The following is a 246,826-nucleotide window of genomic DNA, read 5'->3' as shown; positions in this document are numbered from 1 at the left end:
CTCTACTCATCTGTGCCTGGCACCCGAGCCTAGGAGGCTCAGCCCCCCACCACACGCCTTTATCCTAAAATAGGAAACCAGCATGCATTTTGGGCTGCATGGCCCCCTCCCCCTCCCCACCTCCTCAGATGGAAGTGGAGCTGAGAGCCAGCCCAGCGACAAAGGAGCAATCAGGAGTCATTACGGCTTATTTAGGGTGGGCATGGTGATTGGCTGAGAGGCCTGAGTTTGCTCTTCACTCAAGAGGAAGAGGGTCTGAGCAAGGCAGCTGGAAACCAGTCCCTGGGCTACTTGTCTCCAGTGACCGATCCCCGGGGCGGGGGGGGGGGGACTGTGAGGGCCAGGAGGGTCTCAGAAGGAGATCCTGTCCTCCAAGGAGGCAGTGATTCTCCAAGTCTTTGCACCAGCATCCCCAGCCACTGAAGGGGGCATGATGCTGACCTGGTAGAGTTTAAAGCCATTATCCCACTGCAGTCATGACAAAGCCCAAACTCCCTCTCCCGCATGCACAGCCTGTAATGCCCATGTGTCCTGACCCCAGCCTGGCTCAGCCGCTTCCTGTCCAGCAGTTCCTCCGAATCTCTATCCTCTTCCTCTCCATCCCCACTCCCAATGGCTCTCATCTCTGGGGTTCAGAACCCACACCTCCAGGCAGGCAGGGCCACATTCAAACCCAATCTCCACCACTCTGTAACTGTGGCCGGGACATGCGCTTCACCTCACAGAGAGCCTCAGTATCCTCATCTGTTCAGTGGGGATCATTGGAGCACCCTCCCAGGGTGGCAGAGACAATTACATTAAAGGAGATAAAGCAGCTGAAAGATCTCACCTCTAGTACCTCCTTCATGGATATTAGCTTGTGTTATTACGTATTTTTAGGTCACTGCTTAGATGTCACCTCCTCCAGGAAGCTCTCTTTGATTCCTCGAGCTTAATTTGTCTCCTAAGTTTTCCCACCACCCTCTGTGCTTTGCCCTGGTCTGTTGCAGGCACAGGCAGGTGTGGCCTGTGTCACGCTTGTCCTTGTATCCCGGAGCTCAGCACAGAGCCTGCTGCGGAAGATGCTCTCCCAAGGCTTCTGGACAAACCACTGTCCTGGCAGCCAGGGCTGTGGGGATGCCAAGCACCCCTGGTCTTCCGGCCCTGAGGCAAGGGGAAGTGGGGCTGGGTCCCCACGCCACCCAGTCTATACTTCAGGGGGACCAGTCCCCTCATCCCAGCCCCTGGACCACCATCCAGATTGTACCCCCAGCTGGGAAGCCTTCCACCCTCTTCCTGTCCTCCTGAGCCTGTCTTGTTGGAGGGGCTTCCCAGGACCACCCAGCTCTACGTGGTACATGGAGAGTCAAATCCGCCCTCAGCCCAACACAGATGGACGGCCTCTCAGGGTGTGTACTTGAGCTGAGTCTGTGCTATTCTTTCTTTCTTGCTTTCTTGCTTTCTTTCTTTCTTTCTTGCTTTCTTGCTTTCTTTCTTTCTTTCTTTCTTCCTTTCTTCCTTCTTTCCTTCCTTCCTTCCTTCCTTCCTTCCTTCCCTTCTTTCTTTTTTAGGGCCGCACCCGCAGCATATGGAAGTTTCCAGGCTAGGGGTTGAATTGGAGCTGCAGTGGCCGGCCTACACCACAGCCACGTGGGATCAGAGCCACATCTGTGACCTATGCTGCAACGCCGGATCGCCTAACCCACTGAGGGAGGCCAGGGATCGAACCCGCCTCCTCATGGATACTATGTCAGGTTCTTAACGGGCTGAGCCATAATGGGAACTCCCTGTGCTCTCTTAATAATTGTAATAGCAGCTACCACTTACTGAGGCTTTACGTTTTCTATCTAATGTGGTAAATGTATTCTCATTAAATGCAGTGTCTCGTTAAATGTTGTGTTTCATTTATCCTCAACCTCAGCCACTGGCTGAGGTCCAAAGGGGGATTCCTGGAAGGATGCTGGGGTCTCAGGTCCTCATGGGAGGGCAGGAAACAGCCTGGCCTCAGGGGAGCTGGGACCAGGGACCCACTCTGCTCCTTGCTTCTGTTTCTTTAACATGTCACCTTTGTTTTTCTTCCACTGTGAACTGACTGTTTCCATGTCGAGGGGACACAACTGCCACCAGCTCCCAAGCCTCCCATGTCATAGCTGTCACCACAGAGGGGGACGAGGTGTCTGCCAGCTCAAATCCAGTGCCTGCCTTGCTCGTAGGGTGGTTGTGAGGATTAAGTGAGCTCATGTGCGTCAAATCCCGTGCTTTTTGGCAAACTCAGTAAATGGGGGCTATGATGCCTGTTGTTGTTGTCGTTGGTATTACGATCACCAGCTTTGACCAGCTTCGGCCTAGGAGGACGTGACCCTTACAGGCAGGCATGTGAGGCGGGAGCCCGTGAGATCTGGGTCTGTTCCAAGGATGAACAGACGTTGTTCTGAAAAAGGCATTTGCTCACACCAGAGACATGCCCCAGACCTGGCCTGTCACCTCGGCCAGGGCGCTGACCAGACTCTAGAGCAGAGCCAACATGGGCTCTCTACAAGCCTGCTGGAGGCTCCCTCTGGCCTTGATCCTGGCAGCCAGCAGCCTAAGACAGGGTTCGCCTCTTAGGGACTCACAGCCAGGGCTACTTTGTCAAAGGAAGGTCGCCAGAAGACGAGGAGGCCCCCCCCATGCAGACATGTAGGAGCCAAGCGAACGTGCCCACCAAGGGGCCTCCCGTAGAGGGTGGCCCTCAGTGTCAGAAATGCAAAGGCCACAGGCCTGCTTGAGGCAGGGGGTCCTCTTTGGGGGGTCTCTGAGTCTGGATCCCACAGACAGGGAGAGATCCTTTTGTTCCCCGAGGCACTGGGAGTTGGGTCAGCCAGACCCAGCCCTCCCCAGCCTCCTCCCTCCGACTCCTAAATCGACTCTGCCCTCGGTGGGTGCGGGTGTGGGTGCGACTGCTGCAGACTCTCCCCCTCCCACCCCTACCTCCGCCACCTTCAACCCCTGTCTTGTTCTCCCAGCTCCTGCTGCCGAGGCTTAGGCCCTAGGGCCTTCGATGTTGAACTGCTGTTTAAAGCACTGATAAGACTTCCCCACTGGGCTATTATAAATGGAATCCTGCTGTCAGGGGGTGCCCGCTGCCCCTGGAGATCAGAGAAGGTGCCCACCTGATTCCAGGGCTGGCAGGAGTCTCTCTCTGAGATATCGGATCTTTCCAAGTTTGATGGAAGATAATGTGAGAAAAGGAATATATATGTGTGTGTGTGTGTGTGTGTGTGTGTGTGTGTGTGTGTGTGTGTGTGTGTGTGTGTATGTATATGTATAATTGGGTCACTTTTCTGTTTAGCGAAATTGGCAGAACCTTGTAAATCAACTATAATATAATTTTTTAAAAAGAAAATCACAATAAATGGCATTTTTTTTTTTTTTTCAGATTCCCAGGCTAGGGGTCCAATCAGAGCTGCAGCTGCCAGCCTACACCACAGCCACAGCCACTCGGGATCTGAGCCGCATCTGCGACCTATACCACAGCTCACAACAATGCTGGATCCTTAACCCATTGATCAGGGCCAGGGATCGAACCCAATGATGAGGTTTCTTTCTTTTTTGCTCCCCGGCCTCTTGTATTCGAGCCTTTCTCCTCTTCCCCTTCCTCCCCTTTCCTCAGGTTGGCCTCTGATCCCCACCCCAGGAGTTCTTTCCTGCCATCTGTAGCCACTGCCATCATGGAGGTGCAGAGGCTACGACAAGAGAGATGTGAAGTTTAGGGAAACAATTTCGGAAAGCTCAGGGCTCCTGGGAACTCAGCTAATGCTTTCTGGTCCAAGATCGATAGGTTAGGAGATGCCCAAGCCCTTAATTAAGCTACGTCCTTGAGAAGATGAGCTGTAACTAGGAATTAACTGAGCATTCTTTTCCCACCCAACAAGAGGGTGACCCTTTATTCAGCATTTTCTTGGAGCCAGATATTTCCTTTTTTTGTTGTTTTGTTTTCCTTTCTTAATTTATCTTTTTATTTTACATGGTTGAGAAAGAAAAAATGTATATAATATATATATAGTGAAAATTCTCCCTCTAACTCCTGTTTCTCATCCCTCCACATTTTGACTCGAACAAACACCATTACTGGTTTCTTTCCATTCGTCTATACAACAAATATAAATATGTAAACCAGTACAAATATATATTCCTATTGTCCGTTTTCTTTTTTATTTACACAAAAAGTAGCACATTCGACACCCTATGCTATGCTCTTTGGGTTTTTTTGGTTTTTGTTTGTTTGTTGCCTAATTATCTTTGGAGAGCTTTCACCTCAGAATATAGAGATTACTCAGCATTCTAAAGGCGCTGAGAATAGCATTCTCTAATTATTTTCCTTCCTTCTTTTCTCTATATTCCACAGCTTCCCCCAAACAGATATGTCATTCATCCATCATTTATTCAGCATTTACCAGTCCCCTGTTCTGTGCCCAGCCCGGTGCAGGGAGTGGGGGCTGGAGAAATGAATTAGCCCAGCCCTCCTTGCTCAGGGCTCAGAGGCTGGGGGGAGCCAAGTTAGAGCCGGCAAACTCTGGCTTGCGATGTGGTGACTTGTCTTCTGTAGGCCTTTGATCTGGACTGGGTTTCCTCTTTCTTATCTCGACTGCACCAGGTCCACACGCTCGCTGATGTGGCCTTCCAGATCTCCCCTATTCTGGGGCAAGGATTTCTCAGTGAGGTTGGGGGAATTTCTGAGACTCTCAAGCAGGGGTATGTGTATGTGAGTTTTATAAAAGCAGATTCAGCAGCAGCATTTATATGGTTGCTCTGGACGCAAACAAAAATTCCCATTATGTTCATGGAGTTCCTGTTGTGATGCAGTGGAATGAATCTGACTAGAATCCATGAGGATGTGGGTTCAATCCCTGGCTTCACTCAGTGGGTTGGGGATCCAGCGTGGCTGTGAGCTGTGGTGTTGGCAGCAGCTGCAACTTGGATTCGGCCCTAAACTGGAAATTTCTATATGCTGTGGTGTGGCCCTAAAAAGCAAAAAAATTCCATAATGTTCTTTTTTTTTTTTCTTGGTCTTTTTAGGGCTTCACCTGAGGCATATGGGGGTTCCCAGGCTAGAGGCTGAATTGGAGCTCTAGCCACGGGCCCCAAGCCACAGCCACAGCAACACGGGATCCAAGCCGTGTGAGTCTGTGACCTCCAATGAAGCTTAGGGTAAGCCCGGATCCTTAATCAACTGAGCAAGGCCAGGGATCGAACCCAAATCCTCATGCATACCAAATGGGTTTGCTACTGCTGAGCCACAACAAAAACTCCATGACTTAAGGATTTAAAGGGCTAATGTTGCAAACGTAGGACACTGCCCACCACAAAGCCATCAATATCGGATGAATGTCAACGATACCCCGATACTCAGGCTGCAGGAAGAGGCCACTTCTGAGCAGGGGCCCGAGAAGACGGGGCCGTAGCCAAGAGCCAGGGACCGGTGAGGGAAGAGGTGCCGGAAGAAGCTCATTGATTTAATAAACTCACCTCTGGTCTCAGCCCCCTTGCCCAGCCCCCTGGAGCTCATCCTCTGTCATGGTCCCTCTGGGCAGGGCAGTCTGTTTTGGTCCCGTTTCCATTACACACTTGGCTGAGCAGAGGGGGAGGGGGGCAGCGGCTGCCAGGCAGGAATTAATTGCCTATTTGGACCCCTGCTGTCACCTCAATGGAGGATACAGGACAGCTCCCGCCTGGGCCTGGGCTGGCTGACAGCTGGGTGGGGAGGGCCCCTCCACAGGCCCCTCTGAATCCATGCCCTGGCCATTTGGGGAGGAACCATGGCAGAGCCAAGGTGCCTTCTGTTCTCTTGGATGAAAAGACCTTCCGGTCCTGGCCAATGGTACTTGAGGCCACCTGAGGGCTCTCTGTGTTGGGGACTTTCTTGAAGGTAGTAAGAGTCGCTTTGCTTTAGTCTCTGAGAAGTGGCTCTTGTGAAGGGAAGAGCATCCAGGACTCAGAGTTGTAGGACCCTGGGTTCTCCTCCTGGCTTTTCCACTCACCGGCTGTGTGACTTTGGGGAAGGCACTTGCCATCTCTGAGCAACCACTTTCTTCCTCTGATTAACGAGGCTGGGGAGGAGACAATCACAGTCCAGCAGACCTGTGCTTTTTCTACGTCCAGAATCCTTTCTTAGAGAATCACCTGCTTCCCTCCCCATTTCATAATATAATATAATATTTTATAATAATCCTCCTCGGTGCCAATGGCAGGGGTTGGGCCAATGCTGCAGATCCCAGCGACAGAGATGTGACCTGGGCTTAGACATCTGCATTGTCTGAGGGGCCTTTTTTTTTTGGCTTTTTAGGGCTGCACCCACTGCATGGGGAAGTTCCCAGGTTAGGGGCTGAAGCCAAGCTACCGTTGCCATCCTATGCCACAGCCACAGCAAAATGGGATGTGAGGTACATCTTTGACCTACATCAGAGTTCATGGCAATTCAGGATCCTTAACCCACAGATCGAGGCCAAGAATCAAACCTGCATCCTCATGGATACCAGTCAGATTCATTTCTGCTGCACCACAACAGGAATTCTGAGGGTTTTTTTGGAGCATGTTTGAGAAAAAAAAATCTCATTGCTTACAATATAAAGAGGCCTGAATAACACAATTGCTTGTTTTTTGAAGGTTGTAAGGGTAAACGGTGGAAGTAATGCAGTTGACAGTACTTTGCAAGTTTCAAGGCACAAGGTGCCTTGCGAATAAATTCATCATCATCCCCCTTGTCACCATCATCAGCATCACCATCATCAACACCGTCGCCTGGGCCCAAAGGCCTTTGCTGGGATGAAACGAGCTTCCTAATCATTTGGCAGTGCCTTGCAGGAGCCCTAGATTCTGAGGCTAACTGTATCCTCAGTGGGAAGGGTTATCTGATCGATTAGTGATGCCTGCCCTGGGTGCGGGAGGGGATAATGCTATTTTCTTGTGGGTTAAGGATCCGGCATTGCTGTGAGCTGTGGTGTAGGTCATAGATGCAGCTCAGGTCTGGTGTTGCTGTGGCTGTGGCTGTGGTGTAGGCCGGCCGCTGCAGCTCCGATTCAACCCATAGCCTGGGAACTTCCACATGCCACAGGTGTGGCCCTAAAAAGAAAAAAAGAAAAAAAAATTCAGTGACAAATACAAAGATACATTTTGATTAGTATCCTCTTTGAGCCGTCTTCCTGCCAACCGCCCCATGATAAAAGCAAGATGGACTTGGTCTGTTTTTCATCAGTATGATCACCTCATAAAAGTTTTCATGCCAGGACTAGGCATGAACTTTACACAGGAGGCCTTTAATGCTATTTAATCCTGCCGTCTCTTTGCTCGATGATAAAGGAACTTTCGTGAGAAAAGCCATTCTACCAAACAGGATGGCTTTAGACAGTATCACAGCCTCCCAGGAGGGACTTGTGCCATCGTTGAAACAGAATGCTGGAGTTCCTGTTATGGCTCAGTGGTTAAGGAATCTGACTAGCATCCATGAGGACACAGGTTCGGTCCCTGGCCTCACTCAGTGGGTTAAGGAGCTGGCGTTGCTGGGAGCTGTGGTGCAGGTCGCAAACGTGGCTCAGATCCGAGGTTGCTGTGGCTGTGGCGTAAGCTGGCAGCTACAGCTCTGTTGGATCCCTAGCCTGGGAACCTCCATATGCTTGGGGAATGGCCCTAAAAAAAAAAGCAAAAAAAACCCAAACAAAAAGAACCCAGAATGCTGTGCTTTCATTCCTGAAGAATCTGCTTATGTATCTCAAGTGCTAAAACACATGCACAAACAGATTGAGGCCCTCAGTGACCTGTTTCCCGATTCGGGAACTCTTCTGGGAAAATGGTTTGGGTCTCCAAAATCCTAGTTCCAATCTCTTACATTGACCCTTAAATGTTGTTGGATATTTATTGCTGCGTTTCTCTTGATTTGTATCTTTTACAGACACATCCTCCAGGGCTTAGCATCCAAAACAGCTGCAGGGGCGATGCTCACAAGAATGGCGTTGGCCTGTGACTCTCCCAGCAGAGAAGCCAGGTGTTTACTCCCCTCCCGGGCAGGCCGTGTCCCTTCTCAGCAGGAAGCAGCTAATGACTGGTCATCGCTCTCTTTCCTCCTTTAAGGCTTTTTTTTTTTTTGTTGTTGTTGTTGTTGTTGTTGTTGTTTTTCCCTGGGCATGTGGAAGGGATTGAACCCATAACGCAGCAGTGACAACGCAGGATTCTTAACCGCTAGGCAACCAGGGAAAACACCTGGAGGGGCAATGATAGGGATAAGAGGAGGATAATTAAATAGTCAGTTTAGAAATCCCACTTCGGGGTTAAAGACAGAAAGGGAATTTTTTTTAAAAGGCTACACCTGGGGCATATGGAAGTTCCCAGGCTAGGGGTCAAATTGGAGCTGCAGTTGCCAGGCTGTGTCACAGCGACAGCAACACCAGATCCAAGCTGCGCCTGCAACCCACGTCAAAGCTTGTGGCAAAGCCAGATCCTGAACCCACTGAGAGAAGCCAGGGCACCCTCTCGGTTTGGGGGGCTGCTGTGCTCCCTTGACAGCCCGTCTGGATCTCTCAGCAGCATCCTATCCTAATAAACTCACTCTTTGCCGCATGCTGAGTTCTTTCTGCAATGAGACAAAAGAACCCGCGCCTCAGTAAGTCCTGAGCCAGGTGAGAGGTTTTAATTATAAGACAGTGGGTTCAAGCCCCTCCCAGTCATGGACCCTGGGTTGGAGTCCTAATGGGGGGGGGGGGGTTCGAGTCCCAGTGAGAAGGAGTGCAGTTTCCGAATAGCATCATGTGGACTGAGAAGGACTGAGTGTTTGTCAGAGACTGTCACTGAAATGACCCCAGAACAAAGCCCCAAGTCTAGACACTCACAGGGGCTGACCTTTGGGCAGCTGGGTCCCATCCTAGAGGGGTCTTTTTTTTCATGCAGTACATTCCTGCAGGAAATTTCCAAAGCAGATGGTGAAGCTGCCCCAGGGAGATGGGCCGGGCTTACCCCAGAGCAGCAGCAGCTGGCAGTGCAGGCTCCGTTTCCAAACACTCTGAGCGGAGGAATTCTATCCGGATGGAGCTGGAAGGAAGCCTCCAGAACTGGAGCTGCAGGAGGTTTCAGCAGATCCTGCCCAGGTTTTCCGCTGCCTTCCCAGGCCAGGGGCTAAGAGGGTGGCCCTGGAAGGTGTCTTTTAGTGGAACTACCAGGCTCAGGAGGTGGGGGGTGGTCAGAGCCTGTGGCCTCAAGACCAATGTTTTGGAAGTGGAGACTTTCAAGGATCGATCAAATTGATCAGAAATGTGAAAGGAAGAAAGAAAGAAAGAAGGAAAGAAAGGAAGGAAGGAAGAAAGAAAGAAAGAGAGAGAGAGAAAGAAGAAAGGAATCAACTATAATAGAAAAAGTAAAAATCTTGAAAAGAAAGGAAGGAAGAAAAGGAGAGAAAGAAAAAAAAAGGAAGGAAGGGAAGTTCCTGTCGTGGCACAGTGGAAACGAATCCAACTAGTATTCATGAAAACGCAGGTTCGATCCCTGGCCTCGAACAGTGGGTTAAGGATCCAGCGTTGTCGTGAGCTGTGGTGTAGGTTGCAGACATGGCTCGGATCTGGCATTGCTGTGGCTGTGGTGTAGACCAGCGGCTACATCTCTGATTCTACCCCTAGCCTGGGAACCTCCATATGCTATGGGTGTGGCCCTAAAAAGCCAAAAAAGATAAAAAAGAAAGGGAGGGAGGGAGGAAGGAATAGGGCAGGAAGACCACACCATTTTACAGCCTGGGGCACAGAGAACACACAACCTGACTCACTTAGCCACCATCAGACAAATCGGAGCAGACACAGGGCTGCAGTGGAGACTGATGGTGAGGGGAAAGGTTGCCTTTGTTTGAACAGATGTCTCCTAAAGGAGCAAGGGTGTTATTTAGTTGCTTCGATGAGCTAATGGATTCCAGGAGCTGTGGAGCCTGGGGGATACGTTACTGGCCCCGTGAGCAATTGCTGTGCCTACACACACTTCCATCCTCACTGATTTCTTACTTCCTTGCTAGAGAAGCCAGCCTCCATCCTCAGAGCCAAAGCCCTATTTGAACAAGAAGGGCAGAAGCCGAGCAAATATTTGTGTCTTCAGGCTTCACTTGGCAATCCCTGGGATGAGGTTTCCTTCTGGGATCAAGAGCAAAGCTTTGCCGGGCAAATTCTGCTCGGCTTGGCCTGGGTGGGAGGTGGGGGCTCAGGCTGGGCTCTGTCCTGGACCCCTCACACCAGGCTGGGACCCTCCTTCCCCTGGGCAGCATTTGGACAAATTCTCTCCTCCCACATCTGATGTCCAGCGTACAGCTATCTCCTGCTTCTTTTCCTGCCTCTTCCTTTGTCTCATCCCATGTTCCTTCCAAGCTCTCCCGTGGCTGCTGCCCTTTCGTGTTGGTGGCCTCCTGCTCCCAGTCATGGACCCTCTCTAAATACTCCTCCCAGGGGAACTTGGGAGCTCCCACATCAACAGAAAGGCCATCAGAAAGGAGGCCATCAACACTCCTTTCTGCTAGTGGTCAAGTGAGATGGTTAATAACACTACCCCCTAGATGGCCTAGGTTCAAATCCTTGCTTTGGTACTTGCTGCCTATGTGACCTTGGGGAAGTTACTTTGCTTTTGTGGGCCTCAGTTTTCTCATCTGTAAAATGGGGACAATGATAACTTCTGCCTCATAGGTTTTTTTTTTTGTCTTTTTTTGCTATTTCTTGGGCCGCTCCCGCGGCATATGGAGGTTCCCAGGCTAGGGGTTGAATCGGAGCTGTAGTTGCCGGCCTACGCCAGAGCCACAGCAACGCGGGATCCGAGCCGCATCTGCAACCTACACCACAGCTCACGGCAACGCTGGATCCTCAACCCACTGAGCAAGGGCAGGGACCGAACCCGCAGCCTCATGGTTCCTAGTCGGATTCGTTAACCACTGCGCCATGACGGGAACTCCTCACAGGGTTTTTTGGTTGATGAAATGAATATATATAAAGTGCTAGAGTTCCTGTCGTGGCTCAGCAGTAATGAACCCAGCTAGTATCCATGAGGTTGTGCGTTCGATCCCTGGCCTTGAGCAGTGGGTTAAGGATCAGGCATTGCCATGAGCTGTGATGAGGTTCACAGACACAGCTTGGATCCTGCGTTCCTGTGACTATGGTGTAGGGCAGCAGCTGAAGCTCTGATTTGACCCCTAGCCTGGAAACCTCCATGTGCCGAGGTTGTGGCCCTAAAAAAAAAAAAAAAAAAAAAAAAAGGGGAGGAAAAAAAAAAGGACCGAAAAATACATGTGAAGTGCTTAGGATGAGCCCGGTACCTTAAAAAACTGATGCATAAGGGTTGGCTGTTATATTACCTGAAACATGGTGATCACTTACACATCTGCCTTTTTTTTTTTTGGTCTTTTTTTTAGGGCTGCACCCACAGCATATGGAGGTTCCCAGGCCAGGGGTTGAATCAGAGCTGCAGCTGCCAGCCTACACCACAGCCATAGCAACACCAGATCCGAGCCTCGCCTGCGACCTACACCGCAGCTCATGGCAATGCCGAATCCTTAACCCACTGAGCGAGGCCAGGGATCGAACCTGCATCCTCATGGCTGCTGGTCAGATTCGTTTCCACTGAGCCATGACAGGAACTCCCACACCTGCTTTTGTAACAACGGAGAAATATGCTCTGCTTGTCAGCCTCGGGGTGGGGGGAGCTGGAATGCAAAGGGAAACAAACAATTAAAGACAAACAGGTGTCACCTAAAAGCAGGCCGGTATGCCGGACAGACTCCCAACTTCCAGTTAGGTTGGTTTCACCCTTGGGAACACCTCTCACTGTGGAAGCCATCTTCCAAGATGGCCCCAGTGATTCTCACCTCCTGGAATTCACGCCCTGGGCTGGTCTCTTTCACAGTAAGGCTGACCTGTATACTCAATGGGATGTTGTGGGAATGGGAATATGTGACTCCTGAAACTAGGTCAGAAAGGACGTTGCAGTTTCCACCTCACTCTCTCTCAGATCATTCGTTCTGGGGGAAGCTGGTCGCTATGTTGTAAGGACACTTGGGCAGCCCCAGGGAGAGGCCCAAGTGGGGTGGAATCAAAGCCTTTTACCAACGACCAGAATCACTTGCTGTCTAGGTAAGTGAGTCTCCTTGGAAGTGGATCCTCAGTCCCCATCAAGCCCTTTGAGGACTGCTGACATCTTGACAATTACCTCTTAAGAGACTCAAACCAGAGCCACCCAGCCAAGCCAACTCTGAATTCTTAACTCACAGAAACTATGAGAGATGATAAAATTTACTGTTGTTTGAAGCTGCTAAGTTTGCAGTAATTTTTTTTTTAACCCCAGAATAGATAACACACCCACATTCTCCAGTTCAGCACTCTTGGGAAGTGACCAAAGAAGACAGATTCTTTTATGCTATTATGCCCATTGGAGGGAATCAAAAACACCTGTTCCACCATAATTCCCATCTCTGTTCTTCCAGTAAACCCTTGAACTCTGTTCCTTACCCTCGGCATCCTAATAAGGGATGAGGTTGGTGTATGGGTTGAAGGCGACATAAGATCAGCAATTCTAAGGCCAAAAATTGAAATGTCCATGGAGTTCATCTAATCTGCATGCTCCTAAGTGGGCTTCAGGGAGTCCATGAACTTCTTGAAATTGTCAAAACATTTCTAAAGTTGTGGATGTCCTGTCGTGGCTCAGTGGAAACAAATCTGACTAGCATCCATGAACCCGCTCAGTGGGTTAAGGATCCAGTGTTGCTGTGAGCTGTGGTGTAGGTTGAAAACATGGCTTGGATCTGATGTGGCTGTGGCTGTGCTGTAGGCTAGCAGCTGCAGCTCTGATTCGATCACTAGCCTGGGACCCTCCATATGCCATGGGTGGGGCCTTCAAAAGACAGAAAAAGAAATTTCTAAAGTTGTTGGGACACTAAAATATCTAGAAGCACTGATTGAATACAGCACCCATTTAAAACAGATGCCACAGTGAGGTGACTTAGCTATGACCCCCAAGATCACGCATCCCAGCTGGAAAAGGGAAGGGACTGGAGGTCAGTCATCTTTCCTCCCTGCTTCATGGCTGTTGTGAGCATGGTAGGGAAAGGGGTGTGTGGCAGTGGGGTCAGTAGGTTTGCTCCATAGGGGGTGGGATGGGAAGATGCCAGAAAAGGCTGCTTCTAGCCCCTCCCTGCCCACACTCCTGATTGCTCCAGTCCTAAGTTAGCTTCAGGTTTTCCTCTGACGCTGATCATGGAGGTGGAATCCATGGTCTGGATAAACCATCTGGAGGAAGCTCTGTCGTTCCCCCACCACTGCCCCCACCCAACCTGGGCCCTACACACACACACACACACACACACACACACACACACACACACAAACACACACACACACACATACACACGCGCCCGTGCCCTCAGCAACCTCTGTGGGGCAGGAAGATGGAAAGGAAACCCCTTGTCTGTTATCATCTTTAACACTTGTGCTCTAGTTATAACAGGGTTAACCTCAGAAGACAGGGGTCAGAAAAGTGGGTACATAATGGGGGCCAGGGGTCCCTGGGTGATAGGAGGCAATGCCAAGGCCCTGCTGGGAGGAGTGGACCCTATCAGGTGTAGGGGTCAGAGAGGAGATTCAGCTCCTGCTGCTTTGCCCTGTAGACTCTGTGCAGCCCCCTCCCTAGGTGGAGAGGTTGCTCATTGTTCCCTTATCTCTGCAAGGCAGTGACAGCCTCTCCTCCAAGGCTACTGATCACATGGTATTGTTATCATCCTGTGCCTGTCACCAGCCAGGGCTGTGGGGCTGTCGATTTCTGATGAACAGCACCTGAGCGCCAAAGGGAATCTGTTCTTGGCCTTATCTCTAGCCTGTGTATACTGCTTGGGTTCCACGTTCACCATCCCAGTGGAGCCATCACTGTACCAGTAGCAGTCCCTGGGGTAACCAGATAAGGTGCTAGCTGTCCGTGCCCTGAGCTCTGAAGTCAATGGCTGTGGGGAGGCGGCAACCCTCAGACTGGCATCTCCTGGCCAAGTTGGCATCTCCGGGCATCTTTCTGGGGGCACAGTGACAGTTTTGGCAATGCCCAAGGCACAGAACTTAGCTCGGGGAATGTCCCCAGCTTCAAGGCTCCCTAGCTGCGCGGCTTTACACATCTTTTTATTTGCATACAGTTTCCTTTCCCAGCTGAACAAGGGAGAAAAATGAGTCAGCACCAAGGGCAGCGCCTTGTGAGGCTTTCCAGTAAGAGGTGGAGGGAAGGGAAGGAAGGAAGGAATGGAGGGAGGAGAGAAGAGGCAAAGGAAAATAAGGGAAGGGGAGAGAATGGGGAGGGACTGGAAGGGGGAGATTTCTTTTTTTTTTGTTGTTGTTTTTGTTTTTTTTTTATTTTTATTATCCCACTGTAGAGCAAGGGGGTCAGGTTATCCTTACATGTATACACTACAATTATATTTTGGGGGGAGATTTCTTTTGAAGGCCAAAAAACAGTGTGTTGTTTTGGGAAATGGACTTTTCAACTTGCTCATGGTTGCAAAGTCTAACTATTTAGCCAAGGCACAATGAGTGAGACTAAAAGTCTTTCCTATCTTATACAGGAAGGACTTGGGGCAATTAGATATTCCATATCAATACTGGCTAAAGAAGGAACTTGAAGGAAGTGACAACAACAAAAATAAAGTTAGTTTACTGTGTCATGCTCTGTGCCAAATTCTTTATCTACTACGACTCATATAATCCACCCCCCAATCCATCAGAGAGTATAAGGTGTCATGGCAGTTATGAAGTACATCAATATCTGTGTGCAAGGTCCATGCCACACGGCTTCTACCTCTGGCTAAATACCATATTAACATTTTTTTTTTGGTCTTTTTAGGGCCACACCCACAGCACATGGAGGTTCCCAGGCTAGGAGTCAAATTGGCGCTGTAGCCACTGGCCTATGCCATAGCCACAGCAATGCCAGATCCAAGCCATGTCAGTGACCTACACCACAGCTTGTGGCAACACCAGATCCTTAACCCACTAAGCAACGCCAGGAATCAAACCTGTGTGTGTCCCCATGGATGCTAGTCAGATTCGTTTCCACTGAGTCATGACAGGAACTCCCCTGAACGTATTTTTTTTTTTTTTTTAATACAAGGCACGAGCTTATGAATCTGCCCAGAAAGGATCAGGCTGACCCTCCAAATGGCAGCAGTAGGATACTCTGGGCTTGGAAGAAGGCACGATTGGGTGGAAAATACCACGGTCCTTTAGGATGAGTTCCAGAGACAAAACTCCAAGCTATGTTCACACCCAGTTTCCCATTTCACACGTGTGAATGCCTCCTGGGCAGACAGTGTTTTCAGTGATTCCAGCTCTTCCCAGTTCCAGAAGCCAATGAAGCCATGTCCACACAAGGAATGACTTGAAGCCAGTCCCATTTGCCTTCTCAGATGAGTCAGTGAGGCAAAAAATGTAGACAATAAAGAGAGTTAATGACAGGCCTCCCAGCCGGCTGAACTGGCCCTTGGGGACAAGGAGTCAATGAGCTCCTGTCGCAGCTGTGCTGGCTTCTCGATTTCTTCATCTTTTTGCTCCTGCACAGCCCGCTTCCCTGCCTTGCTTGCTGCCTTGGGCATTGATTGCAACAACTCAAGCAGCAAAATAAGACCATGTGGGCTCTGGGGCACCCCTAGGTCAGTGGTGAGAGGTGGGGGGTGGGGAAGGCAACTTTGTTCTCTTGGCAAATAAATGGTCACACAACTTCCCCAGCTCCTAAAAACAAACAAACAAACATCCTCAGAAATCCCATGGAGATGACATAAAAGGAGGATGCCTGGAACCCACAGTTAATAACACCACTAATAATAGCTAATGTTGAGGTGGGAGGAGGGCTATTATGTCAGGCTCTACAACCAAGTGTATTATATACAGCATGTCATTTAGTTCCTGCAACAAGCTTCCAAAGCCGATACTATTCGTATTCCCATTTTACAGATGAGGAGACTGAGCTCAGAGAAGGGATGTTATACTTCTATGGTTGTAGAACATTTACATGGTAGCATGGGAATTCAAATCCAGGCCAGTATTATTCTAAAGTTCAAGATGGATTGCCTCTCTCCTTACACTTTGCCATGTAGATCAATAAGTCAGTTTCATTAATTTATTCAAAAATTAGCTGCCCTGGTGGGGTAATGGTCACTAAACCAGGTGTCTATTATTCTCTTGTTGACACTATGCCTTCCTTTACCAGTAAAACTTTGTGTTGTGTCTTCTTAATACTGGCTGAATCTCATGGTTGACATTCTTGAGTTTGTGAGCAACTAGAACCTTCAAATCATTTCCATATGAACTTGGATCAAGTCAGTTTTGTCTGGATTGAATTCACACAGAACATAATGATCTCAAGAGATTTTACTGCCATAGGGACTTGGTCCCCTCCCCCAAGTAGTCCAAAATAGGGTATTGCATTTAGATTGGATGTTACATTCTCCATTTTTAAAAAATTGAAGTATAACTAATACACAGTGAAATGTACTAATCTCAAGTACACACTCAGCTCAGTTAATTTTTGCCCAGATCAAAACAGAGAATGTTTTCCCTACAAGACTCCCAGTCAATTCCTCTATCCCAAAAGTGATCACTATGGGTTTCACTTTGTTTGGCTATGCCTATGGCATACAGAAGTTCCTGGGCCAGGGATCAAACCCACGCCACATCAGTGACAATGCCAGATCCTTAAACTGCTGAGCCACCAGGGAACTCCTGGGCTTTTTTTTGAGGGGGGGGTTCTTTTTATGGTTGTACGTTAGGCATACGGAAATTCCCAGGATAGGGGTTGAATCGAAGCCATAGCTGCAGGCCTATGCCACAGCCACAGCAATGCCAGATCTGAGCTGTATCTGTGACCTATACCACATCTTGCAGCAACACTGGATTCTTAACCCACTGGGCAAGGCCAGGGGTTGATCCTGAATCCTCATGGCTATCAGTCAGGTTCTTAGCCCACTGAGCCACACTGGGAACTCCTGGTTTCACTTTCAGATTTTAAACATCCACAGTTACAAGTTATCAACTTTTGCAAAATGAGATTTAAAAGTGTAATAGAATCCTTCCATCCTGGAAAATAAAATTGGTCAACTTTTCTTTTTCTCAAGTGCTTCTAAGGTTTAAAAATCTTGTTTCCTCCTGAGATTTGATAGCTTTTCAATTTCATGTGTTCTATTTTAAAAATACTTTATATTTTTGTATGGTTTACATTTAAGTATTTAATTCACTTGGAATTTAGTTAATGACAGCTCTGATGCAAAGGTAAAAACATATTTTTTCCTAACCAATTATCCTTCTGCCATTTATTGAATGTTTTTATCTAAATTAATCTTTGAAAGTTCTTTTATTATAAATTAAATTTTTATATGTAATACATTCCACATCCCCAAATTGGGATGCTACTGATACAAAATGAAGATGAACATCAGATGATGTGGAATAAATTAAGTATAAGATTTATCATAGTCACAGTTCTGGCACATAGTGGATTTTCAACAAGTGTTAATTCATTCCCTCCCACCTACTCCCATAAACTCTCTCCTACATATTTAAGGCACTATAAGTATGAAAAGAGGAAGAACTTTCCAACAAAACTGTCCAACAGGCTGACCTGGAGGTTAGATGTGTACCCAGAAAGAAGACCTGTGGTTTGAATATTTATAGAACTTCTATTTTTTCCTGGGGGCCTGAATGATGGATCAATCATTCTCAAATGCCAATTTTGAAAATGATGCCATCGTACGATGAAATTTTCAGTAGCTCTTAGTGAAATGATAAAAAATAAAGACAATGAAGTGAGTTTTTATAAATCCATCAATAGATGTGTTTTCTCCTGAGATTATAGCCTTCCTTTTATTCCCCCAGTTTTTAAATATACTGTCTTATTAAAAGAGGGTGAGAGTAGGTGATATCCATTGGTGCTGTAAAATATCTTTTACTTGAAATTGATGGTTTTTAAACTTCACTGGTTCACAAGATCCTTAAATCTTGGAACAAATCAACTTTGAAGTTCACTGAAACATCTACAGAACAGAATCAAATGATTCTGGGTTGACATTTTTTTCCATTCCTCAGAGCATCACCCATTATGCGTTGTAGGTGATGAGTAATTTTGTGGACTTACTGAATGAATAATATTGTAGTAGAACATCTGGCAATGTGTTCATCATTGGCTGGAAAGAAACTGATGAAAGAGGTCAAACTTGATGGACTGAGAATATGGACCAGCCATTTACCTCTGCCAAGTTCCTCTCATTCAGCCGTCAGCACCTCGGACAGCTCAGCTACAATTACAGGAGTCTCGGAGGAAACCTATCTAAACACAGACAAACGCATTTTTACATTATCTTTTCTCCACTTCGTTATTTAAACAAGCGCCTCTTGATCATACACAATCTTTCCTCTCTGCTCGTTTAAATCTCCCTCTCACATTGTTTGCCTCCTGGTCTGCAATTCCCCAGCAAAAGGGCCAGCTCTAACTCTGAGCTTCAGAAATGCCAATTTTAATTAAAAGTGCAATTTTCAAATCCACCTAAAGCTCAGATAGGATATGGCACACTTGCTGCCCTGTGATCTTTCTGGCTTCTTTGTTGATTAAAATGGGTGCTTCTCTAAGTGCTTTGTCAAATCTTCACAAAAACGAGAAGAAATTGACATTTACACCTTTATACCAGCAAGAAAGTGATATATTAGATTCACCTCTATTGCCACAAAAGCTTGCTTTTGGCTTAAGGGCAGCAAAAGGCCAACAGGTTCCTGGTGATAGCTCTGTTTCGATGTTTCAGCCTTAAGGCCCCTCTCTCCAGCTGGTGGTGGGCTAGGGGAGAGTTACTGTGCCATTTTCCCATTGATTTCTCCAACCTTGTCTTCCTAGACAGTTCCCTTTGTGCATATGCAAGGACATTGAGCTTTTAGGGCAATGGTTCTCTAAATTAGTGAATATAAGAAAAGCATAGACATTCCTGTTGTGCTTCAGTGGTAACAAATCCGACTAGTATCCATGAGGATGTGGGTTTGATCCCTGGCCCAGCTCAGTGGGTTAAGGATCCGGCATTGTCATGAGCTGTAGTGTAGGTCACAGACATAGCTCAGATCCCCCATTGCTGTGGCTGTGGTATAGGCCAGCAGCTGCAGCTCTGATTCGACCTCCAGCCTGGGAACTTCCAAATGCCATGGGTGTGGCCCTAAAAAGCTGGTGGAAACATAAAAGGCTCTCTGAGAAGATTCATTGGCTCCACTTCTAGAGATTCTGATCCAATATGTTTTGGGTCTGATTCCAGAATCTGAATTTTAATGAATCACCAGATAATTCTGAGGAAGGATCCTACTCTGAGAAAATTCACTCTAGCAATTCCCAGAAATTTTGTTGCAAGGGTCTAAGCTGTAGAGAGGGCAAGGAATAAAGTCTTGTACAGGGAATCTAGAAGTGTGACCACGTCCACTCTGATATTTGCATTCTGGTATCCTTGAACAACTCATCTCCCCTCTGTGTTACAGTTTCTCTATCTTTATAAATGAAGGATCATGAGGTAGACAAGGAGTTAATACTCTTAATATATAAAAATCTTCTGCGGGGTCCCCTGGTGCTCAGTGGGTTAAGGATATGGCATTGTCACTGCTGTGGCTTGGGTTTGATTCCTAACCCTGTGGAAGTTTCACATCCTGCAGGTGCAGCCAAAAACAAACATCAAACAAACAAAAAACAAAACAAAACAAAACAAAAACAAACCAAAAAAACCACAACAACTTCTAGAAATAATACTAAAAGAGCCATCAAGCTTTTTAACGACCAAGTATATGCAACTCAAAATAACAAGGGGATTTTTTTGCAGAGTTCGCTTTGATTTGCTTTTTCCCCTCTTTTGTTAATTTGTTCATCATATTGAGGGGAAAAAAAAACCTGGAAAACTAGCATTGGAAAGGGAGTAAAGAAATGCGAATTCCCCTATATCACTGGTGAGAGTGTAAATGACTATAACTTTTAGAGAAAGTAATCCGTTAGTATTTATTAAAATTTAAAAGTGCATTTTTTCTCACTCAGCAATTTGGCTTTGAAAATATATCCTACCAAAAATGTATCAGGAATATGGATATTTATTGAACATTATTGTTAGTGGCAAAAATAGGACTTTATTTAACAGTCTATCACAAGGGACTGGTTGAGTAAATTTCGCTACATCCAAACTGAGAAATTTTCCACAGTCACTGAAAAAATCCACTAGATCTGGGAGGGCTGACTTTGAATGTTGTCCAGATATGTTGTAATGTGAAATGTTAAGTTAGAGAGTACTGATATACTATGATCCCATTTCAGAAAAAGAAAAAGAAGGAAGCCCTAGGCTGTGTTTACATATATGTGTATGAGCTTGGCATGACATGTGGAAGAAAATACACCAGGCTCTTAATATTGATTACCTCACAGGCTGAGAATATAAGAGGGCTGGGGAATTATATAGTTATAACATTTCCTTTACTCACTTCCATAGTATATGACTTGCTCTAAAAAAGTGTATTACTCTTACAAATGAATAATTATAAAGTTGACTTTAGACTTAATCAAGAGTGAAAAAGTGTTAAGGGTTGCACTTAGATGCTTTCCAGCTCTAACCACCTTGAGACACCCATCTCCTTTCCCCATCCTTCAATAAAGTCCATTTACATCAAGTATTTAGAGTCGCCCAGAACCATATCATGTCCTTATGGTGATGTTAATTGTAGAATACCCACTTCCAACCCCATGTAGGAGAGACTCAGGGCCCTGAAGTTGCATTTCATGACCAGAATACACGTTCAGATCCTCGCCTACCCTGGAAACTTAACAGGTGAAAAGGCAAAGCAATTTCTATACCCCCTCAAGTTCTCCAAGAGCATCATTACCTGGCTGTGAAACTCACACCCAAGCTCACTTGAGATTCTCTGGAGACTGAGCCATGCTGTATTTCTCAGAAGTCATTTAAGGTATATTCAAGGACTTCAGGTCCCAGGAAGCCCCTCATATCACCACTGTGAGAGCTGCCCATGGAACACACACACACACACACACACACACACACACACACGCACGCACACACACTACAGCAAGATGCTGTCTCAGTCCTTGAGACCACCTCTAGCCCTCCCATTGGCATGCTGTGCTTCTTATGGATGTAAACAGAGTAGACATCCAGGAGCTGAGGTTATAGTGATGCTTCCTCCTTTTTTGCCTCTTTTAACAAAAAATGTGAAATACACAACAATCTGGAAAATTTTATGACCTAAGTGTACAGTTATTTAATAATTCTAAAGTAAACATCTGTGAAACTACCACTCAAATGAGAAAATGGAACATTGCCAGAAACTCCCTATGTGACTATTTTCAATCATGCCTTCATCCTCCTCCCCCTAGAATAAATTACTATTCTATTTGCTATGGTCAATGATTTCCTTGCTTTCTTTTGTAGTTTTGCCATCTTTACATGCACCCCAAAAACAAGATCTTAGTTTTGCCTACTGTGAATTTAATGTGCATAGTCATGTTGCATGTATTCTGTGGTGTCAGTATAAGAAAGATTTGGGAGTTCCTGCTGTGGTGCAGTGGGTTAAGGATTTGATCCCTGGCCTGGGAATTTCCAAATGCCACAGGTGTGGCCAAAAAAAAAAAAAAAAGAAAATTGGTCCATGTCACTGAGTAACTATAGTTCATTCATTTCTTTGTTGTATAGTATTGTATTATATGATGACATCACAATTAATTATTCTACTGATGATGGTTATTTAGGTTGTTTCCAGTTATTATGAGCCATGGGGCTCTGATCATTGTGTATGTGTCTTCCAATGTTGTATATATAACTATGTCTAGAAAGAAGTGAAATTGCTGGAGTTCCCACCCTGGCACAGTGGTTAATGAAACCGACTGGGAACCATGAGGTTGAGGGTTCGATCCCTGGCCTTGCTCAGTGGGTTAAGGATCTGGTGTTGCCGTGACATGTGGTGTAGGTCACAGACATGGCTCGGATCCTGAGTTGCCGTGGCTCTGGTGTAGGCCAGTGGCTACAGCTCTGATTAGACCCCTAGCCTGGGAACCTCCATAGGCCATGGGAGCAGCCCTAGAAAAGGCAAAAAAAAAAAAAAAAAGAAGTGAAATTGCTGGGTCATAGGGCTTGCACATCTTCAGCTTTGCTAGATAACACCCAACTGTTTTATAAAGTGTACAAATTTACACTCCCACAAGCAATGACCGAGAATTGATGATACTCAACCTTCTCATCAGAATTTTATGGATACTCTTCCTCTTTTCAGAGTCTTGAACATACTGATTCTTCTTAGAGCATCCTTTCCCCCTATTTTCTTATTTATCCTGCTAATTCTAAGTGGTCATTAAGGATTCTTCCTCCTGGCAGCCTTCCATAACTCCTCAAATCTGGATTATGTGCTTCCTTATACCCCCATAGCCACCCCCATTGTCCCTTCCATGTATTACATGTGTTGCAACTTCCTATTTACTTATCTGTCTTACCCTCTCCTCCCACTCCCACATACAGAAGACTGAAGGATCCCTGAAGGCAGGGGGTGTATCTTGATCTAATGCAGTGCCCAGCACACAGTATTTGCTCAGTATAAGACTATTGAATGAGTAGAATCCATTTCTCCCCTCAACTCATGACTCCCCTCAACCATCAGGAAGCCAGGTGAGTATTAAAGCTTTTCAGAGAATTGTTGCCAAAACAACAAATAATAACTCTGGGGAAATTAATTGTTAGATCTAGCTCTTTCATTAGAAGCTCATCAAAGGACTGTGAGCCCCCAGGGGGACTCTTAAAAATAAGTAACTGATCAGCATGGAAGAAAGGGCATCCTCTTTCCAGGGCACCCCCCACCACTACCACCACCAACACACAAACAGACACACCTCCTGCGAATTGCTGAGCCTGGCCATTTAACACAGTTATTACCAACTCCCACTTAGTGAATTATGAGAAACAGCCTCGAGAGAGCTTTCAAAGATCTTCAAATGGATGTTTAAAAGCCTGCAGTTTCTCAGACAGGCTCAGCTAATGGCATTTATTACTTGGAGGACAGAGTATTTACATAAAGCTGGATTTTTATTATCATGGTCAGATGGTTCCTGAGAGGGACGGTGGAAGGGAGAAGGGAGAGCGAAGATACAAACATTCTACTTAAATTTGATTTTGATAGGTGTTATCAAACTTAGGGTAGAAGTTAAATAAGGTGATCCTGGGACAGGAGAGGCCAGGTACAGAGAGGGGTACCAGGTTCCCCTAGAACAAGAGGGTCAGCACCCTGGACAGCTCAATATGGCTGTCATTGATCTGTTACTAGGCACACCCTCAGACAGTTCTTTTCTACTAGGGTCCTTCCACTGATGATTTATGAGATGTCCCCTATTTACCCCAGCTTACAGCTACAGTCTGGAGTGAAGATAATCCAGGGTATTCATTATCTCATGGCTTCATCAGTGGTTCTAGGGATTCCTACGTGCTCCTCTGCATGACAGTGGTCATGAATTAAAAACCAGTTGTTGCTGGGTGTTCCCATCATGGTGCAGTGGTTAACAAACCCAACTAGAAACCATGAGGTTGTGGGTTCGATCCCTGGCCTTGCTCAGTGGGTTAAGGATCAGGCATTAAGGATCCATGAGCTGCTGTGTAGGTCACAGATGCAGCTTGGATCCCGAGTTGCTGTGGCTCTGCCATAGGCCAGCATCTACAGCTCCTATTAGACCCCTAGCCTGGGAACCACCATGTGCCATGGGAGTGGCCCTAGAAAAGGCAAAAAGACAAAACAAAGCAACAACAACAACAACAACAACAACAAAAAACAGTTGTTGCTGACTTCAAGGAGTTTAAACTAGTTGTTTACTGCTGGATAATAAACAACCCCCCAAATTTAGAGACATAAAACAATGATTACTTGTTGTGATTCTGCTGATTGGGTGATTCTTCTACTGGCCTTGCCTGGGTAACTTATGCACCTGTAACCAGCCCTGGATCATCTGGTGCTGTGGATAAGTCAGTGAGTGCAAATTTAATGAAGGTGACTTTAGGGATGAGCCTGGAAGATGTGTCTTTCAGGTGGGAAGCATTGAGAAGAACACCTTAGGGAGAAGCGGCAGCGTGTAAGCAAAGTATGAACCAACAGGAGGCCTTTTGGGAGCCTTGAAGATTGGGAAGTGGTTCTGAATGACCAGATCATAAAAGGAAGAATGATTTCAGATAATTCTGGGGAGGTGAATAGGGCCTTGAGTAGCATGTGGGGAACTTAGCCATTATTTTGTAGATTTTGAGGACATCTGGAGTGATTAATATTATTTAAAAGAATAATTATCAAATACCAGGCACATTACTGAGCAATGGAGATACAGCATTATCTCATGTAATTCTTGTCATTATCATCACTTTACACATGAGTAAATTGAGGCTTACCCAGGGTGGCATAGCTAATAAGTGGTAGGAATGACTCAGGATCCATATCGTTGATTTTAGAACTGGTTATCTTATTTTTATTATTATTTTTTTGTCTTTTGCCTTTTCTAGGGCTGCTCCAGCAGCATATGGAGGTTCCCAGGCTAGAGGTCTAATCGGAGCTGCAGCCGCTGGCCTACACCACAGCCACAGCAACTCGGGATCCAAGCTGCATCTGTGACCTACATAGCAGCTCACAGCAACGCCGGATCCTTAACCCACTGAGCAAGGCCAGGGATCGAACCCACAACCTCATGGTTCCTAGTCAGATTCGTTAACCACTGAGCCACAACGGGAACTCCTAGAACTGGTTATTTTAGTTACTGTATTCCATAGCTCTTCTGGGGGAGCTTGGAGCTGGGAGTGGGACAGGTAATGAGCAATGAGGTAAAATTAAATTTTCATTTTAGAGAAAGGGGGGGGCGATTCCATAATTAAGTAAATAGGGGGAACATTGAATTAAACAACGTTTATCAGGTTTCTTTACTGCTGGATTTCTCAGAGTAGTGTGAGATACTAATATGCACTAGAAAGCACGCTCCTTGAGTGCAGGGATTTCTGTCTCTCCTATTGACGTTTCTTTCAATCCTCAGCATCCAGAATGGTGCCAGACAGATAGTAGATGCTCAATAAATGTGCACGGAATTAATTAACTAATATTGAGAATCTCCGAGGGCTTTCACATTCCAAAATTATTTACCTGTAAAAGAGTCCTTTACTATGACATTTTTTTTCCCCCTATTGAGCCTTCAAGGAACAATAACGCAATAGACCACAATTGAGAAATTCAGCCTTGGAGGGCATGAAAATTAAATCAAACTTTTATTGTGCACCCACTGTGTTTCAGACACTCTTTTTAATTCATCCACTCATCCATGCCTTCAGGAAATATGAACCTAAGAGCTTGCCACTCATCAGATCCCTACGAAATACTAGGGGATAGAAAGAAGAAATGCCCCATGCCTTCAGGAAGAACCTAGTCAGGGGGCATTTTCTCATTTTGAATAGGATTTAATTATGTGTAATTTGCAACACTGCTGTGCACATTTCTATCTCATAATCTCATAAAAGACCAGAGGCTCAGAGAGGGAAATGACTTTCCTAAGGGTTTTTTTTTTTTTGGTTTGTTTTGGGGTTTGGGGGTTGTTTTGTGGTTTTTTTGTTTGTTTGTTTTGGGGGGGTTGTTTTTTTGTTTTTGTTTTTTGCTTTTTAGGGCAGAATCTGTGACCTATGGAAGTTCCTGGGCTAGAGGTCAAATTGGAGCTCCAGCTGCTGGTCTACACCACAGTCACAGCAACTCAGGATCCAAGCCAAGTCTGTGACCTATACCACAGCTCATGGCAATGCCAGATCCTTAACCCACTGAGCGAGGCCAGGGATTGAACCCACATCCTCATGGATATTAGTCATTACTGCTGAGCCACAACAGGAACTCTAAGGTCTAAGCAGAGCCAGGTGAAAACTGCTCGCCTCTCACATGATGGACACCCCTCTCTCGATCACTGGTGGAGGAGAGAGAAGCAGGCATGGCTTGGAAGACACCACTCCATCTACACACTAGAATCCTGGACGATCTGGGACCAGACCTGCACTGTCCCTTCCAACAGGCAAACTGAGATTGTCACTATTTGTTCCTGATGTGGGAATAACGCAGTTCTCAGTGGTTTGACCAGGCAAGAGAATTCTGAGGCAGAGAAGCATCTGACCCCAGACCATGACTGAGACTCAGTGGGCGGCTCTTTCCTGCAGAAAGCCATTCCTTAGCCAACACACAGACTTCTTGCTGTGGGAGCAGGTTGAGGTGTGGGGCCAGTCCTCCCATCATCAAAGGGTCCTACTCCCTGTGGTCACACAAGCACACACGTATATGACCACACACATAGGCAGAGACGTCACAGCCAGGTACACAGAGACTAAACCGCATAGGGCACTAAAATGCATGCACCCACAGAGCACAACCACACAGATGCCCCACAAAGGGATCTGCACACACATGCACAGTTGCATACGTGATAGCCATCCCTCACTCTGGGGACTCCATGCTGAAGTCCCTGCCTGGAGGGAGAGGGAAGAAGGTGACTGGAGACAAGCTAAGGAAGGGGACCAATGCAGAGTAGGTCCATGGGAGCCAGTGACATGTTGCCCCTAGATCTGGCATCTCCAGCCCAGGCTGGCATCTTTAGAAGGTCTCTCCTTCCAGCCAGAAGTTGTCCATTGCACCACTGGTTGTAGGGCCCCAGCAGACTTGGCCTCTTGGAGATGCCAGCTCTTATAACAAAGTAATCAGCTTGACAAGTAGAAGAACTTAAAAGAGGTTTCCCAGGGTCAGGGGTACTTGTTCAATCCCATTCAACATCCCTGAAATACGTTGAGTTAACGCCACCGTTTTGGGAGTCAGAAATGTCACATCACTTATTTCCTAAAATCAGATGTGATCAGTTTCAAATCCCCATCCAGTTGGCCAAGAAGAAAATTCAAGTAATCACAGCCAAGCTCCCTCCCCCTCACCTCCTCCTCTGCCAGCTGAATTGAGGTCATAAGCCTTTTCATTCAGAGCAGATCATTTCGGGAGAATCTGTTCCCACCGGTCTCTGTTAAAATGCTCATTGTTGGAGTTCCTGCTGTGGCTCAGTGATAACAAACCCAACTAGTATCCATGAGGATGAGGGTTCAATCCCTGACCTTGCGTAACAGATTAAGGATCTGGCATTGCCAAGAGCCAGTGTGGTGTAGGTCGCAGACATGGCTCCAATCTGGCGTTGCTGTGGCTGTGGTATAGGCCAGCAGCTGCAGCTCCTATTTGACCCCTAGCCTGAGAACTTCCATATGCCATGGGTGCAGCCCTAAAAAGCAGGGGGAAAAATGCTCATTGTCCAAACTCATATATGGTTTTTCCATATCCACGGGGGGATTGGTTCTAAAACACACCCCACCCAAGGTACCCAAATCGGTGGATGCCCAACTGCTTTGTATAAAACGGCAGCATAGATTCAGCCTTCTGTATCCACAGGTTCTGCATCCACAGATTCAATCAGCTCATGGGTACCAAGGGCCGACTGCAGTCCTTGAAGGTGTTGGCATCTGAGGGCTGAATGTCAACCACGCACACAGGGACCCTTACAGACAAGCTCCCAGGTGGCCTTCCTTAGCAGCCCACAGCTCTAAAAGTGGGTATATTGATTGTCGCATACCTACACTCCCTGAATGAGACTCATAATAGCATCCTGGAGAACAATCAGTTAAAAGGAAGGGGACCATTGAAAAATGTCTTCTTTTATCAGCCTGATTCTCCCACAAAACCGATTGACTCCAGCACACTTAATTCAAATGAAACGCACGTTCTCGGAGCTATAAAAATGACTTTATCACAGTCAAGAAGAGAATGATTAAAAGAAATGAATATGTGGGTGATTGAATACAGGATGTCCAGTGACAGGGGATGGAGGATGAGGACTGCTATCTTGGTTCAGCCTCAGCTGGGTTTACGATGCTCCCGGGAGCTGCCTCGTCTCCGAGCAGAGGCAGGATGGCCACAGAGTAAATGCCACCCCAGCCACACCTGGCAGCCCTCACTTGGTCCACAGAATGCTTGGCTGGCGGGGCCTGGCTGCACTCGGCCTCCCGCTGCGGTCAGCACAGAAGCAGCACAGACTGTGGGACCTGGAGTCAGACAGACAGGGTTTGGATGTCAGCTCACCCATGTGACAGCTGTGGGGCCTTAGGTAAGTTGGTTAACTCCACTTTCTCCCTCTGGAAAACAGGGATAAAGGTAACAGTGGGGGGAGTTCCCACTGTGGCTCCGCGGAAACGAATCCAACTGGTATCCATGAGGATGCAGGTTCGATCCCTGACCTCGATGAGTGGGTTAAGGATCTGGCTTTGCCGTGAGCTGTGGTGTAGGTTGCAGATGTGGCTCAGACCCCACGTTGCTGGGCTGTGGCTGTGGCTGGCAGCTGCAACTCCAATTTGACCCCTATCCTGGAAACTTCCATATGCTGTGGGCCTGGCCCTAAAAAACAAGACAAAACAACAGTGGTGGTTTCACTGGGTTTGCTGTGAAGATGAAATGTAACATACCTAAAGTAGAGTGATGGGCCCAGTGGAGGCCAGGACCAGCTGAATTGGTGCTGGTGTTTTCATTCAGATCTGTGCTGTCCTTCTGGCCTGGCCGGAGGCAACATAGAGCTTCTGATCTCTTAGGAAGGGATCATCTTAGCTGGGAGGAGTTTTGCCTGTGGCTATGAGGGTGTCTTTGACCCTTTCCAACAAACCATAGCATTTAACTACTGTGCTGTGACTTGGTAGCAGTGTAGCCTCTGGAGCCAACTTCTTGAGGTCAGATCCTGGCCCTGCAATGTGCTAGATATGTGAATTAGGACACCTTATTCCACCTCTCCGAGCCTCAGTTTCCTCCTCTGTATAATGGGGGCACCAGCAATCCTTAGTTTGTGGGGTTGATACAAGGACTAAGTGCATCTCAAAGCAGCAGGTGCCACAGCCCTGGGGTGAAGGAGGCACTCAATCGACACAGCTGTTTCTCATTTATTATCCCACTGGCATCTCATGGCACCACTTCTCACATTCTGCCTCTTGATTTTTCTTTTTACGACTGCACCTGAGGCACATGGAGGTTGAATCAGAGCTATAGCTTCGGCTGACACCACAGCCACGGCAACAACGGATCCGATCCACATCCACAAACTATGCTGTAGCTTGCAGCAGCACCTGATCCTTAACCCACAGAGCAAAGCCAGAGATCGAACCCACATCCTCACAGAGACAACGGCAGGTCCTTAATCTGCTGAGCCACAACGGGACCTCCACGGCCTCTAGATTTTATCGGCTGGGTGTTGACGTGACCATTTATTCATTCATGGATCTCTAGAAGAAACGGCTATTGAGCACTGGGCCTGGGATTCAGTGATAAACCAGCAGAGCCTGCTGCTCCAGGACCTGGGGATGCCGCAGAGAAGTGAAGGAAGCCCCTGTCCTCAGGGAACTCACCGTCTAGTGGGGGGAGACAGACAAGAAACCAATGGATAAATCCAAGTACAACTTCAGGAGGTCAGTCCTGTGGAGAAACGGTGGACGGGGGCTTGGGGAGTGATGGGGAAGGCTCTGCTGAATGCAGCAACCTTTGCTCCTTCCCTGCTTCTCAGGAGTGGTGCCACCTTCCATGTGGTCACCCAAGTCGAAGTCACAATCCAAAGGTGTTCTTAGCTCCTCTTCTCCCTCAATCTAACCAGTTCCACAGATTTTACTTCTGAAGTAGCCCTCGAAGTCCTCTCTCTGCCTCCCAGACCCACCCCTTCCAGGTTTTACCACACCCTCTCCTGCCCCAACAACAACAGTGTCCCCAGACGCCTGGCTCCCTGGCCTCCAGTCTCATCTCCCTACCCCTCCACCCCCAAAGCCAAGGGGATCTTTCTAGAACACAAATGTGATCAAGACTCTCCTACCCACTTCCACTCCTATTCTCCCTGGGGATCCCTGCAGCCCTTAGTGACAGCCCCGCGTTCTTTGCCTGGAATTCAAGGCCCTCCAAGACCGAACCCCACCCACCATGGCTCCAGGCCCTGTGGACCCGCCTCCTCCAGAAGGCCTTCCCAGATCTCACAGGGTGAGTTTGGGTGCCCTCCTCTGGGGGTCCCACAGTACCTGAAATACCTTCCTTATCTTAAACAGGGATGCCCACAGTAAATGAAGGAGCGGGACAGCTCTGGGGTAGGAGAGGGGAGACCGATTCCCGGGGCTTGGCTTAGGACTGAGCAGAACTTAGCCCCAAACTCCCTTCCCATCCTCCACCCAGGGCAGGAAAAGGGGCTGGGTAGGGGGCTCCCGGCCAGCGACCAAGTGCCTCCCAGCAGCGCAGCGATCGCCCAGCGAGCCGGGGAGGGAAGAACAAAGGGCCTGACACCCGCGCGGCGCAGGAGCCCGAGCACCCCCGCCCCCACCTCGGAAGCCGCCGCGCGCTCTGCGCCTGCGCCAGGCAGGCGCTCGCCCCCACCCGATCCCGGAGTGACAGGCAGGTCGGGCACCCGGTCTCGAGTCCCGGCCTGGGCGCGTGGTGAGGGCGTGCTGACTCGCTCACTTGGCCACCATCCGCGGACGAATTTTTTTGCTTTGCTTTTGCTGGCCGGCCTGGAACAAGCCGAAAATTGTTGCCGGGAAAATGAGAGCCCGGTGACTAAACAAAGGCAGCAAGGGGCGAGGACACCGATCAGGGAGCTGTCAGCGCCCTCTCCTTCCCCACCCTGGGAGAGATGGGACAGAGAGGGAGCGGAGCCAAGTCTGGGACCCCCAGAGGCTCCAGGGCATGTCAGACTGGGCCCAACTTCGAGTGTTTCCGGACACGCAAAATCTTATCCGGGCCCTGGGATGGGGGCATCCTTTCTGGCTCCGAGGCTTGAATAAACCCCGACTCTTCACCTTGGCGGTAAGACCCGCGGGATCCGGCTTCTGCCACTGCTCCCAGCCCATGCCTACCGCGGTCTCCTTTAATGTGCGCCACACATTTGGTGTCCTTTCTGGTCCTTGGACAAGCCAGTCGCTGTAGTGTCCTCCGGTCTTTGCACGTGTTCTCTCTGCCTAGAAAGCCGTCGATCCACTCTGCATAACTGGCTCCTTCCCTCTCTGCTTAAATAACACCTCCTCCAGCAGTCCCCCTTGAACACCCCTTTTTGGAAGGAGAATTCCCACACCTCGGTTAGTCCCTGTACCACCTTGTTGTTTTCCTTCTTTCAAAGCCTGCGTCACATTTTGTGATTAGACGTTGATTGATGTAAAGCTTCACCAGACAGAGCAGGGCAGTCTCTCTTCTTCGCTCCTCCTTTCTCAAGACCCCCGCCCTCCCACCCCGCCCCTGTCTTAGGTTCTCCCCCCCCCCCGCGCCCCCGCCCGCTAACCTCTTCCTCTCTCCCCGCCTCCCCCTCTTCCTCCTTCTTCATGAGAAGCGAAGGTTCAAGGGAGCCCTGATGGAAGAGTACGTGGCAGGGTGGACAGATCCAAAAGCACAGCTCTGACCTGGCTCCCCCATGACAAATCCAGCCTCAGGCTCTGAGCACCTGGCGCTGAAGGGCTGTGCTGTCCCAGTATAGGAGCCACTAGCCACAGGGCTATTGGCTACATGAAATATGGAGCATCCCACGTGAGAAGTGGAGCAAGCAGGAAATGCAGATTAACTTTGAGGACTTAGTGTGAAGAAACGAATGTAGAATAGCTCATTAATAACTTTTCATATTGATTCTATGTTGAAATGATAATATTCTGGATACATTGAGCTAAATAAAATGTATTTTTAACATATATTTTAAGAGTACATTTCTTATATTGTATTTTAAGAACTATATTATTATATATTTTATAAATAAAATATTTAAATATTTTAAGAAATATTTTCCTTTCTTTTGTTTGTCTGATTGCTGTGGCTAGGACTTCCAATATTAGGTTGAATAAATTGGTGAGAGTGGACATCCTTATGTTGTTCCAGATTTTAACTGGAAGGCTTTCGGCTTTTCTCCATTGAGTATTATATTTGGTGTGGGCTTGTCATAAACGGCTTTTATTATGTTGAGGTATGTTCCTTCTTTTTTTCCCCTCTTTTGTCTATTTGGGGCTGCACCCACAGCATATGGAAGTTCCCTGGATAGGTGTTGAATCCGTGCTGTAGCTGTCAGCCTACGCCAGAGCCATAGCAACACCAGATCTGAGCCACGTCTGAAACCTACACCACAGCTCATGGCAACACTGGATCCTTAACCCACTGAGTGAGGCCAGGGATCGAACCCAAAACCTCGTGGTTCCTAGTTGGATTCGTTAACCGCTGCACCACGACAGGAACTCCTCATTTCTTATTTGTTTATTTGGATTCTTTCTCTCCTCTTCTTGGTGAGTTTGTCAGAGGTTTGTTGATTCTGTTAAAATATTTTAAGAAATATTTTCCACCTGTCTCTTTCCTTTTTTTTTTTGTCTTTTTTAGGGCCACATGGAGGTTCCCAGGCTAGGGGTCGAATCAGAGCTACAGCTGCCGGCCTACACCACAGCCACAGCAAGGTGGGATCTGAGCCACATCTGCAACCTCTGAGCCATGTCTGCAACCTACACCCCATCTCATGGCAATGTCGGATCCTTAACCCACTGAGCGAGGCCAGGGATCGAACCCACAACCTCAAGGTTACTAGTCAGATTTATTTCCACTGCACCACACTTTTTTTTTTAATATGGCTGCTAAAAGATGTAAATGATATATGTGGTCTTACAGTTGTGGCTACAGTGGATTCCCCCGGACAGTGCTGAAAAGGGTTCGCTTTACTCCATAGCCCTGCCTGCCCCTGACCAGCCATATTCAAGGAGGGAGAAATAAATTCTACCTCTTGACAGTGAGTGTCCAAGAGTTTGGGGGCAGGCTTTAAAGTCATCACATTATCCTTTGGCTCTCTACCAGCCAAGTAAAAACACTCTGGAACTAGGGAGATCTAGGTTCAATTGGCTCTACCACGCATCCACCCTGTGCCCCTGGACAAGTCCCTTCACCTCTCTGAGTCTCAGTGTCCCCATCTGTGAAATGTGGGTAATATTATTTGTCTCACAGAGTTTTGGGAAGGGATTAAATGATGTGTGATAGGCTCTTGACACAGTGAGCCCTCATAGATAGCTGTTGGCATTGTTACATTATTTAAAACGCTCTGTCCTACTGTATAGCACAGGGAACTATATCCAGCCTCTTGTGATAGAACATGATGGAAGATAATGTGAGAACAGGATGTATATATATATACACGACTGAGTCACTTTGCTGTTCATGATGTTGTACATCAACTGCACTTTAATAATTTTTTTTTAAATAAAACACTCTGGAAGTTGTCTCAGGGGGTGACCTCTGTCCCTTTCACCCCCACCTCCATCCCCACTTTCAACCCCTGGACTCCCAGAAGAACTTCAGTAAACACAGTGGGAACCCAATGAGGATAAATGGGAGTTGGGACAATGCCTCCACCCACATATCCTGCCGAGCACAGGTGCTGGCTTGGCTGCCCTGGGACCCTCTTGGAGGTGACAAAATTCTCTCCTTAACTCCAGCAGGGCTTTTCTGAGGCCTCTTCTCAGCGAGGCTTCAACCTTGGCCTATAAAGACTAGAACAAACACTAACACAGTTTCTAACAGCTCAAGGCCACTTCCCCAGGATGACCTTGGACCTGACATACAGTGCCTGCCTGAGAAAACTCAAGGCTGCCCAATGAGTTAGCCGTTTCTTCCAGCCAACACCAGACGATGGGGCCACTGTCTCCCAGCCTCTGCGGGAGGGTAGGAACAAACCCAGATGGTTTCTCATGGACCAACTCCCCCTCCCCACTTCTCATAAATTTTCAGTGACTCCACTGAGGCCCCACTTACCCCTCATCCTCCCTTTAACATGACCAGCCCCTCTGTACAAACCAGAGCTGAGTTTGGTTCACACTGGACCCTCTTCCCCAAGGCGATGGTACATCACCTCCTAAAAACCAGCCTTACCATGTTTAGCCAGTGTCCGGCCTTGTTTATCTTTGACAGGACACCTATGGGAAAATGGACGGTGGCCTGGCTGATCCCAGTTCTGGGTTACATGGCACTAAGGGGCCCCCATAGCCCCCCATTTCCTCCAGGCCTCTTTCTAAAGGCTCTACCTTCTTGCCCTCTGGATTAAGGCCCACGTGCCCTACTTTAATCATCTACAAATCACTGTCAAAATTTATGCTCTATCTGGGTGCCATCCACGCTATTATTTGCTTAATATTTTTCTTAACTTTTTGCTATTTTCAACTACTTTACTAAATTTCAACTATTACTATATACTATTTTCACATTTATTTAACAGGGAATTTAGGAGTTCTGCAGCGGGTTAAGAATCCAGCTGCAGTGGTTCAGGTTGTTGCAGAGGATCGGGTTCGACCCCAGCCTGGCGCAGTGCCTTAAAGGATGCAGCGTTACTGCAGGTGCAGCTCAGATTCAATTGCTGGACCCCTGACCTGGGAGCTTCCATATGCAATAGGTGCAGCCATAAATTTTTTTTAATTAAAAAAAAAAAAGGGATTCATTTTACTGCCCTAAATGGACAACCAATATCTTTGGCCATAAATGTAAAATACCTATAAACACAATGAAAACACCACAATGCTGCTAAATTCAGGCCAGACAAGGCTGATTTTTTTTTTTTTTTTTTTTGTAAAAAAGGAGATAGGCAGTGTTAGGGCATGTTAAAGACACATCAGCACCAAGCTGCTACTTTTTTCTTTGTCAAAGCAGAACTGAAATATGACTCAAGAGGGCCTGCCCTTCTCCCAGCAGGATTTACATCTTTAAAGCCAGGACATAGCACTAACCTGTGCAGAGGACTTAAAATCCAGGCCTGGAAGGGGTGTATCAGGTGAGGTCATTAAAGGCTGATTTTCTGAGCTAAAAAAAATAACAGTATGGGTTAAAATAATAGAGATTACTTCCTGAGCACTCATGTGCTTTGCACTGCACCGGTCATTATAAACACCCCCTTCTTTAATTCTCGAATCAACCTCAGTTTATCTGTGCTTTTAACCACTGCCTGGTATCTTGCCTCTCACCCCAAGGAAGGATCTGCTGTTTGCATCCAACGTAGAGACGCTGGTGACAGGGGCCGTGCGGAGGGCTGAGAAAATGTAGGACCTACTGTGGGCCTTGAGTTGGCTCCCAGCACCGGTGGCTTGGTGGCATTCAAGACCAGGCTCCCCCATTAACCGTCTGTGTGGCCTTGGATAAATCACTCAACCTTCCTGAACCTCCGTTGTCCCATCTGTTATTGGGGCCAACTTGGGACTCTCCCCTCCTGGGCTGACTCGGATTCAGTGGCAACCCCGGGGAAGAAAGCACTTTGTCCATGGTCCCTGTGACGGTGGCCGGCCTAAGAGCATCTGGCTGATGATCGCTGCAGAAACTCCCTCCCCAAAATGCAGTGTGGAATCCACAAGCACGTAAATAAAGACGCCTAATAAGTGATGAGAACAAACACTTGGTACTCATCATATCTCAGCACTGTTCTAGGTACTGTACATGTATCGACAGATTGATTCCTCACGACAGTCCTACAGGGGAGGCCTTTGTTCTTTTCATCCTCATTTTTTGCAGGGCCGGAAACCGAAGCACAGAGAGGTTAAGTTACTAGCTCAAGGTCACACTGTAGGAAGTGGCTGAACTGGATCTGAACCCAGCCAGCTGGGCTGCCACATCGGTCCCCTTCACCGCCACTTATTCACATTTATAGTAGACAAACCAGATGACCCAGGAGTCAACACGGTTGAGGTAAATCCCTTCTCTTAAATAAGCCTGATAGGTTTATAGCAAAAATCGTCTAATTACGATGAGAAAGGGGAATGGCTTTAGGCAAAAGCTCTTGCTCACTGTCTGCTCCCATGATTACAAACCCTCTAGTCGTGTCGGCAGAGAAAGATAGAGTTAAGGATTCATACAGTGGCTCAGGAAGAGCCCTGGGCTCATTGTGGAAAGAACCAGAGTGCTGGCCCTGGGCGTACTACCGACTGGCAAATGTTTGCCCTCACTGGGTCTCTGAACACAACAACAACAACCACCACAAAAACAAGAAGCGCTCACAGGTGCCGACAACTGTGCCAGGCATTTTCCACGGCTCACCATGAGCCTCTGAGGTTCGAATCCTCACCCTGACTTAGGGGTTGGAGCAACAGAGGCTCAAGATTGTGAAGAAGGTTCTTGGGAGGGTGGGCAGGGGTGTTCCTGGCTGGAGAGGGAGGCTCCAGCGCTTTCTCTGGCAGGGAGGGGGAGGGGCGGGGCCCGCCTGGTCTCTTTCACATCTATGAATAGTTAAAAGGCAATTACGATGCTAATTTGCAGAGCTAATGACTGCTGCTCCGAGTGAGGGGGAGCGGGGAGACAGGCTATCTGCCAGAGCTGCCAGCCAGCACCCTGCAGGGACAGTTCCCTTGAGATCTCTGGACCAGGGCCGAGCCAAGGCAGAGACACTGGCTCCTTGTCCCCAGAACGTAGTGGCTCCTGGTCCCAGACAAGCCTCAGCTCTGCCAGGTCCTTCCTCAGTGACCCTCAGAATGAAAGCAATGTTGCTATCTATGACTTTAGGCCAGTGTCAGGAGGGGGCTGCAGGCTCCAGGGGCCATGAAGATACTCAGGAAAATTTCTCATTTTGACCCCGCCCTGGAACAAAACCAAAAATAACAGTAACATAAACAAAACAAGCTGTGTTCATCTGTTGGAGGCAGGTGGCCACATGGCTTTGGACAATGTATTTTACTTCCTGTGCCTGAGTTTTCTCATCTGTAAGACGGTGATGAAAAACATACCCGTAGGGAGGTTATCAAGGTTAAATGACACAGTGCCAGAGTTCCCGTCGTGGTGCAGTGGTTAACGAATCCGACTAGGAGCCATGAGGTTGCGGGTTTGATCCCTGCCCTTGCTCAGTGGGTTAAGGATCCGGCGTTGCCGTGAGCTGTGGTGTAGGTTGCAGACCCGGCTCGGATCCTGCGTTGCTGTGGCTCTGGTGTTGGCCGGCTGGCTACACCAGCTCCGATTGGACCCCTAGCCTGGGAATCTCCATGTGCCGCGGGAGCGGCCCAAGAAATAGCAAAAAGACAAAAAAAAAAAAAAAAAAAAAAGACACAGTGCCCATAAAGCCCTTGGCATGACACTTAAACAGGAACAGAGGTGACTGGGGACAGGGCCCTTGGGGATGTTACACTGAGTAGGATGCACAGGGTCCCAACCTTGTGTTGGAGAAAGAGACAGTTAAGCATGTGATGAGAGAACAGCATGAAAGGTGTGTAATGGGGAAGGTCAAGAGAGCTATAAGGCTCATAGGATGAAGGGCACAATCCAGATTGAGGTGCGGAGTGGCAGGCAGGGAGGGCTTCACGGAGGAGGGAGCATCTCAGGAAGGCTAGGAATGGGAATGAGTTAGGCAACAGCTGGGGTGAAGGGGTGGAGGATGCTTCTAGAGGATTCCTTCTCCATAACTGTCCCATCAGTCCATCCATCACTGCTTGGCAGCACTCTCTCCAGACATCAAACACACGGAGTTGGTTCAGAAGTCACATCTCCCTCGGAAGTCAAGGCTTGGGGACTTGGCTATAGGCGTGGTTGATGTGACACATGGACACACTGGAATAAAGGAATTGTCCATAATTACCTGTGACTATGTCATTGTGACCGATGCTGGAATATATGGCAGAGTCCTTCAAGTGGGAGAGACATGGACATGTTAGCATCAGGTGCTGCCAAAAGAGATGGAGGAAATTGCCTCCTCCCTTGAGCTCTTGTCAAGGGTCTCCAAGAAGGAAGACTCTGGAGGCAGCAAGGGGGAGTCTTAGACCTGCAAAGTGCCTGAAACGCCTCTACATCATGCAGAAGACCCTGCATGGCTCCTCCCTCTGCTCTTCCTAGCTCAGTGCTTCTCAAACTTGAGAGTACATCAGAACCACCTGAAGGACTTGTGAAAACACAGCTTCTGGTCCCAGCCTGGAAGTTTCTGATTTAGTAGGCTTGGGGTGAGGCCCAAGACTCTGCATTTCCAACAAGTTCCCAGGTGGCTGATGCTGCTGGTCAGTGGATCACACTTTGAGAACCCAGGTCTCCAGCCTCATCTTCTCCCATCTCATCCCACGCCCTCTACACACCACATCTTTGCCCCACCACACACCTGTTGCCCATGATCAGTGGCACTGATGTGCAATGAGGGTCAAGAAAGTCTGACCCACAACAAACAAACAGAGTCCAAGGATACATCTCACAAGTGATGTCCAAGATCTGTGTGAGGAAAGTGGTTTTTTTGTGTATCAATAGAACTATACTGAAAGTCACTAAAAATACCTGGAAGGAAGGAAGGAAGGAGGGAAAGAAAGAAGGAAGGAAGGAAGGAAGGAAGGAAGAAAGAAAGAGAGAGAGAGAGAGAAAGAAAGAAAGAAAAACTCTGACCCAACCACATACAATGAGACAATGGAATTTTGGACTGAATTGATTAGGAGACATGAAAAAAAAACAAAAAACCTAAACCAAAAAGAACCCTCTGAAGCTGCCCTGCTGGCTTATATGGAGGTCTGTAACTCCAGGTCTCAAAGTAGTGCACGCCTGGGGTCGTCTCTGCTCCAGCCCCCATGAAACCAGCCTGAACACTTAGTTTACCAGGAGGAGACTTAGGCAGGAGAGTTAATCACAGAGGCTAGTGGACAGTGTGGGCTCAAGAGGTACGTGTATGACATATGTGTCTTTACTCTAATTGCCTACCCACTGCAGACATCACCAATCAATCACAGGTCTCTGGAACTGACTTAGTGTCAGAATTTTTCTCAGTAGCATCCAGACACCCATTTCCAAATTAGTGGAGTCAGTACTCAAATTTAAAACTATGTGGTCTGGTCAGAAACCAATGTTGCCTTCCTCACCCTCTTCTTTTTCTTTTTGGCTGCTCTGTGGCACATGGAGGTCCCTGGCCAGGGATCAAATCTAAGCCACAGGTGTGATCCCATTTTGCCACAGTGGGAACTCCCTTCTTCACCTTCTTTCTTGACCCCCTAATTACAAATTACTTATATTCATCATCCAGCTCTAGTTTCATTCTCTTGCATCTCTGCCATCTCTGGATACCCCAGCTCTCCAGCATTTTATTATTACTATTATTGTTATTATTATTTTGTCTTTTTGCCTTTCCTAGAGCTGCTCCCGCAGCACATGGAGGTTCCCAGGCTAGGGGTCTAATCAGAGCTGTAGCCGCTGGCCTATGCCAAAGCCACAGCAACGCAGGATCCGAGCCCGGTCTGCAACTTACACCACAGCTCCCAGCAATGCCAGATCCTTAACCCACTGAGCAAGGCCAAGGATCAAACCCACAACCTCATGGTTCCTAGTTGGATTCGTTAACCACTGAGCCACAACGAGAACTCCGCTCCAGCATTTTAGATTTCAGCTCTCTTGAGTGGCATTTTGCTTCGGAGCTTAGCACAGGGCCTTGCAACATTAGGTACCTAAGCCGTGTTTGTTGATCTCTGGGAGTTTATGAATGACTAAAGTAAGTTTTTCTGGTGTCTCAGTTATTATTGCCAAACAAGTTGCTCCAAAACTTACCAGCTTAAATCAAGAACAGTTTTATTTGCTCATGATTCTGTGGGCTGAGGGTTTGGTGGCGTTCCCTGGATGATTCTTCTGCTTTACATGCCAACATATGAGTTTCTCATGTGACTGGCAAATGATACGGATTTCAGGAAGGCCTTCCCATGTGTCTGCTTGAGCTTCCTCTCATCGTGGTGGTTGGGTTCCAAGAAGAAGCATTTCAAGTGACAAAGGCAGAAGCTATTAATCTCTTAGGACCCAGTCATAGAGTTACACAGTATCACTACTGTCACATAGGCTACAGAGCCAGGCCTGAAGGGAAATAGCCATTCACCTCCGTGAGAGGAGTGGCAAAGAATTTGTAGCCATCTTTAACCTGCCAAACCTGGGGAGTTTAGGGTTATGGCATCCAGTAGGTGCTCAGTAAATATTTCTTAATGAATGAATAAATCAAGGCCATTGCCAGGACTGGCTGGGGCTCCTACAGCTCAGATTCTATCACAAGGGTTCCCAGCCTGCCCAGCATTCCCTTGCTCAAACCCACTTAGCTCCTGACCCAGCTGCATACTACTGTAGGGTAGTGTGGTTGGGGGATTCCTACACCCAGTCTGGTCTGGGGGAGGCAAGAGGGAGATGCAGGACTTAGGAGTGGGGTCCCTACCTGGGGGGATGGGTAGAAACTCCCTGCGGCAAAGGAGCCGCACTGGGGGCAGGGAGTCTGGGCTACCCCGGCCCATTTCCATCTCATTGATGTGAAATTGGAGAAAATGCTGATTTTTTTTTTTTTTCTTTTTGAGCACTGGCGATGGAGAGCAATCTGGGTTGCTATGCAACCAGCGCCTGTGCCCAGCTGATAACACCAGAGGAATTAACTGTCCTTGTCCTGCTCAGGCACTGGAGGAGGGGGCTGAGGCTGCTTCCCAGTCCCTCCACCTCAGCCCCCACCCCCAGCTCAGTCTCTGGCCCAGCTACGGATGGGGGCACCTGGAGCCAGACCCCGGCCTCTCTCTCGCTTCACAAAGAGCAACCAAGGGGGAGCCCCTTTCCTCGTGCCAAGGGGGGGTGGTCCTCACAGAGTGTGAGGAGGGGGCTGCCTGAGGGTCTCTTGGACATAGGGGGGCTCCGTCTTCTTTGATCTGCTAATGAGCTGTGAATTAAAGACAAACGTAAACTCAGAGGGAGCCTGGGAAGAGGGCAAGGTGGGTGAGGGGCTGGCCCAGAGTGGGGACAAGATGGGCAGAATGAGGCCAACTCCTGGGGCAGCAGAAGAGCATAAACACATCCCCAGCCGGGGCCCAGCCTGTTCTGCCTGAACAATAAGCTGCCCAAGGCCCTGGGGAAGGCAGACCAGGCAGGGGTAGGACGTCCTGGTGGGCAGGGGAACCGGGGGCAGGGGCGCTAGGTTCTTGGCATCCTCGGAAGGCTGAGGACCCTTATACCCACAGTCTGAAGAGCAGAAGGCAGCCTGTCTGGGGCTCTGGGGTGCTCGTTGTGGGGGAGACCCAGGGAGACGTAGTGTGTTCTGCCCACTAGACTGACTTTTTCAGGGCAAGAAACATAAGGGTTTCAGAGTCAGGCCTGGGTTCAAATCCAGCCACTATTTACAGCTGTGGGACCTTGGGCCAGACGTTTCACTGCCCCAGATATGTCTTCCTAGTCCCCAGGAAGGAAAATGACGATATCTCCTCTATGGACTTGTCGTGAGGATGGAAAGTGATTTTTCTTTTTTCTTTCTTTCTTTTTTTTTTTTTTTTGGTCTTTTTAGAGCCACACCTGCTGCATATGGAAGTTCCCAGGCTAGGGGTTGAATCAGAGCTGTAGCTTCTGGCCTACACCACAGCCACACCAATGCCAGATCTGAGCTGCATCTGTGACCTACACCACAGCTCACAGCAATGCCGGATCCCACTGAGCGAGGCCAGGGGTCGAACCCGCATCCTCATGGATACTAGTCAGGTTCTTAACCCCCTGAGCCACAATAGGAACTCCAGTGATCATGTATTTGATTGAACCACAGTAAGCTGCTGTTTCTGTGCGTGAAAATCGGTCAAATATCAGCTGTTTGAATTGGCTCAACCTAAAATATCCCGCGCCTGAAACACACTCAGTAAACGGAAGCAGCTCGTTGATGACTTTTGTTGATCTGGGTGGTGGTCCAGGGCACGTGTTCAGTGGATGAATGAATGAATGAATAAAGAAAAGCCAGATGGGGACAGAGCAGGGGCTGAGTTGTGGGTGGCTGGTCCCTGGGCCCAGAAGATGCTGACAGGTGCTGGGGGCTCCTCCCCTGGGTCAGCAGGCAGCTAGGACTCTGGAGAGCCAAGGTCACAGCCCTTGCCTGCCCCCTCTTCCTCTCCCCTCCTCTCCCCCCCACCCCTGCCCATGAGTGCCCTCTGTGTTTATTTCTCTCTCTTGCCCCAGGTATGAGCACCAGTCTTGTTTTCAGGTTACTATGGTTACCATTTACTTGCACATTTACTCTGTGCCAGGCTCCAATCTAAGCCCTTTGCAGGCATTAACTCATTTACACTGAACCACCACCTAACCTGAACCTTCTTTTTAACCCTTCGAGGTAGGGTTTGAAACGTTTATTTTAAAGAGGCACAATTCACATAAAATTAAATGCACCCATTTTCAGCGTACAGTTCAGCGAGTTTTGGCGAATGTACACATCCATACAGCCACCACCTCAATCAAGAGGCAACATTTTCAAGAGTTCCCGTTGTGGTTCCGTGGTAATGAATCAGACTAGTATCCATAAGGACGTGGGTTGGATCCCTGGCCTCACTCAGTGGGTTAAGGGTCCAGCGTTGCCGTGAGCTGTGGTGTGGGTCGAAGACATGGCTTGGATCTGGCGTTGCTGTGACTGTGGTATAGGCTGCCAGTTGCAGCTCCAATTAGACCCCTAGCCTGGGAACCTCCATATGCGGCAGTTGCAGCCTTAAAAACCAAAAGGAGTTGACTGACCACTTTGCAGTCAACCCCTCTCCCCGCAGACTCTCCCACCCATCCCTCCAGTGTCACAGATGTGCTTCCTGTCACTATGGACTTGTTTTGACTTTTCTAGCATTTTATCATGAGACTCAGATACATTTTATGTCTGGCTTCCCTTATTTATCATTAACTTCTTCCTTTTAATTCCTGAGTACTTGTTATGGATTGAATGGTGTCCCCACCCCTACGCTAAAAGTTCAGAGGTTGAAACCCTAACCCCCTACATGATTGTATTTGGAGATAGGGCCTCTAAGGGGGTAACTAAGGTTAAATTAAGTTATAAAGGTGGTACCCTAATCCTATAGGGCCGATGCCCTTATAAGAAGGGAGTAGGGAGATTTCTCTTCGTGGCTCAGTGGATACGAACCCAACTAGTATCCATGAGGACATGGATTCAATCCCTAGCCTCACTCCGTGGGTTAAGGAACTGGCGTTGCCATGAACTGTGGTGTAGCTCACAGATGTGGCTCAGATCCAGTGCAGCTATGGCTGTGGTGTAGGCTGGCAGTTGCAGCTCTGATTGGACCCCTAGCCTGGGAGCCTCCATATGCTGCAGGTACGGCCCTAAACAAACAAACAAACAAAGGAGGCTGGATGCACATACACAGAGGAAAGGCCACGTGAGGACACAGCAGGAAGGTGGCCGTCTGCAAGCCAAGGAGAGGGACCTCAGGACAAACCAAACCTGCCTCATCTTGATCTTGGACTTCAAACTTCCAGAACTGTGGGAGCCGATGCCCCAGCTTGAGCCCAGTGGGCCAGATAGGTGAGAGCAAGTAAGGGGGAAGTGCCCTGGGAGGTTCCTGCAAAGCCCCCGTCTTTGTCCTCAGATGCCAGGAGACACCGACACTTTCAGCTGGAGCCCAGTTGGAGGAGTGGGCAGTGCCCCCCGAAGGCTGAGGAGGACTGGGGACAGAGTGAAAGACCCTGCTGAGGACTCAGCAGAGCACATTTGGGACCAGCTCTGCCTCCCTGAACCTCAGTCTGTTTGTCAGTAAAATGGGCATGATTCTTCTCTTACTGTCTCACTGATGGGGAAGGAAAAAGCAAAGAGTGAGAGGGATACAGAGTTTGTCTTGCACACTAATGAGGTGGGGGTGGAGACTGATTACTCCCATTTCACAGATGAAAAAGCTGAGACGGAGGAAAGAGACAGGACACCCAAGTCTGGGCCAGCCCACCACGAAGCTTCCTTGCTGACGGCTGAAGACACTGCTTCTATGGCTGGGCTCTGAGAATGGCTCTGGGCCTTTAATGCCTCAGATGCCTGCCTCCCCTCCAGGCTGTAAATCCAGTTTCCTCGCCATTACATCCCCAGAATCTAGTGGGGTTCCTGACACATAGGAGGTACCCAGCCAATATATGCAGAATAAATAAATGAATGAAGGATAGCCATGCTTTTCAAAGAGGAATATGAATAGGCTGGCAGAGTTAGCAGAGAATGCGTCTTCTTAGAATGTTCATTTTATCCAGAGTATGGGGGAAATCATTAGGTAACAGTTACCATCACTGGGAGGCGGGTATTCTTAAATTGTGGTAAAAAATATATATACCAGTCTGATGGTTTCTTTAAAAATTAAGTATAGAATAACCATATGATTCAGCAATTCCACTTCTGAGTCTATACCCAAAAGACCTGAAAACCAGGGACTCAAACAGATACTTACACACCTGTGTCCATTGACACAAGGTAAAAAACCACCAAATGTCCATCAATGGATGAACAAATAGACAAACTGCAGTACACACACACAAAGGAGCAGTATTTCAGCCTTTAAAAGGAATGAAATTCGGACAGATGCTACAACTTTGGATGAACCTTGAAGACAGCATGCTAAGTGAAATAAGCCAGAAGAACACGTGTGGTATGAGTCTACACACATGAGCTACCTGGAATAGTCAAATGGTGGTTACTGGTAGGGGCTGGAGGAGAGGGGGATGGGGAGTTCCTATTTAGTGGGTACAGAGTTTCTTTTTTTTTGTCTTTCTGCCATTTCTTGGGCTGCTCCTGTGGCATATGGAGGTTCCCAGGCTAGGGGTTGAATCAGAGCTGCAGCTGCAGGCCTACACCACAGCCACAGCAACGTGGGATCCGAGCCGCGTCTGCAACCTACACCAGAGCTCACGGCAACACCAGATCCTTAACCCACTGAGCAAGGCCAGGGATCGAACTTGCAACCTCATGGTTCCAAGTTGGATTCGTTAACCACTGCACCACAACGGGAACGCCCAGAGTTTCTCTTTGAGAAGATGAAAAAGTTCTGGGGATGGATGGCATTGATGGTTTTACAGCAATGTGAATGTACCTAACGCCACTGAACGGTACCCCTAAAAGTGGTTAAAATGTTAAATGTTATGCATATATATTGCTTTTTAGGGCCGCACCTGCAGCATATGGAAGTTCCCAGGCTAGGGGTCAAACCTGAGCTGCAGTGCCGGCCTACACCACAGCCCCAGCAACACCAGATCCGAGGCACATCTTCTACCTATGGCACAGTTTGTGGCAACACTGGATCCTTAACCCACTGAGGAAGGCCAGGGATCAAACCCACATCCTCATGAATACTAGTTGGATTCTTCACCTGCTGGGCCACACTGGGAACTCTCTATGCATAGATTTTGAATAGTGATAAAACATATACTACTCCACAGCGCTGAAGCATCCTCATGGGTGATGAGGGTCACTGTTCTGTCTCAGTGGGGTACGTCTGGCGGCCATGGTCCTCTTCCATGCTCCATGAGCCCCACAGGAGCTCCAGGCCCCAATATCTAGGCTGTAGGTTGGATGGAGAAGGCATAGGAGGGAGGAGATGAGGTGATTTCAGGGGGTCTGGCCAGTGTGGTGATTTTTCCCAGGAACCCACCAAGCCTGCCAGCCTGGTACTTCATTTCCTTCACCAACTATCTCTTGAGCATGTGCCAGAAGCAGATTTACTAGGTAAGTCAAGAGCGAGGGAGACGGAGACAAACCACACCCAGGGTCTTGTGTCCGGAGCATCTAAGCCAAGAGGAGAGGCACGAAGCCCACATCTGTAAAATGGGACTAAACCTGCTCCATGGGGTTGGAAGGGATGAAACTTGCAGAGCTCTTTGCACAGGGCTTGGCCCAGAGCAAGAGCCTGTGAGAGGTGCCAGCTGCTGTTCTTTTTGTTTTGTTTACTTTTAACTCTCATAGAGGGTAAAGATGAACCACATCAGCTGGACTTGGGGTGTGGCCAGCAAGAGGATTTAAAAAAAATTTATTTCAGAGTTCCCATTGTGGCCCAGCAGAAGCCAATCTAACCAGTAACCATGAGGACGCAGGTTTGCTCCCTGGCCTTGCTCAGTGGGTTAAGGATCCGGGGTTGCTGTGGGCTGTGGTGTAGGTCACAGACGTGGCTCGGATGCAGCGTTGCTGTGGCTGTGGCGTAGGCCAGCGGCTACAGCTCCGGTTTGACCCCTAGCCTGGGAACCTCCATGTGCCACTGGTGGGGCCCTAAAAAGACAATAAAATAAAATAAAATAAAATAATAAAATGAAATCATAAAAAATTAAAAATAATTATTTCCAATATAGGAGGAAAATCGCATTGTGGGAGCAAAGTGGAATCTTGGCTAATTATGCTTTCTCTGTGTTTCCCCACCCCCACCTTAATCAAGAGCCTGGTCTAACATCAGCCCCACTCCCTCCTGCACTTTGCGCCCCCACCCCCATGACTCACACTCCTCAGAACTGATTGTTCACCGGCCTCCTCAATCCAACGCTCTTGATGGATTTGGTAATTGGAGTAATTACGGTAATTTTACCTTAAAGACAGGCAGCTGCAGATTCCCTATTGGGGACCCCCCTCCCTGGGCCTCCTGCCAGCCAGTGTTCAGGGACAATGAAAGTGGCTCCCATTCCCCTCCCCCAGAACAGCAAAGTGGCTGGGGTGGGAAGAGGGGTTCTCAATAGAAGGAATCTCCCACCATCTGAGCAGCCCCCACTCCCCCCCCTGAGGGGGGGGAGTGGGCAGAGGGCAGCAAGATGGGTTTTCTGGGAGTCCTCTTTGTTTCCACCACTTCAGCATTGGTTCCAGGGACCTGCAAAGCACAGCAGTGGACATCAGCTTGTTCCCATCGGGGCTGGAAAATCAGGACAGGAGACCCCTCAAGTCTGTGGATGAAGTTCTTTACAGATCGCAAATGCACCCATGCTATAGAACCCATGTGTGAGGGGCCGGCAGGAGTATGGACCTCGGGACGTGCCGAGGGAGAGTCACCTGCCCACCTGAGGGCGGCACCCTCCCACCCTCATCCCCAGCCAAAGTCCGGGCTGCTCTGCCCCCAGCGGCAGCCGGAGGAAGTTCATCTTCACAGAGATGCCCTTCAAAGACTGGGAGCCAAGTGCACGGAGGGTGTGGAAGGCCGAGATCTCTCCTGATTTCAAGGTTAGAAGACGTCTTAGAGGGGAGGAACTTCAATGAAAGCCTTGAAGAATATCTGAGAGCCCTTGGGAGGGCCTTGGGCAGTGAGGAATACTAGCCCGACCCAGAGCAGACCAACAGATTGTCCCAGGCAGGGGCATTTGGGGCCATATCTAGATTTGCTAAGAGCAAACCTGGGGCTGTCTCAGAATTCCCAGGCCAGTGGTTGGGTGGACTTAAATGCTTCCAGTCTTCCCAGACCTCTTTGGATCCATTTCCAGTCCCTGGCCGGTCTTCCCACTGCCCCCCTGCCCTCCCTCAACTCCAGCCACACCAGCCTTTCCTTGTCTCCTCCACACCAAGTTCCTTGCTCAGAGTCTACCACATACTGTTCCTTCTGCCCAGCATGCCTTTCCACCTCTCACCCGTTCAGCTTTCTAGTTCAGCTTAATAATCATTCTCCCCCAGAGCCTCCTGGGAGACTCCAGACGTAGTCCACTTCCCCTGCCCTGTGCGTTTCTGATCCCTCTTCCTCATCACACTTCCCACAATTGTAATTATATAGCAATTTGTTGGACGAGAGTTTTCTATTTTATTTTACTTTATTTTGTTTTACTATTTTAATTTTTTCTTCCTTCCCTAGACTCTGAAGGGAAGGTCTGTGTTGATTCAATGCTCCATCCCCAGTTCCTGGCTCTCAACAGAAATCTTTGTTGACTGTATGCTGGAAAGTTTCAGCAGGCAGAAATGGGGTGGAAGTGCATTCTCAGAAGAGGGAACAGCAGTCTAAGGGTCTGAGACAAGGGAAGACAGAGTCAGTTCAGAAGATGTTGGGGCCAATGAGAGGAGCAGAGGAGCAAGGGGACAAGGATGGGAGGAGTCTGTATGAAGCTGGTGGGGAGAGAGGGTTAGGAAATCTCTGGAGGGGGGGCCTGATCTGTCCCTCAGCCCAGATACCCAGACAAGCTCTCTGCCCCGGCACACGATACTTCAACAACAATGGCCATGGCAGAGACCTTTTTCTTCCCTCTCTTTGCAAACCTCTTCTCCCAGCTCTCCCTTTATTTTATTTTATTTTATTTTATTTTATTTTATTTTATTTTATTTTATTTTATTTTATATTTTTGGGGCATGCCTGGGGCACATGGAAGTTCCCGGGCCGGGGATCAAACCTGCACTCCAGCAGCAACAACACCAGATCCTTAACCCACCATACCACAAGAGAACTCCTCCTCCCAGCAATTCTGATGGCTGGCCCCGACTCATCGTTTTGGTGGCAGTTCTAATGTCACCTCCTCAGAAAGGTGTTTGGTAGCAGACACTCCACGCTTGTCAGCCCCCGCCCACACCCCTTGGTGCCCACCAAGACCGACCTCCCTTTGCAAGAACCTGGCCTTTCTCTGACACACGAAGGTGTTCAGCCTGTGTGCCTGTGGGATGCATCGAATGAGCCCATGGGAGCAGCACGCAACCCTTCAAGGAGAAATCGGTGGATAATAATACTCTAGTTTCTTTCCTCCTTGCTTGGCTCATATTAAAGATGTAACTACACACTCCCCAAAAGGCTCTGCAGCATTGAGCCGCAGCTGCCCAGGCTCTAACCTGCTCACCAGCACAGCCTTCAGTGGCTCCACCCTCCCGCATCTCTGGTCTCTACTCTCACTGGGTCTTCCTGGGATCACCTCCCAAATACTTGCTCTCCGGTTCTCAGTCCAGAGTGTGCTTCTTGGGGCCCCAAATCTAAGACCCTTCTCTGGCCACTCGAAATGAAGATCCGCCCGTAATTCCCGCCTCCCTACCCCTGCTCTTTGCCCCTCTCCCTGCCCCCGTCTCTCTCTCTCTCTCTCTGCTTTATTTTCACTGAATTCTGTCATGATGAGAGGGCATTTCAGTTCTAACTTAGTGTGTTTCTCTCATTAGTCAGTGAGTCCCCTGAGGGCAGAGACCCTCCCTATCTGTTTATTACTCTGGCCCCAGCCGAGCCCAGCTATGGGCACTTAAAGTCATTGTCCAGTTACTGCAGACTCCCTCATTTCATCCTCCCCACCCTCTGTGGCATAGAAACAGCAGGCGAGGGAGTTCACGCTGTGGCTCAGCAGGTTACCCAGCTAGTCTCCATGAGGGTGTGGGTTCGATCCCTGACTTGCTCAGAGGGTTGGGGATCCTCTGTTGACACAAGCTGTGGCATAGATCACAGATGCAGCTCAGAGCCAGCATTGCTGTGGCTGTGGCATAGCCAGGCAGCTGCAGCTCTGATTCGACCCCTAGCTGGGGAACTTCCCTATGCTGCAGGTGCGGCTCTAAAAAGCAAAAAGGAAGAAACAGTGGGTGAATCTCTGGGAACACAAAGTTGGGCAAGTTGCCTGTAGCCCCAGCCAGCCCAGGGCGACCCCTCTAAGCACTGCCTTTCCCAGGGAAGCTCTCACCTGAATGCCAGGTGAGTCAACTCACCTGCTCAGGGGTCCTTTTCAGCACTGGCCCAAGGAAATGCTTCCACTGGAGGGCATCTTTCCAAACCTCATCCTCCTCCCTCTCAAAAGCTGGAGGCAGCAGGGCTCGTTTTAGTCCGCGTATGCTGCTACAGCAAAACACACAGGCAAGGGGCTTAACCAACAGACATTTACTTTCTCACAGTTCTGGGGGCTAGAAGACCAAGACTGAGGTGCTAGAAAATTTGGTTTCTGGTGAGGACTCCCTTCCTGCCTTGCAGGTAGCTGCCTCCTCACTGTGTCCTCACATGGCCCTGGCTCTGTGTGTGCACAGAGAGAGCACACTGCCTTTCATTTTCTTATAAAGACACCAGGCCTATGGGATCAGGGCCCCACCCTTGTGACCTCATTCAACCTTAATTACCTCCTAAAAACCTGATAGTCAAATACAGTCAATTTGTGGGTTATGGCTTCAACATATGAATTTGGGAAAGGGGGAGGGGGACATGATTTCATCCCTAACAGGGCTCCTTAAAAGAAACATGATCCCAGCCCAAGTCAGGCCCAGACTGCAAAGAGCCCGGAGAAGCTGGGCACCCACTGCGAGCTGTGCTAACCCTGCAGCAGGGCTGGTGCAAGATCATCAATCACCATGACGCCAGAGGGTGGGAGAAGATGAGCCTTCGGATAGCACTGAAGATGAATGGGGAAACTGGCATGTGATTAAACCGGGCTCCTCTGCTGAGGGCTGACGGCCCACGCAGAGTGGGAGGGAGCACAGCCAGGCCTGGGCTCCCGGGAGCCACCGAGGCAAGCGCCCCTCCTCCTGCCAAGGTTAAAGGATTGTTCCTCCAAGCACCCAGCTTCCTAGCATCCTGGCTCTGTTAATGAGGGAGTGGGGTGTGCCATGGGGCCAGCGCAGGTGTGAGAACCCTGGGGGAGGTGATAGCATTACTCACCATTTCAGGCTGCCTGGCTCTTGTTAATAATTAATAATCGTGATGATAGCCCCTCATGAGCACTCGTTAGAGGTACTCCAGGTGCATTTCCTCAACTTTACACTGCATATCAGAGAGGCCAGAGTTAAGTCAGGTGGTGAGGGCAACAGTTTCTGGAAGAAACAGAGCAGCAGAGAGGAATTCATGGATCCATTAACTCATCTGATGGATATTTATGTATTTATTTTGCTTTTAGGGCCACACCCACAGCATATGGATGTTCCCAGGCTAGGGGTTGAATCAGAGCTACAGCTGCCAGCCTACACCACAGCCACAGCCACGCCAGATCCAAGCCACGTCTACATCCTACACCACAGCTCACGGCAACTCTGGATCCTTAACCCACTGAGCGAGGCCAGGGATCAAACCTGCAACCTCATGGTTCCTAGTCGGATTTGTTTCTACTGCTCCTTGATGGGAACTCCCCTCATCTGATGGATTTGTATTGGGCACCTGTGATACCATCAGATCCACAAAGGTCAGCAAAGTCCTACATGGTCTCTGCTTTCATGGGGCTACATCCTAGTTAGGGTCACAGATGGGTAAAAAAGCAATTAAATAAGATAATTTCAGGTAATGATAAATTCTAGAAAGAAAATTAAGGCAATGAGATGGGGAGAGAGAGAGGACAGGAGAGGAAGCAGCATCGAAGGGGATGGTCAGAGAAAGAAGGAAGGGACATGTGAGCCGATACCCAGAGGTGAAAGGAGCTGGCCATGGGAGTAGCTGGGGGGAGAGTGTTCTAGAACAGGAATGAGGTTGGTATGTCTGAGGAATGGAAAGGAGGCTCATGAGGCTGGTTGTGCAAAGTGACGGACAGGGTGGATAGAGTGGAATCAGAGATACTGGAATCACAGATACTGGATGGGACTCATAGGCCAGGGTAAGGAGTTGGGATACTGTTTTAAGTGGTTTGGGATCCCTCTGGAAGGTTTTCAGTAAAAGGGTGTTTAACAGAATTGAATTTTTGTTTTACAAGGGTCGCTATGGCCGCTGTACAGAGGGCAGATAGGAGGGCAAGGAGAGAGAGTAGTTCAAAGGCGTTGAAGCCACTGAGACTTTGGACCACCACCACCACCACCACCATCACCACCACCATCACCATCATCACCACCACCACCATCACCAGCACCACCACCACCACCATCACCATCATCACCACCACCACCATCACCACCACCATCACCATCATCACCACCACCACCATCACCACCACCATCACCATCATCACCACCACCACCATCACCACCACCATCACCACCATCACCACCACCACCATCACCAGCACCACCACCACCACCATCACCATCATCACCACCACCACCATCACCACCACCATCACCATCATCACCACCACCACCATCACCAGCACCACCACCATCACCACCACCACCACCACCACCATCACCACCACCATCACCATCATCACCACCATCACCATCATCACCATCACCACCACCACCACCACCATCACCACCATTTTCACCACCACCATCACCATCATCACCATCACCACCACCATCATCACCACCACCATCACCACCACCATTTTCACCACCATCATCAAAGGCAGTGAGGTGAGAGAGGCTTGGACTAGGATGACAGCAGGAACAGAGGAGTGAAGTGGGGCAGAGGTGAGAGCATATTTGGTGGGAGGTCCAACAAGGCTTGCAGGTGGATTGTAGGGGGTAGGGAGGAATTGGGGAACAGAAGCTGCAATTTTGGCTGAGTCCCATGGCGATCCCCCCCATAGACAATCTACCCAGGCTCTCCACTTCTGTTCTTGACTGTCCTCTCTCACTAGCACCTCCCAGGTCCTGATCCTACTTCAAGCAACTGTAGTGTGATTGAAAGAGGTCTGGATTCAGAATTGGGCATCCAAGATTCTCACTCTCTGTGTGACTTTGGACTCATGGCATAGCCTCTCTGGGCTTCAGTTCCTTTGTGTGTAGAATGGGACCATGGTACCACTTACCTCATAGAACTGTGGGGCTACTGCTGGGCTAAATTCATGCTTCATCCAGTCTGGGCTCTTTGGAGAAACTGAGGTCACTTAAAGGCCCATAACCTGCTACAATCTCCAAACACCCTGCCATGCAGTTCCAGGATTCATGTCAACCCCACCTCACTAGGTTATCTTGGTTCCTTCTTGGCGTTTGTGCTGTGGGAGGAGAGGAGAGAAAGAGGGAGATGGAGGAAGTGATTATCACTAAAATACTTTTAAATTTGGGTATTTAGGGAGGAACAGTTTGGATTTATGATCCAAAATACTTAAGAGCCTGCATCTTGACACCAGACTAACCTGCATTAGAATTAAATCCTGTCACTTACTGGCCATGTGGCTGAGTAACACTAACTTTCAGAGACTCAGTTTTCTTCTCCTGTAAAGAGGTCATAAAAATAATATGTCTCTTAAGGTTGTTGTGAGATGAAAGGGGTGAACATAGGAGAAGTACCAGATTCACTGTCAGTGCTTAGTGACTATCAATTGCTGGCATCACATCATCCCTCAAACTGAAACACTGGATTATTTGTGACGATCTTGGCATCGTCAGCATCATCAGCATCCCCAATATCACCATCACCATCGTCAGCATCTTCAGCATCCCCATTATCACCATCACCATCGTCAGCATCTTCAGCATCCCCATTATCACCATCACCATCGTCAGCATCTTCAGCATCCCCATTATCACCATCACCATCGTCAGCATCTTCAGCATCCCCATTATCACCATCACCATCGTCAGCATCATCAGCATCCCCATTATCACCACCACCACCGTCAGCATCATCAGCATCCCCAATATCACCACCACCGCCACCATCGTCAGCATCATCAGCATCCCCAATATCACCACCACCATCGTCAGCATCATCAGCATCCCCATTATCACCACCACCACCGTCAGCATCATCAGCATCCCCATTATCACCATCACCATCGTCAGCATCTTCAGCATCCCCATTATCACCATCACCATCGTCAGCATCTTCAGCATCCCCATTATCACCACCACCGCCACCATCGTCAGCATCATCAGCATCCCCATTATCACCACCACCACCGTCAGCATCATCAGCATCCCCATTATCACCACCACCGCCACCATCGTCAGCATCATCAGCATCCCCAATATCACCACCACCATCGTCAGCATCATCAGCATCCCCATTATCACCATCACCATCGTCAGCATCTTCAGCATCCCCATTATCACCATCACCATCGTCAGCATCTTCAGCATCCCCATTATCACCATCACCATCGTCAGCATCATCAGCATCCCCATTATCACCATCACCATCGTCAGCATCTTCAGCATCCCCATTATCACCATCACCATCGTCAGCATCATCAGCATCCCCATTATCACCACCACCGCCACCATCGTCAGCATCATCAGCATCCCCAATATCACCACCACCATCGTCAGCATCATCAGCATCCCCATTATCACCATCACCATCGTCAGCATCTTCAGCATCCCCAATATCACCACCACCATCGTCAGCATCATCAGCATCCCCATTATCACCACCACCGCCACCATCGTCAGCATCATCAGCATCCCCATTATCACCACCACCGCCACCATCGTCAGCATCATCAGCATCCCCAATATCACCACCACCATCGTCAGCATCATCAGCATCCCCATTATCACCATCACCATCGTCAGCATCATCAGCATCCCCATTAGCACCACCACCACCACCATCATCATCTCCACCATGACCACCGTGATCACCGTCGTGCTACCATCAGCACCACCATCTTCACTATCATCATCACGACTATTAGCAGGTGCAGCAGGAGCAACAGCATCACTGTGATCACCGTTACCATCATGATCCCCATTATCATCACCATCACCATCATCTCCATCATCATCTTCACCTTCAAGGTCAAGCAGGACATTGCCCTCAATGCACCAGCAATATCCTTTCAGCACCCACCATTTCAGCGTACAGTGGCTAACTTCTAATTGCCAGCATCGATAGCCCTTTATCAGAGGGCTCTCTCTGGCAACTAGAGCAAACCATGCCTGTGCTCACATAGGCTGGAAGGGCCAGGGAACAAAATGCCCACCCTTGTCAAGAGGAAACCTCAACTGATGACTCACAGGAGCTGATGCCTAAATACCCAGATCCCGGAGCTCCCATCGTGACCCGGTGGAAACGAATCTGACTAGCATCCATGAGGACGCAGGTTCAATCCCTGGCCTTGCTCAGTGGGTTAAGGATCCAGTGTTGCTGTGAGCTGTGGTGTAGGTCGCAGACTCGGCTCCAGAGGCTACAACTCCACTGGACCCCTGACCCTTAGCCTGGGGACCTCCATATGCCTTGGGTGTGGCCCTAAAAAGACAAAAAACAAACAAACAAACAAACAAAAAAAAACCCCGCAAAATAAACAGCCAACTCTCTTGCCCCTTGGGTGGGGATAACTGCTGGATGTCTTCTACACTGTTTCTCAGAGTTCTCCAGGAGAACTGAACTCTGGTGCTCAGTAGTAACTTGCTGGATGATGCATCCTTTTATGGGCTGCCTCCCCTTCTCAGCTTCCCACACCTTTTTGCTAACTGGAATCCCTATCTGCACTTGAATCATTGTTTCGGGGTCTGCTTCTGAGGAAGCACGAACGAATGAAGACCTGGATTACCTGTGAAGATTAAATCTGTAAAGCTCTTGGCAAAATACAAAGGGCTCAATAAAGTCACTGTTGAATGAATGAATGAATGAGGCTTCACCTGTCCCAGGGGGACAGACCCAGGAAAGAAGGAAGGGAAAGACCTGGGACCTTGGGAGAGGCGTGGAGCCGGGTCCCACAGAAGCTGCCTTTGCAGCACCCTGCCCTTCAAAACTGTTGTCATAACACCAACCCTCCCCCTCCCGCTTCTCCTCCCTGCCCCTCTGGGTGGCTGCAGGTTCAACGTGGGGCCCAGACCACATTGAAAAACACAGGCAAATGGCTAAAAGACTTAAATATACGACAGGACACCATCAAACTCCTAGAAGAAAACATAGGCAAAACACTCTCTGACATCAACATCATGAATATTTTCTCAGGTTAGTCTCCCAAAGCAATAGAAATTAGAGCAAAAATAAACCCATGGGACCTCATCAAACTGAAAAGCTTTTGCACAGTAAAGGAAACCCAAAAAAAAACAAAAAGACAACTTACAGAATGGGAGAAAACAGTTTCAAATGATGCAACTGACAAGGGCTTAATCTCTAGAATATATAAACAACTTATACAACCCAACAGCAAAAAAACCAACCAATCAATGGAAAAATGGGCAAAAGACCTGAATAGACATTTCTCCAAAGAAGATATACAGATGGCCAACAAACACATGAAAAAATGCTCAACATCGCTGATTATAAGAGAAATGCAAATCAAAACTACCATGAGATACCACCTCACACCAGTCAGAATGGCCATCATTAATAAATCCAAAAACAACAAGTGCTGGAGGGGCTGTGGAGAAAAGGGAACCCTCCTGCACTGTTGGTGGGAATGTAAACTGGTACAGCCACTATGGAGAACAGTTTGGAGATACCTTAGAAATCTATACATAGAACTTCCGTATGACCCCACAATCCCACTCTTGGGCATCTATCCGGACAAAGCTCTACTTAAAAGAGACACATGCACCCGCATGTTCATTGCAGCACTATTCACAATAGCCAGGACATGGAAACAATCCAAATGTCCATCGACAGAGGATTGGATTCGGAAGAGGTGGTATATATACACAATGGAATACTACTCAGCCATAAAAAAGAATGACATAATGCCATTTGCAGCAACATGGATGGAACTAGAGAATCTCATCCTGAGTGAAATGAGCCAGAAAGACAAAGACAAATACCATATGATATCACTCATAACTGGAATCTAATATCCAGCACAAATGAACATCTCCTCAGAAAAGAAAATCATGGACTTGGAGAAGAGACTTGTGGCTGCCTGATGGGAGGGGGAGGGGGAGGGGGAGGGAGTGGGAGGGATGGGGAGCTTGGGCTTATCAGACACAACTTAGAATAGATTTACAAGGAGATCCTGCTGAGTAGCATTGAGAACTTTGTCTAGATACTCATGTTGCAACAGAAGAAAGGGTGGGGGAAAACTGTAATTGTAATGTATACATGTAAGGATAACCTGACCCCATTGCTGTACAGTGGGAAAATTAAAAAAAATATTAAAAAAAAAAAACACAGGCAAGCAGTCTCATCACCAAGCTCCTCTATTAACTCACTGGAAGGACAACACTCCTTGAGTGCTAGACTAGGGAGAAAAAAATGCGAATGAAGTAAAAGTGACATTTAACTTGTGCGAAGGAAGAGGAAAGACCAGCCTTCTTGCCGCTGAAGGGACCCTCTCTGACGCAATCTGTGCTCCACCGCCCCCTTGTGGCCAGGTCTGGAATTCACCCTTTCTCCTCTTCTCTCCCTCCCTTGCAAAGGATCACTATACCCCAAGGCTGGTCTCCGCCTCTCCTCCTTGGCCATTGGCTCTCAGAGTGTGGCCCCTGCACCACCGGCATCAGCATCACCTGTGAACTTGCTAGAAATGCTGATTCTAAGGGTCCAGCCACTGTCCTAAGAGCTGTCCTGGTGATCCCGAGGCACTGCTCAAGTTGGAGAATTCCTGCTCCAGAGAACACAGCTGAGGATGCTCGCAGCTGCTCAAGGTCAGTTCCCAGAAATCCGGGGATGCTCAGAACTGGTCATGTGTTTAGAGAATTCCTTAGGGAATCATGGCCACTGGCCTGGAAGGAGGTCCACTTCAGCTGGGCTGGCCCAGAGGTACTGACAACTGTTGCACTGAACAACCCCCCACCCCGGCCCCTTCCTTGCCCGAGGCCAGCTGCAGGCAAAACTTCAGACTCCATAATGGATCCTAAGGGGTGCATAGGCTGACCCCTAACCTCACAGCAGGGTTCCACCTGGTTTCTTGGGAGACAGAGGCCTGAGGGGAAGATCACCCCAGGGTGGACTCTGCCCCCGCCAACCCTGAGCGGCCTAGTGAGCCCTCAAGGTCCCAGAGCTCCCAGGGACTGGGCTCAGACACAAAACTCACCAGGAACTTACTGATATTCCCTCTGACTTGATAGAGAAGGATGCTGGCAGTTTTTGTGGACCTGCTGCCGTAATACAGAGGGAAGCAGCTGCTGGCTTTTCTTCTGGAGGCAGCAAGACCAGCCACTGTGTACGAAGCCCAGGCCTGGAAGGGGTGGCCTCACTGATTTTTGGTCCCAGGTGGAAATGAGACAATAGGATCCTCCCCAGATGATACAGAACCCAGGTTCACTCTGCTCACCACACAAGAGGCCAACAGATCCAGAGACGAGTTGTGGGGCAAGGAATAACGACTTTAATCAGAAAGCTAGCAGACCAAGAAGATGGCAGACGAGTGTCTCAGAAAACCCGTCTTCCAACAACTTATACAACTCAACGGCAAAAAAGCCAACAACCCAATGGAAAAATAAGCAAAAGACTTGAAGAGACATTTCTCCAAAGAAGATATACAGATGGCCAACAAGCACATGGAAAAAGGCTCAGCATCACTGATTATTAGAAAAATGCAAATCAAAACTACCATGAGATACCACCTCACACCTCTCATAATGGCCATCATTAATAAGTCCACAGATAACAAATCTGGAGAGGGTGTGGAGAAAAGGGAACCCTCCTACACTGTTGGTGGGAATGTAAATTGGTACAACCACTATGGAGAACAGTATGGACGTACTTTAGAAAACTAAATATAGAACTCCCATATGAGCTGGCAATCCCACTCTTGGGCATATATCCAGGCAAAACTTTCCTTGAGAAAGACACGTGCACCCTTATGTTCATTGCAGCACTATTCACAATAGCCAAGACATGGAAACAACCTAAATGTCCGCTGACAGATGAATGGATTAAGAAGATATGGTACATATACACAATGGAATACTACTGAGCCATAAAAAAGAACAAAAATGCCATTTGCAGAAACATGGATGGAACTAGAGACTCTCATACTAAGTGAAGTAAGTCAGAAAGAGAAAGACAAATACCATATGACATCGCATATATCTGGAATCTAATATAAGGCACAAATGAACCTTTCCACAGAAAAGAAAATCATGGACTTGGAGAACAGATTTGTGGTTGTCAAGGGGGAGGGGGAGGGAGTGGGATAGATTGGGAATTTGGGGTTAATAGATGCAAACTATTGCATTTGGAATGGATAAGCAATGAGATCCTGCTGTGTAGCACTGGGAACTATGTTCTAGTCACTTATGATGGAGCAGGATAATGGGAGAAAAAAAGATTGTATACATGTGTGTGTAATTGGGTCACCATGCCATACAGTAGAAAATTGACAGAACACTGTAAACCAGCTATAATGGAAAAAATAAAAATCATTATTTTTAGGAGTTCCTGTCATGGTGCAGTGGAAACAAATCTGACTAGGAACCATGAGGTTGCAGGTTCGATCCCTGGCCTCGCTCAGTGGGTTAAGGATCCAGCACTGCTGTGAGCTGTGGTGTAGTCTGCAGATGTGGCTCGGCCCCTGCATTGCTGTGGCTATGGTACAGGCCAGCGGCTACAGCTCTGATTAGACCCCTAGCCTGGGGACCTCCATATGCTGCTGGTGCGGCCCTAAAAGAACAAAAGACAAAAAAAAAAAATCATTATTTAAAAAAAGAAACCCATCTTCCCTAAGTCCAAATTCAGGCTCTTTTTAGTGGGGCCAATGGTCACTCACTAATAGTCACTTGCTTGGGGAAGGGCCCACTGCAATGCTGACCAGGGACAAAGCAGGACCACTAAAGGTCACTCACTAACGGTTGCTCAACTACAGAGACCCAGAGCCCAGGAAGGGCCCCGGCACCCAGAGACAGGGAAGAGGCAGCTGGATGCCACTTGGGGAGGGTCAGCCATGGGTCTCCCACCACAAGGCCCCTTCCTGCTGGACATCAATCAGAATGGAAGCTGTGGGACGAGGGGTGACAGATGGGGACGGGAGCCTGCGGTGAGGGGCAAATTCTAAGTCAAGATGGATTATGCATAGAGTATGAGTGTGTGTGTGAATGAGCCAGGCACCTTGTTTCTTCCCATTGCTCCCAGTATTTCTTATAAAACCTAATGGAGTCTGGAGCTTGATAGTTCCTCTGTGGCTCTTCGATGCAGGTCCACCTCTTCCACAGGGCTGTGGGCTGTGCAGGTCCAGGGCCCCTGTCTCTTCTTTCCATTGTGATGCTAGCCCTCTTCGTGTACCTGGTCTAGAGTAAGCATTTAGTAAATACTTGTAGAATGAGTGAATGAATGAATGGCTGAATGAATGATGGGAGCCAAGAAGCTTTCTAAGAAAGTTAGAGAACACAGTTCTGACCAGCACAGAAAGGCCAAGGCCAAGGGCATGTGAAACTCCCCTTGATGGCCTTCAGCTCTGACCCCTCTCTGCACCTGGCACTCAGCTTCCTGTGAGAGGGAGAGAGGGAGGGAGGGAAAGAGAGAGAGAGACTCCTAGAAGGAGTAAGGGGAGGTGGCCCCGGTGGGGGAGAGGAGGCTGTCTGTGTCCTCACTGCCCTCGTGGCCCTGTGAACAGGGCTGAAGCGCTGAGAACATGGGCCACTTTGGTGTTGGGGGAGTCAGGGCCACCTACAAGGGATTTTTTTTTTTTCTTTTTTTGGCCACCCTGCAGCATATGGAGTTCCCTGGGCAGGGATCAGATCCAAGCTGCTGTTGCAACCTACGCTGCTGCAGCTGTGGCAACACCAGATCCTTTAACCCACTGTGCCGGGCTAGGGATGGAACCTGCGTCCTGGCACTGCAGAGACTCTGACAATCCTGTTGTGCCACAGCAGGAACCCCCAGGGGATCTTTGATAGGTCAGGTCACCTCCATCTTTGCCACTTTGGGAGTCTGCAGAGAAAGATCCATAGCAATGGGCACAGGTATGTATGCCCAGAATTCACATGAGTGTGTAAACATGCATACGCGTGCACTTACACAAGTACCCATGTTCAAAATACAAGTTGCACATATACACACTCACAACAGCTACTTGTGCACAGATGGTATCATGTCCACATACACAACGTCCCGCAAACTGTGCATACACACAGGCATAGAAACATGTGTGCACGTGCGTTCATGCTCATACGCAACAGGAGTGCCGTGCAGGGCACCTAGAGACGCCTGAATATAGATTTACATAAATACACATCACCCACCCAACGCGACACTGCCAACTTTCTGTTCTGGATTCTTCTCAGGAACTCTGTGTTCTCGGAAGTTTCGTCCCTTCTACTGGCACACTCCTCACCTCTATCATTCCACGCCCCCTCTGAGCAACCCTATTTTCCCAAGCTTCGGCCACGCATACCTGGGCGGCCTAAAAAGGGGGTAGGGGAGATGGCGTCCAGGACACGCCGCCGACCGCCATCGCTAGCGGCGTTCTTGCTCAGCTGGAAGTCACTGCCCACGTTTCTGAGACCCCGCCTCCTCGCTCGCTGCGACGGAACTAGCGCGCCCCCTGGTGGTCATATTTGGCAGTGCCGTTCCAGGCGGTCTGACTCGCTGCTCCCCAGGTGCCCTCCAGCTGGCCTTGGCCCCTTTCTTCTCTACCTGGGCGGGGTATAGGGCACTCACCGCCTCGAGGCTGTCTCCTGCCTGGTCCCTGTCTGCGTGCATCCTTCGTAGCCAGGTCTTGAGGCCCCCTTTGCAGAGCTGGGGGCGCCAAGAAAGAGGTGACCTGACTAGAAAGAATCAAGTCTTAGCAAGGGTGTGGGACCCCTGGGATGAGAGGCAGAGCCCGTCAAGGTCCCGGGGGCCTCTTCCTTGTCCACAGAGGGCTTGGCAATACATATTTGTTGAACTTGGAGCGGAAGCACAAGTTTGATGGGAGGATGGGGGCCATTTACCCCTAAAGAGTAAGGGACTCTGAGAGCAGAGCCCACCGTTGGGCTTACTGGATAGTGGTCACCCCCAGACAGAGGCTGAAGGGTCCTGCACCTGCTATAGGACAGGTGCTCATTGTCACAGCCAGGCAGGGGTGTCCCCAAGAACACACCTACAGTGGGCTAAGAACCCCAGCCAGGCTGGCACTGGCAGATTCCCAAAGACTCCAGGATCAACCCTTCTGTCCAATCAGAGCCCAGCAGACAGTCAGGAAAATCCAGACTCCAGGGGTGCTGATAATAAAAAGCGTGTGTCCTGGGGTCTGACAAGACTGGATTTCATTCTGGGCTCCTCTGTTTACTGGCCGTGGTCACAGGAGAGGGAGCAGAACTTTTCCATTTTACTTTATCTACGTCTGTGTTGCCTGAAAGTTTTGCAAGAAGTCATTAACGTGTTTCTTGAATTTTTAAAAACTGCCTACAATAAAAAGTATTGTATTCTATGTGTTTTATTTATTCATTCATTCGTTCGTTCACTCACTCATTTATTTTGCTTTTTTTAGGGCCGCATCTGTGGCATGTGGAGATTCCCAGGTTAGGGGTTGAATCGGAGCTGCAGCTGTCGGCCTACACCACAGCCACAGCAACTCGGGATCAGAGCCACATCTGTAACCTACACCACAGCTCATGGCAACGCCGGATCCCCCACCCTCTGAGCAAGGCCAGGTATTGAACCTGCATCCTCATGGATACTAGTCAGGCTCATTATCGATGAGCCACAGCGGGAACTCCTGAGTTACTTAACCTCTCTGACCCTCAGTTTCCTTATCAGGGAAAATGGATCCATGACCCACCTCATAGGGTTGTTGTGAGAATCAAAAAAGACAATGCGTGGGAAACAGCACGGGGATGGGCACAGGGTGACAGGTACTCAGCTTCGGCTGCTCTAATAGGAGGGATGTCTCTTGGGGGGGCTGTTACTAGAGAATCAGGTGTGTGTTTACCAGGCACACGTGTACACACACACACACACACACACACACACACACACACACACACACACCATCTCCTGCGTTACAGGGCAAAATGCCAGAAAAGGACCCCAATCCATACTCTCAGAGGCCTGGGGTCTCAGTCTCCCACCCCAAGCAGGGAGGGCATCTTCCCACAGGCCCCCCCCCCCCCCCCCGCCAACTAGCCTCCAGAGCTGCTCACCTTCCAGGCGCCCCAGGGAGGTGTCTGCCCCCTTGCGCCGCAGGGGCTTGGGGAGCGCTGGCAACCCTCCTCCCTGCAGAGCCAGGCGGTGCCCATCCTCCCTCAAGGTCTGAGCTTGTCTGGCTCCTCCAGTGTGGGGGGGGCAAGTTGGGGGTGAGGGGCTTGGTGGCTTTTTTGGGGTCAGGAAGAAACTGAATGATGAGCCAACAGCCCTGATGGAGCAAAGTAAGGGACTCCACGGGGGCGGAGGGGGGGTGTTGGAGAAAATGCCAGACCAAGCCAGCGAGGAGCTTCAGCTGAAGGGGAGGTTTGTTACCAAAATGTTTATTCGGTGCCAGGAAAGCCCCCACGAAAACACAGCGTGGACAAACACACATGACAAAGCATGCGCAGAGAAAGTTGTGTGTGGTGTGTGTGTGTGTGTGTGTGTGTGAGGGAGAGAGAGGGAGAAGGAAAGAGACTGTTTTGATTTGTGCTTTGGATGGGTCATTCTAGCAGCGCAGAAGAAGCAGAGCCAGGGAGACCCAAGTCCAGGAGACCAGCTGATAATTCAGGCTCATTCTCTTTCCTTGGCTTAGGAGGCCGGTGGTGGCTGGTGGGATGGGGGCTGAGACAGAAAGAGGGGATAAAGATGACACCCAGGTGACCCCAAAGGCAGCCTGCCCCTTTCTCCACCCTGCTGCCTCTGCATAACTAGCAGGGGTGGAGAGGGAGACAGGGGAGTTCTCGAAAGGTCAACATTGTGCCCCCACCCTTGTATCTCCACCCCCCCGCCCGCAACCTGAAGAAGAGCTGGCACAGTGGATCAGAGCCAGGTTCTGGAGTCAGAGCCCAGGCTCAAATCCCAGCCCCACCGGTGTGACTCTGTGCAAGTTACTTGACTACTCTGTGCCTCGGTTTCCCCATCTGTCAAAGAGGGGTCACCAAAGCCCCTACTTCATAGAAAGCTTGTGAGGGTTAAAAATTGTCACATGTGGGAGTTCCCGTCGTGGCGCAGTGGTTAACAAATCCAACTAGGAACCATGAGGTTGCGGGTTTGATCCCTGCCCTTGCTCAGTGGGTTAAGGATCCGGCGTTGCTGTGAGCTGTGGTGTAGGTCACAGATGTGGCTCGGATCCCGCGTTGCTGTGGCTCTGGCGTAGGCCGGTGGCTACAGCTCCGATTCGACCCCTAGCCTGGGAACCTCCATATGCCATGGGAGTGGCCCAAAGAAATAGCAAAAAGACAAAAAGAAAAAAAAAAAAAGAAAAAAAATTGTCACGTGTGAAAAGCACGTAGGAAGTATCTGGCGCATAGTAATCACTCATTAAACGTGAGCTCTTCTGGAGTTCCTGTGGTGGCTCAGCAGTTAATGAATCTGACTAGCATCCATGAGGACGCAGGTTTGATCCCTGGCCTCGATCAGGGGGTTAAAGATCCAGCGTTGCTGTGGCTGTGGTGTAGGTCGCAGATGCAGCTCGGATCCTGCACTGACCCTTAGCCTGGTTGCCTCCATATGCTGCTGGTGTGGCCCTAAAAATAAAAGGCAAAAAAACAAAAAAACCCCACAAAAACATGAGCTCTTCTTACAACTAGGCAGGTGGTAGGTGTAGTTATAAAATGATTTGTTACTGAAGTTGATCTGAAGATTCATCGTGAAGTTTGAAATTAGGATCAGAGCGAGATCGCCCAGCCTTTCAAACAGATGGAAGAGCCTCAAAGCTCCAGGTTTTTCGAGTGGGGGCCAGGACTGGGCCAGAGCCCGAAGCTTGTCAAATGAGTGGACCTGGCCAGCTCTCGAGGGTTTGTCAGGGGGCTCCTGAGCACAGAACCCCTTGTTTCTTTAATTCGGACCCACACCCTCCGGCCCAGCCTTGCCCCGGCTCAGCCTCTGAGTTCGCCAGCTTCCCCAGTGGGTCTGCTCACGTGGCCTTCAGGGTCTCGGGCCTCCCCCCAGGGGGCTGGGAGCTTGTCTGGAAGAGAGAAGAGCCGAGTCTCTGGAGGTGTCGTATGTCCCTCGGTGGAGGAGATGAGCTGGGGGTCCAGGCAAGCAGGTCACTCGCCAAAGCCCTCTTGCCTCCCCGGCAAGTCTTCTGTCCATGCTGGCCTCGGCCACAGCCCCGCTGACTCTGGCAAAACCAAGCTGGGAACCAGTGAAATGCTGGATCTAGGGTGACAGTGGGATAAAAGAGAGGGACAGATCCAGGATGGGGCTGGGAGGGCTCTACAGAAATGGGACAGGATTTTTTTGTCTTTTTGTCTTTTCTAGGGCCACTCCCACAACATATGGGGGTTCCCAGGCTAGGGGTCTAATCAGAGCTGTAGCTACCAGCCTACGCCAGAGCCACAGCAACGCCAGATCTGAGCCGTGTCTCCGACCTACACCACAGCTCCTGGCAACACCGGATCCTTAACCCACTGAGTGAGGCCAGGGATCGAACCCGCAACCTCATGGTTCCTAGTCGGATTCGTTAACCACTGACCCACAACGGGAACTCCCGGGCAGGATTTTTGAACAGAATCCAAAAACCTCCTTATCTTATCCCATTAACTGGACACAAACAGGACAGGCTACATGACCTGTGGAGCTCATTAAAAAATGAACATGGGGCGGAGGGGGGGGTCTTGTTCAAAACTGAAGAATTTCAAGACAGCATAGGCAGAACATTGGATGAAGCATGAGGCTCATCTGAACATGCGACTTTGTGGGACAACCCAGGGGACAACCCCTGAAGCTGGCCCTGAACACGAAACTCTGAGTGCCTGTCCAGGTGTGTGTTTTTTGGGGAGGGGGCCCTCAGCTGTCAAAGTCATGACCTGACAAGGTTAAGAACGAGTGTCACTGTGGCAAGTGAGTGTCCCTGCCTCTCAGCATCACCTCCTTGCTCCACTTGGACAGGCAGGGGCTCCAAGAGTGAGACTGATGGGCAGACCTTGGAGCAGGGCAGGCCGTGGTGGTGCTGGGGACAGAGAGCTGTGGACACATGAGCCATATCGTTCAGGACTTGCTGATGGACTGGATGGGGGCGCTGGTTGGGAGGAATAGAAAATCATGAAGGCTGACTCCTTGGTTTCTGGCTTAATCAGCTAGATCAAGCGATGGCAGTGCTGTTTGTGGTGACGGGGGGACCAGCTGGCAGAAGATGGGGTGGTGTGTTTCACTTTGTTGGGTAGCAAAGGGAATTAAGAATTCCAGGCTAGGAGTTCCCTGGTGGCCTAGCAGGTTAACGATCCAACGTTATCACTGCTGTGACAAGGGTTCAATCCCTGGCCCAGGAACTTCTGCAAGCCTTAGGCATGCCCCCCCCCCCAAAAAAAGGGAGAATCCCAGTCTCACAATGAAAAGATGTTAAGCAGACAGATAATAGAGCCCAGGAGAGAGGACAGAATGGGATACACTTGGGGGTCACTGGCATAGAAATGGCACTTAATCCCACTGGGATGGGTGAGGTGTCCTAGCTATTCAGTGAGGGCTCAAGCTCTGATACTTGGAAAAATCATTTAATGGATCTGCTGCTCCACAACCTCATTTGTAAAATGAAGAATAACGGGGTTCCTGTGGCAGCTCAGTGGGTTAACGATCCGGCGTTGCCGTGAGCTGTGGTGTAGGTTGCAGACGCGGCTCGGATCCCGCGTTGCTGTGGCTCTGGCATAGGCCCGTGGCTACAGCTCCGATTCGACCCCTAGCCTGGGAACCTCCATATGCCGCGGGAGCAGCCCTAGAAAAGGCAGAAGGACAAAAACAAACAAACAAACAAAAAACAGGTCTCCCACCCAGTAAGGCAGAAGGGTCTCTGACGTGGCAAAGTAGCCAGGTCTCCAACTCGGTGGTGGAGCAGACCTCCAACACGGCAGGGGTCTCTGTTTCCAGCCCCCTACCTTTTTTTTTTTTTTTTTTTTTTTTTTTTGTCTTTTTGCCATTTTCTTGGGCCGCTCCCTCGGCATATGGAGGTTCCCAGGCTAGGGGTCGAATCGGAGCTGTAGCCACCGGCCTACGCCAGAGCCACAGCAACTCGGGATCCAAGCCGCGTCTGCAACCTACACCACAGCTCACGGCAACGCCGGATCGTTAACCCACTGAGCAAGGGCAGGGACCGAACCCGCAACCTCATGGTTCCTAGTCGGGTTCATTAACCACTGCACCACGACAGGAACTCCAGCCCCCTACCTTTTAGAGGGGCCTCACCTGGCAGTATAGGCTCACCAGCAGGGCCTCTCCTCCTCTGGGCTATGAAGTGTCTCCTCCTGGCAAAACTCAGCAGGACCTTTGCTCCAGGGCTCCCAATCAAAACACAGATCTGAGTCATTTTCCTCCGAATCTGTGAAGGTACAAGACAAGGCCCCTTGGGTGGTCACATCCTATCTCCTATTCCTGATGGGAAAGGATCCCCCTGCTGGACGGGGGTATCCCCGCAGCCTTATCTGAGGCCAGGGGTCCAAGGCAGAACCAAGACAGCCCTGAGACCTCAGGAAGAACTTGGGACCTTGAATGGTGTCCAGGGACCAAGAGAGAAGGTTGTTCGGTGACACGTCCACTTTCTAGAGAAAGGACCCTACCTGAATTGAGTGTGGTCCAGAAGGGGGCGCTGAGGAGACACAAGGCCAACCACCCAGTTGTCTGCCTGTTCATTTATATAACACAAGTATCTGAGTGTATGTGTCCTATGGTTTCTCTTAGAACACTGTTTTATGGTGAAACACACACACACTCTCATGCATGCACACACATGCACACATTAAAATACCCTGGAAACCGCGTCTGTGTGCATCATGAGAGGTCTGCTGGATGACGTGTGGTCCACTCACACCACACAGCCCACCCACCCCTTGGCATGTCATGAGGCTGTTAAAATGCCTACATTAGATCTGTATCTTTCGACTTGCAGGATGTCTAGGATATATTACAAGAAAGTTGCAGAGAAGTATATGGTAGAATCCCTGTAAAATAAAACCAAAAAAACCCCCCATTTGAGGGGAAAACCTATGCGTGATACTAAATGGGCACATGGGAAGTTCCCACTGTGGCTCAGCGGAAACGAATCTGACTAACATCCATGAGGACGCAGGTTCAATCCCTGGTCTCACTCAGTGGGTTAAGAATCCAGTGTTGCCGTGAGCTGTGGTGTAGGTTGCAGACGTGGCTCGGATCTGGCATTGCTGTGGTTGTGGTGTAGGCCAGCAGCTGTAGCTCTGATTTGACCCCTAGCCTGGAAACGTCCATATGCTGCAGATGTGGCCCTAAAAATACAAAAAAAAAAAAAAAAAGAAGAAGAAGAAAAAAAAAGAAGCTATAGTTATGAGCTATTAAGGGGCAAGGCTGAACCCTGGGCCCATGTGCCCTTGATTCTGGAGCTGGGCTTTTACAGGCTCTACCCAGATGGGTGTTCTGCCTTGCCACGCCCCTGTGCCCAAGTTAAGAGAGCACATGTTTTTATCCCACGGCATATGGAGATTCCTCTGGGCCAGGGATCAGATCCAAGCTGTAGTCACAACCTAAGCCGCAGCTGGGGCAACACCGGATCCTTAACCCACTGTGCAGGTCTGGGGATCGAACCTATGTCCCAGTGCTCCCAAAAGGCCACTTTCCCATTGCGCCACAGCAGAAACTCCAAGAACACACTTTAAATGAACATTTTCTGGAAGTTCTTGCCAGGAACTCCCAAGTGTTGCACAATTACCAGCCTCCACATTTAAGATCATGGGGCAGGTTGGGGGTGAACCGCTCAGCCTGTCTGAATGCCATCTGACTGGAGCTGGCAGCACACTCAGGGCCCTCCCTGCCCAGCTGGCCAAAGGTCCCAGGCTGAGGAGCGGGGTGCATGTCCAGGCATCCCCAGGAAGAGGGCCCCTGGTGAAGAGAGTGCCCTGGGGGGCCTGAACACAGGAGGAACAGTGTCATTCCTGCCACGTGGCCAGGTTGCCCCTGCCCCTGCCCGTGGTCCCCAGCCTCGCTCAGGCCAGCTTCGTTCTGCCTCCTGCTCCCCTGGGGGGTATGCTGAGTTCAGGACAAATGTTGGTCAGTTTCCATGATCCTGTGTCCCACAGAAACTCAGATCCCCCCTGATGTTTGGTCTGGGCAGGAAACTGTGTCAGTGGTCTCTGGGCACCTGCTAAATGCCTCAGGCCACTGTACCCCACCCCCGCCCACCCCGTGCTGGTCATTGACTGCAAAGGCACCAGCCTGAGGGCTGAATCCAGCCCATGCTCTGCTCACCCAGCCCTGTGCCCTGGCTGAGCTCTCAGGAAGGGGCATCTTTTGCTAATTCATCTGCCCAGAGGGCCCCCCCTTTTCTGATTTGTAACAAGAAACTTATGTGCTATCGGTGGCCCTGAAGGGACATCTTTTTTTTTTGTATTTATTCATTTGCTTATTTATTATAAAGATTCAATTTCTTCCAAATTAATGATTGGTCACGAAAACAGAAAGCATTAACTATTATGCTGAAGCGTACATTACATTTGATGCCATATTTCACACAGAAAATATAGTTCTGTTATCGTTTATATATCTTACATGTACATTTTGATAATAACAGCTCTTATTACCAGTGGTCCATGACTGCTGCTTGTTCAGAAATAATACGAATTTTGTATGCACCACAACCAATTCCAAGCACATTTCTGCTCCAAGTTTCTTTTCTATTCTTTCTCTTTCTCTCTTTCTTTCTTTTTAAATTTTAGGGCCACACCCAAGGCACATGGAGGTGTCTAGGCTAGGGGTAGAATCAAATCGGAGCTGTAGCTGCCGGCCTACACCACAGCCGCAGCAACACCAGATCTGAGTTGCACCTTCGACTTACACCACAGCTCACGGCAACGCTGGATCTTTAACCCACTGAGTGAGACCAGGGATTGAACCTGTGTCCTCATGGATGCTAGTCAGATTCGTTTCCGCTGAGCCACGACGGGAACTCCTGCTCTAAGTTTCTTTTATCACAAATATACTCATTTACATTAGTGCAAAAGTCAGTTATTATATCTTTAATCTAGAATATCTTAACTAGATTTGCAATCCCATTCACAATAATTTCATGTATACCAAGGACCTTATGTGCTAGCGGTGGCTCTGCAGGGGGACAGACGCACACACATGCCTTTTGCTTCCCTGACTCAGGATTCACTCTGGGACTCTAGGTTAAGAAATTCTAAAGTACCAAGTCAATCCTCTTCTCTTACTGGTGACCATTTGTCAACTCAGAGCCAGCAGTTAAGATGCTTTGAAGGAAACCCCTCTCCTGCGAGTGTTTCGGGACCACCCCCCTGCCCAGCTCCAGGATTTGGGCCTGGACTGGGTGGCTCACCTTGGCTGAGTAGGAAGCGTAGCCAGACGATCAATAAGAACAATAGCAAGCCCACGGGCAGGCAGAGCCAGGATGCCAGGAAAGAAAATGTCAGCTCGTTCACCAGCGGCACCAGAGGGTACTTCATGGTATGTGTGTGTGAGTTTGTGTGTGTGTGTCTAAAGTTGCTGACCCAGCTGCCCTGGGAACCTGGGGGCCGGGCCACGCTCTGCTCTCAGCGCAATTGTGACTGAGCAGGTGACGTAACAAGGAAGTCACAGTGTCCTTCGGGTGAAGGGAGAGCTGTTCTGGATGAGTGGGCAGAGGCTGGGCTAGTGAGACAGTTTGGCTGCCAACAAAAGCCTGGCTTGGAGTTCTCGCTGTGGGATCTTCAGTGTCTTGGGAATGCTGGGACATAGATTCAATCCTTAACCCAGCACAGTGGGTTAAAGGCCCAGTGTAGCCGCAGCTGTGGCTTAGGTCGAAACTGTGGCTTGGATCTGATCCTTGGCCTGGGAACTCTGTATACTTCAGGGCGGCAAAAAAAAAAAAAAAACCAACAAAAAAAAACAACAAAAAAAACCCAAACCAAACCCACCCCCCCAAAAAAAAAACAAACACCCAACAAACAAACTAGGCTTCCAGGCAAGCAGGCCTGGGTTTGAATCCCTGTAAGATGCTATGGGGTTCACGTGACACCTCCCTAATCCTCCTGCAGGATGGAAATAATCCTCACCAAGCTGCAAAAAGCTAGAAAAACGGATACAGGTTTCCTCCAGGTGGGCGTTCATATGATTGAGGTCAGAGAGTCCTCCTGGAGCCAGCCAGGCCCTCAAGAAATGACTGTGTAACCTGGAAACTTCTGCATTTTATTAGTGTTTTGGGTGAAGAGCTTCTAAACTTGAACCTTGTTCCTTTACCTCCCAGGTGGGCAGGGCACCCCAGTGCCAAGCTGATCCCGTCATTCATTCATTCGTGCATGAAGTAGTAACTAAGCCTCCATGTGTCAGGCCCCAGGATAGGAAGGAGGCTCTGGACCCCCCAGGGCCCCACAGCCCCTAAACTGGAGGGAGACTGGCCAGGCTGGGAGCCGGCCGGGTGCAGGAAGTCCGCAGAAGTGTGGTGTTCTCCAAGAGGGCGCCTGGCCCGCCTGCCTCGGTCTTTGCCAGCAGGGCAAGGTGGGGAGGCAGAGGCTATTATGAAACTTGCTTGAGTTCCTTTTGTAGCTCAGTGGTTAATGAACCCAACTAGCATCCATGAGGTTGCGGGTTCAATCCCTGGCCTCGCTCAGTGGGTTAAGGATCTGGCGTGATTGTGAGCTGTGGTGTAGGTTGAAGAGGCGGCTAGGATCTGGTGTTGCTGTGGCTGTGGTGTAGGCTGGCAGCTGCAGCTCCGACTGGACCCCTACCCTGGGAACCTCCACATGCTGCAGGTGTGGCCCTAAAAAGACAACGACAAAAAAAAAAAAAAAGAGAGAGCGAGAGAGAGAAACTTGCCGATTCCCATGCTCACCCAGCTCTACTGAGTCAGCACCTCTGGAGTGGGAAGCTCAGCCTCCACACATCACTGGGTAACCAGTCTGAGGCAGACTGGAGACGACGGCATCTCATGGGGCCTAAGTTGGAAAGTCAGGCAGACCCAGTTCCAGGCTGGGGGAGCAGCTGTGGAAGTGGGTGGTCGACCTAATGAGACAGGGAGTGGAAAGACCCCCTTAGAGGAAGACACTGGCCCGGGAGAAGGGCAAATGGAGCCAGCCACAGTAAAAACGGGGGGCCAGCTGGGCTTGAGGGGTCAGTGTGTTTAGAGGGAGGCTTCGCTCAGATGTGGAATGACAGAGTCCCGAGAAGAGGAGGTCTGGCAGACGGCAGATGTGCGTTCAGGAAACACGGTGGCCTGGTGAGCTGTGCCACTCAGCGCCCAGGGGCCAAGACCAGGAGCTGGGTGGTCTGGGTGGGGGTAACTTTCTGGCACTGGGTCTGGAAGGGACTGGGCTCAGAAGGAGCTGGGGCAGCACAGGTGGCACAGGCTTGAGCCCACGTTTCCCTGCCAGACCGAAACAGGGCCACCATGCAATTGGTCCACGGGCAAGCTTTCCTGCCACCAGGACACGGTGGCAGGCCCTCAGGAGAGCAGGTGTGGACACAGGCCTGCAGGGGAAGCATCTTCCAGCCCTGGTTTCCAGGTGCTCTTTGGGGGGTGGGTGTCATGCATTAATGTCACGTGGAGTCAGTGCGGCCCTCGGCGGAGGCAGGCACAGCCTAGGCGTTAAGGTGCTAACCTGGTCCCGTGGAAACCTCTGCAGCCAACCCAACTTAGGCCCAGTGGGCAGAGGAACTCCGCCTGCCTCTCTGCTTTCCTGCCTGGCCGGCGCAGGTACAGCTCAGCTCTTCTGCAGGCAGGGAGTGCAGCTGGCCTTTCTGTGCTCAGCGGACGCAAGCCAGCCAGCAGCCCCTCGGCAATTGCTGGCCTCCCCAAGGTGGACCTTTGTGGGCAGTCTTTAGTCATAAAAGTTCCTTCTAGCACAGAAATCCAAACATTTTTCTTTTAAAATGGGTCAAATTTTGAGTATTCTATGATACTCTGCAGGAACAGGGTGCAAACCCACTAAGTTATGAAGGGCAGCCAAAGCAGGGCAGAGTAACTTCACTCTGCCAAGAGTAAAGCAGGAAGAGAAACAGCCCACCTGGTCATCAAAAGCACACGCGACATTCTTAGATAAGAATCTCCTTAAAATTTAATTGGCTAAATGTATTACATTCAATATTCCATGGGTTTCTTCTGGACAAAGGATCTGCATAAATACAAACGAGCCTCTGGGCCTTCTTCCCTAACCGACAAGAGGAAACACAGGAGGCGAGGGCACGTGGGACACCTTCATATTTACAGTTTGCCTTTACTTTACAGTTCAGTGCCAGAAATATTTACAGAAAATACAATAAGAAAAAGATCATGTCTTGGCAACATACCAAAATTCATACAAAGAGTGTATATGATTTCAAGCAAATAATGATACTGCTAATTTTTTTAGCCACAACTGCCAAGCCCTTCGGAGAAGGATGGTCTTGGTCGCTGCAAGAGACAAGGACTTGGGAAACTTGGTTTGCTTCAACAAATATTTATTGGGCGCCTACTGTATGCAAGGCACTGTGGAATCCCCAGTTAGACCTTTCCCTCACCATTAAAAAAAGAAAAGCATCTGAGAAACATGAGTTGATACTCTGAGAAAAACACTATACAGTACATGGCTTCTTGAGCTACTGAGAACCCACAGTTTGATTCCACACTGAGCAAGTGGATTACCTCCCAGTTCTCCATCTCAGGAAAAGAGGCCGTCACGGAAGTCCCTAAAACAGATCATCTAACGCAACCTACCGTTTCTTGTAAACATAGAAACCAACTCTTTATAGGAAGATATAACCTGAACGGGTTTTAAAATGCTGAATGGAGAACTACCAGCTGGAGTGTCAAATTCTCTTCAAAAGATTTTTTTTTTTAACCATCTACCACAAAATGTGTCTTTGAGCAAGGCTGAGGCCCCTTTTCTTTGGGTAAAGTCCCATCTTCCAATAGAAATAAATACTCCTGAAGACTCTGACTCTCTAAAATCACGCTGCAGAACCTGCCAGATGCTTCCTTGGTGTATACAGAAAGTAACCGCTCATGAAGGCTACAAACACACAACCTACAGGCAACTGACATTATTTGCCAAAGATGTAGGTATTTTGTTTTTTATAAATGAGTCCAGAGAGGAACGGGCTGCCCCCGGGGACCTGAAGGCCCGGAAATGGAGGACAGCATGCATGCGTGTTGTGTATATATCGCCAGGACAAGAGGGGGTCTTAGGAGGAAGCACAGGACAATAGCGAGAGCCGGCCGAACAAGACAAGGCAAAAGCCCTCCTCACTGTCCTCAATGGCCCTAATCAGAGAGGGGAGAGAGCCCCCATCCCCCAAATGGGAGAAGGGACCACAGAGGGCTATCTGCCTCCATCTTTGGGGTAATGCTTTTCTTGTCACCAAATGCCACACTGATCCATGCCTTGGTGCACCTGTCACATGCAGCAACCAACCGCTTAAGCCAAAGACCAAAATGATCCTGGTTTCCCCCCAAAGGTTCTGAATCTATGTTACAAATATATCAAGTGGACCACTAAAGATGATTATAGGGACTAAATATGCTCCTCCGGCTTTATTCTACTCAAAGTGATTTTTACAAAGGCAGTTGAGAGAACTCAGTGACCACGAAGTCAAACCCACCCTAGTGAAAGGGCCGAGGGTCCTCACCACACTCCCTTTTTAGGTAGATGTGATTTTGAGCAGAAGGACCCAGCACCTGACGAGGTATGTGCGCCCCATATTCTGGCTGTGCTGTACACACTGGGGTGTCACGCCCCCGGGGGCCACACAGTCCTGAGTCCATCCCTCCTTCCCTGGGAGACCCCAAAGTCTTCCAGATCCCAGTTGCATTCAACACGGTTGTTCCTGATTTATCAAAGCCACGAAAATTACAAAGAGCTGCCAGAAGTTAGAGCAAACGGAAGCCTCAGGAAGCCCACCCCTCACCCACACTCCACACCATACATCTTGGTGACAGCAGAGCTGTGCCAAAGGTCAAAGTGTTATCTGAAGCGTCACACTGAGGAGGTATACGTACATCAGTTATTTTTAACCTCTGGAATGTTATAAGCTGCACATTAATTTATAGACTTCTTTATCCACGTCCAGGAGAACGAGGGTCCATTTTTCCCATGAAATGTCAATCTGGAATTTCCACGAAAGTTGTTAAACCTCATCTTATGCCTGCCGAGCTACTAAGACATTTTCAGGGTAGAACTTGCTAATCTTATCATACACTCCGCCTCCCCCATGCGGCCATCTGGAAACATCCATTTATTGCCCAGATTAAAAAGAAAACCAATTATTGAATAATACTATACCCTGAATGGAAAATGGAGTCATACAAAGAGGAGGGTTACCTTTACCTGAGCTTAAAACAAACATGAAGAGGAAGGTACGGCAAACTTAAAACCAAGAGTTGCTATGCCCACATTTCCTGCTCAGAGGTGACAACAAAGTGTACACTTTGGGAACAGAAATACCTGCACAGGGAATTCAGTCCTACACTATCCCCACCTTCTAATTGAACTACCAAAAACATCAAACCAAACAGATCATTGTAGCCCTGACCTACAGAATCTACTGCCATCAGAGTCCAAGTGGGAAATCACCCCTTATACAGCTGTGATCACTCCTCTTTGGACTTTTAAACGCCACTTATTTCCTTAACATAAAATAATCTTAATAAAGGAGAAAGCACGTAAGAATAGGAGAAATGAGCGGTGTACACTCTAGCACTGTAACAGGAATCCTTATAAGGATGTTCTGGGTCTGGCTACCTCAAAACATTTATCCCTGGCAGAAAAGTAGCAGCGAGGTAACAGAAGTATTTAAAAACCCGGGCAGGGATTTGTTGTGCCTTCAGCTGGCAAAGTCCAGAAAACACGACAACAGCCATTTCTAAAAGCAGCCACCCAATGAGGTGGTCACTCGTGTTTGTCAATTATGATGAAATCCAGTAGCTCTCTGGGAGAGATCTGAATTAGGAGCGTTGAGAGGCTATTTCCTGAACCCCACATTAGAATCCTTCATAAACTACTGTAGTTTCCTGCGCGGTCCTGAAATAAGAGACAACAGATGAAACCAAATGATGTTCGGCCTTTGCTGTGAATTTATATTTCTTAGTATTTAACCAAGGAATTACAAATGGTTAGCCTGTCATTATGTCACTGAGCTAGGCAACAACGGAGAGCGTGGAGGCATCACTGCTGTCTTCTAACTTTTAACTCCACAAACTCCATTTGTATCCCCATTAAAGGACAGGGCCATGCCTCCATTTTTTAGATCTGTTCCTGGGCTGCCCAGAAACCGAGGCCTTCAGACAGATCTTTGCAGTGTGGAAAATGATAACTTTTTGAAATGTGGAGAGAAACTATGAAATATTTTCACGTCAGACTTCTTATCTGAGCAAAAACACTTATGTCCTTTTCTGTCTGTTTGACAGCCGGATGACACTGGATGACAAATGGACCTATGAGTGAGCAGAAAGTTGAGATTTTTTTTTCCCCTTCGCCTCCATCTACCAACATGAGTCTTTAAAACGTCTGGAGGATTCTGAGACACAACCTCCTAAAAAGTGAGGTATAAAACTATCTTCAACTTCTAATTTGCAAATTTGAAACTACCAATGCACGTGTTTAAGTGAGATGCATGAAAACCTTTCTCCTCAAAAGGCTTATATTTAACTAAAATTGTCACTTTTAAAAGAAAAGTTTATGGCTAAAATGTGTATCATCATTACCAGCAGGAATATGATTGTGTCTGGGAGCCCATTTCACTAGAAAGCCGAAAAGTCTTCTCTCAAATGGGTTTATAATGTGTCTCTTCTACTCTGGTGATTAAACAGTAAGCTCTTGGGGAGTGATTTATTTTATTTTTACAGTGATCACCTATCAAGTTGTTTTGCTCTGATATTATAGCCCCAAACTGGAGTTCAATAGTCCCAGACAGACAGTGGTCTAAGAACTGCAGTTCTTGAGTCCAACCTCCTGAAAAAGTGACGTATAAAATTCTGGCTCCAACTGCTTGTTCCGGTACTTGTTGACAATGTCGGTGATTTTCTGTTTCCGGCGGACATGTGGTGGACTGTAGGAGTCACTTTCCAGTCTCTTTCTTCTACAAATGTTAATTACAGTCTGCCTCACCAGAAAACCTTGAAAACAGAGGGTTTTAAAAATCAATGTGAAGAACGAGTCAGCGAGATGAAACAGTAACAGTAATAAAGTAGTCTCTGCAACTCAAAACTATTTCATCCCAGCTGCAAAACTCCTCAGCCCTGGAGAGACAAATAGAGCTTGACTAAGATAAAACTGCCAGAAGGAACAGAAGGATAAGGAGAAACAGAATCAAAATCTGGCCTGACAACCCATATCCTACCCTGGATTACAAATAACTATACTGGCTTTCCAATACTGGAAGTTTGTGAACCGTAGCTCTGCTAGTACTTCCTAGATGAAGCACACTTCAAAGAGAAGAAAACATGTTTCCTATTTAATAAGAGCCACAGCATTTTCTACATGTGGGACTTAAGCAATATCGCCAATTCCTTGTTTTATTTTTTTTATTTTTATTTATTTTTTGTTTTGTCTTTTTGCCATTTCTTGAGCCGCTCCTGTGGCATATGGAGGTTCCAAGGCTAGGGGTTGAATCGGAGCTGTAGCTGCGAGCCTACGCCACAGCCACAGCCACACGGGATCCGAGCCGCGTCTGCGACCTACACCACAGCTCATGGCAACGGCGGATCCTTAATCCACTGAGCAAGGCCAGGGATCAAACCTGAAACCTCATGGTTCCTAGTCGGATTTGTTAACCACTGCGCCACAACAGGAACTCTGCCAATTCCTTATTTTTACTTCTTTTTGCTTCATAAAAGTATTAAAGAAAAAAACAGAATCCTCAACCCTTCAGCCACATTTGAAACTTACCAAGTGCTCGCCTACTGACAATCATTCCATCCACAAGAGGGATGACCATGTTAAATTTTCCAGTGGCTCCTTGAATTTTTATCCGGAATAATCCAGTGTTTAAAGGGTGGATGAAAATGACAGGAACTTCTTTTTCAAGAGTAGTAGATCTTAAGAAAAGAAAAAAAAAATCCTTTTTGCCCTAGATACGCAAGAGCTGAAGTCCCCCATCAGTCTGCTCAGAATCCTCTTTCTGGGAGCCCATGCTTTTCAAAGCCTTGGGGCAGGCTTTTGAAAGTGACCCAAAAAAGAGCTAAAAAATGTGCTTAGAAAACTACAGGGTGGAAAGAAAGGCCAGAAAAATGCATTGTGGGGAACTATCAATCAAGCAATCAGCTATGGGACTTTCACTTAGTTCCTCCTTGCAGGGAACAAAAGTAGGGCTGGCCAGAGGGCAGCGAATTCCACCCACAGTCAATGCTGGAATCTCAGAGCACAAGTGGGAAGACCACTTGGGCCCACTGGGGGAATCCCTGATATATTCTTTTTTCAGCGGTTGGGGAAGGAGGTTGGTAGGACCTTAGTCTAGGTCAGTTGCAAGTGTCCTCCTTAGCGGAGGTGATACATGTGGGATCCCCAAGCGGTGTCTGTGACCTATACCACAGCTCATTAGCCCATGGAGCGAGGACAGAGATTGAACCTGCGTCCTCATGGTTACTAGTCAGATTCATTAACCACTGAGCCATGACGGGAACTCCCCAGAAGTCTTTATTTCTTGATTAAACTGCAATTTATATATATATATATAGGCTTCTTTATGCTTAAAGACAGTGTTGATAAACTTCAAGCAAGACTGTACCTCAGAGAAGTACTACTATTTGCAGTAGTTTCCACACCCGTACTGATTTCCGTCATCAGGTCTGCGAGAGGAAAGTTTTCTGGAAGAAGATAACAGAATTACAATTAATACTGCCCTCATAGGAAATCTAATTTCCTAATCTCTTCATATAGCAGGCAACAAATATATGGGCTGTGCTATCCTAAAATATATAATCCTAACTATTCCTCACAAATTAAAAGAAAATTCTCCCTCAGACATATTTTAGTTAAGTTTATTTAAAGCAGAGAGTTTTTAGAGAACATAATCTATAGTCTTGGAGGGCTTTAAAAAGGTCAGAAAGCAACTATCACACTTCCCTATAAACTCTGAGGCAGATGAGATTCTAGGATAAATATACATTTCTAATGTCCTAATGTAGCTTTCATAAAAATGATGAGAAACACATCCATAATAGAATCCCTAAGGAAAAATTAGTCTTTACACTGAAATGAGACAGTAGGGCCTGTGGAAAGCAGGTGAGGGACGAGCTCCTCTCCCCCTTTCCAGAGGTCCTGGGGTGACTGGGAGCTACACGCACTGGGACCAAATGGCCACAAACTACTAGCTGTCATACCAAGAAGAGCTAAAGGCTGTGTATCCATGAGTCTCATCAAATCTTCGCGGCTGAAGTAAGTGCTGTGACTATCTCTACCTAACAGACGAGTGACTTAAGGCTTAATGGAGTCCAGGCTTGCTCAGCTCCAGTCCCCGCTCTTCACCGCCACACCGGGCCTATGCTGTCACCTCCTTCAGACATTTCACAAGTCCCTGTCATCCTACTGTAATCTCACTTACGGACAAAGTCCTTACACAGTACCTATATCATCATAGCGTTCCACCCAGACTACAGAAACTCTTGTCTCAGGTCCGAGGGGAGGCACAGGGCGACCCTGAGGCAGCTTCTTCATTCTGGAACTGGGACTGAGCTATTGGAGGCAGAGAAAAGCAGAAGAGGGCAGAAAAAAAAAACTGGCTTAATAAAACTACAACCATACATTCATCAAGCTATCCAGTGACATAGCATCAGGGGATGGGAAATCACTTATGGAAAAAAGGATAATATAAAATACATTTGCAACCCCCCCCCCCTTTTCTTAGGGCTGAACCTGTGGCATATGGAAGTTTCTGGACTAGGGGTTGAATCGGAGATACAGCTGCTGGCCTGCACCACAGCCAAAGCAACACAGGATCCAAGGAGCATCTATGACCTATGACACAGCTCACGCCAGTGATGGATCCTTAACCCACTGAGTGAGACCAGGGATCGAACCCTCATCCTCATGGATGCTAGTTGGGTTTGTAACCTGCTGAAGTACAATGAAAACTCCAATCACTGACTTTAGATCTGACCAAAATTCTGCATTACCCGGCTTGTTCTCCAAACTGTATTCTGTGAAATCTTTTTAGATACAGCAACTGATGATTTTCAAAGTCAGTCTACTTCAGAGAGTTTTACATAAGTTAACTTTTTTCCTATATCAATTTTAAAGGTGAATCTCTTCTGTATTCTTTTAAGCAAATATTTAGGTTAAAATAATTTTAAGTGTAGAAATAGCCAAATTAAAATCCTGTAAAATGGAAGAATGGCTTCAGAAAAGTTTATACTTCTTTTGTCTTTTTTATTACTTGTTCTAAATCAATTTTCTTACTGTGAACTGATCCTTACTCCTGCTCTCACTTGGTCACTTTCCAGTGAGGATTAAGAGGTAACATGAAGGGAGAACACAGATAAAGATATAACATCTACTGATAAGGTAAGAAAAACATATAAAAGCAAAAGGCTCTCCTCTTGTAGCAGCTGCCGTGTTTCCTCACTCAGTGGGCTATTCTTCAAAATGCTATCTTCTGTATGTTGTCAGACTTAAGTTGAATTTTGCGTGATTAATGCTATAAGGTTATAGTAACTGTCGTACTTTTAGTGACTATTTCTGGGACCAAATAAAAACTTAGGTTGGAGGATTTCCCTTGTGGCACAGTGGGTTGAAGATGTAGCACTGTCACTGTGGCAGCTTGGGTTGCCGCTATGGTGCAGGTTGAATCCCTGGTCCAGGAATCTCCACATGCCGTGGGTACAGGCAAAAACAACAACAAAAATCTCAGGCTGGAGAAGGAATGAAAAAACCAAGCATGGAATCAGAATGGCTAAATCAAGAAAAACAACAGGGACTATATTAGAATGAATTATTTGTTGCAAGCTGAAAAAAAGAAAATGATGAGAATTTGATTTCAAAAAATTAAGATACTGGAGTTCCTGTTGTGGCCCAGTGGTTAACGAATCTGACTTGGAACCATGAGGTTGCAGGTTCGATCCCTGGCCTCATTCAGTGGGTTAAGGATTTGGCACTGCTGTGAGCTGTGGTGTAGGTTGCAGACTCGGCTCGGGATCCTGCATTGCTGTGGCTCTGGCGTATGCTGGTGGCTACAGCTCCGATGAGACCCCTAGCCTGGGAACCTCCATATGCTGTGGGTGCGGCCCTGGAAAAAGACAAAAAGACAAAAAAAAAAAAAAAAAAAAAAGAGAGATACTAATGAATCAGTACTGCTATAATTACCTTCTGGGTTAAAGTTAAAAAGCTTTTCAGGCACGATTCTATAACTACTTCCATTCACCACAAATTTTTGGAGATATATCAACAAAGTGACTTACCCTCTGTGAGGAATTAAGATTGTCTGTGTGATTAGGGAAAAGCTCAAGTGTCAGGGAAGGCTGTTTCAGAATTCCTGGCATAAGATCCATATTTGAATCACTATCTTGATCTGAGACGTTACTTTCCAATGAATCGGCTATGGGGTAATGAAAAAAATGTTAATTATAATACCTACTACTTCATTAGAGCAAAAGTGTTTATATTATGCTGATTGTGCTAATTGTCCAACCTACGTCACTTAAGCAAAGCACTGTTTCTAGAGCAAGTGTTGGCAAACTTTTTCTGTAAAGACTCAGGTAATAAATATTTTAGGCTTCACTGGCTCTATAGGTCTTTATTGCATATTCTTCTCTGTATTTTATGCAAAGCCCTTTAACAATGTAAAAACCATTCTTAGTGTTCTGAATTTGGCCTGTGTGCCATACTTTGTTGGCTCCTGCTCTCCTAGGATGGTGCAAAGAGGCTGGGCCAGAGACATCAGGCAGGGACTCAGTCCACAGAGGACAGATGGGGCGTGGCTTCTACAATTAAGACGGTATGATCTCAGCCTTGAAATGAAGGCTAACAGCTGCTAAGACAGTGACCCAGAGACAGCGGTGGCCCCGGAATAAGAGCCAGGGAGGGAGGGGCTTAGAGAGCAAAATCAAGGGTCCAAGTACAAAGGTAGGGAGGCTGCCAAGGTAGGGCACAGAAAAAGTCACCAGGCTAGAGATGAGACTGTGAAAATGTCACATGTGGCACCCACCCTAGGGATGGTCTCAATGAAGAAGGTGAAGTTTTCCACCTACTGCCTGGTCGGGCACAAAGAAATGAGCTTAATTTGCAAGAAGCAAAGGTTCTAGGCAAAATAAAACTAAGAATTTAGACTGGGAAGTAATGACCACGCCTGAACTTTGAGAAGAACAGGCCTGACTGCCATTTTTCTAGGCTGAAGTTTCTCCTCCTCGGTGTTAGTAGATTACCCAGATGTTGTCGTGAGAGCCTTCCAATTGCAAGATTCTCTGGGGCTCCATATAAAGGCTCTGCCATGGAAACAGGGAAGCAGGTGGGGGCTCACTCATCATTAGGCAAAGAAAGAAATTAACTGGAAAACAGGGTTTCTACAGATTGGTTTATCTAATTAAAGAGACGCCAAAAAAAATAAGTCAAAATGGATCTCTTTTGCTACTTAAAAACTATTAGTAGAGAGTCAGTTTGCTTGTCTTTAACTACTTTCCTTTAGTTAAGAGGAGCTCACATCCCATACCTCTGCATAATCTAAAAGCTATCATGCCTTAGAAGTTGAAAAATGCCTTAGATGACTTCAGAATCTCTTCCAATTCAATAATACTGCACAAACCAGTGAATACAAAAAGAGTTCCATGCAAAAAAATAAACCCCAAAAACAGCGCTATACAAAAAATGCTCTTACTTAAGGACTCCACAGGAGAAGGAACCACGAAAGCTATTTCTGTTAGGGCATCAGCATAATACAGCACCTTCTTCTGTCCATTGAAAATGCTGGCCCCAATATCTTCAGAAGAAATCACTTCATCTAGGAATGAGAAAAACTATATTACTGCTCTAAAAAGTGGGAAAAACCAGTACCATCCTGCTTTGTGAAACTGTAATTGGTTTAGAAAGTGATAATAAATAAAAGGTATGTTTTCAACAAGAACCAAGTGGTATGTAAGAATAATGTTCATTAAATGTCTTTACACTAACTTTAAATCATAAAGTCTTAACTTCCTAGTTTCTGAAATGACGCTAAGTCAGACCACTTCTGATTGGCAGGACCTCTAGCTCATCTGTATGAGGCAGATTTAGGGAACAGTCTTTTTGGAAGAGGTCACAGTAATCAAAAGGGAGAGGACCACTAAGGTCCCTCTGAAAAGAGCTGGGGCAGGTGTCAGTGCGTGTTTACTCCTGCTTTCATGGCATTTCTGTCCCTGGTCTCACTCTACTGCCCCTCAGCTCTGCTCCCATGCCACTTTCCCCAATGAGCATTGATGTCATATGAAAATGTACTGGCAGTTTTGGTAATAGTATCTGCTCTATGCCAGTAAGATCAAGCTAACAAAGATAACATTCCTGAGAGCTAGTACAGTGCTCAATTAAAATGAACACAATGTCCTATTAGTAATACATAAAAGACTAACAACCTGACAAAAAATTGGGAAGAGGAAATGCACAAGTAGTTCTTAGGTTAAAAAAAAAAAAAAAAAAAAAAGTGAGAAGACGCTATAACTCAATCATAATTAAAAATGGAAATTTCTTCACCTCACAGATCGAAAGATACCTAATTTGATGAGGATGTGGCAAATAAGTTTAAACCAGAGCTTAGCAAATTTTCTTCTGCAAAGGATCAGAGAGTAAATAACGATCTGCATGCCATATGGTTTCTGCCACGAAAAAACGAAAGCAGCAGTCATAACACATAAACAAGTGTGGCTGAGATCCAGTAAAACTTTACTTGCAAAAATAGGCATGGGCTGTAGTTTGCTAGCTCTTGGTTTAGATGGTGGGCAGGTTCCTGTACCTACTGTAGCAGACACTGATCACTGCCCCAGTAATCACACCCACTCCACCCTCTCTTCCTCTGCAGCCGGCACGGACTATAGGTGGGACTGACCCTTCACATCCGCTCTACCCTGTTTATATCTATCAGGGTCATTCCACCTCATCTCTCCGGCCACAGCCACAGGTTCAGGGTGGTCCAATCACTGTGTATCTCAGGGTTTGGGGAGAAGGGAAGTTCTGAGACCCAGCTAATCTCTCCTCTTCAAGCTAGCACAGTATGTGAATATGGAGCCTGGAACTGTCTTTTTTTGCACTACAAGAAAAGCCAGGCTGGGACAAAGCAAACACATGGAGAACGGAGCTAAAGGAAAACTGCAGAGAAATAGAACAAGAGTGCTGACCAAAGGCAACACACTCATCTCTGGAATTTTCAATTATATAAGGCAATGAATGACCCTCAAAAATCTAAGGCAGTTTGGTGTCAGGCATTCTGTTACTTGCAACAGAATATATATATACAGAATATATATATACACAATATACATACACAGAATATATATAATATATTTTATATATACAGAATATATATATATAATATATATTATATATACAGAATATATATATACACAGAATATATTACACACACACACACATTCTTTTTTTTGGCCACACCCACAGTATATGGAAGTTCCTGGGCCAGGGTTGAACCTGAGCCACAGCTTTGACTTCGGCCATAGCTGCGGCAATGCCAGATCCTTAACCTATGCCACAGTGCAAACTACCTCTAACACATTTGTCCAATTGAAAAATGTGGAAATCCTTTATCAATTCTACTTATGAGAATTTAGTCTATAAATACACTCAAGTATATATTAAAGGTTATATGGTAATTAAAATTAGAGCATATCCTCAAATACTTTGATTCAACCTTGGTTGAAAGTAGAAAAAAAATACACATCATAAGCTGCAACAGTATCTAATGGGAAGCCTTGAGTATGATCTTACTGATGGAAGAATTCTGCTAATTCAAAGCAATGGACATAGGCATTACCCACTTCAGAGAGGCATTATTAACTTTCCATTGATTTCAGAGCCCTCAGAACAAAGAGCTCCAGCCAGGTCAGGCAAAGGCCTTACATTTAAATTTATACTTGCTCTGGTACTTGTTATCCTGATTACAGTTCCTCGGGAGGATTTGCAGAGATGGGAATAAATCTCTCAGAGATAGTCAGCTATTTACTAAAAAATTTTTATATAGTATTCCAAGAATGTAACCTTTAATTACAGCCACAAAAACACACCTGTTCATAGAAAACTATATTTATTAGACAAAATACACTAATTAGGAAACTGTATTGCTATTGATAACCTAAATTTATGATAATATTGTTATAAAAAGTGGAATTTGTTCATTCACACTACAAAAAAGAAACTAACCTTGTGACAGTTACACTATTAATTTTATGTTAATTAATTCTATCATTACACATGTATAGAACATGTATGTTCATTGATATATACATATATGTATATAGTTTCTCCCCCACTTACACAGGAGACACAGAAGAATATACAAACAATTATTAAGTGACCTCCTGTGAGGATTAAGGAATGGATACTTTTCCATTCTCTTCCTCTGTTTGTTTTTTTTTAAATAAGACTACAACTGATAGGAGAAGGGGAGAAATAAAAAGGAATAAAAGAAGAAAAAACAAATGAGGTGATCGGTTTTACCTTGTTCAGGTCCTTCGCCATCATCGCAACTGTTAATAGACCAACTGGTGGAAACATGCCCAGTCCAACCAGGGTGTTTGCCCACATCTACTGACCAGCCAAGAGAGAGCAAAAATTCTAGGAAATGTGGCTGAACATTTCTGGAAGACTCCACATTCTTTAAAATCTGAAATACATATCAATCATCAGCTATAATGAAGGAAACAAAAGAGCATATCAAAATCACCTTCCTAAAAAGCAATTCACTTTGAAGTGTCTGGCAAATCAAGTCCAAGCTCAGAATAAACTAGGGACTATATCACTATAATTGAAAATGCAAGTTTCCGAGTTAGATAGATTTGGGTTCAAATCCTGGCTGGGTCTTAGGCAAGTTTCTTAACCCCGCTGTTTCAGTTTCCTCATCTATAAAATGGGAGTAATGATGGTTGTGAAGACTAGATGAGATAATACAGTCCTTCACTCCTTCCCTAGCAAAATAATTACTGAACCAGACATGCTCACCAAAAGTAAACAAAAAAACACTAGGTCCCTGCCTTCACAGAGTCTGATTAGTGAAAAACACTTCACAGGTATGTAATTATTCACTCACAAATCCTGACAAATGCTATAAGAAGTACAAACCTATTAAAAGTTCAATAATGATCAGGTATAATTAATAGATGAGAAGGAAATATCCTTCTCTTAGTCCAAAGAGAATGCAACCACTCCAGAAGAAATGAAGTGACTAGAAGATTCTCTCCTCTTCACCAAGTACAAAATTAATTCCTGGGCTTCTTACTGGCCTCAGAAAGAAAAGCCCCTTGTTCTAAAACAGTGATTCTAAAAAATAAATGAATAAATAAAACAGTGGTTCTCAAGGGGGTGATTTTGCTCTCCAGGGAACATTTGGCGATATCTGAAGACATTTTTTTTTTTTTTTTACTTCCCTCATCTTATTTTTTTATAATCATTTTTATTTTTTCCATTATAGTTGGTTTACAGTGTTCTGTCAATTTTTTACCGTACAGCAAAGTGACCCAGTCACACACACACACATAAATATATATACATTCTTTTTCTCACATTATCCTCCATCACGGTCCATCACAAGTGACTAGATATGGTTCCCAGTGCTATACAGCAGGATCTCATTGCTTATCCACCCCAAATGCAATAGTTTGCACCTACTAACCCCAGATGTCCAGTCCACCCCACTCCTTCCCCCTCGGCAATCACAAGTCTGTTCTCCAAATCCCTGGGTTTCTTTTCTGTGGAAAGGTTTGTTTGCGCCATATATTAGATTCCAGATATATGCGATGTCATATGGTATTTGTCTTTCTCTTTCTGACTTACTTCACTTAGTATGAGAATCTCTAGCTCCATCCATGTTGCTGCAAATGGCATTATTTAGTTCTTTTTTTATAGCTGAGTAGTATTCCATTATGTATATATACCACATCTTCTTAATCCATTCATCTGTTGATGGACATTTAGGTTGTTTCCATGTCTTGGCTATTGTGAATAGTGCTGCAATGAACATAAGGGTGCACGTGTCTTTTTCAAGGAAAGTTTTGTCAGGATAGATGCCCAAGAGTGGGATTGCTGGGTCATATGGCAGTTCTATATTTAGTTTTCTGAGGTGCCTCCATACTGTTTTCCATAATGGTTACAGCAATTTACATTCCCACCAACAGTGTAGGAGGGTTCCCTTTTCTCTACATCCTTGCCAGTATTTGCTATTTGTGGACTTATTAATGATGGCCATTATGAGAGGTGTGAGGTGGTATCTCATAGTAGTTCTTTTTTTTTTTTTTTTGTCTTTTTTTGCTATTTCTTTGGGCCGCTCCCACGGCATATGGAGGTTCCCAGGCTAGGGGTCCAATCGGAGCTGTAGCTGCCAGCCTACACCAGAGCCACAGCAACACAGGATCCGAGCCGCGTCTGCAACCTACACCACAGCTCATGGCAACGCCGGATCGTTAACCCACTGAGCAAGGGCAGGGATCGAACCCGCAACCTCATGGTTCCTAGTCGGATTCGTTAACCACTGCGCCACGACGGGAACTCCTCCTCATAGTAGTTTTGATTTGCATTTTTCTAATAACCAGTGATGTTGAGCCTTTTTCCATGTGCTTGTTGGCCATCTGTGTATCTTCTTTGGAGAAATGTCTATTCAAGTCTTTTGCTCATTTTTCAATCGGGTTGTTGGCTTTTTTGCTGTTGAGTTGTATAGTTGTCTGTATATTTTAGAGTTTAAGCCCTTGTCACCTGCATTGTTTGAAACTGTATTTTCCCATTCCGGGGGTTGTCTTTTTGTTTTATTTTTAATGGTTTCCTTTGCTGTGCAAAAGCTTGTCAGTTTGATTAGGTCCCATTGGTTTATTTTTGCTTTTATTTCTGTTGCCTTGAGAGACTGGCCTAAGAAAACATTTGTAAGGTTGATGTCAGAGAACGTTTTGCCTATGTTCTCTTTCTTCTAGGAATTTGATGGAATCTTGTCTTACGTTTAAATCTTTAAGCCATTTTGACTTTATTTTTGTGTATGGTGTGAGGGTTCTAGTTTCACTGATTTGCATCACACCGTCCAGTTTTCCCAGCACACTTGCTGAAAAGACTATCTTTTTCCCATTTTATATTCTTGCCTCCTTTGTCGAAGATTAACTGACCACAGGTGTCTAGGTTTATTTCTGGGTTCTCTATTCTGTTCCATTGGTCTATATGTCTGCTTTGGTACCAGTACCAAACTGTCCTGATGACTGTGGCTTTGTAATACTGCCTGAAGTCTGGGAGAGTTATGCCTCTGCTTGGTTTTTGTTCCTCAGGATTGCTTTATCAATTCTGGGTCTTTTATGGTTCCATATAAATTTCTGGATTGTTTATTCTAGTTTTGTGAAAACTGTCATGGGTAATTTGATAGGGATTGCATTGAATCCGTAGATTGCTTTGGGCAGTATGGCCATTTTTACGATATTAATTTTTCTAACCCAGAAGCATGGAATCTTTCCATTTCTTCGAATCCTCTTTAATTTCCTTGATTAACATTTTATAGTTCTCAGCATATATGTCTTTCACCTCCTTGGTCAGGTTTACTCCTAGGTATTTAATTTTTGGGGGTGTGATTTTAAAAAGTATTGTATTTTTGTATTCCTTTTCTAATATTTCATTGTTAGGATACAGAAATGCAACCTATTTCTGAATGTTAACCTTGTATCCTCTTACTTTGCTGAATTCATTGATCAGTTCGAGCAGTTTTTGTGTGGAGTCCTTAGGGTTTTCTATATATAGTATCATGTCATCTGCATTCAGTGACAATTTTACCTCCTCTCTTCCAATGTGGATATCTTTTATTTCTTTTGTTTGTCTGATTGCTGTGGCTAGGACTTCCAGTACTATGTTGAATAAAAGGGGTGAGAATGGGCATCCTTGTCTTACTCCAGATTTTAGCGGGAAGGCCTTCAGATTTTCTCCACTGAGTTTTATATATTTGCTGTGGGTTTCTCATAAATGGCTTTTGTTATGTTCCCTCTATACCCACTTTGGTAAGAGTTTTTATCATTGAAGACATTTTTGATATCACAATTGGTGGGGTTCTGCTGGGAATCTCGTGAGCAGAAGCCAAAAATGCTGCTACATGTCCTATTTTTATAAAACAGATCCCATACAAGGAGTTATCTGGACCAAAAGAGCAGTAGTGCTGCTGCTAAAAATCCCATTCTAAAGGAAGGAAAATGATAAATCCTCTACAAATTAAAAATGACACAGGGAGAGGGTAGTGTATCAAAATAACCTGGGGAATTTCTTAAACATAAGATTCTCCACAGGAGTTCCCATCATGGCTCAGCAGTTAATGAAACTGACTAGCAGCCATGAGGATGACGGTATGATCTCTGGCCTTGCTCAGCAGGTTAAGGATCTGGAATTGCCATGAGCTGTAGTGCAGGTCGCAGACACAGCTCAGATCCTGTGTTGCTGCAGCTCTGGCATAGGCCAGCAGTTACAGCTGATTGGACCCCTAGCCTGGGAAACTCCATATGCCGTGGGTATGGCCCTAATTAAGACCAAAAAAAAAGATTCTCCAAAAATACACAAATGGGACCTAATTAAACTTAGAAGTCTACGTACAGAAAAAGAAACCCTAAACAAAATGAAAAGACAATCCACAGAATGGGAGAAAATATTTGCAAATGAAGTGACTGACAAGGGTTTAATCTCCAAAATAATAAAACCTCCTATAGCTCAATATCAAAAAAACAAACAACCCAATCAAACAATGGACAGAAGATCTAAGCAGATAATTCTCCAAAGAAAACATACAGATAGCCAAAAAACACATGAAAAGATGTTCAACATCACTCATTATGAGAGAAATGCAAATCAAAACTACTATGAGATACCACCTCACATCAGCCAAAATGGCCAATCATGAAAGTCTACAAACAGTAAGTGCTGGAGAGGATGTGAGAAAAGGGAACCCTATTACACTATTGGTCAGAATGTAAATTGGTGCAACAACTATGGAAAACAGTATGGAGATTCCTCAGAAAACTAAAAATAGAATTACCATTTGATCCAGCAATCCCACTCCTGGGCATCTATCCAGAGAAAACCATAACTTGAAAAGATACGTATACTCCAATGTTCATTGCAGCACTGAATACAATAGCCAAAACATGGAAGCAACCTAAATGTCCATCAACAGAGGAGTGGATAAAGAAGATGTGGTACATATACACAATAGAATATTACTCAGCCATAAAAAGGAATGAAATAATGGCATCTGTAGCAACATGGATGAACCTAGAAATTATCATGCTAAGTGAATTTAGACAGTGGGACACCAATGTCACATGCTAACACTTACATGTGGAATCTTAAAAAAGAATACAATGAACTTCTTTGCAGAACAGATACTGACTCAGAGACTTTGAAAAACTTATGGTTTCCAAAGGAGACAGGTTGGGTTGGGTTGGGGGAAGGCATGGGCTGGGGGTTGGGACGGAAATGCTGTAAAACTGGGTTGTGATGATCATTGTACAACAATAAATGTAATAAAACACATTGAGTTTAAAAAAAAAAAAAAGATTCTCTTAGCCCACTCCAGAACTTCTACTCCTATCAGCAGGGACAGGATCCTGGAATCACTCTTTTTAAAAGCTCCCCCAAGTACTGATGTAGCCAGTCCACAAATCACTGATGTAGTTCATACAATGCTAACCTTTGGTAAGCCCATCCAGTAGCCTAATTAAGCCAAAATGTGGGACGTTACATCTATTATTTCTCAACCCACTGGGTATCACTGCCAGGCCAACATCTCTTACACAGTTCTCTTCAGAAGTGTACTTAATTTAGTTCACCCATATCCCTTCATATTCTTACAAGTGCCAGAATACAGGTTTGACAGCCAGGTCTAATTTTCTTCCAATTAAAATTTTTATTCAGAAGTGAAACTTTTAGATAGACAATTTCTAAAAATTTGGTCAAATTCAATTTGCAGGCCACTGGCTGGCAGGTGGAAATCAATCTAAATCTACCCTGTGGCTAGGGAATGCAGGTCTCAGCAACTCTAAAGGAGGCCTCAGAGAATCTTTTGATTTCTAGTCACCCTGAGTCCCTAGAAAGCTAAGGAAACAAACTGGTGTAAGATTTTCCTTAAGGATTTGTGTCTTCTTCTACAGGTAGTAGAAAAATGGCCCCACTATTCTCATGTGAACCATACATTAGACTGCCTTCAAAATGGATCCCCAGCCCCTGCAATTAATCCACTTCTTGAGGATCTTGCAAAATTTCCACCAATCTCATCCCTGGTTACCAGCAGCCCACATTTTCCCAAGCTCCAAGCAAATTGGAACCCATAACCGATTTTGCAAAGAGAGAATTCTCTCTCACCTCCAGGGCCTTTACACATGATAATACTTGGTTAGTAATAATCTGCTTCTACATTTTTACCTACTGTCAATGTACACCTCAAACACTAGCTTAAAAGTCTTTTCCATGACGTCCTCTTCAAACCAAGTTAGGTTTTCTTGTTATGTTGCTATTTCTTGGGCCACTCCCGCGGCATATGGAGGTTCCCAGGCTAGGGGTCCAATCGGAGCTGTAGCCACCAGCCTACGCCAGAGGCACAGCAACGCAGGATCCGAGCCGCGTCTGCAACCTACACCACAGCTCACGGCAACGCCGGATCCTTAACCCACTGAGCAAGGGCAGGGACCGAACCCGCGACCTCATGGTTCCTAGTCGGATTCGTTAACCACTGCGCCACGACGGGAACTCCAATATGTTCTTTTTAGCACACTTTCCTATGGCTGTTTACCTAATCATCTCTCTTCCCTCTAGACAGTAGTTTTAGGAGGCCAGAAACCTTGTAGATCTTGTTCACCACTAAAACCATGGCACCTGACAGCAGACACTGAGTAAATATTTATTGAGTCAATAACATAAAAAGAAATTTTTCCTTTTCCAGTAGTTCACCAATAAGCTGAAATAGTGCTTCCAGTATAAATAAATATTCTGGGAAATTTCCTTTTTTTTTTTTCTTTTTAGGGCCACACCCATGGCATATGCAAGTTCCCAGGCTAGGGGCCCAATCCAAGCTACAGCAACACAGGATCCGAGCTGTGTCTGTGACTTACACCACAGCTCACAGCAATGCCAGATCCTTAACTCACTGACTGAGGCCAGGGATCGAACCCACAACCTCATGGTTCCTAGTTGGATTTGTTTCTGCTGTACCATGACAGGAACTCCTGGCCTTTTCTTGGTCACAGCAGGTAACTACCTACCTATTCCATGTTTCAACTATTCATCTCTGATACATACTTTACTCTCTTGCCATTTGCTCTCAGTTTTCTATTTACCTATCTTATTTGTCTTCATCCTTCTCCTAGTCTCTCTCTCTTTTTTTTTCTAGTCACACCCGTGGCATATGGAAATTCCCAGGCCAGGGATTGAACCCACATCACAGCAGTGACAATGCCAAATCCTTAACCTGCTAGGTCACCAGGGAACTCCTCCTAGTCTCTCTGTGACAGGTATCCAACAGTGCTTTACTGTGTCTTCTGTTTTCATCTTTTACCTTATTTCAGGTGTTATTTTACCACTATGGGTGCCTCAACTGAAACTATTTGTTTATGAAGTTACCTGGAAAGTGAGCTCCTTAAGAGAAAAGATTGTTATTTACTTCTGTACTCGGGCACCTTGAGTGAGCCACAGGGAAGATATTCAGTAAAAAGCGGTTGCTAGGTAATGAGGCCTAGCTTTAGCTTTTTGTGGTTAACCTTTGTTATTTTAGTTTCTTCTGTCTTATGAATCTGAATTCCTTAAGGAAAATGAAGATACTCTACAGCTTTTCTCTAAATCACATTCGCTAAGAGTTAAAAGACTCAGGACTCCAAGCATCAGAGTTTTCACTAACTCAGTTTCTGAACTGGTTCACAAGTCTTTAAGCATCAAGAATAACTCGTCTCCCACCATGGGTAAGCGCAAGCCATGTAAAAATTTTTAAATTTACAACATAAAAAGTTACCCCCTCAAATTCAGAAATCTTACCTCTTGGTTTGTTTTCTGACCTGGCTTCATATAGAAAATAAAAACAGTGTCGAAGGGACGACATGGCAAGAGATCCAGATACCCCATGTCATCAAAAAATCCAGGTATCGTGGAGTCAAGTGCAATAAGGTGAGGAGGTAGACGACTATTTGCAGGTTCCTATCACCAAAGGAAGAAGAAAGAAAATTACTGTCTCTTTTCACTATTCCAATTACAAAAGCAATATTTGCTCATGGTTTAATAAACACTAAGTAAAACAAAAAATTATAGAGTGGCAGGAATAAGCAAAACCATAACCCCAAACTACAGAAACTCTCTTTTTACTTCCTTTCAGTTCTCTCATTTGCCTTTTTTTTTTTTTTTGTTAGAGACAACTGAGATTGCACTACGAATATAATTTAAAATCCTATTTTTTCTATAACATATCATGCTTCTAGAAAAAATTGTATATGTATTTTTTTTCTTATTCATTGTTGGCAGAAAGGCAAAATGGTACAGCCATGCTGGAAGGCAGTTTGGCAGTTTCTTGCAAAGCTAAACATAGTCTTATCATACAATGCAGCAATCGTATAACTTGGTATTTACCCCACAAAAACTTGCACACAAATGTTTATAGCAGCTTTATTCACAATTGCCAAAATTTGGAAGCAACCAGAATGTCTTTCTGTAGATGATATATCCATACAATGGAATCTTATTCAATGATAAAAAGAAATGAGCTATCAAGTCACAAAAAGACATGGAGAAACCCTAAATGCAAATGACTAAGTGAAAGAAACCAATCTGAAGATGCTACAGTCTATATATGATCCCAACTATATGACATTTTGGAAAAGGTAAAACTGGAGACAGTAAAAGACAGTGGTTGTCAGGGGCTGGGGGAGGTAGAGAGGGAGGGATGACTAGGAAGACTGCAGTGGATTTTTAGGGCAGTGAAACTATTCTATCAAACACTATGATGGTGGACACACATAATGACACATTTGTCAAAACCCACGGAATTGTACAACACAGAGTGAACTCTAATGTAAACTATGGACTTCAGTTAATAACCCAACCGCTATTGGTTCATCAGTTGTTACAAATGTGTCACAACAATGTAAGATGTTATAACAGGAGAAACCATGTATGTAGAGAAGACAGGGTGTGTGGGAATTTTCTGTACTTTCTACCCAGTTGTTTTGCAAACCTAAAACTGCTTTAAAAATTAAAGTCTATTAATTTTTTTAAGTATTTTTGTTTTGTTTTCCCCCAATCCCTTATCTTCTTCGAGATCTTGATCTTGCCCAGCAGGCTATGCCATCCATGGATTTCTCAGGAAAGCATCTTTACTCTTTTCTAATTAGCAAGGATTGTGAGCTTGGTCTTCTCATCTATTATATAACATTCCTAACAAGGGTTGAGGCAACACCTTATGGTCAAAGACATACTATTTCTGCAGTCAAACAGACGAGTATTCCACACTATGAAATAAGTAAAGACTACAAACAGCCTCATGTCAATTCAAGTCAAATTTTGCCACTAGACGAATTTTCTATAAACATATAAAAAACTTCTGGCTTTCATTTTTCACTTTGAAATCATGGATAAGGAACTGTGGACCTGCAGCATGCTATAATATTCCTTATAGGACAAATCCGCCTCATTCTTCTTCTTCTTTTATTTATTTATTTATTTATTTTTGCTTTTTAGGCTGAACACTCAGCATTTGGATGTTCCCAGGCTAGGGGTCCAATCGGAGCTACAGCTGCTAGCCCAAGCCACAGCCACAACACAGGATCCAAGCTGCATCTGCAACCTACACCACAGCTCATGGCAACACCAGATCCTTAACCACTGAGCAAGGCCAGGGATCAAACCCGAAACCTCATGGTTCCAAGTTGGACTCATTTCTGCTGTGCCACGATGGCAACTCCTCCTTTTTCTTCTTCTTTTTATTAAATAAGCTATCTCATCAACTTGTTCTTTTGGATGATCCTCTAATTCAGGAAATGCACATATTTTATATCTCTCAATAACTTTTTAAAGTTTTCTCCTCTAGGTGTTTCTCCTAATACATTTTGTTAGGATAACGTCTGTCAGTAACACAACTATAACTGAGTTATTTTTGTATCATATTTTTAACTGTATATTACAGCTATAGTCATTAATATTTGTACCGCATGTGTGCTGATCTTAATTTTCATTTGCCTTAAACATTCTATTGATTCTCTTATGGCTGTCTAAATATAAAATATATTACCTGGGAATTGTCTTTTCCTTTCCTATGGTTTTTTCCTCTTACTTAGTTTCTTTTAATATTTCATTGACTTTCTTAAAGATGATACTATGATGGAACCTCCCTGCACATTTTTTTGAAACTTCGTGTTAATCTGTAATTATTTAAAAATTAAAATAATTTTCTACCAACTAAAAAACTCACTGTTAAAAAGTAAGCAAGGTAGATAGATATGCTTTACCTCTGGTTTTAACAAAGGATGGTTCTAGTTTCCTCATTTCCCATCCCATTTCTTAAACAGGCTGCCGTTTAGAGAGATCTACATTACTGGCCTAGGCAAAGTTTTGGGGTTTTCGTCTATTCATTAAAAAAAAAAAAAAAAAACTATTCATTAAAAAAAAAAATCAGAGTGAATATTGTTTGACTGAATACTGACATTGTTTTATTGACTGATCTGCTACATAGGATCAAATTATTTTTTTAATAACCTTACTAATATTTACCAATAATTCACTCTCCTTGAGTTCCTAGGGTAAACCTTACTTGGTTGTAGAACCTAATCTGCTTAACATGCTGCTGAGTTCAGCTGTACTATCATTCTCCTTAATACTTCTTCACATATATGCATTAAGTAAGGCCGGCTTATAGATATTTTGTAGGTGTGCGCTGTCAGGTTTAGGGTATCAGAGATATGCTAAGATTCATAAAATAAACCAGGTTACTTTCTGACTTTTTCCTATGTCTTGACTCAGGTAAGAAAGAATGAGAATTATTTTCTTGAAAGCTTAAAAGTTTCAACTAGAATAGAAAACAAGAGGAATTCTCTTATGGCTCAGAGGGTTAAGAATCTAGTGTGGCATGGATAAGCAATGAGATTCTGCTGTATAGCACTGGGAACTATATCTAGTCACTTTTTTTTCTTTTTTTTGCTTTTTAGGGCCGTACCTGAGGCATAAGGAGGTTCCCAGGCTGGGGGTCAAATCGGAGCTGTAGCCACTGGCCTACGCCACAGCCACAAAAACGCCAGATCCTTAACCCACTGAGCAAGGCCAGGGATCAAACTCACAACCTCATGGTTCCTAGTTGGATTCATTTCCGCTGCACCATGATGGGAACTCCTATATCTAGTCATTTATGATGGAGCATGATAATGGAGAAAAAAGAATGTATATATGTATGTGTGACTGGGTCACCTTACCGTACAGTAGAAAATAGAACACTGTAAACCAGCTATAATGGAAAAAAATAAAAATCATTAAAAAAAAAAAAAGAGAATCTGGTGTTGCCACTGCTGTGGCTCAGGTCGCTACTATGGCACAGGTTCAATCCCTGGCCTGGGAACCCCCGCATACCTTGGGTATAGCCAAAAACAAACAAAAAAAAATAAAAATAAAAATAAAACATGAAAGGAAAACTGCCATTTCAGAAATAGGGCTATTAAGGCTCTTCTTGTCTCCCTTCAGTCCACAGGATGTAATCATTTCCTTCTAATATTTTTTTTTGTTTACTGTTTCTACTCTGTTCTATTTTCTCCACTTGGAATATCACTAATCATTTGTAGATTGTACCTTGGTTCTTTGCCTTCCATTTTTTCAAGGACCACACCTGCGGCATATGGAAGTTCCCAGGCTAGAGGCTGAATAGGAGCTGCAAATGCTGGCCTACACCATAGCCACCACAACGTGGGATCCGAGCCTCTGCAACCTACACTTACCAACTCATGGTAACGCCAGATCCTTTTTAAAAATTGATTGATTGATTGATTGATTGCTTTTAAGGGCCGCACCCACAGCATATGGAAGTTCCCAGGCTAGGGGTTGAATTGGAGCTGAAGCCACTGGCCTACCCCACAGCCACAGCAACACCAGATCCAATCCTTGTTTGTGACCTACACCACAGCTCACGTTAACACTGGATCCTTAACCCACTGAACGAGGCCAGGGACTGAACCTGCATCCTCATGGATCCTAGTTGGGTACGTTAACCACTGAGCCATGAAGGGAACTCTAATGCCAGATCCTTAATCCACTAAGAGAGGCCAGGGATGGAACCCACATCTTCATGGATTCTAGTTGGGCTCACAACCTACTGAGCTACAAGGGGAACTCTTACCTTCCACATTTACCAGTACATTTTTCATTATTTTCTCTCTCTGCTCTTTTCTTCTGCTTTTTTGGTTTACTTTTTTACTTTTGTTTTGTTTTTACTCCCCACCACTAACTCAATTTTCTACAATGTAAGAAAATATTTTTCCTCTACAGGCTGAAATCCAAACTCAGACAGCAATGTTCTCCTCTGCTTTCCTAAGAAGTTAAATGGCCTTTAACCTAGTAGCTGCTGGAGACTAAAGGCGGGGGCAGCTTGTGCAATAAGCAACTTCTTGCCTGATAATCCTGGGTTGCGCTTTTCAAAACAAATAGGCCTTAGTACAAGCTCTAAATCCACATCCTATTTTACGTTTTTGAGGCCCTGTTTCCATATCTGTCAACTAGAGACAGCATCACTTTTCTTGTAAAAGTGTTTTGAGGATAACAGAGTTAAGAACAATGGCAATATTTACCTTAGAGCCTGGCTTACTTTGTACTATGTATTGTAGCGCTTCAGGTGTGAAGTACCCGACCGACCACAACGAGGTGAAAATTCTCATCACCCCCCATTTTACAGATGAGGAACTAAGGCTCAGAAAAGTTGGGCAACTTGCCCAAGATCACATAGCTGGTAAGTAGTGATGCCAGGACATAAACCTAAATAGTCTGATCTTAGAAGCTGCACAACATAACAAGTGCTTATTGAAAGTGATGTGAAAGAGCAGAGTCAGCAACTGTAGCCTATTTGGTCAGCAGGAAAGTTGACGGGGGGGGGGGGGGGAGTTTCAACATTCCTTTTCTATTTATCTATAGATTTCATTAATAAGTGTGAGATAAGTCCTACATCACCTAGGAAAATTCAGAGGTGGATGTATTATCAGGGCAGGCTTCTCAGAACTCTGAGTACATTCATGGGAAAACTGTCTCGGAGCTCAGACTGCAACCTGCAGCATCCCAGAATTTCATTTACTTGCATGAAGGGTGTGAAACTAAACAATTTTTGCTTTTTAAATTCCTCCTATCCTCAGAAAACTGCTTTCATTATCATCAGTTGAATATTATTTATGAATATATTCACTCATAAAAGTTTATGAAAATTACCTTCAATGCTTCTAAGGACAAAAATCCAAAGTGTGAAAGAAAAAGGCGTGCTGTTTGGAATTCTTGGGCAGGAGGAGGGGGCTTACAATCTGTAACCGGATCAGGGAAACTTCTCTTCTGTAATTCCTCCTCACTTTGTTGTTCAAGGTGTATCTCATAAGCAATCTGCTGGGCCATGCCATTCCTTAATTTTTCGTGCCTCTCTTCTAACTGGAATGAATCAAATATTTCATTTTTTAGAACTATTATAAAAGTGATAGGATTAATCTTAATTTTAAATGAAAATAAAGCTACAAGTAACAAAGTAAATGAAGATAACTTTCAGTGATGAACATTTAGTTTCAGTTTCGTACAGAGTATGTAACCAAGCAAATCCATTTCGAGGTTAAAACAAATACCCAAAACACGTCCCTACGGCCTTAAAAATTCCTCATCTCCTTGCTGTAAATGAAACATTCTGTCCTTGCTTCCCTTCACAGAGGCAAGACAATGGCAGAGCTGCTGCTCTCTGCCAGATGCCTGCCAATTCCCAGATCACTTTACCCCCTCCTCCGTACCCCTGTCCATCTTCATCCTGCAATGATCCCCTCATTGAAGTCCACAACCATGTGGATTAGTCGTACAAGTGGAGACTTCCCCTGACCCCTCTGCTTCCCTTCTGATCGATTCTGTTAAAGTGCCATCCTTTTCAGTGAACAACCTGGCTTATGTTCCTACAACCTCCTCAAGCTTCACACCTTTGGCCATCCATGACACACTTCGTATTCAGATGTGCTGCACTTCTAAGAGCTACAATTCTGAAATTCCCTTCCTCCAGCTCACCCACATCCTCACCCTCCAAGACTATCACTGGGAGGCAACCAACCTCTCCCCAAAGCCATTAGCATCCTCCTGGCTTTACCAACTTCCCACCCAAAATGAAATCTCCAAATCTGATGTATTAATACCCTCTCCTAAGCATTATGTTAGGAGAGGGTATTATTGTTATGTTGTCCCTTATGCTTCCATATTCACCTCGTCAGGCTCCACGACATTCAAATTTTTAACTTATGCCTCCAGATACCAAGGACTTTTGAAGAAAGTCACCAGAGTAAGTTAAATAACCTTACTACAGATAATACTACTTTAACCTACTTGGGCTGCCTGGCAATTTTAAGAACCATCTTTGCCTTTCTATTTCATTCCTAAGAACTAAGATTAAAATTTACATAAGCTGTTTCGATTTCCCTCTTCCCACTTCTAAATGGCTCTGAACCTTCACTTACCCTCTCCTTCTTTCCTGTCTTACCGGAAAAATCCCTTTTCCTTTTTTTTTTAAGTCTTTTTAGGGCCTCGCCCATAGCACATGGACACTCCCAGGCTAGGGGTCTAACTGGAGCTGTAGCCGCTGGCCTATGCCACAGCCACAGCAATGCCAGATCTGAGCTGTGTCTGCAACCTACATCACAGTTCAGGGCAACTCCAGATCCTTAACCCACTGAGTGAGGCCAGGGATCAAACCTTCGTCCTCAGAGATACTAGTCAGATTTGTTTCCACTGTGCCATGACAGGAACTCCAAGTATCCCTTTTCTAAACACAAGCACACAGCCTCTTGACCCTACTGCCTCTAGGGCCTTACTCTATTATTTACCATTTCCCCGGCCCATCTTACAGTATTAGCAGGTGTAGTCTTTTCTCCAGTGGCTCCTTCTACCTCTAAGAATGTTCATATTCCTAGCATTCTTGAATTAATAAAAGAAAGAAAAAGAGAAACTAGGCTTGCCTTTCCTTAGCGAGGCTATTTCCTCATACTATTATCCACTCTGTACCCTTCCCTTTACTGCCAACAGTAACGTTGTAAATTTATATTCATTGCCTTTTCCTCACTAACCATCCATTCCTCTGAGCCTTATACTTTAATACTTCTTTGAACCTGCTCTCAAAGGTCACCTATAATTTCATGCCAAAATCTAGGGGCCTCTTCTTCGGGCTCCTTCTCCTTGATCTCTCTAGCAGCTGATACTGCAGGTGACTTCCATTCCTGCCTTTTATTCTCTCATTCCCTGACATACCCCTGTCTTCCATTTCTTAAAATTCTTCTCCCTTGACCTAAGAGGCCAATTACTTAATCTAGTTAACTTTCTAAATTAATCTAAAATCACATAAATTTTTCCCATCTTCCCAAACCTGTCCTCTTGCTAATGCCTATATTTCTGTAAATGGCACCATTATCGTTGTCACTTAAGGCCCTAATCTAAAGTTCTTTGGGCTCTTTTCCTTCCCTCATTAATCTACAATTGTCTGGATCTACCTCTTCAAGACATGACATACATTTAAACTTCCACTATCAATAAGGTAGTTCTTCCTATCCCCTGCCTGGACTGTCATAGTGGTCTCTGAATTGGTCACCCTTTTCCAAACATCCTCCACTAGGTCTGATCACATCACCACACTAGTGAAACCATGGATCAGCCCAGGTAGCCCGTGCCACCTCTTTACAAGGGATATCCAGCTCCCTTCAATCAGCCGCAGTCTGTATTTATCTTATTACATGGTAACCTCCTGGATGACAAGCACCCAGGTCATCTTACGCATCACCTCCAGGAACACCAAAGAAAGGCAATGTCTTGACCACAGAAGTTGTTTAGGAATGTTGATAGTCATTCTCTTAACAACTGCTGATAGTAATTTATCTTACTTCTTCAGTGACAATTTCATGCAAATCCGGAATGCTCAGATCTGCTTTCACAAAAGGAATCTTATCCACCTCTTCAGGAAATGGTCGATGTTTCACAGTATATTTAAATCCAACATCATTTTTAGGAACTGGACGAGGTTCAGGCACAAAAAGCTGTTAAAATAAAACAAATAACATTATGTTTATTACATTTGGTGTCATCTGTAATGACATGTATTTCCCTGCTCTCTTAGACGCCTGTGTTTCCCTAGGATTACATGACACAGGAACTCAGCAAAAATCTACAAATACTACTATTCATGGTAAAGGTAAACAGCCTGCATACCAGTGCACTCTATTTTATTTTTATAAAAATTGTTCATCAACTTATTGTAGATTTTGTGACTTATCAGTCACAACGATTTATCAGTGGGTTACAGACCTCTACTGCACGGGCCTGTATCCTGCATATTCAGTGGGTCGGCCAATAGATAAGGCACTTAGAGCTTAAGGCTCAAACCTCCTTTTTCCTTAAGGGCTCTGAAATCATTCCATATAATAAAGTGCAAGTTTGGGTCCACCAGGCATCTCTAGACAGTGAGTTAAATAATTAGAACCTCGGCATGCTCAACTGAAAAAGTATGGCACCAAATCTAGGTCTTCATGGCTCCAAATCTCTGCTTTAATATGTATTAGCTATGCGACTGTCATTTTCACATCTTAAAAATGGAAATAACTCATCACAAGACTGTTGTAAGGATTAAATAAAAATACATATGACCTATATTAAATTATCAACCAGTTTTAGTGCCTGTCCTCATCTCCTTCCAAGTCAGTTTTTAATGCTCTCAGTGGCTTATAGTGCTGCTGAATGTGACTGGCATGATGCTACCAGGAGAAGAGGGTGAGCTCCACACAGCAAAACATCTCACTTCACAGAGACACCGAGGATGTTCAATTAGTTTAGGCACATGCTCTAATTCTGTGGTCTCTGTCTTCAATGCTGGGCAAGTTTTATTAAGTATGTTCTAAATTTTTAGTAACGTTAAGTAAAAGCTGACAATGAGATAAATGAAAACGGCATCGGAAAACGACTAAAATTCTACTTAAGTGTTACATACAGAAAGGAAAAAATACTGTTAAGGAAATCCACCAAAACAGTGACAGTGGCTATCTACTTCTCGAGAGTAAGAGCACAGTTGATTTAAAGTTTATTATCTGAATTTTCTAACCTTTGCCCATAAGCAAATTTTATTCACATAACTGTTATTAAAGAAAATAAGCTGTGCCACCACAAAGGAAGATTTCATCAAATTATACTGCATATTTAAAAATTATAGTATATATTACCAATTGTATGGTTATAAATAGAATGAAACAATTTGAAACTAAGTCCTACTGCCAGAGGCATCAAGGATCTGGCCAAATTTTTTTCATAATGGCATGTACCTAAATTTTATGATATTTAACACTGCATGAAAAAAATTCGGGCTGTTGTTCAGAAAAGCAGTTCTTAGTCGTAAGTAGAGATGTCAGAGTTACCCAGAAAGCTTTTTGAAAACACACATGCCTTGAAGATATCTTTAAAGAGTAATTCAGTGGACCTGAAATTCTAGATGATTCTGATGTGAACTCACTGACTGAGAATCCGGCTTGGATCAAAAAGTTTATTTTGCCTGTGATTTTTGTTGGAATATTATTTAACCTTTAAATCACAAAACACACACGCACTCATTCCTAGTCACTTCCCTGTAACTTCTGATGGATACCTTCTGATTTGCTTTTGCTCCTCTGGGTAAAAGGCAAAGTTGTTGTGCCCAAGCAAGTCTTCCAGACATTCCCCGGACCAGCACAGTGACAGAGGGGAAAAAATCATCTGGAATAAAACGTTGGTATTAAAAGCTTTAATTCCTGACAACATATAAAATATCCCTATTGTCAACTTTACAGCCTCTAAAAATCAAGCCTTAGCACAGTATTTCTCAAACTTTGTCATATCCATGTACCATCTCACCATATATCACTTTCATCCTTTATGAACCACCTCTGTGGATTCTGTCATGTCCATGTACCATTGTTACTACTGTCTTACTTTGTATCAATCACTTTCTTCCCTTTTTTAAAAAACTTAAAATTTTTAAAAGAAATTATGTATTTTGATTTTAAAAGTAGACCATGAGGAGTTTTGATCCCCTTGTCTGGGAACTTCCATATGCCACGGGTGTGGCCCTAAATGGACCAAAAAAAAAAAAAAAGTAAGACCATGAATTTTAGCGTGCCAATTATATATATATTTAAAACATGTTTAAAAATACATGAAATAGGGAATTCCCTGGTGGCTCAGTGGGTTAAGAGTCTAGTGCTGATGTTACATCCACCCATGCCTTTGTGTACCACTGCCCACCACATGTAGGCACTGTTCCATCCCAGCAGAAGTTCAGGGGCAGGAAGAAGAGGGGTAAAGAATTCACGATGGACTTCCTGAGTGACCCAGATCTTTCTTCCTAGTCCCTTCTTTTGTCTCTGCTATAGGAGTCAACTTATTTAAACTTCCCTCTCACTTCTGTTTTTCGGTTTTTTTTTTTTGTCTTTTTAGGCCTGCACACACGGCCTATGGAGGTTCCCACGCTAGGGGTCAAATCGGAGCTATAGCTGCCCCCCTACACCACAACCACAGCAACAAGGGATCCGAGCAGCGTCTGCGACCTACACCACAACATAGCTCACCACAACGTTGGGTCCTAAACCCTCTGAGCGAGGTCAGGGGTCGAACCTGCATCCTCATGGATGCTAGCTGGGTTTGTTAACCGCTGAGCCACTACGGGAACTCCTCACTTCTGTTATTTATTAACTATTACAGTGAACCATTAAAATGTCCTTGTACATCTATAAAATCCCCAATGTTTTTACTTTTTTTTGCCATTTCTTGGGCCGCTCCCGCGGCATATGGAGATTCCCAGGCTAGGGGTCTAATCGGAGCTGTAGCTGCCAGCCTAACCGCCAGAGCTACAGCAACGCAGGATCCGAGCCACGTCTGCAACCTACACCACAGCTCACAGCAACGCCAGATCGTTAACCCACTGAGCAAGGGCAGGGATCGAACCCGAAACCTCATGGTTCCTAGTTGGATTCGTTAACCACTGCGCCACGACGGGAATTCCTGTTTTTACTTTTGATACAGACTTCCAAGGCAATGAAATTACTTAGAATGACAGTAGCAGAGTATTAAAAATTGTGGAAAAGAGTTGACACTTAACCCCATGCCAGAAAACCTGGAGGGGATAATGGGATTTTACAGATCTTTATCGGGTGGCTTGGGAGTGGGAAGCTGAAGGAATCATGAATAACTGGCCCAAGCCAGGGAATAAAGTCAAACAATCACTGGGTCTAAGGTAGAGAAGGATGGGATGCTGGCAGGAAAGACTTAGGACCAGTGCTTTTGGAGTTGGGCAATGATTAAAGGCCCCATTTGTTTCATATTAAAGTCACTCTATCTTACCACAGCACGACGGAAACCTGTGATGGTATTCATTTATCCCTGAACTACTGGGAAATGTTTCATTTTACTTTATGGATTTATGAGATCCTACATATACATACTCAAGAGAATTTGCATGGCCCTCTAAAACCCCTTTCACCTTTGTAAAAATAAGAAGGCAAGTCTTTAATAACGGAGAAAATCCTGTCACTGTGGGAAAACTGTAACAGAGTATGAGGTTCAGAAAATTTGGATTCTAGTCCCAGTCATACACTAGAAGCATATATACCATCTACCTCTCTAGTAACCCTGGTCAAGTCACATACTTTCTCTGAGCCCCAGTTTCTTCACCTGTAAACAAGGAAACTGTACACGAGGTGATTTCCTACGTCTCTCTGTGAGCCCAGAGATTCTGTAACCCTCACTTTTCTTCACCTTTCCAGCAATAAGAATATGCTTCCTTTACATACCAGCTGATTCCAATTAATATCAGGAAAAAATGGATTTTGAGTAGTCTGCATTGCTGTGGTAATCACGTACCTTGAGATGGTTTATAACTGGGAGAAATAGGGGAGGAAAACAGTGCATGTTTTGTCAATGGAAAAGCACTGAAAGATTTTCAGGAGGGCACTGGCACGGTAAGATCTGCATTTAAGGATAAAGACAATGGTGGCATCAAGTAGGATGTAGGTATGAGTAAGGAACTTTGGAACTGAATGAAGAGAGAATCAGGTCAGGTAGGAAGCAACTGCAATTACCTAGGCAAGAAATCATAAGATCCTGCATTTGGCTGTATCGGGAGGGATACAGAGAAAAGACGATTCCAAAGTCACTGGGAAGGTAGAAACGTGGAAACCAACTACATAAGGGGAGTAAGAGGAGGGAGCAGGTAAAGATGACTCCTCCAATTTCTAGCCTGTTTGGGTGGCATCAATAACTAAAAAAGAACAATGTGGCCTGACGGGAAGGAAGGAAGAGTAATAAATAATGATTTTTACAAACTTTTTACTTTTTTTTATTTTTTGGTCTTTCTGCCATTTCTTGGGCCGCTCCCATGGCATATGGAGGTTCCCAGGCCAGGGGTCGAATCGGAGCTGTAGCCACCAGCCTCCGCCAGAGCCACAGGAATGCGGGATTCAAGCCACGTCTGCAACCCACATCACAGCAACACCAGATCCTCAACCCACTGAGCAAGGCCAGGGATCGAACTCATACCCTCATATATACTAGTTGGGATCTTTTTTTTTTGTCTTTTTGCCATTTTTTGGGCCACTCCCTTGGCATATGGAGGTTCCCAGGCTAGGGGTCAAATCGGAGCTATAGCTGCCAGCCTACACCACAGCCACAGCAATGTAGGATCTGAGCCGCGTCTGCGACCTACACCACAGCTCACGGCAACGCTGGATCCTTAACCCACTGAGCAAGGCCAGGGCTCGAGCCACAACCTCACGGTTCCTAGTTGGATTCGTTAACCACTGGAACTCCAACAAACTTTTTACAAAATCTAAGGAGCTCTTTTCTGATATTCCAGATGCAGAAAAGAGCCTCAAAAGATCGTATTTAATGTGTATATTCAATTTTCTGACCCTCAATTTTTCAGTCGTTATTATTTCACAATTTGAAGACTTTTTTTTTCTTTTTTTGGCTGCGGCATGTGGAAATTACTGGGCCAGGGACTGAACCTGAGCCACAGCAGTGATCTGAGCCACTGCAGTGACAATGCCAGATCCTTAACCCACTGTGCCACAAGGGAACTCCTAGAAGCCTTTTTGACAAATGTAAAATACTTATAATTTTCAGCTTTCCTTCCCCAATCCTGGAGACCGCTTGTTAGTACCAATTAACATGTTGACTTAGCAGTGGAAAAAGCCCAAAGTGCTGAAACTTACTCTGTTCATTTCCAAGAGGTTGCTCCAGCATTGCCAGGATGACACTGTTATCCAAGACAAAGTACCGGAAGCTATGCTTGTTGATGGTTGGCAGCCTGGAGTATTTAATCAAAGTGGTCTCATTCACCAGACTACAAGGAGAGGCAGGACCACTGGGTGAAGGAAACGCGCCAAGCAGCTGCATAATACTATGGAGAATGCAAAAGATAGCAGTTAATTCCCAAAGCAAACGCTTAAGTTTTTACCTTATGCATCAATCAATCTGTCCTTCTGTTTTTTTTGGATTTTAACTGACACAGACATGCTTCCTCTTTGAGGGTCAGATATACTCCCCATGATGGATGCCATGGTGGGCTGTCCACACTTATTTCCTGCTCCAAAACTGAAAGATTCATTCCTTCAGATGCAGGGGGATGGTGGCCATAGCTTTCAATTGAGCTCTAAAGAGGCCAGTGAGAACCACTTCACTCAAGATCACAGCTTCCTCCTGAGACAGCTTACGTCCAATGACTTGCTGATGCAGGGGTATAAGTTCCAGCCCCTAGGCCCCAACAAAAGAGAATTCTGAAGGGCCAGTCCAGCTCCAGAGCTTTTTGTTGCAAATGCATCACAATTTAGTGGTTCCCTGCACTCAGTCCTACTTCCCTCATTCCCCCATAAGGGTTGATCCTGAGAGCACTTTCCAATAAACCTCTTTCAAGAAATTTTCTCTCTAAATTTGCTACCCAGGGAACATGACTACACATACTTCCAGATCATGAAGCTCCTAAAGATATATTTTTAAAAATGTGTCTGCTCCAGGTTTCAGGATTATGCTAGCTAAACCACTCTAGACCTAGAAAAGGACCCCGAATCAGCCAACCCCCCCCTCAATTTTTCAGACAAGGAAACTTAGGCTAAGATGATATGTGATCATTGAGAGACCAGAACCAGGGGCCGTGAATAGAAATCCTCATTTTACAGATAAGGAATTTTATGCACTAATAGCTACATCTCACAGAACTGCTGTAATTGTTAAATAAGAACATATACCAAAAAATGTTCTGAGAGTTCCTGTCGTGGCGCAGTGGTTAACGAATCCGACTAGGAACCATGAGGTTGCGGGTTTGGTCCCTGCCCTTGCTCAGTGGGTTAACGATCCGGCGTTGCTGTGAGCTGTGGTGTAGGTTGCAGACGCGGCTCGGATCCCGCGTTGCTGTGGCTCTGGCATAGGCCGGTGGCTACAGCTCTGATTCAACCCCTGGCCTGGGAACCTCCATATGCCGTGGGAGTGGCCCAAGAAATAGCAACAACAACAACAAAAGACAAAAAGACAAAAAAAAAAAAAAAAGAATGTATACATGTATGTGTGACTGGGTCACCTTGCTGTGCAGTAGAAAATTGACAGAACACTGTAAACCAACTATAATGGAAAAAATAAAGATCATTTAAAAAAAAAAAATGTTCTGTAAACTGGAATTCAAGTGATCAAGTCTTAACATTCAGAAATGTTTATATCCGCAGAGATTTCTGCATATATTCAATGAATAATAATAACTTACATATATATACCCCTTACCATGTGCCAGGCACTAGGTCTAAGCACTTTACACATATTATTTTATTTAGTTATTATAACAACCCTATGGGATAGGTACCATTATTATTCCCATCTCTTAATTGAGAAACTGAAACACAGAAAGAATCCTGCTAGGAATAGAAAGATTTTATCTTAGAGCCCTAATATCACCTGGCCCTTCATGTGCAACTTACTTGGAAAGCTAGTATTCCCCAACGCCACTTTCCTCATCACAGTCCTCAGTTTGAGAGGCCCCTCCCTTTCTCTTCCATTGTTTTTTTTTTTTTCCTGTTTTTACAGACGAAACTGCAGCATATGAAAGTTCCCAGGCTAGGGGTCAAATCGGAGCTGCAGCTGAGGCTTACACCACAGCCACAGCAAAACCGGCTCCAGGTCACATCTGCGACCTATGCCGCAGCTTCTGGCAATGCCAGATCCTCATGGAGACTCTGTCTGGTCCTTAACTCGCTGAGCTACAATGGGAACTCCTCTCTGTCATTCTAATGCTTGAACCCGAATCTTTCTGATACTAAAAGGCAACATTGCTCAACAGGTATTTTTCATTTTCTCTCCTCCTAGGAGGAGGACTATCTGAGAAGTTCAGGAAGCAGGAGAATTTCACAATGAATTAAGGCCTAAGGATTTGTGGAAAACCAGGAGACCAGTAATGGAAAAATGTGGGTTTCTATAGAACACAGGACAGAGATGGTTGCCACAAAGCATATGGACCATGTGAGCCTATGTTCCATGCAAGATTCTAAGCCATTATCAAATAGGATGCTGGCAAGGGAACAAGTAATTAAGATCATCACACCAGCCTAAACACATTTTCTCTTCTTGATAATGACTAGACTGCAAAGGCAGAGAAATATCTCTGAAATAAAGACATGCCACTTTATTGATAAATACGTAGACAAGATTTTAAAATCCTTATGAACCTGAAGGGAAATCCCTTATCACATAGAGGACCTGTGCGGCACAGATCACAACTGTGGCTCAGATCTGATCCCTGGCCTGGGAACTCCTAAGCCACGAGGTAGCCCAAAAAAATACATAAATAAAATAAAAGAAGAAAAATATAATGAAATTTTAAAAGCCTCAAAGATTTTAGTTGACTTAGTGCTAATCTATCAGGTTCTGAAAAACCCAATGTAGTCTCCAAGGATATTTCAGTGAAAATATAATATTCTACAGAGTGTAAAGGTCACTAGACCTTTAGCCTACTATACTCACTGAACGACCTTTAGAGAGGTACAGTCAAACCTTCACCACTGAAAGGTACTTTAACACCCTGTCATATGAAAAACAGCTGAAGGTAGTGACAGAAATGAACCAGAAAGAACACAAGCATTGTTGTCAGATATTGCTACTCTTTGGACAAAAGGATTTCATCATCAAAAGTTTGAATCACAACCATGGGTAGAAGTTAAAGTGGGAGAGATTTCAGCTCAATGTAAATACCAAGTTTTTAACAACTAAAATGAAATGAGAAACCTCTGAGGTTAAAGTATCCCAAAACTAGAGGCTAAATAACTTGGTACATAATCTTAAAGGTGACTTAAGCAGAGGAGCTGCTGAAACGACTTCAGAATCCTGATGCACAACAAAGGGAAAAATACCAAGCAGCAGCTCTGCATTCCATAATCATCGATGTCTAGGCTGGGGAGACAACACTAGCATGTATTAAGCATAACCAGGTGTGATCAGGACAGGACAGAATTCCATGCTGTGTGGTAGGGTCAGACTGAATAAGCACAGATGTGTAGAAAAGAAGTAGAATAATAAGTGAGAGCAGTCTGGACTAGGATACCATCTGAGCTTAGAGGGATGGAGGAAATGCATTCAAAAGTCAAGTCTACTGAGTTCCCTAGTGGCCGAGTGGTTAAGGACTCAGCATTGCCACTGCCATGGATCAGGTTTAACCCCTGGCCTGGGAATTTCCACATGCCATGGGTGTGGCCAAAAAACAATTTAAAGTTTATTGGACTCAGTCATGGGCTTCATAAGTGAGAAAAGGAGTTAAAGTTTTGTGTCTGCATAACTGGAAATCAGCAATGACAGGGACATAGAGCTGTAACTGTGAGAGGGACAGAGAAAACTCGTTTTGGATATGCTTCATGATGACTCTTCAGGGCCCTCTTCAAGACTTGAAACTGAAGCTATCGTTTGTAGAGCTGCCAGCAGAGACAAGGCAGGGGAGACACCTGGCTGGGTTAGTGGGAAACATCCCAGGACTCTCTACTCACTCCGAGCTCATATCCAATCCTCACTGCCAATTATACTCTCAATGGAATGTCCCATCCAGGCTAAGATGCAGCAAACTTATTTTTTGTATAATGCAGAGTCCCAGTAAGCATTTTTCCTGATTTTCTAGCTATGAGCCAAACCTTCACAAAGTCATCAAAAGCCCAGCATTAGCATAATGAGCAGGACTAAACTAAAGCAAGTATTCTTCTAAAACTTTACGGAATGACCTAAGCCCAGAGGAACAGAAATAAACCCAAATTTATTGTGCATGCCCCAAGTTATTGAAGGTCACTGAACTCAAAACATTCTGGGATCTTGGTAAGGGCTGATTTACACATAAATCTTCTACAAGCTGTGTCACCTCTCTCTTTAAGAAGACCAAGGATGAGCCAACCCAGACTGACGTGACATAACTTCTTCCTGCTTTTATGTTGTTCTGGGTCCACATCCACCCTTTTTCATATACCCCATCTTTCCATCTGTACTGATTCTACCTAATCTTCTCCACCTACCTCTTTCTTTCAGTTGATAAATGTGCCTACTGCCTTCCTTTCCTCTTCCTGCTCTGCTCACCTACTAGCCAAACACAAACGCTCTCAACTCTCTCTACTTTTTCAAGGTGCCAACCCGTCTCCTTCCGTTCACTACCAAAATGCTTGAAACACGAGTCTTTTCTTGCTGCCTTCATCACCCTGCAATCTGACTTACAGCTCCAAACTATCCATTCTCTAGGAGTCAGGTCAATGTCATTTTCCTTAGAAATCTTACTTTGATTTCCCCTAATCTGGAAGCATTCATTTCCCCCTTCCAATACCCAGCATTTTATTTGTACCTCTTCTCTTAGAGCATCTGTTTTTCACCTAATATTACAGATATTTGTGTTCACATCTTATCTTCCCTATTGGATGAGAAGTTCTTTGAGGGTGGTTAAGTGGATCTGATTTATCTTTACAATCCTATTACCAGTTCACAAGAAGTTCATAAATCTTGGCTGAATGAATCTATAATATGTAATATAAATGGTGCAGCAGAGAATACAAACCACTAAGCTGCAAAGCAAGAGACCTAATGGTGTGACCACAGACATACCCCGTCTCTGCACTTAGCCACCGAAGTGAGGTGGTGGGTAAGGTTCTCCAAAATCCTTTCCAGCTCTAACATGATACCACTTGAATTACCGTCAACCAGCAGAGACAAACAAGGACCCCAAACTCTTAGCCCCAAGTTCCTAGTTTCCTTTGGTCCAAAGTATCCTAAACGGATTATGTCACTTAATGCTGAATGATTGGAGGAGATGAAACAACACAGGATCCCATCTAATCCCATCCAGCTCCTAGGCACAATCCCTGTAGAATCACTTTCATACCATGTTAGGGTGGCTTCAGCAGCATCCTTTACCCTCATAGATGCAGGGTTTGGCTCTTTATCTCCTTTGTACTTGACTTCCTGCTCACTATTCTTGGACTTGCTTCCTGAAATACCCAGTTCCACAATCTCCAACACTTCCTTAAGACAGTCCTAGAAGAAGGAAAGGCACATTACTTTTCGTAATACATCTATTTTATCAAAACACAAGGAAACAGATCAACATGCCAATAGTGCTTGTGTTTTGGTGGTAGGGCTCTAGTTTCTTTCTCATTTGCTTTAATAGGTATATATTAACTTCATACAATATAATTAAATAAACTTCCCCCCAATTTTTTTTAAAGCATTAAATTTAAGTGTTCAGAGATTTTGAGAGTAAGTAAAGATAAATTCAATTTTATCGGTCACAATTCTTGTAAAACTCACTGTACTATAAACAGTGAAGCCCAAGTAAGAGATGTAACAGTAATTCAGTTAAACCTGAATGGTTTAAAACATGTTAGATTATCCAAAGGGAAGCTCATCAATTATTGACATTTTTAAGCAATTTCTAGTGTCATAACCTCAGAAGTCATAATGAAAATGACTAAGATTTAATCAACAGTATTAAAAGCTATCTCTTCTTTTATTTACACTGTGAATTCTTTTTTTTTTACAGTTTTGCAAATTTTTTTATTCCAAGAAATGATTAAACGTGTCCATCTATGATTTTTTTTTTTTTTTAACACTGTGAATTCTTTATACCTGCCTGCCTTCCCATAAGAAAAGTATTACATGGAACAATGGTAGGGAAAGCAGCCTAGATATTTGTGTCTACTTGAAAAGAAGCATATGTGAAATGACATTTTCGGATACAAGCAACTTTAAGAATGAGCTGTGCTTTAGGTTTGAGCCTGGCTATCAACTATCCCTCTTGATTTGATGACCAGTGACTAAGGTACCTACTGGCCATCTCAAGGCTACTACCCTTTCAAGAAAGAACATTTTTTTTCTTTGAATTAGAGCTGCAGCTATGGTCTATACCACAGCCACAGCCACACCAGATCCAAGCTGCATCTGCAACCTATGCCACAACTTGTGTCAATGCCTATCCTTAACCTACTGAGCAAGGCCAGAGATCAAACCCACATCCTCACAGAGACAACATTGGGTTTTTAACCCACTGAGCCACAACAGGAACCTCAGAAAGAACATTCTTGATAGTTCATAGATAAATTATCTAAAGCCCCATCTTTTAAAAGAACTTCTCTAAAGGTTAATTTGCAACCAAACACAGTTGACTCTTGAACAACATGAGGATTAGAGCTGCTGACCCTTCAGAGTACAGTAAAAAAATCCATGAATAGGAGTTCCCTGGTGGCCTGGTGGTTAAGGATCCAGTGTTGCTACTGCAGTGGCTCAGGTCACTGCTGTGGCACAGGTTTGATCCCTGGCCCAGAAGCTTCCACATGCCATGGGTGTGACCAAAAAAAAAAAAAAAAAAAAAAAAAAATCCACATATAAATTATAGTCAGCCCTCCTCCATATACATAGCTCCTCCTTATCCACAGTTCCACATTTGCAGATTCAACAAATCATGAATCACGTAATGGTGTTGTATATACTATTTTTAAAAATTTGTAAACAAGCAGCCCCACACAGTTCGACCCCATGTTGTTCAAAGATCAACTGTATGATGACATTTTTTGAGTTGTGTTCAAAAGGACACATGTTCTCTTGAAACCGAACAAGTATATTCAGTTTAAAGTATGCGATGTTGCGTTTAAATTTGGATATTCTCATTTAAAAGACATTTTCCCAGCATACATTTTTGTTTCTATTTACTGTTTGAGGATCCAGTAAACTAACCTTTTCATCAAGCATATCAGGGTGCTCTGTCAGCCAGACACAGAGACACTGAAAAGCTGCTACTATCATGGAGTGCAGATCCCGGGAGTGGAGAGGAGCTGGCCGACTACACTGGTACACGATGTAGCTGCACACAGAACTGATGGCTCGCTTCCGGTCTCCTGAGTCAACCATCACCTTCACCTAAGCGTATTTGTATGGGGAACACAGTTAGCCAGAAACCACTGTACCTTTTCAGAGCCTCTACACTGAGGCTCAGCCTTTCTGATAATGTGATACACCACAGGAAGCCTTGACTTTTAAAATATTATTTATATAGAAGAACGTAATATTTCAGCGATACCACCGTATACTACTCTATAATAAAAATAGAGGGCATTTTTCAAATTCTAACGCAGTATTTCATTTTCCATGCTCTAAAACCCGAACTCCTGGGGTGCACCTACTCATTACTGCCACAGATCACAAGAATGGCTGGCAATGGAACACGTGCACGTTTCTAAAGCCCCCTAACCAAACCCCACAGTGATCTCTAAGGGGTACAAAGTTCCATGCAGCTGCTCAGAGGTAAATTACACATACTTAAATATACAATTTGATAAATTTTGGCATAGGTATACACCTATGAACTATGAGCACAATCAAGATGGCAGATATGCTCATCATCCTGCAAATTCCTCAGGCACCTTTGTAATACTTCCACTTCTTTTTGCCCCTCCTTAGGTTACTGCTGCTTTGCTTTCTGTCACTATAGGTTAACCTGCATTTTCTAGAGTTTTATTTAAATAAAATCACAGAATACTATACCATGGAGTAGGGGGAAATCTGGTTTCTCTTACTCAGCATAATCATTTTGAGATTAATCCACATTTTTGGGTGTATCAATCAGTCATTCCTTTTTATTGCTTAGTATTCCCTTATATGGATTATATACCACAACTCATTTATCCAGTCACCTGCTGGACATTTGAATTGTTTCCAACTTTTGAATATTACAAATAAAGCTGCTATAAACATTCACATACACGTTTTTGTATGGACATATACTCTCTTATTTCCTGCGAGTGGACTAACTGGATCATACGATAGATGTAAATTTAATTTTTAAGGATCCACCAAGCTGTTTTCTAAAACAATTGGATTGATTAACATTCCCTTCAACAGTACAAAGAGTACATGAGTTCCAATTCTTCTCTATCACCACCAGACATTTGGTATAGTCAGTCTTTTAAATATGAACCATCCTGACAGATAGGGAGTGGTTTTAATTGCATTTCCCTAATAAGTAATGATAATAAGCATATTTTCATGTGCTTATTTGCCATCAGCATATCTTCTTTGGCAAAATACCTGTTCAAGCTTTTGCCCATTTTAAGATTGGGTTGTTTGCTGTATTATCTTGGCACCTCCAGATCCAGGTGCTAAGGAGACCCTGTTATGCAGTGGGCACTGGTTAGGGCAGGACAGACAGCTCTGGCTTCCTAACCTTCTGTCCCAAGATGGAAATGGTGGATAATATCTCATCTTTAGGGTCCACAGTGCTCATGTGGTCAGAGCCAGGGGTCCACTGGCTCCCAGGCCTGGTCTTACCACTTGGGTCCAGGACAGCATGATCTTCACTGTGATGCCCAGCACAGCATATCTGAGTAGTATGTGGCACATGACGGTATCAATGTAGTAGTTAACAGGATCCTCACTGTGGATCATCACACCATCCAGAAACTTCATGGATTTGGCCCTCTGTCCTTGGAGTTTCCCTGACACCCATGATCCTGTAGCCCTTGGCCCCACTCTCCATGATGAACTGCAGCATCCCATAGTAGGGCTCTGCCTAGCAAGCCCTCCTAGGAGTTTGCAATGCAGAGACTCCATCTGGACAAAGGCACACAGACCTCTGGCAGCCACCTTTCCAGGAAAAGCTCTACACAGCCTTCAGGGAAGCCAAACTTCTTCTGAACTACGTTGGTCAATTCCAGGATCCACAGGTTCTTCTCACCAAGGACATTCTGTCTGCATCCTGGAGGCCAAGGTAATGATTTCTGTCCTGGTTGGTATAATTCAGACCTCAATTCCAGAGTAGTCATCTTTGGCAAGTCTCTGAGTGAGGAACTCTTTCAGTTTAATTCTGAAAAAGCCATCAACAACAAGCATCCCTTTCTTGGAAATTTTCATCACCATATTGCACATCACCAAAAGGAAAGGTTATTACTCAGCTTTGAGAATTCTTTACATGATCTGGATATAGGTCCTTTATCACATACATTCTCTGGAAAACTTTCTCCCAATCTGTGACTTGTCATCTCATTCTCCTAACAGCATTTTTTGAAGACCATTAGCTTTTAGGTTTTTTTTTTTTTGGCCACCCTGTGGCATATGGAGCTCCAGGGCCAGAGATCAGATCTGAGAAGTGGCTGCAACCTAAGCCATAGCTGTGGCAACGCCGGACCCCTAACCCACTATGCTGGACCGGGAATCAAACCCACTTCCCAGTGCTCCCAAGATGCTGCCGATCCCATTGTGCCACAGCAGGAGCTCCAGGTTTTAGTTTTTAAAAAGTCAGATTTAAAAGTTTGTTCCTCTATGGTATAATATCTAAGAAATCTCTGTATAACCCAAATCTTAGTACAACTGACAACAATTTTCTCCCATGATTCCTTCTAGAGTTTAGAATTTAAGTTTTATATTTAGGTCTACAATCCATTTTGGGGTAATTTCTGTACACAGCACAAAATATGAATCAAAGGAGTTTTTTGTATATGAGTATCTGATTGTTCCAGCGCCAAATGCTGAAAAGACTATCTTTTATCCTTTGAATTATCACTGTACCTTTGTCAAAAATTGAACGTCCATACATGTGTGGATCTACTTCTGGACTCCCTATACTATTCTACTGATCTGTCTGTTTATCCTTATTCCAATACCAAACTGTTTTGACTATTGCAGCTTTATGGTAAGTCTTAAAATCAAGTCGTATAAGCCCTTTATAATTCGTTAGGTCCGGAGAGCACTCCATCTAGGACCAATTACCCCTACTACTGAGAGTGCACTGAAGGTCACAGGCAACAGTACCTTGCCCTCAAAGACAAGCACGGTCCTGCACATCTCACAAATGGCTGTTATTACCTCCTGCATCAACTGCTCCTCACAAACTATGGCCATTACACCTATTCCTGAGAATCTGTGAGGTAAACTCTAAGTGGTGGTGAGAAGGTCTTAGGTTTTTTGCCTATTTTGTCTCTCATGACTTAGGTGAGTCACAGCCTTACCTAAGCGTTACCTAAAATGGGGGCTGGAATTTTATCTTCTCAGACAATATCACCTTACCTGTATATAACACTTTTGTGTTTACAAAGTGTTCTACATATTTCACTTCATTTCATCCTCACATCACCAGGTGTTATACACAAGACAATCCTTCCCATTTCACAGATAATACTTGATGTCAGTGAAGATATGGAGACAGCTGAACCTTCCTATATGACTAGTGGAAAGGTACACTGATTCAGTTGCTGTAGAAAACAATTTGGCAGCTCCTCAAAAAGTTAAATATGGAATTACCATATGACCCAGCAATTCCACTCCTAGGTATATACCCAAAATAATCAAAAATTGATATTCAAATAAATACATGTACCTGCATGTTCACAGCAGCACTGTTCATAATAGCCAAAATGTGCAACAGAGGAACAGACAGACAAACTGGTACATAAATATGACGGAACATCATTCATCCATAAAATGGAATGAAACTGTGACATAGGCTATAACATAAGTGAACCTCAAAAACATATCAAGTGAAAGCAGCCATATACAAAAGGTCACATTTTAATTTATATAAAATATCCAGAACAGGTAAATCCATAGAGACAGACTATAGATTGATGGTTGCTAGGCATTAGGGGAAAGGGAGACCAGGAAGCAATTGCTTACTGAGTATAGGGTTTCTTTTGGGGGTGCTAAGTGTTTTGGAACTAGACAGAGGTAATGGTTGCACAACACTGTGAAAGCACTTAATAGGCACTGAATTGTTGTTCACTATTAAACGGTTGAATTTATGTTACGTGAATTTCACCTCAATTAAAAAATAAAAAACAAACACTTAGAGAAATGCAAACGGGCTCTAAGGTTGCACAAAACTGAAATAAGATCCATGAAAGAAATTTGAAAGTAGAGCCAATTTTCACTTATCTGTGATAACAGAAAACAGGAGAGTCATAGGTAGTTCCAAATGGCATATTTTAAGATAAGCTTTTCTTTCTTTACTAAATCTCTATTTGTTCATTAAAATTAGATCATCTCATAATGGCATAAAATATCACGTTGAAAATTTAAGGGTATTACAAGCAAATACAAAATCAATAGGTATTCTACTATTATGTGCAAATAAATAAATAGCAAGTATTGAAATGTTTCCCCTTAATTTAACAGCAAAAATGTCATCCGCACTCCTTGAACCTATTAAACAAAAAAGTAAAGATCATTTTGTAAAATCTCACTCAGTGACTGAAGTGAGAAGTCAGGCTCATTTTGCACATTTTATACAACATAGTATAAACTATGTTGAGTATAACCGACATTTGCAACACCTACACACGAAGGGGTCAGAAGATACAGAAAAAAGAGCCACAGTCCAAGGCTGCTGGGCTAAAATAAAAGGAATGTTCTCACCTTGGCCAGGCCAGAGAGGAGCTCTAGAGCTGCCAGTGATATGCTCATGTCTTGCCGCCACTGGGAGTTGAGTCTTTGGGTGACGAGATGAATGCTGCGAATCAGGAGCCCAGCAGCTGAATCTGTATTAAGAGCTAGGATATAACCCCAATGCCACATCCAACAGGGAGGGAAAACAACTAAGCATTAGTAACGAGAAGCACAGCATTCCACCAGGTACAGACCACAGCAGCCACAGTGAGCATGACGGGCACCCACACAGTGCTACAGCTCCCCGCCCCACTGGCTTGAGCATCAAGCCTCACTCAACAACAGTGCTTAGGGCACATACACTGGACCAAAGCAGCTTCTAGCTCCCAGCTCAGGTATTCTCATACAGACATCCACTGGGATTTGGCAGTTTCAGTATCATTCTTGCATCAGTGTAAATCTTAAAATTTCTAAGTTAATTCACAGAGTCACATTAAAAAAAAAACAAAACAATGAAAAGGCTATCAATTATTTCCTTGGAATTTCAGAGAAGAAATAAATTCAAATTTTAGAATCTTCTCAGATGCTGGAAATTATCCTAAAGCATCTTTTAAAATTACTTTCAGGGTTTAAGCCACCCAAAGTCACATGCAATGCCTTTTCAAACACATTCTAACATTTAATTCTCTAGGACAACTTTAATACCTCTAAAGAAATTTAAATAACTGAGTCACTGTGTTTTTATTTAGCCTCCAATTCTATATTTAAAAGTATTTACTACTTAGTTAATAATAAATTAGGACAAATGAAATTGAATTTATAAAGGAAGCTTTAGGGACATTATACCTGTCGATCCTATCAGAAAGAGGGCAGTGACAACAGAAAAAGGAATGATCATTAAAGAGAGACATTCATGCAACACTAACACAAATCTGGATTTCTTAGTAAAAAATATTTTATGACATTACAAGCAGAACTAACACCAGTTCGAAATACTGAAACAAACAATAACCACTTCAAACATTTATATTAGAACACATATAATAATGCAAAAATTGCTTTAGTTTAAACGTATCTTAGAAGCATGAAAAAAAATTTTTCACCTAAAGTAAACTTAAATCCATAAAAATAATGAGTAAGATAACAATTTAAATAACTTCTTTATAAATGCAAAATTTAAATGTCAAATAGCCACATAAGACCTTATGTATGTGACATGCTCAAGGATACTTAGAGCAAACTTAAGTCACGGAAACATGCCTGGACTCCCAGGGTCATGAGCTCTCCAGAAAATTTAAAAAATTAAACTCATATCTAAGGAGCTAGATTTCATTCCAATCTACTGTTGAATTATTTCTCACAGATTCAATATACCATCAGTATTTATGTATAAAAACTAAAGGCACCCACAAACTCAGAGAACCCATAAAGTAACTACCCAGGGTAAAGGGCATCATTGAATAGGATGCTCTACTGGCAAGCATTTCCTTATTCTTTCTTATTCTTTGTGACTAAAGAATCTAACCAGATATAGTAGGGTATGTGGGCTTTAAACACAAAGACGGACTCTCCTCTGGGTTACCATTTCATGTATAAACCATCACTTACCCTTACTACACTGTACTAACTGATAAACTGGCTGACTCTGAGGCAAAGCCTAAATCCTATTTGACTCTGTATTACTAGCACCTACTACAGAGTCCAGAAATGTTTCCTAACCACACATTAAAATAATTTATAAAATCTAAGAAACCACCCAAAATCTAACTACTAAAAGCTGTAGAGCTAAATTTAAAAGACTTCTTTTTCTTAATGTTTTAGATTCTTATTATACTTAAATACATAAAAACCACAAACATTAAAATCTTGTCTAAATTTTTGTTTGGTTTGGTTTATATATCTGGGCATTAAAAGTAATTTTTTCAAAAAAAGAAAAAAAAAAAAAAAAAAACATGACTTACCATAATCTCTTAGGAGAGCTTGAGCAGGTCTTTCACTATCAGGAGTTGTGGGCTCTGTGCTTCCACCACTTGCTGAACTAATACCACTATTAGTGCGACTATGACTCTTCAAGTTATTTTCTCCACCACCCTAGTCAATAAAAATGAATAAAATATTTGACAATTACATCCATAGTTCACAAGTACAAATAGAGGTTAATCATTAAAAGCCATGTTGATAAAACAGAACGTGCCAAACAGCAAAAACTGATACCAGATAAAAATGACAAAAGACTGAATCTGCTGTGGTGTTTTTAAAACACCCTTTACTGGAGGTTATCAATGGTATAAACACCCTTTATTGGTGTGTTCTCTGCTATTGTTTAAAAGGGCCATCTTCCATCTTCACTAATCTTCACTAGCTAATAAGTCTGGGTTCTTAAAGAAATACCCTAGTGCCTCCCAAGCAAAACTTCAGAACAGGAACACAATCTTTAAAAAAAAAAAGGAGTTCCCGTCGTGGTGCAATGGTTAACGAATCCGACTAGGAACCATGAGGTTGCGGGTTGGATCCCTGCCCTTGCTCAGTGGGTCAAGGTTCCGGCATTGCCATGAGCTGTGGTGTAGGTCCCAGACATACCTTGGACCCAGCGTTGCTGTGGCTCTGGCGTAGGCCAGCGGCTACAGCTCTGATTCGACCCCTAGCCTGGGAACCTCCATATGCCGTGGAAGCGGCCCAAAGAAATAGCAAAAAGACAAAAAACAAAAAACAAAAAAAACACACACACACAAATAAGCAAACAATGGTAACTTTCACATTCAGTTGTATCATAAAACACAAATAATAAAATAAATGATTAGTATAACTCCCATATGCATAGGAGCTAACAAAGGTATCTGCTAAAGATTTCCCTCATTTTTTTCTCCCTACAAACACAATTCACTTTATCCAAATGGTTAGTAACCAACTACTGGGACATGAACATAATTCCCTAATAATAATCTGATCACCTTTCCTACATCTGCCACTTTATTAATTCTCCCTCACCCCACCTCTATTCCACATACAGAGATTCCGTATCTTGAAGACAGAAGCAGAGGACACTGTTTTTATTTAGAAACAGTGGTGCTTTAGGGTCTTAAAAATTTGGTCTAGAGGGGCCAGAAAAAGCTGATGAGATAGAAAAGAATAAACCAGATGCTTGCCTACAGCCAACATTAGATCTTTGAAGGGCACACGGTATTATAGAGTAGGGGGCTTTTTCTAGATTATTCAAGCCAGTTCACCAACATAGCAAAAGAATAAGAGCTTTAAGTAGACACTGTCCAGGAATAAAAGGTGTATAGCTAGAGTTTCTTTCATGCAGAATCTCTCAGGGACCTGATGAGGCACTGAAAGGTAAGAAACTTCAGAACAGATAGCATTTTAGAAAGGGTCCTTCTATGTATACATACGTATGACTGGGTCACTTTGCTGTACAGCAGCAATTGGCACAACACTGTTAAATCAACTGTACTTCAATTAAAAAAATTTTTAATTAAAAAAAATAAAAAGGATCCTTCTGAAATTATACACAAATGCCTTTAAAAATCACAAGGACAGACACTTTGGAATATAATTTACATAAAAACAGAAGCTGATATTCTCCAACAAATTACATGCTGTATGCTTCTTACCATCTCCATTTGGCAACCAATGGCTTCTAAAAGTGCTGAATCTTGAACAATATTTAACATTGCCCCTGAAACAAACAAACAAAAACTGCATTTAAATATATGATAAGAACACTAAAATGCCTAATAGGAGAGAGAAAAATATTATTTTAGCAGACTTTTCCTGAAATTTTCATAAAATTACTAATAAATCCAATAATTGGTCAGAAAAGACCTAATTCTGATCTGCCCTCCCCAAATTGTGAAATGTTTTTCTTAAAGAAACATGAAGGTCAAACTTTGCTTTACATAAAAACATGACCATTTTCAGGTATTTTTTAAAACTGGTGTGAAAGACCAGATGTAAACATCTCAATTTCAAGGGTAATACAAATTGAGAAAAATACTATGGAATGCTTTTAAAGCCAGACTCTGATTTTTTTCTTTTTTCTTTTTTTTTTTTTTTTTTGGCTTTTTAGGGCCACACTAATGGCATATGGAGGTTCCCAGGCTAGGGGTCAAATCAGAGCTACAACTGCTGGCCTATGTCACAGCCACAGCAATACAGGATCCTTAACCCACTGAGCGAGGCCAGGGATCAAACCCACAACCTCATGGTTCCTAGTCAGATTCGCTTCCGCTAAGCCATGACAGGAACTCCCCACATTCTGATTTTTTCAATACAAAATAACAGAACAAAAATCACAACTATATCTTTCCGACCAACTGCTTTTTAAGAATGGTTCAGGGCTTGCCCATGGCTGTGTATTCTGAAGGCCAACTACAAATTTATATACAGAAAGGCTAACAGAAACAAAATGCACAGTGCTTCTCGTTTCAGTGGGGGAATGCTCTTAAGCACAATAGGTAAAGACAGAACAGACACAGCCTTGCCAAAATATGGCGAGAGTGACAACGGACTCTTCCTTGGCACATACATAGGAGCTTCTTCAGCACAAGAGTAAAAGCAAGATGAAAATACTCTATCAGTTGTAGAAGTTATCTGATTTCAAGTGATAGGTTATTTGAACAACCTAAAAAATCACAACTTGGAGGCTCTCTCATATTTAATCTCTGTTCCTTCAACTCCTTTCCAAAGTGAAAGGATTTACTCTTTCCTATTTATTCACCCTCTTGGCTGCATAACATACTACACTTCCAGATTACCCACTCCAACCACTACTGTCATCACTAATTCTCTGGCCATGTCTTTCCCTTGCCCGGAATGAAATCCTAACTTCCACTGGCACCTATTCAAATCCTGCCCTACAAGATTCCATTTAACTTCCACTTGCCCCTATGAAGTTTCCTTGCTCTTTTGGTTTCTTTTCTCTCAACACTGAGGTTACTCAACATGACAGGCAAGCAGCACTACCTTGTGCTGTTATCTGATAACTCTGTGAGGTATTCCAACCTCTGCAATGAGACTTGCTCAAGGATAAAATCTATGCCATTCACTTCTTTCTCCTCAGAGTACCTATACCTAGGACCATGCCCTTGGCTTTGATTTAAAAAAAAAAAAAAAAAAAAAAAAAGGAATTCTCACTGTAGCACAATGGGATCAGTGGTATCTCTGGAGTGCTGGGACACAGGTTCAATCCCTGGCCCAGCACAGTGGGTTAGGGATCCAGTGTTGTCACCACTGTTGCATAGGTTACAACTTCGGCTTGGATGTGATTCCTGGCCCAGGAACTCCATACGTCTCAGGGGTGGGAGGTGAAGGGGGTGTGATGGCCAAAAAAGAAGACAAAAATAAGAAGTTCCCTGGTGGCTCAGCGGGTTAGAATCCGGCATTGTCACTGCTGTGGGTCAGGTTACTGCTGTGGTATGGGTTCAATCCCTGGCCCCAGAACTTCCACATGCCACAGGTACATCTGAAAAAACAAAAACCGCCCCCAAAAAAACAGAAATACAGTTAAGAGCTGCAATAATCACGTTGAGAAGTGATGTGGATTTAAAATATGAAAGCAACTATAATGATGAGGAGCCATTTAAGACACAGAGTCAGTATGATTAGAAAACCAATAAGAGGAGTTCCTGTCGTGGTGCAGTGGTTAACGAATCCAACTAGGAACCATGAGGTTGCGGGTTCGGTCCCTGCCCTTGCTCAGTGGGTTAAGGATCCGGCATTGCCGTGAGCTGCGGTGTAGGTTGCAGACACGGCTTGGATCCTGCGTTGCTGTAGCTCTGGCGTAGGCCGGTGGCTACAGCTCCGATTCGACCCCTAGCCTGGGAACCTCCATATGCCGCAGGAGCGGCCCAAGAAATAGCAAAAAGACAAAAAAAAAAAAAAAAAAAAAAAAAAAAAGAAAACCAGTAAGAAATAGTAAGGAAAAAGGGAGGAGGCACAGCAACAGCGCTTCTTCAGTCTCCTCTTGGCAGGGTTCTGAAAGCTTCCAGAATTACACTCAACTCAAAATATTTTCACTTGTAATGGGCAGGAGAAAGAGGTAGAAGCAGTAGTAGTAATGAGGGCAGAAAGGAGAGGGAAGAGAGGGAAGGGGAAAAGAAGTGGAGGAAAGGGGAAAGAAGGAAAAAGGAAGGGCAAGAGGGAAAGAAAAATAGAGAACACAAATAAAATTAAGCCAGAATGACCTACCAAGACAACTATGATGCTCGCCTTATGCCATTTCGCCCCCTTCAAATGCTGTCACACACAAAAGCAAATAAACTCTGCCTCCAATGGGATAAATAGGGCTCTATTATGCTTAGGTTCCCATCACTAACTCCTGCCTCCTTGACATGCCTGAGGTCAATTGTACCTGGGTTTTCACTGACAAAAAAAAAAAAAAAAAAAAGTGTGAACACAAACCTAATATCATTTGAGTGTTGTTGGGGTCCGTTTCCGTTTGCAAGGCACCTATTAGTATATTCACAAGTCTCAACTTCAGTGACAAAAAAGTTATTGGTTTATCATAAGAAGAGCTGTCATCATTACTAAATTTTCCCTCCAGGACCACCTATGAAAGAAACAAATAACAACATAGTCTGTTGCGGTAGACAATGTCCATATAGGAACCACAATGGACAAAGACATCAGTCAGTCTAACAAAGGCGGCTTTCAGTTTGACTAATATTAGCCACTGTGCTAAGTCTACCACTAACTCACACAATACATGTTATCAGATGTCGCTAGCCCATCGCCACTTGAAATGGCAGGCCAAGGCATGCAGGCTGACGGACAGAAGAAATACTACAACAAATCAACTTTGTTAGTTCACTTGAAATAATCTGGAAAAAAGTTTAAAAGCTCCTGTTCCATTTTTACATACAATCTGGCTTGAATTAGCAGACAAAACAGAATACAGAATTAAAAAAAAACTTTAATAAAAACTTACCTCAGATTTGACTGTGCCAAAGTGATGAGGGAGGGGCAACAAAGAAAGTAGGATATTAATGGAAGATCTTCTCAATTCTGTTGGATTTACATAGCTTTTGAATTTTGAGAGTTCTCTGGGGTGAAAAAAGAAAGCTATTAATATTTCCAAACTAAAGTATGTTTTTAGCTATTGCCAAATATACATAATGCCAATTTTTCGCAAGTACTAGGTTTGGTTTTATAAAGAATGCAGAAACCACTTTCCTCTGAGTTTATATTCACAATTTGTGTATGTGTATGTGTAAGAATCTCTGTTAAACTGTTTTGGAATTAAACTAGTATCTGATTGACTGGTTTTAAATGTAAGGCCTACTCCGTAAAAGACTTCGGGACTGGGGCTACTCTTATCCTCTAGACCAGGCCAAGATTCAACAGGCCCGTGGACAAATCAAAACTGAAGGAGTTCAGGGACAAGGTGGGTCTAGATGTTCTACACTCATTTAATGTGGTCAGAGTTCCCTTGGGCTACGAAGACAACTGGACAGAATAAATTAGGACACTGAGGAGGAAGCACCAAAACAGACCAGGCCAAAACTGACAACTGACATATTAGTACTGGGGGATAGCTTACCTGTCAGGCAAAATGGTTTCAAGAGCTGAAATAAAGTAAGGAACCACAACATCAATCCCTTTCAAGTCACAGCAGAACAAAGGAGGGGAGTTTAGAATAACGCTGGCCAAGACAGGATGGCACACATAATCATTTATCTGCAAACCTTGAATTAAAAGCATGTAAAATCTAGGAAAGCAAGAAAAAAATTTTTTAAAAACTACTGATCATTTTCATAATTATTAATATTTTCTAAATAGTCATCTTAAAGTCTATTTCTAATCTTCACTACTTCTATCCTTTAAAAGGTATCACTGGAGTGAAAACAATTCAGAATCAAATACACTAAGAACCAAATTACCCTTCCTAATGAAAAGAAAAAAAAAAAAAGATTCATGTCTATTACACCTTTTGATGTTTTAAGCCTTGCAACTCAGTTACAGGTGCCAGCAAATGAAGTTAACTAAATACAAAAATGCTGCAGTAATTATCAGTAAATTGGAGGAATTAATGAATTGAATTCCATGTCAGTAAAATTTTAGCATTTCACAATTTCTGGAAAAAAAGGCGTGTATTGTCTTTTCTCCCCCTTATTATTTTTTGGGGGCACAATGAAAGAAGGAAACCTCATTTAACCCTGTATTCATCATATGTGGGTCACTCTTAAGATTCCTTTTAGAAATGTACCTTGCTCTCAACATCCACTCCTGACCTTCAATGAACTAAGCATTTAATCTTCCATCATTCAAAAGTAACTATACTGGAGTTCCCGTCATGGCTCAGAGGAAACAAATCTGACTAGTATCCATGAGGTTGCAGGTTCAATCCCTGGCCTCGCTCAGTGAGTTAAGGATCTGGTGTTGCTGTGGCTATGGTGCAGGCTGGCAGCTGCAGCTCCACTTCGACCCCTAGCCTGGGAACCTCCATGTGTCATGGGTGAGGCCCTAAACACACACACACACAGTAACTGTACTGGTATACTCTTCTATTACTGACAATAAGGCACTTTTCTCCACAAAACTCTTCCAAAACAACTTCCTCCCCTCTTGGTCACTGCTCGAGCCATTTCAATCTATCTTCTCTCTCTAGAACTCAACTAAAACCATGTTACAGCAAATAACCAATGGCCTCTCAATTGCTAAATCCAGAAGACATGCCTAAGTCTTAACTTATTCTGCCTTTTTAAAGCATTCGATCCTCCCTTCAGTTCTCTAAGCTATCTCTTCACCTAACCTGGTTTTAAACACTACTTAAGCCAGTCTCTAGGTCCAGATCTATCAGTCAAAAGCATACTGGACACCTGAGGACAGGACATGCCTATGGATGATACTCTAGTATTTCCTGAGCACAGTGCCTGACACAAAGTAGGAACTTAATAAATATTTGTTGATAAATATCCCACAGGCACCTCAAATTCAATAGGCTCAATACTAAGTTCATCCTTGGCCCCCTCACAAATCTGTTGTTTTGGTTGATCATACTACCAACCATCCAGTTGTATGGGCCAGATGGAAGGCTCATGGTCACAGCCCTCTCCCTTACAGCTATTGATACTGTTTGGAGTATAGTCCCAATCCATCGTCTCCCTCCTAAGAAATGTGCCCCCACCATAAGGGATGCCAGTATCCAATATGACCCGGCTTCACAGCAGCAGCTGATTAGACCAGAGGTAGACAGCTGATTAATCAGATCTCTTTCCCAGGAATCTGAAATTAGGATTCAGAATGCTAAAATTGGCCCTGCTGGTCACCTATACCAAGGCCATGGAAATTAGGAACTTAGAAGCATGTTGCAATGTAAGAAAGTGGTCTGCAGATTAAGAGAAAATGAAGCAGTTCTGGGAGGCCATGATGACAGAGAAACAGAAAAGAAGAAAGTTGTTTTGGTCCTTGAACATTTTCTAGCCCCTGGTTTCTGCCCTTCATGAAAACTTGCTGCATGTCCTGACTTTAGAGGGTCACAGACACTTGAATGTTTTGATTGACATTAGCATCACTTTAGCAGCTGTGTGAATGATCCGTTGAGAAAGGCAAAACAGAGGCAAGGAAAACAGGAGGCCACTACAAGTTAATTTAGGGAAAACGTGACAAGGCCTGAAGTGTCATGGTGGGGACAGAGTGGAGAGATTATAAAGAGGGTTAAGTAGCAGAGTTGGCTGACCAACTAAAGATACAGAGGGAGACTAGAGAAGCCTAAAATGATTCCTAGTTTCTGGCATAAGCAACTTAATGAATGGCAGAGCCATTCAAAAAGATTGAAGTCACAGATTTGGATAGATGACCCTACCCAACTTGCTACCATAGTCTAAACACCAGTCAACTTCTCTAAGTCCAACACAATCATCCAATCCTCTGTAACTCTTTTCTGAATCCCCAGGGGAAACGTATGCTGCTTCTTCCTGTGCCTCTCTCCTACCAACTTCCTATTGCTCTTGGATCAGTGTTACCTGGGTACACGGCTTTACTCACTTGAAAAAATAAGCATTCTGGACCATCCATATTGTCTAATACTGTGGTAAAAATGTATTAAAAATTTAGTGTGGCCCTTCCAAATCTCTTCATAATTAATAAAAGTCAAATAAGATGAAATAAATAATTCTCCTAAAATAAAAAGGTTGTTAAGGGTCTTCAACAAATCTCATTAGGTAAAAAAGGAAGAATTCAAGCAAAAATGTCGATTACTTACATACATTTGCAGGTATTTCAAACCAACATTTTACTTATCAATTCAGCCTACTACTTCAGCCATGCTACAATAGGGTTTCACTATCACAACTATATAAATGGAAAAATAAACAAACAAACAAAAAAAACTAAGACCTGGATAAATAAGCTGGCAGAATCTCTTCTCCAGTCTTCTTGCTACAAAAAATCCTACACAGTGTCCCACAAGCCTCAGCTCTTCCTGCTTCATAGTTATCAGGAAATTCACTTGCATCAAACATGGGATTGGAAACCATGGTGTCTGTGGACATTTGTGACCCTTTTCGTCGAAACTCCATGCTAGCTTGTGTTGTAATGGCTGGGGAGAAAAAAGGAGGAGTTTTATTATATTTGTTGATATGCAAATAGGCTCATGGGACCCTGGACACAAAGATCAAATGTTGATGTCATTTAATAGCTACTTGAATAGAATCCAATAATGCTTTTGTTCAGCAACTATGTCTTTAATTTTTTTTTTTAAAAAAAGGGCTCTCTGAAATCTACCTTGAAAAGGGGTAACAATTTACAGTGGTATTGTCAGTTTAATAGATTCTACAAGAAGCATTTTTCAACTGAATTTTTGATTGAGTACATTTGCATATATCTGTATTCCTATACATACAGATATATAACACAGAATTTGGCTTTTCTATTTTTTATTCTCAGGTTTTTTTCCTCTCCCTATTAAACAATAAGAAAAACAGCTACTGCAATTTACACATTACCCCAGACATTGCAACTGAATGGGCAATTCCATGCCAGGTTGTAAACTTCAGGGAGAGGGCAAGGTAAGGATAAGAAATGGGTAGGGAGGAAGAGAGAACATTCCCACCACCCACCCAACTCCAAAACACACACCAAAGAATCGCCCAACCAAGCAAAATGAGAATGAATTTTAACAACCACAGACAGCAGCTAACTTGAGGTTGATAAATCAGAAAACTGGATTGGTAAGAAATATTTCGCTGTCACTGAAACAGAAGCCCTTCGAAAGTTGCTTTTATTTTTAACAAAAGATTTCACAGTGAATTGAAAATCACTCTGAAATCTTTTATCACTCTACATGAAATGTTTAAATTATTTTGTAATATTAGATTTAACAGAATGCAGAGTCAAGCATAAATCTTTATGCAACTTCCCATGAGCCATTTTTAGCCCTGAATAAAAGCTATCCAGCAATAATACAATTGAAAAACACTACATGCAGAATGCATACAAATCAAACACTAAATCTGTATAAAAATAAGCTTAAAGCTTTAAATTAAAAAAAAAAAAAAAAAAGCCAAAACACAGTTAGTGCAAAATCCTGGAATTCATGACATGACCAGACTAGTGTACAAAAATAATGGGACTGATTCAGGCAGATTAATTTGCTTTTGCCAACAATCTTCCCCATTCAAAACACAGAATATTTCTCTTCCCAAGTGCAAAAACTACAAGAGACAATGACAATCAAAATTTTTAATGGAATTATGAAAAAAATAAAAACATGACTGCAATTAAGGAGAAGCTTCTGGTTCCTACTTACAAGATTTATAAGAAAGAAGAATTTGGATAAAAGATGCTGCAAGATAATAGAAATAAATGGAAACAAATCAAAGGACAGCAGTAATTATAAAATACTTTAAAGATGGTGAAATTTTACAATACGTTAAGAAGCTTTTTAGCTTTTTAAAAGTTAAATTAAAAGCTTTATGATACCACAAGCTAGTTCAAAAACAGGAAATTGTGCATTCAGATCCAAAATTATGATTTTTGTATCATGCAAAACAATGAACAAAGAAAATTACACAACTACAAAGAATTGAGGTTTTGAAGTGCCCAGAACGTGCATTAAAATTTTAGTTCATTAACCCTTCCCAGCTCAATGTTACACTTACAAAGCATAGTGTACTGTTATATAAATCTAAAGCTAACCAGTTCAGAGAAGCAAACATTTTAAGTTAGAGGTGAACTACATGGCAGAATTCCTTGATGGCAGCCAGTACTTAGAAAACAGACTAGGAGTTCCCGTCATGGCTCAGCAGGACTAGCATCCATGAGGACTCGGGTTCGATCCCTGGCCTTGCTCAGTGGGTTGTTGATCCACTGTGGCTGTGGCTGTGGCGTAGGTCGCAGACTCGGCTTGGATCCCACGTTGCTGTGACTCTGGAGTAGGCCGGAGGCTACAGCTCCAATTTAACCCCTAGCCTGGGATCTCCATATGCCATGAGGGCAGCCCTAAAAAGACAAAAAGACAAAACAAAACCAAAAAAAAAAAACAAAAACAAAAAAAACCAGACTAACAGAGTTAGTATTCTCAAACTTCTCACCATCCCAAGCCCTCTAGAGTGGCACCCACAGCACTCCAACTCAGTCAAATACCCTCACGCCTCCTACCTCCTGGGTAACATAACAGCCCTTCTCATCTCTGAACAAAAGGCAGGGAAAGAAGAAGAGTTTCTATATTTTCCCCACCAAGGAAAATTTAAGACTTAAAAGTAAGAATTTGTTGCCCACATATTATTTGAATTCTAGTTTCTATCTTTTGGCACAAGAGGGTAAGCAAAGCTGTTACAAACTTCTTAGAGTGGGAAAATCTCTAAGTTCCCTTTAAGCAAGCCCACCAAGGAAGCAGCAGGTTGAGCCACTGTGAATTTAGAGATTCTAGTGTCAAGAGCTTGATTCCCAAAAGTTACATTGTAAAGAACTATACTTTAATAAAAATAAAAAATAAAAATATGACTGACTCATTTAGAAAATATAGTACAAATGAATAAACATAAACATGGTTCAGAAAACTCAAAATATAAGGCACATGAACATAAACAAAAATGTTTCTAAAATATTTTCATCTGGTCATCAAATAAGTACATTTATTTATCCAAAAGTCAAACTTGCAAATAAAATATGGAAATGGTAGAATATAAAGTGTCTGATTTAAACAAAATAAATAAAGGAATCCCTAAACTCAATCATGCAATCTCAAACTATAGTCCTGAAAATTCCTTTATATGCACTACTTTTCTAAATTATTTAAAGATTGTAAGAACATTCAAAATAATTACATGTGTATAATGCTAATATAGACCTTTGTTCTGAGATGACACATAATAGCTGAGAGAAAGCAGAGATCCTCATGGCCATTTTATTAGTTTTATCCTTGGAATTAACACTCTCCCTGGAGACACATAATCTAATGCAATTAGGCATCCTTTTATTTCAAGTTACTTCTAAACTTGGTGGAAAAGTGCTTCTCTTACCAACACACCAATACTAATTATATTATTGCATATAGCACAATTAATGCATAAAGCATAGTGCCTGGCACAGTAGCTGCAGCTCAATAAATGCTAGGCCATTATTATTATCAGCTCTATTAAAAAGTCATAAATATTCAGTATACTCTGCAGTACCCTCCCATCCTCCACCCTATGCCACTACTTCCAAGTATAATGCTTAAGATGACAAAAATAAATCAGATTTGAATGGAATTTCATTTCTGTGATAAAATCTAAATGAAGATATTAGGACTGAATTATTAATTCTTCACCAGTCTTATTTACTTACAGAGCAAATGACATTTTTAAAGTGTGCCCTTGAAATACATTCTCTAGATTAAAATCTAAAGAGTTAGTCTTCTGTGAAGCAGAAATTTTCTAATATTTATATGTAGTAATGAGTGGCTATCAAAATCTATGAAAACACTTCTTGTGAATAAATTTCTGGTCACTATCTTTAATTCTTTATACCAATATTATTATCCTGGCTGACATGAAGGGAATTTCCAGGTCACCTACTGAAAGGAATATGATTTAACAAAAAGTGGCTAACCTGAAATGCGTCTAATAAAACCAGACCAAAACCAAACCTCACAGAACAAATATAAAAAGGACAAGTAGGAAAACTTCCAAAAATCTTGTTACTTCAGCTGGAAGGGGTTAAGCACAAGACAATGCTTGGTCAGAGACAGAGAGCTTTTTAAGATACATATTAATCTTGCAGGTAGGAAAGATTAAAAAGAAAAAAAAGAAAAGAAAAAAATGATAACATATTTCTTGGGCAATATTTACCAGTCATGCTGCTGTCTCTGTTTATCCCATTATGAAGTTTACAGTGAACAAATGCTGCATCAAATAACCATGATCCAAAGAGATTCAAGATGCTGTTAACCTTTGGTCTCCGTGGGGCGGGCAGTGGCCGGGGTTCTGAACTAGTCTGATTTGGACTTGACAGAGGAGAGGTGGAGGATGTCTGGTGCTGAACCTTGGAGGCATGAGCAGTAGTAACCTATTAGAAGAACACAAGAATATAGCACACTCAAGAAAAGTGTGAGAAAACAGCAGGATTGTTTTAAAAGGATGGTAGATTCAACAGCCAACTTTATATAGTACATAATGGTAATAAAAACTCTTACTGTGCTTGTCTTCATGGTGGCCTTATTCACAGTAACAGCCCGGTGCCTCCGATTATGTGGTGGGGTAGTATTGACAGCAGTGCTTTGAGGCATACTCAATCTATTCACGGGTGTTGGAGGAGCACTATCTGATCGGGGTCTAGAAATGCCTTTAAAGAGAAGACAATGGAGTTATTCTTTGGTCCAAAATATGTGGTCAGAAAATCTTCCACAAGCAGGCTAGTGAAGGCTCAGGATAGACTACAGCAGAGATTGCCAGTTGCCTCCCTGAGTTACAGAACACAAATTTCAGGTGGACATGACCACCCAGAATAAACAACCACATTTTGAAGCCTCCCTTACAGCTAGGTGTGGCCATGTTCTGACCAAGAGAAAGTGGGTGATTATTGGGTGGGCCTTCCAAAAAATCTCCTTAAAAGGACCAATCAAAGATAGAAGTTCCTTCCTTCCCATTTCTTTCACAGAAAGCTGGAACTCTTTCAACCATCATGGCCCATGAGAGAGTGCACATAGGATGAAGAGCCAGAAGACGGAAGAGCCTTGGGTCTCTGACAATGGTGGAACTGCTATAACAAGCAGCCCTGAACAGTCTAGCCCTGGGCTCAACATGGGTGAAACTATCTTGCTTAAACCACTGGTATTTTTGGTTAAGTGGCAGCCAAACTTAACTGAACTAATATATTACCATGTAATACATTAAGTGCACATAACAAATGTTTTAGAAAATGACAGCTATTAAATATCATCGCCTTTTAATAAGTTAAAAAAATTCTGACTTTTCATATTCCTAAGTGTGAAAAACAGTTTAAAACAATGGTTCATGAAAAGTATAATTTGCTTAATGATACAGTTATGTATCACTACAAATGATATCTTATGAATAATACCTAATGCATTTTAATCTGTCCTTTCTCGTTTTTTGGTGAGAATGAACAATCCTCTTTTGCAAATCATTTATTCATAACTTATGTCCATTATCTACCAGGTCTTATTCTTTTTCTTTGCATTGCTTGATTTATATAATACTAACAAAAACTCTAGCTATTACATTCACTACAAATTACTTCTCCCAGTTTATTGTTTGTAATCAAATCTATTCAGCTTTTTCATTGGGCTGTCCATAACAGTTTCTAAAACTAGACTCTAGAGTTATCATCAAACATCTAGCAACATACACAAAATTCACCTAAGAATGCATCCACCAGACAGCTGATTCCACGCATGGCACGAAAAAATATTTGAGGCAGATGTTTAAGGCAGGGATACTGATTCAATTCTTGCGGCATTCCGCTCACATTTAAGAACTGTTCCTGAAATTTGGGAGTAGAGCTTATAATGGCTGGGTTACTCAAATCCACGGGATTACTATCAAAAGAGAGAGCAAGAATTAATTACACATTTATAAATTTCTTTAACAATAAAACACACGCAATCTAATTTAAGAACAGCGCTGTTTGTGTCTATTTCTTTGATTCAGAGAGGAAATTAATCTGTATTTAATAGGCTAGGGACTCAAACATCAACACTTTACAGAAGACATACAGTATGCTTACATGAACTTACTTTGCCTATTCAGAGTAAGAATCAAAACAAGACTAGAAGTTTTGGGGCGTTCCTGTTGTGGCACAGCAGAAATGGATCCGACTAGTATCCATGAGCATGTGGGTTTGATCCCTGACCTCACTCAGTGGGTTGGGGATCTGGTGTTGCCATGAGTTGTGGTGTGGGTAGCAGACACAGCTTGGATCCTGTGTTGCTGAGGATGTGGTGTAGGCCGGCAACTATAGCACTGATTCGACCCCTAGTCTGGGAACTTCTATATGCCGTGAGTACAGCCCTAAAAAGCATATCCATGTACCCTAAAGGCAGGAAGAATCAGGGGCTCAGGGGAAGCCTGCCAGAGAAAGAGAGCAGCATAAATGCACAAGAGAAGCAAAAAAGCCAAGAGAGACAGACGATATGGCATATTGTCCCAAAGTTGCCTTGATCCCTCCCTATCCTGAGTACGGAATGCTCACTGCTTCTTGGAGACTAGTGAGATCTTTCTGTCATCACAAAATAACCCCTCTTTTTCACCTGCATTTGCTTAAGTTCCTATTCTGTATATTAAAAAAAAAAAAAAAAATCCTGCCTATAATGCTAAAATCTTTCACCTCAAGAAGAAAGAGCCTGAACAGATCAATTAATAATGAAGGAATAGGAAAAGATTATCTAAGAACTACCTCTACAAAAGATACCACAACTAGAGTTTTACTGGTGATTTATTTCAAACTTTTAAGGAATATACAACTTTCACACAACAAAGCAAAGAAAAAGATAAGACATCTCCAATTTTTTTTAAAGTTACCAAATTATAAATTAGTCAAAAAATAGAAACAGGAGTTCCCGTCGTGGCGCAGTGGTTAACAAATCTGACTAGGAACGATGAAGTTTCAGGTTCAATCCCTGGCCTTGCTCAGTGGGTTAAGGATCTGGCATTGCCGTGAGCTGTGGTGTAGGTCGCAGACGTGGCTCGGATCCCATGTTGCTGTGGCTCTGGTATAAGCCCATGGCTACAGCTCCGATTAGACCCCTAGCCTGGGAACCTCCATATGCTGTGGGAGGTGACCCTGGAAAAGGCAAAAAGACAAAAAAAAAAAAAAAAAAAAAAAAGAAAAGAAAGAAAAGAAACAAACAATTTGGGAAAACATTAAAACAATAGCATTCCATAACCAAGCAGAACTTTTCTCTAAAGAATGATGATTCAATATTAGAAAATTAATATAAATCATAGGTAAAAGAACAAAAAACACTTAATTGCTTAAATGGATCTCAAAATACGACCTTAAAATAATCCAGTAATATTTCTGATTTCATTATCTTTAAATTTAAAAAAATTTTTTTTTTTTGGCTGTGCCCATGGCAGCGGCAGTTTCCAGGCCAGGGACTGAACTTGCCCTACAGTAGTGATCCAAGCCACAGCAATGACAACGTAGGAAACTTAATCCAGTAGGCCACCAAGGAACTCTTTAAGTTATTTATTTATTTATTTATTTGCTTTTTAGGGCCACCCATGGCATATGAAGGTTCCTAGGCGAGGGGTCAAACTGGAGCTCCAGTTGCCAGCCTACACCACAGCCACAGCAACATGGGATCTGAGCTGCATCTGCAACCTACACCACAGCTCACAGCAACACCGGATCCTTAACCCACTGAGTGAGGCCAGGGATCAAAACCACAGCCTCATGGTTCCTAGTCGGATTAACCACTGAGCGGGAACTCCCCTAAAATTTTTTAAACTGCTCAAGAAATCAGGAACATAGAAAGAAAAGCTATCTAATATCAACAACCAAAATTCCATTCAAAATTTCATGTAGCAGAGGCATTCCAATGAAAATAAGAACAAAGGAAGGATGTCAAAACAGTATCATTTTAACTCAACAGTGTTCTAAAGGTTCTGACTAATGCAGTAAAATAACATACAGAAATAATTACAACAATTATGGCAACTTTTCAAGGAACTACCACATACTAGACATACTGTTTTAAATACTTTTTCTTCAGTTCTTATAACAATATGGATATTACTATCATTTTACAGATTAAAAAGAGACTGAGACTCAGGCAGATTAAATTGCTTGCTCAAGTTCACAAAGAAAAAAGTAGTAAAACATAAAGGTCTTGCAACCCGAGCACTTTTAATTAATTAGCACAGACTCAAGTACAAATTACTAGAAAAGAGACATTTCTTATTTGCAGATATGTGACCATTATATCTAGAAATCTCAATCAGTGAAATACTCCAGAGCTTTTTTTTTTTCTTTTTAGAGCTACACCAGCTGCATATAGAAGTTCCTGGAGTTCCCATCGTGGTGCAGTGGTTAACGAATCCGACTAGGAACCATGAGGTTGCGGGTTCGGTCCCTGGCCTCACTCAGTGGGTTAAGGATCCGGCGTTGCCGTGAGCTGTGGTGTAGGTCACAGACGCGGCTCGGATCCCGAGTTGCTGTGGCCCTGGTGTAGGCCGGTGGCTACAGCTCCAATCCAACCCCTAGCCTGGGAACCTCCATATGCCGTGGAAGCGGCCCTAGAAAAGGCAAAAAGACAAAAAAAAAAAAGTTCCTGGGGTAGGGGTCGAATCAGAGCTACAGTTACCGGCCTACACCATAGCCACAGCAACGTGGAATCTGAAACACATCTGTGGCCTACACCGCAGCTTGCAGCAACACCGGATCCTTAACCCACTGAGCTAGGCCAGGGATCAAACCCTCATCTTCATGGATACTAGCTGGGTTCTTAACCCACTGAGCCAGAACGGGAACTCCACTCAGAGCATTTTTAAATCCCAGATATAATATATAAAAATAAGTAAAACATTTTCTTTATAGCAGCAATAGCCACTTATAAGATTAAGAAAAAAAAGCTTTTCAACATCAGCAATAAATACATAGGAATAATAGTAAAAGAACTATGCAGATCTTTGTGAAGAATACTATAAAACACTTCTGCAAGATAGTTAAGATTCTAAAAAAGAAAAATACCTACTCTTAGAAAGGCAGACTTGATAAATTTAGATCTCAGCTTCCCCTAAATATATATACAGGCTTAATACAATTCTCATCTTTGGCAGAGTCTGGTTAGCTGTTCACTAGTATCTCTCTTCTTCCTATGTTCTCTTGCAGTTAAGTGTGGCATATGTCTGAGTTCTGGCCAATGGATTACGTGCAGCAGTGACTTACATCATTTCAGGAGCTGGTCCATAAAAACCTCCCCCCCAGTTTTCTTTGTTCTCTCTCCTTTCCATTTTTTAGCCAGATACAGAGGCTCCTGCTCACACAAGTAAGGCCCTAATAAAGCTACATGTTGTAGATGGCAGAGCCTGGGTCCCTGAACCACTCCTTACCCAAGACTTAATGAAACTTGTATTGTACTAAGCTACTAAGATTTTCAGATTCATCTGCTAAAGCAGGACATGATCCTTACCCTAATTAATATACACTCCAAACCCCAAAACGTTGTGAGGTTCTTATGTTTGTTTATTTTGTTAACATGCCAAATGGATTCTAAAATTCATCTGAAATGTTAAATAGGAAAGGGATTATAAAAATATTCTAAGAAAGGGAAAAAGACATTAGGCTTACCAAAGATCAATAGCTATTATAAGGTTAAAATAATTAAAAGTGTGAATCTCCTAAAAGAATGAATGAAGAGATTAATGGAATAATATTTGACCCAAAGACAAAACCTGTATATAAAAAGGAATTTTATCAAAAAAAAAAAAAAGGGGAGTTCCCGTTGTGGCGCAGTGGTTAACGAATCCGACTAGGAACCATGAGGTTGTGGGTTCGATCCCTGCCCTTGCTCAGTGGGTTAACGATCCGGCGTTGCCGTGAGCTGTGGTGTAGGTTGCAGACGCGGCTCGGATCCCGCGTTGCTGTGGCTCTGGCGTAGGCCGGTGGCTACAGCTCCGATTCAACCCCTAGCCTGGGAACCTCCATATGCCGCGGGAGCGGCCCAAGAAATAGCAACAATAACAACAACAACAACAACAAAGACAAAAGACAAAAGACAAAAAAAAAAAAAAAAAAAAAAAAAAAGGAGTTCCCGTCATGGCTCAGCGGAAACAAATCCTACTAGGAACCATGAGGTTGTGGGTTCAATCCCTGGCTTCACTCAGTGGGTTAAGGATCCAGTGTTGCCGTGAGCTGTGGTGTAGGTCGCAGATGTGGCTTGGATCTGGCATTGCTGTGGCTCCAGCGTAGGCCAGCAGCTACAGCTCTGATTAGAGCCCTAGCCTGGCAACCTCCATGTGCCGTGAGTGCAGTCCTAAAAAGGACAAAAAGACAAAAAAATAAATAAATAAAATAAAAAGGAACTTTATGTAACAAAGGAAACAAAAGTCAGAAGAAATCAGTGAATATCTTATCAAAGAACACAAAAAGACTTTCTAATCTTTTTTTTTTCCTTTTTATGGCCGCACCTGTGGCATATGGAAGTTCCCGGGCCAGGATTCAAATGGAGCTGCAGGCTATGCCACAGCCACAGCAACATCAGATCCTTAACCCACTTAGCAAGGCCAGGGGATGGAACCTGCATCCTCACAGAGACAACACTGGGTCCTTAACTCACTGAGCCACAATAGGAACTCCAAAACATTCTAATCTTAAAGGACGCAGAAAATGATCACAGAAGAAGATTTTTAAAAATAAACTAAAACTGTAGTGCCCTTGTGGCTAAGGATCCAGAGTTGTCACTGCAGCAGCTTGGGTCACTGCTGTGGTGCAGGTTCAATCCCTGGTCCAGGAACTTCTACATGCGGCAGATGCAGCCAAAAAACCCAACTAAAATCACTGTAAGATGAAAAACAAAAAGTACAAACTGAAAAAAAAAAAAAAAAAGGAAAAGAAAAGTTAACATCCCTAACTTATAAACAGGTAATTTAGAATCACCACACATAAACAGAAAATGAGGCTAGTAGTTTCTGCTGTGATGCAGTAGCTCAGGTTGCTATGGAGGTGTGGCTTTGATCCCCAGCCCGGCACAGTGGGTTGAGGGATCCAGTGTTGCCACAACTGTGGCATGGGTCGTGGCTGTGGCTTAGATTTAATCCCTGTCCCAGGAATTTCCATATGCCAAGGGTGCAGTCACAGAAAAGGAAAGGAAAGGAAAGGAAAGGAAAGGAAAGGAAAGGAAAGGAGTACTAGTCAAATGAGAAAGAGAAGACATGCAAGGAAAAAGTTTAGAAATCAAGACAGTATACAACAGAACAAAAGTTCACAGAGCGCAAGGATGAGGCTGGGAGAGAGAAAGGTATGAAGTGATGAAGCTGAATTGAAGAAAATTACTATAAAGAAAGAGCAGCAAGTACTACTTTTAGCAACCTGTCCCTTTGTGAAATTTTATACTGTACCCTCAGGGAAATTTTAAACAAGGATGCTAGAGGAGAGGTCCTGACAGCCAGACTGGCCAGTCAGTGCTAGCTGCAGAGAGAAATAAGGTAGACTCTAGTCCCCAGAGAATGTGACAAAGTCCCGGGAGCAAGATCATCATCTAGGCTCTAGCAACAGGCATGGGAACAAATGCTGCATCTATTGCATCTAGGAACAAGCCCTTAGACAGTGTGGCCCAAGAGCGGCTGAGGACTGCCTGACCCTCCTGGGACAGGGAGAGCAGGGGTACAGGATGTAAGTGTGCGTGTTGTCCAATCTGGCTCCATCTGACAACTAGCAGCCACACTGCGAACTCCAACAAGGAGTTACAGCATGGTTCCTGCCCTCAGACACTCACTGGATAAAGAACATGAAATACTAAAACCACAGTACCTTAGCATATGTAAAAAGCGAAACCATGTCTGTGCAACACACTCGTTATCCATTTCAGGAGGAATCAGACTGGCATCTTCATCGGGAACTTTAAAAGGAGGAAATGAAGGACCATATGTAAAGCGTAGCAATCTAGAAAATTAAAAAAAGAAAACACATCACTAAGTTCATTTTGAAACAGAATAAAAGATACAATGAAGCATTAAAATATAAGAGTAAAATAAGAGAAAATAAATGAAACTTGTATTAGACCTCATTGAAGTGAATAAAATAAATGAAAACTCTTGTTTATAAAAAGACAAACTAATGCTGCAGGTGGGGCCGAAAAAGAAAACAAACAAAAAAAATAGACAAACTAGAAGAGGATTTCCAGTTTTGTAAAAGATTTTTTCAATTATTTAAAATATTTATTTAAATTAATACTGTTTATAATTTAGTTCATATAGTTATATAATTTATATTATAAATTTGTTATTTACAAATGTACTTCTTCATGAACAACTGTATAAATTTACACATTATTTAATTGTAAGTATTTTATTTATGATTTAATTACTGTAAAATTAGTGATTTTATAAATTAAACATTATATCTCATATAAGTTTTATAATATACAATACAGTTTTATATTTTGTAATCATAATACTGTATATGTTTATAATTATATAACTACACAACACATAGAATATAAATTAAAAATTATATTGCTTTACAAAATTACACATTTAAAATTTTAATTTATAATTAAATAATAAACCACATAATCATAATATATAATTATGTTTATGTAATTATGAGTCATAAAATACAAATTACTTAAATTATTTTTTAAAAATTCATCACACTGCAAACTCCTTCAACACAACTAAGCTGTAATCTATTCATAATAACTGCTAACTTTACATGAGGTTTAGAATTTACAGCGTGCCTTAAAAGTAATTCTATATTACAAATGTATTAAAACTGTTCAAAGCCCTTTGACTCAATTATTAATCTATTATAATTATAATTATATAATCTAGAGATTTTATCTTAATAAAATAACCAAAATTCACATAAAACCATGTATAAAGTATTATATCAACAATATTTTTTAAGTAGAACACAGGAACAACTTAAGTATCAAACAACAGGGAAATTATTAAATGAATTATAATTCCATTTACATAATGAAGAACTATAAAGCCATTAAAAATATGATCTTGAGATCTATTTAAGAAGAAAAAAGGCATATATAATTACTGGGACAAGAAGCAGACATCAAATAAAAAGAGCAGATGATACTACATAGAATAATTTCAAATTGATTTTTTATCTTTTTTTGGCCATGCCCACAGCATGTGGAAGTTCCCAGGCCAGGGACTGACCTCATACCACAGCAGCAACCCAAGCTGCTTCAGTGAAATCAGATCCTAACCCACTGAGCCACCAGGGAACTCCTTGTTTGCTTTTTAAAACAAGGATCATGAGGACTACCTGGTGGCCTGGCAGTTAAAGATTTGGCCTTGTTGGGGTGCCCGTCGTGACTCAGGAGAAACGAACTGAGTAGGAACCATGAGGACGCAGGTTCAATCCCTGGCCTTGCTCAGGGGGTTAAGGATCCTGCATTGCCATAAGCTGTATGTAGGTCACAGACACAGCTTGGATCCTGTGTTGGTATGGCTGTGGTCTAGGCCAGCGGCTACAGCTCTGATTCAACTCCAAGCCTGGAAACCTCCATATGCCGCGGGTGCAGCCCTAAATAGATGATTTAAAAAAAAAAAATGGAGTTCCTATCGTGGCACAGCGGAAATGAATCCCACCAAGAACCATGAGGTTGTGAGTTCGATCCCTGGCCTCGCTCAGTGGGTTAAGGATTCGGTGTTGTCATGAGCTGTGGTATAGGTCACAGATGTGGCTCTGAACTGGCGTTGCTGTGTCTGTGGCATAGGCCAGTGGCTACAGCTCCAATTAGACCCTTAGCCTAGGAACCTCCATAGGCTTTGGCTAAAAAAAAAAGATCTGGCACCTTGTCACTGCTGTGGCTCAGGTTTTCAATCCCTGGCCCGGGAACTTCCACATGCAACGGGTGCAGCCAAAATAAGTAATTAATTAATTAAAATTAAAATTAAATAATGATCATGAATTTTTTAAAAACTTAATTGGAGTATAGTTGACACACAAAGTTGTGTCAGTTTCGGGTATACAGCAAAGTAAATCAGTTACACACATACATACATCCATTCTTTTTCAGATTACTTTCCCATATAGGTTATTACACAGTATTGAGTAGATTTCCTTGTGCTACACAGTAGGTCCTTGTTATTTATCTTGATCATGAATCTATGAATTCTTGAATAATCAGAATAAGAGTGGGATTTGGGGGTAGAAGTGGTAGGGCTCAGAATTTGTCCGTCTCTCCAAGATAGGAGTTTACTCCGAAAGGTTTTAGATTAGACAGGCACTAGCCAAAATGCTACATCTATTTTTAAAAAGTGGCTCAATTCTATATCAAGTACAGTAATAAGAGACACCAGATAGAAGCTTTTACAATGTACTCCATAGATCCCAGAAAGACACAGAAGTAGGAGAAAGGTGCCTAAGGCCAAATGGATAAAGGAAGGCAAGTCAATGATGAAAACTCACCTTGAAGTAAGTGCACAGATGACCTTGCTCCACTGCTCCACCACTGCTGGGTGGTGCCTCCAGTTAGCCACCATCTCCTTGGCTGTTTTCCAGTAAGGAGGTGTTGGGAAGCACCGAGCACAAGCTAGTAACCAAACCTCAAAGAGAACACCAATCAACTTCTCTGCTAGATTCTCAGCAATGCCACCTTACCAACAAAAAGAAAACAACTTCGGTATACTTATCTTTAAAGCACAATCTTTAATTTACTGATCTGAGAGAACTGGTCAAAAAATTAATGTAACTGCAATATTAAGTTTTGACTTTCAAATAACCATTCAATAATAAGAATGAAAAACTACTCTTAGGAGCTCCTATGAAGTAAATCACGGATACATCAACCCATGATCACTTTGAAAGTTTCAAGTCACCCCGCTCAGTTCTTATCAAATATCTTATTCTTCCAGCAAGTAGGACAGAAGCACAGAAGAGAAAAGGGAAAGGATGAATGCCTACAATGAGTGACTGCCACGAGTCAGTTTCTGTGCCACACAGCCCATACACATTAATTCTGCAGCATAGGTATTCATAATACCTAGTATCAATTATACCCATTTTGAAGATGAGAAAACAGTTTTGGGAAATTTAAGTAACTTGCCCAAGTTCATGCAGCCAGTAGGTAAAACAATCAGAACAAATACCCAAGGCTTTCTACCTCCAAACTTTGCTATAAAATACTTCAGGTATATATCTCCCATGAAAACAGAGTTGCTCCTCTGTTCCGAGCCCTGGACCTAAGGAGAACAGCAGTGCTCTGTACTCTGCATAGCTCCAGAGAGCAAACTTAGGACTCAGAGGAAAAGCTATAAGGATTCCTATTTCAAATGAGCAAAAACAAAGTTTCAACAATAACAAGCCCCAGAAGGGGATGGACCGCCTGCCTTATGGTGCTGAAATCCCTGGCATGGGGAGTGTGCAGTGCAGACACACACTATCTGTGTCTGGCCAGCTATCATGTATAGGAGACAGGGTGTCCCTATTGTAGAGACCCCTTCAACACTAAAACTCTGTGATTTTTTTTTTTTTAAATATCTTCCTGGACATTGCCTCTGTGCTTAAACACACAAGCACATTTGTGTGTTTAAGTAATGAGATCACACAGACAAATAAGCAACAACAGATCTTGGAACTTATTGTCTGTGTATACTATGTTACACATACAAAGTAGGACATCTAAAATACACTCTAAAGTCTTATAAAATTAGAGGCTTTTTAATGGCTGGATAGTGAATGACATGCTGTCATATTTCCCAATAGGACACTTTAAGGTTCTGTAGGCTTCATTTGCTAATAAACAAAATATCTTCCATAGCTATCAAGTTTTCAGAGTCGACTTCTATAACTACTTTGTAATCAGGTACATTACCTATAGGCTCTAATTTAATAAGCTGTTTCTTATATAGGCTCTATCCTAATATACTGAACAAGCTACCGTTCCTATCATTATCAAACATTCATTAACTGAGGCCCTCCCTATATTAGCTAAATCATCACTGAAGGTAAAATAACTTCACATTGTGACTTTGAGAGTTTTCACTCAAACTTAATTTTGGTTTGTCAACTGTCATGCCAAAATTTAAATCCCCACTGAGTCCACTACTCATTGAGTCTAAAAATGAACTGTATCTGGGGCTCAGAAATAAATTAGAAAAAAATGAACAAACCTTGAACAGTTGGTGGTGCTAGAAGTATGTCATTAATCTGCAGAAGAAACAATAGTAAGACTTCCCAGGTTTCTCGGGCCATGATAGATGACTCACGGGCCAGTTTCTGAATGGCTCTCAGGACCTGTAAGCATAGTCGGATCTGACCGGAGCCCTGATCCTGTCTGAAGAAGACAGACAGATGTCATTGACAAGCCTCGAAGAGAGAAAGTATCAGTTAAGGACAGACAACTTTGGGGTGCAGCAAGCAATGGTGCAATGACTCTCCCTAACAAACAGCATCAGCAGATGGCACTAGGTACACCCTCTTCAGTTCAAAGCACATATTCCTCCTCATGCAGTTTAGCACCCTGGGATCTCAACCTTCCACTCCTAGAAAGGCCTGAAAAGCTCCCAGGGATAGGGGAGTTCACTAGAAAGTGAACTTCACCTCTGGATTTCTTTTAAGTCTGAACTGTGCCAACAGATACTCAATAGGTTTCTGCTGAATCAATGAGTAAATAACCACAGCCACCTCTGCTGCTCACACTGAAGTAGAATGGTCTTTGTATTCTTTTTTAAAAAATGTAAACACACATTCATAAGAATCCTGCCTGTGATTTCAGAGTGCTCACAGTCCCTTTGAAGCTAACGTCTGCCAGAGAAGAGCATACAGAATGGAATATCCTAACAGTTCCCGAATGTATGCAGAAGAGAGGCAACTCAGAAATGAGTACCTACTGTTCTACTGAAAAACGCACCTTAACCCAACATGGGGGCTAAAGGACCCAAGATATTCCCAAAGAACAGTTTTATAACTCTTTTTAGTTAGCAGGATCATTTTTTCCCCAAAGGAACAAGACAGATCAACATATGAGGGCTAGGGCTGGGGTTCCCTGGTGGCCTAGCAGCTAAGGACTCAGCATCACTGCCTAATCAGTGGCTCAGGTCACTGCTGTGGCTCGGGTTCAATCCCTGCCCCAGGAACTTCAGCATGCCAAGGGTCTGGCCAAAACAAACAAACAAACAAACAAACAAAAAAACACACAAGGGGAGTTCCCATTGTAACTCAGCAGGTTAAGAACCTGACTAGTGTTCATGAGGATGTGGGTTCAATCCCTGGCCTTACTCAGTGGGTTAAGGATCTGGCATTGCCATGAGCTATGGTGTAGGTTGCATACATGGCTTGGATCTGAGGTTGCTGTGGCTGTGTCATAGCCAGCAACAGCAGCTCAGATTCAATCCCTAGACTGGGAACTTCCATATGCCATGGGTTTGGCCCCTAAAAAGACACACACAAAAAAAGAAATCCAGAAAATGAAGTGAGTACCCTCAGAACTTCTACTGTAACCTTAAGATAAAAATTCCCAGATTCTGGGCCATGACGACACGATGGAGCTGCAAAAAAACGACAACACTAAGTCTTCTCTTGAGTCACAGCTAAAGCAAAATGATGAGACATTCACCTAGGAAAAGCCAAGAGCCCCCAGGAGCAGGGAGATGTCCCATGTTCAGCTGGAGGTGAATCCAGTCCTTGTGAAGCCATGAGACTCAAGCTTGTTTCTGTTGTTCTAGCTACTAAAGAAGAGCAAGCAATATATAATAGTCCCAAACCTCATTTAGCCACATTAAAAAAAAAACTCGAAATAAGAAAATATATATATATATATATATATACCACTAATGGTCCCATGGGCTGACACTCTTCCAAGCTAGCGATAACACTGTAAACCTCCCAAATGGTAACCTAGGCCTACCCACCATTTTCAGGTACTACCTAGCAGAAAAGTTTCTGATCCATAAGTACTGTAACCTCACTCAGAAGGCCTAAATCCAGGAGCAGTGTCCAAATTTCGACAGCTAAGAGAAACAGGGAACCTTTACTGACAAATAAAGAGAAAAGTCTAAACACCAAAGAGGTTTCTTGCCACCTAATACTGTCAAAAGCAACTTGTGATCATCAGAAAAACTGTCCCAGAACAGGGGCTGGTGAACTATGAATGGCCAATGGGTCAAATATGGCCTGCATCTGTTTTTATAAATATACGTTTTATTAGGACACAACAGCATTCGTTTATTTATATACCATCTATGGCTGCTTTCTCTACACCAGAGAGTTGAATAACTGTGATAAATAAGGTAAGGCCCAAAAAGCCTAAAATACTTACTATATGACTCTTTACAAAGTTTGCCAACCACTGCCTTAGAAAGACATCACATTTTCTAAAGTACAGTATATGAGTAATGAAAACCCTAATCAGTTTTAAAAGATGGCTCACTCTTCACTCAATTGTGCCCAAAAAAAAAAAAAAAAAAAAAAATCGAATTGATAGGCAAAGAGAAAGGTTACATCCACCCTGACTTATCTCTAGCAAAGTGGTAGAGGTTGTTTCCTCTATTTTGAGTGTTAGTTTTCATAAAAACAACTAATTAAATAAACTTGATGACAATTTTGTTAACTATCTGAATCAAAAAAAATTGACTCTTCCAATAATAAATAGGAGAGGAGATCATAACTTGCAACATTTAGCAGTGAAAATATTCAGCTCCCCAAGACATTATTGGGCAGGAGAACTCTAATACCCAAATTCAGCACCCTGTCAGAAGTATGCACATATATGCACACACACCTTTGAGAAAACAAGTTAATTATCAAATAGTAAAACGAACAATTTATAAGGTCATCATGTTTCTCAAAAGAGAAGCAAAAGCAGGAGTTCCCACTGTGGCTCAGTGGGTTAAGAACCTGACCAGCAACTATAAATTTGCTGGTTCAATCCCTGGCTGTGCTCAGTGGGTTAAGGATCTGGCATTGCCACAAGCTGCAGCACAGCTTGCAGTGGCTTGGATCTGGCGTTGCTGTGGCTGTGGTGTAGGCTGGCAGCTGCAGCTCCATTTGATCCCTACCCCAGGAACTTCCATATGGTGTAGGCGCAGCCCTAAAAAGAAAATAAAAGAGAGAGAGAAGCAAAAGCAAAAGCCTAATTAACTCAAATGCCACCTATTTTTTTTCGAATGGGCCCAAGGCATGCAGAAGTTCTGGAGTCAGGGATCAAATCCCCACCACAGCAATGACAAAGCTGGATCTTTAACTCACTAAGCCAACAGGGAGCTCCTTTTTTCCCTAATTAACTAAAATGCCATTGATTTTCTCATTAATAGAAATTAAATGGGCACTGAGAGTTGGTAAGGGTACAAAGAGAAAAGAGACATAGTGACGACACTATCCATGAGACTATTCCATGCACTAAGAAAAAACCTAGTAAAACAGTCACCTAAATGGAATGACAAGAAAGGATGAAAACTATTACATAATTTTAGAAGAACCTGTTTAGCCACAAACAATATGCTACTTACTTCCCACTATTTCCTGTTATTATTTCCACATGCAATCAAAAAATACAAGCAACCAGCATTTAGTTCACCCTAAGGTAATATAAGTACTACACCAGGTACTGTGGAAGCCCAAACTATACACAACCCAGTTCCTGCCTTCAAGTTGGTTAGATGGGAAAATGAGACATATACATTTTAAAAGATAAGCAATAGAACTAGATAACAAGAGAGACACAGAAGTACCCTACAGGTTCAGAAAGGTGTGATCCCTCTGGGCCTGGATGGTCAGGTAAGGCAGAATTTAAGATGAACCATGAAGAGACGTGGACAACTGGGAGGGCGAGAGGAGGATGAGGATGGCAAAAGCAGGTAATGACGGAGATGATCTTTAAGGAGTCCTGGGAGAATGTTTAATTATAAGTCTGACCAAACAGCAGGGCTCAAGCAGAATTAGCAGCAGCTAATTTGGTTAGGGGTCAGATTACAGCAGGCATTTCACATAAGAGAAGGAGTTTATAGGCATACCTCATTGTATTACACTTCATTTTACTGTACTTCACAGATATTGCAAGGTTTGTTTTTTTGTTTTGTTTTGTTTAACAAACTGAAGACTTGTGGCAATCTTGCATTGATTGAGCAAGTCTATCAGCACTAATTTTCCAACTGCATTTGCTTGTTTCATGTCTCTGTACCACATGTTGGTAATTCTTGCAATATTTTTGTTATTATTATATCCACTATAGTGAGCTCTGAAGTTACTATTAATGGGGGGGGAGCACCACAAAACACACCCATATAAGGCAGTAAACTTAACTGATAAATGCTGTATGTTCTGACTGCCCAACCAACCAGTCATTTTCCTGCTCCCTCCCTCTCTTCAGGCCTCCCTATTCCTTGAGACATAACAATATTGAAATCAGGCCACTTAATAACCCTTCAATGGCATCTACATGTTCAAGTGAAAAGAAGAACAGAATGTCTCTCACTTTAAATCAAAAGACAGCAACAACAAAAACCTACTGTGTATCAGAGGGAACCATATTCAATGTTTTGTAGTAATCTATAATGGAAAAGAAGCTGAAAAGGAACACTGTAAACACTATACTTCAATTTAGAAAAAAAAAAAAACTAGAAATGATTAAGCTTAGTGAAAAAAGCACACTGAAAGCCAAGATGAGCCAGAAACTAGGCCTCTTGCTTATAGTTAGCCCAGCTGTGAATGCAAAGGAAAGGCTTCTGAGGGAAATGAAAAGTGCTACTCCAGTGAACACACAAATGATAAGAAAGAGAAACAGCCTTCTTGCTGATATGAAGGAAGTTTTAGTGGTCTGGAATGAAGATCAAACCAGCCACAACATTTCCTTGAGCCAAAGCCTAATCCAGCATTAAGGCTCCGACTCTCCTTAATTCTATGAAGGCTGGGAGAAACAAGGAAGCTGTAGAAGCAAAATTTAAAGCCAGCAGAGACTGTTTCATGAGGATTAAGGAAAGAAGCCACCTCCATAAAATAAAAGTGAAAGGTAAAGCAGCAACTAAAGCAGAAGCTGCAACAAGTTATCCAGATCAAACCAAGACACTTAATGAAGATTTTCAGTGTAGACCAAACAGCCTATATAGCCTTCTATTGAAAGAAGATGCCATCGAGAACTTTCATAGCTAGAGAAAAGTCAGCGCCTAGCTTCAAAGCTTCAAAGGACAGGCCGACGACTCTCTTGTTAGGGGCCAGTGCAGCTGGTGACATCAAGTTAAAGCCAATGCTCGTATGCCATTCTGAAAATCCTAGGGCCCCTAAGATTATGCTATTGAGCTATGATGGAGTTCCCGTCGTGGCTCAGTGGTTAACGAATCTGACTAGGAACCATGAGGTTGTGGATTCCATCCCTGACCTTGCTCAGTGGGTTAAAGATCTGGCATTGCCATGAGCTGTGTAGGTTGCAGACGTGGCTTGGATCCCGAGTTGCTGTGGCTGTGGCCTACGCCAGTGGCTACTGCTCCGGTTGGACCCCTAGCCTGGGAAACTCCATATGCTGCGGGAACAGCCCTAGAAAAGGCAAAAAATAAACAAACAAACAAACAAATAAATAATAAATAAATAAATAAATAAATTTACTCTGCCTGTACCATATAAATGAAACAATGAAGCCAGGATGACAGCATATCTGTTTACAACATGGTCTACTGAATATTTTAAGCCCACTGTTGAGACCTACTGCTCAGGAAAAAAATAAAAAGACATCTTTCAAAATATTACTGCTCACTGACAATGCACCCGGTCATCCAAGTGTTCTGACGGATGTGGATAAAGAAATGTTGCCTGTCATTTCAGGAAACAAAAGATGTTGTGGTCATAAAGCCATCAACCACTACAGCGCCCCTACAACAGTACACCTTAAGGGGAATTCAGGACAGAGAAAAACAAGATACTGGCCCCAGATAGTTCAGATGCATATCAAAGGAACAATTCCAATGAGCCCAAACTCTTGCATCTTCCCAAAGGTACTAAAATCATTAACTTAAGATGTTTGGTTTTTTTGATTAACAGTAATCTTTTGATGTTCAACTACATGGGTTTGTTTTCTTTTCAGCAAAACTCCTATATATCCTTGCATCTCCCTTACATCTGTTTTTCTGTCTAGGGCCAAACCTGGGGCATATGGAAGTTTCCAGTCTAGAAGCTGAATCATAGCTGAAGCTGCCGGCCTATACCACAACTACAGCGATGCCATTATCTGAGCCACATCTACAACCTATGCCACAGCTTGTGGCAACAATGGATCCTTAACCCACTGAGTGAGGCCAGGGATTGAACCCGCATCCTCTGGATACTATTGGGTTCATAACCCAATGAGCCACAACAGGGACTCCTCCCTTACCGCTTCAGAACAGTCCCTCAGAGCCATCTGAGAAGCTATATCTTTGGTTATAGTCCTCAGTAAGTCACCAAATAAAACATAATTCTCAACTTTTGTTTTTTTTTTTTGGCCACACCTACGGCATGTGGAAGTTCCCAGGCCAGGAAATGAACTCACACCACAGCAGCAAGCCAAGCTGCTGAAGTAATGATGCCAGATTCTTAACCCACTTCGCCACAAGGGAACTCTGAATTCACAACTTTGTGCCTTTTTTCAGTCAACATTGGATGGACAACAAGATTAACGCTTTTCTGCCTGCTAATACAACATCCATTCTGCTGCCCACTGATCAAGGAGTAATTTCAACTTTCAAGTCTTATTAGAGAAATACATTTCATAAGACTATGGCTACCATAGGCAGTTATTCTACTGATGGATATGGGCAAAGGAAACTGAAAATCCTCTGGAAATTGTTCACCATTCTAAATACCATTAAGAATATTTATGATTCATGGGAAGATGTCAAATTATCAACATTAACAAGAGTTCAGAAGAAGGTGATTCCAGCTCTCAGAGATGACTTTAACGGGCTCAAGACTTCAGTGGAGAAAGTCTGCAGATGTGGTAGAAATAACAAGAGAACTAAAATTAGAAGTGGAGCCTGAGGATATGACTGAATTGCCACAATCTCATGATAAAACGTTAACGGATGAGAGTTGCTTCTTATAGATGAACAAAGAAAGTGGTTTCTTAAGATGTTATCTATACCTGGTGAAGATGCTGTGAAGGTTACTGAAATGATAGCAAAGGATTTAGAATATAAATTTAGGGAGTTCCCGTGGTGGTGAAATGGTTAACGAATCCGACTAGGAACCATGAGGTTTCGACTAGGAACCATGAGGTTTCCCCTTGCTCAGTGGGTTAAGGATCCGGCGTTGCCGTGAGCTGTGGTGTTAAGTTGCAGACACAGCTCAGATCCCTCGTTGCTGTGGCTCTGGCGTAGGCCAGTGGCTACAGCTCCAATTAGACCCCTAGCCTGGGAACCTCTATATGCCACGGGAGCGGCCCTAGAAAAAGCAAAAAGACAAAAATAAAATAAAAAATAGAATATAAACTTAGTTGATAAAGCAGCAGCAGCATTTGAGAGAGCTGACTCCAATTTTGAAAGAACTTCTACTGTGGGTAAAATGCTGTCAAAAAGTATTGCCTGATACAGAGAAAACATGTGTGAACTGAAGAGTCAATCAATGTAACAAACTTCATTGCTGTCTTATTTTAAGAAATTGCCACAGCCACCCCAACCTTTAGCAATCATCATCCTGATCAGTCAGCAACCATTCACATCAAGGCTAGCAAAAGAAATACAACTCTCTAAAGGCTCAGATGACAGTCAGCATTTTTAGCAATAAAGCATTTTTTAAGTAAGATACATACATTTTTTTAGACATAATGCACACTTGTAGATTACACTTTCATATAAACGTAACTTTTATATGCACTGGGAAACCAAAAAAATTCATGACTTGCTTTACCTCAAAGCCTGCTTTATTGCAGTGGTCTGGAACCAAACCCATGACATCTTGAGGTATGCCTGTACACCTGATCCTACAGACCAAAGCTCTTAATGGAGATTTCTCTTTTTTTAATTCAGAGTTTCCAAGTAATCTTCCTTCTAAATTTAAAAAGCTAACATTTACAGAGCTGAGTTTTGGATGATTCAAAGTCCCTCATCATCTGACAGACCAAAAGCTCTAACTAAAACTCTTCTAAAAGGAGGCAAGTCTTCTCACCCTTTCACAGACATAAATAAATAGCTGAAAACAGATTTCTGTCACAGAAGATCCCTACAAATGGGTAGGGAACTAATGCTTTCTTTGCCATTATTTTCTATATTTCCAAAGTTCTTTACAACATATAATTCTTCTAGACTAGAAAAAAAATTTTTAAGTACTAATAAGGCAATCTTACATTATAATATTTAAGGGCTCTGCCTTAGACAATAGGAGAAAAACTAAGTAACAAACTGCCAAGAGTAATCTTTTGGCCTAATACAAATTTGCCTGTAATAATTCCAAATCTGCTTACTTCAATGTTTTCATTCTCTCATAAGAAAGATTCATTTTGGAGTTCCCGTCGTGGCGCAGTGGTTAACGAATCCGACTAGGAACCATGAGGTTGTGGGTTCAATCCCTGCCCTTGCTCAGTGGGCTAACGATCCGGCATTGCCGTGAACTGTGGTGTAGGTCGCAGACGCAGCTCAGATTCCGCATTGCTGTGGCTCTGGCATAGGCTGGCAGCTACGCTCCGATTAGACCCTTAGCCTGGGAACCTCCATATGCCGCAGGAGCGGCCCAAGAAATGGCAAAAAGACAAAAAAAAAAAAAAAAAAAAAAGAAAGATTCATTTTAAGGTTGAGGGCTGAGTTGCCTTTAACTTACGTGGAAGTAAGAATTATGTTAGGTAAAAGTATAGTTTTTTGAGTGGAAGGAAAAGGGGTCACGGTATTTCAGTATTTAATAGCTATCAGATCTTAAAGCAAAGCTAAAAGCCTTTAAAATGAACATAAACTTGTTATAGAGTCCTAGTAAACATTAGATAAGCCCATTTCTATCATACATATTAACACACCCTTTAACAAACAAGTAATGAAAGTTCAAAGGACTAACAATGAAATTACAAACAACATAAAAAAGTAACACCGATGAATATTTTATTACGGTCCTGATAAGAGGCTAGATAGACTGGCACAGCTTACCTTGGTACAAACAGATTTTGCAGGTGTTTTAGTATACTTTGAACATATAGATTAGGCTCTTTAATAATTGGCAATGGAATAGAATCTTTCGGCAACACTAAAGCCATAATCCAGTCGGTATATACATCAACACAATATTTTACAGTCTCTCCATCCAATGGGAGGGTCAGTCCATAGCAAATTACTTCCATGGTCCATTTTACCTAAACAAAAGAAAATATAGAGAGAGAATCATTATACCTTCTATCTGCATATTAGTAGACTGGTTTAAAATGTTAACCTATTTCATTGCCAAGAACCTCTCAAATGACAGCACATGAATCTCAACAGATACATCAGACGAGTTCTAGACAATGCACTTTCCATGTATAAGACATATTCAGATAACAATTCCTAAGCAAAAGATTTAAGAATAAATTACTTATTTCTAAATATCAAGCCTACATTGGCTTTCACCCCTTAGACATTATTATTGTAAAATAAGAAGTAAACACAGATCATCTTAATTTTCCATGGAGATTGGAGGCACAGAAATAGAACCTTTAGATATTTTTCTCCATTTAATTTGCATGTGGTTATGTGCATCATTTAGGAACTCACTTACATAAATTTAATCACATTCCATTTCCAGATTATGCAACTTTAACAAACAACAGGAAGGAAGATGCCCAACTCCTATTTTGTGACTATTTTCATGAGCAAAGAAATAATATTTAAAATGGAAAAAAAATAAAATAAAATGGAAGGGTAAGAACAAACACAGGTCAGAAGGGACTAAAGCTGGATAAGATTTTTAAAAAGCACTTAGCTGCACAAAATGAGTTCTAGCCTCCTGACCTGTCAGAATCATATCCTAGGGGCCAAGAGACGTTGCCTAAGAGATTACTGAACCACTGCCTGCAGTCATATACGGATAAAGCGAGATGAGAAAGGGGAAATGGCCCAATCTTCAAAAGAGGGCAGAACTAGACCAGAAAGTCTGAGATAAAACTCTGGGACAAATTACTAAGCAGATGATCAGCAAGCACTTATAAAAGGGAATCAGCCTGCTCAAAAAGAACAAGTCATGCCAGACAAGCTTCATTCCTTTATTAACAGGGTTACTAGGAAGCCAGCTGACAGCTCTATAAAACTGGCACTGATTTAAAATCAGTTTACAAGGCACTTTCATAAATACTATCTAACCATCAAAATAACCCTATGTGGGAGGGTAAACTAGCCTCACTTTATAAATAAGAAAACTGAAATTTAGCAAATTAAGCAATTTGGCCAAAGGCACTAGTTTAGAAATGGTAGAGCTAAAAACTTGATCCCTGGTCTTCCTACCAGAAGTCTAAAGCTATTCTCACCATGCCATTAAAAGCTTTCTCTGGCAAAGGAGAAATCAGGCTTTAGCAAATCTGGTCAGATGAAGAATATCCCCACGGACAAGATGAAGACATATATTTCAGAAGAAGGTAGAATGGCTGGATTTACAACTGGTCAGGAGTTCCTGTCGTGGCGAAGTAGTTAACGAATCCGACTAGGAACCATGAGGTTGCAGGTTCAATCCCTGGCCTCGTTCAGTGGGTTAAGGATCTGGTGTTGCTGTGAGCTGTGGTGTATGTTGCAGACGCGGCTTGGATCTGGCATTGCTGTGGCTCTGGTGTAGGCTGGTGGCCACAGCTCCAATTAGACCCTTAGCCTGAGAACCTCCATATGCCGCGGGAGCGGCCCAAGAAATGGCAAAAAGACCAAAAAAAAAAAAAAATCACTAAATTGTTAAACAGAAATTCAAGATTCAAAAAGATTTCAACCACTTAAAACTAAAGCTGAATCTAACAAGATAAATATATGTACTGAAATTTTTAAGCTCAAAACCACCAGAAAAGCTAAGGGTAGAAAATACCTAAGAGCAACATAACTGATTTAATAGCAGTAAATGTTAAAGGCCACTATAACAACATGAAGCTATGCCAAATGGGCAGGGAGTGGAGGGAAAAAGACTTTTAAAAGAAGCTGCAAGACCCTACTTATCAGAGGAAAGACCAAGATCTTTGGTGATACCTTCACACAGCACTTCGAGAGTATAATTCGAGAGGACACTGGATTCAGGAACTAGTCTCTCTTATCTTTCTGAGGGTGGGAAAGGGGGAAAAAACAAGGGCTGTACTGAGCACTTTCATCTACACACATGCCATCTCTTCCCAGGAGAAGGCGAAGGAATTACAGGCATACCAAGGGGAGAGAGCGCCAGGACAAGCGCTGGGCCTTAAGGTGAGTCTCTGCCAGGGCACTCTGAAGAGAAGAGACGCTCCTCAGTATGAGGCACTACCCCTTCGGCAGCCCATGGCCTACGGAGGGTAAAGAAAATGCCCCCGGAGCGATAAACTTTAGCCTTCTATCTAGAGGGGTCTTACATCTAGATTAAGTCTAATCTCTCCTTCACGGGAAATCAAAAAAAAAAAACATCAGGGAAAAAGGGGTTTCCTGAGAAATAGGTAAACCCAAAGCGTAAAGGTTGTATGAATGCCCCCAGCATGGGGAACAGGCTCTAATCCTGATCTCAGCCAGGCCTCATACTAGCAAGCTTCTGCATCACCCCATTCTCAGGGCCCTTTCATGACTTCCCACTGGCAACTTAACTTCAGTCCAAGAAGAGAGGACCAACTCTAGGCCGACCCACTCCAAAAACGCCTTATCTTTAGGGATGGCAAACACAATTCCCATTCCAGCCACTTGGGCTCACGGCTCTACAGACTTAGCTGCTCTGCAGCGCTCTTAAAACCCAGAGGCCAGGCAAGGGTAGACTATGGAAATAGGGGGAGAGCCTCAAGTTCAGGGCATATGTGTACCCTGAAGTCAAATGCAAAACAGGCCTTCAGTCAGAGACCATGTAGAAGGAGGAATGAAGACCTTCCAAATACAACCTCTGAACGGAAATATGAAGACTGGGCATAGGAGTTCCCCAGAGGCCTAGTGGTCAAGGATTCAGCATTGTCACTGCTATGGCTCAGATTCGACCCCTGGCTCAGCAACCTCTGCATGCCGTAGATGCAGCCAAAAATAAATAAATAAAATTTTTAAAAATAAAAAAAAATAAAAATAAAGACAGTATAGAATTTAGGGAAAAGGGCCTGACATGCAAGACTCTGTCTTAGCACCCAGCTCAAGTGGAGAACTGGGTCTGGCCAGTAGGAAGTCCCAACAGCACAATAGTACAACCTATTCCTTATAACTCCCACAAACGCTGTGCCCCAACACTCAACCCAAAATCAGGTCAAACTGAGAGGTCACACTACAATAAGCAGACATTCATTTAAAAAGGCAGTGTTAACTAAATTCTTCAGTAACAAACATGTTTACATAGTAGGATGAAATGAAGAAACACTTACTTCTTTGTCAGTTTTTAACAAACTCTCACTACCAGCCACTGAAGGGGTACCTAAGGCCTGTCCAAGAGGATGAACCACCGCATTTGCCACCTCTCGCCCAACGCTCTCTGGATAGCTGTGTAGCACACTGGTGTGGCCCTGATCATTCTGAATCACCAAATGCAGCGACCTCCACTCAGAGTACATCGTGCCGCTAAAGGACTATCCAAATGGCACCTGAAAAGACAAGACAGAATTACGGGTCAAATCATACTGCTGCAAACTAATAAAAATAAGTATAATACATATTTATCCCATATGGCGAGTTAAAGCTGTACTGTATTGCCCTGAGAAGACTGAGAGAAAAACATCTAAATGTTCTGAGAATGTCCTAAAATAGCCTCTTGGTAAGATCAGGTAGGAAAAGCAGACCCTGGGAAGCAGCTGAGCACCTCCCCAAAAAAGCCCTCAGAAGTCCGGAGCAGAGCTGGGGCAGACAGCCACCATGAAAGGGAAAAAAATAACCAAATTTGGACACTCATAGCATGAGCAGAGCCCTCCTCATTCCACGTTCTAGTATAGAACAAAATAGAAGACTGGTATGCTCTAAGAAGGAAAGGGAGACAAAAGAAAGGGCTTACTCTAAGCCCCAGATTTTTCAGCCTACAGTTTCTGAGTACCTATTACATGCTAGAAACATACCCCTGCAATTTCCCACCAATGCCTTAAAATCAGACATAAAATTCTTTGAGAACATGGAGTTCCCGTCGTGGCTTAGTGGTTAGCGAATCCAACTAGGAACCATGAGGTCGCGGGTTCGATCCCTGGCCTCGCTCAGTGGGTTAAGGATCTGGCATTGCCATGAGCTGTGGTATAGGTTGCAGACACGGCTCAGATGGCTCAGATGCCTCGTTGCTGTGGCCCTGGCTCAGGCCAGTGGCTACAACTCCAATTAGACCCCTAGCCTGGGAATCTCCATATGCTGCAGCAGCGGCCCTAGAAAAGACAAAAAAAAAAAAAAAAAAAAAAAATCTTTGAGAACATTTCATTCTCTAAGGCAGTGGCATACACACTTCCGGTTCCAGAACACCTGGAAGTCAGTGTCCTTCACACAATTCCCCTTCCAGCCACAATTACCATCCCAGGAAGAGCTGCCACTTACTGACCACTTACTACATACTACTCAAAACAGCTCTATGAAAATGAAGTAATGTTAATTACTTAACATTAATGAAAAAACTGAGGCAGGGAGAGGTTTGCTGCTTCTCTGAGGCTTCAGAACTATAACATGGTAGAGTGAAGTTTTGAGCCCCTATCTGTTGGGCTCCAGGAACGGTGCTCTTAACCAAGGCATATACTGGCCCTCCCTACCTTATACATTCTCCACGACAGGTACTGCTTCTCCCTATGCTGTATATTCTCCATAAAAAGAAAACTAAGCCTACAATATGAATGAGCAATTTTAGACACAGCAAACAAATCTATATGAATGCAATATAAATATTACAATCATAAATGCCATATTCATAAAGAGAATCAAGATGGTTTGTCCCTTCTGTTACCCTCCACTTTCTACGTGCTCTGAAATCTGTTTGCCCAGCCAGCAGAGTTTAAGGGTACACACACTTAATCTTTAAAAAGTTCTATCCAGGAGTTCCCGTCGTGGCGCAGTGGTTAACGAATCCGACTAGGAACCATGAGGTTGCGGGTTCAATCCCTGCCCTTGCTCAGTGGGTTAACGATCCGGCATTGCCGTGAGCTGTGGTGTAGGTTGCAGACACGGCTCGGATCCTGCGTTGCTGTGGCTCTGGCGTTGGCCGGTGGCTACAGCTCCGATTTGACCTCTAGCCTGGGAACCTCCATATGCCGTGGGAGCGGCCCAAGAAATAGCAAAAAAAATAAATAAATTAAATAAATAAATAAATAAATAAATAAATAAATAAAAAGTTCTATCCAGGGGTTCCCATCGTGGCTCAGCGGTAAACAAACCCAATTAGCATCCATGAGGATGTGGGTTCAGTCCATGGCCTTGCTCAGTGGGTTAAGGATCCGGCACTGCCGTAAGCTGTGGTGTATGTCACAGGCGTGGCTCGGATCCTGCGTTGCTCTGTGGTGTAGGCTAGCAGCTACCACTCTGATTCAACCCCTAGCCTGGGAACCTCCATATACCACGGGTGTGGCCCTAAAAAGACCAAAAAAAAAAGAAAGAAAGAAAAAGTTCTATCCAGAGTTCTCTTGGGGCGCAACAGGTTAAGGATGTAGTGTGGTCACTTCAACAGCTTGGGTCGCTGCTGTGGTTTGTGTTTGATCCCTGGCCCAGAAACTTCCATATGCCACAGGTGTGGCCAAAAGAAATAAATAAATGAATATATAAATAAGTAGTTCTATCCCTTAAGCTAACTTTCCTTCAAACTGGTAGCATTGTTTATCTTAGAAAAACCACCTTCCAGCTCAACCAGTATCAGTGTTTTTTCAAGAGGATATGGTCCTCCTCTGGACCAAGGGGCCCTAAAAATGGGAAGGGAGAAAGGATGAACCAGTATAGAAGTACCTATGGTATGAAGGACAGCAGATGTGACTATTAAAGTAGCCTCAGAGTTCCTGTCGTGGAGCATCAGAAATGAATCCGACTAGGAACCATGAGGTTGCAGGTTCGATCCCTGGCCGCGCTCAGTGGGTTAAGGATCCGGCGTTGCCGTGAGCTGTGGTGTAGGTCGCCGACGCAGCTCAGATCCCTCGTTGCTGTGGCTCTGGCATAGGCTGGCAGCTACAGTTCCAACTGGACCCCTAGTCTGGGAACCTCCATATGCTGCAGGTGGCCCTAAAAAGATAAAAAAAAAAAAATTTTTTTTAATTAAAAAAAAAAAAAAGTTGCCTCAATTTCCTCAGGATTTGTAAGGACCCCCCCTACACACACACAATATCCTGGTGCCCCCCACTCCATCTGCCCTAAAATAAGCACTCTCAAAAGTGGAAGGGGAAAAAGGGAAAACTCTGACAGGGTGCCATCCCCATCAGATGATAACTTATTCCCACACATTTTTTTCTCACCTTTTTTTATTAACACATACATACACATACAAATATATATAGTATACAGCATAATATGTATTCACACACTACAATCTCTTACATAAATGCACAAGAATATTACACTACAGAGTGTTGTAAGTGTGATTTTTCACTCTTTTCATTTTGTTGCTGTTGTTTTGCTTCTTTTTCGCTTTTTAGGGCCATACCTGTGGCTAGGGCTTGAATGGAAGCTGCAGCTGCCAGCCTATACCACAGTCACAGCAACACCAGATCTGAGCCGGGTCTAAGACTTAGGCATACACCACATAGCTTGTGGCAACACCAGATCCTGAACCCACTGAGCAAGGCCAGGGATTGAACCCTCATCCTCATGGGGGATGGGTTTTTAACCTGCTTGGGCCACAATGGGTACTCTCCCTTTTCATTTTTTTTTCATCCTCATTCCCTATCGAAATAATTCACTTCCCTGAATAATCCATTTTGACCAACCTAACACTTCCACTTGTATTTTGCTTCACCTGAGCCCAATCATATTAAAATAATTTACATACATGCATAGCTAGGGATTATATACTTTTCTGTATCCTTTTTCTAGCCAATGGTACCTTATGAATATCATTCCAGTAACAGATTTTTAATGGCTATGTAACATTCCATGACATGGATGTGGCATAACTTATTCAATCAGTCTCCTAATGATGTTCTTCATTTCCATTTTTTTGTGTCACCAGGAAATAATGACGCAATAAACATGCTTGTTCATGCATCCTTAAGCAGTGGCCTTTTAATTTCTATGGAACAAGTTCCCAAGCATAAAACTGCTGGATCAAAGAGTATATGTATTTTTGTTAAAAGGCCTTGCCAGATTCCTTCCCCCCAGATTCTAACAACTCCCATTTACATCAGGAATGGATGAAAGCTCTTCCCTCCTCTCACTCCCATTTCTTGCCAAGAATTGGATTTATTTATGTATTTATTTATGTGCCAATTTAGTAGGTGTGAAGAGAAAGTTCATTGTTCTAGCCAAATATTTAATCTTTATTTTATAGCCCCTAGTTTTGAGTCTGGCTTAGATGATTTCACACACACACCCCCCATTCCCTGTATCAGTGTTTTTCAAACTATGGGTCATGAAGTAAATGCAATAGATAATACTTTTCAATTATATGAAATAGGATATACAATAAAGGTACCATACATCATAAAGCTGAACAATGTTCTATGAAGCTTATTTCATTTTTTACATATACATATATATATTCTGAGTCAAAATGTAAAATACACAAAATACTTATCACAGGTCTAAGTCTAAAAGCTTAAAAACATAACCCTGAAGTGCATATGTAGTCTGCTAGAATTCCATGCAAGATAATTAATTCTCCCCCCCCCCCTTTTTTTTCTTGGTCACACTCACAGCACAAAGAGGGTCCTGGGCCAGGGATCAAACCTGAGTCACAGCAGTGACAACACGGGATCCTTAACCCACTGAGCCACCAGGGAACTTGTCACTTAAATTTTCTGTCATCTGGAATTTTACATCAATAAGTGGTAAAGAAAAGGTCTAATTTTATTTTCTTACAGATGCAGAATCAGTTGTGCCAACATCACCTATCGAAAACACATTCTTAGGGAGTTCCCGTCATGGCTCAGTGGTAACAAAACCAAATGGTATCCATGAGGAGGCAGGTTCGATTCCTGGCCTCACTCAGTAGGGTAAGGATCCGGCACTGCTGCAAGCTGTGGTCACAGATTCAGCTCAGATCCTGTGTTGCCGTGGCCGTGGCATAGACCTGAAGCTTCAATTTGACCCCTAGCCCTAGCCCAGGAACTTCCATAAGCCACAGGCGGGGCCATAAAAAGAAAAATAAAATTCTTTTTTTTTTTTTTTTTTGGTCTTTTTGCTTTTTCTAGGGCCGCTCACGCGGCATGTGGAGGTTCCCAAACTAGGGGTCGACTGGAGCTATAGCCGCCGGCCTACGCCAGAGCTACAGCAACGTGGGATCCGAGCCGGTCTTCGACCTACACCACAGCTCACAGCAACGCTGGATCCTTAACCCACTGAGCAAGGGCAGGGATTGATCCCGCAAACTCATGGTTCCTAGTCAGATTTGTTAACCACTGCGCCACGACGGGAACTCCAGAAAAATAAAATTCTTCTCCATGAAGTTAAAATACTAATTTTGTCATATATTAAATTCTCATTTACATAAGAATCTATGAATCTGTTCTGTTCAACTCTTTCTCTATTTCTATGCTAATGCCATAATGATTTAATCAGTAGCTTTATATATTTTATATCTAGGAATAGAAGCCCCCTCTACCTCCACTATTCTTTTTCAAAACTTGGTTATTCCCATGCATTTATTGTTTTATATAAAATTTAAGATGATTTTCTGCAATTAAAGAAAAAAACCCTTGGAGTTCCCATTGCAGCACATGGGTTCAGAATCCAACTGCAGTAGCCTGGGTCGCTTCAGAGGCACGGGTTCAACCCCCAGCCCAGCACAGCGGGTTAAAGGATCCAGCGTTGTGGCAGTTGTGCCACAGGTCACAACTACAGCTCAGGTTAGTCCCTGGCCTGGAAAGTTCCACAGGCCACAAGTGCGGCCATAAAAAAGAAAATAAAAAAACCTTGCCAAAATTCTAATTGAAACTGCTTATTCTACCTTCTCAGTCTTATCTTCTACTACCACTTTCCCACCCCATCTGCCAAGCTATGGCCACAAAGAACTACCGACGACTGCTCAAACCTGACAAGTTTTTTCATACCTTGTATTACCTACTCATGCCATTCCCTAACTTGATCCACCTTAGGAAGTATTCATCCTTCAAAGCACAGCTCAAATGTCCTCTTTGGTAAAACTTTTCTTGACTCCTCCAAACATCCCACTTCCCCAGCTCTGAGTCCCTATTACAGGCTGTTCATATTAAGCTTCACATTAGGTTGTTACCTGTGTAAAGGTATCTTCACCACAAGTGTGTCAACCTTGAGTGGAAATCTCACTTCCTGAATCTCTGAGTAGTTCCTAGCACACAGGGCATATGGAATGTTTCAGAATGTCAAGGTTTACCAAGGGAAAAAAAGGAAGATGTTAGAAGGTGTTCCCTTTATTCCACTGAAAGAAGTCCAAATTCTGCATGTTGTATGCAAATAAAAATAGAAAAATGTCCATCTCTTTTAAGCTATTTATTCTTTTTTTTTAATTATTGGATTGTTTCCAAATATTTAAGGTAATTTAATATAAGGATGTGGGTTCAATCCCTGGCTTGGCTCAGTGAGCTAAGAAGCCAGCGGTGCCACAAGCTGTGGCCTAGGCCACAGCACAGCCCTGATTCGACCCCTGGCCCGGGAACTTTTACATGCTGCAGGTGTGGCCATAAAAATAAAAATAAAATAAAATGCAGATTCCAAGACTTCATCCCTAAAAAACTCTATACTATAGGTCTGGGTGGGAACCTGGAATCTAAATCTTAAGAAACAGGTACCAGGCTTCTCAATTTTGAAGTAAAGACAGAAGAAGCTTTCTTTAAAAAACATTATGAGGAGTTCCCATCATGGCACAGTGGTTAACCAATCCGACTAGGAACCATGAGGTTGTGGGTTCCATCCCTGCCTTGCTCAGTGGGTTAAGGATCTGGCGTTGCCATGAGCTGTGGTATAGGTCACAGATGCAGCTCGGATACTGCATTGCTGTGGCTCTGGCGTAGGCCGGTGGCTACAGCTCTGATTAGACCCCTAGCCTGGGAACCTCCACATTCCGCGTGAGTGGCCCTAGAAAAGGCAAAAAAAAAAATTATGAAAGACCAATCAAAACAGGATTAACAACTCTTAAATTCCTTTAAAAATTTTTTTAAAGGTTTTATTTTATTTTCAAAATTTTTATTATTATTATTATTATTTTGTCTTTTGTCCTTTTAGGGCAACACCAGCGGCATATGGAGGGTCCCAGACTAGGGGTCTAAGCTGAGCTGTTGCTGCCGGCAGCTATTGCTGCCTATGCCAGAGCCATTGCAACGCCAGAGCCGAGCCATGTCTGCAACGACCTACACCACAGCTCACGGCAACTTTGGATTCTTAACCCAATGAGCGAGGCCAGGGATCGAACCCGCAACCTCATGAATCTTAGTCAGACTTGTTTCTGCTGCACCACGATGGGAACTCCTAAAGTTTTTAAATGTAAGAGATTTTAATTTGTTAAATGTATTAATGTTTAAATGATTAAGTGGAAGAAAATGAAATAAATGCTTCAAGAAACATGTAAAGTCGATAGGTATAAAAAGGATACAAGGAGTTCCTGTCGTGGCGCAGTGGTTAACGAATCCGACTAGGAACCATGAGGTTGCGGGTTCAATCCCTGCCCTTGCTCAGTGGGTTAACGATCCGGCGTTGCCTTGAGCTGTGGTACAGGTTGCAGACGAGGCTCGGATCCCGCGTTGCTGTGGCTCTGGCGTAGGCCGGTGGCTACAGCTCCGATTCGACCCCTAGCCTGGGAACCTCCATATGCCGAGGGAGCAGCCCAAGAAATAGCAAAAAAAAGACAAAAAAAAAAAAAAAAAAGGATACAACAGAGTTCCCACTGTTGTGCAATAGGATTGGCAACATCTCTGCAGCACCAGGACACAGGTTTGATCCCCGGCCTGGCACAGTGGCTTAAAGGATCTGGCATTGCTATAGCTGCAGCATATGTCAAAATTGTGGCTCAGGAGTTCCAGTCGTGGCTCAGCAGAAACGAATCTGACTAGCATCCATGAGGACATAGGTTTGATCCCTGGCCTTGCTCAGTGGGTTAAGGATCCAGCATTGCCATGAGCTTTTAACTGTCCATCAATAATGGAATAACTTCATTATCACAGCATATTAATTTCATATATGATAATATAGCCACTAAACAGAGATGAGAATGATGAAAACAAACAGAAGACCGGTTAAGAGCCAGAGCTCTGGAACTAGACTTCTTAGATTCAAAACCCAGCTCCAGCACCTCCAAACTGGGAAATATTGCAAAAGTTACTCTGCCTGTGTCTGAGCACCCTCAGCTATGAAATGGGGATAACAGCCTACCTCAGAGTTGTGATGGGATTTTGGGGACATGTCCTACCTAGTCCACAGTAAACAATCAACAAATGATAGTAATTCTATGCAGAAAAAAATATATAGATATGTTTTATAGATATATATATAGATATGTTTATAGATATGTATATAGATATGTTTATATATATATAATGATTACAACTAGAAAAACACATACACATGACTGAAAAGTAGAAGGATCACAGAGAACTGCAAGCAGTTTTCACTAAGTAGTAGAACTGTTGGTACAATTTGGTGTAGTAAGCTCTTCACGTCAAAGCACTGATAAGTATACATCAGCATCCTGACTATACATACGAACATTCAGACACTGGCATCAAGTTGACTTACTCTACAGACAGTTAACTATTTACTATTTACTATATACAATGCCGTGTTAAGACCAGGAAGAAAACAGATTAATAGGAAACTTTTTTCAATGAGTTTATACAGTTTAATTGAAGTAAAAAAATACATAATTACAACATAAGTTAGAAAATTCCAATATTGAATGACATTTTTTTAAAGCTATAGGCAAGATACTGTGGAAGTTCAGAGAGCAAAAGATTACTTTTGAATGAAAGCACGGTTGAGCTGGAAAACAACAGGATAAGATCAGAGAAGATTACAGCATACAGGGCATATGAACTGGTTACTGAAAGGTCATAATTTTAACAGAATTAAGAAACCTGAGTGGTTAAGAGTGAGAATAGTGGAGTAGGTAGCATATAAGAGGAAAGACACTTGCTTCAAGTATCAAAAAACCGCATCAGAAACTAAAAGCCTACCTAGCGTGGCAGAAAAGAAAGCTGCACATAGAAGGTAGTGGTGGAGTTCCCGTCATGGCTCAGTGGAAACAAATCTGACTAGCATCCTTGAGGACACAGGTTCGATCCCTGGCCCTGCTCAGTGGGTTAAGGATCCAGCATTGCCATGAGTCGTGGTGTAGGTCGCACACATGGCTTGAATCTGACATTGCTATGGCTGTGGCAGAGGCCAGCAGCTAAAGCTCCGATTCGATCCCTAGCCTGGGAACCTTTATATGCCGTGGGTGAAAGCCTAAAAAGACAAAAAAAAAAAAAAAAAAAGGTAAAAAGGTAGTGAGGTTTCAAGAATAAGCCATGACCAATTATAAAGGACTATGAAAACTAGAACTGGAGGGAGTTCCCACTGTGGCTCAGCAGAAACGAATCCGACTAGGAACCATGAGGCTGTAGGTTCAATCCCTGGTCTTGCTCAGTGGGTTAAGGATCTGGCATTGCCGTGAGCTGCCGTGTAGGTCACTGACATGGCTCGGATCTGATGTGGCTGTGGTTGTCGTGTAGGCTGGCAGCTGTAGCTCCGACTGGACCCCTAGCCTGGGAACCTCTACATACTGCAGGTGTGGCCCTAAAAAACCAAAAACAATCAAACAAAAAAAAGGTAGGACTGGAAATTTGTAATTAATTCAGTTAAAAAAAACTAGGGGCAGAGAATGACATAAAATTTAACTTTATCATAGGACTAACACAACAGAAACTGAATTTCTATTAAGGAAATATGATGGGAGTGTCCAAGACAGGCTGAAGGAACAGCAAAAAGGTCAAGTCTAGTGTCGCTAATACACTGAGGAGGAGGAGAACGGGAAGGATGGGAACAGGGCAGCGAGGGTTGGGCACTGCAGTGAGATATGAAGACATAACTGAAGTCAGATGATAAAGGGCTTTGACTGCTGTGTTAGGATCTGATGAATCTCCTTCCCAGATAGGCTCTTCTGGCTATTAACCTAAGCTGCTTGCAGAGAAGACTCCACTTTCGATGCTCTGGCAGTACGACAGTGCTCCCCCGCAGATCAATCAATCTCCTTCCCAACTTTACATGTACCCATTTTCTAGGTAATCTCTGGATGTTCCTACTGTAAGTCCACTGTGTGCTGGATAATAGCTCATGCTTATAGATACCACCAGAGAGTAACATGAAGGTTTGTTCTAATTGACAAATTACCAAAATGACTGATACAGTGGTCACCAAACTAAGACCACATCCTGGCATTAATTACATCAATTGACTCAGCCAATATTTATTATATGCCTTCTATACATCAAGCATACGAACTATAATAGTGAATAAACATCATCTTTGTTCCCAAGGAGCTTCAAGTCTAATTATAGAGAACAATTTTTTAACCTTGTAAAGTAAATTTGTACATGTTTGTTATTTCAATGAGCAAACATTTATTAAGCACTGCTCCATCTCAGGTATGGTCCTAACATGCAGAAAGGTAGTTATGTATAAACAGGACACAATAGCTGCCCAAGAGAAAGTTTCATAGTGAAGAAGACCTGATGAATAAATCCATGATAGAGTAGTATTCAACATGCTAACTGATAGGATAGGTTATGAAGGCAGCAAGCACCCTACAACAGAAAAAATGTTTTTTTTTTCCCTGTCTTTTTAGGGCTATACCCTTGGCATATGGAGGTTCCCAGGCTAGGGGTCCAATCAGAGCTGTAGCCGCTGGCCTACACCACAGCCATATCAGACCCAAGACGAGTCTGTGACCTATACCACAGCTCATGGCAACACCAGATCCTTAACCCACTGAGCGAGGCCAGGGATAGAAACTGTGCCCTCATGGATGCTAGTCAGATCACTTCCACAATGGGAACTCCCAGAAAAACTCTTGGAGATCTTGCTTGATAACAATGTACCTTTGTATAACTGATCATTTTTAAAGAGCTTTCATATGTTACTTTATTTCAGTAACATGCCTAGAAAGTTAAGTAAGACAGATGTCACTAGCCACAATGACTTGCTCAGAGTCATATGAAGTAACAGTAGAGCTGGGACAAGAAATTCCATCTCTTCCCTAGAAGTCCAATGCTCCTTCTTTTGTTCTGGCTTCATACCTCACCATATGACCTTGGACAAGTCACATGATGTTTCTGTGTCACAGTTTTCCTGATCTGTACAACAGGAAAAATACCTGCAGTACCTAGCTAAAGCAACTTGGGAGAAGGAACAAATAAAGCAACATAGGTCAGTACACTTTGCTGTACAAATGCAAGGTACACATTATCAGACATGCCTTCTCTTAGGAAAAATAGGGTTTAGGGTGCCAAAACACTGAATAAATAAACGAACTGAGTAAATGAACTGGATTTTATGGTACACTAGTGTATTCAAGGTCAGCCATATAACTTTTATGACTAACAAAGGCAAAAGGAACATACTTCATATTTGCTGTAGTCCTATTGACCCCACAAGGCAAATATCAACCAAGCTTGGCCAAAAAGGAATGTATTCACCTACGCACCAGATTCAAACTATTAGGTGTCCTACCAAACACCTGAATTACAAGAAAGAAAGACAGGTTCTGCCTGCATTCCTCCCCAAAAGTGAAAACAAACAGTTTTTGCCAGTCTACCCAAAAAAAAAAAAAAAAAAAAAAAAACCTCTGCCTACCCCTACCACCACCACAGTTCTTATCTTTTATACTTGCTCTTACACAGCAGCCATATCCACTTGTTACTTAAATTTAAATTAAATTAGAAATTCAGTTTCTTAGTTATACTAGTCACATTTCAAGTCTTCAATATCACATGTGGCTAATGGCTACCATATTGGACACTGCAGATAGAGAACAGTTCCATCACTGCAGAAATTTCTATTTGACAGGGCTGCCTTAGATACTACACTTTTATTACAACTCTGACTACAGATTCCTCAAGGGAAGGGGCTGTGTCTTATTTAATATCCCCAGTTTATACAGCAAAGTACATGTCATACAACAAGCACTCACTGTACATCTAACTGAATATCTCAAACATAGTAGACTACTCTGTCCACTCCCCTCCATCCCCAACATACAAACATTCACACACACACAAAACAACAACAAGAAGAAACAAGACATCCTCTCATGTGGGGGTGGAAGCGGATACTGTGTCCAGAGGAAGGAGACCTGCATTCCAATCTTAGGTGTGCTACAGCCAACCATGTACTCCTAGGCAAGTTAACTACTTTCTTCATCTATAAAAACTTAAACTCCATGTATCTTAATTCTAAAACTTTTGGTCATCTTGCACCAAAGAAAATCACGCATTCTATCTAAAAGGCCTTTAAACATGTCAGGGAACTACATCTGCTAACACTGATGGGTACCTCAAATTAAAAAGAATCCAGGAGTTCCCATCACGGGGCAGTGGAAACGAATCCGACTATGAACCATGAGGTTGTGGGTTCAATCCCTGGCCTCACTCAGTGGGTTAAGGATCCAGTGTTGCCATGAGCTGTGGTATAGGTCACAGATACGGCTCAGATCTGGCATGGCTGTGGCTCCAGCGTAGGCCGGCAACTGTAACTCTAATTCAACCCCCAGCCTGGGAAACTCCATGTGCCACAGGTACAGCCCTAAAAGCAAAAAAAAAGAATCCATTTTTGGGTCTCAGGCTATCATAATTAGAGTCACTTTTGGTCTTTAAATGAGCATGTGTAGTTTTCACCTTTTCCTGCGGCTCAACTAGAGACTCAAACCTCAGGCTTAAAGATTGAGTTTCTTCCATGTGCTGAGGCCAGAACTGGATACTCTGCCCATATCTGATCAGAGAAATAGGGCCAAGTTTCTTGAGTATCTGAATATAACATTAATTGCTCCACAGTTTCCACCATTAGCATTAGCCTAAAATTTGGGAAAATGGTAAAAAAAAAACTGAACCAAGAAAATATTTCTACAACAATCTGTATTCTGTTAAGAATGTCATTATGTGAAATGTTTTTTTTTTTCAATCCATATACTTCATATTTAACTGCTATAAAAAAACTTTCCCAAAAAAAAACCCACAAAAAAAAACCAAAAAAACTGGGATTGTCCAAATACTTTTTCATACTGACCACACACACTTCACTTACGCAATTTTCTAAATCTTACATGGTTTTAAGACCAGCCAAATACAAATACAATCAGAATTACTGGCCTGCCTTCCTTTATAATTTGCAAATATGGTGGGCAATAACAGTTCAGAAATTCTGTAATAATATATACCAAGTGTGTCAATTCCTTGGATATCAAGGTTTTAATCTTAAGTACTCAGGTCATCTCTCCTGGTGAATAGGATGAACTACTACCAAAAGCACTTCCATCAACTAGTATTTACCAACTAAGTAATAACGTTCAGTGGATGACAACTAGACATTATTTTGGACAGTACAGTGTTTAGGAGGGAACATATGCAAAGGCCTAAGGGCAATAAAAAGGTTTCCACTACAGAACTGACTGCATATGATTGTGATAAAACTAGGTATTAAAACTCAACCAGTGTTGACTGTGCATAGTTAGTCCTTCCTAGAGTCTCGCTGGTGCTAAGAACTCAATATGTTTATTCAACCGCTGAATGGATAAATTAATGAACGTAACTAGAGTATTTTCAAGCAAAAAGAACAAAACTTGATAGACTAAGAACACCAAACACCTTTTACAAAAAAAATGGAAATGGAGAAGAATCTGTTTGCAGCATGCAGTCGAGGATACAAAAGGCACTCAAACATTCCATTCAGTAAAACCACTGTGAAACTGTACGTCAAAGTACTGGGAGAAATACAAAGATGAGATGACATGGTTCGAGTTGCTCACAATCTAGCAGAAGAGAAAAACACAACACAGAAAAATGACTCGTAAATTCCATTATGATGATGCCAAAAAGCACACAGGAAAGCCCCAAGGTGGCTGGGGGTCAAGGGTGGGGGTCAGAGACAGAGGCATCTTGAATGTTGGGAATGCTGGGAGTTATGCAGCCAGAGACAGGAGGAAAAGGCTACGTGCATGTGTGTAAGAAAGAGCAGCATTGTGTGGGTCTGGGTGGAGCAGGGAGAAAGCATGGAGGATAGTCTAAGCAGAGGAACGGCATATGCAAACAAGACCCAGAGTTTAGAAACACTATATTCATGAGGACTGTGTATTCAGGAAAATGGCAAACTGACAGTTTTGCATGAGATGCACGCACTTTAAAAGGTCCAGCTGACTCAGAAATCCTGTACAGAAAGTTACTTCCCAACCCCAACAGGCTTTCACAAGGTATAGTAGTCAGTGGGCCTAATGAAAAGATCTCTGCAGGTGGAACGTGCATTTTTAACAAGCTCACAGAGGATTCTCCTACACACTTAAACTGGGGAAACACTGAAATGTTTTACTGAGATGCAAAATGATTTACTGCAGCAGTTCCCAAACTTTGCTGCACGCTGAATTCATGAGGGGATCTCTAAGAAACACTGCTGTCTCCCCACCAATCCTGCTCCCAAACGTGCTGACTTAATTGGCCTGGCCATGCTACCTGGGCATCAGGAATCTTTAAAAGCTGCCCCAGGTGATTTTTCCGTGCAGCGAAGATGGAGAGCCACTGACCTAATTGCTAAGAACTTGAATCTGGAGTCAGACTGGCTGGGTCCAAATTTACCAGCTCTCTGACCTTGGGCAAGGAAGTCACCTAAGCATTCAGGGCCTCAGTTGCCTCGTCAGTAAGATGGGGATAATCATCCTCCTTTACCGAGTTGTTGTGAAGTTAGATGAGGTGAACGTAATGGCCTGGCACAACGCCCGGTGTGGAGTAAAGCGCTTAACGAGGGTTAGATGTGCCTTCTCATAATTAACTCTTTCTCCTCCTAATGTCACCGTGCAATGGGCAGCATCGTCCCGACAGGGCGGCAGCCACTCGACCAACCTTGCTGCTGGACCAGATTCTAAGCCGGAGTTGTCTAGCTCTGCTCCAGACCCGCCCCCTCCCCCAGGCTGCCAGAAGAGAGTTTTCCCGACCCAGGCAGCCCCTAGGTCTGCAGAGAGCCGACAGAAGCTGCCGACTCCAGGGCCAGGCGCACCCCCCACCCCCGCCAAAATGCAGAGATATGCTTCCAAAGGCTGGGGCCTTAGAACCACCGGGGCCGAGAAACAAAGCTTAGCCATCCCTGGGCCGCCTGGAGGGGAGGAGAGGGGAGGGTCCGGCCGCGATGGGGAGGGCCGCCCGGTTACCTGAGGCGACGGGCGGGGCCCGCATCGCTGGGGCGGGCGCCGTCGCCGCCGCGGGCCGCACTCGGCCTTCCGCCTCACGCCACCCGCGCCATAGGCCCGGCGCTTTCGCTGTCCCGGTAGGCTGTCCGCAAGCGGTCACTCCGTCTACACGTCTGCGACTCTCCGAGGGCGCCAGGGACGACGAAGGCCGGTAGGGCCAGCCGGCAGTGCTCTGCTCAGGCAACTTCCGACTGCCAGCAGCTGCAGCGTTAAATAACTCCCGGAGTCGAATGGACCACTGCGCGTGCGCGCTGCGCCTGATCAGTGACTTCTGAAGGGCCGAAGCGGCGGCGTCAAATAATTCCCGAGACACGGAGCTGGAAGCTGCGCGTGCGCAGCTATCCCAGTTCACCGCGCGGGGCAGAATCCCTCCTCCCTTTCCGGATCTAGAGGAGCAGTGAAGTGACGGATGCTCTTACCTCATCGCAGTACAGGTCCTTAGGCATCAGTCGGGACTCCACCTGTTTTAGGTGCGGACAGAGTAAGCGTCTTCTCTGAAAGATTCTGCCTCCCACTCAGGTTCTAGGAATTCATCACGTCCCACCATTACAGCACCCTTCCCTTTGAAATGTTGCCCTTTACCAGCTGCCCCCTTTATAGCATTACAAGCAATACTCAATTCCAGACCAGGTGTGGGTTACAAAGATGAATCAGACATCAGATTCAGAGACAGTCATTAAGGAGATGAGTCTGACATAGACTACGAGATATTACTAATAGTAATAACAACAGCAAGAGATACCAGTTTGAGCACCTACGTTACACCGCACATTTTGTAAACAGAACTACTTGCAATCATTTGGTTCCAACTTCAACGAGGGAAACACCACCAGAGAGTTAAAGCTCAAATGCCTTGGACATGTAAAGAAGAAAACTTGGGCTGAGAAAGAAGAGGGAAAACCTGGCCTTGAGAACGTCCTTGATATTCAGAGAGGAAGGGATCATTCTGAGTAGTGCCTAAGTCACCGTGTCTGAAAAGAGCAGAATGGAAAAAGATGCTGACTCTTCCTCCTTACCCTCAGAAGAGACCATGGAGGAAGGCCTGCAAGGGAACTGGTATCTTTACGGGAAAAAAATAAATATATATATATATATATATATATATGTATATATATATGTCTTTATAGGGTTGCACCCACAGCATGTGGAAGTTCCCAGGCTAGGGGTCTAATTGGAGCTGTTGCTGCTGGCCTAGGCCAGAGCCACAGCAACGTGGATCCAAGCTGGGTCTTTGACCTACGACACAGCTCACAGCAACGTCGGATCCTCAACCCACTGAGCAAGGCCAGGGATTTAACCCGCAACCTCATGGTTCCTAGTCAGGTTCACTTCCGCTGCGCCATGACAGAAACTCCAAGGAGAAGTATATTTCCTCAAGATTTTGTTGTCCCCCCCCCCCCAGCCGCCCCACACACCCAGAAAAGTAGCTAGAGGGGAGAAGAAGAAAGAGAATGTTCCAAGACTAGAACAAGGCTATATCCGGGACACTTTGTGAATCAAAGCTATACACTTCCATTGTAAGAGGCAAACATTTTAAAAGGCTCTCAATATTTATTCCAACCGCTTATCCTTTGCCTTTCTAAACTACAGAGACTGAAAAGCAAAGCATGCAGTTCCCTTGAAGCTAGGAGAGGCAGTGAGACAAACTTCTGGTCAATAAGATGTAAGGCAGGAGTCCCAGTGGAGAGCTTGAATAAAAGAAGTCTTTAGAGAAGTTTGTGACCTTAACCCTTCTGCTATTCGATGCTTGGAACTGAGATGTAATGCCTGGAGGTGCAGTAGTCACCATGGGACCATGAGGAGGATTGTGCCAAGGAAGGTAAAACAGAAGGACAAAAGAAGCCTGGAGTTCCCATCATGGCTCAGTGGTTAACAAATCCAACTAGGAACCATGCGATTTCGGGTTCGATCCCTGGCCTCCCTCAGTGGGTTAAGGATCTGGCATTGCCATGAACTGTAGTGTAGGTCGCAGACAAGGCTCAGATCTGGCGTTGCTGTGGCTCTGGTGTAGGCCAGCAGCTACAGCTCCGATTGGAACCCTAACCTGAGAACCTCCACATGCCTCAGGTGTGGCCCTAAAAAGACAAAAAAAAAAAAAAAAAGAATATGGCTTCCACATAAATTGTAAGATTTTAAGGACTAATGTACTGACCAAGAAAACAAGATTTAATATTAGATTAGGGGTGGTAGGGGGAAGATGTAAGTAAGTCATTCTTTAAAGCTGATATTATAATTCTGCACCTTTTTATTTGCCAATTTTTAAAAATTTTTGAGGGCTTCTCTTAAGCAAAACATCTTGGGAAATTTTAAGACTAAAATCAGAACACTTTGGGGAGTTCCCATTGTGGCACAGCGGAGGCACGTCCAACTAGGAACCCTGAGGTTGCAGGTTCGATCCCTGGCCTCACTCAGTGGGTTAAGGATCCAATGTCGCCATGAGCTGTGGTGTAGGTTACAGACATGGTTCGGATCCTGCATTGCTGTGGCTGTGGTGTAGGCTGACAGCTGTAGCTCCGATCAGACCCCTAGCCTGGGAATCTCCATAGGCCATGGGTGTGGCCCTGGAGACCAAAAATAAAATAAAATAAAATAAAATCAGAACATTTTGAAACATGTAGGGGAAGTGTGCATGCACAATTCTGAAGAGACATATACAGAATAAAATATTATGGATTCTCCAAGCGGCACAATTCAAATTTGTTCTATGTCATAAATTCTAATTATAAATGTAGAATAAATTGGGGAATTGTCTTCAATGGAAACCATAAATCAAATTATCACTTTGTGTCATGTGTTTAATTACTGTGTATTAAAGGCACCGCACTCAAAAAAAAAAAAAAAAAAAACAGTTGTATCACCCTTTTGTGGCAGACTTTTTTCCTAAGTTGACCATGCCAACATGTATAACCCATCCCCAGTTCTTCTTACAAGGTAACCAACATCTTCCCCCTGAGAGACAGGATCCGTGTTCCCTCCCCTTGAATCTAGTTGGGGTCTGCGACTGTTCCGGCCAGTAGGGTGGAAGGCATGTTATGGGACCTCGGGGGCCAGATCATAAAGGAGGATACAGCTTTTACCTGGCTTACCACCTTTTTGCAAAGCTCACCTTTCAAGCCCAGTCACCATGTTGGGAGGAAGCCCAGGCCCCAGGAAGAGAGCATGTGGAGATATTCCGGCTGACGACCTGAGATAACATCTTAGCTGACAACATCAGTGGCCAGATATGTGAATAAGGAAGCCTTCAGATGATTCCAGTTCCTAAGCTTCAAGCCAACCTCCCTGAAACAAGCAGGGCAGAGATAAGATAACCCCAGCCCAAAGAGCAGATTCCTGAGCAACATATTATCATTGTTTTAAGCTATTAAGTTTGGGGTGAATTATATGCAGTCATAGTAACTGGAACACTTTTCAAGAGCATAACTGAGAAAAGTTGTTAACTGAACAGATACTTGAGAGGTATGTCATCTGCAGCCAATTCCCCCCTTCTTTTTCTTTTTCTTCCTTTGTTAGTTGTGCAGAACTATCTTGGTGTGTGGATAACAGTTGAGAAAATCCACTTCTATTTCTCCTGAACCTAACGCAATACCAGCACAGTGGAAGTGCTCAGCGGACATTTGTCGGATGGATGGAAGATGCATTTTAGCTCAGCACTGAACCCACTTTCTTGCTGGGTTGTTAAATCTTAGTGAATGATATCCAGTTGTAGAGGAACTAGACCTAAGTAAGAGGTCCCCTGCCCCACACCCTGTGCCTTAAGTACTACATTTTGGATGGATTGGTATTTCTCAAAATTTTCTAAGTGCCCCTCCAAGGCCAACAATGCCATCTTAGTGAGGTGCCCTAAACTAGACCAGGTCCCATGTGGGTCCTATTAGCCAGAAATTTCTATCTTGAAATTTTCTAAGTCTTGGAGTTCCCATTGTGGTGCAACGGAAACAAATCCAACTAGTATTCACGAGGATGTGGGTTCGATCCCTGGCCTCACTCAGTGGGTCAGGGATCTGGCGTTGCCGTGAGCTGTGGCATAGGTCACAGACAGGGCTCAAATCCCACGTTGCTGTGGCTGTGGTGTAGGTAGGCAGCTGTAGCTCCAATTTCAACCCCTAGCTTGGGAACTTCCATATGCTGAGGGTGAGGCCCTAAAAAGCAAAAAAAAAAAAAAAAATTTCTAAGTCTCACTCCAATGGTTGGGACTGACCAGAGCCACAAGTGCCATTCAGGAAGGTCTACCCAGTCCCAGACCAGGTCCATCCCCTGTGGGTCTCATTCTCATCTCTTCTTTTTGAAGAATTATTCAACCCTCTTTTTTTTTTTTTAACTTTTTAGGGCTGCACCTGTAGCATATGGAAATTCCCAGGCTAGGGGTCAAATCGGATCTGCCGCTGCCAGGGCACAGCCACAGCCACAGCAAGGGATCAGATCCAAGCTGCAGTTGCAGTTGCAACCTACAATGCAGCTGTAGCAGCACCAGATCCTTAAGCCATTGTGCCAGGCCAGGGATGGAACCTGTGTCCCAGCACTCCAGAGATGGCACTGATCCTGTTGTGCCACAGTGGGAACTCCATGTAATATATTTTTAAGCAAACTGTTTATACAGACAGGGACTATGCAAATAATATTTGCCTAAAGCCTTGCCCACACTAGGATGGTCTTGGCTAGTGTCCTCCTCTTCTCCTCATAGTCCTTGTGAGCTCCTCTGAGTTCACTTCATTCACCCCTGAAAGCACCATTTTCCAGGCAGTCTTAATTGCCAACTTGAACCCCCATCAGAATGACTGCGGATGCCCCAGAAGATCCCCTTCAGTCAAAATGTCCAAATCACACATACTTATCCCACATGGAGGGAGTGTGCCTTTTCTTGTATTTGCTTGTTCATTTGTTCGTTTTATGTTTTATTTTTGACCACACCCACAGCATTCCGAAGTTCCCAGGCCAGGGAACGAACCCTCACCACAGCAGTAATCCAAATCGCTGCAGTAGCAACACCAGATCCTGACCCACTGAGCCAGGAGAGAACTACGGCTCTTTTATTTTGTCTTGTTTTGTTCTGTTTTGTATTTTTGCCTTTTCTGGGGCCGCTCTCCCTCGGCATATGGAAGTTCCCAGGCTAGGGGTCTAATCGGAGCTATAGCTGCTGGCCTACGCCAGATTCACAGCAACACAGGATCTGAGCCGCATCTGTGACCTACACCACAGCTCACAGCAATGCCAGATCTGAACCACATTCGCAACCTATGACATAGCTCATGGCAATGCTGATTCCTTAACCCACTGAGAGGGGCCAGGGATCAAACCTGGTCCTCATGGATACTAGTTGGGTTTGTTACTGCTGAGCCACAATGGGAACTCCTAAAAGGTTTATTTTTAAAAGTCAAGTCTATTACTTGTACTGTTCAAATTTTCTAGGGAAAATAAAGAAAGGGGGGAAAAATAAAGAGGAGTTCTCCAAACACTTCTACTTTGGAGCCTTCAACCCCAAAATCTCCAAGACAAGGAAATACACACAAAACTTGGCCATCTTCTTGATTTGGTGCAGAAGAACCTTCAATAAGAAAAAACAAAAACAAAAACAGAAATATAGATCAATGGAACAGGATAGAAAGGACAGAAATAAACCCAAGCATCTATGGTCAACTAATCAATGACAAAGGAGGCAAGAACATACAGTGGAAGAAAGATAGTCTCGGAGTTGCCGTCGTGGTGCAGTGGTTAACGAATCCAACTAGGAACCATGACGTTGCAGGTTCCATCCCTGGCCTTGCTCAGTGGGTTAAGGACCTGGTGTTGCCATGAGCTGTGGTGTAGGTTGCAGACGCGGCTGGGATCCCAAGTTGCTATGGCTCTGGCATAGGCTGGTGGCTATGCCAGCGGCCACAGCTCTGATGGGACCCCTAGTCTGGGAACCTCCATATGCCGTGGGTGCAGCCCTCAAAAGACAAAAAAAAAAAAAGACATAAATAAATAAATAAATAAATTACATATGTTGGTTTCCACTGGACAGTAATGTTTTAGATCATACACTCCACAAGGCTCCTTCTCAGCTTTGTTCAGAGCTGTGTGACCAGCTTAGAGCAAGGCCTGGCTCAGAGTGACTGTCTCACACATATCTGGAAATAGAACTTACTGTTTATATTGTTTTGTTTTTTTTTGTTTGTTTGTTTGTTTTTTTTTTAGTTATGTGTGCTCTTCTGAAGAATGATTTTTATTTTTATTTTTGTTGTTGTTGTTGTTGCTATTTCTTGGGCCGCTCCTGCGGCATATGGAGGTTCCCAGGCTAGGGGTCGAATCGGAGCTGTAGCCACCGGCCTACGCCAGAGCTACAGCAACGCGGGATCCGAGCCGTGTCTGCAACCTACACCACAGCTCATGGCAACGCCAGATCGTTAACCCACTGAGCAAGGCCAGGGACCGAACCCGCAACCTCATGGTTCCTAGTCGGATTCGTTAACCACTGCGCCACGACGGGAACTCCTGTTTATATTGTTGAATGTTATCTCCATGTGGACAGAACCTTTCTTACTGGTCATTGTGTCCCGATTCTCAGCAAAGTAACTAACAAATATTTTTTGCATGGACAAACCTTCATTTTCCTAGCTCTCCATTCTCCTGGCTTGGCTCTGCTCTATAACCCTCACCAGCTGTTTCATTGGGGGCTCTGGTACCAGGCATCAATTTGCTGACAGGATCAAGGCTGTCCTTTCCCCTGATCCTGGTTGCTGGACCACCTCGGTCATACCCTGCAAAGGTTTCCTCAAGCTCAGAAGACCTAGGATGACTCCTGCTTCAGACACAACCTCAGTGAGAGGGACACTTGCTATTCTGGCGTTGACTGAAATACTCCCATCATCTCCGTCAAGGCCAGGTTCACAAGTTCAGTCCTCAAGACTGTTAATTCAGATGAGGACTATTTTAAGAAGCCTGGCTACTAGGCAATAATTTGAAACAGATGGAGGGAATAGTCAAATATCCTAATTTCCAGTTTTCCAGTACAAACAAGCATCTGACAGCCTCATGTGCTTGTGCTATTTATGAAATCAGCCTGCAACATCTTCCACTACTTGATACACCAGGAAATGGAAAACCAGTGGGGCCGCTCAACAGAAGCTCATTGGTCCCTTTATTTCTCTGAACCTTGGTTTCCTCGTATATGAAACAGAAGATAATTAAATCTGCCTCAATGGGTCGTTGTGAAGACTAAATGGAGTACTTCTAGATATAGGCTTAATTAGTAGAGCACATGGCATTTAATAAAAGCTCGATCAATGGAAGCTATGATTAACGCCAGCCCCACTGGGATGTCTTCAAATTAGCAAAGAAGTGAGTATTCATGGTGTCACATTAACAGATGAATCTGTCACAATGACATTTTATATTTGTTCTGCATTTTAACTGTCAACATGCTAGACATGTTCATCAAATAAAAATAGATGACAGGCACAAAGCACTCAGTGTGAGGCAGGTTAATCATCTGTGGGAGTTCCCTTGTGGTACAGTAGGTTAAGGACCTAGTGTTGTCACTGCAGCAGCTTGGGTCACTGCTGAGGCATGGGTTTGATCCCTGATCTGGGAATTTCCATATCCCTCGAGTGTGGCCAAAAATAAAAATAAAAACAATAAAAATGCATCACCTCATTTCATTATTACTGTTTGGGGTAGGTCCTATCCTGATGGTCAAACTACAGAGCCAGAAACTGAAGTTCAAGGAGACAAAGGAACATGCTCCAGGCCCCACAGCAACTAAAAGACTACATCAGAATTCAACAGACTCAATCATTTCAGTCGATTGCTTCTTTTTCCATTTTTAAAAGTTTTATTGAAGCATAGTTGATTTACAATGTTGTGATAATTTCTGTCTACAACCAAGTGACTCAGACACACACACATACACACACATTCTTTTTCAGATTTTTTGCTTTCTTTTTTTTTTTTTTCTCTTTTTCTGGGCAGCTGCACCCATGGCATATGGAAGTTCCCGGGTCAGGGACTGAATCAGAGCTGCGGCTGCAACCTATGCCACAGCTATGGCAATGCCAGAGCCTTAACCCACTGAGCCAGGCTGTGGATTGAGCCACGCCTCAGCAGTGACCTGAGCTGCTGCAGACAACCCTGGATCCTTAACCTGCTGCACCACAGCGGGAACTCCAGATCAGTTGCTTCTTGATACAGGTGGAAATAAGTATCCTGGTGACATGGCAGTTGCAGTCACAGGGCAGAGGGGCCTTGGAGAGCTATTCCTGGTGCCCATGGTCAAGGCCACCACAGGCTTCATCCCTCATCCGTAAACACAGATTGAGCTCTTTGCCTGTGTCAGCCACTGTGCTGGTAAGTAACACCTTCGGTCTCTTACAGAGACTCATTTATCTCCCTCCAGTAAGGTCACAGTGATAGTCAATGTTAAGGGCTCTTAAGAAAAGGAAGACTAGGAGTTCCTGTCGTGGCTCAGAGGAAGCGAATCCGACTAGGAACCATGAGGTGGTGGGTTTGACCCCTGGCCTCGCTCAGTGGGTTAAAGATCCGGTGTTGCCATGAGCTGTGGTGCAGGCCAGCAACTGAAGTTCCAGTTTGATCCCTAGCCTGGGAACCTCCAGATGGTGTGGGTGTGGCCCTAAAAAGGAAGATTAGAATTTGGTCACTCGGCCACGTCTTATAAAAATTCAGAGCAAAATGAACCCCAGGCCTCACAGCAAGTCTGAGCGCTGCTTACAGCCAGGCCTTGTGGAGCACGAACATGGTTTGGAAACTGGAATCTCATCCTCTCCTTATGAACGTTCAAGAAATGCTTCTCTTGGGAGTTCCCATTGTAGCGTGGTGGTTAAAGAATCCGACTAGAGAGTTCCTGTCGTGGCGCAGTGGTTAACGAATCCGACTAGGAACCATGAGGTTGCGGGTTCGGTCCCTGGCCTTGCTCAGTGGGTTAAAGATCCGGCGTTGCCGTGAGCTGTGGTGTAGGTTGCAGATGCAGCTCGGATCCCTCGTGGCTCTGGCTCTGGTGTAGGCTGGCAGCTATAGCTCCGATTAGACCCCTAGCCTGGGAACCTCCATATGCCGCAGGAGCAGCCCAAGAAATAGCAAAAAGACAAAAAAAAAAAAAAAAAGAATCCGACTAGGTCCGATCCCTAGCCCCGCTCAGTGGGAGGATCCAGCGTTGCCCTGAGCTGTGGTGCAGGTCGAAGATGTGGCTCAGATCCCGCCTTGCTGAGGCTCTGGCGTAGGCCAGCGGCTACAGCTCCAATTAAACCCCTAGCCTGGGAACCTCCATATGCTGCGGGAGTGGCCCTAGAAAAAGCAAAAAAAAAAAAAGAAAAAGAAATGCTTCTCTCACAATAGGAGCTCGAGGCTCTGCACCTTTGCACTCTACTGTTAAAGGGAATTAATTCCTCCATCTCTTCCGGTGTTGGTTCCAATAACCAATTACTTAAGCTCTTGCCATACTCAGAACCCCTCAAGAGGTAACCTGCCTGGCTTGGTTAGCACTGCTCTTGGTCCTAGACCAAGGTCACGGGTTAGGCCTGCCCTTGGGTGATGGCACAAGTCCACTGAGCTGTGGTTGACCAGCTGATCCTAACTTGATTTGGCTGCCACCCTCATCACATGGCAGATGTTGGCCATCAGATGATGCCCTGCAGAGGCCTCAAAGGTCTCTCACCCTCCCAGTTCCCCGGGCCTGCTATCCTGGGGGAAAGCATGTTCCGGTCCCTGGTCCATGCTGTGATGGAGGCTGCACAGGCTGCCACCAGCGCCCAAAGGTGAGCCCCTTACTCTACTCGAATCACACTACCAGGTGAGGCCTTCTCTGTACGTCTCTTTCCTCTAATATGGAAACCCTGTAAAGGCAGGGGGTTGCTCTTTTGTTTTCTTTCATTTACCATTTCCTAGAATTGTGCCTGCCCCAAAGTGACACTTGATGTGAATCAAAGGAGGGGCAGAGAATCCAGTCTGGGTGGAGGTCTAGCCAGTGAAGGCTTCCTGCAGGAAGTGACCCAAGCTGAGCCAGGCAAGCATCTGAAATGGGAGGACATTTCTGGCACACGAGCCAGGAAAAGGGGAGTGTGTTCAGGAACCTCACGTGGAAGTGTGACTGGGGCCTGTGGCACTTTCGGGGCCTGAGATGAGGGTACACGGGCAGACCGCGGGCCCCGCGTGTCTCCCCTGAGCGTGGGAAGCCTATGCTGGGGCTGAGGGTCCGGTGGGTGAGGGTAGCAGAAGGCAGACCTCAGAGGCTGGGGCAGGGGTGAGCATCATTTATAATTTGAAAGTGAGCAAGTCAATGATCAGGTTATTGAGACCTTATTGGGTGCCCGGGGCTGCAAAACCAGTGCTTTAATGCATTTCTTCACTAACCCCCTTGTCCAGTCATGATACCAGGATGCTGTGGAAACACAGCAAGGAATGATGGAAACCCTCACAAGCTGACCAGTCTAGCTAGTTACAAAGGAAATTCTGGTACCCATGGGCCAAGCCACGGTCAGAGACGATGCCACTACCACCATGTGACTTGCTCCCCTCCACTTCACCAACCATGGCCCTCTCGCCTCTTCCTTTCCTCCCGCTGCTCCATCACTGCCCCCTCTTACTGAACACAGTAAAAAGGGCATCAGGGACCCCCAGGCTATAGGACTGAGGTAGGGGTCAGGAAAAGCAAGAGAGAATAAACAGAATAAAGCGGAGGGGAATGGGGCGTGGACACTGCTACCGAAGCTGATGGGAAGCTGCTTGGAATGAGAGGGGATGGTTGGTTTCAAAGACGTCTCCAAATGCCAAGGTGATAACCAGCAGGGACATCTCACTGAAAAGGAGGGGCTTTGGCCAAGTTGGGGGACATGGGCCTAGGGCCATGGTGGGATGAAACTGGTAGATGGGGGGGTCATCAATAGAGCACATAGGAGACATCAAATGGCCCTGGGGTAGGAACGGAGGATGGAGCAAGGCAGTAATAAGGACCTCTGCTGGAACCAGCTGGCAGAGTAGACCCTCCAGGCCCCAAGGATGCCTCCCACTGAGAGAAGCCATCCAGGCACCGACCACATGAATGTGAGCCTGACCACCTGGTTTCTACCTCTGCCCCAGTCAAGGTGATCCAAGGTCAATGGAAAGAACAGACAGTGAACTCTTCCCTTTCCACCACGGCCTTTGGGAGAGTTCCTCTGTGTGGACACCTGCAAAACGAGCAGAACACCACGTACCCGCACTGTTAACACTAGAGCCACCCCAACCCTAGCCCTTACACCCCCGGTTCTCCCAAGGGCAACTGTGCCTCGTACATCCCACTCCCAGTCCCGATCAAAACCATCTCCCCAGTCACCCGGTGTCCCTTCACCCGCAGAGCTCGGGGCTCTCCGCCTTCCTCGAGGACTGTGGCCCCTGGCTGTCTTTACCTCCACCTCTACCATTTCTGAAGCCCTGGTGCACACATTCCTCTACCAACAATTCCAGCAGTTCCCTTCTCTCCTAAGCCTGGGCTCCCCGCAGCACTTGGGATCATCTGGCCCCATGTCAATTCTACAGCCCACCCCACATCCCTAGGTCAAGCCTCAGGGATGTGCTAAGAGGAAGGTCTCAAGGAATAAAAACTGGAAGACCTGCCCTGTGACCTCATGGCTCCATACCCAGCCTTGCTGGCACATGGAGACAGGGATTAGAAAAAGAAAAACGAAAAAACATGCAGCAGGGCAGTTTCGAGATTTATTTAAGTGGGTGAGAAGATAAGATGCATGGCACACAAGACTCCAACAGGAACTCCTGGTTCTAAAAAGTTATACTAGGAGCAAATGGGAGACACAGAAGCCACGGGATGACCTGGTCCAGATGGGAAGAGACAGTCTTCCTGGTCAGCAGTGTTCTGAGGCACCTGCTGGGAGCCAGTAGAAGGTCTCCAGCTCTGAATCCCAAGTCCCTGGAGCCCCAGAACGTCCCCTCTGCCCTGTTCACACAGAGGGCAGAGTCCTTCCACGCTGTGCTGAGGCAACAGAAGAGAAAGGTTTGGCGATGGTCATGCGACAACATCCTGCTTCACGCTGCTACGCCAGTGTCCGCGGTCAGCCCCTAAATACCTACAGGAGAAAGTCAGATGAGGCTGGTAGCTTGGCACTGCCATCTCAGAAACACAGGCCGACGCAGCCCTTTGGCAGTAACTCACCATGAGGAGGACCCTCCGGGGGAGCTGGGACCCAGGTCCTCACCTTGAGAGGGCGAGTGGTTCTGACCCCCGAGGCTTCTTCCAAAGCAGCACCCCTAGAGCAATGAGGAGGCCACAGACCAGGAGGGCATGACAAGAGTTTGCTCCCCAATATTACCTCATCTATTTTTTTTTCTTTTCTCTTTTTAGGGCCGCACCCACAGGATATGGAAGTTCTCAGGGTAGGGATTGAATCAGAGCTGTAGCTGCCATCCTAGGCTACAGCAACGCAGGATCCAAGCTGCATCTGCGACCTACACCACAGCTCATGGAAATGCCAGATCCTTAACCCACTGAGCCAGGCCAGGGATCAAACCCGCATCCTCATGGATACGAGTCGGGTTCATTTCCGCTGAGTCACAAAGGGAATTCCAGTATTACCTCATCTTTCTTTAAGGTGACATCCATGAAAGCGTCCCCAATTAGTCAGAGATGAGCTGCAGTGTTTTTTTCCACACCAAACTTGGCTCAAAAAGGAATCTCAATGCTCCCAGAGAAGAGTCAGAATGAACACTGTCTTGGAAAAATGGGTCTTCTCAGGGTGACAGAGTAAAGGGAATTGGCAGAGAGATGGCTGGAGAGCTTGTTCTCTCCTACTGTTTAGCCCACCACCCCAGCAGCCGTCCCCCACTTCCCAGAGCCATCACTTATCTGTGCACCTGACTCCCCGGTGCTCGTGCTCACCCCTGCCTCAAGTCACCCTTGTGTGCCTCCCCTCCCCTCGAAGCCCTTCCTGTTGCCTATGACACCCGCCCCTTCAAAGGCCTGCCCAGTCCACCACCTCCAAAGAGCTGCTTCCCCTAGAAAGTCTTATGCCAATCACTATGTACCCCCCCAACACCATACTTATTCATTATGCGTAATTCATCCTGGCTCCTTACACCCCCTAAAGTATCTCAACACGACACGACACAGCCTGGCTCTGATAACAGGAAGCTTAGGCTTGGAAGTCTCCTGTCACTGCCTGTCACACGCAGCTCCCAGTGCCTGAGTGCAGAAAGCATGGGCTGGAGAGAAGCAGGAGTGTGTGAAAGCGCCAGCATTTGAAAGGGACAGGTGTGGACCCTCCAAATTCGGGAAACTGCTTTCCACAATTCCTCTCCCTGCATTATCAACGACCAGAGCACGGCCAGCCCGTGGTCACTTTTGAATGCAGGTGCACGCAAGGCAGAGAGAGATCTACGAAGATGAGCAGGTGCCAGTGGCCTAGAGGATACACTGAGTCTAGCAAAAAGACTCGGCCAAGCACAGAAGCCCAGGGGTGGCCATTCTTTCCTGTGAAAGTCCAACAGGACCTCCCTGCCAAAGGGAATCAAAGAGGAGTCACTTTGGGCAAAAACAGTGAGGAAATATCATGGCTGGAAATTATAGGCATTTTGCGGTCCTAAGTACCACAAAATCATCTCTGTCATAGCTTGGATTTTCAAATGAAGAAGACAAGGTCGCAAACTGAGATGGCGGCAAAAGGGGCATCAAACTCAGAGGGAAAGCATCTCTGGTCCACCCACTTTCCATCCCAATATGCTCTGCCCACGCTCGAGGGACGGAGGGCAGACACTCCTGAACCGGAGCTCCCAGTACCCAAGTGGGACACGAGGCCCACCCCTGGCGGCCACTGAAGACACGTGCAGGGGTGATCAAGGTTGCTTGGGGCTGAGGTGGTGAGCAGATCTGGGACTCGTGGGTGCTGCCTTCATCTCACCTCTCAGCTCCCCTCCATCTGCACCCAGGGCCCTGAGAACTCACGTGACTACTGTGAGGCCCCAACACTCCAGAGGATGGACCAGAGCTCTCACCTCAAGGACACTGCGGTCTACAGCGCTCCTGACACCACAACTTCCACGACGGCCTCTGCACACCGTGGACTCATCTGCATCGGACAAGAAGCTGAGAATGAGCACCTGCCTTGCCCCTGCTCATACAGCGCATGGCAGGCAGCAGAAAAGGGCTCAGCACAGAAGCCGCCAGACAGTAAGCACTCTGCAGATGCTGGCAGTGATCATTTCCTGAATAGACACGCCGTTTCCTCATAAAAAGAACAGTAGTTAACTCTAAAGAGGGAGACGGCGGATGGCCTGCGGCAGGGTGGCCAGCGCTAATCAGCGTGCCATTCACCAGTGGTGGGCAGAAAAGGGTGTCAAGGCCAGGCCCATGGGAACATGCCATGGCCGAGTGGCAGCAACTGAACATTCAGGGGAACTCACGCAGCACATGTAGTCCGGTTCCCAACAGCAGGGCAGGAAATAAAAGCCCCAACAATGACACTAACGCACACAGGACAGCCCCTGAAGCCCTGGAGGCTCCAGGAGTATGAGGGGAGCAGCAGGAGGGTGGGAAAGCTCCTGGAACTGCAGGGTAAGGAAGCAGACTCTCCAAGCGCGGGACAACCCGCCCACGCTCCCTCCGCCCGCACTGCCTACCAACGGGCCATGGGCAGCCGGTGATCATGTCCAAGTGCAGGGGCAGGGAAAGACGGGGGCTTGCTGGAAAAGGAGGCCCATGGAAAAGGCCTGGGAGTAGTGAACCCAGTGGAGCCCAAGGACCCAGCAACTGCTTCCAGTCCTGCACAAAGCCTTCCCCGTGGCCCAGACAGGAGAGGCCTCCGAAGGAAAAGTGAAAGAGGTCTCAGGTTGTAAAAGACAGATGCCATGTGATCTGAAGACAAATAGCCTCATTTGAGTCCTGCTTTCCAGAGGGTGAAACCAGAGGTAAGAGAAGGTCCCAAAGCTAGGAGGCGGCAGAGAAGTGACGGAGACCCACGTACAGGTGGATATGCCAAACTCCCTTCCCTGCTTCAACTCACACGTTCTGCTGCCAACATTTGAGGAAGAGCTCTCAGAATCAAGGGCATAAATAGAAACCAGGTGTGTTCTTGAAGGCCCCAGAGAAGGCCAGGACGAAGCCACCCTCGTCACTCCTCTACCTACTTCCCAGAGAACATCACACCAGGGGAACTGTGGGCACTTGCGGGATGCCAAGCCCCAGACCTCCAATGAACAGAGCTCACCTCTGCAGCGCTGTGGTCCAGCCCTTTCTTAACAGGATGGTGACATCTCTCAAGGGCCCCTCTGCCCGGTGCTGCCTCCTCTGCAACAATCAAGAAGCCCTGGGTGAGCAACCCAGATGCCACCTGGTCACATGTCCCGAGAAGCCCAGGCAACTTATCTACATATCTGGTACAACAGCTAGCCACTTCATGAATGGGGGCTGTCGTTACCATCCCATGAGCCACACCATCTTCTTGTGAGCAGGAAGGAAACTGACTACCCTCCACGGGATGACAATTCATCTGCATCTGAGGCAGAGAAGACTTTTCAGATCAGCTTTTGTGCGTCTCGGATGACATGGTATAGGTTTGGGAAGGTGAATCTTGAAGAGGATGGAAAATCCAGGACAGGTTTGGGAGCGTGCAGCACCTGACAGGCAGTGCCTGGTCTGGACGGGGAGGGCAAAGGGGCAGGAGCACCTTAGGTCGCCTTCGAGGTGAGGTCTGGTGTCTATTTAAGTCTCCCCTGGTGACCTGGGCTCTATCTCATGCCAAGGGGCCTCAAATGGATATATACCGGTCACCAGGGAGAATAATTCCAAGAAAAGGAAACACAAGAGGTACCCCCACCTTCCCCCAGCTGGCTGGCTAAGACGCAGTCCTTTTCTGATTCCCCATGACGGGATGGCCTCACCACATCCCCGGGGTGCACCTCTCCTTTCCTTCTCTCCTGTTGGGTGGTTGTGGTACAGCTGCTGAGCCTTGGACACGTGCCAGGTACTGAGCCTACGGGGAGGCAAGACTCAGACGCCGACCTTGAGATCAGAACAGAGAGACAAAAAGCCAAGAAAATCAATGATTTTCACAAAGTACAACTAGAACCCCCATCTCATGTTAAGCCACTTCCCAGACTACAGCACACCAGGAAACATGCTAGACTGGCAAGGGAGGCAGATGTGGCTTTCTGGAGGGAGGTCCCTGGTGAAAATTACCCAATTATGGGTTCATGGCCCCCCCATAGCTCCTTAGACACAGTCTATGCTTCATCGCCCTTTTTAAAAAACTTCTTAGCAACGAGCACTAAGCCTCTCATAGGGAGCACTCAACACACACCAGGTACCAGGAGGCCTCTAAAAAGCGGTGGGGGGGGGGGGGGGGCGGTGTGTGGGAAAGCTCCAGAATTTATAAGGGACACAACAGGCCCTCCAAACACGGGGAAGCGCTTTCAGCAGGTCCTCTCCCTGTGCTATCAACGACTGGGGCACTGGCAGCCCATGACCACTTTCAAAGGCTGGGGCAGAGAAGGGCACGAGGAGAGCCAGGCAGAGGAGCCCACATCAGCAGCCGGCTCTCCACCCAGCCTGGGGAAACAGGCCCAGCCAGACCCAGGACCCCAAGGGCCACCCTCACTTCATGGCAACAGCCCATCTCCCCTCATCAAGTCAGGGCCCAGGAAGACCAACTTCAGATGACAATGCCTCAATTGCTTCTCACCCCACAAATACCAGCTGAGTACCTACTGTGGACCAGGCATTATGGGGTCAAAAAGGAAAACACAGACCAGGCCTCTGCCCCCCCCGCCCCCGCCCCAACTCCCACTCCAAAGAAAGTAAAGCTCAGGAGAAAGAAATAACTCACCCCAGATCCCACAGATAACGACGAGCTGAGTCAGGCTCTGACCCCAGGCCCTTCTGGCCCCCAGTCCCAGCCCCATCCTCCTGCACCAGGACTTGGCAGACAACTCCCACATTCCCCCCGCCCCCCGGAGCCCCAGAACCACCCCGCTGCGCTGGGGCAGGAAGGCCACAGCCCCAGGAGCAGCAGCACTTACCCAGGGGGCACTCAGCCCCTGCAGCGCGGGTCCGGGTCCTGCAGGAGAGAAGGGGGCGCCGGCTGAGGCAGGGCCCGCAAAGCCGTCCGAGGGAGGGTCTTCATCTGCGCAGGGCCTGGGCAGGGAAAGCGTGGGCAAGGGCGTGAGTGCAAAGCAGGGGGACAGGAAGCCAGACTCTGCCTCTCTGGGGCCCTGGGCGCGTCCTCAATTTAAAGCGCAAAGGACCCATCTCTAAAATGGAGATTTTTAACACTTTCCTTTAAAGGTTACTGAGAGAACATGGGCTACAGATTTGGTTTCATCCGACCAGCGGCTTTGCGGGATGAAACGCTTTACTCAGAGTGATGGGTGGTGAACGGCAGCGGACGCCGGTGCTCCTCGGGCCCCACACGACCCTCTGCGGGAGGACCTTGGGCCCACGCGTCGCCGGGCCTGCTTCTCGCTATCAGCTGGGACAAGTCTCCCCAAGGGGCGGGTGAGGCCGGGGGACCCGATACTCTGAAATGGCACCGGCCGGACACGAGTCCTGAGAAGTCCACACGCGAGGGAGGGGATGGGCTGCGAGGGGACCTGCGGCCGGCGCTCCCCGCCCTCTCGGGCCTCGGTCTCCCCTCCTGTCGGGGGCGGGGAGATGGAGCACAGGCCTTGCAGGCTGCCGGGGGTTCTGGGCAGCGCGGCCCCGCACTGACTCACCTGGGGCGCCGGGACTGTGGCAGCGGGTCGAAGAAGACTGCGCGAGAAGATGCTGGATGGATCGGGGATGCCTCGGATGCAGGACCCGCCCTTCATCGCTTGGGCGCCGGCGGAAATGCAGTCAGGGCCCGGGCTGCGGCCCAGAGCGGCGGCTCCCCGGGCGGAACCCGCGCAAGCGGTCTCTTCGGCGCCTCCTAGTGGGCTGGAGCTGAAACGCTGACCCGTCTAGTATCCAAGTATCCATCTTGCCTCTTCCCAACTACCCACCAGATTGGTTACGACGTCTGTAGTTTTGACCTACCCGCTCCTTCTCCCTGATTTTCTTGCCTCATTCTCCCTTCCTGTTGAACTCTGTCTTGTTGGGAATGTCAATAATGTCTCCTGCCCTCTTCTGACAAAGGGTTGAGCAGGGACCCAAGCTGGGGAAACTATATTTTTTAACTAAATTTTGTATTTCAAGTGTGAGAAAGCAAGGGTCCTACGGGAGCTTGGAGGCTAGCTGTGAACCGGTAGAGTCATACTTCAATCAGTTTCTACAGTAAGATGGATTCTTGGAGGTGGTGCGCCGCAGTGGGGTATTGAAGGGCTCAAACCGAGAAGGGGGGATGGGAAGATGTTCAGAAAAGAAAGAAAAAGGAAGACTCAGAAGCTGATGTGGGGGAAGGGACGGGGGAGTAGATGTCTATGTTGGGAGGTGAAGAAGTTAGAGGCTGGATAGAGCATCTCATTGCATGGCCTGTAAGGGATGATCTTCAAGTGTTTACACAAGGAAAGAAAGATAAATTTCCATTGTTGCAGTGGGAGAAGAACTCACCTGATTCTGAAGTGTAAGAAAAAATCCATGTGTCTGCTTTTGGATCTTGAGGGCTTAAAAAGTGAGGAGAAAATGATCCTTACTGAAAAAATGACAACTGAAATGATCCAAATAAAGTAAAATGGCAGAAAGTGAGGATACCCATATTTAAAGTGACATAGGCAAACAATTTTAGGAATAAAAAAAGGACTTGGGACAGTCAGAGGAGAGAGTAAAAGGTTAGAGAACCATGTGTTTGACTTAATGCCCATAAAATTTTAAATTTAGGTAAAATGAGCACATTCCTGGAAAATATTTGACAGATGTGCCTTAAGGAAAAATAGAAGACCTAAATAATTGTATAATACTTTAAAAAATTGAATCTGTAGTTAACAATCTTCTCACAAAGAAGACATCAAACCCAGGTGTCTTCATACGTAAGTTCAACAAAGCTTTGCAGCCTTACACAGTCTCCCAGACAATAAAGAACAGTTCTCAATTCGCATAATAATCACGATCCCAAATTAGACAAGGTCAATAAAAGAAAAGGCTAGACGTTCCTGTTGTGGCTCAGTAGGTTAAGAACCCAACATAGTGTCCATTAGGATACAGGTTTGGCCTCACTCAGTGAGTTAAGGATCCGGTGTTGCTGTGAGCTGTGGTGTAGGTCCCAGATGTGGCTGTGATCCCGCATTGCTGTGGTGTAGGCTGGCAGCTGTAGGTCAGATTCGACCCCTAGGCTGGGAACCTTCATATGCCTTGGGTCCTAAAAAGCCAAAAAAAAAAAAAAAAAAAAAAAAGGAAGGAGATGGGTCTTGGCTGAGCATCCCAAGCAGGACAAACCAGAGCCCCTCAGGTCCACACATGTTCAACACCAGGGCACCTAGGAGCCTATGCACGGTCAACACCTCCCAACCCACCCCAAGATGAGAGATCTCTGAGGTAGGTAACTCTCCCCAAACCTACAAAAAGGTGGAAGTAACTTTGAGAATTAAGAGTTCTAGTGTCACCGGTCATGGAGTTAAGGGCTGAATTTCTCAGAGGGTTCTTCCACTTCTCGTACACCTTTCTTTTGTTCTAATGGACCTGCACGGGTTTCACTGTCACAGGTTTAATTATCTTCTGCTTGTCCTCATGAAGCTTGGGGTGGGGGGACTCTCCTAAAGTTTTGCCCTTTAAAGATATTCTTTGAGTTTCCATCTTGGCGCAGCGGAAGTAAATCTGACTAGGAACCATGAGGTTGCGGGTTTGATCCCTGACCTTGCTCAGTGAGTTAAGGATCTGGCGTTGCCATGAACTGTGGTGTAGGTCGCAGATGCAGCTCGGATCTGGTGTTGCTGTGGCTCTGGCATAGGCTGGCAGCAACAGCTCCGGTTGGATCCCTAGCCTGGGAACCTCCATGGGGTGCGGGTGCAGCCCTAAAAAGACAAAAAACAAAAATTAATATATTCTGAAGGGTCTTCATTAGAAGAACCTCCCATTTAAGGATTAGAATGGGGATTTTTGAACCCCCTCCTTCAGGATGGCAGGACATAGTGTGACTTGGCTGGAGCAGAGAGGGAAGTGCTAGGAAAATGTCAAGTGCTTTCCATGCTCAGCCGAGCATCCTTGACATTTCTGCTTCTCAACCAGAGACTCTGATGTGAATAGTGCTTCCATAAGTTGGGCAGTGCACAACCTGCACAACCGTAGATGGCAGTCCTGCATACCTTCAGTGGAAGATGGATGGAGATGTACTTCAGGGCAAACCCAGCACATGTTCTCCCCCCCACCCCTCCACCATAAAGAAAAAATGGAGTGAACAAAATTTTTAAATGGAGTGAAAGTAAAGTCAGAAGTCCACACACAGGGAAAGGAGAGTTGAGGCAGGGTCCCTGGTGAAATTTCAGTTGCTGGCATTCGTTGTCTTGGAAGCCCAGCTCCACCTCTGCCCTTCCTCTTGTTCAATTACCTAAGCTTTCTAATAATATAATTCTTTTTCCAGCATAAGTGAGGGTTCTGCCACCAACACTACTGGCTAAAAGCCTGAGTCTTTGCCTTAACTTGCCCCAAACGGCCAGTTATTAAGGTATTCCATCAGGGGGTTGGCTGTTGCATGAGGCACTGCAGGCATTTTGCTTAATCTTGTTGACTTTCCCATCTATGTCACTGGCTTACCTAACTGGGGATTCAAACAAACAAGGCAGCATGTTGAGAGCTCGAAATAAATGTGTCGTGACAGCCTTGGCTCTTGGCATTCAGACGGTCCATGCTCAGTGGCTTGTCCTTATGTGTCAGTGAGCAGTGTGTCTGCTGACATTAAAACAAAAGTGCAGAGCAGGCTCTGCTAGCTCCAGAAGGGATGGATATTTCAAGTGTGTCTTTTGCCAGGAGGTGATGTGTTGGGGACCCACCCAGGCAGGAGCAGGCTGGTGATTAGGTCTGCCTGGACCAAGCTCTTTCAGGAGCGGGCATAGGGGGCTTAAGGAGGCTGGAGGAGGAGGAGGAGGCGGAGCCACCAGCCACTTGGAGCTACTGGTCACCAAGACAAAGAAGTAGGAGTTCCTGTTGTGGCTCAGCTGTAGTGAATCCAACTAGTAACCATGAGGATTCGCTCCCTGGCAGTTATAAAAGACAAATTCTATATGATTTCACTTATACGAGCTTCCCAGAGTGGTCAAACTCAGAGACAGAAAGCAGAATGGTGGTTGCCAGGGGCTGGGGGAAGGAAGGAATGGGGAGTTGTTGGTCATCAGGTACAGAGTTTCTGTTTTGCAAGATGAAGAGGGTTCTGGGGATTGGTTGCACAACATTGAGAATGTACTTGACGCAACTGAACCGAATATGTGTCTATGGATGACTGGGTCACCTTTTTTTATGTCTTTTTTTTTTTTTTTTAGGGCTGCACCCGCGGCATATGGAGGTTCCCAGGGTAGGGATCCAATCGGAGCTCTAGCTGCCAGCCCACGCCAGAGCCACCGCAACGCGGGATCCGAGCCGCGTCTGCGACCTACACCACAGCTCACGGAAACGCCTGATCATTAACCCACTGAGCAAAGGCAGGGACCGAACCCGCAACCTCATGGTTCCTAGTCGGATTTGTTAACCACTGCGCCACGACGGGAACTCCTCAATAAAGGTTTTTAAAAACTAAAAAAAAAAAAAAAGAAAGAGTAGTAAAGAAAATAAAATAGGGAGTTCCTGTTGTGGCTCAGCAGTAATGAACACTAGTAGTATCCATGAGGATGTGGGTTTGATTCCTGGCCTCATTCAGTGGGTTGAGGACCCGATGTTGCCTCGAGCTGTGGCATAGGTCGCCGATGCAGCTCAGATCCTGCATTGCTGCGGCTGTGGTAGACTTGGGTCCTGCATTGCTGTAGGTGGCAGCTGCAGCTCTAGTTAAATCCCTAGTCTGGCAACTTGCATATGCCACAGGTGCAGCCCTAAAAATAAAAATAAAGATAAATAAATACAATAAAATGGTTAAGATGGTAGCTTTTATGTGTTATTTTACAACTCAAAAATTTAAAAATAAAGTAATATATTGAAATATATGAATATCGTAATGTTTTTAATTGTTGTTGGCTTATAGTAAGATAGTGATAGGAGTTCTCATTGTGGCTCAGTGGGTTAAGATCCCAACTAGTAGGAGTTCCCATCGTGGCTCAGTGGTTAACGAATCCGACTAGGAACCATGAGGTTTCGGGTTCGATCCCTGGCCTTACTCAGTGGGTTAAAGATCCAGGGTTGCCGTGAGTTGTGGTGTAGGTTGCAGACAAGGCTCGGATCCTTTGTTGCTGTGGCTGTGGTGTAGGCCAGCAGCTGTAGCTCCCATTCTACCCCTAGCCTGGGAACCTCCATATGCCAAGGGAGAGGCCCAGGAAATGGCAAAAAGACAAAAAAAAAAAAAAAATCCCAACTAGTATATATGAGGGTATGAGTTCGATCCCTGGCCTTCCTCAGTGGGTTGAGGATCTGGCATTGCTGTGGTGTAGGTTGCAGACGTGGCTTGGATCCCACATTGCTGTGGCTGTGGCGTAGGTCAGCAGCTGCAGCTCCAATTGGACCCCTTGCTTGGGAACCTCCATATGCCACAGGAGCACCCCTAAAAAGCAAAAAAAAAAAAAAATTAAGACAGTTATACATTTTGGTTACCATCATCATGAGTATGATTATGGTGATTTGATGAAATTAATATCCATTTGCTGCTTTTAAAATTCTTAAAATTCTAAAAACAGAATATATATCAGAAACCAACTGTCAGTGTCATACCTAATGGTGAAATCATAGAAGAATTTTTCTATTCATATTTTGGAAGTTCCCAAAAAATAGCTCAGGGTGTCTCTTGCCCTTGGCCAAGAAAACCCAAGGTCCCCAAGAGTGAAGAACCGATACAGGCAGCTACCATGGTGAAAGATAACAAGCCAAAGTCAAATATCATTATCCTGGAATGCCCACATAGAAAGGCAAGAAAGTTAATGTTTCTCAAGCCCGGAAAGTTTAAGTAATTAGACACAAGCATCTCAGTTACTTAGCAAGGGAGAGCCAAAGTTATTGCTTAGGGAAGCCCAAGTTACTTAGCGAAGACCATCCAGATTTATTTGTCAAGAAGGTTGCTTTCAAGGATTGTCCACCACCAATGGAAAGAGAGTTCGATGTCATTGGCCAAGGTTATCAGTCCTAGGTCCTCTGGTCCCCCAGGGCTCAGCCCGGCCAGTTTCTGAAGGGAGGGAGCCACCTCTTCTTCTGTCTGTCCCCACGGCAGAGGCCTGGGCCATTTACACCTTCATTGATCACTGCTCCAGAACCAGTAGCTTTCAGCCTAGGACAAAAATGAATCAGAAGAAAAACTAGTGACAAAGAGGCTTTGGGGGTTCAGAGGGCCCAGCCAGGAGACCCAGAGAGAAGGGGATGCTGGGAGCTGACCCTGGAGGGGAGACCCTTGCATCTCAGTTTGTCCGAGCATCCACTGAAGGCCCGGGGCTGCTGGAGATCTCCAAACAGGCCCAGACCCAGGCCATGGGGTGGCAGAGGTCCTGGGCAGCTGGATGGCCCAGGCTACCAACAGACCTCCATCCCAGCCTGCAGGAGCCGGAGCCTATTCCTCCAGAAAGATGCAGTAACAGAGGATCAGTAAGAAGAGGAGGAGGAAGACGGACACAAGCAGCAAGACCTCCAGCATGCTGATCATTCTGATTGCGGGCGTGGGGCTTGGAGCTCCTGCAGGTCTTGCGGGGCCAGGCCAGCTGCTGACTTCCAGCCTAGACCGTGTGCATCACGTCCTTGGAAGAGTCTGTCTGGCCAGCTGAGACCCTCATCTCCCAGCGGGAAGGGGCTCCAGATTCCAAGGATCTCTCAGCCACTGTGACATCACAAACTCTAGGAGAGTGGAATGTTGGCCTCCCAGCTCCCAGCCAGTCCTTTATGCAGGCGACCAGGATGTTGAAAGGTGGACTTCTGGTGTGCAATTATATATATATATATTTTTTTTTCTTTGCTTATCTCTTTAGAATTTCTAAGTAGAAATATCTTTTCCTTGCCCCTAGAAAAATATCAGTTAGTCCTCATAAGTTTTTTAACCTTTTTTTTTTCTTTTTATATCTGCACCTGCAGCATGTGGAAGTTCCTGGGCTAAGGGCTGAATCAGAGCTGCAGCTCCTGCCGACACCACAGCCATGGCAATGCTGCAGCTTGAGGCAACACCAGATCCTGAGCCCACTGAGCGAGACTAGGGAAGGAACCCGAATCCTCATGGATACAACATACGGTCCTTAACCTGCTGAGCCACAATGGGAACTACTTTTTTTTTTTTTTTTTTAATGGCTGCATCTGTGGCATATGGAAGTTCCTGGGCCAAGGATTGAATCTGAGCTGCCACATCTGTGGCTATTGAAGGATCCTTTAACCCACTGTGCCAAGCTGGGGACTGGACCTGAGCCACCACAGCCCAAGCCGCTGCAGTTGGACTCCTAAACCACTGAGCCACAGCGGGAACTCCCTCTGATCATTCTTAAGTAATAAGTCTTGTATTACTAAAAATGGAGAACATAGGTTCCATTTGATTATCTTAAGTGTCCCTCTAACGTATTGATCATGTTTCCAATGATCATTGATAGGTTAAATATCTCTGCTCTCCACCAGCTGGGGCCAAGCATAGGGTGGGTTGCTGTCTGCTGGGAGGGGAAGGGAACCTTCTCTCTTTGCTTATCTGAATGTGTTTCTATTCACCAGGTTTCTTTCCACTACCCCACTCCTAATACCTCCAGGATCAAAACTGATGGACTGCAGCAATCCCACTCCTGGGCATATATCTGGACACAACTACAATTCAAAAAGATTCATGCACCTCTATGTTCACTGCAGCACTCTTCACAACAACCAAGACATGGAAACAACCTAAATATCCATTGACAGATGAATGGATAAGGAAGATGTGGTACATATATGCCAGGGAATATTACTCAGCCCTTAAAAGGAATGAAACAATGCCATTTGGAGCAACATGGAGGATCTAGAGATTATCATACTAAGTAAAGTCAGAGAAAGACAAAAACCATAGGATATCACTTCTATGTGGAATATAAAATATAACACAGATGAACCTATCTATGAAACAGAAACAGACTCACAGACATAGAGAACAGACTTGTGGTTGCCAAGGGGCAGGGGGATGGAGGAGGGATGGACTGGAAGTTTGGGGTTAGCAGCTGTAAGCTATTCTATAGAGAATGGATAAACACCAAAGTCCTACTGTATAGCCCAGGGAACTATTTTCTACATTCTGTGATAAACCATAATGGAAAAGAATATGAAAAAGAACATGCATGCATATATGTATATAGATGTTATATGTATATCATGTGTATATATACATGTATGTATGTGATATGTATATAACGTGTATATACACACACATATGTATGTATGTATAACTGGATCACTTTGCTGTACTGCAGAAATTAACACGATATTTTAAATCAACTGTACTTCAGGGAGTTCCCATTGTGGCTCAGTGGGTTAAGAACCTGACTATTATCCATGAGGCGACCAGTTTGATCCCTGGTCTCACTCAGGGTTAAGGATCCAGTGTTGCCACGAGCTGCAGCATAGTTTGTAGATGCGGGCTCGGATCCTGTGTTGTGGCCACAGAGCCGGCAGCTGCAGCTCTGATTTGACCCCTAGACTAGGAACTTGCATATGCTGCAGGTGCAGCCCTAAAAAAACCCCCCAAAACAGACAAAAAAACCGGAACTATTCCTCAATTAAAAAAACCCCAAATGGATTGAAGAGTGAGGTGGGGGAATATTTATCTCCAGGTTGGGCATGAAATAAATGCTGAGTGTTTTCAGCCCCAATTTCAGGGGTTTTTTAGAGACCCCCTTCCCCTGGTGCCCTATGACTGGGTTCCCCTGACCTGGCAGGCTCCCTCCAAGACAGAACCTCCTAGGCAACAGGCAGACATTCCTACCCCAGAGTCTACACCTGCTGAAGGAGACAACGAACCTTTGACTGAGGAGTGGGTTGGGTATGGGTCACCTGTGCTCCCCAACTCCAGGTAACATTTAGCAAGTTTTTGGTGATGGAGGATCTCCAGAGAAAGAGGTGCTTCTTCCTGCTCTCCTTCTTTGGGATGGGGGGGACTGGCGGCACTATTTTAAGACACAGAATCCATAATTCCCCCTCTTTTATTTTAATTTAAAATTTTTTTTAGGGTTGCAGCCACAGCATATGGAAGTTTCCAGGCCAGGGACTGAGTCTGAGTCACAGCTGTCACTGCTACTTAGACCTGCCCTAATGAACACAGCAGCCGCCAGACACATGTGACTACAGAGCACCGGAAATGTACCCAACCCCAGTTGCAATGTGCTGTCAGTATAAAATATGCATTGACTCCAAAGACTTTGTACAAAGAAAAAGAATAGTAACTATCTTATTAATAATTTAAAAATATCAATTACGTGATGGAATAATATTTTGGTTATCTTGAGATAAATAAAATGTTATTAAAATTAATTTTAGGAGTTCCCAAGTTCCCGTCATGGCTCAGAGGTAACAAACCCAACTAGTATCCATGAAGATGCAGGTTAGATTCCTGGCATTGCTCAGTGCCAGCATTGCATTGAGCTGTGGTGTAGGTCACAGACTTGGCTCCGATCCTGTGTTGCTGTGGCTGTGGTGTAGGCCAGCAGCTGTAGCTCTGATTTGACCCCTAGCCTGGGAACTTCCATATGTCATGGGTGTGGCCCTAAAAAAAGAGACCAAAAAAAAAAATTAATTTCAGGAGTTCCCATAGTGGCTCAGTGGTAATGAATCCAACTAGCATCCATGAGGACACGGGTTCGATCCCTGGCCTCCATCAGGAGGTTAAGGATTGGCTTTGCAGTGAACTGTGGTGTAGGTCACAGATGTGGTTCGGACCTAGTGTTGCTGTGGCTGGCAGCTACATCTCTGATTCAACCCCTAGCCTGGGAACTTTCATATGCCTCTGGTGCAGCCCTAAAAAGACAAAAAACAAACAAACAAACAAACAAAAAAACCAAAAAACAAAAACTAATTTCATTTTTTTGGTACCTTTTTAACATGGTTCCCGGAAAAGTTAAAATCACGTGTGACTGGCATTCTGTTTCTCCTGGATAGTGCTGCCTTAGATTCTTCAAATAGAGCACACTCTCTCTGCCTCCTAAATAACCCACAGTGTCCTCACAGTGACAGAAGACTTGAGTTTTCTCAGATATGCTGAAGTATAGCAACTACCATGCCTGGCCATTTGCTCTGTGCTATGCTCTTGGTGTGAACTGTTTCACTTAATTCTCATAGCAATGCTGTGATGGAACTATGACTCTGCCCATTTTCCAGAAAAGGAAAACTAAGGCTGGGCAACGTTTGGTCACTTAGCCAAATCCACACGTAGAGGAAGGGCAAGAGCGGGAGGCAGGAGAGGACACCAGGGCTGTGGGCACACCAGACCCCTTTGTTCAGCATGCTCACAGCTACAACATCAGATGGCCCCTTCTCATGGAAATCCCCAATCGCAGAATCACACAGCCTCCTCCCAGGCACGGAAGAGGGAGTGTTCTCATCCTCAGAGACTCCCCATTTCCCTGGATTTCCACATTGTGCTGACCTAGTGAGTGCCAGCAATCTGAAGTGGGGAGAGACCCTTGCTCAGACACAGGGTGAGCTGCTTGCATTTCAGAATGTGGGCTGAGTTGGTGGCAGAGTTGCTTCAGGTGTGAGAGATACACCTGGCCCAGGATGCAGGCAGTGCTAGTGCTTGTGAGGTTAGAGTCCATGAGTCCCCTTTCAAGCCAGTCTTGCTCTGCCATTGGGAGTATGGAACATTTTGTCTGCCTTCTCTGGCACAATGCAAATCTGATCAGCTCCCTGAAATGCAAATCTGAACAGGTCTCCGAAATGCAAATTTGATCAAGTTCCTCTGCTTCAAGGCTGCTTTTACTTTTAGGATGAAGTTTTAGCAAAACCCATTGCTTTAGGCTTACCTCCTTGTCATCCTCACGTTCCAGTTTCAGGTCATCGGAATAATATTTTAGTCTGGCAATGTCCGAATAAGTATATGGTCAGAATTCATTATTTGTTCAACTGTGCCAGCCACCAAACTAAGTACTCTGAATACGATGGTTGATTGGACAAGAGCTCTGTTGTTCAAACTCAACACAATCAACACGAGCTCTTGATAATTAAAGCTCTTTATATGGAAGAGTGACAATTCCTACAAATCAATGACAAATAAGTGACAACAAACACAACACACAGAAAAGCAAAACGAGCGAGGGAATGCTATTTCCAAAATTCCAGACTACTTTGGGAAATTACGGTCATCCAGACGCAGAACTTGGGCTCCACTCCACCAGGGGGCGCTGCAGGACGGTGTGCGCAGGGTCGGCCCCGGCCGCCGCCGCTCTAGGCCTCAGGCGTCCACCTCAGCTGCACTTCCGCCGGCGCTGCGTGTTTGGAGCAGTGTTCCGCTCTCGTGGCTGCACTTTCCGCGTGTCCTCCCAATCTGCCGGCATCCGCGCACCTCCGCGCCTTCCCACACTCTTGGCTGTATCTCCGCCGTTGTCCCCTGCGGTCTGTTGCAGCCTCCTCGGTGAGTTCCTTGCGGGGAGCGCTTACTATGTGGCCTGCTTCTCCTGCCCCCTGAGGCCCGAGGGGGTGGGAAGGGCCACGCGCAGGTTAGTTAAGAGCCCAGATTCGCTCCCATTTTTGAGCCCGGTTCCAAGCTCTCTTTCTCTGCCTCGCTCTGTGGACTTTTCGGGATTCGAGCTCTCGACAAAGGGGCCTCGAGTCACGGGGCCACAGGCCGGCGCCGCTTCGGAACGTCGGGCCCTCGGCCTTACCCACCACGTGGGGAGACTTGTCCTTGCTGATGGCAAGAGACTGGGGACGGGTCCGGCGACGCGGGGGCTCGATGTCCCGCGAGAGGTTCTGTGTGAACCCGGCCCAAGGCGTGGCAGAGCCCCAGACTCACCATTCATCACCTCCACTCCAGCGTTTCATCCCCCCAGCTGCTGGTCGATTGCCCACTTAATGTCCTTGTCATCGTTATCCCGTTTCCTTTCAAAAATCTTTACGGGGAAGTGATAAAAGCTCCATATTACAGATGATGGGTCCTTTGCACTTTAGGTTGAGAACGCGTCCAGGGCCCCAGAGGGGCAGAGTCTGGCTTCCTGTCCCCCTGCTTTGCACTCACGCCCTTGCCCACGCTTTCCCTGCCCAGGCCCTGCGCAGATGAAGACCCTCCCCCGGACGGCTTTGCGGGCCCTGCCTCAGCCGGCGCCCCCTTCTCTCCTGCAGGACCCGGACCCGCACTGCAGGGGCTGAGTGCCCCCTGGGTAAGTGCTGCTGCTCCTGGGGGCTGTGGCCTTCCTGCCCCAGCGCAGCGGGGTGGTTCTGGGGCTCCGGGGGGCGGGGGGAATGTGGGAGTTGTCTGCCAAGTCCTGGTGCAGGAGGATGGGGCTGGGACTGGGGGCCAGAAGGGCCTGGGGTCAGAGCCTGACTCAGCTCGTCGTTATCTGTGGGATCTGGGGTGAGTTATTTCTTTCTCCTGAGCTTTACTTTCTTTGGAGTGGGAGTTGGGGCGGGGGGCAGAGACCTGGTCTGTGTTTTCCTTTTTGACCCCATAATGCCTGGTCCACAGTAGGTACTCAGCTGGTATTTGTGGGGTGATAAGCAATTGAGGCATTGTCATCTGAAGTTGGTCTTCCCCAGCCCTGACTTGATGAGGGGAGATGGGCTGTTGCCATGAAGTGAGGGTGGCCCTTGGGGTCCTGGGTCTGGCTGGGCCTGTTCCCCCAGGCTGGGTGGAGAGCCGGCTGCTGATGTGGGCTCCTCTGCTTGGCTCTCCTCGTGCCCTTCTTTGCCCCAGCCTTTGAAAGTGGTCATGGGCTGCCTGTGCCCCAGTCGTTGATAGCACAGGGAGAGGACCTGCTGAAAGCACTTCCCCGTTTGGAGGTCCTGTTCCGTCCCTTAGAAACTCTGGAGCTTTCCCACACTTTCCCCCTCCCACCGCCTTTTAGAGGCCTCCTGGCACCTGGAGTCTGTTGAATGACCTCTGCCTGGCTCAGTGCTGGTTTCTGTGATGTGAGCCTTTAAGAAAGGAGAATGGGGCATTCCCATCGTGACTAGGATCCATGAGGATGCGGGTTCAATCCCTGGCCTTGCTCAGTGGGTTGAGGATCCGGTGTTTCTGTGAACTGCGGTGTAGTTTGCAGACACAGCTCGGATCCTGCGTTGCTGTGGCTGTGGTGTAGGCCAGCAGCTAGAGCTCTGATTCGACCCCTAGCCTGGGAACTTCCACATGGTGCCATTGCCGCCCTCCCTAAAAATCAGGAAAAAAAAAAGAAAAAAAAAAAAAAAGAAAGAAAAGGGAGAAAATCACAGCTGTGGTCTCCTGACTCTAGTCTCCAATCTCTGCAGCTCCATGGCCTTTCCTGCCTTTGGGTTTGAAGTGATTACAGGCTGCCTGTGACCCGGTCATTGGTCATACAGGCAGAGGAAAGTTGCAGGTTTTTCCTCATGTTCAGAGGCTCCATACTTGTCCTTTTTAAATGGGACAGGTTTAGTGACTGGCAGGGGCCAAGCATGAGGCCGTCTGAGGATGGAGGGAGTTGGGCTGTAGTGCCTTCTCCGCCCGAGACCCGAATCCCTGCTGACATACACCCTTTTCTCTTGTGAGTATGATTTCCTGCCAGGTGGGCTCATCTCCTGCTGGCTTCTTGTCCTCTGCAGGAGTGTCACGTGACTGCTGTCGTATGGGAGATGTGGTCAGGAAGAGCCTGGCTATGAGCCTCAGGTAAGTGATGGCCTGTTGGTTCTCTAGAGCTTCAGTTCCTTGCAGGCTGCGATAGCAGAGGTGTTGGGTAATGAGATGGGGGTGTGTGTGTGAGAGAGAGTACAGTGGGGCTGCTTCCCAGTGTCCTCCGCCTGGGCCTGATTCTGCTCCTGCTCCTGGCAGCCCCTGATGCTGCTGTGGTGGCAAGAGGTTGGTATTTGTGCTGTGAGTCTTCCCTGAGGCTTTTGGCAGGGACTGTAAGTTGTCAGCAGTGGCTTTGTCATCTTGGTTGTAAGTCTGGGCCATGACTGTCTGCTGGTCTGTCCTGGTCCAGGCCATTTCCTGGGGTTCTGATAGTGGCCTCCCTTCCCAGCTCACCCCTGTATTCGAAAGTGATGGTGGGCTGCCCGTGCCCTGGTCATTGATAGTGCAGGGAGAGGAACTGCCGAAAGCACTTCCCCGTGTTTGGAGGGCCCGTCCTGTCCCTTACAAACTCTGGAGCTTTCGAACACGTCCACTGAGTGCCCCTTTTCCCGAGCAGGGCCCTGTCTCAGAAGTTTGTGTTTCTAGGCTGGTGGTGGAGCTACCTTGGGGCCCATTAGCTCCTAGGACTTCCTTCCTGGACCCTTGCTCTGCCTTCTCCTCACTCAGTCCTTCCCACATCCTCAGCCCTACTTCGGCACTAATCCCTCCTGGACAGTGTGGACTTGTTGGGTGTCCCCCCGCATGCTGTAATCTTGAGGGCAGTGCCTCTGTCGTGTTTTGTGTTGTGTGTGTTGCCTGATACATGGCACCTGGACAAAAATAACAACTGAAGAGCTGGTGGTGACAGTTGGTTGGTACAGGGTGCTGGGGCCCAGGGCTTCTCCTATTGCAGGGTCAGGGAGCCATGCCCTCCAGCAGGCCAGTCTGTGGGGGTTGAGCCTGTCTCATTTCTCACTGGAAGTGTTGAGTTTGTAATGAAAGGTAGACTTGTTATCATCTACCTTTGATCCTGGCCACGAGCAGGGCCTGTGGCCCTTTGGGGGTGGTTTCCTAATAACTGACCTGCACGAAGCACAGAATAGTCAAGGCTGTGTATGTCCATGGCCCTTATACTAGATGGTAGACAGGGGCCCACTGAAAGGATGAAAATGTAGCCTAACCCTCCAAGACCCCAAGAAGGTAGTAAAGAGCCCTAACTCCAGCTTCCTAAAAAGCCCTAGTGACCTATCTCAACTGCAATCTGTCACTCCGCCCAGGAGCCCGTGCAAATGCGGACCTCCGGAACTGTAGAAAAATGATTGGTCCACGGAGTGCGGGCTCTCGATGTTTTAAAATGATTGGTTTGCGAAGCGCGGGCTTTGTTGTGAACCCCATAAAAGCTGTCCCGATTCCGCCCTCGGGGCCGCAGTCCTCTACCCCTGCGTGGCGTACGACTGTGGGCCCCAGCGCGCTTGGAATAAAAATCCTCTTGCTGTTTGCATCAAGACCGCTTCTCATGAGTGATTTGAGGTGTCGCCTCTTCCGAGTCCAGACGAGGGGGATTTTCCTTTTACTGGCCTTTTCATTTGGTGCGTTGTCTGGGAAACCCTGCGACCACCCCTCACACCCGAGAACCGACTTGGAGGTAAAGGGATCCCCTTTGGAACGTGTGTGCCGGCCGGCATCTCTGTTCTGAGTGTCTGTTTTCGGTGATGCGTGCTTTTGGTTTGCAGCTGTCCTCTCAGACCGTAAGGACTGGGGGACTGTGATCAGCAGACGTGCTAGGAGGATCACAGGCTGCCGCCCTGGGGGACGCCCCGGGAGGTGGGGAGAGCCAGGGACTCCTGGTGGTCTCCTACTGTCGGTCAGAGGACCGAGTTCTGTTGTTGAAGTGAAAGCTTCCCCCTCCGCGGCCGTCCAACTCTTTTGCCTGCTTGTGGAAGACACGGACGGGTCGCGTGTGTCTGGATCTGTTGGTTTCTGTTTCGTGTGTCTTTGTCTTGTGCATCCTTGTCTACAGTTTTAATATGGGACAGACGGTGACGACCCCCCCTTAGTTTGACTCTCGACCATTGGACTGAAGTTAAATCTGGGGCTCATAATTTGTCAGTTCAGGTTAAGAAGGGACCTTGGCAGACTTTCTGTGCCTCTGAATGGCCGACATTCGATGTTGGATGGCCATCAGAGGGGACCTTTAATTCTTTTTTTTTTTTTTTTTGCTATTTCTTGGGCCGCTCCCGCGGCATATGGAGGTTCCCAGGCTAGGGGTCGAATCAGAGCCATAGCCACCGGCCTACGCCAGAGCCACAGCAATGCGGGATCCGAGCCGCGTCTGCAACCTACACCACAGCTCACGGCAACGCCGGATCGTTAACCCACTGAGCAAGGGCAGGGACCGAACCCGCAACCTCATGGTTCCTAGTCGGATTCGTTAACCACTGCGCCACGACGGGAACTCCCTAATTCTGAGATTATCCTGGCTGTTAAAGCAATTATTTTTCAGACTGGACCCGGCTCTCATCCTGATCCGGAGCCCTATATCCTTACGTGGCAAGATTTGGCAGAAGATCCTCCGCCATGGGTTAAACCATGGCTGAATAAACCAAGAAAGCCAGGTCCCCGAGTTCTGGCTCTTGGAGAGAAAGACAAACACTCAGCTGAAAAAGTCAAGCTCTCTCCTCATATGTACCCTGAGATTGAGGAGCCGCCGACTTGGCCGGAACCCCAACCTGTTCCCCCACCCCCACCCCCTTATCCGGCACAGGGTGCTGCGAGGGGACCCTCTGCCCCTCCTGGAGCTCCGGCTGCGGAGGGACCTGCTGCCGGGACTCGGAGCCAGAGGGGTGCCACCCTGGAGTGGACAGACGAGATCGTGACATTACCGCTGCGCACCTATGGCCCTCCCATGCCGGGGGGCCAATTGCAGCCCCTCCAGTATTGGCCCTTTTCCTCTGCAGATCTCTATAATTGGAAAACTAACCATCCCCCTTTCTCGGAGGATCCCCAACGCCACACGGGGTTGGTGGAGTCCCTTATGTTCTCTCACCAGCCTACTTGGGATGATTGTCAACAGCTGCTGCAGACACTCTTCACAACCGAGGGGAGAGAGAGAATTCTGTTAGAGGCTAGAAAAAATGTTCCTGGGGCCGACGGGCGACCCACGCAGTTGCAAAATGAGATTGACATGGGATTTCCCTTGACTCACCCTGGTTGGGACTACAACACGGCTGAAGGTAGGGAGAGCTTGAAAATCTATCGCCAGGCTCTGGTGGCGGGTCTCCGGGGCGCCTCAAGATGGCCCACTAATTTGGCTAAGGTAAGAGAGGTGATGCAGGGACCGAACGAACCTCCTATTTCTTGAGAGGCTCATGGAAGCCTTCAGGCGGTTCACCCCTTTTGATCCTACCTCGGAGGCCCAGAAAGCCTCAGTGGCCCTGGCCTTCATAGGGCAGTCGGCTCTGGATATCAGAAAGAAACTTCAGAGACTGGAAGGGTTACAGGAGGCTGAGTTACGTGATCTAGTGAAAGAGGCAGAGAAGGTGTATTACAGAAGGGAGACAGAAGAGGAGAAGGAACAGAGAAAAGAAAAGGAGAAAGAAGAAAGGGAGGAAAGACGTGATAGACGGCAAGAGAAGAATTTGACTAAGATCTTGGCCTCAGTGGTTGAAGGGAAGAGCAGCAGGGAGAGAGAGATTTTAGGAAAATTAGGTCAGGCCCTAGACAGTCAGGGAACCTGGGCAATAGGACCCCACTCGACAAGGACCAGTGTGCGTATTGTAAAGAAAAAGGACACTGGGCAAGGGACTGCCCCAAGAAGGGAAACAAAGGACCGAAGGTCCTAGCTCTGGAAGAAGGTAAAGATTAGGGGAGACGGGGTTCGGACCCCCTCCCCGAGCCCAGGGTAACTTTGAAGGTGGAGGGGCAACCAGTTGAGTTCCTGGTTGATACTGGAGCGGAGCATTCAGTGCTGCTACAGCCATTAGGAAAACTAAAAGATAAAAAATCCTGGGTGATGGGTGCCACAGGGCAACGGCAGTATCCATGGACTACCCGAAGAACCGTTGACTTGGGAGTGGGACGGGTAACCCACTCGTTTCTCGTCATCCCTGAGTGCCCAATACCCCTCCTAGGTAGAGACTTACTGACCAAGATCGGAGCTCAAATTTCTTTTGAACAAGGAAAACCAGAAGTGTCTGCGAATAACAAACCCATCACTGTGTTGACCCTCCAATTAGATGATGAATATCGACTATATTCTCCCCTAGTAAAGCCTGATCAAGATATACAGTCCTGGTTGGAGCAGTTTCCCCAAGCCTGGGCAGAAACCGCAGGGATGGGTTTGGCAAAGCAAGTTCCCCCACAGGTTATTCAGCTGAAGGCCAGTGCTACACCAGTATCAGTCAGACAGTACCCCTTGAGTAGAGCGGCTCGAGAAGGAATTTGGCCGCATGTTCAAAGATTAATCCAACAGGGCATCCTAGTTCCTGTCCGATCCCCTTAGAATACTCCCCTGCTACCGGTTAGGAAGCCTGGGACCAATGATTATCGACCAGTACAGGACTTGAGAGAGGTCAATAAAAGGGTGCAGGACATATACCCAATGGTCCCGAACCCTTATAACCTCTTGAGCGCTCTCCTGCCCGAACGGAACTGGTACACAGTATTGGACTTAAAAGATGCCTTCTTCTGCCTGAGATTACACCCCAGTAGCCAACCACTTTTTGCCTTTGAGTGGAGGGATCCAGGTACGGGAAGAACCGGACAGCTCACCTGGACCCGACTGCCCCAAGGGTTCAAAAACTCCCCGGCCATCTTTGACGAAGCCCTACATAGAGATCTGGCCAACTTCAGGATCCAACACCCCCAGGTGACCCTCCTCCAGTACGTGGATGACCTGCTTCTAGTGGGAGCCACCAAACAGGACTGCTTAGAAGGTACGAAGGCACTACTACTGAAATTGTCTGACCTAGGCTACCGAGCCTCAGCTAAAAAGGCCCAGATTTGCAGGAGAGAGGTAACATACTTGGGGTACAGTCTGCGGGACGGGCAGTGATGGCTGACGGAGGCACGGAAGAGAACTGTAGTCCAGATACCGGCCCCAACCACAGCCAAGCAAGTGAGAGAGTTTTGGGGGACAGCTGGATTTTGCAGACTGTGGATCCCGGGGTTTGCGACCTTAGCAGCCCCACTCTACCCGCTAACCAAAGAAAAAGGGGAGTTCTCCTGGGCTCCTGAGCACCAGAAGGCATTTGATGCTATCAAAAAGGCCCTGCTGAGCACACCTGCTCTGGCCCTCCCTGATGTAACTAAACCCTTTACCCTTTATGTGGATGAATGTAAGGGGGTAGCCCGGGGAGTTTTAACCCAATCCCTAGGACCATGGAGGAGACCTGTTGCCTACCTGTCAAAGAAGCTCGATCCTGTAGCCAGTGGTTGGCCCATATGCCTGAAGGCTATCGCAGCCGTGGCCATACTGGTCAAGGACGCTGACAAATTGACTTTGGGACAGAATATAACTGTAATAGCCCCCCATGCGTTGGAGAACATCGTCCGGCAGCCCCCAGACCGATGGATGACCAACGCCCGCATGACCCACTATCAAAGCCTGCTTCTCACAGAGAGGATCACGTTCACTCTACCAGCTGCTCTCAACCCTGCCACTCTTCTGCCTGAAGAGACTGATGAACCATTGACTCATGATTGCCATCAACTTTTGATTGAGGAGACGGGTCCGCAAGGACCTTACAGACATACCGCTGACTGGAGAAGTGCTGACCTGGTTCGCTGATGGGAGCAGCTATGTAGTGGAAGGTAAGAGGATGGCTGGGGCGGCAGCGGTGGTGGACGGGACCCGCACGATCTGGGCCAGCAGCCTGCCGGAAGGGACTTCAGCACAAAAGGCTGAGCTCGTGGCCCTCACACAAGCTTTGCGGCTGGCCGAAGGGAAATCCATAAACATTTATACGTACAGCAGGTATGCCTTTGCGACTGCGCACGTGCACGGGGCCATCTATAAACAAAGGGGGTTGCTTACCTCAGCAGGGAGGGAAGTCAAGAACAAAGAAGAAATTCTAAGCTTGTTGGAGGCCTTACATTTGCCAAAAAGGCTAGCCATTATACATTGCCTTGGGCATCAGAAAGCCAAAGATCTCATCTCGAAAGGAAACCAGATGGCCGACCAGGTCGCCAAGCAGGCAGCCCAGGGTGTTAACCTTCTGCCTATAATAGAAACGTCCAAAGCCCCAGAACCCGGACGGCAGTACACCCTAGAAGACAGGCAGGAGATAAAGAAGATAGACTGGTTTTCTAGGATCCCAGAGGGGACCTGCTATACCTCAGATGGGAAGGAGATCCTACCCCACAAAGAAGGGTTAGAGTATGTCCAACAGATGCATCGTCTAACCCACCTAGGAGCTAAACATCTGCAACAGTTGGTCAGAACATCCCCTTATCATGTTCTGAGACTACCGGGAGTGGCTGACTACCCGGGAGTGGTCAAACATTGTGTGCCTTGCCAGCTGGTTAATGCTAATCCTTCCAGAATGCCTCCGGGAAAGAGACTAAGGGGAAGCCACCCAGGCGCTCACTGGGAAGTGGACTTCACTGAGGTAGAGCCAGCTAAATACGGAAACAAATATCTGTTGGTTTTTGTAGACACCTTTTCAGGATGGGTAGAGGCTTATCCTACTAAGAAGGAGACTTCAACCGTGGTGGCTAAGAAAATATTGGAGGAAATTTTTCCAAGATTTGGAATACCTACAGTAATAGGGTCAGACAATGGTCCAGCTTTTGTTGCCCAGGTAAGTCAGGGACTGGCCAGGACATTGGGGATTGATTGGAAATTGCATTGTGCATACAGACCCCAAAGCTCAGGACAGGTAGAGAGGATGAATAGAACCATTAAAGAGACCCTCACCAAATTGACCACAGAGACTGGCATTAATGATTGGATAGCTCTCCTGCCCTTTGTGCTCTTCAGGGTTAGGAACACCCCTGGACAGTTTGGGCTGACCCCCTATGAATTGCTCTATGCCCCCCCCCCCCATTGGTAGAAATTGCCTCTGTACATAGTGCTGATGTGCTGCTTTCCCAGCCTTTGTTCTCTAGGCTCAAGGCGCTTGAGTGGGTGAGGCAGCGAGCGTGGAAGCAGCTCCGGGAGGCCTACTCAGGAGAAGGAGACTTGCAAGTTCCACATCGCTTCCAAGTGGGAGATTCAGTCAGTGTTAGACGCCACCGTGCAGGAAACCTCGAGACTCGGTGGAAGGGCCCTTATCTCGTACTTTTGACCACACCAACGGCTGTGAAAGTCGAAGGAATCTCCACCTGGATCCATGCGTCCCACGTCAAGCCGGCGCCACCTCCCGACTCGGGGTGGAGAGCCGAAAAGACTGAGAATCCCCTTAAGCTTCGCCTCCATCGCCTGGTTCCTTACTCTAACAGTGACTCCCCAGGCCAGTAGTAAACGCCTTATAGACAGCTCGGACCCCCATAGACCCTTATCCCTTACGTGGCTGATTATTGACCCTGATACGGGTGTCACTGTTAATAGCACTCGAGGTGTCGCTCCTAGAGGCACCTGGTGGCCTGAACTGCATTTCTGCCTCCGATTGATTAACCCCGCTGTTAAAAGCACACCTCCCAACCTAGTCCGTAGTTATGGGTTCTATTGCTGCCCAGGCACAGAGAAAGAGGAATACTGTGGGGGTTCCAGGGAATCCTTCTGTGGGAGATGGAGCTGCGTCACCTCCAACGATGGAGACTGGAAATGGCCGATCTCTCTCCAGGACCGGGTAAAATTCTCCTTTGTCAATTCCGGCCCGGGCAAGTACAAAGTGATGGAACTATATAAAGATAAGAGCTGCTCCCCATCAGACTTAGATTATCTAAAGATAAGTTTCACTGAAAAAGGAAAACAGGAAAATATTCAAAAGTGGATAAATGGTATGAGCTGGGGAATAGTTTTTTATAAATATGGAGGGGGAGCAGGGTCCACTTTAACTATTCGCCTTAGGATAGAGACGGGGACGGAACCCCCTGTGGCAGTGGGACCCAACATAGTACTGGCTGAACAGGGGCCCCCGGCCCTGGAGCCACCACACAACTTGCCGGTGCCCCAGTTAACCTCGCTGCGGCCTGACATAACACAGCCGCCTGACAACAGTACCACTGGATTGATTTCCTACCAACACGCCTAGAAACTCCCCCGGTGTTCCTGTTAAGACAGGACAGAGACTCTTCAGTCTCATCCAGGGAGCTTTCCAAGCCATCAACTCCACCGACCCCGATGCCAGTTCTTCTTGTTGGCTTTGTCTATCCTCAGGGCCTCCTTATTATGAGGGAATGGCTAGAGAAGGGAAATTCAATGTGACCAAAGAGCATAGAAATCAATGTACATGGGGGTCCCGAAATAAGCTCACCCTCACTGAAGTTTCCGGGAAGGGGACATGCATAGGAAAAGCTCCCCCATCCCACCAACACCTTTGCAATAGTACTATGGTTTATGAGCAGGCCTTAGAAAATCAGTATTTAGTACCTGGTTATAACTGATGGTGGGCATGCAATACTGGGTTAACTCCCTGTGTTTCTACCACAGTCTTTAACCAATCCAAAGATTTCTGTGTCATGGTCCAGCTCGTCCCCTGGGTACACTACCATCCTGAGGAAGTAGTCATCGATGAGTATGACTATCGGCCTACCCGCTCAAAAAGAGAGCCCGTGACCCTTAACCCTAGCCGTTATACTAGGATTAGGGATGGCTGGTGTGGGGACAGGGACAGCTGCCCTGATCACAGGACCACAGCAGCTAGAAAAAGGACTTGGTGAGCTACATGCGGCCATAACAGAAGATCTCCGAGCCTTAGAGGAATCTGTTAACAACCTAGAAGAATCCCTGATTTCTTTGTCTGAAGTGGTTCTACAGAACTGGAGGGGATTAGATCTGCTGTTTCTAAAAGAAGGTGGGTTATGTGCAGCCTTAAGAGAAGAATGTTGCTTCTATGTGGATCACTCAGGAGCCATCAGAGACTCCATGAGCAAGCTTAGAGAAAGGTTAGAGAGACGTCGAAGGGAAAGAGAGGCTGACCAGGGGTGGTTTGAAGGATGGTTCAACAGGTCTCCTTGGATGACCACCCTGCTTTCTGCTCTGATGGGACTCCTAGTGGTCCTGCTCCTGTTGCTTACAGTTGGGCCTTGCTTAATTAATAGGTTTGTTGCCTTTGTTAGAGAACGAGTGAGTGCAGTCCAGATCATGGTACTTAGGCAACAGTACCAAGGCCTTCCGAGCCAAGGAGAAACTGACCTTTAGCCTTCCCAGTTCTAAGATTAGAACTATTCACAAGACAAGAAGTGGGGAATGAAAGGATGAAAATGCAGCCTAACCCTCCAAGACCCCAAGAAGGTAGTGAAGAGCCCTAACTCCAGCTTCCTAAAAAGCCCTAGTGACCTATCTCAACTGCAATCTGTCACTCCGCCCAGGAGCCCGCGCAAATGCGGACCTCCAGAACTGTAGAAAAATGATTGGTCCACGGAGCACGGGCTCTCGATGTTTTAAAATGATTGGTTTGCGAAGCGCGGGCTTTGTTGTGAACCCCATAAAAGCTGTCCCGATTCCGCCCTCGGGGCCGCAGTCCTCTACCCCTGCGTGGCGTACGACTGTGGGCCCCAGCGCGCTTGGAATAAAAATCCTCTTGCTGTTTGCATCAAGACTGCTTCTCGTGAGTGATTTGAGGTGTCGCCTCTTCCGAGTCCAGACAAGGGGGATTTTCCTTCTACTGGCCTTTTCACACCACCTGCTACCTTTCCCCATCCATGCTAGTTGCTGCCAGTCAGCCCTGGTATGTTCCCCCAAACCTGGTCTTTTGGTTGGCAACAAATTAATCACAGTTGGCACATCAGATAGCATGGGTGTTACTCCTGTCATAGGTGATCTGCGGACCCCTTCCTAGAATTAAGTTGTCTTGTTCTGAGACAGTAGGTGTGGCCATTCAGGTACTACAGTAACAGCCCAGGTTTGTGGGTGCCAGGACCTGCCAGCTCCCGTGCCAAGTGTTATCTATCCGTCAGGGCCTGCTGTGAGTGCCTGTTCACGACGTTGCTCTTTCAGGTGGATCTGTGTACACAGGCTCCGTGGAGGTTCCTCTTCATGTCAGCCAGGCGCTAGACCCTGGGGCCTCAGGTAAGGTTTTTGGACCTTTCTTTGGAATTGTGTGTGTATTTTCTAAAGTCACATTCATGTTCCTTTGGGCGTGGGTGATCATGTGAAGGGAAGTGAGGTGACAGTGGCGTCCTGCTGTAGGGCAGTCCCTCTCTAGAAACCTGTTTGGATGAAGGGCTCTCTGGGGCATCTCCTGGGTCCTGGTGTGTCAGGCTGGGTACTGCTGTGATGGAGGCTGCGTGGCTTTAGGCACCGGAGACTCTGGGCCCACCTCTGAACACATCTAGCTCTGCAACCCTGTCTCACACTCCACTGAAAATCAAAGCTGGAATAGCAGTGAAGAGCTTTTGTTTTGTTTTTTTTGGCTACACCTTCAGCATGCAGAAGTTCCTGGGTGACAGTGCTGCATCTTTACCTACCAGGCCACCAGGAGGCTCCAGCAGCGAAGGTTTTAATAAGATTTTCATGATGGAGTCATGATCACGTGACCACACGATCCTGGTCTTTTCCAGCCCAGTGTCTAGGTTTTTATGCCGAAGCGTCTTGACTCCCCCCTGGGCAGGGAGGTGACGAGGCGTCTGCAGGATACAACCGAAGCTGTGCTTGGCTGGTCTGCTCTCCCTGGCTCAGGCCATTCCCCAGGCCCCTGGCGCCAGCCTCCTGTCCACCCTGGCTCTTTGCATCCTCTTCTGCTCCTGCATCGAAAGTGATCGTGGGCTGTGGTGCCCTGGTCATTGATACTGCAGGGAGAGGAGTCGCTGAAAGCCGTTTCCCCGTGTTTGAAGGGTTCAGCCATCCCTTCCAAACCCTGGAGCTTTCACACACTAGCTTTTGTCTTCTGCCATTCCTTTCAAAGCTCAGGCCTTCCTGGCCCGCATGTGATATGGTGACCAGGCTAGCCCCCCACTAGTGGGGTTCACTTTGTCTTTGGAGCTGAGGAGGCACTTGACAGGAACTCCAGTCTATACATTTATATTTGGACCTCACCTGGAAAAAATCTAGGTGGTGCTGACGGGCACGGGGGAGAACTGTAAATTGAGTTCTGCTCTATGAATTTACACGAGTGGAGGGAGGGTAGTCCATAAAAATACATTATTCATTGTAGCCCCTGACTTATAGGCTCTTTGGTGTGTTGTCTCTGCTCCTTTACTCTTCCTGGAACACAATGTGTGCTCCAGCAGTCAGTGATGTCAAGTATATGGAGAAAGGAAAATAAAGATGGGAGCCAGATGTAGGGGCAAAGAGGGGTTCTATCAATTCTGAATCAGTAAAAAAGTTTCTATTTGTCACCATCTCCCAAAAACCTGAGGAGTCTTGTCAGGCACTGAGAAGAGGGTGTTGACTGGCCAAGTGTAGCCCTCCTTGTAATCTGTGCTTTTGTAGGTTCTCTTTTTAAAGGGTGACCCCAGAGTTTCACTAGAGAAGAAACTCCCAGGCCTGTGGTTCTGAGGCTCCCTAGCTTTCTGGTTCACATCAGTGGGTGTATTAGATGGCTGGCGGAGTCCCCAGCCATGTCGTCAGCCCTCAGCAGGGGGCTGACCTGCCTTTCTATGCTACAGATGTGTTGGTGGAAGGCTGAAACTCTGCAATGGTGCTTTCATTACTCGGTGACCCTGAAGAGGCAACACGGCGCCCCCTAGAGGCATGACTGGCTCCCAGGTAACAGGTGAGACTGAAGGAGAGGTCTGGGTATTCATCCCATTCATCCCCACTTTGGTTTGAGGGCTTCTCTGTCGTTCTCGTCTGTGTACATTCAGACTCTCATATTTGAGGATGGGAACCTGTTTCGCCAGATCTCATGATGTGAAGGTAGTGAGAATAATATATGTGAACCACCTAATTCAAGTGGTAGTCATCTAATACACCTGAGATTTCCTGTCTTTCAAACCTTTTGCATCAGAGACTTGCCCTGTCACACTGCCTAGTCCCTGGTCGCGGGGCTCAGCCAGTCTGGAGGATTTAGTGGTGATGATGACAATTTTTAAAAGACCGTTTATCACCCCCCACTCCTAGTCCCAGGCTTGGGAATTCAGATCTCTGGGTTAACACCGTGCGATGAGTTGGGTTTCACTTGTGTAATGTCCTCAAGCCTTGATGTTTCCTCGTTTGTCCTTCAAATGGGCCTGGCAGTCTTGATCCTCAACCATCTGGGCACCCAACAAGCCTTGTTGAAAATTTTTCTCTTGCCTTTCTCGGCTTGATCGTACTTGCAGAACAACATGACAGGCTGGGCAGATGACGATGGTGGGTGAGCTGCCAAGGTTGGTCCATCCCTCTGATCAAGATGCAGTGGGAACTCATGTCAGAGCCCCTGCCGATGGTGCTAAGCTCTGGTCCATCTACTTAGCTGCCCTGATTGAGAACTGCTTGAAAAGTCATTTATTTATTCTAAAAGCTGAACTTCTGAGATTTTTTTCCCTTTATTACCTTGTATATTCAGGTGACATCTAGTTTGGCTGTGTAAACTGGGAGCTTGGGCCTGTTCCATTGGGATCCTCTGAGCTGTTACTTGAAGATGGTGCTGGAAAGTAATGCTTGTGGGCTTCTTCTAGGTAAGCCTCAGATAGGGAATGAAGTCCCCAAGCCATGAGGCAGTGACCTTGGGGTGACTTGGGTTCTGGGATTGCTGGTATTTCTCCCTAAGGTGATTTAATGCCAAGGGCTGGGAACCCACTGCCAGAGGGTTGACGGGTTCGAGTTTGTGCAGATGGGAACTTCAAACCATCGTCTTGCCTGTCCTTTGTTTTAGATTCATCCACTGTGTGCACAGCAGCGGGACAGAATGGAGAGGGAGGTCCCCACACGAAGCCTCACCAGGGCTCGCTGCCCTCTGCGCCGAGTCATGGGAGAACCCTTCCCTCAGCACAGAGATGAGGGGAAGCCCTGGGACTGGCATCTCTTGAGTCCCGACACTGCCCTGGTTGGGGGGTGGGGGAGCTGTGGACAGGGAAGGCTGGCCCTGAGCCTCAATGCTGCGCCTGGATGACTTCAGCAACCAGGAGTTTTTCTCTTGAGTTGGCAGCTGCTTGTCAATCTGCTCTCCACCCATCCATTCAATAAACTGTACACAGTCACCATGCGTGGGTTTTATTTATTTATTTACTGCTTTTTAGGGCTGCAGCTGTGGCATATGGAGGTTCCCAGGTTAGGGGTCTAATCAGAGCTACAGCCGCCGGCCCATGCCATAGCCACGGCAATGCGGGATCAGAGCTTTATCTGCAACCTACCACAGCTCATGGCAACTCCAGATCCTTAACCCACTGAGCAAGGCCAGGGACCGAACCCGCAACCTCATGGTTCCTAGTCAGATTCATTAACCACTGCGCCGCGACGGGAACTCCGGAACTCCTAAAATATTTTTAACTTAAAAAATTGTCCGGAGTTCCCGTCGTGGTGCAGTGGTTAACGAATCCGACTAGGAACCATGAGGTTGCGGGTTCGGTCCCTGCCCCTTGCTCAGTGGGTTAACGATCCGGCGTTTCCATGAGCTGTGGTGTAGGTTGCAGACGTGGCTCGGATCCCGCGTTGCTGTGGCTCTGGCGTAGGCCGGTGGCTACAGCTTCGATTCAACCCCTAGCCTGGGAACCTCCATATGCCGCGGGAGCGGCCCAAGAAATAGCAACAACAACAACAAAAAAGACAAAAGACAAAAAAAAAAAAAAAAAAAAAAAGCAGAGGGTGGACAGAGTTCCCATTGTGGCTCAGCAGGTTACGAACCCGATTAGTATTCATGAGTTATGCAGGTTCGATCCCTGGCCTCACTCGGCGGGTTTAGGAGCTGGTGTTGCTGTGAGCCGTGGTGTAGGCCAGCAGCTCCAGCTCCGATTTGACCCCTAAACTGGGAACTCCCATATGCCACAGGTATGGTCCTGAAAAAAAAATGCAGATGGTGGTCAAGTTGGCACTGCCCTAGGGTCTGCAATTGTCACGGTCCTAAATTCAACGTCTTGGCTGCTTAGTGCCAGGAAGTGAAGTAGGTAAATGCATTTACTAAACAGCAAGAGGGACAAAGCAGAAGAGCTTCTTCGGTGCAGGAGGCAGCTCTTGAATCAGAGGCTCCACAACCCCATTCCCTAGCTGCTTTCCTCCCTCTTCCTACTGGGGTTCCTTGTCACTCAGGATGAGGGGATCTGGGAAGGAGTTTGGTCTGCAGGCAGTACTGACTAGGGCCACCAGGGGGCCCCCAAAGCAAAGCCAGAAGGACAGTTCTCCAGAGAATTCAAGGGGTCAGCTGGCCACCAACTTATTCCTCCCAGTCAAGACTAGGAGATTTCAGAAGTTTCCTAGTTTGTGATTCCTAACTTCAGCTATACCTACACCATTTCTATGAATTCACCTTTCTTATTTTATTTTTTTATTTTTATTTTTTGTCTTTTTAGGGCCACACCCCCTGGGGCATATGGAAATTCCTAGGCTGGGGTCAAATTGGAGCTGCAGCCTTTGGGCTACGCCACAGCCACAGCAATGTAGGATCTGAGCTGTGTCTGCGACCTGCACCACAGCTCATGGCAATGCCGGATCCTTAACCCACTGAGCAAGGCCAGGGATTGGACCTGCCTCTTCATTGATGCGAGTCAGGTATGTTTCTGCTGAACCACGACAGGAACTCCCTCCTAAAAAAGTTTTAGATTTATTTTGGCATTTAAATCTATAGACCACCTGGAGTTGATTTTTATATATAGTGTGAGGGAAGGATTTAAAGTCACTTCTCCATTCGACCCCAAATTCCCAGGCTAGGGGTCGAATCAGAGCTGTAGTTGCTGGCCTAGGCCACAGCCACAGCAACGTGGCTCGTCTTCTACCTACACCACAGCCCACGGCGATAAGGGATCCTTAACCCAGCGAGTGAGGCCAGGGGTTGAACCTGCGTCCTCATGGATACTCATTGGATTTGTTGCTGCTGAGCCGCAATGGGAACTACCAAAACAGGACTTTTTTTTTTTTTTTTTTTTTTTTTTGGCTGTTCCTGCAGCATATGGACGTTCCCAGGCCAGCGGTCAAACCCATGCCACAACAGAGACCCAAGCCACTGCAGTGACAATGCTGGATCCTTAACCCACTGGGTCACAAGAGAATTCACATATGTAATATTATCTTCAACAGATATCAGACACTGTCAATTCCAAACACCAATTTAGCATGTGTGGTTCTACAAATGTGAAAAAGCCTTGAAATTTGCAGATGTACCAGGAATGAAGAAGGTTTTGCTAAGCAAGTTCAAATGACAACATACTTAAGAGACAAGGCTGTTTCCAAATATGAAATGTGTACATGCCTATGATCCTCGTGTTAACTACCGATCCCCTCATCCTTCTGTTTACCTTTTGTTCCAAGACATCTTTGAAACTGTTTTCGATTCTTTCATGGAAGAGGTTCAGGATCCAGCTGGAGAAAAGAGGAAAGAGGGTCAGAACCCACTTTATGATTAACTGTACCCCTCCTCCCAAGGGAAGGGCTACCCACGAATCTGACCTTTCCCCATATATGCCAAGAGGGGATTCAGCCAGATGAATTTAATTCAAGGGAAGGTGACCTATAGTATCTGAATCAGGAATGTAAGTGGGAGGAGGCTATTTAGGATTGGGGTATTAACTGTATACATCAACTTCTCCAGCATCTTTTCCTTCCTTAAAATCTATTCCCCCAGTCTTTGTGGTTCAGTGGGACCGACTCCACTCTTACCCCCAGGTCGAAAGTTAGGTCCTAGATTCTGGCTCAGCCAATAAGAGGCCATAATGATTGTTCCATGCCTAGTTAGGATTGGCCAATGGGAAGCATTGGGGCGAGATGAGTAGGTAGGAAAAGGGTAGAAGCCAGATATTTCTTATCCTTCTCTCCCATCCTCTGATTGTGGCTTCAGCAGTGGTTGCACGTCCACACTGGGGCCAGCTGCTGCCAGACAACCCCCTTCCTTTATGATCCTAGTTCCCACCTGGAGATCCTGACTCCTGTGCTCTGTTGATTCTATCTCCTGGTCTCTCCAGCTTTCGGGATGTTAGAAAAATAAAGTTAGAAGAGTGAGGGAGATGGGGAGAAAAGTTAGTGTGTAGGAGGAATTAGAGGTAGATGCTGAGTTTCCCTGCAGCCAAAGCAAAGTGGCAAACAAGACTTACACACGGCATAGAAAAAAAACACCAGAGTTTCCACTGTGATGCAGCAGAAATGAACCTAATAGCCATGAGGATTCAGGTTAGACCCCTGGCCTCGATCAGTGGGTTAAGGATCCAGCATTGCCTTGAGCTGTGGTGTAGGTCGCAGACGTGGTTCAGATCCTTCATTGCTGTGGCTGTGATATAGGCCGGCAGATGCAGTGCCAATTCGATTTGACCCCTAGCCTGGGAACTTCCATATGTTGCAGGTGCAGCCCTGAAAAGCAAAAAAACACAAAACCAAACCAAAAAAACACAAAAAATTACCAGTTGCTCATAAGAAGCAAAACATTTCCTGGCTGCAGGGGTTGACAGAATTCCCCACCCCTGGCACTCACCAAGGGGACACGATTGACATAAGAGTGCCGTCTTCTAGTCCATCATCACTAGACTGAAGAGGTTTCCATACGTTTCCGTGGCAGAATGTAGACATATGCTCAAGGAAACTTAGCAGGAAAGGGAATTGCAGGAGGACCAATTCCTCCCTTTATTCAGGCAACCCGACTATCTTGCTTGCCTGGAAGTGAGGGGATATAAAAAAAATGGGAGGGAAAATTATCTCTAGGAGTTCCCCACTGTGGCGCAATGGAATCGGCAGTGTCTTGGGAGCACTGAGACCCAAGTTCAATCCTCGGCCCAGCACAGCGAGTTAAGGATCTGACATTGCTGCTGGCGTAGTCAAAAAAAAAAAAAAAAAAAACAACAAAAAACAAAACAAAACAAAACAAAACAACCCTCTAATAATGTCCTATGAATAGGCTGAAGTTTCCACCAAGGCTGGAAACTTCTAGGAGACATGTAGATGTCCTTTTCCTTAAAGAAGGAGGAAACAGAACAGAAATGAGAAGCATGGGAGCATCCAGACACATGTAGCTTTCTGCTTCTCAGAGTATTTCCAGAGACTCCGGTACTCAGAATCCTGGGCTTTTAGAGGGACTATTCCCAAGCCTGTGAACTTGGCAATATTTCTACTCTCTCCATCCAACTCTCCTTCACAATGTGTCTGAAGTTCGAGTAGAAGAATTCAGGAAGGGAATTTAAGATTAAGCAAGTATTTATTGAGAAGGCTCTAGGCTAGGTACTAGCCTGGGGGTGGCGGGGTGGAGACAGAGCTGGGAGTGAGATATGTCTTGCTGTGTGGTCCAGCGGCAAAGGCAGACAAGTGGTTCAAAGAATATACAGTGTGTTTCCTCCTGTGAAGGGGTATGGAGACCAGCTGGAGGCAGCCGGGTGAACAAGGGGGCTGTGGGTGATGGGGGAGGGAGCGTGTTGCAGGAAGAGGGCATGATATTCCCTGGCTTTCAGGGGAATCTATCTACGTCCTGTTTATGGCTTACAAAGAGCTTCTCTGTATACACGATTGTGTTCAACTCTCATGGTCCTCTCATGAGGGCACAGCTTTGCCCCTGCGGCACATGGAAGAGCCTGGCTGGAGGTGGAATGTGCCCTATGACGCAACCACAGCAACGCCAGATCTGAGCTACATCTGCATCCTACACTGCAGCTTGTGGCCACACCAGATCCTTAACCCACCGAACAAGACCAGGGATCGAACCCGCATCCTCACGGACACTATGGCGGGTTCTTAATACGCCGAGCCCCAGTGGGAATTCCTTGGGCACAGCCTTTTCGTTTCACAGATAAGTCCACTGAGACTTAGAAAATATGTATCTGCCTGAGATCACACAGCTAGTAAATGGCAGAGCTGAGGTTTGAAATCAAATTCCTTGATTCCCGAATGGACCTTTCTTCTGCCCACTGTGCTCTGGTTTCCCAAATTTGGCCTGCAATCTTGGTGATATCTGAGATGGCTTGATTTTTATTTTTCATTTTTGGGGGGTTGACGTCCCATGTATTCATTTCAGGTGTTCAGCACAGTGAATGAGATGGCTTTAGACCTGAGGAGGGCAAACTCTTTTTGAGAATAAAGATTTTTTTTTTGGCCATACCCATGGCATGCAGAAATTCCCAGGTCAGGGGCTGAACCTGAGCCACAGCAGGAACCCGAGCCACTGCAGTGACAGCACCGGATGCTCCACTCAATGAATCATCAGGAAACTCTGAGAAAAATGTTTTTTGGCACCCAGTCACGGGGATACATTTGCATACTTCCTGTGGCTGCTTTCACACTGCAGCAGCACAGTTGAAGAGCTGTGATGGTATGCTGAAAATATCCATTAGCTGCCCTTTCCAAAAAAAGGTTGCCAACCTCCACTTTAGCTGATGCATGAATGCATATTTTAAGTTTTGATAGTTATAGAATTATTTTAATATATTTTAGAAAAAATATAACTGGGATGTTAAAACTGTGGCTTCATCAATGTTATCATTTAGGAGGAGACGAAGTTTAAAGAGCGTCCTAACGCAAAGTGGACTTAATGAAATATTACCTGATGGTAACAGATGCTCTTTGGCTCAGGCAAAATTGTGAAGGTGAGAGGCGACTGATGCTTGAGGCTCACTGGACTGCACAGAGGCTGAACAATAGCCGTGGATGCTGAGAATGACCAGAAAGCTTCTGTCTGGTATGGTGGCTGCTCTTCTTTTCAGATAATGAGAGTTCATGATGGGCTGCTATGTCTGGTGTTTTCCATTTCTCAAGGGACTTTCACAGGTACTTTCTCAAATGGACATCACTCTTCCCACTTAACGTATTTATCCATTAATTCCCCAACAAGGACTTATTGAACACCTATCATGTACCGGGCGGTATTTTATTTATTTATTTATTTATTGGCTTTTTAGGACCGCACTCATGGCATATGGAGGTTCCCAGGCTAGGGGTCAAATTGGAGCTACAGCTGCCAGCCTACACCACAGCCACAGCCACTTGGGGTCTGAGCCGCATCTGCCACCTACACCACAGCTCACGGCAACGCCAGATCCTTAACCCACTGAGCAAGGCCAGGAATCGAACCCTCGTCCTCACGGTACCTAGTTGGATTTGTTTCCACTGAACCATCACGGGAACTCTAGGGTGGTATGTTAGATGCTGGGGATATAGCCATGAACAGAACAGGCAGAGTTGCTGCACTATGGACCTTAAATTTTAGTAGAGGTGGGTATCAGCATTTTGGCAGCAAAGAATCAAAATCTGTGATACCCTGGCTTAGGCAATAGGAAAATGTATCATCTGTCTTAAGTAGAAGTCTCGTGTTAAGTTGGGCTGCAGGCACAGCGTGGTTATGGTTGTGCTCTGCTTCCCTGTGATTCTCTTGAAACTATTCATCTCCACGTGTTAGCATCTTCTTGTTGTTATCAAGTTTGCTTGGTTGTATCCAGACATGACAGCAGCCACAGGAAAAACAGAAACATTGTTTTTATTTTCTTGTGTCTCTTTTTTTTTTTTTTTTTGGTCTTTTCAGGGCCTCACCAGCAGCACATGGAGCTTCCCAGTCTAGGGGTTGAATCGGAGCTGTAGCCGCTGGCCCATGCCACCGCCACAGCAATGCCAGAGCCCCAACCCACTGAGTGGGGCCAGGGCTCAAACCCGCATTCTCATGGATACTAGTCAGATTTGTTTCTGCTGCACCACAACGGGAACTCCTCTTGTGTCTCTTTCTTAGGAATGACAAAAACTTCCCTAGAGGCCCCCAGCAGACTTTCCCATGTGTCTCATTGCCATCATATTATTTAAATTTAGATTGGGTGGCATATTACAAACGATGGTTTAAAGAAGTGTTAAAATTAAATACAAAATGGAGGCTAGGGAAGTTCCCACTGTGGCTCAGTAGGCTAAGGACCCAACGTTGTCTCTGTGAGTATGTGGGTTTGATTCCTGGCTTCACTCAGTGGGTTAAGGATCCGGCATTGCCGCAAGCTGCAGTGTAGTTTGGAAGATGTGGCTCAGATCTGGCATTGCTGTGGCTGTGGTGTAAGTTGGCAGCTGCAGCTCCAATTCGACCCCTAGCCCGGGAACATCCATATGCTGCAGGTGCAGCCATAAAAAGAAAAAAAGAGGAGTTCCCGTCATGGCGCAGCAGAAACAAATCGGACTAGGAACCATGAGGTTGCAGGTTGGATCCCTGGCCACGCTCAGTGGGTTAAGGATCCGGCATTGCCTGAGCTGTAGTGTAGGTCGCAGATGTGGCTTGGATCTGGCATTGCTGTGGCTGTGGCATAGGCCAGCGGCTACAGCTCCAATTCGACCCCTATCCTGGGAACCTCCATATGACACGGGTGAGGCCCTAAAATAAAAGAAAAAAAAAAAAAAAGAAAAAAAGAAATAAGAAGAAAAGGAGACTAGACTTGAGAATTCCCTGAGCAGAGGAAACCATTTGAACATGTAGGAAAAACTAAATCTAGTTTATTTTATAAACATAAGTGAAACCTAAGTTAGATTATTTCCTGCAAATATCTCTGAGAATCATAAAAGAAACATGTCATCTTCCTAAAAATGCTAATGAGATCATTACTTTTTAAAAGTCCAATACAGTATTATTAATTATAGTTGCCAGGATGTGCACAATATCTCCCTGGCATCTATTTTTTAATCTTGTTCTCTCTATCTATGAACTTGTTTTTTCTTTTGCTAGAATTCATAAATGAGACCAGGCAGTATTTGTCTGACTTATTTCACTTATCATAATGCCCTCATGTTCCATCCATGCTGTCACAACTGGCAAGTTGTCCTCCTTTTTTTTTTTTTGCTTTATTTTAGGGTTGCACTTGCAGCATCTGGAAATTCCCAGGCTAGGGGTGGGATTGGAACTGCAGCTGCTGGGCTATGACACCACAGCCACAGCCAGGCAGGATCCAAGCTGCATCTGCGACCTAGACCATGGCTTATGGCAATGCTGGATCCTTAACCCACCCACATCCTCATGGAAGCTAGTCGGGTTCATTACTGCTGAGCCACAATGGGAGCTCCCTGTCCTCCTTTTTTCTTTTCTTTTCTTTTTTTTTTTTTTGTCTTTTTGCCATTTCTTGGGCCGCTCCTGCGGCATATGGAGGTTCCCGGGCTAGGGGTCGAATCGGAGCTGTAGCTGCCAGCCTACGCCAGAGCCACAGCAATGCAGGATCCGAGCCACGTCTGCGACCTACACCACAGCTCATGGCAACGCCGGAACCTTGACCCACTGAGCAAGGGCAGGGATCGAACCCGCAACCTCATGGTTCCTAGTCGGATTCATTAACCACTGCGCCACGACGGGAACTCCAGTCCTCCTTTTTTCAATGTCTGAATGTATATAGCACATTTCCTTTATCCATTCATCCATTGATAGACACTTGGGTTGTTCTCATTTCTTGTAAATAATGTAGTGAACATGGCGTCCATATATCTTTTCGAGTTAGTGTTTTTTCTTTTTCCCCCTTTGGATAGATACCCAAAAGTGAAATTGCTGAATCATAATGTAGTTCTATTTTTAATTTAATTTAATTTGATTTAATTTATTATTAATTTTTTGGTCTTTTTGCCTTTTCGCCTTTTCTAGGGCCACTCCCGTGGCATATGGAGGTTCCCAGGCTAGGGGTCTAATCGGAGCTTTTGCTGCTGGCCTACCCCACAGCCACAGCAACATGGGATCTGAGCCGCGTCTGCAACCTACACCACAGCTCGCGGCAATGCCGGATCCCTAACCCACTGAGCAAGGGCAGGGATCGAACGCACAACCTCATGGTTCCTAGTTGGATTCATTAACCACTGCGCCACAATGGGAACTCCTCTATTTTTGATTTTTTTGAGAAACTTCCATACCGTTTTCCATAGTGGCTGCACCAATTTAAGTTCCCACCAACAGTGCATGTGCAAGGGTTCCTTTTTCACCACAGTAAGCCAGAACTTGTTATTTCTTGTCTTTTTGATGTTAGCCAATCTAACAGGCACGAGGTGATATTTCCCTGGGGTTTTCAAGATCATTTCCCTGATGATTAGTGCCATCGAGTATCATTTCATGTACCTGTTGGCCATCTGTATGTCTTCTTTGGGGAAATGTCTATTTAGATCCTCTGCCCATTTGACAATCAGATTTTTTTTTAACCATTGAGTTGTGTGAGTTCTTTCCTTCTTTTGATTTTTATCCTCCTGTCAGATAAATGATTTGAAAATATGTTCTCCCATTTAGTAGGTGGACTTTTCATTCGGGTTTCCTTTGTTGTGCAGGAGCTTTTTAGTTTGATATAGTCCCACTTGCTTATTTTTGCTTTGGTTGCCTTTGCTTTTCATGTCAAATCCAAAAAAATCATTGTCAAAACTGATGTCAAAGAGCTTACCATCTATGTTTTCTCTAGAAGGTTTACGGTTTCAGGTTTACATTCAAGTCTTAAATCCACTTTGAGTTACATTTTGTATATGGATACAGTTCGATTCTTTTGCATGTATCTGCCCAGTTTTCCCAACACTATTAAAGAGACTGTTCTTTCCCCATTGTATCATTTTTGGCTCCCTAGTTGTAAATTATTTGACAATAAAAGTGTGGGTTTATTTCTGGGCTCTCTATTCTGTTACACTCATCTGTGTTTTTGATTTTATGCCAATATCACGTTGTTTTGATAATTATAGCTTTAGAATATATTTTGAAATTAGAGTGTGATGTTCTGGCTGTGATCTTATTTCTTAAGATTTCTTTGGCTGTTGCCATATAAATTTTGGGCTTGTTTGTTTTATTTCTGTGAATTATGTCATTGGAATTTTGATAGGAATTGCATTGAATCTGTAGATTGCTTTGGGTGGTATGGACGTTTTATTATTATGAATTTTTTCTTCCAGTTTGACTGGAAGACGTAATTGACATACAGCACTATATAAGTTTAAGGTGTACAGCATAATGATTTGACATACATACATCATGAAATGATTATCCCAATAAGTTTAGTGAACATTCATTATCTCATAGGGATGCAAAATTAATGAAATAGAAAAAAGATTTTCTTGTGATGTGAACTCATTTAAGATTTGGGAGTTCCTCTCATGGCCTAGTAGTAATGAACCTGAAAAGGATCCATGAGGATGCAGGTTCAATCCCTGGCCTCACTCCGTGGGTTAAGTATCGGGCAATGCTGTGAGCTGTGGTGTAGGTCACAAACTCGGCTCAGATTCCACATTGCTGTGGCTGTGGCGTAGGCTGGCAGCTGCAGCTTTGATTGGACCCCTAGCCTGGGAACCTCCATATGCTGCAGATGCGGCCCTAAAAAGAAAAGAATTTTTTTTACCCTCTTAACAACTTTCATATATACCACACAGCAGTATTCATTATATTGATTATATTGTACATTACATCCCTAGTACTTATTCATCTTATAACCAAAAGTTTCTTCCTTTTGACCACCTCCATCCAATCCCCCTTTCCCTTATCCCTTCCACTGGTAACCACAAATCTGACCTCTTTTTTTCTATGAGTTTGTTTATTTGGTTGGGTTTGAAGTATAACTAACCTACAACACTACGTTAGTTCCTGTGACACGACAGTGAATTGGTATTTCTAGTCCTTTTGAAATGATCACCAACCTTCAGTTCTAGTTACAATAAGTCACCATACAAAGGTATTACATAGTCATTTCTATATTCCCCACTCTGTACATAGCAATCTCTATGTGATTAAGTTCCTGAGATCGTAAGTTCAAAAACATTTTAATAATCCTGCATTTTTACTTCCTTCACCCCTATGTTTGCTGTTTTTTTTGGGGGGGGACATCTCTGGCATATGGAAGTTATCAGACCAGGGATCGAACTTGCACCACAGGGTGACAAGGCTGGATCCTTAACTGGTGAGCCACCAGGGAACAACCACTTCTCCTTCTCCTCCTCTTCCTCCTTCTTCCTTGTTATATTCATTCGTTTGTTTTATATTTTACATCTCACATATAAGTGATACCATGCAGTGTTTGACTTTCTCTGTCTCTGACTTATTTCACTTAGCATACCCTCCAGGTCCATCCATATCACTGCAAATAGCAAGAGTTCATTCCTTTTTATGGCCGAGTAGTATTCCGCTATATATGTGCCTTGGTGTCTCCTAAAAGGACACCAGTTTTACCAGATTAGTGTTCCTTCCTTATGATGTCATTTAACCTTAATTAGTTCTTATTCCAAATACTGTTGCATTGGGGGTTTGGCTTCGACATATAGATTTTGGGTGTACATAATTCGGTTCATAGCAGGAGGCTTTAGAATTTAGTTTCTCTGAGTTTCCTGGGGTCTGAGTAGTCTAAGTACACTTGGAGATGGTCGTGGAGCTGGCTGGAGAGCTTACTAGAACGGATCGCAGTACCAGAGTGAGGTACCAGATCTGTCCTCTACTTAAAATCCATGTGCCGTGGTGAACTGAAAATATTTATTGGAGTTCCTATTGTGGCTCAGCAGTAAACAACCTGACTAGTATCCATGAGGATGTGGGTTTGATCCCTGGCCTTGCTCAGGGGGTTAAGGATACAGCGTTTCTGTGAGTTGTGGTGTAGGTCGCAGACGCAGCTCAGATCTGGTGTTGCTGTGGCTGTGGTGTAGGCCGGCATCTGTAGGTCCTATTTGACATTAGTTTGGGAATTTCTTCTTTTTTTTTTTTTTTTGTCTTTTTGCTATTTCTTTGGGCCACTCTCGCGGCATATGGAGGTTCCCAGGCTAGGGGTCGAATCGGAGCTGTAGCCACTGGCCTACGCCAGAGCCACAGCAACGTGGGATCCGAGCCAAGTCTGCAACCTACACCACAGCTCACGGACCTACACCACAGCTCACGGCAACGCCGGATCGTTAACCCACTGAGCAAGGGCAGGGACCGAACCCGCAACCTCATGGTTCCTAGTCGGATTCGTTAACCACTGCGCCACGATGGGAACTCCAGCCTGGGAATTTCTATATGCTGTGGCTACAGTCCTAAAAAGCAAAAAAAAAAAAAAAAAAAAAAAAAAAGAATCGGTGGGCTGTGCTTTCTCTTTGTGAGTATTGTATGAATGTCCCAAGTTCTCCAGTCTTTAGAAGTCACTCTTGGAGTTCCCATCGTAGCTCAGTGGTTAACGAATTCAACTAGGAACCATGAGGTTCATTCCCTGGCCTTGCTCAATGGGTTAAGGATCCAGCCTTGCCGTGAGCTGTGGTGTAGGTTGCAGAGGAGGCTCAGATCCCGTGTTGTTGTGGCTCTGGCGTAGGCCGGCAGCTACGGCTCCGATTCGACCCCTAGCCTGGGAACCTCCATATGCCTCGGAAGCAGCTGTAGAAAAGGGAAAAAGACAAAAAATAAAAAATAAAAAAATAGAAGTCGCTTCGCTCTTTCCTTGAACAACCACTGAATATGAGCCCCAAGATCATGAGGAAATCTGCTCAAGAGCCCAGCACATGCTGGTGTGTTCCAGAAGAGCTGTTCTGCTGCCGTTGCGTTTTTCTCTGAATGACTGCACTGTGATAGCCTCCTTGTGGGCATCTACAGCCACTTCATCATCTCCTCTCCCCATTGCTATTCTTTCCCTAAACTATTTTGCTCCAAACATCCTTTAAGCAGCTAAGGCTGGCTCCAGAGTAGCACAGACTCCAAACTCCAGCCTGAGCTTGTTTCTTACTCAGAGTCATGTGAGGATGAGGCCTCAGGTGCCATCAAGATTGTTTCTAAATCATCCAGGCAGGGCCTGCTCACAAACATTCAGCTGGGAGAATGTGACAATTTTCTGGAGTCTGATAATCTTTCATCCTCCTTGGTGATCCACTGAGGGGGTCTCACAATCTAGCAGATTCCATCCCAGGGGCTTCTGAGAAGGTCTTGGTTTGTTGGGGAGAAGGGACTGGAGGTGATGGGAAGAGAGACAAGATGGGGGAAGTGAGATAAGAGGAAAAGATATTCCAGCTTAACCTAGCTCAACTGCAATGTGCATCCAACTCACCTAGAAGGCTTGTTAGAACACAGAGTGCTGGGCTCCCTCTCAGAGTTTCAGATTCTTTAAGTCTAGGGTGGGGCCCAAGACGTGTCACTTCTGACAAACTCCCAGGTGACGCTGAAGCTGCTGGCGGGGGGACCACACTGCAAAGACCACGGAGGTCCTCCAAAACCAGTTTGGAGGCCATGCACCCCCTTCACATACAGTGTCTTGCTCTTCACAGTAAGTAGGCAGATCTGCTCCTTGCTAAATATCCTTGCAGCCAACAGCCAAGTCCATCTGTTTGTTCATATAGTAGCAAGATGTCCAACAAATCCCTAAAGAAGCTAATGAGCAACTTGGATCCAACCCTTTGTTGTCTGTTAGAGGAAAGGCATCCATGCTTAACAACAAGCCTTTGGTCAGTCTTCTGGGCTCTGTGGCCAGAATTAAGCACCTTGTGCCAGAATTAAGCACCTTGTCATCTAGCTGGTAAAGGACTTACTTGACAGCATTGGGCCAGAAAGCCTAACTAAGTCTCATTCTCCTGAGTAACACCTACCTACATCTCACTATATTGGGGGAACAGTAGATGATTTTTCACTCTCAGAAACTCATTTATTTCCACCTAGATGGTGCGCAGGACAGGAGAAGGTGTGTGTCCTACATCGTGCAAAGGCCTGGAATTTAATGGCCACTACTCCCATTTACCCATCCCATCACCATGTTGTAGCTGCCTGCATAGTCTGACTCTGGGGGACGTGGAAGCAGGACACAATGGATGAAAAGCATCCAGGATCTGCTTCGAGGCTGGACTTGGGACACAATTCCAGGCTGAGTGTATAGTGAACCTTCGAGAAATGCCAGCCTTGGTTATTACGGGTTTGATTAAGAGACGGGTGTCCCCATCATGATGTGGTATAGAAGCTCTTGCTTGATGCAATTCACAGATTCCTTCTGGGAGGCAATTAGCATTCTTGATAAATGCTTAAGTAATTTTCTGATAAACTTTAAAAAGATTAACACCTCCTTGGGGAGATCAGCTACCCGAACACTCAGCTGACTATCAGACATTCTTTGTCTTGTATTCAGTTTAATAATGCTTATCCACCCATCCTCTTCTGCCGTGACATGTCCTTAACAAAAGGGAACGGTGACTTGGCTTTGTGGTAAGATCCAAGTCAAACATTGACACATGCTTATAACAAATTTTATCTCCAAAAATTTAAGCAGTGATTATGGAGATAGGACGGAAGAATAGTAACTAACATTTCAAAGTACTTGCTGCTTGCTAGATGTCATAGGAAAGGGTTTGTATAATTCTCTTTATAGGAGTTGGGTTATCATAGCTCCGTTTTACTTAGAAGATGCTCAGGGAGGTGAAGCGAGTTGCCCAAGATCACACAGTCAGTAAATAACGGAGCCAGGTTTTGAACCCAGGCCTGAGTCCAGAGCTGGACCCAACAATAGATACATTCTTCTGCCTCTGCCAAAGGAATTACAGCGAGAGATGCAGAATGGAATAGCCTTGGGGAGAGGGACAGGTATAGGGCCGTGGGACTGCAGAGTGGGGAGGGGGGCCTCCCAGACAGAGGGCTTGGGAAGGAACTGTGAGGGAACAGGTATTTCATCCCAGAAGATGATGAAGGGGAAGGACACTGACGACTGTGAGAAGGGCATCCAGGGGCAATGGCCTGGACAGAGGCAGAATCAAGGCCCAGGTATGTTTGGCGGAGACGGTTGAGTTCAATCTGGCAACTGCAGGAGTGGTGCCCTGCAGTCCTTTCAATAATGAGAACTCTGTCCTCTAGGGCTGTGGACCCCCACATGCTGCTGGTTGGATTTTTATGACTCTGGATTGAGAGAGCCCATCCCAGTTCCATCATTAGCTGTGTGACTTGGGGCAAGTCACGTCACCTCTCTGAGATAAAGCTTTCCTCATGTGAAAAGTGGAGGATGATAATAGCATCTCTCTCATAGTGTTGCTGAGAGGATTAAATGAGGTAAACCATGACAAGTAATTAGCATGCACCCAGCACCTACTAAGGGCACTGGAAAACAACACGGTTTTAATGCGTGACTGACTTGAAGGCGGCATTATGTCACTAGTTTCTCAGAAGGGCTGTGAAAAAAAAATTCGCTTTTAGTATACTTCTCATTTTAGTATAATTTCAGACTATTAAAAAAGAGGCAAAAACTGTGAAAAGAATTCCTGAATACCTTTTATCAAGATTTCACATATATAAATATGCCTTTATTTAAATATGCCTTTACTCCTAAATACTTAAGTAGATATTCCCTAAAAGCAAGGAATTCTCTCTTATTATAGTCACACTACAATGATAAAAATCATGAAATTGAGGAGTTCCCGTCGTGGCACAGTGGTTAACGAATCTGACTAGGAACCATGAGGTTGCGGGTTCGATCCTTGGCCTTGCTCAGTGGGTTAAGGATCCAGCCTTGCCGTGAGCTGTGGTGTAGGTTGCAGATGCGGCTCGGATTCTGCATTGCTGTGTAGCTGTGGTGTAGGCTGGCAGCTACAGCTCTGATTAGACCCCTAGCCTGGGAACCTCCATATGCCAGGGGAGCGGCCCAAGAAATGGCAAAAAGACAAAAAGATAAAAAAAAAAAATGAAATTGACATTGATGAAATACTATATTCAGCAGACTATATTCAGATTCTGTCAACTGTCCCATAACATACTGTGGAGCAAAATAAAATCCTGCATCATGTATTACCTTCGATTGTCCTTCGATTGTCTTCTTTAGGTAAGAGTTTCCCAGGCTTCTTGTCTCTCATGACCTTGATATTTTTGAAGAGTACAGGCCGGTCACTCCCTTTAGGTTTGTCTGATGTTTCCTCATGATTTGATTCAGGTTAAGTGTTTTGGGCAGGAAAGCAACTTAGGGCATCACATCGTTGTGAACATGTTTGTTCACACCTTAAAATAACGTCCCCTCATGGGAAGGAGTGGGGAGCACTGGATCTCCTGTAAGAGAATCCTCTGAGGGTCTCAATAAATGTGCAGACACCCCTGGTACCCTTGAGAGTGTGGGCCCAGAATCTGTGTGATTAACCAGCATCCTAGACCAGTTGTCTACATTCTTTCCAGCGGTAACATTCCAAGACATGGCCAGTAGATGGCAGTGCAGTCTGCACTTTCAATGCAGCTTCTGTGTTTCTGGAAAGATCTAATTGTGCTGCTTCCTGTTCAAGCTAACATCTACCAGGAAAGCTTGGCTGTTTAAGCTGCCTGCCTCCTACTTTCCCCTCCTGTCCCTTCAGAGTGACTTCTCTTTATGCCCCAGGACCTCAAAGTGGTCAGAACCCACTGACCACTTTTTCTGAAGAGCTAGCCAGAAAATGTTGAAATAGGAGTTCCCGTTGTGGCTCAGTGGCTAACAAATCCGACTAGGAACCATGAGGTTGCGGGTTTGATCCTTGACCTTGCTCAGCTCTGATTAGACCCCCTAGCCTGGGAACCTCCATATGCCTCAGGAGTGGCCCCAGAAAAGACAAAAAAGACAAAAAAGACAAAAAAAAAAAAAAAAAAAGAAAATGTTGAAATAATACCAGTAATACCTGCAATGAACATTTACTGAGAGAATACGGTGTGTGACACACTGACTAGCACGACTCTTACGTTCTCGTGTAATGCTCACAACTACCCCGAGGGGATTGTTAGCCTTCCCATAGTCACATAGCAAGTCCCTGTCACCACCTCCTGTTTCCACCTTGACTGGAACTTGTGCTTGAGTCAAAGGAGTAGATGGGGAGCAATAATGCCTGCATTGCAAGCACGGGGTCTGAGAGCTCAGGAAGCCTCCTGAGAAAGGAAGGGATGCCCCTCCCTGCCTTGGGGGCCAGAGTGACTGGGCAGGGAGCTGCAAGGGACAGACACTGGTCAGGTTCCCCATTAAGAGGGGGCTCAAATGTTCCGGAAGGCAGACCCAACATGGGTCACAGCACGTGGAGGGTCAATGGGATGGCTGTCTAGCAGATGCTTGAGAGGCTGGAGGGACTGGGGGCTTTCCAAAGACAAGAGGGACATTGTGGGATATTTGATGTGCGTGATGCTTGTCATGGTACAAATCATACTTGTTGACTAGATTTTCGTTTATTTAAACTTTTTCTAAGAGATTGCATTGAGGGGATTTTCAAGGGAAGAATCCATGGTATGGGGGAGGATGGTGTGAAAGGCGCCTGGAGACATGGACAGGTAGGAATGTTCACCTGGCAATGTGGGCAGGCGGGGATTTTCACCAGTGCATGTGGTCAAGGGAGGTGTCCTAGAAAACAGAGTTTCACTGGAGATCTGAAAGGCATTCTTATCCATACCTGCTGCTGTTGAGGCAGACGCTGCCGGTTGTTCATGCAAGACCTCAACTCCCCTCCTTCCTTATTAGCAGAACCCTGGATTAGTGGAAGTGGCCACCTGCCCAGCTAACGAGCTACATTTCCCAGCACTGGCACCTAGTCCTGGCAATGAGATGTGAGTCAACAATGCTGTGCAGATGTTAGTCTGGATTCAGTGGGGAGAGAAAAACTACATTGTAATTTGAATAGGGAAAGTTTAATAGAATTATTGACTATAATAGGGGATGGCAGCATGAAGGATTGGCTAGTAAGAAGTGAAGAGAGGGAGTTCCCCTCATGGCTCAGTGGTTAATGAACCTGACTAGCATCCATGAGGACTCGGGTTCAATCCCTGGCCTTGCTCAGTGGGTTGAGGATTCGGCCTTGCCATGAGCTGTGGTGTAGGTTGCAGATGCAGCTCGGATCCCGAGTTGCTGTGGCTCTGTCGTAGGCCGGTGGCCACAGCTCCCCTAACTTGGGAACCTCCATATGCTGCAGGTGCAGTCCTAAAAGACAAAAAAAAAAAAAAAAAAAAGAAAAAAGAAAAAAAAAGAAAAGAGGAAGAAGAAGTAAAGAGAACTCTGAAGAATACACATAAAGTAGCAGATACAAGGAGCAGTCGCTACCCTTAGGGCTGAGACAGAGCTTCTCCTCCCCCAGCCCTTCCCCACTCCCTCCCCCTCAGTGTTGAGGTCCAGACTTTGTTGGATTGGGCACAGCCATGGTTCACTGGACAGCAGAGGAGTCACCGAATTTTCTACTGGTGGAACTTGTCAGAAATTTGCCCTCTAATGAACCAGAGAAAGCTATCCTGATACCACTGAGGTATCTCACTGGAGGCACTTGAATACAAAATTGCCAAAGGTGAGGATGCTGAGGGGAGCTATGGCTTTTTGGTGCTGCTGGCTGCTGTACTGTAGGAATGGGTGCTGGAGTAGCTGCCTGCCCTGTAGGAGGCTATTGTGACACATCTGAACCAGGAAGGGGTGGGCTCCTGGAAAATCCTTTAAAAGTGATTCGATTTGGCTAGCTTGCCCCTTTTGCACCTTGATCTTCCCTTTTTTTCCCTGCAGCCTGGATCCAGAATGGAGAGGACTTGGCACAGAGCTGCAACTGATGATGTCATGTGACTGAGAAACAAACCATTGTGATAGTCAGCCGCTAAGATCCTGGGGTTGTTTGTTCGGCAGCATAATGTGGTGAAAGCTGACCAATACACATGAAGGATGTTTTATGTAAAAATTGCCAGTTAAAGTAAATAGAAATTTCCTCTGTCTTGTAAAATACTATGAGGAGGTAAGACTTAAGGTGAGAGAAAGAGCTTATGAGGTCTTCAGCAGAGGGAAAAAGTCATAAAAATACTTCCTGGACATTAGAAACACTGGTGCTTCCAAATCTGTTACAGGATCAGGAGAAGGAAGAAAAAGAATGGAAAGGAAAACGAGAAAGGTGAATCACTAAAGAAAAAGCAAAGAAAATTTGAGGATGCTGTGTTTAGAGACAATTCAGCAGACTCCCTGGTGATGCTCAGGAGCATAAGAGGAACATTATTAAACCTGTGCAGCCTGCTCACGTAGAGGCCACATCGAGTTGCCTGTGGGCGGCACAATAGGGAGCATCTCTCTGTCCTCGAGACGCAGTGTGAAGCCACTGTGTTCTCTGTCAACGGCATCTTAACATGCCTTGTCTGTCCTCATCAGCAGGCACACGGCTTCCTCCTGAACTCTAGTTTCAGAATGACCTTTGAGGCATCCCCAGGGATCCACAAAGTTAATAGCCTTTATCTTGAATCAAAGACTTCAGCACATAGCCTCTCAATTTAGTGAGGATCCAGCCCTTGGCTTTCATAGAATGTGGCAAGAGACGGGAGCAATTGGCTTTGATGAGCATAAGGAGGAAAGGGTGGCAGAGCGAAGCCCCTGCTGACCCCTCCCCACCACCTCTCAGGTGAACAGCAGCAGCAGCAAGACCATTTAATGATGGGGTAACAGGAGAACGTGCCGTCTGTAATGAATGTGGCAGAGTGGAGCAAACTGAGTACCTTCCGGACATGTAGAGATATCTGGAACATATTTGAGGAAGGCATGGAGACCCCTGCCTATCTCTGGGATATTAAATAGGTGCAGGTTTCCTAAGAAGAAGTGAGAAAGTCTGAAAGGGACTGGCCAATATCTTTACACAGAATTAGGAGAACTCAGAGGAGAGGAGGTCTCAAAGGAGTTAGGGAAGGTTACATCTTGCCACTGTCTTCAAGCCCTGGGTTGATGGGAGCCCAGGCTATCATCCTGGAGGACCCAGTGACATCACAACCCTTGTTTTCTCTGAGCTGGGCTCCCATATCAAACCAACAGGGTGAGGGTGAGGTCAGGAGAAGAGCTGAGAATGGCACTTTGGCATCAGCCTTGCACAAGCTGGTGGAACAGAGATGAATCGACTGACCCACCCAGGAGAAGGGGCTTTGCCAGGAGCCACAGGTGACAACAGGATACAGAGGATCTGAATCAAATAATTAACAGGTGCGTATTGGTGATAATATGTTATCATGCATACAAATGAATATATAAACAGAGGATATATCTTATATTGAAAGACCCATGAGAATATTTCCAAGGGTTGACCAAGGCGCTAAAGGACATATAAGTATCTTTCCCCCAATAGAAATAGTAGAGACCTCTTTGACCACCCAGTAATAAAACCAGAAATTAAAACCCAGAGTAGAAGTGAGACAAACACCCAGCCACATGCAAAATTATTAAGTGAAGTAAGTCAGACAGAGAAAGACAAATATCATATAATATCATTTCTATGAGGAATCCAAAAAGACAAGGATACAAAGAACTTATTTACAAGGCAGAAAGTGGAGTTCCCTGGTGGCTCAGTGGGCTACGCATTTGCTGCTGTCACTGCCATGGCTCTGGTTACTGCTGTGGTGAGTGTTCGATCCCTGGCCCAGGAACTTCTGCATACCATGGGTGTGGCCAAAAAAGTAGAGTAAAAGGGAAACAGACTCACAGTCTTTGAAAACCAACTTATGGTTACCTAAGGAGACAGGTGAGGGTGGAGGGATGGATTAGGGGTTTGGGACTGGGATCTGCGCGCTCTTATATGCGGAATAAATGGTCAACGGGGACGTGCTATATAGCGCAAGGACCTCTGCCCAATATTCTGTAATCACGTATATGGGGAAAGATTCTGCAAAAGAATGGATATGTGTATGTGTATAATTGAATCACTTTGTTGTACAACAGAAATTACAACATTGTCAATCAACTACACTTCAATAAAACTTTATTATTATTTTTTTTTATGGCCGAAACTGGAGCGTATGGAAGTTCCTGGGCTAGGAGTTGAATCAGAGCTAAAGCTGAGGCCTACACCACAGCCACAGCAATGCAGGATCCAAGCTGCATCTATGACCTATGACGCAGCTTGTGGCAACACCGGATCCTTAACCCACTGAGTGGGGCCAGGGATCGAACTCGCATCCTCATGGATACTGCTTGGATTCTTAACACCCTGAGCTATAGTGGGAACCCCCAATAAAACTTTAAAAAATTAAAATAAAAACCCCTCCCTGAAAACTGAAAACCATTTGAGAACAAAAGGAAGTCAAAATTGCGAGTTCTAACCAGATTGGAAAAAAAAAAAAAAGAAAAAGAAAACACTATGTGTCCAAAGCAATGAGCTACAGCTAATACCATTATGAAAGGAAATGTTAGTCTTAAACATTTATATTCTGAAAAAGAAAATGAAAGACAGATATAAATGAGTCTCGCCTTCCACCCAGGAAGACACAGAATGAGCAACATCCAAGGCAAACAAAGGGCAGAATGAAGACAAGTAGAAATTAATGGATCGAAGTACAGAACAAAGGTAGAATTGATCAATGGAAAAGCTGATTCACTGTGGAAAAAAACCTCGCACAGTAAAATAGAGAAGCCATTAGGCAGCCTAATCAAGAGGATTAAAAAAAACACATACAGAGAAGACACAATTAGGAATGAGAAATGAAAGATAAGCACGCTGAGAACATTTTAATATGTATTTTTAAATTACATAAATAATGCGCATAAAAAATAATGCGCAGATACATATGCATTGGAGATAAAAGTCAAAAAAGAAGAAAAAAATAGAGTAAAAAGGGTAAAGTCTGCTCAGGCTGCCATCACAAAACACCATAGGCTGGGTGGCATTAAACGAAAGAAATGTATTTGCTTATAGTTCTGGGGGCTGAAAGCCCAAGAACGAGGTGCCCTCAGGGCTGGTTTCTTCTAAGGCCCCTCTCCTTGGGGTGCAGATGGCTGCCCTCTTGCTGCCTCTTCATGTGCTCGCCCCTCGGTACGCGAGCCCCCAGGGTCTTTTGGTGTGTCCAAGTTTCTCTTCTCATAAGGACACCAGCCAGTTTGGATCAGGGGCCAGCCTAATTTGAACGTAATCATCCCATTAAAAGGCCCCATTTCCGGGAGTTCCCCTTGTGGCTCAGCAGGTTAACAAAACCAGCTGGCATCCATGAGGATGCAGGTTCCATCCCTGGCCTCCCTTAGTGGGTTAAGGATCTGGTGTTGCTGTGGCTGTGGTGTAGATCAGCAGCTGCAGCTCCAATTCCATCCTTAGTCTGGGAACGTCCATATGCTGCAGGTGTAGCCATAAAAAAAAAGAAAAGGAAAAAAAAAAAAGGCCCCATTTCCAAATATAGTCACCTTCTGAGGTACAGGGGGTGGGGTTGCATTTAGGGCTTTCGTATAGGAATCTGGGAGTTTAGGGCACAACATCCTCTCTAACCTTTTCCCTCTCAAGCCCCACTCTTTTCCAGAAGGAACACGACTAACCAGGCCCTCCATGACATTTACGGCTCATAAATCCAGCTAACGAAGTTACATAAAAATGTTCTATCCTCCTACCTGGATAAATATATCTTCATTTAAAAATTTTTTTTTTTTTTGGTCTTTTCAGGGCCATACCCCTGGCACATGGAGGTTCCCAGACTAGGGGTTGAATCCTAGCTGTTGCTGGCCACAGCCACAGCAACGCCAGATCCGAGCCACACCTTCGACCTACCCTGCAGCGCACGGCAACATTGGATCCTTAACCCACTGAGCAGGGCCAGGGATAGCACCCGCATCCTTCTGGATACTAGTCAGGTTCATTACCACTGAGCCACGACGGGAACCCCAGTGTATCTTCATATTGACCTGGGCAACCAGGTTCAGATTGAGAATTTCTGGACTTTCCCAAGTCCCTTCTCCGAATGTGACAGGGGGGCCTCTCCCTTTTCTTCCCCTGCCAGACGCCGTCTACACCGCAAGGGCCCTGTGGATACATGGATGGAGACTCTAACCTGCACACCTCTGTCCCTCCACGTCCCCTCAAATGGCGCCCCTGGGTTACTGCTTGGGCCAGTAGTGGTCACAGCAGTGGGGCACTCCATGCTTAAGAGGACGTACCTGGGGCAAGGCCCCCCTCAGACTCTGGAGGGAACGCTGGGGTCTCAGGAACAGGAAGCCTGGTCTAGAAGGAAGCTCAGGCTCCAGGTGGGCATGTCCTCCGTGGGCGTGGTGCACCTGGAGGGAGGATGAGCAGGCCCTCTAAAGCAAGTGCCCAAAGGAGAGGTCCCTCTTGCTCAGGTCTAAGGATAATACTGCTACAACTAGATTTTTTTTTTTTCTTTTTATAGCCACACCCATGACATATGGAGGTTCCCAGGCTAGGGGTCGAATCAGAGCTGCAGCTGCTGGCCTAGGCCAGAGCCACAGAAACACTGCATTCAAGCCATATATGCTGCAACTTGCAGCAGTGCCAGATCCTTAACCTGCTGAGCAAGGCCAGGGATCGAACTCACATCCTCATGGACACTATGTCAGGTTCTTAACCTGCTGAGCCACAGTGGGAACTCCAACTACAATTAGGTATTAGTAAGTTCTTTTTTTCAGACCATTCTGCATCCATTTTATGTATAAAGAGGAGATTCTAATTCTGAAATAAAAGCTTATTTTTTGGCTGCACCCAGGGCATATGGAAGTTCTCAGACTAGGGATCAAACCTGCATACCACAGCAGTGATTTGAGCCACTGCAGTGACAACACCAGATCCTTAAGCTGCTGTACCACAAGAGAACTCCAATAAAAGCTTATTTTAAAAAATGGATTCTCTCTGTCTCTGAGACTTGCTCCTGCCCATTTCTGTCTTATAGATATTTCCATGTTAGCATATATAGATCTATTTTACTCTCTTTAATTGCTGCATGATAGGATATAGCATAAAGGCAAGGGGAAAATCAGCAAAGCCTATTTAACACATGCAGTGCTACTCTTGAAAATTAGGGTGATTTAAAACTAAAATAGGGAGTTCCTACTGGGTGCAGTGGGTTAAGAATCCCACTGCAGGAGCTGGGGTTGCTGCCGAGGTGCAGATTTGATCCCCAGCCCAGTACAGTGAGTTAAAGGATCTGGCATTCAGTCCCCGGCCTGGGAACATCCATATGCCATAAGCCTTGCTTGTAAAGTGAAAAGAAATTTAAAAAATTAAAAAATAAAAAAACAAAATAAATTAAAAAATAGGAGTTTTCATTGTGGCTCAGCAGTTAACATCCATGAGGACACAGGTTAGATCCCGGGCTTCACTCAGTGAATTAAGGATCCGCTGTTGCCGTGAGCTGTGGTGTAGTTTGCTGACGCAGCTTGGATCCTGTGTGGCTGTCGTGTGGGCCGGTGAATACAGCTCCGACTGGACCCCTAGCCTGGGAACCTCCATATGACGCAGGTATGGCCCTAAATAGACAAAAAGACAAAAAAAAAAAAAAAGATAAATAAAATAAAAATAAAATTTATTAAGATTGACTTAAGGACTTCCCTTCATGGCTCAGTGGTTAACGAATCTGACTAGGAACCATGAGGTTTCAAGTTCGATCTCTGGCCTCACTCAGTGGGTTAAGGATCTGGCATTGCCGTGAGCTGTGGTGTAGGTCACAGACATGGCTTAGATCCTGCGTTGCTGTGGTTGTTGCTGTGGCTGGCAGCTGTAGCTCCGATTAGACCCCTAGTCTGGGAACCTCCATATGCCGTGGGTGCAGCTCTAGAAAAAGGCAAAAAGACAAAGAAAAAAAAAAAGATTGATTTAAGTAGAAATCCAAACAGACAAATAATTATAGAAGTAGCTGAAGAAACTGTCCAAGACAGCCCCAACAAGCCCATAGTTTCTTTCAAATCTACAGGTAACACAGAATTTCAAAGCTCATTGAACTCCTCCAGAGCAGAGAGGAAGAAGGAAACTGCCCAATGATTTTTCTTTTTTTCTTTTTTGGCCACCCCACAGCATACAGAGTTCTTGGGCTAGGGATCAGATCTGAGCCACAGTTTCAACCCACTCGCCTGCAGCAATACTGGAACCCTACGGTGCTGGGCCGGGGATCGGTGCTGGGCAGGGGATCAAATCCACATCTCAGCCCTCCATAGATGCTACTGATCCTGTTGCACCAAAGCAGGAACTCCCTCAGTGGTTTTTTTTGGAAGAATGTCAATATTGCCACAGCTTGTACTGTATCTCCCGACAAAATTCATATGTCGAAGCCCTAACTCACAGTGTGGTGGGTATTAGGAGGTGAGGCTTTTGGAAAGTGGTTTAGATGAGGTCCTCAGGCTGGGGTTAGTGCCCTTATAAAAAGAGACACCACAGTGATCCCCCTTTCTCTCTGCTACGTTGAGAAACAGCAAGACAATGGCCATCTGCAAGCCAGGAATGAGACCCTAACCAGGAAGAACTGAACAGCACCTTGATCTTAGACTTGAAGCCTCCAGAACTGTGAGACATAAGTTTGTATTGTTCAAGCTGCCCCATCTATGGTACTTTGTTATAGCAGCCTGAACTAAGACAAATAACAAAAGCTGACAAAACAGCAAAAAGAAATTCACAGACCACTTTAATCTATGAATATCAAAGCAGAACTTCATGAAGTATGAAGAGGTGGAATCCAGCTATATAGTTAAAAATTTAAAAAAAATTATAGCCAAAGGATGGGAGGTGGTTAACATACAGAAATCAGTCCTGTCAGTCGTATTTCTACATATTACCAATTACCAATTGGAAACTGAAATCGAAAACACAATACTATTTTCAATAGCTCTTAAAAGTGCAAACTTAGGTATAGATCCAACAAAATATGTACAAAATATGATGAAAACTGTCAAGTGTTATGAAGTCAAAAACATCAATAATTATAGATTATAATATCTTACATATAATATACATATTATATAAATAATATACAATAATTGGATTAGCTTATTCAACATTACAAAGATGACACTTCTCCCCAAATTTAAATATAGGTTTAATATAATTCCTATCAAACTTCCATCAGGAATTTTTGTAGGTTCAGACAAGCTGATTCTAAAATGTATACATAAAGGCAAAGGAGCTAGAATAGTTAAAACAACTGAAAATGAAAAATAAATTTAGAGGAATCAGACTTCCTGATTTTACTACTTACTATGTAGCTGCAGTAATCGAGACTAGTGGTATTGCTGTTGGGACAGACACAAATCACGGGAACAAAATAGAGTCCAGAAATAGATCTACACAAGTTGATCAGCAGATTCTTGACAAAGGGGCAAAAGCAACCTAGTGGAGCAAAGATAGTGTTTTCTTCAACAAGTAGTAATGGTGCAATTGTACTTACAAAGGCCAAAAAAAAAAAAAACAAAAAAAACTCAATCCCAAACTGTACACTGTATGAAAAGGTAACTCCAAATGAATTATAGATATAAGTATAAAATGCAACACTACAAAACTTTTACCAGAAAATCTAGGAGGAAATTTTCATGACCTAGGACTTGGTGAAGAGTTCTTAGACACGACACCAAAAGCACAAGCCATAAAAGAAAAAATAATTGATATGTTGGACTTCATCAAAATAAAAGGCTTTTGATTTGTGAAAGATCCTGTTAAGAAAAGGAAAAGACAAGACACAAGAAAATTAAAGATATGCATATCACATATCTGACAAAAGACTTGAGTCCAGAATATACAAAGAATTCTCTAGACTCAACATTTAGAGTATGACTGAGTCACTTGGCTGTACTGCAGAAATTGGCACAACATTGCAAATCAACTACACTTTTTTTTGTCCTTTGTCTTTTTAGGGCCACACCCATGGCATGTGGATACTCCCAGGCTAGGGGTCCAATAGAACTATAGCTGCCGGCCTACACTACAGCCACAGCAACATCAGATCCAAGCCATGTCTGCGACCTACACCACAGCTCACAGCAATGCTGGATCCTTAACCCACTGAGTGAGGCCAGGGATCGAACCCAGTCCTCATGGATACTAGTCAGGTTCGTTAACCACTGAGCCACGATAGGAACTCCTCAACTACACTTTAATAACCCCCCCCAAAAAACATTAAGATAACAGTCCAATGAGAAAATGTATAAAGGATTTGAACAGACACTTCACCAAAAAAGATATAAAGGTGGCAAATAAGCACATGAAAAGATATCCAACATCATTAATTATTAGGAAAATGCAAGTTAAAGACACAATGAAATGCCATTATACACCTATTAGGATGGCTATAGTTAAAAATACTGATAATACCAAATGCTGGGGAGTACAATTCTTCTATAGCCTTGACCCTTAGAACCATGGTGATGTTTCACATACCCAGTTAGAAAATAAATAATAGAAACCACAACTTAACAGCAAAAAAACAAACAACCCATCTAAAAAATGGGTAGAAGATCTGAATAGATATTTCTCCAAAGAAGACATATGGATGGCCAAATGGCACATGGAAAAAATGCTCATTTGCATTTATTAGAGAAATGCAAATCAAAACTACAATGAGGTACCATCTCACACCTGTCATGATGGCCATCATTAATAAGTCTACAAATAACAAATGCTGGAGAGGATGTGAAGAAAAGGGAACCCTCCTATGCTGTTGGTGGGAATATAAATTGGTACAACCACTATGGAAAACAGTATGGAGATTCTTCAGAAAACTAAATATAGAACTACCATATGATCTAGCAATCTCACTCCTGGGCATCTATCCAGACAAAACATTCAAAAAGACACATGCATCTCTATGTTCATTGCAGTCTATTCACAATAGCCAAGACATGGAAACAACCTAAATGTCCATCAACAGATGAATGGATTAAGAAGGTGTGGTACGTATACACAATGGAATACTACTCAGCCATAAAAAAGAACAAAATAATGTCACTTGCAGCCACGTGGATGGAACTAGAGATTCTCATTCTAAATGAGCTAAGTCAGAAAGAGAAAGACAAATATTGTATAATATCACTTATATCTGGAATCTAATATATGGCACAAAAGCACCTATCTACAGAAAACAAACAAACTCACGAACATGGAGAACAGACTTGTGGTTGCCAAGAGGGAGGTTGAGGGAATAGGATGGACTGGGAGTTTGGGGTTGGTAGATGCAAACTCTTGCATTTGTAAGGGATAAGCAATGAGATCCTGCTGTATAGCACCAGGAACTATATCAAATCTTTTTGATGGAACATGATGGAGGATCATCTGAGAAAAAGCATGTATTTACATATGTAACTGGGTCGCTTTGCTGTACAGCAGAAATTGACAGAATATTGTGAATCAACTCTAATAAAAGTTAAAAAAAACAAAAACAAAACCCAACCAGAATAAGTGGAAGAAACCCAAATGGCATACAAAGCATAGCAAATAAACTGGTGTTCCAAGTGAATAAAATAATCCTACTGAAGAATTAAAGAACTAAGTAGTTTTTTTTTTTTTTTTTCGGTCACACTCACAGCATGTAGAAGTTCCTGGGTCAGGGATGGACTCTGCACCTCTACCAGATTTTTAGCCACTAGGTCACAAGGAAACTCCTGAACCACTTATGTAACTTTTAAATATAGTATTTTGACTGGATGCTGTAAGGCTACAGACAAAAAGAAGAGCACACAAATATTGTACTCTATTGAGTAAGTATATTTATTCTATTACTGAACCAAAAAATAAATATACTGTGGATAACAAGAGCCAAGTTTTTCATGGTCAGAAAAAGAAATTAGAAATAAAAAAAGAGGAAGTTCCTGTCGTGGTGCAGCAGAAACGAATCTGACTAGGAACCATGAGGTTGTGGGTTCAATCTCTGGCCTCACCCAGCGGGTTAAGGATCTGGTGTTGCTGTAAGCTGTGGTGTAGGTCACAGATTTGGTTCAGATATGGCCTTGCTGTGGCTGTGGCATAGGCCGGCAGCTGTAGCTCCGATTGGATCCCTAGCCTGGGAACCTCCATATACTGTGGGTGCGGCCCTAAAAAAACAAAAAAAAAAAAAAAAAGAAAAGAAGAAAATAAAGAAATAAAGAAAGGGCTAGAATGAAGCCTGTGTGGTGTTGGATTGTAATTATAACCTATATTTTTTTATATTTACACGTGGATATACATAGAAATAAATATGGATATGTGTATGAATGTGTTAGGCTTCCCCTATGTATTTCCATTCTGTCTTCTCAGAAGGCAATGACAACCCAGTGGCAATGAGCATATCTGGAGATGTAGTACCCAGATTGTGTGAAAATACCATTTTCAATTATACACACACATATATATGTATCCATATAAAAATATATGTATTTTTCCATATATATATATATACACATATACCTAAAATGTCTTGGGGAAGTAGTTGATTCCAGAACTTGGGCATGGAAAGTAAAACACAATCCTGGGACATGATGAAGTGCTGAGAAAATGATGGGGCTATAGTGGGAGGACCCAGGAACCAACCTGAAGTCACTCCTAATGGCTTAAAGCTGGGACTCTTTGAGCAACAAAATAAAGATCCGATTATTACCCTGTTCTACATTCTCCCATAAACGTGATCATTTCATAACCTACTGTGTAATGAATGCGTTATGCTTTTGTTTATTGCCTCTCTCTCCCCTCTCGAATATAAGCTTTACAGAGGTGCGGATTTGGGGTCTCTTTTGTGTATGGATATATCCCACCTGGTGTATAGGGCAGACTCAATAAATATTTGTGGATATTGGCCCATAGATTGGGGAAACTTGATGTTCTAATGGAAGCAAAAAGAATTTTTTCCAAATAACTGAACACCAAAGCTCAGCAGCTACCACCATCAGATTCTCCGCCTCAGTGCATGGAAGGCTCGCGGGGGCAGACGGGCAGGTCTTGAGGGAACTGAGTCGCTGGGACTTTCTGCCAAGAAAAAAACATGGCAACCCAGGAGGTCATCTCCGAGGGAACACTTTGGAAGATTTCCTTCTCAAAAGCATACCTGGAACAGCTGTGGTTATTGTGCAAACTCAGGGAGATGCTGACTTTGCCTGACTAAGGAAAAACCCATTGGTGAAGGAAGCACGGAGAAGGAAAGTTCGCTAGGACCGCGGTATAAAAGACCACAAACTGGGTGGGTTAAAACAACAGAAAAGTAGTGTCTCAAGGTTCTGGAGGCCAGAAGGTGTCCCTGGGGCCCTGCTTCCTCTGAGACTCTGGGTAGAATCCTTCTTTACCTTTCTTTTGCTGGCCGTGTCCTCGCAGAATGCAGAATTTCTTGGGATTGAACCTGCACCGCAGCTGTGATTTTGCTGGATCCTTAACCACTAGGCAACCAGGAAACTCCTTTCTTTACCTCTTCTTAGCTTCTGGCAGCCTCAAGCATTGCATGGCTTGAAATTGCATCAGTCTGATCTCTGCCTCTGTCATCTTGTCTCTCTGTGGGTGTCTGTCTTTGTGTCCAAATTTCCCCTTTGTATAAGAATACCTGGGAGTTCCTGTTGTGGTGCAGTGGAAAAGAATCCGACTAGGAACCATGAGGTTTCGGGTTCAATTCCTGACCTTACTCAGCAGGTTGGGGATTCGGTGTTGCTGTGAGCTATGGTGTAGGTTGCAGATGCAACTCGGATCTGGCGTTGCTGCGGCTGTGGTGTAGGCCAGAGGCTACAGCTCTGATTTGACCCCTATCCTGGAAACCTCTATAGGCCGTGGGTGCTGTCCTAAAAAGCGCAAAAAAAAAAAAAAAAAAAAAAAAAAAGGATACCAGTCATTGGATTAGAGACCACCTTAAATGACCTCATTTTAACTTGATGATCAAGGCCCGATTTCCAAATAAAGTCACATTTTGAAGTACTTGAGTTTAGGGTTTCATATCTTTCTTAGAGTCCACAGCTCCACTCATACCAGTAAGTAACTTTGAATCATGGAATATTAGAGCTAAAAGGGACTTCTTTTTCTGTTGAAGCTACCCCACTCCATACTTCCTCTCTGCTTGATCATTTTTTTTTCCCTCCCCTTTTTTGGCCCCCCTGTGGCATACGGAGTTCTCAGGCCAGGGGCCGAATCTACTACTCTGCAGCTGTGGCAATGCTGCATCCGTAACGCACCGTGCCGGGCTGGGGAGCGAACCTGCAACCCGGCGTTGCAGAGAGGCCGCTGATCCTTTTGCACCACAGTAGGAATGCCTCTTCTCTGCTTGATCTTAATCATGCCTGGGCTCTCGTAAAAAACGTCACCGAGGAAATTCACCAAAAGATTAACTCTGGTACCTATGACAAATCTCATCTCATCCACCAGGCCTGCATCCTCGCAGCGCCTGGGTTGGTTTCCCCTCCTTTTCTAGGACCATATCTGTTTTTTCTAGCTTACTCAATTTGTTGACATATATAATTGTTCATAGTAATTATATGAACAATTGTTGATAATTCTATCATCCTGTTTGTTCCTGTGTCATCCGTTGTGATGTGTCCTCTTTCATTTATGATTTTATTTGCATCTTCTCTTCATCTAGCTAAAAGTTTACTAATTGCATTGATCTCTGCAAACAAACAAAAAAAACCTCTTAGTTTTATTGATTTGCTCTGCTCAGTTAACCCTTTCTTCCCCCACTCCCCAGCAAGAAAATATGCACCTGCCTAGGACATAAATAACCAAATAATCTCTTCTGGCTCAGAATTCTAAGAGCTTGTCATCAGCTCCACAGTTCATTTAGCAATTGATTGTGTGGCACTGTGAATTGCTATTTAAGTATTTTGTTATCTAACTTCTCTGGAATTTTATGTCTAACCTCTATAAGTAGATTATATTTTCCTTGAGGGCAAGAAACAGATACTATACGTCTTTGTATCGCCCATGGCTGATGGCTGTACGGAGTCGGACACTTAATATGTATCTGGGGATTTGATTGGAAGTCTCTTGTCACTTCACCTAATTTTCCAATCTTTTCCCCAGCAATGGGCTGCCCTAGGCCCTTTTCACATCGTTTCTCCATTGTAGAGTCTGCTGTTCATTGTCTCCATGGGTTTGCCTCTGCTGTGCTGCACATGCTCAGTGCCCCTGCAATCTACTTTTATATATCACT

The 246,826-nt window shown here is 45.2% G+C and overlaps 2 protein-coding genes, 3 long non-coding RNA genes, 5 other non-coding genes and 1 pseudogene across 35 annotated transcripts; 4 read left to right on the top strand and 7 right to left on the bottom strand.

The window, feature by feature from the left end:
- Positions 1 to 27,982: 27,982 nt before the first annotated feature.
- ADIG (adipogenin) lies at positions 27,983 to 69,991 on the bottom strand. Of its 17 annotated transcripts, none has more exons than XR_014831834.1 (8): positions 69,759 to 69,964; positions 66,644 to 66,776; positions 64,384 to 64,624; positions 52,338 to 52,523; positions 50,324 to 50,475; positions 49,387 to 49,513; positions 34,820 to 34,892; positions 27,992 to 28,120 (listed from the first exon to the last, which is right to left on the bottom strand). XR_014831834.1 is itself a non-coding variant. In XM_005672934.4 (3 exons), the coding sequence occupies exons 1-3, from the start codon at positions 69,883 to 69,885 to the stop codon at positions 62,965 to 62,967; spliced, it is 489 nt and encodes a 162-aa protein (XP_005672991.2). In that variant the 5' UTR covers positions 69,886 to 69,985; the 3' UTR covers positions 62,787 to 62,964.
- A 2,457-nt stretch (positions 69,992 to 72,448) lies between these two features.
- Positions 72,449 to 171,520, bottom strand: RALGAPB (Ral GTPase activating protein non-catalytic subunit beta). 8 transcript variants are annotated; one of them, XM_085003879.1, is made up of 32 exons: positions 171,262 to 171,520; positions 156,176 to 156,391; positions 152,802 to 153,004; positions 143,880 to 144,043; positions 142,177 to 142,363; positions 139,552 to 139,683; positions 133,437 to 133,615; positions 132,251 to 132,399; positions 131,907 to 132,123; positions 129,383 to 129,418; positions 127,972 to 128,173; positions 125,174 to 125,341; positions 124,562 to 124,676; positions 124,036 to 124,183; positions 121,248 to 121,312; positions 119,592 to 119,721; positions 117,661 to 117,794; positions 112,993 to 113,175; positions 111,146 to 111,297; positions 105,975 to 106,162; positions 102,377 to 102,483; positions 100,629 to 100,781; positions 97,951 to 98,160; positions 92,545 to 92,703; positions 85,018 to 85,183; positions 82,196 to 82,318; positions 80,784 to 80,920; positions 78,954 to 79,062; positions 78,116 to 78,194; positions 77,278 to 77,426; positions 76,339 to 76,505; positions 72,449 to 75,411 (listed from the first exon to the last, which is right to left on the bottom strand). In XM_085003879.1, the coding sequence occupies exons 2-32, from the start codon at positions 156,359 to 156,361 to the stop codon at positions 75,382 to 75,384; spliced, it is 4,527 nt and encodes a 1,508-aa protein (XP_084860005.1). In that variant the 5' UTR covers positions 156,362 to 156,391; positions 171,262 to 171,520; the 3' UTR covers positions 72,449 to 75,381. The 8 variants fall into 8 exon arrangements, with proteins under 8 accessions (XP_084860005.1, XP_084860006.1, XP_084860007.1 ...); XM_085003880.1 differs by having other exon boundaries at positions 117,661 to 117,782; XM_085003881.1 differs by lacking the exon at positions 129,383 to 129,418.
- On the bottom strand, positions 114,300 to 115,320 carry LOC146395309 (small ribosomal subunit protein uS3 pseudogene; annotated as a pseudogene).
- An 11,449-nt stretch (positions 171,521 to 182,969) lies between the features above and the next one.
- LOC100622037 (uncharacterized) lies at positions 182,970 to 189,104 on the bottom strand. Of its 3 annotated transcripts, none has more exons than XR_308779.4 (8): positions 188,986 to 189,104; positions 188,293 to 188,407; positions 187,092 to 187,276; positions 186,483 to 186,562; positions 185,272 to 185,345; positions 183,857 to 183,988; positions 183,437 to 183,531; positions 182,970 to 183,350 (listed from the first exon to the last, which is right to left on the bottom strand). It is a non-coding gene; the product is annotated as an uncharacterized LOC100622037 (long non-coding RNA). The 3 variants fall into 3 exon arrangements; XR_308778.3 differs by having other exon boundaries at positions 187,156 to 187,276; XR_014832318.1 differs by lacking the exon at positions 183,857 to 183,988 and having other exon boundaries at positions 187,156 to 187,276.
- LOC146395308 (small nucleolar RNA SNORA71) lies at positions 184,500 to 184,633 on the bottom strand. The gene has a single exon (XR_014832998.1). It is a non-coding gene; the product is annotated as a small nucleolar RNA SNORA71 (small nucleolar RNA).
- LOC146395307 (small nucleolar RNA SNORA71) lies at positions 187,625 to 187,757 on the bottom strand. Its single transcript, XR_014833000.1, has one exon. It is a non-coding gene; the product is annotated as a small nucleolar RNA SNORA71 (small nucleolar RNA).
- A 5,230-nt stretch (positions 189,105 to 194,334) lies between the features above and the next one.
- Positions 194,335 to 195,103, bottom strand: LOC146395306 (uncharacterized). Its single transcript, XR_014832317.1, has 2 exons — positions 194,828 to 195,103; positions 194,335 to 194,579 (listed from the first exon to the last, which is right to left on the bottom strand). It is a non-coding gene; the product is annotated as an uncharacterized LOC146395306 (long non-coding RNA).
- A 3,909-nt stretch (positions 195,104 to 199,012) lies between these two features.
- On the top strand, positions 199,013 to 215,240 carry LOC100627949 (uncharacterized). Its single transcript, XR_014831980.1, has 9 exons — positions 199,013 to 199,033; positions 199,630 to 199,865; positions 200,496 to 200,610; positions 202,007 to 202,070; positions 204,517 to 207,824; positions 212,116 to 212,187; positions 213,726 to 213,832; positions 214,607 to 214,718; positions 214,916 to 215,240. It is a non-coding gene; the product is annotated as an uncharacterized LOC100627949 (long non-coding RNA).
- Positions 201,139 to 201,269, top strand: LOC146395305 (small nucleolar RNA SNORA71). The gene has a single exon (XR_014833002.1). It is a non-coding gene; the product is annotated as a small nucleolar RNA SNORA71 (small nucleolar RNA).
- On the top strand, positions 202,428 to 202,560 carry LOC146395304 (small nucleolar RNA SNORA71). The gene has a single exon (XR_014832996.1). It is a non-coding gene; the product is annotated as a small nucleolar RNA SNORA71 (small nucleolar RNA).
- Positions 212,860 to 212,990, top strand: LOC146395303 (small nucleolar RNA SNORA71). The gene has a single exon (XR_014832999.1). It is a non-coding gene; the product is annotated as a small nucleolar RNA SNORA71 (small nucleolar RNA).
- Positions 215,241 to 246,826: the final 31,586 nt, after the last annotated feature.

Source organism: Sus scrofa, chromosome 17 (genome assembly GCF_054392235.1).
Source record: "Sus scrofa isolate SSC_HxYL_T2T_F1_AM1 chromosome 17, Sscrofa_HxYL_maternal_Yorkshire_Landrace_v2.0, whole genome shotgun sequence".
In the NCBI taxonomy this organism is placed as follows: domain Eukaryota; kingdom Metazoa; phylum Chordata; class Mammalia; order Artiodactyla; family Suidae; genus Sus; species Sus scrofa.
This window is presented reverse-complemented; position numbering and strand designations above follow the sequence as displayed.

Coding starts and splice junctions, on each gene's coding strand:
- RALGAPB (XM_085003879.1), bottom strand. CDS start 156,361: ATGTACTCTGAGTGGAGGTCGCTGCATTTGGTGATTCAGAATGATCAG. Junction 125,342..127,971: donor CTGCCAGCTTATTTATCCAG/GTCTTAGTTTTT, acceptor TTGCTTTCCTAG/ATTTTACATGCTTTTAATTC. Junction 82,319..85,017: donor TGGCGAAGGACCTGAACAAG/GTAAAACCGATC, acceptor TCTCATTCCTAG/ATGAAGTGATTTCTTCTGAA.
- ADIG (XM_005672934.4), bottom strand. CDS start 69,885: ATGAAGTACCCTCTGGTGCCGCTGGTGAACGAGCTGACATTTTCTTTC. Junction 64,625..69,758: donor ACGCTTCCTACTCAGCCAAG/GTGAGCCACCCA, acceptor CTGTCACCCTAG/ATCCAGCATTTCACTGGTTC. Junction 63,086..64,383: donor CCCGAGACCCTGAAGGCCAC/GTGAGCAGACCC, acceptor TTTCTGTCTCAG/CCCCCATCCCACCAGCCACC.